This window comes from Vespa velutina, chromosome 6, assembly GCF_912470025.1.
Source record: "Vespa velutina chromosome 6, iVesVel2.1, whole genome shotgun sequence".
Taxonomy (NCBI): domain Eukaryota; kingdom Metazoa; phylum Arthropoda; class Insecta; order Hymenoptera; family Vespidae; genus Vespa; species Vespa velutina.
In genome coordinates this window covers 846190-1072500 of record NC_062193.1, presented here as the reverse complement: position 1 = coordinate 1072500, position 226311 = coordinate 846190, and the positions used below count along the sequence as shown (strand labels likewise).

At 31.6% G+C, this 226311-nt stretch overlaps 35 protein-coding genes, 1 long non-coding RNA gene and 1 other non-coding gene across 94 annotated transcripts in view; 12 read left to right on the top strand and 25 right to left on the bottom strand.

The window, feature by feature from the left end:
- LOC124950240 (innexin shaking-B) overlaps nt 1–4035 on the bottom strand; it is a 29165-nt gene extending 25130 nt beyond the window's left edge. Inside the window, exons 1-2 of the mRNA XM_047496691.1 lie at nt 3661–4035; nt 437–1705 (exon numbers count right to left, since the gene is read on the bottom strand). Of these exons, the coding sequence (XP_047352647.1) occupies nt 437–799 (363 nt within the window). The 5' untranslated portion in view covers nt 800–1705; nt 3661–4035. The remainder of the gene's footprint in view (nt 1–436; nt 1706–3660) is intronic.
- Nucleotides 4036–4186: 151 nt separating this feature from the next.
- On the bottom strand, nt 4187–11817 carry LOC124950239 (innexin shaking-B-like). Its single transcript, XM_047496690.1, has 4 exons — nt 10365–11817; nt 8903–9033; nt 8391–8622; nt 4187–7317 (listed from the first exon to the last, which is right to left on the bottom strand). The coding sequence occupies exons 1-4, from the start codon at nt 10401–10403 to the stop codon at nt 7309–7311; spliced, it is 411 nt and encodes a 136-aa protein (XP_047352646.1). The 5' UTR covers nt 10404–11817; the 3' UTR covers nt 4187–7308.
- A 148-nt stretch (nt 11818–11965) lies between these two features.
- LOC124950229 (innexin inx1) lies at nt 11966–20544 on the bottom strand. Of its 2 annotated transcripts, XR_007101291.1 has the most exons (5): nt 19306–20066; nt 14641–14748; nt 14127–14282; nt 12962–13878; nt 11966–12164 (listed from the first exon to the last, which is right to left on the bottom strand). XR_007101291.1 is itself a non-coding variant. In XM_047496678.1 (4 exons), exons 1-4 carry the CDS (start codon nt 19555–19557, stop codon nt 13300–13302), a joined length of 1095 nt encoding a protein of 364 aa, XP_047352634.1. In that variant the 5' UTR covers nt 19558–20544; the 3' UTR covers nt 12827–13299. The 2 variants fall into 2 exon arrangements, 1 of the variants encoding a protein (XP_047352634.1); XM_047496678.1 differs by lacking the exon at nt 11966–12164 and having other exon boundaries at nt 12827–13878; nt 19306–20544.
- Nucleotides 19274–31315, top strand: LOC124950241. Of its 2 annotated transcripts, none has more exons than XR_007101298.1 (3): nt 19274–21370; nt 23589–23821; nt 23962–31315. It is a non-coding gene; the product is annotated as an uncharacterized LOC124950241 (long non-coding RNA). The 2 variants fall into 2 exon arrangements; XR_007101299.1 differs by lacking the exon at nt 19274–21370 and adding an exon at nt 22888–23080.
- On the bottom strand, nt 28460–32289 carry LOC124950228 (innexin inx7-like). Its single transcript, XM_047496677.1, has 7 exons — nt 31794–32289; nt 31381–31471; nt 31188–31260; nt 30865–31042; nt 30150–30487; nt 29893–30083; nt 28460–29819 (listed from the first exon to the last, which is right to left on the bottom strand). The coding sequence occupies exons 1-7, from the start codon at nt 31882–31884 to the stop codon at nt 29534–29536; spliced, it is 1248 nt and encodes a 415-aa protein (XP_047352633.1). The 5' UTR covers nt 31885–32289; the 3' UTR covers nt 28460–29533.
- A 3745-nt stretch (nt 32290–36034) lies between these two features.
- On the bottom strand, nt 36035–42523 carry LOC124950230 (innexin inx2). The gene has a single exon (XM_047496679.1). The coding sequence runs from the start codon at nt 41739–41741 to the stop codon at nt 40665–40667; it is 1077 nt and encodes a 358-aa protein (XP_047352635.1). The 5' UTR covers nt 41742–42523; the 3' UTR covers nt 36035–40664.
- A 1670-nt stretch (nt 42524–44193) lies between these two features.
- Trnar-acg lies at nt 44194–44266 on the top strand. Its single transcript has one exon. It is a non-coding gene; the product is annotated as a tRNA-Arg (tRNA).
- A 1739-nt stretch (nt 44267–46005) lies between these two features.
- LOC124950234 (kynurenine formamidase) lies at nt 46006–49102 on the top strand. 2 transcript variants are annotated; one of them, XM_047496684.1, is made up of 8 exons: nt 46006–46133; nt 46923–46984; nt 47131–47218; nt 47290–47391; nt 47462–47596; nt 47771–47849; nt 47961–48152; nt 48221–49102. In XM_047496684.1, the coding sequence occupies exons 2-8, from the start codon at nt 46976–46978 to the stop codon at nt 48594–48596; spliced, it is 981 nt and encodes a 326-aa protein (XP_047352640.1). In that variant the 5' UTR covers nt 46006–46133; nt 46923–46975; the 3' UTR covers nt 48597–49102. The 2 variants fall into 2 exon arrangements, with proteins under 2 accessions (XP_047352640.1, XP_047352641.1); XM_047496685.1 differs by lacking the exon at nt 46006–46133 and having other exon boundaries at nt 46795–46984; nt 48221–48356; nt 48462–49102.
- Nucleotides 46995–52216, bottom strand: LOC124950222 (protein PFC0760c-like). The gene is made up of 4 exons (XM_047496661.1): nt 51835–52216; nt 50447–51614; nt 49562–50197; nt 46995–49461 (listed from the first exon to the last, which is right to left on the bottom strand). The coding sequence occupies exons 1-4, from the start codon at nt 51880–51882 to the stop codon at nt 48869–48871; spliced, it is 2445 nt and encodes an 814-aa protein (XP_047352617.1). The 5' UTR covers nt 51883–52216; the 3' UTR covers nt 46995–48868.
- A 1395-nt stretch (nt 52217–53611) lies between these two features.
- LOC124950237 (40S ribosomal protein S23) lies at nt 53612–54710 on the bottom strand. The gene is made up of 3 exons (XM_047496689.1): nt 54576–54710; nt 54040–54199; nt 53612–53962 (listed from the first exon to the last, which is right to left on the bottom strand). The coding sequence occupies exons 1-3, from the start codon at nt 54577–54579 to the stop codon at nt 53695–53697; spliced, it is 432 nt and encodes a 143-aa protein (XP_047352645.1). The 5' UTR covers nt 54580–54710; the 3' UTR covers nt 53612–53694.
- A 656-nt stretch (nt 54711–55366) lies between these two features.
- Nucleotides 55367–57335, top strand: LOC124950235. 2 transcript variants are annotated; one of them, XM_047496687.1, is made up of 6 exons: nt 55367–55735; nt 55836–55894; nt 56045–56098; nt 56171–56323; nt 56395–56583; nt 56651–57335. In XM_047496687.1, exons 1-6 carry the CDS (start codon nt 55525–55527, stop codon nt 56783–56785), a joined length of 801 nt encoding a protein of 266 aa, XP_047352643.1. In that variant the 5' UTR covers nt 55367–55524; the 3' UTR covers nt 56786–57335. The 2 variants fall into 2 exon arrangements, with proteins under 2 accessions (XP_047352643.1, XP_047352642.1); XM_047496686.1 differs by having other exon boundaries at nt 55973–56098; nt 56651–57332.
- On the bottom strand, nt 56971–57984 carry LOC124950236 (40S ribosomal protein S23). The gene is made up of 3 exons (XM_047496688.1): nt 57896–57984; nt 57399–57558; nt 56971–57321 (listed from the first exon to the last, which is right to left on the bottom strand). The coding sequence occupies exons 1-3, from the start codon at nt 57897–57899 to the stop codon at nt 57054–57056; spliced, it is 432 nt and encodes a 143-aa protein (XP_047352644.1). The 5' UTR covers nt 57900–57984; the 3' UTR covers nt 56971–57053.
- Nucleotides 57985–58825: 841 nt separating this feature from the next.
- On the bottom strand, nt 58826–68086 carry LOC124950219 (mediator of RNA polymerase II transcription subunit 12). 2 transcript variants are annotated; one of them, XM_047496658.1, is made up of 12 exons: nt 67028–68086; nt 66197–66924; nt 65327–66107; nt 64898–65223; nt 64294–64825; nt 63607–64200; nt 61767–63478; nt 61254–61679; nt 60710–61181; nt 60375–60637; nt 59967–60128; nt 58826–59843 (listed from the first exon to the last, which is right to left on the bottom strand). In XM_047496658.1, the coding sequence occupies exons 1-12, from the start codon at nt 67569–67571 to the stop codon at nt 59625–59627; spliced, it is 6759 nt and encodes a 2252-aa protein (XP_047352614.1). In that variant the 5' UTR covers nt 67572–68086; the 3' UTR covers nt 58826–59624. The 2 variants fall into 2 exon arrangements, with proteins under 2 accessions (XP_047352614.1, XP_047352615.1); XM_047496659.1 differs by having other exon boundaries at nt 64898–65154.
- A 139-nt stretch (nt 68087–68225) lies between these two features.
- LOC124950232 (presenilins-associated rhomboid-like protein, mitochondrial) lies at nt 68226–85284 on the top strand. 7 transcript variants are annotated; one of them, XR_007101296.1, is made up of 12 exons: nt 68228–68441; nt 68525–68708; nt 68792–68893; nt 69020–69185; nt 69272–69492; nt 69563–69664; nt 69759–69856; nt 69957–70070; nt 70797–74050; nt 74647–74821; nt 74933–74996; nt 78898–85284. XR_007101296.1 is itself a non-coding variant. In XM_047496680.1 (8 exons), exons 1-8 carry the CDS (start codon nt 68395–68397, stop codon nt 70051–70053), a joined length of 1017 nt encoding a protein of 338 aa, XP_047352636.1. In that variant the 5' UTR covers nt 68229–68394; the 3' UTR covers nt 70054–74429. The 7 variants fall into 7 exon arrangements, 1 of the variants encoding a protein (XP_047352636.1); XR_007101293.1 differs by having other exon boundaries at nt 68229–68441; nt 69957–74050; nt 78898–79049; nt 79176–85284; XR_007101292.1 differs by having other exon boundaries at nt 68229–68441; nt 69957–74050.
- Nucleotides 70177–73706, bottom strand: LOC124950233 (S-formylglutathione hydrolase). Of its 2 annotated transcripts, XM_047496683.1 has the most exons (7): nt 73292–73706; nt 71928–72567; nt 71643–71845; nt 71441–71532; nt 70987–71364; nt 70694–70919; nt 70177–70614 (listed from the first exon to the last, which is right to left on the bottom strand). In XM_047496683.1, the coding sequence occupies exons 4-7, from the start codon at nt 71509–71511 to the stop codon at nt 70432–70434; spliced, it is 858 nt and encodes a 285-aa protein (XP_047352639.1). In that variant the 5' UTR covers nt 71512–71532; nt 71643–71845; nt 71928–72567; nt 73292–73706; the 3' UTR covers nt 70177–70431. The 2 variants fall into 2 exon arrangements, with proteins under 2 accessions (XP_047352639.1, XP_047352638.1); XM_047496682.1 differs by lacking the exon at nt 71643–71845 and having other exon boundaries at nt 73292–73705.
- Nucleotides 75311–78775, bottom strand: LOC124950221 (nucleolar protein 14 homolog). The gene is made up of 5 exons (XM_047496660.1): nt 76817–78775; nt 76610–76739; nt 76367–76531; nt 75763–76271; nt 75311–75647 (listed from the first exon to the last, which is right to left on the bottom strand). The coding sequence occupies exons 1-5, from the start codon at nt 78565–78567 to the stop codon at nt 75404–75406; spliced, it is 2799 nt and encodes a 932-aa protein (XP_047352616.1). The 5' UTR covers nt 78568–78775; the 3' UTR covers nt 75311–75403.
- LOC124949794 (piggyBac transposable element-derived protein 4-like) lies at nt 79421–80450 on the top strand. Its single transcript, XM_047495494.1, has 2 exons — nt 79421–79794; nt 79862–80450. The coding sequence occupies exons 1-2, from the start codon at nt 79421–79423 to the stop codon at nt 80448–80450; spliced, it is 963 nt and encodes a 320-aa protein (XP_047351450.1).
- LOC124949792 (histone-lysine N-methyltransferase SETMAR-like) lies at nt 82788–83830 on the bottom strand. Its single transcript, XM_047495491.1, has 2 exons — nt 83792–83830; nt 82788–83396 (listed from the first exon to the last, which is right to left on the bottom strand). Exons 1-2 carry the CDS (start codon nt 83828–83830, stop codon nt 82788–82790), a joined length of 648 nt encoding a protein of 215 aa, XP_047351447.1.
- LOC124950227 (sterol O-acyltransferase 1) lies at nt 85126–90124 on the bottom strand. 3 transcript variants are annotated; one of them, XM_047496674.1, is made up of 9 exons: nt 89664–90124; nt 89289–89356; nt 89024–89157; nt 87538–87711; nt 87257–87405; nt 87026–87165; nt 86626–86789; nt 86288–86561; nt 85126–86196 (listed from the first exon to the last, which is right to left on the bottom strand). In XM_047496674.1, exons 1-9 carry the CDS (start codon nt 89695–89697, stop codon nt 85771–85773), a joined length of 1563 nt encoding a protein of 520 aa, XP_047352630.1. In that variant the 5' UTR covers nt 89698–90124; the 3' UTR covers nt 85126–85770. The 3 variants fall into 3 exon arrangements, with proteins under 3 accessions (XP_047352630.1, XP_047352632.1, XP_047352631.1); XM_047496676.1 differs by lacking the exon at nt 87538–87711; XM_047496675.1 differs by lacking the exon at nt 89289–89356.
- Nucleotides 90125–90268: 144 nt separating this feature from the next.
- Nucleotides 90269–91278, bottom strand: LOC124949791 (histone H3.3-like). The gene is made up of 4 exons (XM_047495490.1): nt 91253–91278; nt 90833–90887; nt 90591–90745; nt 90269–90483 (listed from the first exon to the last, which is right to left on the bottom strand). Exons 1-4 carry the CDS (start codon nt 91276–91278, stop codon nt 90312–90314), a joined length of 408 nt encoding a protein of 135 aa, XP_047351446.1. The 3' UTR covers nt 90269–90311.
- A 504-nt stretch (nt 91279–91782) lies between these two features.
- LOC124950223 (SWI/SNF-related matrix-associated actin-dependent regulator of chromatin subfamily A-like protein 1) lies at nt 91783–95145 on the bottom strand. 2 transcript variants are annotated; one of them, XM_047496663.1, is made up of 11 exons: nt 94537–95143; nt 94329–94444; nt 94156–94265; nt 93900–94034; nt 93643–93820; nt 93396–93559; nt 93156–93320; nt 92901–93062; nt 92702–92809; nt 92455–92629; nt 91783–92348 (listed from the first exon to the last, which is right to left on the bottom strand). In XM_047496663.1, exons 1-11 carry the CDS (start codon nt 94949–94951, stop codon nt 91941–91943), a joined length of 2136 nt encoding a protein of 711 aa, XP_047352619.1. In that variant the 5' UTR covers nt 94952–95143; the 3' UTR covers nt 91783–91940. The 2 variants fall into 2 exon arrangements, with proteins under 2 accessions (XP_047352619.1, XP_047352620.1); XM_047496664.1 differs by having other exon boundaries at nt 92175–92332; nt 94537–95145.
- Nucleotides 95146–95308: 163 nt separating this feature from the next.
- On the top strand, nt 95309–98645 carry LOC124950225 (acetylcholine receptor subunit beta-like 2). 3 transcript variants are annotated; one of them, XM_047496672.1, is made up of 12 exons: nt 95309–95606; nt 95745–95902; nt 96010–96054; nt 96139–96248; nt 96415–96595; nt 96716–96872; nt 97076–97113; nt 97196–97371; nt 97439–97591; nt 97690–97799; nt 97901–98013; nt 98101–98645. In XM_047496672.1, the coding sequence occupies exons 1-12, from the start codon at nt 95558–95560 to the stop codon at nt 98308–98310; spliced, it is 1500 nt and encodes a 499-aa protein (XP_047352628.1). In that variant the 5' UTR covers nt 95309–95557; the 3' UTR covers nt 98311–98645. The 3 variants fall into 3 exon arrangements, with proteins under 3 accessions (XP_047352628.1, XP_047352629.1, XP_047352627.1); XM_047496673.1 differs by having other exon boundaries at nt 95310–95552; nt 96986–97113; XM_047496671.1 differs by having other exon boundaries at nt 95310–95606; nt 96986–97113.
- Nucleotides 98646–98933: 288 nt separating this feature from the next.
- Nucleotides 98934–103419, bottom strand: LOC124950224 (E3 SUMO-protein ligase PIAS1). 6 transcript variants are annotated; one of them, XM_047496666.1, is made up of 10 exons: nt 103253–103419; nt 102657–102923; nt 101609–101775; nt 101101–101199; nt 100878–101022; nt 100525–100803; nt 100325–100426; nt 99886–100126; nt 99382–99798; nt 98934–99306 (listed from the first exon to the last, which is right to left on the bottom strand). In XM_047496666.1, exons 2-10 carry the CDS (start codon nt 102777–102779, stop codon nt 99092–99094), a joined length of 1788 nt encoding a protein of 595 aa, XP_047352622.1. In that variant the 5' UTR covers nt 102780–102923; nt 103253–103419; the 3' UTR covers nt 98934–99091. The 6 variants fall into 6 exon arrangements, with proteins under 6 accessions (XP_047352622.1, XP_047352621.1, XP_047352623.1 ...); XM_047496665.1 differs by having other exon boundaries at nt 100519–100803; nt 103253–103418; XM_047496667.1 differs by having other exon boundaries at nt 100519–100803; nt 102657–102749; nt 103253–103418.
- A 762-nt stretch (nt 103420–104181) lies between these two features.
- Nucleotides 104182–110554, bottom strand: LOC124949840 (kelch-like protein diablo). Of its 2 annotated transcripts, XM_047495572.1 has the most exons (7): nt 110282–110554; nt 109922–110031; nt 109343–109723; nt 108941–109256; nt 108124–108821; nt 107603–107945; nt 104182–107500 (listed from the first exon to the last, which is right to left on the bottom strand). In XM_047495572.1, exons 3-7 carry the CDS (start codon nt 109657–109659, stop codon nt 107309–107311), a joined length of 1866 nt encoding a protein of 621 aa, XP_047351528.1. In that variant the 5' UTR covers nt 109660–109723; nt 109922–110031; nt 110282–110554; the 3' UTR covers nt 104182–107308. The 2 variants fall into 2 exon arrangements, with proteins under 2 accessions (XP_047351528.1, XP_047351527.1); XM_047495571.1 differs by lacking the exon at nt 109922–110031.
- A 237-nt stretch (nt 110555–110791) lies between these two features.
- Nucleotides 110792–113058, top strand: LOC124950052. Of its 4 annotated transcripts, none has more exons than XM_047496188.1 (5): nt 110792–110989; nt 111383–111573; nt 111636–111845; nt 111930–112424; nt 112538–113058. In XM_047496188.1, the coding sequence occupies exons 1-5, from the start codon at nt 110864–110866 to the stop codon at nt 112641–112643; spliced, it is 1128 nt and encodes a 375-aa protein (XP_047352144.1). In that variant the 5' UTR covers nt 110792–110863; the 3' UTR covers nt 112644–113058. The 4 variants fall into 4 exon arrangements, with proteins under 4 accessions (XP_047352144.1, XP_047352145.1, XP_047352147.1 ...); XM_047496189.1 differs by having other exon boundaries at nt 110800–110989; nt 111678–111845; XM_047496191.1 differs by having other exon boundaries at nt 110846–111005; nt 111410–111573.
- Nucleotides 112655–114734, bottom strand: LOC124950051. Its single transcript, XM_047496187.1, has 4 exons — nt 114239–114734; nt 113853–114026; nt 113022–113741; nt 112655–112940 (listed from the first exon to the last, which is right to left on the bottom strand). The coding sequence occupies exons 1-4, from the start codon at nt 114425–114427 to the stop codon at nt 112743–112745; spliced, it is 1281 nt and encodes a 426-aa protein (XP_047352143.1). The 5' UTR covers nt 114428–114734; the 3' UTR covers nt 112655–112742.
- Nucleotides 114735–114883: 149 nt separating this feature from the next.
- On the bottom strand, nt 114884–142656 carry LOC124950049. 12 transcript variants are annotated; one of them, XM_047496171.1, is made up of 13 exons: nt 142114–142234; nt 141010–141090; nt 139927–140550; nt 138867–139028; nt 138273–138777; nt 135055–137874; nt 131144–131723; nt 127517–127760; nt 127163–127383; nt 126814–127078; nt 124957–125283; nt 119582–119839; nt 114884–118350 (listed from the first exon to the last, which is right to left on the bottom strand). In XM_047496171.1, exons 3-13 carry the CDS (start codon nt 140141–140143, stop codon nt 117146–117148), a joined length of 6804 nt encoding a protein of 2267 aa, XP_047352127.1. In that variant the 5' UTR covers nt 140144–140550; nt 141010–141090; nt 142114–142234; the 3' UTR covers nt 114884–117145. The 12 variants fall into 12 exon arrangements, with proteins under 12 accessions (XP_047352127.1, XP_047352125.1, XP_047352124.1 ...); XM_047496169.1 differs by lacking the exons at nt 141010–141090; nt 142114–142234 and adding an exon at nt 142504–142656; XM_047496168.1 differs by lacking the exons at nt 141010–141090; nt 142114–142234 and adding an exon at nt 142259–142645.
- LOC124950055 (ankyrin repeat domain-containing protein 29) lies at nt 138155–146949 on the top strand. 4 transcript variants are annotated; one of them, XM_047496201.1, is made up of 10 exons: nt 138155–138732; nt 138921–139062; nt 143671–143825; nt 143946–144056; nt 144131–144229; nt 144325–144423; nt 144485–144583; nt 144663–144860; nt 144949–145044; nt 145510–146949. In XM_047496201.1, exons 3-10 carry the CDS (start codon nt 143814–143816, stop codon nt 145705–145707), a joined length of 912 nt encoding a protein of 303 aa, XP_047352157.1. In that variant the 5' UTR covers nt 138155–138732; nt 138921–139062; nt 143671–143813; the 3' UTR covers nt 145708–146949. The 4 variants fall into 4 exon arrangements, with proteins under 4 accessions (XP_047352157.1, XP_047352156.1, XP_047352159.1 ...); XM_047496200.1 differs by lacking the exons at nt 138155–138732; nt 138921–139062 and adding an exon at nt 141898–142053; XM_047496203.1 differs by lacking the exons at nt 138155–138732; nt 138921–139062 and adding an exon at nt 142094–142115.
- A 551-nt stretch (nt 146950–147500) lies between these two features.
- On the bottom strand, nt 147501–152951 carry LOC124950050 (condensin-2 complex subunit D3-like). Of its 5 annotated transcripts, XM_047496185.1 has the most exons (4): nt 152848–152887; nt 149090–152612; nt 148836–149006; nt 147501–148721 (listed from the first exon to the last, which is right to left on the bottom strand). In XM_047496185.1, the coding sequence occupies exons 1-4, from the start codon at nt 152870–152872 to the stop codon at nt 148544–148546; spliced, it is 3897 nt and encodes a 1298-aa protein (XP_047352141.1). In that variant the 5' UTR covers nt 152873–152887; the 3' UTR covers nt 147501–148543. The 5 variants fall into 5 exon arrangements, with proteins under 5 accessions (XP_047352141.1, XP_047352140.1, XP_047352139.1 ...); XM_047496184.1 differs by having other exon boundaries at nt 147501–149006; nt 149090–152748; nt 152848–152951; XM_047496183.1 differs by having other exon boundaries at nt 147501–149006; nt 152695–152911.
- Nucleotides 147525–154628, top strand: LOC124950054 (syntaxin-1A-like). 4 transcript variants are annotated; one of them, XM_047496198.1, is made up of 9 exons: nt 147535–147832; nt 148075–148170; nt 148242–148335; nt 148396–148470; nt 153270–153467; nt 153543–153613; nt 153754–153891; nt 154001–154111; nt 154183–154628. In XM_047496198.1, the coding sequence occupies exons 1-9, from the start codon at nt 147800–147802 to the stop codon at nt 154255–154257; spliced, it is 891 nt and encodes a 296-aa protein (XP_047352154.1). In that variant the 5' UTR covers nt 147535–147799; the 3' UTR covers nt 154258–154628. The 4 variants fall into 4 exon arrangements, with proteins under 4 accessions (XP_047352151.1, XP_047352152.1, XP_047352153.1 ...); XM_047496196.1 differs by having other exon boundaries at nt 147529–147832; nt 153270–153613; XM_047496197.1 differs by having other exon boundaries at nt 147531–147832; nt 154001–154628.
- On the bottom strand, nt 153230–155881 carry LOC124950053 (lymphokine-activated killer T-cell-originated protein kinase). Of its 2 annotated transcripts, none has more exons than XM_047496193.1 (5): nt 155655–155881; nt 155362–155598; nt 154988–155281; nt 154639–154863; nt 153230–154561 (listed from the first exon to the last, which is right to left on the bottom strand). In XM_047496193.1, exons 1-5 carry the CDS (start codon nt 155770–155772, stop codon nt 154407–154409), a joined length of 1029 nt encoding a protein of 342 aa, XP_047352149.1. In that variant the 5' UTR covers nt 155773–155881; the 3' UTR covers nt 153230–154406. The 2 variants fall into 2 exon arrangements, with proteins under 2 accessions (XP_047352149.1, XP_047352150.1); XM_047496194.1 differs by having other exon boundaries at nt 153230–154528.
- Nucleotides 155882–156234: 353 nt separating this feature from the next.
- LOC124949612 (cytochrome b5-like) lies at nt 156235–158096 on the top strand. Of its 3 annotated transcripts, none has more exons than XM_047494959.1 (5): nt 156235–156507; nt 156725–156853; nt 156964–157037; nt 157243–157279; nt 157422–158096. In XM_047494959.1, exons 1-5 carry the CDS (start codon nt 156370–156372, stop codon nt 157587–157589), a joined length of 546 nt encoding a protein of 181 aa, XP_047350915.1. In that variant the 5' UTR covers nt 156235–156369; the 3' UTR covers nt 157590–158096. The 3 variants fall into 3 exon arrangements, with proteins under 3 accessions (XP_047350915.1, XP_047350917.1, XP_047350918.1); XM_047494961.1 differs by having other exon boundaries at nt 157387–158096; XM_047494962.1 differs by lacking the exon at nt 157243–157279 and having other exon boundaries at nt 156240–156507.
- Nucleotides 158097–158763: 667 nt separating this feature from the next.
- Nucleotides 158764–167108, top strand: LOC124949610 (b(0,+)-type amino acid transporter 1-like). 3 transcript variants are annotated; one of them, XM_047494955.1, is made up of 5 exons: nt 158764–159595; nt 164667–165796; nt 165882–166095; nt 166177–166482; nt 166623–167108. In XM_047494955.1, the coding sequence occupies exons 1-5, from the start codon at nt 159571–159573 to the stop codon at nt 166685–166687; spliced, it is 1740 nt and encodes a 579-aa protein (XP_047350911.1). In that variant the 5' UTR covers nt 158764–159570; the 3' UTR covers nt 166688–167108. The 3 variants fall into 3 exon arrangements, with proteins under 3 accessions (XP_047350911.1, XP_047350910.1, XP_047350909.1); XM_047494954.1 differs by lacking the exon at nt 158764–159595 and adding an exon at nt 162339–162488; XM_047494953.1 differs by lacking the exon at nt 158764–159595 and adding an exon at nt 163559–163873.
- On the bottom strand, nt 166846–167817 carry LOC124949613 (uncharacterized protein C1orf131). 2 transcript variants are annotated; one of them, XM_047494964.1, is made up of 2 exons: nt 167628–167817; nt 166846–167533 (listed from the first exon to the last, which is right to left on the bottom strand). In XM_047494964.1, exon 2 carries the CDS (start codon nt 167520–167522, stop codon nt 166989–166991), a length of 534 nt encoding a protein of 177 aa, XP_047350920.1. In that variant the 5' UTR covers nt 167523–167533; nt 167628–167817; the 3' UTR covers nt 166846–166988. The 2 variants fall into 2 exon arrangements, with proteins under 2 accessions (XP_047350920.1, XP_047350919.1); XM_047494963.1 differs by having other exon boundaries at nt 166846–167537; nt 167628–167816.
- Nucleotides 167818–168057: 240 nt separating this feature from the next.
- On the bottom strand, nt 168058–172117 carry LOC124949609 (WD repeat-containing protein 3). Of its 3 annotated transcripts, none has more exons than XM_047494951.1 (14): nt 171718–172117; nt 171500–171666; nt 171215–171412; nt 170958–171119; nt 170663–170871; nt 170452–170587; nt 170162–170352; nt 169873–170068; nt 169566–169793; nt 169226–169495; nt 168886–169128; nt 168638–168804; nt 168344–168566; nt 168058–168270 (listed from the first exon to the last, which is right to left on the bottom strand). In XM_047494951.1, the coding sequence occupies exons 1-14, from the start codon at nt 171890–171892 to the stop codon at nt 168106–168108; spliced, it is 2730 nt and encodes a 909-aa protein (XP_047350907.1). In that variant the 5' UTR covers nt 171893–172117; the 3' UTR covers nt 168058–168105. The 3 variants fall into 3 exon arrangements, with proteins under 3 accessions (XP_047350907.1, XP_047350905.1, XP_047350908.1); XM_047494952.1 differs by having other exon boundaries at nt 168059–168270; nt 171743–171884; XM_047494949.1 differs by having other exon boundaries at nt 171500–172116.
- Nucleotides 172118–172639: 522 nt separating this feature from the next.
- LOC124949611 (trichohyalin-like) lies at nt 172640–175646 on the bottom strand. Of its 3 annotated transcripts, none has more exons than XM_047494956.1 (3): nt 175504–175646; nt 175067–175309; nt 172640–174759 (listed from the first exon to the last, which is right to left on the bottom strand). In XM_047494956.1, the coding sequence occupies exon 3, from the start codon at nt 174754–174756 to the stop codon at nt 173263–173265; it is 1494 nt and encodes a 497-aa protein (XP_047350912.1). In that variant the 5' UTR covers nt 174757–174759; nt 175067–175309; nt 175504–175646; the 3' UTR covers nt 172640–173262. The 3 variants fall into 3 exon arrangements, with proteins under 3 accessions (XP_047350912.1, XP_047350914.1, XP_047350913.1); XM_047494958.1 differs by having other exon boundaries at nt 172640–173074; nt 173516–174759; nt 175067–175644; XM_047494957.1 differs by lacking the exon at nt 175067–175309.
- Nucleotides 175647–211588: 35942 nt separating this feature from the next.
- Nucleotides 211589–212710, bottom strand: LOC124949754. The gene has a single exon (XM_047495411.1). It carries the CDS (start codon nt 212612–212614, stop codon nt 211589–211591), a length of 1026 nt encoding a protein of 341 aa, XP_047351367.1. The 5' UTR covers nt 212615–212710.
- Between the last annotated feature and the right edge of the window lie 13601 nt (nt 212711–226311).

The window sequence follows — 226311 nt, the reverse complement described above, 5'->3', positions numbered from 1 at the left end:
GTAGCAAAGACACGAGGTTAAATTAGAAAGCGTATCGATCGTTTAACGAGAAGAAGAGGGCTAACGTGTTGTACTACGTCGTTAACCCTCTGTCGTCGTATAACAGTTCGTAAAAAAAAAAAAAAAAAAAAAGAAAGAGAGAGAGAGAAAGAAAAAAAAAGAAAACAGAAAAACGATATTAACGTGCACGAGAAATGAGAGAGGAAGAAAAAAAGGAAAAAAAAAAAAAAAAAAAAAAAAAGAGGAAGAAGAATGTCGCAAGAGAAGAAGACAATATCTTAAACTGTTCATTGAGAATGTCTAAACAATTTTGAAAAAAAAAAATAAAAAGAGAAAAGAAAAAGAAAAAAATTGGCTCTTAGATATTACAGGACGATCATTATTTTTCTTCCTCGTTTTACTTCTCGTAAACTCCGTGACTCGTAAAGTGATTTACCTGAAGGAACAGCATGAAGCAGACCCACTGATAATACCTGTACTCCTTCCTCTCAGATTCCGGATATAATTTTGAATTATCGACACCTGGAAAAGGTACTTCCGAGCCTTCTCTTTTCCTGTACGCTGCAGTGATCGTGTAAGTACTGTGTATCCAACAATAAGTATTCAACACATCCTCTGGTAAGTCTTTACTGTGTATACAATCGATTGGATTGCCAACGTATTGCCTCGTTGTGACTATCAAGCTAAACGATATCAGTATTATCACTGTTAAGCTATAATGTAGGCGAAATACGGCTGTATCAATGTGTATATGTGAGATCTTGATTAGGCTCTTTAAACCACGAAATATGTCCAGCATCTTGAACTTTTGAATTTCGTCGTCGACGATTCGGTAAAGTTCGATTAAGAACTAATCCGAGATTCGTCGACCTTGACAATCGTTTCACACTACATTTTTAGAATACTAATCGTTTGGAGTATCTTTGTTTTTTTTTTTGTTTTCTATCACGAATTTATCTTCACTGTCTTTTATCGGTCTTCAAGCTAAGTTATTATCGATTAGACGAATCGATTAGATTTGTTTAAATAATTATATAAACACTTAATTATTATGTTACATTTATACGATTACACGAAAATTTCTTTGATCATCAGCATAGGATCCTTTTTTGTATTTCGCGGGATCCTTAGCCGGTACCAACACCTGTCCAATCATTCTCCTTACTATCTCTACCAGCACTGTTTTCTAATCCAAATCCGGAGAATCCTTTCACGTCAGTTTAAGTATCCAAACATAACATTTTGCGTCCGATCTTTCCCTGCCAACGCACAGTTCCGTTCGCATCGTTCATCCTCGAGAGATCAATGTACTCACTATTATCACGGAGTGAAAGAGATAGAAGAAAAAAAAAAAATAAAAGAAAAAAAAAAAAGAAAAAAAGAAAAGAAAACAAAAAAGAAAAAGAAAAAGAAAAAGAAACAAAACACGAAACGAGACGTGACTCTTGGTTAAAAACAAACCAACCGTAAACGTTCGATCAACAGACGGAAATATATATTCAATTTCTTGCACCCTTTGAGAAATTTTCCCTTTCGATTTAATCAACGATATTCTTCTTCTTCTTTTTTATCTTTCTTTGCTTCTTCTTCTTCTTCTTCTTCTTCTTCTTCTTCTTCTTCTTCTCCTTCTTCTTTTTTCTTTTTCTTCGACACTAAGTTCCGTTGGGAAATCGAAAAAGAACGGTTTCTAAGTTGCTTGAAAAATCTAATCGACAGACAAATAGAAAAATATATAACATATAATCGATTCGTTGAGAATCAAAACGTTTGGAGTCTCTCTTTCTCCTTCTCCTCCTCCACTTCCACCACCTCTTCCACCTCTTTCTCTTCCTCTTTCTCCTCCTCCTTCACAAAACGATCAAATTCTCTTGTTAGGTTTCAACAGAGCGCAAGTAAAAGCTTTTTGAAGGTTCACCGAATTGCGAATCAATCTATGATTACTTCGAAAGAGACCAATTAACAACGAATCGAGTGGACATCAAAGAGTCGGCCTCTCGATTTTCAAGATAGTTCACCGGAATGACGATCGACTGGCAATAATAAAAGGATGACGGAGAAGAAGAAAGATAGTATGAGAGAGAAAAAGAAAGAGAAAATGAGAGAGAGAGGGAGAGATAGAGAAAGAGAGAGAGAGAGAGAGAGAGAGAGAACATGCGAATAGTAGTAGGAGTCTCGTAATATCGTTCGACGAGCGTTTTCCATTCTATTTTAGCGTTTACGCGCTGCGTAAGACTGCACTTTGCTAACGGAGCCGGAGGTTAGTGTAGAACCGCCGACAAATGCTTTGAAAATGCCTGAGGACAAAATACAGAAATAGAGTGAGAACTCTATTCTCCATTCTCTCCCTCTCCCTCTCCCTCTCTCTCTCTCTCTCTCTCTCTCTCTCTCTCTTTCTCTCTCACTCTATTTCTTACCGTTTGATCAATTTTTTTCCTAAGAAAAGAAAAATGCAACGAATATTCTACTTTCTACTTTGAATATTAATTGTCCTTTCATCTCATTCTCTCTCTCTCTCTCATACTCTTCCTCGTTTCTCACGATTATCCCCATAAATTCTCGTGAATAATCGAGAGTAACGTATTCTCTACGTGTGTACGACGAATTAAGTACGATGAGTATCTTATTATATCTGTGAGAGTTATCTTATTATACATACAACGTTGTATTGATGGACACGAAGCTGTCATTAATGGTAAGAAATTAAAAAAAAAAAAAAAAGAAAAAAAAATATCAAAAACAAAATAAAGAGGAAAAGAAAGAGAGAGGGAGAGAAAGAGAGAGAGAGAGAGAGAGAGAGAGAGAGAGAGAGAGAGAGAGAGAATGATAAACGTCGTTCTATTGCGTCGACAAGAACGACAAAGACGGAAGAGACAGACCGTAATGTTGGTTTATCGTTCCTGTCCCTCGGTTTGCTTTCACGATGAAAGAAGATACGCGGAAAGGGAAGAGCCTCTAGAGTATCAATAAGCATTGCTCGAATCCCAGCTTCCGTTCTGGACCGTATAGAAAAATTCTCTCTCTCTCTCTCTCTCTCTCTCTCTCTCTTTCTCTCTTTCTCTCTCTCTTCTTCTCTCTCTTTTTATCTTTCATTCGTATTTCTCCGTCGATTGACTGAACGATCGTCTTCGATCTCAGTGATCCCTCTGAACGGAATCAGTGACTCGTGTAGGATTCTTTCGAAGTAACTTAAAGCCAGACCAAAGATACATGGATTTGATTCTGTATTTATTGGAACTCGATGATATTCCACTGGAATGTGAAATAAAAAGATAAAATAAGAAAGAAATTAAATTCGCCAGTTTTCAACGTAAGAAAAATCTATCGACTCGAAAATTTCATTCCGATCTATATCAATCAAGGTCGAAGAAGAAATAGAAGGAGAAGAAGGAGAAAGAGAAAAAGAGAAAAATAGGAGGAGAAAGAGGAGGAGGAGAAGGAGAAGGGGAAGGAGGAGAAGTAAGAGAAGGAGGAGGAGAACGATTATGATAATGATTATTACGAAAACGATCCTAACAAATCGATCCTAACAAATGATTGGCTCTCGCCTGGCACGAGGTAAAAGAGTAAGATAGAAAGAGGTTAGAGTAGTTTAATTGAATCGATTCGTCAGGGAGGTAGAGGAGAGAATAAAAGAAACAAAATAAAGAAACAAGTGACTACCATGAGAGAGAGAGAGAGAGAGATCTCATTGGAGAACGCGAAAGCCACGGAGCACGTGCGTCTCCTCCGTCACACACATTCATTCCGACGATTCTCTCAAAGTCGAATCGAACAGCTGATGATATTGATCGCTGATCTCTATGTGTCTCGTGAAAATTTATATCGATCCAAGAGATAACTTTTTCTTTTTCTCTTTCCTTTTCTTATTTCTTTTTTCTTTTTTTTCCCCCTCTAATCCGCTTGCTTCGCGCCCTTCCACGAACAAAGTATTGATAACAACGACAACAACAACAACAATAATAATAATAATAATAATAATAATGATAATAATAATGATAATAATAATGATAATAATAATAATAATGATGATATTAATATTACTATTAATATTAATAAAAATAAAGAGAGATATCTCGAGCACGGACACGAAATGGCGAGAATGAACGAAATTCTTTTATCGCGCACAAGATTAATACTTTTCGAACTTTCGAGGATTAAAAGTCTATCGTATTTTAATCGTATCGTATTGTATCGTATCGTAAATAAAAAAATGTTAGCGGAAACGTTCAGCAAACGGCTGCTTCCACACGCCACGCTCGTCTACGTTAGACTCGAGAAAACGGCCAGGGCACGGCACGGTACCTCCCGTAGGAGCCGAACGAGGAGTCAGCGCGCTCCAGGAATAGAAACACCCGAACCCGAACCGTCCTCTCGCGGTGTGTAAGCGTGTAAGCGCAACGTCCAAACGCACGCTTGCTTGCTTGCTTACTTGCTCGCTCGCTCGCTCGTTTGCGAACAACCGTCCTCGAGACTTTGGCTAAATTCTCTTTCTCTCTCTCTCTCTCTCTCTCTTTTTGAATCTTTCTAAATTTCACGATTCTCGATCGTCCTCACTCGTCTCGTCATCTTTTTCTTTCTCCTCTTTCTCCAAGAGAAGAAAATTTCTGGATAAAAATCCATCCGAGATGTCCAACTGGTTATCCGCCATTTTTTTTTTTTTTTTTTTTTAACGATAACTTAACTAATATTATACTTACAAATTAATACAAATGTATAACTTTTAACAATGAAATATCTCTACATTCGTATCGACATAATAATGGTCAATTTTAAATTCTTATAATGTATTATTATAACGATGAGATGTACGATGAAATATCAAACGTTTATCTAGTATCGTTTCCTTGTTTATTCCTCTTTTTCTTTTTTTCTTCTTCCTCTTCCTCTTCTTCTTCTTCTTCTTCTTCTACTACTACTACTACTTCTTTTTCTTCTACTTCTTCTTCCTCTACTACTATTACTACTACTTCTTATGCTTCCCACGAAGAAATAGATCGTGATGACTGCGTATTTATGTGTAATATCACACTCTCCGGGCTAATTCATTTGGAAAAAAAAAGAAAAAGAAAAAGAAAAAGAAAATACGACAGAGTTTGATCCTGAAAGTATCTTCGTGAATAGTAAAGATCATTATGGATCGTCTTTCGTTCTTTTCTTTTTTCTTCCTTTTTTTTTTCTTTTTTTTTTTTTTCTTTTTTTTTCTCCATGTAACAGACAGTAAATCAGTTATATCAAGCAGCTGATCGAAGAGAAGAGATACTTTTTAAACGTAACTGGATACTGTCTTCTCTCTACGAATACACCGATTCGCGGGAACCTCGCGATCTCGATGATATAAATCTCGTCTACCTTCGACGAAGCTACCATTGGTTATATTATAGCAATAAAAAAGGGAAAAATATTGTAAAGATGTAACGTTACGACGCTCTCATTTCCGTCGCTCATATCTTATAAAACTTACTCGATTTCCTGTGAAACGGAACCTCACAATTTGTCTTCTCTCTCTCTCTCTTTCTCTCTCTCTCTCTCTCTCTCTCTCTCTCTCTCTCTCTCTCTCTCTCTCTCACTCTCTTTTACTCTGTTTCTTTTCTTTTTCCGTTGATTAAATCAAGAGATACGAAGGTCGACGAAAAAAAAAAAAAAAAAAGAAAAAAAGGAGCTCGCTCGAAATATCCAAAGAACATAAGAGAATTTGCTTTTTCTATGTTGTTACATTTTACCAACGAAATTCTTAATGCAAAAAAAAAAACCCCAGAGAGACAGAGACGCGAAAGAGAGAGAGAGAGAGAGAGAGAGAGAGAGAGAAGCAAAAAGCGGATGCATGCACTTGGATGCTTCGACGAATCAACGCGTAAGACACGTTATAACTCCTCGGAGATAAGTGCTTTCTCGTTCGGTGCCGGCGATATGTAAATAAATATTTTGCTTTTATTCGCGTACTTACTAATTTCATACGAAATAGACGGACTTAAATAGAATCGTGCAGGAGTTACGTGTCGTCCAAAAAGGAACGTTTCGTATTTTACGATTCGATTTCATTCGAATACGATCATTTTATCGTCACCATTTAGATTCGTTACTTATCAAAGTATAATTTCAATATTGTTCAATGTTATATAATTTTTTTATCGTGACGAAATTATCCTTCGGCTATATTTTTTCTACTAATGATTGATATATATATATATATATTAATCAAATATCTAGAATTTCATATGGTAAAGTCGTGATTCCATCGGTGAATAGTTCTGATTTAGTTAAAAGAGCTTCTTCAAGTACCCTCGTCGCGTCTATCGAATCACATAGATAAATCACATGGCGAGGCTTATGCTGCTTAAGAAGAGTCTGGTCCGACTCAAAAATCTGGTCTTCCCTCTTTCGTGCTTATAGACGAGAGAGAGAGAGAGAGAGAGAGAGAGAGAGAGAGAGAGGGAGGGAGGGAGGGAGGGGGTGGAAACGTCGCTGTAACTTAGAACCATTGCATAATCGTTCTCTAACCATCTGCCGATCACTTTTGAACAGCTTTAATGGCTTCGGATTATTGACATACGCGTACGTGAGCCTCACGCGACTCCGTTTCTAATAAATTACAGGCCGATATTATGACACGATTATGACGATATCCATCTTCTCGTTGAATCCAATAAATCTGCTATCTCTCTGGCAATACGCAAATACAAGATGAGATATTCTGAAATTGACTGCAACCGAATTATAAATGGTCGAGCGTTTAAGCCACGTTGATTCTCCGAAATGCTTTTAATACGCTTCGTCGTTACATTCGAGTTCGCGATGTCTTTTATACGCACGTACGTGGCCTTTATTAAAGGAAAAGAAAAATGAAAAAAAAAAAAGAAATAAATAAATAAATAAATAAAAAAAAAAATAAAAAATAATATATGTGAAAAAAAAGAAACACACACACAACAGACAGAGTCTTCGACAAACGAGTCTTCTGGTACGTTAAACTTATGTTCGTGAGTATAACACGAAGAAATGAGATATGTTTTTCTAAGCACATCCTATATATCCGCTTTTCCCTTGTTGAATATACAACACAGAAACGGTTCGCTTATAGAAAAAGGTAAATAATCAATTTTTTTCCCCCACTGGTTGAATGTCGACGACGTTACACCTACGCGTCAATCGTTTCTCACAAGATGTTATGTCGTCGTTTCTCTCTTTTTTTTTTCTCTCTCTTTTTTTTCCCCTTTCTTTTTTAAACACAAGTCAATCAGATAGATCCATATCAGTTCGTTTACGCCGAAACGATGATCATTTGTATATCGTGTTTGAAAACTATCCTTTTTACTTTTTCTGCAAAGTTAGAATATAAATGGATCCATTAATAGAATACATCAATATTCACAATTACATCGTGATATATGTTTATTATACTTTAACAATATATATATATATATATATATATTTGTTGTTAAAAGTTGTTATAGAGTTGATTGTATATTTTTATTTAGTTGATAATCATTTGTATGCGCACCCTTATGACGAAAGAATTAAAGTTTTCTTTACCGACGCAGCTTGTTACTTTGCCGACATTGCTTTCGTATCAAAAATTACCGCTAGAGTGCATCACCTACACGCTGTTACAACGCGAAAAGTTATAACGAATTTTATTTATATTTTTTTTTTTGTAAATTAAAAAAAATTGTATGTTTAAAAGTTTATAATGTCTCAGGTAGGCTCGGATTGTTATTAAATAAAAAGAAAAAAAAAGAAAAAAAACGGAGGTTATCCCGTACATTGAATAGAAATCATTATGGCGGAATTTTTGATTTAATAAATCAACGCTATTATTCCTGATGTATAAATCGATATCTTTTGAATAACATTATTATACAAATAAATCTTACAAACTTCGTAGTTGTTTAATAATAGTTATTTCTCGGTACGATTTGCTAAGTATTTTGTAAACGAATAATATCTTAAACGTAAACTCAACGATAGATTTTTTATACAATAACAATGGACAAAAATCAATATACATATTTATCCATATAAGTATAATTATAATTATTCAGAAAACTTATAAAAATTTCCAATGATTCTAATAAATTTCATTGTTATAGCGTCACGTCGAATAATCGAAAATTTTGATTTTCGTTTATTTTCAAGCAACGCGAGGTACGATCGAAACGACATCTGTTTTATATTTTGATACTAACGCATATATACGCGGGTAATTTTGTTTTAGATAATAAGAGAAAAAAAAAAAAAAAGATTAACTTTTTCTTAGATTTAATCTATTATTATAATTTTCTCATTTAATAATTGATCTTTGACAAATGATAAATAATACGTGATATAAAATGAATATATAAATAAACACAAATATGTATAAATATGTATAAATATGTAGAAAAATAAATTACCTGAAAGATAAGCACGAAGGCAACCCACTGATAATACTTGACTCTTTTTGTTTGATCGTTGACATGACGATGATCCTCCTCGTCCTGATAACGTCTTTGTAAAATGCCGAAAGACGAGGCAACACCAGGATACGCAACGTTTGCCCCTGCGACACCAAGCATAGCACCACCGCTCACGATATACGTACTGTGTATCCAACAGTACGCATTGAAGGCCTCTACAGGAATGTCTCTGTTCGGATAAGATTAAACAAATGGGAAGACAGAAAGAAAAATTGTATGAATGAACGAACGTATGAACGAACACAACGTTCAAGGTGATACAAAACAACAATGCAAAACATTCCACGATATATACGAACTAATGAGAATAAAAAGTGTAAAATTCAATGTATCATTGTATTTTAAATAAGAGTATTGATCGTTAAAATTTCTCATCGCACATATGTTTGGCCTCGTTAATACGTCATCGTTACGGACAATTAATTTAAAATATCTTTTCATAATATTACCTCGTATGTACGCACTCTATTGGATTTCCCACAGTTTGCTTGCTGCTAATAATTACGGAAAATAGCAGCATCAAGATCGTTGTTAGCGCATGTAGTCTAAAGACGAGGCCATCGCTTCTTATTCTGGACACCTGCGGAATCACGACACAAGCGTATTGACCACGTGTTCTTGGAGCGAGAAACGCTTCTGCTTATGCAATTAATTCAACCATACGATTTCACATACACACACACACACACACACATACACGCAGCAGCAGACATACATATACACACATGCTCTCGCATGCACACACACACATACACTTACATCTATACCTTGGTGCACTTTTATCTTATTTCTTGATATACACACTGACGCACAGCACTTGTTCAAAGCTAATTCTGGCTTAGCACGCTGCTTTGAACGATCTCGCAAGTAGAGACATGCTTTACAAGTTTGTAAACCTTGCGAAGGTATAGGAATGAGGAATATCAAAGTAAATCGCTTACTTTAAGCTTGAAACTTCACGAGCTCGCATGTTCGTCCTATTGCGATATTAAATCTCGATCTTTAAACTCGCAATATTTCATCAATATTATCGTAGAAAGAGACATGACCGACAAATATTTTTCATAGTTGTTTATAAATAATCACTTGTCGTTTCGTTGCGTGTTATCTTACGACGCTCGTTTACATACACATTAACGTGTTTTATATTAGGTTTAAAATTTGATTAAGAGCGATAACGCTTACCTTACACGCTAAATCAATGTTGACACATTTTGAGTTAGTAGAGATTAGAATTGGTATAAACCGTCGTCCCGTATAATTCTCAAGTATAATAATTTCGTGATATTATGTATTTTAAAAATCGTTGAATTTATTGTACTACTTGAAATTGTTTGACTTCATTATGACAATTTCATAAAGTTGTTATATTTTCTAAGGAAAACAAAAGCAAACGGAATTAATAAGTTAACTCGTTCATCAACATTCCATCGATTAAATATAACGAGCATTAATTTTCACAGATCTCAAGCATTAATTTTTTTCAGATTAGAATCTATATAAATCATCGTCCCTTATAATTCTCAAGTATAATAATTTCGTGATAATATGTATTTTAAAAATCGTTGAATCTTTTGTACTACTTGGAATTGTTTGACTTCATTATGACAATTTCATAAAAATGTTATATTTTCTAACGAAAGCAAAATCAAATGGAATTAATAAGTTAACTTGTTCATCAACATTCCATCGATTAAATATAACACAAGCATTAATTTTCACGAAAGATTATAGCAGTGCTTTAAAATTATTAGCAAGGTCTGAATTAGCGATTAGGCTCGGATTAATACATTTATAATTTATTGCCCGGATCGTTCCAATTCAGACTTTTTTATATTGATGCTTTGGGAATTATTACGAGGAACACAATAACGTAACGAAAACGCATCTCGTCCTATTTTTGGCACTTACGCGTAAAAGATAGTACAATTCTGTAACAGTGTCTATCATTCTCACTTTTCTCTTTTATTGTACGTACGTACGTACACATGCACGCACACTATTCGAAAAAGCCGATTTCTTGAAAAAATTGTTCAATAATCACGTTCGATTTTTAATCTCTAGAATCCTCCGATTTCGCCAATGATAAAGAACACTCTGCCCTTTTCCAACGATCATCATTGACGACGTCCAAATCATTAATCGTTAAATAAAGCTCGCGTTTCATTTCCACGGTCATTCACCCCGTACTATTAATCGAAAACTAAACGGCCGAGAAGAAACTTTATGACCCGTCCGAAAAGATCAAAGGATACTAATTTACAAAGAAATTGAGTTAGTAGATCCGTCGGAGAGGTGGGATGGTGGGGTTTCGGGGTCGGGATTGTAATAGTGATCGGATTAGACTCACGCAACAAACTTCAACGAACGCTGATATAAGAAAGAAGATCTAAACTATTAATCGATGATTTTACCGATTGGTATGAGGATTCAATAATGATCTCGTATAATTCAATCTCTGCAAGTAGATACACATTTTGACGTTTCCCGTTGTACAATAAAACGAACACAAATAGCGCGACAAAGACGTCATACGAAAACGGGTTGCGTTTGAGATGATGATGATGATGATGATGATGATGATTACGGAAACGTCCTAAAGAAAATCGATTATAGATTTCCGGCAGATGTGATAGACAACTACCGTTTCTTCATCGAGCATAGAAATTTTGTTTTATGAACGAAACGCAGTTAAATTATACAATGACGACGACGACGACGACGACAATAACGTTTGGCAGTTAAGCGGCAGAACAGTGCGCGTCTCATCCGATGAGCGAACGAAACTTACTGACTAATCCTAACCGTGCGCGGATTTCCAACCAAACGAACGTGGGTCCCGCCGAGTTCGATGCCAAAACACAAATTCGTGGACTAGTCGTCCCTCTTTATGCCATGACGTCCTCTTTCTCTCTGATAGCTATCCTCTTCTCTATCTCTCTCTCTCTCTCTCTCTTTCTCTTTCTCTCTCTCTCTCTCTCTCTCTCTTTCTCTCTCTCTTCACTCTGTCATCTCATTTTTATTTTTCTATTTTTTTACACACTTGTTTATGTCTCTTCTCTCTTTCTCTCTATATCTATCTATCTATCTATCTATCTATCTATCTATCTGACGACACAAAACCATCGAAGAAACAGTAACTTTTAAATCGCCCACGCTGAACTATAACGAAATATCGTCCCACTCGAGCTTTTCAACGAACGCTGGACGTTTTCCAGTCACAAAAAGATAAACGCGTTCCGTCTGCCGCCGACAATGTTGAGATACGCTTTGCCTCTTCAATTTTACACATCAAAATGACTCTTCCTCTTTCGCCCTTTTTTCTTTTTTTTTTTTTTTTTTTTTTTTTTTTTCTTATTTCCTCGTTGATGGATACCATTCGTCTATCACACGGAGAAAAAAGATGTGAAAAATTGAAAACAAGATTTATCTATCCTGTTTTTCTTTATCTTTTTTTTTCTTTTTTTTTTCTTTTTTTAATTTTAGTAGATGATTAAAATGAAGACTTTAAAATCATTTCAAAAGTAATCTTTATACAATCGTATACGTGGATACAAATAAATTGCTTATCCGAATATCTGTCTTACGTACTATAAAGCTGCTGGAAGATCCACAATAGTGAATTAGAAAAGTCTTTTGTAATAACGATTAGTTATTGTGTTATTGTTTTTGTTGTTGTTGTTGTTGTTGTTGTTGTTCTTGTTGTTAATTCTGGAACACAAGTGGGCAAAGTATTTTATAGAAATGTGTCGTTCTAAAATATTACTTACATTTCATCAAATTAAATACAATAGAACTATAATTTCAACTTATTTCAATAATTTTCTATGTAGAAAGAAAGAACATCTAATGAAAGTTTCTAATCTATATCACCTCTTTTTTGTTCATGAATTAATCCTTATAAATCATAAATACCATTTGATGGTAAATGATTCAATGATATAAAATATTTATAAGAACGAGTAAGATAATCATCGTTCGAAATTATCTAATACATGGAAAGAATAATCGCAAATTGTTTTATAAAACTAATATGAGTTCACGGTCATGTGTATATCCAACACACTCGAGTGAACTTTTATATTATCAAAAGATCATAGATATTAATTATGTCATTAATTAATTAATTAATTAATTAATTAATTATAAACATACTATGCTTTAAAGAAATGCAATAGAAACGCACGAATGATCTTCGAGCAACGATAAGGAACGTTTGCGAAGTACAAAATTGATCTGTCGATCGAGGAATCAATATAAGACAAAAATCGATTCAGATCATGGCGCGCATGTATATATATATATATATATATATATATATATATATATATATATATATATATAAGAAAAAAAAAAATAAAGAGATGTTTATATGATTTCATATACTAAATATAATATTATTCTTATAATTCTTTTGATAATCTCTTATACGTTTTTACGCAAATGCAATATAATCAATTATCTAAACCATACGTACGAAGTAATGTTTTACTTAAAAACTATCTTACGATTGATGACGTCACTGATATACCAAAATTATTATCAAAAATGGCAATATATCCCTCATGTTGTTTATAAACTATCTTACGACGACTACATCGCCGACATTGTAAAATTATTATCAAAAATTATGTAAACGTTTAACTTTTTTTTTTGTCTTTTTTTGTTTTTTTTTTTGTTTTTTTTTTTTCTTTTTTTTCTTTTTTTTTTTTTTTTTTTTAACGAGTATTCTCTCGTATAATAAAGAAACATGTCAACACGAGTCACATTAGACTCTAGTCAGTCCCTTGTTAATATTTAAACTGCAAAATATAATTAGATATAATTTTACAATTGCTAAATAAATTTAAGCATTGATCGGTTGAGAAATATGGGAGCTCATTTTTTTCGTAAGTTCTTCTAAAAAGTCTTTATAAAGTATACCGTCCATATTCCACGAAAGAATATAAAGTATCCACCAATCACCAAGATCTACTTTTCTACTAATACTTTGACACGTTTCAATTGATATTCCAGGCGATGCGATATGCAACAATCTTGGTCTTACGGCCGGTGCAAATATTATAGCAGCTCTGTAAGCGACCAAACCGATCAAAAATATGGAGAGAATGATATACCAGAACCAAATGAAGATATAAGTCTTTTCGTTGACTATATTTAGCGGTAAAACGCATAATGAATCGTGCTTCTGTATCGTACCGGAAGCACCGTATTTGTGAAATATGCATTTTGTAACACGAGGGAATACGTAAACCATAGGATCAAAGCGATTCTCTTGCGGTGTATTCGATATGTGTAATACACGAAGGCCATAATTAAGAAATTCTCCATCGAAGAAACGATTCATCAGGTACAGTTGTCCAATAATATTGACCAGGCACAAGAGCTCGCAAGCGAAGTAGTGATACACGTACTTTTGATGCCTCTGAAAGAACAAATAATCGCTGAGTTAACTCGAATTGAACTCAATGAGACCAAATTGAATCTAACGGGAGCGTCTCTGCATATGTACATCTCCCCTTTCTTTTATTTTTCTCTAATTATTCATATACAAAATAAATTCTTGTATTTTACATTCCATAAACCATCACATATGAAATACGCTTCAGTGTATTTTAATATATATATTTTTATATTTATTTATTTATTTATTAATTTATTTATTATTCTTACCGTTAAATGGGACATAATATATTCCATCAACTTTGATTTTTTCTTCTTGATGATATCTTGCTTATCAATGCCACAATTCATTCCCATGATCAATGTATTCATCAATCCACCTTCCCACATGTTCCAGAGCCATTGAGGTGTATAGCATAAAATTGCCTAAGTGACAAAAAAAAAAAAAAAAAAAAAGTAAATAAATAAACAAACAAATAAATAAAGAAACAATTAAAAAAGATAAACAAATAAATATATTATACTCGGAAGAAAAGAAAATGATATAATATAACATAATTTATAAATTAAGTCGCACAGGTTGCAACTTGATGTACCATCATAAACAGATGTCAATAAAATCTATAATAAGAAATTACAAGAAAGGATATATAAACCATGATAAAAAGGACGTACTGTAAGATGATAGAATCAGATCGGATGCACAAATTGTAAGTCTATATATTCTTTATCGCGACCTACCGTATGTCGCACGTGTAGAATTCAATGATAAAGAAGTTAATACCTGGAAGAAGAGTACGAAGCAAACCCACTGGTAGTAAGTATAGTATTTCCTTGCATTGACGTCTCCTAAATCGTTTGCTACCCCTGGATGTGCCACCTCAGTGCCCATCTATGAACATATGATACTTTGATAATAGGATGACAATGAAATCATATATCTGCATATCAACGATGAATTTAATATACATTACTAAACATGCGCTTTCTCTCTCTCTCTCTCTCTCTCTCTCTCTCTCTTTCTCTCTCTCTCTTTCTCTCTCTTTCTCTGCTGCTTACATCACTTCGTATGTCTGAGTATAGCCCTAGGCGAGCTATTTATGACAATGTACATACACACACACACACACAGGACGTGCGCGCGTAAATAGGTACTTACGTACTCATAGATACATAAATACATACATAAATACAATGATACATACACGTTGTACATACATTTGTATATCATAGAATGACATACATAGGATGGTACACATAGATATACAGATAGATACATACACAGGATAAATATATATAGATACATATATATATGTATATATACATACAAATATACACACATACACACACCAAAGAAACAATGGGTAAACTATTGCTCTACTCTCTTTCTCTCTTTATCTCTTAAAATTTTTTGATTTCAAATCAAACCCCATTTCTCTCGATAAATCAACGTTTTATAGCACAGCTATAAAATAGGATACTCTTATTACGAAATAAAATAAAACGAAGTGGATATCTAAATCACATCCTTTGTGAAGATTATTACTGTAATAAATTCAAACAATCGATTTTGAAATCGTTTCAATACTGTCTTTATTAAACGTCTATTTTCTCCAATCAATTATGATAATGATATTATGCTGTTCAGTTTCATGATAACTCGAATGGTATTGTATAATCTAAAAAAAATTTGTCACAATACAGGATGATCCAAAAGACATACAAATCATATAATAAATTATTTTTTTAAATAAGCCAATAATTATATAAGAAAGAAATTGATTACATTTATATTTCTGACCTACAATAGATACTGGAAATGTCCTCCATTAATGTTTATGAAAGCTTTAATACGTTTCACAACTCTCGCTGCAATCTTCCATAGAGTCATTGCATTTACGTTGACGATATTTATCTCTCTAGATCTTCTTCCACGTCTAGTACGTACATTGAGTGTGCATGTGTTGCTTTCATAGAACATTTTCTTTTAAAAGTGATCCTCAAAGAAAAAGTCTAAAGAATGATCTATGTGATTTAGACGATCACAATACATGAGAAATTATGCGATTTCCAAAAAAAAAAAAAAAAAAAAAAGAAACTCTTACAACATAAATATCTTGAAATTTGTTATGTCGTGCGTGCGGTGTGTATGTGTGTGTGTGTGTGTGTGTGTGATATTCTAATGCTTCTATTCATCGATTTCTAATAACGATATGAACTGATTAATTAGGATTACGTGACTTCTGAATAATCCTTCATAATAAAGATAAATATAAATTAAATTTAATAATAAATATATATAAATAAAAAAAAAGAAAATTAATTAAATTTAGATAGAGTAATAATAACAATCGATATAAATAAATCGATGAAAATTTATTAATATGAAAATATAACGGGTATGTCTATTTATTAATCTTTGAATGGATAGTACACTAACGACTATGAAATTGACCGGAAAGGAATAAATGGACCTTAATATTCATTTCATATGTGAGTGTTATACTTGTATATAAAGGAACAGGGATCTAACTGTCAAAGATACAACACTGTTGGAGGTCCCTTTGTTTTATACGCTCGAACATGAGAGCAACCACCATAAGTGTCATGAGAGCTCGCCGTTACACTCTGAATGACAAACGAAGATGTTGAGTAAGATTCAATGTTCCAAGAAGATCTCATATTATTATTACTTAGCTACTTCGAAAGGAAAAATATAAAGAAAAAAAAAAAAAAAAAAAAAAAAAAAAAAAAAAAAAACTGTATTCTCTTCACTCAGAACACTTTCTTTTACTTTCGTCGAAATTATAATAACTTGCTAAAGATTAAATTATAACAAACGAAACTATATTCTATTCGCATAAATTTTATATTTTAAACGTTCACGGTGTATTAAATTTAGAAAAAAAAAAAAAGAAAAAAGAAAAAAAGAAAATGAAAATAATAGATCCGATAGATAGATTGATACCGATAGAAAGTTTTCTACGTCTATAAGAGATATATATAGGGTGTTGAAAAAAAAAAGCCATTCAATATTTATACAATGCATAGAATTACTATCAAGTAAAAAGTCCTAATAAATGTAGATCGAAGGATCAATCATTTCTAAAATATAAATATTTTTGTACGTTAGTATCATGATTGATCTATTAATTTTTATCATAACGTGCAATATTATCTTTAGTATTTATAAATCGCCTTTCGAATATTCTCAATCAATTTTCAAAATTAAAACATCGGCTAATTGATCAATTGTCATCAACATGAACGTTCTTATATGGAAAAGTTTTCTCAATTCAAAAGTTCCCTCCCTCTTCATACGCTCCGTTTCTAAAAATCTTCTTTCTAACGTCTTCGCGAATCAAACTGATTTCGATTCAAAGATGAATTTGAGAACTCTTTGGATTTCTTTTTATCGGGAATATTTAAAAAAAAAAAAAAAAAAAATTCTTCGCCGATATATAAACTTCGAAGAATTACGAAACCTTACTTGCCAATCCTTGTGAAATTATCCAACAAAGATGTGGAATTTTCGAAAGGATTCCGTGACTCTGTGAGAAAAAGATACTACTAAGTGTGTATAAAAATGATGAAAGGAGAGAATAATATAGAAACATATCTTCTGTAAATAGAAACAATTGGTAAGTTAATCAGAAATAATTGATCTTTTTACCTATGCATACTAAAGATTTTTTTTTTTTTTCCATTTAGTACAGTTGTGTTCTATGCATTGTACTAAAATATTAAATGTTTTTCTTTTTTCGTTTTGTACACCGTGTATACGTTTAATCGATCGATCGACTTGCGAAAGTCCAATGTAAGAGCAAAATCATTGGACCACGAATAATCTATACGTAATATAAATGACGCAATTCTTTCCAAAAAAGTACAACGGAGTTTTTTTCTTTCTTTTTTTTTTTCTTTTTTTTTTCGATGTTTTCACTCGTCGAAACGATTTAAAAAAGCCGCGCTTTTATACAGACTACGAAAAGAAAAACAAAAGAACGACGAGGGAATCAAAAGACGATCGCACGTGTTAAATAAGATAACCTTATTTTTTCTTTCTCCCTTTCCTGTAAACAATTTCCTGTTCTTCATTAACCTAAATCGTAATTATACGAAGATATACGGTTATCCGTATGTAAGCGATAAGACTGGCGGCGATATAATTAAGTGATCTAATAAGACATATCATTATTATGAAATACATTTAATGTACGTATACATCGAAATGATTTAAAGTGAAATTATATACGCAATAGCACGTCATCATTTATGATGATGGTACTACATACGTATGTACAGGTTAAATGATTGACAAGAAAGTTAAAAGGGAAGAAAAAAAAAAGGATAAATCTTTATTCTTTTCTTTTTTTTTTTTTTCCGAGACAACTTCCTCCATCTTTTGTAAAAGAAGAAAAATATATATGTACGAATTAACATAACAAATATCCACATAAATATCTTCGCAATATCGCAAATATCTCCTTTTTTGTTATGCAATGTTCTAAAAATACTTTTGAAGGAATAAACACGATAGAAATACACGATACGATTGAAAAACCTTCCGATTTTGCATTGATTTCAGATATCTGTAAACGATATATATCCTATAACGACCCTTAAAAAAAAAAAAAAAAAGAAAAAAAAAAGAAAAAAGAACGAAAGAAAGAAAAAAAAAGGAAGAAAGAAAAAAAAAGAAAAAGAAAAGAAAAGAAGGAAAAATCTCGATGTATCCAATGATCTCGCGGTTGTTGATACTCGCCATGCATACACGTATACGTAATTATATCCTAAAAGTAGTTGAATTCGATCCGTGGTCATACATTTTTAATAGATACACTCTCTCGTTGACCAATATGTCGCGAGTTGATCTGATTCGATCGTTATAGAATAATTAATGTAAAAAAAAAAAAAAAAGAAAAAAAAAATTTCAACGATTAATCAAAATGACAAATTGTTACTTTCGAAAATGAAATCGAACGTGAACAGGAGGGAGAACATTTTTTTTATACTAATTATTCGTATACCAAATTAAACATAAAACAATCGATAAATAATTTCTAACGGCATTGCTTATTGAAATAAATCTCAATTCAAACGTGACCACCCGCCATTACCTTTGTTGAATAGATACATTCTATTAAGTTATTTAGTAATGGTTATAAGCATATTGACACATATGAATGCTCTCTTCCAGAGATTGATTATGAAAAGAAAATTTAACCTAAATAACATTTATCACGAGTAAAAAAGAACGTAGGGTATCGTAAATGGAGGAGAGAGGGAGGGAGGAAGGGATGTAGGGAGGGGAGGTGGTGGGGGAAAGAAAAGAAAATTGCGGGACGTTCAAAAAAAAAAAAAAAAAAAAAAAGAAAAAAAAAGATAGAAAGAGAAAAGAATGCGATATTAAAATAAAAGGGTGAATTGCAAAGAAGCGTAAACCCACCTGTCGACTGAAAGCGTCTGGCATCGTGAACGTTGAGGTTATCCAACAGTAGGTGTTGATGACATGTTGTGGCAGGCCATGACCGACGATACATGAGATTGGATTTCCAACGAACTGATTCGCGGTGATTATTATTGAGCAAGTTAGAAGCACCACCGAAGTAAAGTTATTATGTATGCGAAAGAGCAAAGATACGGTGGAGACTTCTTGCCATTTGAGATAATAGGCTAGACCACCCAAAAGCCTAAACATGATCGTTCTTCTTCTTTAATCACTTTTGATCGAAATTTTCTTCCTCTCTCTTTCTCTCTCTCCCTCCCTCTCTCTCTCACTCTCTCTGTCTGTTTGTCTGTCTCTCTCCCTCTATCGAAAGGATTCTAACACATATATAAAATAATGACAATACCCTCCCTTGTAACAAACCGTTTAACAAAATCGTTCGAAAACTTGGAAATCAATCCCCCTTTTGCCACTGTGTCTGTCTAGTTCTTTCTTCTCGGAAAGCGAACAACAAACGACGATCCTTTTTCCCTCTTCTTTTCTCTCTTCCTCCCCCTCCCTTTTACCATTCGTTGCCCTTCACCACGCTCGAGCGCGTCGTCCTCTTCTTCTTCTTCTTCTTCTTCTTCTTCTTCTTCTCTCTTTCTCTATTTCTTCTCGCTCGACAAGGAGACAAGACCTCGGTCACGAATGACGTCTATGACGGAGACAACGACGAAGAGAAGACGATGATGAAACGATAGAGGTCAGCGAACGTAAAGCTAAGCAAAAGAAGAGAGAGAAAAAGAGAGAGAGAGAGAGAGAGACAGAGAGAGAAAGAGAGAGAAAAAGAGATATAAAGCCTAAGCTACTAGCAACCACCACTCGTGAACGCACAACCGACCGCGTCGTCACGAATCGGGACTCGTTTGCCCGTACCGATGCATTTTTCGAACACGTGCTGCCCTGTGTACGGCGCGAGCCGGATAAAACCGAGTTTAACCGAGAATGTCCGAATCAAAGTTTCTGGCGCGCGAACGACAGACTGTATTCTCTCTCTCTCTCTCTCTCTCTCTCTTTTTTTTTCGCTTCTCTCTCTTTTCTTCTGACTAATGCGACGAACGTGCAACACATTCGAACCTTTCTCTTTCTATTTTTCTCTCCCTTATTTTAAAAAAACGTAAACTCTACGAACGTTATTTTTTCAATTTTATTATTATTATTTTTGTTCTATTTTTGTCTTTTTTTTTTTTTTTTTAAATTTACCATCAACCAAGTTTTTCTTCGTCTCTCTATCCTCGAAAAATCTTTTATAATAAATCGTATAATATATATTTATATATCGGTTATTTATATATCGTTTGAGTCGTTTAAAAAGTATAGAAGTAATACGAAGTTGTGTAACTACCGATTCGTTACCTATCCTTTACTGCTCCTCCCTCTCGTCGTATTTATCCCTCTTTTCCTCCCTTTCTACGTCCAGACTATCCCCCTCTTCTTTCTCTCTCTCTCTCTCTCTCTCTCTCTCTTTCTCCTTCTCCATAGGTTTACCCTCACGCTCTTTCCTTCTCTATATCCCCCATTCTCCTTTCTCTTTCTCTCTCTCTCTCTCTCTCTCTCTCTCTCTCTTTTTCTTTCACTCGCCGCGATCGCGCCGTGAATCGAGTTTTATTCCTTTGAAAGCCGCCGCCGCCGACAAGATATGTAACATAAACGTAAAGAAATCGTCCTGGTTCTCTTCTGTTAAAAGTTTCTTTTTTTTTAATTCTTATTTTCTTTTTCTTTCGTAAATACGTGTCCGTAAATACGCACGTAGTTTAACGCGCGTACCAGTACTCTCGAACGGCGACTGGCGAGGAACACACTGCGATCGTTTGTTGTTTCTCGTCGTAACGGGGGGAGGGGAGAAAATCGGTAGCGCAAGAGGGGCTCGACTGCGGATGCCGGGGGCTCGTCGTACTTTTACAGGAGAGGGAACACGTCCAAGAGAGAAAAAGAGAGGGGAAGGGCACGAAACGAAGAGGGGGACCAGATGTGATCTCTCCCACCTCGTCTACATATTTTTTAACTACATACAATACGCTACGTATGTCTACTGTCTCTTTTCCTTTCTTTTCTCTCTCTCTCTCTCTCTCTCTCTCTCTCTCTCTGTCTCTTTTGTTACCAATACATTACACACGAAACGAAATGTGTGCGCTAACATGCTTTGTTATTACCGTTAGATTCGACTTTTTTCTTCGTTCCACGCATCGGTCGTCCATCGATACACACATAAGGGCTTTTCTCCTCGTATTCTATGTAGGCAAAGGAAAGTAGGAGTCATGGTGATATCGAGAAAAATCGACGATCTTTATGTTTAATTCGTTAATTTTAACGATTATTATCTCTTCTCGGATCGATTAAAAAATTAATACGAAACGTCGTCTCATATATCTATACGATAGATGATGATCTATCCGATTAAATCGATTGTATCGATTGATATATCTTTTTATTCTTCATCATGATACATAGATACTTGATTGGTCACTTCCAGAACTGATCACTCAACGAACCAATCCTTTACTTCAATTTTAAATTTACAATTTTCCAACGGTTAAAAGCTTTCCTAGTGTTTATATATTTATCCTATCAATTTGAATAATAAATATAATTATTAGAAATAAGAAAATTATATAATATTATTTCAATATTCCAATATTTATTTTAAATAAATTAATAGAAGAAAAAAAAAAAAAGAAAAACAAAGAAAAATTATGCAGAAAATAATATTAAGATTTGTCCATGAAGCGAATCTATCTTAGGAGATGAAGTTGGTGCTGCCAGCTATCGAAGGTATATAACATTAAAATGTATATGAAAAAGTAACCTTTATAATCCTTTTTTTTTTTTTTTTTTAAGATTATAAATTATAACAATTTTCGATTGGATTTATAGTAGATACAAAACCATTAAGATCATTGGTTATGTTCTTAAGAACCTTTAAAATATTTCGCTCGAATAAATGAAATTGTTATGGAGGAAAAAAATATAGAAAGTTAGTCTGGCAACTGTACCCATATGTAAAAATATATGAAACACGTGTTACTGTCGTGCGCTCGCACGTGTATGTGTATGTGTACATGTATGTGTGTATGATGGTGTTGTGTATATTTATATCGACGATAAAAAAACGTTGACTTTTTCTGTCTCTTAATTTTAAAGGCAACGATTATATTGGTATGTTTAAAATTTGTTTATGCGAATATATCTATAATCATAAACGAATCGATAAAAATTCAGTGAAATTTGTTCTTCTTTACGAAATAATAATAAATCATTCTAATTACTTAATAACGTTTATCTTCGATAAATAATACTATCCAAGGCTTTTGTAATTGTCTTCGTAGAAAGTATTAAATTTTAATACTTTAAAGATCTCACGTAGATCTAACGATAAGTAATCACCTTGTTCAAAGGTCCTTCGAAGAAAAACTTTTCAAAAGTTCCATTTGAAATGTCCTAAATTCCTTGTCTCACTCTCTCTCACTCTCTCTCTCTCTCTCTCTCTCTCTCTCTCTCTCTCTCTCTTTCTTTTTTTCTCGACCTTTGTCTTTTTCTCTTTGGTCTCCTTGAATTCACGTCCAGTAACGACGAATACTGGCTCTGTGGTTTTGCTTTCTCCTGTTCCATAAGTCTCTTTATTTTTCTTTTTCTTTTTAACATACCATATATTATCTACCGATCATCGGAGTACTACAAAACAACGATGACTAACATTGCCTACAGAAGAGGATAGGCATTCATAAATCCATAAGTATGCACATACTTGTGTACATACGAGCTTTAAGTCATCATAAATTTTAATTCTTGCTAATCACACTTGAATCATGAATTTAAATCCATCTAAACTGAATGAAATCACAGAAGAATAAAAATTCCGTTAACCCACATCATCCTTCCGTTCTCGTTGAGTTTCATGGGAATAATACGTCATCCCTTTTTGTTTATATTATTTTATTTTTATTTACGATCATATAGTTATTCATAAATAAAATTTTTAATCGATTATGTAATTAAATGGATCATCATAAAGTTCGAAAAAAAAAAAAAAATTATCCAAGGAATAATTTAATCTTAAGTTTATAATATAATATTTTAGGTTATGTATTTTATATATGGAATTATATTTTTCATTTATATATGGAGAATGGACGTTTAAACCTTTTTTTTTTTTTAGAATTCAACAAATATCTGCAATAATATCGAATGCATTTTTATTGATATTTTTAATTTTAATGATGATGAAATGTTTCTTTCAACAGGCAAACGCAAGGCGAGTTCCTGCCTACCTACGTGGCTGCATATGCTAATGTTCCCGCGTCCTCTTCACCGTACCAGAAGCAGTTCACGGACCAGATGTGCAGCATGATGCAACAGTTGTAACTTCTGCTTCAGAAAAGCAACGCGATATTGTATGCTTTTCGTCGACCGTCTATGTATCTCGACGATTACGATATCTGTCTTCCTCTACTCTGCAAGGACAATTTCAAATATGGTAAGAAACGTAGTGTCGTTTAACTTTAGTCGACGATGTTTGAATAAAATCTTAGTAGATAATGTATATAATTATTAACGAATAAATAAGAAATATTTCTCATCGATAATATTAGATACTGAAGTAATTTTGGTTTTCAGGATTTGCTTAGTAAAAATGTAATTTAAAGGGGGAGAAAAAAAAAAAAAAGGAAGAAAAGAAAAGAAAAACCAACATAAAATATTTATAAACTTTAAAAATCAAAAGGATCTTTCGTAATGAAACAGTTTACATTATGGTTTTGCGATAGACGATCTATCGTTGTACGCTTTTCGATCTTTCTATTTTATAAAGTGACGGCACCGTCATCGTAACTTCGATGCTGTCTACATACATAATTGCAAAAAAACAAGCTTACGAAGTAACGCGATCTATAACGTATGTAAGAATATATCTTAATTAAGAAAGTATAATTCTATTAAAAGATACATATATTAATCATATATACGATTTTCAAAGATTCAAAAATCATTAGATACATAGTAAAATAGAATTATTTTAAAAACGATAATTATTTTTAAACTATGCTATCTCTTTTCGTTCATGATGAACAGTAAAATACATATGCACCTCTAAAGTAACCCTGTCATTTGATACTCTATGCGAATCTATATCCTCGGTATCTATTTATAAACGCACTAAAGAACGATATATCAAAGTCGATGGACGAACCACAGCTCAACAACGTCCTACGCTCCCCTACTGTGAAAACTGCTCACACTAGCTCTCTCACTCTCTCACTCTCTCACTCTCTCACTCTCTCTCTCTCTCTCTTTCTCTCTCTCTCTCTCTTTCTATATATCTCTATCTCTATCTCTATCTCTCGTTTGTTCGCTCGCTTGCTCGTGTGTTTCTATATTCTACGTCCTTAGACACAATTATCTTAATTAGAGTCCGTCTATGGCCAATGACAATGAGCCGGTTGTGACGTACCGATTCTACCGAAAAATTGCTCTTTCCTCAAATGTATTACATATGTCCATAGATTTTTGTCTATCTAGATGAGTTTTGAAATTTATTACATAGTCCTTTCAACGTAAGGGACATTGATCATTTCATCACCTACGAGTGTTAATTATTATCGTGCATTAAAAAAAGCGACGGTAAAACTATTGACATGGATAATTTTCAACTGTTATTATTCTCAGAATTTATGTGGTAATCATTAACTATGATTCTCGTGAAAGCGTTGATTGATTTCTAACATGATATCACTTCGTTGCTCGTTCTCTTTATGAGTGTGTTTCTCATTGATTACCTACGTGTTTAGAGATCACTCGAAGGAAGCATTACAATGATGAGTTTTCATTGTAAGTATGTACTATAAGAGTCACATGTAATAATAACATCCTGTTGTCAACATAATTTTTTTTTTCTATCATGTATAAATATTACTATAAATATCAAAAAGACGTAAATAAATGAAATCGAAAGTTATCTAAAATTTTACAAGCTATGTAAGTTGTATATTATAAATCATCACTCGAATCATGATCATAAGATGTTCCATAGCGTTGGAGAACACGCGTGCGCACTGATCTTTGGAATGTACTTGTTAGACCCGGTCAAACCGGTTCGTTGGACGTTACACGTTGAGAACCTCTGCGGGTCAATCGTGTCAATTGTGACGAATGTATGTCGAGTCTGCGGATGGTTCTTCTCTTTGGATGCTTTAGAAATAATCTACGATCACATATTCAATAATATATCATATATTTATATATATATATGTGTGTGTGTGTGTGTGTGTGTGTGTGTGTGTGTGTGTGTATAAATAATGCATATTTTTTAATTAACAAATTATAATTTACTTGACTCGACCTTGAGAATATTGCATTAAGTAACAAAATATAATCGCAAAGGAGACTCATTACATAGACGACTTCCTATAAGATTTGCATAATGTTTATAGATTTATGGAAATCGTATGTGTATATGTATATGTATAATACATGTGATAATGAAGTGACGTTACTGTCCGAATGAATCGCTGACGGAGATACACTCAAAGAAGAGCAATACATTTGGCGTCCTACTTACAACATGAAATAATTAACGTAGTAGTAAAGTTTACGAGACATGCCTAAACAACTTCTATCCCTCATTGTCAATATGTCAACAGAAAATAGAAATCGTTGATGAATTAATGATTTATAGCTCGTAAAAATATGAACATTGAACATTGAACAAAAAAAGTTAAAATCACAAAGTATATAAGTATAAAAGTTTAGTAGTAAAAAAAAAAGCGAATTTTGTTTCGAGTTGATCGACTCCATTGGTTTAACGTTCCTCTCTTGTACAAGTGGAATCTCGCGAAAGCGTATAGTATAGTTTCGAAGATAAATTTTCAAACCGGTTTCACTCTATAAGCACGGGCCAAACTCGTTGAAGAAGAAGGAATTTGAAATCATGCGACAAACACATAGTAGGAAATACAGTATATAAACATCTATATAAATATATGAATATATATGTATGTGTATTTGAAGATCAAACGATCCTTCTTCTCTTACTTTTTTTTTTCTTTTTTTCTTTTTTTTTTCTACCATGATCATTCTCGATCATCGACGAACGAAGCCATTTTTTTATTCGCAGAAGAACCACAAGATACACATCCTGATGTCTCGCTCAGATATATCCTACCAATCGATGTTCACTAAGTCTCCTCACGAACTTTATTCACGGACAAGTGACATTAGAATCTATATATATATATATATACACCTTCAATATTTCATCAAGAAATAGCTATTATTTTGAGACTTTCTATTCTTAAAAGCATTCGAAAGAATAATTCATCAAGGAGACATTGTTCTTTTCGTAATATCAAAAACTCCTTTAAAAACATCCAGACGAGCAATTTCTGTTGTTTCGAATAGGGCGCTACGTATGAACATTGGTATGCACAGTGAGTACATATACGAGCTGTTAGAATCACAAAGGAAGCTGGATTGGAACAAAGAAAGAAAGGAGAACCGATCAGAGACAGAAGGATCGTTCAGAAAGCCATCTTACACGAGCTTGGACAAATCAAGAATAATAAGTTTACAAGTTCGTCGACTTATCTTTTGTTGAACACGAATGTTTTTTCTTTTTCTTTTTTTTTTCTTTTTCTTTTCTTTTCTTCAATTTTTTTCTTCTTTTTTCATGCAAATTACTTCGAAGGAATTCCAATGGAATTTTAGAAGAACGCATTCGATTTGGAAAGAAAAAAAATGAGAGAGAGAGAGAGAGAGAGAAAGAGGAGAGAGGGTAAGAGAGATACGATTTTCGAAAGTTAGTCTGATGAGAGCTGAGAGCAATGTCAACCGCCCACGCAGAAAAGACTAAGGGCTCTAAAGGAGGAGACTAACTCAAACGAGAAAGCATCCAGCTGCTCTCCAGACTTCTCTAGCATCTCTACGAGAGTTCTGCTTTTATAGCCTCAACTAAAGCCGGTCTTTGTTCGAGGGACCACCGAGATACGGCCCACGCGGGCCTTTCATATGAATAATACCTGAACTCGTGAGACCCAACCATGCCGAGTCAAGGGGCTGAGTTACAGTTATATATGTGTCCTATGTACATATATATATATATATTTAAGTATATAACGCAACCCAGAGACTCGTAGACTCTTGGAAATATTCTCTCGATAATATTGAAATTTTTCCCCTACAATTCCAATTTACTCTCTCGATAAATCACAATTTTAATTAAGTGTTCGTTCCTACCGATACTTCATTCGTTATCAAGGATAATTAATCGTTGTTGATTCGTCGATAGATTTATCGTAGCTTTCTATATGAACGCTGTCAATCAGAGGAACTTTATCCTTTCTTTTATTCGTGACTAATAACGCTAAAATTGAAATTGATTTCCAAGTGAAATTCCATACTTTCTACGTATAGATTAGATATAATTAGCTTTACTGACCCTTAGATATCTCTTATTACGTGACTGGAAAAGGATTTCATTCTTTTTAGATCTTCGAAGAATGATTCCACTGTCTGATTCACAGTTTCTTTTCTGAATGCATACGCAGATACATACACAGGCACGTACGCGCATATAAATTTTTTGTAACGTTTATTTTCAAGCGTAATTTAATTATTGCTAATTAAAAATTATTCTCATTTATTTCGAAAATATTTATTCAGGATTTATCGTAATTAATCGTATTTTAATTTATCGTAGTATTAGAACGTACATAAGTGACGCATTTAACGTCAGTCAATTACTTTCGAATTTATAGGTCACCATGTATAATGTCTATATCAACGATCTTAACGATTTAACGATCTTAACTATAGAGAGACTCGCTTAAGGAGTCAACGCAACGTATACTTACCTGCTACGCATATGCGTACGTTCTTGTATTTTAAATGTCGTCAAGTTAACGCACGTACAAAAAGAATGTCTTTGACTGTGTAAGAGCATTGACACGCAAATAGCGATTTAAGCTTTCTTCTTGACACTGTCACGCGATACAACGTTTTAATCTGGCCACGTTCGTGAACATGGAAAACAAACTTACGTGTTTCGAGTAATAGTTTGAAATGGAACGAATAGTTAAAAAAAAAAGAAAAAAGGTTCTCAAATTACTTTACAAACATCAACTGATATTATATATTTGTATATTTTTTTTTTCTTTTCTTTATACATAACACTGCAATATCTTCGCTGAGATCGTTTTAGAAGGTATCAGAGAGAACAAAAAATAGATTATAAAAATAAAAAAAATACTTCGTCGTAAGATACGCCTAAGAAGATTTTAACGAAGTAAGACCGTATGAATGGGGGCTTAAGGCAGCTGGAAGAAGATTGGAGATCATGATCGAGTCACAACAAATAAGCTCGTTAATCTAGTCTTCCCTCGTGAAATAAACTGAGCAAGGAGAGGATTTTTTTTTTTCATTTAGCGATATGGACTCGTTGAAAGTCTAATTTTAAGGACAACTCTGCTAATCATCGAAGCGAACGTTCTTTTTCGTTTGTTTTTTTATTTCTTTTTTCTTTTTTCTTTTTTCTTTTCTTTTTTCTTTTTTTATTTCGCGAGCTAGCTACGAAGAAAAGATTAAAAGAAGGCAGCTCAAAGCCGACTGGTTCTCATAAAAATCGGTCCATCGTTTCTTTCGTTGGTACGTAAGTACAATGGAAGTGATAAATAGAAAAGGGCTCATTTCGAGAGTCGAAAGAGGGAACTCGAAGGACCATAGATGGCTGTTAGAAAAGGGTTCGGCTCTTTTGTTTTCTTCCCATTCGATTCGCATTCTTAAGTTCCGTTTTTCGCTGCGTCAACCCCTCTCAACAGGCAAGCCATTGTGTTAAGAACACCACTTTCAGAACTGGCACTAAATGAACACGTTTCTTCGTAACATGCACATCCCGTTTAATATCTTTCCCATGTTTTTCTTTTTTTTTCTTCTTCTTTCTTTCATTTTTTATTTATCCCACAGAAAAAAAAAACGAATGCGTACGTGCAATACTTGAACAAAATTATTCTACGTCGTCGAGAAAAATTTTCCCTTTTATATAATATTTTCACTAAAAATATTTGGTCTCTTCGCGATATATCATTCGTTATAACAATATATATGTATGGCACTTTCGAAATTAAAAATATATAGTCTTATCACTTGGCACATCCCAGCGATAATTAAATCATTTACATACTTCGATTCGATCGAATAATTATGAAGAAGTCTCAATATCCAAAGTCTTCGATTTTTCCTGCAATGGATATTCTTCGACGTCTAAGTAAGTCGTCTTATAGTATTGTCCTTGATTTATGTTCTCGAGATCCTGAGCTAATCTTTCTAAGAGATCTTTGAACACATAATTGTCTAAATTTTTGGCGATATAATACAAAAAAAGCCAATCGCCAAAATGATATTCCCGAGTAACTCTAACTACATTCCAAGGATTATATTTTCCAGGACAGGCCATAGAGAAAAGAATTTTGTTAAACGCCTCACTTCTAAAGAAATAAAATATAATTGAAGATCGTAAAAAATTATTTTTATAAAAAAAATTAAAAAATAATTACCAACCTAGCATGTAATACCATCGTTATCAATCTCCAAATAAGCCCAAGCAAAGTGATGAAGGATAGAATAATGAACCAGTACCACAGGAATGTATAGATCTTCTCATTAATGATATTCAATGCCATCACGCAAAGAGCATCGTGAGTTTGTATCGTACCCGAAGAACCATATTTATGGAATGTACACTTTGTTACCTATGAATCATTAAAACACGTAGAAAATATCTAAATGAAAAAAGATAAAGAAAGTATGATTCATACCTTGGGAAAGACAATATCGAGTGGCTCCATTCTTCCACTGTAGCTTTTGTCTCCAATAATTTTACCAAGATTCATAAAGGCTCCACCAAGGAACCAATTGGTCAAATAAATTTGCGTTACAACATTAATGAAATTTAATATCTCACAAAAAGTGAGATAATAAGACCAAGTTCGATTGATGTAAATACGTTCGATAAATGCCTTTCGAATTTTTTGTATCTTTTGATCAACATCATCTTTCGATGGCACTTGGTATTTATCGTTGACCTTCATTGCCGTTTCATGCAAACCCAAGCAAGCCACATGTAAACCCGAGACTAAATTCTTCAAACGACCACCTAAACACACACACACACACATCTTCAATATATTACTAAGGATATAGATATCTTGACAATTCTGTTTAAGTCTTTAAATTTCAACGCTTCTGTTAATTCAGAGAAATCGAGCGAGGTAACAATCGTCAAACTGATAGTATTATTCATCTTCAAATCATTTTTTAAAGAAATATTGTAAACTATGATTATAAATGATATCAGCTGAATAATTGTCATGAAATCTTTCACATTTTCATAAATTTCATATAATCGCAGTAGTTTTTTTTATACAATCGAATTACATTATTAAGCGTTAATCTATTACCAATATAATGTTCTTGTATCGTAATAAAATATATTTTATATCAAATTCATACAAGACGATATTAATAACTTACCTTCTGTCTTTCGCCATATGTAATGTGGTAGATAAAAGAGAAGAGCTTGGAAAAATAAAACAAAAGGTACCCATTGATAATACGCATGATGAACAGTCTCATCATTTTTCCCAATTGGTCCAACTCCAGGATGCGGAATTTCTCCTTCATTCACGTACGATGCATTCATATGCTTCACCTACGAGTAAATTCGTTGCATCGATAAGGAACGTACGTAATTGCTCGTGTAACAGATTACAAGACTTTCGTTTTCACGGGACGCTCGGATATGAAAGGAATCGTCATTCCACGCATAACTAAATATAAACGTTCTTAAGACTTACCACGGTGAAAGTCGACGTAAAGAAGCAATAGGTTTCTATAACATGCGGATTTATCGATGAATCGGCTATGCATCTGTTTCAAAAAAAAAAAAAAAAAAAAAAAAAAAAATTTACACATGTGTTCAATGCATTTTCTATTCTATATATTTATAAATATTTAAAAGATAGACGATTTTTATTCACAAAATTATACCTTATGTGTTCGCCGATATATTGTCTCGCAGACACCAAAAGACTACCGACGAGCAACGCCAAAAATGTGACCCTGTAGTGTAATCTGAAAACTGAAAAAAAAAAAAAAAAAGAAAAGAAAAAATTATTTTCTCTTTTCAAAAATAAATTTTTGCTTATTTTTTTTATCTTTTATTTCATATATATATATATATATATATATATATATATATGTATATATATATATATGAAAGATATATATAAATACGATCGAATACACAAATAATACACAAGCACATGTGACATATATCGATAAAGATGACCTCGTGATCTATGACACTTTTAGTTTATCAACTAATAGGACTAACAGATTTATAAGCCGTTATATACGATAAACACGAATTCTTCAAGAACGCAGACATTAAGAGCATTTACCGATATTATCAATAGCTGCTGAATCTTCGGCTACTTTAAGTTTTACGTGATCCTTTAGGACAGAAAACGTTGACAGAAACGTTGCCGCCATTGCTAGAATGCAACGAGAATGCAGCAAGAAGATTTAACGCAATTTACTGTCGTGTCTCTCCACGAGAATATGATTATTAAGCGATCTTGTTTTTCTTCTTCCTTCTATTCTCCTTTCTTCTTTTTTTTTCTTCTTCTTCTTCTCCTTCCTCTCCTCCTTCTCCTCCTCCTCTTCTTCCTCCTCCTCCTTCTTCTTCTTCTTCTTCTTCTTATAATTCTTCTTCTTCTCCTTTTCCTTCTTCGTTGCTCTGATAGTAAAGTCGTGCGACGGAAAGAATGTTTAACATTCGTAAACGCGTAAAGACGTTGCCATAAGAAACAGAACTTATGTTTCTTCTCTCTTGGTAATATCAACGAAGTTAAGGTGATCGAGCTCTTTGACCAACATTGAATCTCATGAACGACGTTATCACCAGCACGACGATTGCGCAGCAGCCTTCTCAAGTGTCTAATATGTAAGTCAAAAAATGTGGCTATCTTTCGAAGAGTGAGGTAACGTTATTGTGTGATGGTGTGTATAAGCAGAGATAAGAAAGATAAAGCCTTTAGTAGTATAGATACAATACGAAAAATACAATAGAAAGGGAGAGAAAGAGAGAGATAAAATACGTAAGCACAATGGCTTACGATAGTTACATTGTCGTTGAATCTTTTAACAGAGCTTTATGTCTTCTTTGTCATTGTCAACGTATGTTTAGTATCAGTAATGTCTACACATCTACATATTTATATATATATATATATATATATATATATATATATCGTTACGTTTATATGCTAAGTTACGTATACACACATCGTAAAATATCTTTAACGTATTCAAAAATTTTATTTAATTAAATTTATTCTTTGAAATTATCTTTCATTGAAATATTCTTGGATTTTCTTCGACATCTAATACGTTCGATTAATCAATGTAAGCGGAAAAATATTTGATCATGATTTCTCGTTATCTTGATTAAGATGGCTTATCGTACATTTTTTGTTCTTCTCTAATCTATAACACCGATTTCTGTTTCATTCGACGGTAATCAGTTATCGTTTATAATCTCCACGATGGGCGTAAAAGCAAAGATTTCTGGGTCAAATTGTTCACTGTATTGGCTAGCACACGTAACTATACATGTTATAAGCTGTATTATGCCGGTAGTAAAGATTACGAAATGTAATTTATACCAAGGTTTAACTTATACTGCTTTTTCTACGATGTCACTAGGATGATAATAATTACTTGACTTAATCTAATAATAAAAGTAATGTAAACAAATATTTCTATAGGTTTTTTTCGTCGGACAATTATTTTGATATAGAATATAATATTTCCTTGAGTATTTTTTTACCATTCGATATTATCTCGTCATGAAACTTTTACATTTTTATGATTTAATAACACGCGATGAGTTTCAAACTGGAAAACAAATAGAGATAAGATGTCGTTCCTATTAATACTTTTATTCTATTACCGTGTTCTATGATTGTCCGAAATGATGATACCATCCAAAGAACGAAAAAAACTCGAGTAATTTCGAAATCATATCGATAAAATACCAAGGTATTTTGTTATCGATCAGGGGAAACATAATTCTCCGAAATAAAGTTACGTGTTAATTAACAGGTACTTGTTCCTAACCTGAAAGATACTATTTGGAATATGAAAATTTATGATAAATGATGCAAATCGAATCTCGAATTTTATATAATTGATATCGATAAATATGAAATCTTAATCGGAATATAACGAACGTTTTCCCCGTCCCCTCCCTTTGTTTTGTTTGAATGTATGCCTAGTAGTATAATAGACAGGTAAATAATCGTAAATATACGACTATGAGAAATTTCGTTAGAGGAATCGAAAAGAAGAAGAAGAAGAAGAAGAAGAGGAGGAGGCTGAGTTGGTAAGAGAGTCCTGTAAAGCAGAGAAGAAGCAGAGAGAAACGAAGAAGGCCATGAAGCGCGTGCAGCTACGAAGGTGGAGGGACTTTGACCGGCCGTTGCCCTCGTGCCAGGCCAGGCCGAGCCAACAGAACGAACGAGTATTCCAAAGAAGATCCTGTCCTCTCCCTTCTTCGTTCCTTTACGTGCACGCCGAGCTTTGTCGTCGTCTTCTTCGTTGTCGTCGTCATCTTCGATACCTACTCGGTACCTATGCTCGTTTGCTCTCACAATCTCTTTCTTCTTTCTCTCTTTCACATTTACGAATCTTCGTCTGCCGTCCGTATGTACATATATACATGCATACATAGACACACACACACACGCACAGAGATTACATTTATACATACACTCATGTAGCACGTATGAACAAAGCTGGACTCGGTGAAAGGTAGAAAACGTTAACTCGTTAAGCTCATATTTTACCGTGTTTTTAGTCGAAACGTGATCAAATAAAATCTCCCTTTCGGTCTAACAACTTGTCTCTTAATTTTTTTTTTTTTTTCTTTGACAAATAATAAGGATATTTTTATCACAAAAAAAAAAGAAAAAAGAAAACAAAAAAGAAAGCAAAATAAAAAGAAAGCGTATTCTTTATAAGCACATCCGTTTTCTAGAATATTTCCCTAGGGCAAAGATATACTCAAAGAAGAGGAAGTTTTAAATACCGGTAGCACGGGTTCCATATCTAGTTAAAGAATAGAAAAAGACGTCCAATCAAGTTTCTTCGAAGTAACATCGGCAACCTCGACCCTGTCGTCTCGGTCTTCGTGATCAGAATATAATTATCTTTGGATCACTAGATTCTCTACATCCCACTCACATTTCAAGATCGTAAAAGTAGAAGCTTTGCGTGAAGTTAGAAAAATAAGGATTACGTTAATGTTGATCGTGTATCGTTATACGATACCGTTCATCATACGGTAATCGTTAACCTAATCGGACTACGACCTCGGTCCGATTTCTCAGTTATGACTATAATTCTTTAACATCCGTCGTAGAAACATAGATATAGATCTCACTTAACGTTTTACCGCGTGTAATCGCGTTTAAACCGTAGAAAGTAGAAATGACAGTAGACAAATAATAATAATAATAATAATAATAATAATAATAAAGATTTGTAACAGAACGTAACGTCGTTAAATTCATAATACGATCAGAGTTAACATCGGAGTAATAGACATTAATTTTACTATAGCGGCAATACAATAATTTTCCTCTTAGCAGCAGCACCCTAATCCGTCCATGTTACGGGGGGGAACCTGAAATTGTTCGACCCTCAAATATTGCCTGGACATGAGTGAGAGTAAGAGAGATAAAGAGAAGGGGGAAGAGAATCGCAGTTTTGCTCCTGATCGTTAATCGCAAACCGGAGCACACGCACGTATAAATGTTCCCCCATGTTGCACATGCACCTACGTGATCGACGCCGATCCACGTAATGAATCTCAACAATGTGTAGGTAGGAATCGTGCAGGGTCATTCGTTTATATACTCTTTAGAATTCAGCCAAAGGTCGTTCCTGCGTTTAAACCTCTCTCTCTTTCTCTCTCTCTCTCTCTCTCTCTCTTTCTCTCCCTCTGTTTAACCGGAGATCGATAATACATCGAGATAAACGCGACGTCGTCCAACATTCCCTCGTCCTTTTATTCTTTTTTCTCTCTTTCCTTTACCACCGTTCGACCTTTTTAAGCAACGAACTCGTATAACCAGTCTCTCGACTCCGAACATTTTATCGTGGTATACGTATATATAAACGGCGAAGCGTTATTTCGAAAATTATTTCGATGAAAATTCGTCGGGAGTACGGTCGTGAAAAATTGAAATAAATTGCGTGATTATATCTTGCTAATAAAAAGTGAGAGATTAAGAATATAGATAAAATCAAATTAATTTGTACTTACTTCGAACAAATTTTGTTACGGGACACACAGATACTACAATTTTGATAAATCATGTCCATTCATTGACATATTTACTTAATATATCATCAACCTAAAAAAATATGATGAAATAACGAATTTTGAGAATTAAGGGCATTGTTATTATCGAACATTTTTTAAAAAGAAAGAGAATTAAAATAATACAGAAAACGTCTTTAACGTCGAATTGTACGACGACACGTGAAATGTTAATTGTTTTTTTTTTTCTCCTCTTAATCAGCACATTGCGCACTCGCTATATGTATAATACGATATTCTCGAAACGTACACAAATTCAACAAAGATTCAGGCTATTTTATTTCGCTGATATTTATTTCTTTAATTTTACAAAGAACATTCGTATTAAAGTCTACAACATAAACTTGGGCATATTGAACGATGGAAATTATTGTTTTCGCGGACTACCACCGGTCGTTCTTGGAGCTGCCACGAAGAAAAAAAAAATATATATATATATATATGTATGTAAGAAAAAGTGCGATTTTTCTCTACAAAATCGGTACAACGAGTCCCCGAAATCGTAGGATCGTTAAAAGAAAGGAAGAGAAATATAGGGAAAAGGACAAAAAAAAAAAAAGAAAAGAAATAAAATAAAAGAGAAAAAAGGACACGGATCCTTTCTTCGATTACTTACACGTCTAAATACAAATTCTCTATTATCGCAGAAATTACAATCTCTCTCTCTCTCTCTCTCTCTCTCTCTCTCTCTGTCTCACTTTTTTCTTGCGGTTCTTTTTCTTCTAACGTCACTTATTTACTACAATGTATGTACCTATTACCACAATCATTATATTTCGTCAAATGTTACGTCGACGAACGGGAACAGAACAAAAGATGCAAAAAAGGGAAAGACCGATGACTATGATGACGATAATGATGATGATAATGACGATGACGATGACGATAACGAGATGACGTTGATGACAATGATAATTATATGACGGTGATATGTTTATGTTGATAAAAGATGAGCGATGTTCCTTTTCAATGATCTTCATTGTCGTTTATCGATGTCCTCTAAAGCAAAATTGTCACCTATTTATCTAATAGAAAAAACAAAAATTCATATGCTTATATGTGTATATATATATATATTTATATCTCGTCTTTTATCGTTTCTAAACAAGTGGCACGAGCAAAGGCACGAATACATGCGAACGATTATCGTATTGCCTTCCTCCTTTCTATACACGGAGCTCCAACAGTTGTGAACAATGACGAAGATTATGGTTGGCAATTTTGCATTTCTTTTTTGTTTTTCCTTTTCTTTCTTTACCCGGTACAATATATATGCACATATATATATATATATATATATATATATATATTCGTGTGTGTATATATTTTTTATCGCTCTTTCCAACTTACGTATCTCTCTTTTTCTTGCTAACGCAAATAAATGATAATAAAAAAAGAATGCGTATACACGTTGGCACTTTACGAAGAACGAACGTGTCATAAATGTCGTAAGCACAACTCGAAGGAGAAAGAATAAATGGCTTGCTTGGTCTCTCTTAAGGGTTTTTACTTTTCGTATTATTACTATTATTACTAGTATTACTACTACTATTACTACTATTATTATTATTTATTTTTTTTTTATTATCATCATTATCTTCATTATTATTACTATCATTATTATTGTTATTATTATTATTATTATTATTATTATTATTATTATTATTATTATTATTATTGATTATCAACAGTAATTATGCAAAAATATCGCGCCGGATATTTTTGAAAAATATCTGCGCCGACATATGCTTTTTAGGACTTCGTAGCTCGATGTATATGATCTAAAAAAAAAAAAGGGGGGAGAAAAAAAGGAAAAAGAAAAAAAAAAAGAAAAAAAGAAAAAGAAAAATAAGAAAAAGAAACAAAACAAGGCATACGAAAAACATGAAAATCATTATTATGGAGTGTTTTCGATTAGTTTCTCGACAGTCTTAGGAGGCGCATTGATTAGAAGCGCAAAATTGACAATAGGTCTTTTTTTTTTTTTTTTATATCTCGCAGTATCTAAATTCTTTTATCATTCTATCAATTCGTAGTCTTTGCCGTAAAAACGAGCGATGCTCGTTCAAGAATGTTCTGAAAGGATCATAAACGCGTGGGTTCAAGGGTTACCAGGTCCAGTCCTTGAAAATTGATAGAAAGAACCTATCGCATCTTCCTTCCTCGTATTCTAATATATTTTATCGAATATGTCAAATAATCTTCATAACGTATTCCAATATACATCATCACAAGTCATATATAGTATGTATATTATTTATCAAACTTCACATTCTTCTTTAACTGTTAATCGATCATTCTATTTCCTCGGTCGATCATCGTTTACATTATTTGTCGTAAGATCTATAACAATATGGTTATCAAAAATATTCTATTTTGTTTTTCCAAAATATTACGCTCTTAACTTGGTCGAACTTGTATAATTAATTGCACAATATATATATATATATATATATATATATATATGTATATATATATATATGTATATATGTATGTATATATATATGTATGTATGCAACATGTTAATACGTTCTTAAAAATTAAACGCTTTTATTTGTTTATTTATTTATCCGGTAACCCCCTAAGCACGCCGGGACGGTAATTATTATGTCGTCGTATAGATAATACAAAAAAAAAAAAAAAAACATACAAGATACAAATAGGTGTATATGTGTTATACAAATATTCGACTGTCGTGTAAATACGCAATAGGCGTTCACCATATACATACGCAAATATATATATATATATATATTAGAAAAAGAAGAACGTTTCGTCTTATTTTGGCCCCTCGATTACACGTGTCAAAACCTTATGAACATTCGCTTTATGTTCATAAGATAATACGTACATACATATTATGTCTTTTTGTGCGTGGAATGCAATATTGCTTTTCAGCTAAGACGGATATAAAGTATATTAGATGTATAATCAGTATCATAGTATCTACATATTTTCTTGTTTTTTTTTTTTTGCTCTTTTTTCATTTCTCTCTTTCTTTCCTTCCTACACATCTTCATTTTTCTTTCTCTCACATACATACGCACGCACGCACACATACACACTCACACAAATGCTCTCTCTGCCTCTCTCTCTCTCTGTCTCACTATATATTCATATTTTTATATATATATATATATAATATATATTTATCTTTCCCGTATAGATAAAGGACGACCTACAATATACAATACAATATGATCCTATTGCTTACTATATATATATAAAAAAAAAAAAAAAAAAAATAATTGATAGGAAAAAAGAACAACGCTTTTCTGGAAGGACGGCGTGGTGGGGAAAAACAGAGGTCTCTGTAAAAGGAGCCCAAGAAGAAAATGACGTGTAACGCGAAAATGGAAAAGCTTCATCAAATAAGAATATATTAAATGATGAAGGATTTCATTATTTTCTTTTCTCTTACTTTTACCAAACGAATATCATCGAGAAACTTTATTTGTTTTCCTGAAACATAATATAAAGATTAATCTCGTATATATCCGTGCGATTAAAAAGTAAGAAAAATCAAAAAGAAACGAATGGAATGTTGAACGGCGACAATAACATCCACGACGTTATGAGAATGAAAGAAAAAAAAATCTTTTTCGCGTTTCCTTCTTTGAGTTGTCCCATCGGCAGTGCAAATATTTTAGTCCTAAAGTAGAAGCAGCAAACAATGAAGAAGAAAAAAGATAAGAAAGGAAAAAGGATCTTTAGAGATGGACACACAGGAAGGTTGGGATGGAACAACTTGACCATAGTAGTGTACCGACGGTTCGTGAAAAGATAAAGGAAAGGAAAATAAAAGAAGATAAAAAGGAAAGAAAAGCGGGGGAAGGGAAAAGAAGGAAAAAGAACAAACGCCGTCCCTCCATTTTATCACACGATCGGAGACCGGCGAAGGTCTACGAGTTCCAGAAATACTTAAAATATATATCTACGATGACGTATACGAAATCGTTTTTTCGATCGCTACTCGAGAGCCTTCACACTTTCTCCATAATGTATGCTATGGGGTTTTTTTTTTTTTTTTTTTTTATTTCGTTCGAAAGTTTACGAACCAAATGCAAAACAAGATTTTTTTTGTTTTTTCTATATATGCTTGGCGCAGTATGAAAGGCGAAAAGCGATCGAACTAACTAATCGCTGATCTAACGTACATTTTTCTTCTTTTTTTTTTTTTCCTTTCTTTTTTTTCTTTTTTTTAAAAATTCTATATCCATGAGTTGTTTCTCTTGTTCTTTTTTTCATCGCCTGAATCTACCTGTAGAATTTTATATAAGGCGATCGACGTGCAAAGGATAGATCAGATTGTCGAATGGCAATCGCAAGAGTCCGTTTCTCAAAGTAGAATAAGAATTATGATAGATCATAAATCAAACGGAAAAATAGAATAAGCGTGGAAAAAAAGAAAGAAAAGAAAGCAAGACTACAAAAATAATCAGCGCTATGCGTTTGATTAACAGTTCTTTTTTTTTTTTTATTTTTTTTATTTTTTTTTTTTTTTTTTTTAAAGCGCTATCGAGAAGCATGTGTCATTATATAGATATAGCTCAATCCTTCCGTGGAAAAAATTGTTCGAATAATCATCATGATTATTAAAGGAGAAAAAAAAAAAAAAAAAAAGAAAAAAGAAAAAAATCACGGGAGGATCGAGCAAGAAAAGGACTCTTGCGATTGGTGGGACTTCCATGAAAAGATTTCCCATGATACGTCTTCGACTTTCTTTCTCTCTCTCTTTTTCTTTCGTCAAAGATGAAAAACGACGATATTAATGGATATTTTCGTTGTTCTTGGGGGGGATCCCATTTTGCACCGTAAGATCGATTTTTACGACCTTGAGCAAAAAAATATAACCCCTATGATGATGTCCTACGACAAACTGGCTCTAAACAGACTCTTTACCCTGTAGCTTTAAGGCCAAGTCGGATACGAGCTGTTTGTAGATCAACGGATCGATGTTCTTACCAAGTTGATAAAGAACGAACCAATCGCCTATTTGACAATTTTGAGCGATCGTTTCGATGTCGTGCTTTTCTGATAGGCGAGAACGTGTGCGTAATAACATCAAACGTAGCCTTGGTCCTGCGACGACGGCAGCGCGATATGCCAAGCTAAGACCGCTTAAAATCGACAGGATAATGAACCAGAACCAGAGAAACACGTAGATTTTCTCATTGACGATGTTCAACGGTAGAACGCAGAGACCGTCGAACTTTTGTACGGTACCGGACGCACCATATTTGTGGAAGGTACATTTGGTGACCTTCGGGAAAACGCGGGACATAGGATCGTCCCGATCTTCAGGCTCTAATTCCGTGAATTTGACGACGTCCGCTCCATACGTCGAGAATTCTCCGTCCAGGAAAAAGTCCATGAAATATATCTGTCCGACTACGTTGATGAAGTTTAAAATTTCGCAGAAGAAAAATCGGAATGCATAGAAGTTTTGGGAATGCAAATTCAATGTAAAATAATCTACGAGTAATTTTCGTCTCTCGCATTTCGTTTCCTCGTTTGCAACTGGACAATTTAGATCGAGCATGAGCATTTTTATTCTGCCACCTTCCCAAGTTTTCCAAAGATAACGTGGCACGTAGAAGAGTATCGCTTGGAAGAAGAGGGTGAAACATACCCACTGATAATACTTGTGGTATTTAATATCGTCGACGCCTTCGACGTGACTTCGTACACCTGGTTGTACAACGTCCATACCAACGACGCCGCCACGGTTCGGGATCGTAAAGGTCGAATAGATCCAGCAATAAGTGTCCATCACGTGGGGCGGTATTTCATCGACGATGCAATCAATCGGATCGCCGATATATTGCCTTGAGGTTACAAGTAATGAGAAAGCGATTAGTACGATCACGGTTGCTTTATAGTGCAATCGAAAGACATTATTGTCGATGCACACACTGTCTAGCTTGAGTAGACCTTTCACCGAGCCAAAAACGTCGAACATGGCTGCTGTATTTTTTCTCGATCGTCGATATTTCTTAAATTTATTTTCCCTTCCTGTAGTTCTTCGTCGATCGTAGTTGATTAATTCGTTCCGGCACTCGTTTTCTCTTTCTTCTTATTAAAAACAACGATCACAATGATTTAAAGAATTTCGTTGAATAACGCGACGTGACGCCGCGGTGCCGATTAGTCGTTCGTCGTGTGTTTCCTTTCTCAACAGTCGCGTGATCTCGGTTTCTTTCTTTATTTTCTTTTGCGCGCGCTTTGTTTCTCTCTCTTTTTTTTTTTTCTTTTCTTTTTCCTTCCTTTCACGCTCCTTGTAGTTGAAAGCGGTGCAACGACCACCGTGTGTGCCTGTGCCGCGCGTTGGCTGCTCTTTTTTATAAGCGAAAACGTGAACGAGCACGTGCTTGATTATCGAAAGAAGCGCGCGTTCTGTACCTTCGAAAATTACTACACGCACGACTGTACGACAATGCTGTACTACGACCGTCCTCTAACACACCGAGCGTCACCGAGCAGCTATCTCGTAATGGCCGCGTTCAGAAACGCCGTACGACATGAGGACACACCGCGCGTTCTACCGGCGTTGCTCCCTTTTGCTTTTCTCTTTCTCCTTCCTGCGCGCCCTTTCTCTATTTCTCTCGCGCTCCTTCTCCTCTCTCTCTCCCTCTCTCCCTCTTACTTCTTCTACGGCTCGTCTGTTGGTCTTTCTTTCTCTTTCTCTTTCTCCCTCTCTCACGTTCGTTTACGCATACACTACGCTTTCCCTCCCTCTTCTACGCTAGGACCAACTCGTCGACTGCAGGCCGATGTCGGGAGCCGAGAACTGTTCGTTGCTTCTGCTTGTAAGGGGAGATTCCGTCCCCCCTCCCCCCCATCCCCCACTTTTATGACGCGACGATACCGTCTCCCCCCTACGGAACGCGTAACTACTACGAATGCCGTCCCACGATCTCCCTCTGTCTTTTTCCAATGCGCACGCGTACTTAACCAATTTCTCTCTATGTTCGTCTCTCTTTCTTACGTATTCTCACTATCTTTCTCTTTTTCTTTACTCTTATTTGGTCTCTCTCTTACCTATCTCTCTTCTTAGCCTTTTAACGCTCAAACCATGGGGGCACGCACTACGCGGAGTTCGGACAATTTCGGACAAAATCGAATGAGATCGTGACTCAGTTCTTCCCACCATTGCTACGTCGCGTTCCGAAGCATGCGCTGTAGTACGCGGCAACAGCGGCTGCAGTGGCGCTGTTACCATGGTAACCAACGGCCGAGCGCATGGCGGATATTTGCCGGGGATCGGAGAAAAGAGAAATCTATTTATCCAACAAAGTTACACGTTTTATTTGAAAGAGTATCAACTTACCAAATTATTATCGATCTTCAATCTGTCTGTTGATAACATTAAATAGAATCGTTAAGAAGTCTTGCCAAATATAATGAAAAAAATTATTTTAACAAAGCATAAACTATAATTTGATTTGTTTATTTTCCAACGACTAGTTCATTCATCGAACATTTAGTAGTTTTTGTAATACGTATGCGTATAAATAATTTAGATTTCATTCAAACGTCAGATAATCGATCAGACGTCAAGATAATCGAGAAAATCGTTTCGTACAATTTGTATGCCAACAAAGATGTTCCCGGAAATGAAATAACACACGGGAGTGGTATTTAATGTTTAGCTTGAGGTAAAATGTGAATAAATATATACTACGTGGGAGTGTCGATATTTCTCACGGTCTTTCGTTCCTTTCGATAAATCTCGTCCATTAGATATAGTACAAAGATTCTTTATAATTGTATACTTCATAATTACAATGGAGTTTCATATTATTAAACATTAATATTTATATAAGAAATCTTTCTATTTATCTAATTGACTGAGTTAACGCGACATTAAAAAAGTTACATTAACAATAAGATCAAAGTCTCGATTGAGTCTATTGTTAGAAACAAATGTAGCTGTTATCCGTTCTTGTGAAATTATTATAGCATATGATGTAATTAATACTTCGCGAATCGTCATGAGTACCGAGAATTTAAGAATAGAACTTCTTCACTGACAAGAGGATAGGATCGGATAACAAAAGATATAAGAGGCACGATGATGATTATGGTTGAATAACGTTTTACTCTTATTTTAAATTTAAAGTAATCGCTGAGAAATAGAGTTTTATATTATTTATTTTTAGATCGTTTTATTTGAATAATAAATAAAACTTAAAGAAATATTACTTTAGAGATTAAATAAAAACAATTTTTTTTTTTTAAAACAATTTGTTTCTAGTATTATCAACTTATGGTCTTATCATCGTGCTATCAGATAATTTAATTAAAGAAAAAAAAATTCTTCAGTATACACATAATAATAAAAATAAAAAATATTTCTTACGAACGATTATTTGATGAATGAAAGATACATTAGACAATGAAAGTCCAAGGTCGGTCCTGTGGCGCAACGGATAACGCGTCTGACTACGGATCAGAAGATTCCAGGTTCGAATCCTGGCAGGATCGGTGGTCTTTTTTTTTTTTTTTTTTTTTTTTTATTAATATGTTGTAATAATTTTTTAAACAATATTATTTATATCTATAAATATAAATTTGTATTTACGTGAATTTTATTTTTGTAAATCTTTATAAGTTTATATTTGTAAGTTCACTTTTACTTTCGTTATTTCTATTAACATGTATATAAATTATATGACATTGTCTAAAATTGAAATATAACACGATAACCATAGAAACTTTTTTTATATTTTAAATAAAAAACATCATATAAGAACGCGAAAAGAAACTAATCGGAATCAATTCAACGGTCCAACTAACATAAGAAGCGGAAACGCACATTGGTTTAATCAGTAGGTATGAATACTATCTTCCTGTCTATTGTATATTATGCTCGTTGTTCCATAGACTTAAAACAGTCGTCTAACTATCATAGGAAAATATATTTCTTATCGTAAATCATGAAAGACGAGGTCAATTTTGCATTCATATATTAGTTTTTGTTCGTGCCACGTGCGTGCCTAAGGCAGAACAATCTGAAAGAGAACCGCTGATGCCAGTCAGCGCTTACTCACGTTTCTCACGGTCGAAGCATTCGAAATACATACAAGCCTGCATACCTTTAAGCCCCGTGCTTTCTCGATCCTCGGATCCTTTCTACGTTAAAATGAATGAGATAGTCACGACTTTACTTTAATGTTGAACAAGAAAGCCTTTCGGGTCTTTCACAATGTTGCAAAAAGGGTATGCTACGCAGGTTAAGAAAAAAAAAAAAAAAATAAATAAAATCTGATTGGTGGGATTACTTTCACTGGCATCGTTAAAGCACCTATCGAACAACGATTATCTTTTGTTCCGAATAAGAAACGCGCGGTAGAATATAAAAGGATCTGCTTAACGTCATGGAAACTAATTGGAAGCAAGCGTAGTCGGATGGGTCAAATAAATTAACCCATTGCGGTTGCTTCTTTTAAATATAAAGAAGGGTTAGTTGTAAAACGCATGTAAAACGAGAAGGGCCATCAAGAAGAACGCCGAGGACGTTCACGAGGCGCACGGAATCCTTCTCTCATTACTTTTCTCTCACAAAATCCACCGAATTTCAAAATTCATCTGCAGTTTCCTACTTCGACATACATAAACGCATATATATATATATATATATATATATATATATATATATCGGTGTTACGAAAAAAGACATGCAGCTGTTTATAGGTTAGAGATTATATTTTACAATGATACATATACAAGTCAATTTAAATCAAACGAAACATCAATTAACCGATTGCAACGAAATTTTTTACGATTATGTAATACAAGGTGATTAAAAAATTGTCATATAATTAAAAAAATGTAAGGTCGACGATCCGCCCTCGAGCCCCGTCCGTTATTATACATATTCGGACCCCGTATTCTCAGTATGACTTCTGGGAAGGCATTCCTTCGAATTGCCAAAGAATTTTTTAACAGGAGTGGTTTCTCTTACCTGCGGTCTGCGGACAGGTATCGACAAGGCACGATACTCGATACGTCAGGTACTTATACATATATATATATATATACACGTGTATATATATATTTATATTTTTATGTATAGGTACCGAGTACCTGCGACTCCTCGAAGTCAACGCTGAAAGGTCGGGGGAGGGAAAGAAAGAAAGAGAGGGAGAAAGGAGGGAAAGAGAGGGGCCGGTTTTTCTGGTTTTGGTGTGCCTCAACCTTGCAAGCTTTGCTTGCTCCTCTCGTGAGGTTTACGTACAGGAAGATGCCTGTGCGTTTTAAAGCGACGTCTTCGACCACTTATCGTTGCGAAAAAAATCTTACAGATGTAAATTGAATCGTTTCTCTATTTTCTTTTTTATTCGACAGATACGTAAGTTTATTTCTTTTTTTTTTTTGATCAATAAAAATTATATTAGATTTCAAGGGACTTCGCTTTTGCATGGCTCTGATCTTTCCAAAATTATATTCCTCATTCTTTTCTTTCGTAACTCAAAAATGATTTATCCGATATCCGGTTTAACGTTTAATCATAGGTATAAAATTTAATTTACCGTTATCTCTCTCTCTCTCTCTCTCTCGTGATAGACACGCAATTCACCTTCGACCTTGGTCTGTTAAACGAAAAGAATATCTTATTAACTTCTGATGATCTTTATTTTTGGCTTTCAAATAAGATACCAATAAATAACAATTTTTTTAATACAAACTTAATTATCCGATTATACTGTTATATTGTAGTAGATATACGTACATATATATATATATATATAAATTACTGTAGCATTGAAAATATTGATGTTCTCATTAAGATAAAAAGTTCCAAGTACGTTAATTATTTTTTATTTATTTATTTTTTCTTTTTTTTTTTTTTTTTAAGAACAAAATTCCAATTCTATCGACTTTAGTCGACTTACGTTAAGTTCTGCATTTATATGATACATCATATTTCTCCGCCGATAGTTTTTCTTCGTTAAGTATAAATCGTACAACTAACATAGAGTCGCCATCTATCAAAAGATATTAAACTTCCGGTTCTAACTATATATTTTTTTACAGTACAATTTTATTTATTCTGAATAACGTTATGTGTTTACACAACGTTATATAAAATGCAGTAAATTATTTTTAATTATCTCCTGATTATTATACATTTCCATAGTGGTCATTTCAAGCATATTCCATAGTAACGTCTTGATTACTGGACGAAGGAAAATGTCGACCGTAAGTAATGTCTTATACAATCAATAATTTATTTGAGTTTCAAAATACATCGTAGTTATTCGTTTCAAAATATTTAAATAATTCGTATAATTGGATTATATATTTTTTCAATACATTTTAACAAGGATTTGTTTATTTCACATTAGCAAGAAGTACTTTACTCACCAAGTGAATGGAGTAAAAGATTTAAACCGGAAGAATTAATATCACGATTTTTAATCTTTGCAGTGAACGGTATGACTATTGTTATATTTATGTTTTTAAATTTTAATTAGAAAACAAATCCTTTTTTTATTATATTACAGTAACGAAAAAAGCAAGAAACACTACAAAGTGTCTTTTAGACATCCCATATGGTCCAACAGAGCGTACGAAATATGATATTTATGGAACCGACTTACCCAATGGTACCAATGTAACTAAAAAAAAAATTATTTTATATAAAAATTTACTTGTATTTTTTTTTTAACTTTTTAGATGCACCAATATTTATATATATTCATGGTGGTTATTGGCAAGAATTAAGTAAAGATTTCGGAGGATTTTCAGTCCCAGTTCTTGTCGCCAATAAAATTAAAGTTGTATCGATCGGATATGATCTATGTCCTAATGGTAAAATCTATTCATAAATCTTTATTATTATTATTATATATAATAATAATATATAAAAATAATAATAATAATAATAATAATAATAATAATAATAATAATAATAATAATAATAATAATAATTTATATCATGTTTAATGAAAACAAGAACGCAAAATTAACTTGTTAATTTTTCAGTTAAATTACAGGATATAATTTCTCAAATAAAAATTGCAATTGAGACAATTTTAAGTTCTGCTGTAAATTCTGGATGTCGGTATGAATACTTATAACGCTAGAATACGTTAATTCTTATTACGAAAAGGTCATATATGAAGTTTATTTGAATTGATATCGCGTAATATTATTGAACATTAATATACTACAGATGCGTTTGGATATGCGGTCACAGTGCCGGTGCACATTTAGCAGCCGCATTTTTACACGATACAAAATGGATTGAATGTATGACGAAGCGAGGATATTTTCAATTGATAAAAGGTCTGTTGCTCGCTGGCGGAATTTATAATTTAGGACCTCTTACCAATACCTCGTATAATGAAGCTTTAAAACTTACGGAGTAAGTATCATATAATTTTTTCGTTTTTCATATTTCCCACGTTATATCTTTTAACGATTTTCTTTTAGAGATGATATTAAAGAATTAAGTTTTTCTACTCTCGATACTAAAGAATATAAACCTATCAAAAATTTAAAAGTAATCGTTACTGTAGGAGAGTGTGATTCTCCTGTATTTATTAACGAAACACGTGAATATGCTCAAGTAAGTCTTACAATACATAAAATTTATAAAATTCCTATATGTGAAATTATTAAGTTCAAAATAATATTCTTTTTTCTTTTTTTTTTTTTTTTCTCTTTCTTTCAGAAAATTATGTCTTTTGTGGATAACGTAGAGTATATTTTATTACGCGACAACATTGATCATTTTGATATCGTAGAAAATTTATTAGATACTGAATTTGTTTTAACACGATTAATATTGCAATATATGAATGTATAGAAACACGAATACTTAAAGTATATAATTAAAAACGAAGCATACATATATACTTTTACACAAGTTTTACGATCATTTATCAATTAAATGGTTTTAATTGTAATTAATTGTTTATGTATTATTCATTATTTGAATTCTTGATTTCTACATATAAATACAATTATTTTAATGTTTAAATATACATATAAAATACTTAACACCAAAGTGCTAAGTTTTTCTAAACTATAAATGTCATTATAGTGATCAAAGTATACATATTTTGGTTTTGTTCGCAGTCATTTTGGTTTATTTTTTGAACTTCCTATAATGGACATTCCTATCGAATTTGTTGTATGTACTTGTTCTGCTGGTACAAGAAGGTGCACGATAGTTTTATTTTGTTTTGTTCCGTTATTATTTCCATTATTATTTGTATTTTGTCGATTAGAAGAATGTGGTAAATGTATAATAGTATTAACGGAACTTACATCAACTACTTGTTTTACCACAGATAAAGATTTTATGTTTGATTTATTTGCAGTAATATTTCTTGGATTTACTTTTAAGTAATTATTTGTAATATTCTTAACATTGATAATACTTTTACTTGCCAAATTTGCAGGTATCACCAAAGCCTTGTATGTATTCTTTGAAGGAAGTATAGCTGTTTGAATTTTGAAATTAGGTACCTCTACTTTTGTTATAGCTACATCATTTGTGAGATCAATCACTTCTTTTGTTGCTCCATTTCCCGAATTTTGAAATTTTTGCTTGTTGTCTTCCCAAGTTGTAGGATGTTTTGCAAAGGAACGTACACGTAACAGAGGTTTACTACCTCCTGTTGCTTCATCGCAGTCATTGTCCACCAGCATAATTTCATCTGTTTTATCTAATTCAACATAAATACTTTAATAATTAGATAAATACAAATCTTTACATAGAATTATATTAATTCTTTTTAAATAATATATATAAATCTTTGATCTTACCTTTAGCATCATTGTTATTTAATGTGGATGATTGTTGAATAATTGATACTTCTGATTTTATTGCTGAACTTGATTCTTCATTCACCTTTTCAGAAAGTCCTACGTTTATATCATATCTTACTTCATTTATATTTTTTATTAAAACATCCTTATCTTTATCCTCACATGTACTTGTTAAATCATTTTTTGAATTAGTCTCATTTTCCAAGATATGTTTGTTTTTGTTTTTATTTTTTTCACTGCTATTAATACTAGCTTTATCTTCTTCACCTTCATCTTCATCTTCTACAATATCATTTTCATCTTCGTCATCTTCATCATCCTCCTCACTGTGCTCATCCTCATCTTTAGATTCTATATTGTTATCTTCATCATCATCATCATCATTTTCTGTATCTGCCTTATCTTCTAATAAGGAATTTTTCATTTCCTCTTGTTTTTTCACATAGTCTTGAAATACTTGAGATAATTTCTTTTCTCCGATCTCTCGATTTGTACGTAATTTTTGTGCAAGTTCATGATCTTTTAAGGCTGGATCTTCTTGTTTATTTTCCAAAGATAGAGAAAATGTATCCCAATAATCATTGCGCCTAGCACGTTGTAAGTGTTCTCCCAAATTAGTAAATGCCTTTTTAGCTATAACAGTTATTAGTTTATTATAAAATTATTCTTCATTACAGTTTTAAACCTTTCGCTACGGGTGATTAGAGTCGCTCGATATTAAAAAAATAAAAAAAAAAAAAAAAATGAAAAACTTTCTAAGGCATAAGAAGCAAATTTGAAATTTGAGATGTAAATTTTTTGCACGGAATCCCATTAAGCGATTGTGTTTTGATATGCAGTTCAACCATAACGAAAGAATTAAATTAGATGGAAAAAACTTACCGATCTGAGACTGTTTTTTTCTATCTAATCCTAAATTATTTTTTTCATTACAATCTGACACGCATTTCAAGATGTCCGTGTAATCTGGGAATATTAAATCATCTGTAAATCTGCCATTTCGTTTTAGTCTATTTCTTTTAGTGATCTTTGCATTTATAAAATTCGTAATTGCTTGATCCACAATAACAATTTGAGTTGGATTTAAATGCTTTGGTCTCAAGTATGGGCGACCTGCATCTGCATTATCACCTGTTATACGGCAATACTCATTGTACAATTTTACCATTCTTTCTTTATATTTTTCAAGCTTAATGTAATTACTGTTATCTTCATCAGAAAAATTTACTTCAGCCTCTTCCAATGTTTTTATTCTTCTCTCACATATATTCATTACTTTTACTATTTTCTTAAGTCTGTTTTCCATATGAACATCCATGGTATTATCTTCATAATCTTCTTCATTTATTTCCTCTGATTCCATATTATTAAAAATACCTGAAGATGAAGATGATTTGGAACATGATGATGTATCCTTATAAACATTACTTTTACTTGTTTCAATTTGAGCAGACATTTTTGAAGTTCCTTTAGCTCTAGATTTCATTTCAGTCTTGACATCCATAATATGATGATATATCATATTGTCAGAAGACAAAATAGCATTACGTTTTTTATTCAAAAAATTCTGAAAAGCTTCTGATTTTGCATACATAGGATTCATTAAATCATATCGTCTTTTAAGTTTATTAACAATAATCTCCATTGCGGGTTCTCGTTTTTTTTGTAAGCATAAACTGATAAACATAGGAAATACATCTTGTTCTGGAAGAGATATATTTTTCCTCTCCTTAATAATCAACTGTGGCTTAACAGTTACATTATTTACAGGTAAAGATGTATAGTTTTGTGATTTAATATCATTTTGTTTATAATTATCCTTTGTTAACAGACCATTTATTTCTTGGCTTAATTCTGTCTTAATTTTTTTATCTATACCATTATTCTTTATGTTCGAAATATCATCGACTTCTGATATTTTGCGTTTTTGCTTACCCATATCTTTTCTTTCATTATTATTCAATTTCTGTACTTGTTCTGTACTTGTATTTACAAAATTAATCTTATTAACTTTTTCATTGCACTGCAGAGATTTTGGTTTATCATCGGTCTGCAAAAATATATAAACAGATTTTAAAAGACATTAAAATATTTATAAATCATAGTGAATATATAGTTAAAATATGGCAAACTTAAAATTGTAACTATAAATAATATATATATTATAAATTCTGCAAGAAATATCTTATTAATTTATTAACTAAAATAACTGATATATTAAATATATATAAAAAAGAAAGGTTAAGAAATATTGTGCATAATTATTAAACCTTTTCATCATCGTCAGAAGAAATATAGATAATTTCACTTTTCTCCATAACTATAACCTCGATTTTGTCTTAAATCTTTCCGTTACCGAAATTAACGATAGATCAATCAAATAAATGAATGTTCATAGTTAACACATGAATTTAACCACATCGATGATACACTTTTTTTCAGTCAGCAGTAATATTAAACTTTTATTAAGATATAAATTTATTTTTTGTGAAATACTGCTTAATTACGATAGACTACATGTTATTGAAATCTCTGTCATCTAATAATGCTTTTCTTTTCATCCTTTCTTTAACTTCTTCAAATAATCAAATAAATTCAAAACAAAATGAAATGCATTCGTTAAACAGAATACAGTTATAATTTAAGAACGCGCAGCAGATAAGTACCCATTGTTACCACAATAATAAATAAATTCGAACTATAATGGAGAGAGAAAAGAGAGATAGAATGACATTTCTAGTATATTTAAAAGATAAAAATGAAGAGAACAATAAACATATTACACACAATACTCTTCAAAATATCTTCAAAACATATTTTATATCACTTAAAAGATTTATATTTAATTCTTTAGTAAGGTTATATTCGAAATTATTACGTTCGAAAAATATGGAAACAAACCTTTAAGTACCTTAAAGATCATTAAGAATTCTTAGACGCTCTTAACCAATCGTTGATAATTTTCCGTTAATAAAGATATATTATTGGTACTTTATAATTAATAAATAATAACTTATAAAATTAATAAATAATTAATGAATATGGATAATAGACGAATTTTATTAATTATAAATAATTCCTCTTTTGTTAATTATAATTATTTCCTTTAATTGTACATAAGAAGAACAACTTTCTACATTTTCTTTTTTTTTTAATTTATTAAAAATATTTATGTAGATTCAATTGATGTTTTCAATCGTTAATAATGGTCAATTGTAAATTTATTGAAAGTAATAAATAAATTAATAAAATAGTATAATTTATTTATAATATATAGTATTTATTTATATTCATTAGAAATCATATCTGATAAAGATTATTTGTCGTGCAAAGATACAAATAATTCAAACACATATCTCTATAAACTAAGTTATTCAAAAGCTGTAAAATATCTTAAAGAATTACAAAAATTAGATGTCTAATGAGTCATAACAAACATATCTGCAGATAGTGTATGTGTAAAGATATGTTTTCTTCGAATGACAATAAATGTAACTATATTAAGAATATGTAATGATACAGAAAAGTATCATTAATAATTGAGCAATAAAAGAATTTTATGTTATAAATGAAAAAATTTATAGATACCTATAATTTGACTTCTTTTTAGCTTATATTTGCGTATAAAAAATAAAAACAATTCAAATATCAAAAATATACAAAAATATACTGACTTTATGACTTGTAAACAGGTAATATTTTGCATTTAGATGTTTCTATTCTTTGTATATAAACTACAAAAATAATTGCTTTCATAGATGCTACACAAATGCGTTACAAAAAGTCAATTATGATAACAAATTGTTGAATTCACTTGTAAAGAATATTATGATATCCATAGATGAAACTAATGATACATTTTGATATTTGAATCTTATGCAATAATTTTTAATCCTTTGTATGACCATTGGGCATGAAATATCAATGTACTTACGATTCTTCTGCAAATGGTAAATCATAGCATGTAATGTTACTGTTTGTTTTTGTAAATTAATAAACACAAAAATGATAACGAATAAAATAAAGGTAATAGTAACAAAACAATTCTTTTATCTTTTAGACTTGTATAATTAAATTAATTCCATTTTATATTGTAAATTACAAATTTTTAAAAGTTTGTAACCAAGAATTTATGATCTGGGACGTTCCTTCTTTTCTTTGTAAAGAGCAAGTAGAGAAACATTTGCAACTTTTACTACTTTAAAACGAACACCAGGAATGTCACCAACAGCATGACCTTTACGTCCAAATCCAGCTACTAGAACTTCGTCATTTTCTTCAATGTTGTTTAGACAGCCGTCTCTAGGTACAAAAGCTGTGATCTTCTTACCATTTTTAATAAGCTGCACTCTTACGCACTTGCGAATAGCAGAGTTGGGTTGTTTGGCTTCGACTCCACTGTACAAATTACAGTAAGACATTTTTTATTTTTATTTATTACAAATCAATTATTACACTTTAGGAGAAATACTCACACTTTTTCCAAAACAATGCCTTTAGCATGTGAGGCACCTCCAAAGGGATTAGCCTTCCACCTTGTTCCTAAATGTGCTTTTTTGTAGTCTTTATCATTCCAACGTTGGTCTCTTCTATGAATTACGTGTTTACGAGCTGTACGAAGACCTCGAGGTTTACCTATAAGCACATGTTTGTAGGATTAGACATTTCATTTTTCTTTTTAGGATTCTTAATAGGATTAGGCATATCATTTTTCTTTTACAATTGCATTAGTTAAATATTATATTTAAAATTTTGACAAATTACGAGAAAATAATTTAATGACATTTATTAAAAAATCACTGAATTTTGTTTAATAAAATGAAACACGCGGTGTAATTTCGTTTGAGGTTATACACACTTTCATTTTATTAGATATATTTATGGTAAGCATATATAAAATTATATTATCATTGAAACATTGCAATTATTATTGAACGCTTTTCATTAAAATATGACAATTTAGAATGTATGACGTTTTAAAAAAACTATAAATTCAAGAACCAGAACATACCCATCTTGATATCTGCGTAATATATTCGAAAAAGATCTACGTTCAACTAAACGGAAGCTAGGGTTTTTGTCGTTTCGGTTCGTTAGAATATTACTAATTCGAATAATCCTAGGTAGGATATATGTTAATTTTTATAAGATGGCAACAAGAAACAATGTTTACTATAGGAAAATATAATTGCTAACTTTTTAGAAATTAATGTTAATTATGTTTATTTTATAATACAAGGCGTTGTTTAAAAAAATCAACAATTAACTGAAATCATAAGTTATAATACTCAATATAGTACATATTTTTTCATATTAAACATTAATTCAAAATGTTTTTATTTCTAGTTGTAAAATTAGAAGAAAATATTATTGTTATGATATATAATATTATTTCCATCAATAAAAATTTATATCACGCGATAAAGTATCAAATGTTTCGGTCTATCAGCGTTAAACCACACGGTTCGTATATATTGGAAAAAAAGAGATAATAACATTTCTAGTATAGAATAATATAAAAATAAATGAAATAATAAGTAAATTATATATAATATTCTTTAGAACATTACAAGATGTATTTTATATTAGCTAAAAAATTTAAATTCAATTCTTAGAAAAATCATTCTCAAAAGAATATGAGAAAGGAGATATGAGAAAAAGCTTGTAAATACCTTATAAATACCTGTCAACCAATCACCACTGACTTGTCCAATGAAAGACCAATAACCAAACGATCAAACGATTCGTCTATACATCGTTTGTTCTTTCGTAGTTATCGCGATCAAGTCTATAAGGGTAGATATATTTTTTTGAATTGAGTGGTTGTCAAAGAACCAACGACTGGTCGATAGTACGCAAGTGCTGTAAAACATCGTATTCAAACTTTAACGCATATTTATTTTCTTTTTCTTTCTTTTTTTTTTTTTTTTTTTTTTTTTTTGAATTTTAATTCACATTTCATGATGTCTACGATAGATACGATTATGTCAGACTTTTATAATGTTTTGTTTAAATTACGTTATCCTGAAATTACTAAAGCAGAACCAAACAATATAAGTTCTATTATATTTTCCGGTGATAATCGAATTCATTTATTGTCATGGTTACTTACGGAAAAAGTACCGAACATTGCGAATGATTTAGAAAAACTTGAAGGTTCTGCTTTACATGGTATATTATAGACTACACTTAAACGAAATAAACAAAAAACTTATGTAGCATATATACTAATTTGAAATGAAGAATGTTATAAATACTACTTTCCTTTCAGACAAACTTGCAATGTATTATTCTCAGCTTGGAATTTGTATTAACAAAGATATATTATTGGTATATTATAATTAATAAGTAATAAGTAAATATGGATAATAGGTGAATTCTATTAATTGTAAATATCTTCTTTTTTAGGGTAATTGTACATTAGAGGAACAACTTTCTACTCTAACTCTATTATTACAATTTGTTAAAAATGTTTATGCAGATTCAATTGATGTTCCAACCAATGAGGAAGAATCAATTGCAAATTTATTGAAAGTAAATTGACAAACTAGTATAAATTTACTACTTTTACAAGGTACATGTAATAAAGAATTGTTTCATATATAGATACATTTTACTGAAGATACAAATAATCCAAGTAATACATCTATAAAACAGAGTTATTCAGAAGCTGTAAAATATTTTGAAGATTTACAAAAATTAGATGATTCTAATGAGTCAAATAATATTTCTACAATAAAAAACTCATCTGTAGATAGTGTATGTATAAAGATTTATATCTTTTGAATGGCAATAGATGTAATTATATTAAAAGTATGTAATAATTGTAGGAAAACAATGTAGAACAAAATAATATTAAGCAACAAAAGAATTTTATTGTACAAATTGAAAAATTCATGGATACCTATAATATGATTTCTTCTTGGCCTGTATCGCATACAAGAAATGAAAATACTATAGAAAACAATATGGATTCAAATATCAAAAGTATACATTCTAACTTTATGATTTTTAAACAGGTAATATTTTGCATTTACATATTTTTATTCTTTATGTATAAACTATAAAAATAATTTTTTTTTATAGATGTTACATATGAAAGATGAAATATCCAAACTTAAGTTACCAAGTGCATCACAAAAAATCAATTATAATAGATCATTGAATTCACTTGTAGAGGACATTATGATCTCCACAGATGAAACTATTGATACATTATGATGTTTATATATAATGCGTTTATTGTTTACTCTTTGTATGCCCATCGGGACATGAACTATTAATTTATTTATGATTCGTCAACAAAGAGTAAATCATAGTATGTAATTTTATTGTTTACTTCCATATATTGAATAAATACAAAACTGATGATGAATAAAATAAAGGCAATGATAACAAAACAATTCTTTTATCTTTTAGACTTGTATAATTAAATTAATTCCATTTTATATTGTAAATTACAAATTTTTAAAAGTTTGTAACCAAGAATTTATGATCTGGGACGTTCCTTCTTTTCTTTGTAAAGAGCAAGTAGAGAAACATTTGCAACTTTTACTACTTTAAAACGAACACCAGGAATGTCACCAACAGCATGACCTTTACGTCCAAATCCAGCTACTAGAACTTCGTCATTTTCTTCAATGTTGTTCAGACAGCCGTCTCTAGGTACAAAAGCTGTGATCTTCTTGCCATTTTTAATAAGCTGCACTCTTACGCACTTGCGAATAGCAGAGTTGGGTTGTTTGGCTTCGACTCCACTGTACAAATTACAGTAAGACATTTTTTATTTTTATTTATTACAAATCAATTATTACACTTTAGGAGAAATACTCACACTTTTTCCAAAACAATGCCTTTAGCATGTGAGGCACCTCCAAAGGGATTAGCCTTCCACCTTGTTCCTAAATGTGCTTTTTTGTAGTCTTTATCATTCCAACGTTGGTCTCTTCTATGAATTACATGTTTACGAGCTGTACGAAGACCTCGAGGTTTACCTATAAGCACATATTTGTAGGATTAGACATCTCATTTTTCTTTTACAATTGCATTAGTTAAATATTATATTTAAAATTTCGACAAATTACGAGAAAATAATTTAATGACATTTATTAAAAAATCACTGATTTTTGTTTAATAAAATGAAACACGCGGTATAGTTTCGTTTGAGGTTATACACACTTTCATTTCATTAGATATATTTATTGTAAGCATACATAAAATTATATTATCATTGATACATTGCAATTATTATTGAACGATTTTCATTAAAATATGACAATTTAGAATATATGACGTTTTGAAAAACCTATAAAATCAAGAGCCAGAACATACCCATCTTGATACCTGCGCAATATGATCGAAAGAGAGCAATCGTTCAACTAAACGGAAGCTAGGGTTTTTGTCGTTTGGTTCGTTGGAATATTACAAATTCGGCCAATCATAAAGCTGGTTTATATGTTAATATATGTTATATGTTATAATAATATATATTAATTTTTGTAGTATGACGATTAATAAGAAATAATGTTTGCTGTAGGAATAATTTAATTGCTAATTTTTTAGAAATACATGTTTAATATTCTTATATGTAAGCTTTGTTACAAGTTAATAATTTTTTATTTTATGATACAAGGTGTTGTTTAAAAAAATTAACAATTAACTAAAATAATATGATATAATATTCAATATAGTACATATATTTTCATATTAAACATTAATTCAAAATGCTTTTATTTCTGGTTGTAAGAAGAAAATTTTATTCTTATGATAAGATGAATAAATTTTATCTTCTCTTTCCATTATTTTGTTTCATGAACTAGTTTTGTAACATTGATCATATTACATGAACGAACTGTATTCTACTTAATATACAAAATTATGAAGTACAATTTAATGAAGAAATTCATTTTTATCAAATATAAGATATTACAACCTTCATTTTCGTAATACGTAAATGAGTTTTGGCAATTTATAGAAAGACTCTAGAAATTTAAAAGTAAAATTGATATCGTATATACACGATTATGTTAACATTAACTTAAAAAAATAAACTGAGTTTAAAAAATGATGAAAATTTTAGATACATTCGTCTTACAATAGTTTATAAAAGTGCAAAGCTTATTTCCTTTGCATTCAGTTCAGAATTATTGTATTACTTCTTGATAAAGAAGTAGTTTGTTTTTTTGATAAGATTTTAACATTTTTAATCCATCGCTTATAATGCAAAACAGTATTCTTAAAAAATGTATACACATTATAAACTATGTTTCATCATTTATAAATACCCATATAATATTTCTTTTATGATCATCAAAATAAATTTATATTTATAAATTAATGGATTTAGATTGGTAATGATTTCTATAGTCTATTTTTATAGTCCTTAGGACATTGTGAAAATTAGAAGCGACCCCAGAAGGGATTTTTTGTATTGTTGCAATATAATGTCGCTCTATCTATATTGTTAAAAATAACATCAAGGATAAATGTATACATTCTAAAAATACGATATATACAATAAAAATTAGTAAGACTAGGTAAATTAAAGTGTAAGACAAACTTGTAGCACTACTTATAATAAAATAATAGTATAATAAATTGATCTACTTCATTATCAATAACGAAGATCTAAATTTCCGGAATTTATAATATTATGCATTTTCCTTAACCCTCTACATTAATCCAATTTGTCTTTTCGTCTAACAAAAAATTATGTAATTTGAAATCTATGATATAACTTATATTATTATAATTATACTATACTAAGTATAACTTTTACTTAGCAAGCAAAAGTTCACTTTCGAGATATTGTAATATACATATTTATGACAAAGAATAAAATAAAATTTTTAAACTGTAGATATATGAGTATATAACTTCAAAGTTACGCGACATTATAGAGGGTTAATGCTTAATATTCTGAACACATAGGTCGTTAACGTACATGTCTAAAAAATGAACAATAATTTTGTTTAAGTTATGAATATACGAGAGTAATAAATGAAGAGTGTATACATTTTGAAGGAACACTGCATCATATCGTACTATGTTATTCTTAGTTTTAATATCCTGGTGGTTGATGTTGATAGGGATGTTGTGGTGGTTGACTCAAGTGCCGCTGTAAATGTGTAACTAATTGTGGAGTTGGTTGTTGTCCACCAGCAGCACCTTGCTGTTGTTGTTGTTGTTGCTGTTGTGCTTGCTGTTGTTGCTGTGCCTGTTGTTGTTGTTGTTGCATAGCTAACATTTGTTGTCTCATACGTTGTTGATTTATCGCTTGCTATAAAACGAAAAAATATAAAAAAAAGTTTTCTTATTATAAAGTAAAAATAAATATAAGTATAAATAAATATTTATTACTTTAAAATGATATATATTAGCTTTAAATATGCGTATAATATACCTGTTGGAATTGTTGGTTTTGTTGTAAACTAACGTTTGTTGTGCCTACTCCAGTTACTCCCACAGCACCTGGTTTACCAGTTGCTTGTCTGTATGGTGGAGCAGGTTGGTTTTGAAGACCTCCACCCATTGGTCCCATAGCATTCATTGTAACATTTGGTGCCTATAAATGAAAATTAAATATAAGTAATCATTTAAATTTATATATTAGTGATTCTCTTTTAACTCTTTCATTACCAACGATGACTATAATTACCCATAATCGTATGCTCGATGTATTTCATTGGTAATTTTAGTCATCATAATTTTACATGGATTCGCAAGTTTGGTTATATTGGTTTAATATAACTTGAATGACGTTGTTATAGCGAAAGGTTAAATTAGCTTTAACAATATGTTTAATACTTACTTGCAAATAAGGTGGTCTTGTTGCAGCAGGTTGCATTCTTTGTTGTGGCATATACTCTGGACCTCTTTGAGGTCCCATCATTTGTTGTTGATTTGGGAACATCATATTTGGTTGTTGATTCATTATTCCTTGTTGCTGCTGTTGCTGTTGTAATAATTGTTGCTGTTGTTGTGTCTGTTGAGGTGTTTGTTGCTGTTGTTGCTGTTGTTGCTGTTGTGGTATCATTTGTTGTCCTCCATATCCTGCATAATTCTGATTCATTCCTGTAAATAATCACATATTAGAGACATTCTAAATTTTTGCATCAGATACTTTTTTAATCTATGATATTTCACCTTGTTGCATTCCAGCATACATTCCTTGCTGCTGCTGTTGTTGTTGCTGCTGTTGTGGTGCAAACATACTTTGTTGTGGATTGATACCTGGCGCACCGTGTTGTGCTCTTAATTGCTGTCTAATAAACTGTTGCCTTTGCATGCCTTGGAAAGCACTTGGACCAGCTACTGGTGCAGGATTAGGTTGTTGTTGAGTGCCCATAAATTGATTTGGTAATCGCAAACGTAACATATTAGTTAATGCTTGTTTGGACTGATTATTCATTCCGGGTCTTTCATAACGAGGTCCGCCAACTGGTGTTGGTGGTAACTGTTGTCCATATCCATATTGCTGTGCTGGTGTGTGATTTTGTTGATTTGCATACCATTGTTGTTGAGGTTGTGGAGGTTGCCCAGTGAACATTCCAGATTGCTGAGCAACAGCTGCTTGTTGATTGTTGAATGCCATTTGTTGCAGCTGAGATGGTGGTTGCTAGAAAATCATTTATTATGTAAATTTCAAAATCTAAATGCACAAAATAATTGTTATAATGACTGCACTAACTTGTATTTGTTGTGACACAGGAGCTGTAGGGGTTGCAGCTCCTTTATTCCTTCTATGACGTCTAGTTTTCATAGCTTTACCTTTTCCATTAGTAGCAGCATTGCCTACCCCACTACTACCAACACTGCCACCAACTCTACCTGGAGAGTCAATGCTCATGGGGGTATCAGCTTTGCCAGGTTCAGATTCCTTTTTGTCTGGTTCCAAATCTTCTGGTGGCAAAGGTGGTGGATCCAAATAATGGCTAGCTGGTCTAATCTGACTGTGTGTATGATACCTTAATAATTTATGAGCATTTTGATAAGTAAGTGGTTTACGTTCCAATCTAACTGCTCTGAACCAAGCCCAAGATAGAGGTGCTGGATTTTTATGGCCTTCTAATAATTCCCATGCAGAAACTCTTTGTGAATCGCATACTTGTAAGCCCTACTCATATATATTTATCATTAAGATAGACAATTCTCAAAATGAATCAGATATTTGTCATATTTTATATAAATGAAATCAGCTTACCTGTTTTTTGTCAATGCTATCAAAACCAGCAATTTTATTTCCTTTAGTATCTGTTAAACAACCAACTGGTTCACAAGTAATAACTTCCATCGTTAATTTTGGCAGCGGTAATAATTGCCTAACATATCGAATACTTGGAGAATTTCTATCACCAAGTTCTTTTTTCAACTTTTTCATTAAATTTTGATAATGCTTTTTATTTTCATCCTTTTCAGACTGTGAGTCTGAGACTAAAGTGGAATGTATCAATGTTGCTAACATATCTATAACAGTGGTAAATAGTTCTGAGTTATTGTTTAGATCAATTACTCCATAACTGACTAATTGAACGAGTAAAATAGCCCAATCAGTTGTAGCAGTTGTATTTCGTTGTATTGTATCGAAAACACCACCAACTAAGCTAAATCTTAATTGAAGAGCATCTTGTAAAACTTCTCTTGCTTTGGGATCTTCAGAGCCTATATTTTTCTCTTCTTTGCTGGTATTAAGAAATTGCGATAATTGTGAATGTAATGATGTTAATAAACCTTCTCTTTGATCGTCTTGTCCTTTCAGGCACGTTAATACCAATGATAAGAATGGCTGATGATTAAAAAGTGAAGGTGATTTGGATCTACCTCGTTCACGGCCAGCTGTTTTTGACCAATTACCAGATTCTAACACTTGACCTGCAACTTTAAGAACTCTCCCTTGTACAGCACTTGGTAGTTTAGAAACAAGAGGAGCCACTAACCATATAGAACCTGATCTTCTATCAGATTTGCTTGATAAGGTATTTAATTGAAATACATCTATAGCAGCTTTAGCAACAGTATCCAACCATTGAGAAAGATCGACAGAGCCAGGTGGGAATTGTTTATACATTAATTGTAGATCAAGCCAGGACATCCTAAGACTCCATTGCTCCAAATTTTCCAGGATATTAGTAATATGCGTTTTTTGATCAATAAAAGCTTCAGTTGGTGTCTCAGGATAGCAGATCATATGTAATAATCTTTGTGCCTGACGTGGTGTCAACATATTATCTAATAGCATATCAGGATGACAAAGTTCTTCAGGATTTTGTAAACACCTTTCCAAAACCCATTCTTGACTACAAATTTGACGTAAAACATGCTGAGCAAAGTCCGAAAGACCTTTTACATTTTCTGATGTCATACCGGCACTACTACTAGAGGAAGACATTGCAAGATCAAGCCCAAGATCATCACCACCTCCTAAAATATCGCTAGTTCCTAAAATGTGGCTAATTGATAATTCTCCAGGGCCACTGCTACTAACACCAATACCAACACCAACACTACCAGGTCCACCACCTTTACTTGAATGAGTCATAGATACATCTGGTTTTTTAGGTGGCTGTTTTCCAGCAGTTGCATCAGCTACTACAAGGATAGCTTTCAGTACCGCTAATACAGGACCCACTCTAATATTATTGTGTGCTGCAGCTAAAAGATGTCTATCGCAACTTAATTTTATGCTGTAGCCTCGTGAATTTCCATTTGGTAAAGGATGAGGACTTGTCCCAACAGAATACAAGGCTGGTTGAGGACATTCAACTGTTTTAAAAAGTCGCAATAATAAGTGACATGTTAAACGAGCTCCTGCTTCAGCTTCCATATCAGCATCTCCACGGCCTTCGTTGCAAGCTTTAACTAATGATGGCAGTGCTATATGTACAACGAAGTCTTCCAATGAGAAGCAATGTCGAGCTATAAAAATAAGAAAATAAATTAATAAAAAATTTTTGAAATATTTAATATATTTATATAAATTATATTTAATTCAGTATATTGTAAAGAATTATATATCTGATTAATTTATTATTTTGTAAACTTACCAATTAAAATTGATGTAAATACAGCAAGAGAGTTGTGTATGCTTAAGTCTTGCACATCAACTTGGTTCAATACGTCAATGTAAAATGCAGAACTATTAGAGGAACAACAAAGTGCCATAAGGACTCCCAGCCATTCTGCATTTAATGCATTACAGCAAGCTGTTAACTCAGCACAAGTTATGGCAATATCATTTAATTTATCATTATCAGTCTCACTACAAACTGCAACTATAGCATTGCATACAAAGCTGTAACGATTTGCTGGTGTTTCATTTAATTGCCTGGCCCATTGTGGTTCTATTTTTCCACCTCGTCTAGGACTAGTAAAAACATCTACCATAAATTGTGAATTATATACATGACTTGAGGGTGTCGGCTGCAATGCACTGTAAAGAGCAGTACGAATTTTTGGGTATGCATTACTAAATGCTTCTACACCATGTGGTTTACTTTTCAACAGTGAACATGTGGAATACAAATCATAAAGATGAGCCAACACACAACGTTCTGCTGAGCTGCAATCACTTGGATTTGCAACATGTTTTACAACTTTGCATAGTAAATCAAATACAACTGTTGTTTGTTCTGGGGATACTAAAAAAAAAAAAAAAAAAAAATTAAATATTAGACAACATTATTAATATTATCTATATAAGTATTATTTAATACAAAGATTATGTTTCTTACATAACAAGCAGCAATGATATCTTCTTAATACTCCTACAACATACAAACTTAAACTTGTAGTGTAACTTCTGACAAGTTGACTATTTCTTGCTGTAAATTGGGCTTCAACTTCTGGCAATTCTTTCAGTATTTGAATGCAGACATCTATCAGGCCATAAATATTCAAAGCCAATTCCATTAAATCAAATAGAAAGGCTACATGCTCTTGTACTGGTAAGTAAGATGATCCAGCCAATGCAAATGTATTAAGCATTTCAATAACTTGTGTTGCACATTGCCACGTTACCACATGTTGATCAAAATAACTTAAGTTTTGGAATTTCATTGTTATAGCTTCGAAGTTAAATTCACTGCGCGAATGCTTTTTCACTTTTCCACCTTCGGCAACATCAATGCTAAATTTTTTACCGAATAATTTGCATACTTCTTTTGTCATTTTTTTAACAACATGTCTAGCTTCATCTCGAACACGACCTACTCCATATAGCAATACATGTCGTTGATTGCAATCATGCTGACTACATGTCTCATCCTAGAAAATGTGTCTGTCTTATATAAAGTTTTCTACATTAATAAAGCAATGTTTTGAATATTAATTAATCACCTGTGGTAAAGGAAAATGTGTTGTATATAGTAAATGACGACTGTGACTTGATTGAATTTTTGAATCAATATCATCATGACCTGTATGTCCAGCCAAAGCATCTTCTTTCGGACTGTCTGGTGCATCCATACTATTTTGTTGGTCTTCCTTAATATGTTGCAATAGCTTGTCTAAGTCATCATCTATTTTACTATCATCATAATCCATAGCTCTACCATGATCTGGTACATCCAATTTAGTTGGTTTTAAATCTATTCCTGGGAAGAGACTATCCTCATCAATTGGTTCTCTATTACTAGGTGTTCCAGGCTTACTTGCTGCTGGGCCTGAACGAAATATTTCGCTTAACAACTTATGCAATATTTATCCTTTGTACTAATATAGAAAACAACGCGAAAAAACATTAGTAAAAGTTATTAATGTATATACCTTGTATAAGATCTCCTCTTGAAATCAATGTACACATATAGGCATCATGAGAAAAAACATCATGTCTTATTAGTTCTGAGAATAAATGAACTAAATTTGTAAATTGTGTCTTTGATTGTGATGTTGTATTATCTAAAACAGGAGCATCTGTATCCAAAAATTTCATTAACAGTGGTTGAAAAATTGGAAGTACAGGTGGATTTCCATTACTCCAAACACTGTCTTTGTCATCATTGTCATTTGTTTCTCCAGTGGCTTCACTTTGTCTTTTTTCTAGCAATTTGGCAACAGCCATTGCTCTATGTTCTCCCCATCTTTCTGCACTTACTGCCCATTCACAAAGAATTTCAACTACAGCAGAATCCTGTTGTGGATTATATTCTGTTTTTGTATCACGTTCATTATTATTATCTTTTGGAGGAGGAGCAAAAATTTTTGCATACAATGTATCTAATGAATTAGTTGAATCCATTCGATCGAAACTATGTCTATCTAGAGCATCTAATGCTGCCAATACTTTAGTAGTTGTCATTCCTGCACTACTTTGCTGCCATTTATCACATGACCAACGTCCCTCTGCAGCTTGTGATCGAGCTTTTATATTTTCTTGAGCAATCTTTAATTGTTTCATTGTGGGATTAGTAGCACTTGCAGGTGGAGTTGGTAAAGCAGCAGGGGGACATGGCAAATAATCTAATGGAGAACCATTTAAGACAGTTGGAGCTTTCCCTTCTCCAACACTATTCCATACTAATGCAGTAGGACATTCCAATGTGATAACCTAAGAGAATAATATAATATTTATTTAGATAATAAAATATATATCTATTATAAACAATATCCCTAATGTAAGTGAAATATTTATCTTGCCTGTATGATTGTAGATAAGCTATATAATACATCTCTATGATGTGGACAAGTTAAATATTCATTAAAAGCTGCAGTTAATGGATTTGGAGGACCTTGATTTGTAACAGCAGCATCTTTTGTATTATTAACTTCAGTTTTAACAATAGATGGACTTTGTGGATTGCTATTCACCTCTACATTATTACACATATATGCTAATTTCCGACAACATAAATATGCTAAACGCCTAGCTAATAATTCAGACTGTATAAATTCTTCTAGATATTGTAAAGCTAGTGGCAATAGAAGTTTTAAGATACCATCCTCTGATGGAGATGATCTAATTTTATCTAATAATTCTAATATCCATTGGAGTAATTCTTGCCTGTCCAACAAACCCTCTTCAAACATATACTTAGCTAATTGAATACAATATTGCCACTGTTTCATTGCCAATTTATGTTCATCATTCATAACTGCTGCAGTTGTTGATTGAACATTTGAATTTGGTGTAGCTGGTTGAGTATTTATAGATCCATTAGTACTACTACTTGTATTATTGTTAACAGTATTATTGTTATTTCCATTTGCACTTGGTGTAGTATTACCATTACATGAATTATTTGTATTCGTACTACTATTATTAGCATTACTATTTGTGGTATTAGTTGATTGAGTACCCATGTGATAATACTCTTGCAATTTTGATAGTTGATCTTTTAAAAATTTTATCAAGGTTCCTGTCCATTCTAAAAGAAACCAAAAAACAATACAGTAAAAAAGAATTTGGTTTGTTTAATTTTAATTGTTTTGGAATATATAATCAATTGTTCCTAATCATCATATTCTTACCTGTAGTAGGATCAGGTAGTTGTCTTTTTTTTATCTTAGCTTCTGAAACTGCAACAGTATATGCTGAGCTTAATTTGATAAACCATGCAGCTCTTAACATAGGTACTTGATATTCACACAACATCATAAATATTTCTTCTTTTTTATTAAAATTGGGGGCTTTTTTTGCAAGGGTTACTAATGGTTTACAGCCTGATAAGTCTTTGAACCATGCCTCAATGCCATTTTTTGTTCTAGCAGTTACAGGCCAAAAATTATCTTTAGGATTAATCTGTTGTCTCTTTCTTCCAGTATCAGGCATAGTTGCTAGTTCTTCTTTTTTAGCAAGTATAGCATTGAAGTATGCTCCTACTTTGGCAGCAGTAACATTACAATGTCTTGCAGTGCCAAATTCATCAGATAACTGTGGCATTGTTGCAAATCCATGTTTGACGTTTATAGAGGTAAGCTCATCCTCTTTTTGTTTAGGTTCTTGAGGATAAACATCAGGTGGTCCCAATCTGGGCTTCTTCAGTGGGCGTTTCTCATACAATATTCCCATCATGGTACAAGATAATTATCAAATTATATGGTTGATCATCAACATCGCCAATAGAAAAAATCAAGAAAATGTATTAAAAGCTTTACGTTTATTTGTGCGATTGCACAAGGTCTATAAACTTCCTTTCTATTATCATATTTACAATTATACAATGCTACACTAAAATACTAACAAACACGATCGCGCGAAAAAAAACCGTACGATCGGTCACCGCAAGGATAATAATATGGGATTTAATAAATATTTACACATAATTGATACCGTAACGTTTAGATAGTAAGAAGTCACAACCTTACGTCAAAATTGTAACGATATAGAACGCCATTGCATGATATGTATGCAGGGTTTTTGCCAACGTCACGGTAAGCTAAAAAAGTATCAGACAAGTCAAAAAGAGATTTCGGCCGCTTTCGATGATTCTTTTTAAACTAAACAACACCGAAACATTCTGTTTACGATGTTAAGCGACACGAAAGCATATTCCGGGAAAGGCTTGCAAAATCGTCTGCTAAAATTCATATGCCATAGAAAACAATCCATATAGACGAACATGTTTGTCCAAAAATCATTTCGGATTATTTATAAAATTCAGAAATAAGAGTTTTTATTGGTCGAAGAACGCGCCGAATAAGATATCATATTTTGCATACAAGGTGTATGTCTATGTTTTAATGTTCAGTTATATATTCTAAACAACACGAGATTAGTTTTCTTCTGTTCAAAATCTTTTTGTATAAATTGCCCTTGTATTTTATCATTATATTTCTTCATGGAATTATAATATAAAAGATAATTCGTCGTAACGGCATGCTAAATCTTTTAAAGCATGGCGATCAGAACATTTATGCGCTTGGGTAATACCACGAGCAGATGGTACAATTTTTTATTTTCATTTCTTTTTTAGGTTATCTATTGTATTTTGTAATATTGTTAAATAACTTTTTAATTTATTATAGTGTTTTGATGTTACCATCTTATACAGTTAAATTACATATACCAAATACTTACAAAAATGTAAGATGTTTTAGACGATTAAAGAATTCTTTTGAACGACCTGAAAGTCCTTTTACGAGACTTAATACTGAAAATAGACCTGTTCAATTTTCCAAGTTGTTAAAACCATTTGTTTTTACTATTACGGTATGCACAATAGTGATTGTTTTCGTAAAATAACCAAATGTATAATCATTATTCTTTATAGTACATTATATTCTGTTTATTAGTTTACAGGTGCTACAATAGTTACAACAGCAATTTGGGAATATGAAAGTATTAGAAAGCAAACATATAAAATAATTAATCATTTTAGACAATTTTACAGTGTTGTATGTATTTCTTACTTAAAATTTTAATCATAATTATTATTATTATTATTATTATTATTATTATTATTATTATTATTATTATTATTATTATTATTATTGTTTACATTAATATAAAAATATATCTAGAAAACAGGATGGCGGAAGGATATGGAAACATGGTGGAGAAATTTAACAGATGGACAAAGAATGTTCGCGCCTATATGTTTTTTAAATGTTCTTGTATTTCTTGCATGGAGAATACCCGCATTGCATAGCACAATGCTAAAATATTTTTGTGCCAATCCTGCTTCTAGTGAGTAATTAAGTAAGGTATATATTCTTTTTTAATTGTTTTGTATAAATCAGTTAAATATAATTCATTATTTTTTTTTATTCAAGGTGCATCATGTTGGTCCATGATATTATCAATATTTTCACATTATTCTTTATTACATTTAGCTGCAAACATGTATGTATTGCATAGTTTTAGTACAGGAATTGTAGCATCTTTAGGCAAAGAACAATTTTTGGCACTTTATTTAAGCAGTGGTGTCATTTCTAGTTTTGCTAGTCATTTCTATAAAGTTGTATTTGGTTTACCTGGTCTATCTGTAGGAGCTGTGAGTAATATGTATTTTTGATAAATGAATATTACGAGTAATATTTTAAAATTAATTTCATTTATATTAGTCAGGTGCAATCATGGGTGTTCTTGGATTTGTCTGTACAGAGTATCCAGATACTCGTTTAGCTATACTTTTTCTTCCTATGTTCACATTTACTGCGAGTATGGTAAATTAACATTCATTGTATTTATAACATATATTTCTTGCAAAATATTGTCTTTATTTTTTTATTTATATTTTATAGATTTTCTTGATTTTAGGCAATTAAAGTAACAATGACTCTAGACTTTACAGGCTGCGTATTAGGATGGAAATATTTTGATCATGCTGCACATTTAGGTGGTGCATTGTTCGGAATGCAAGTGTTATTTTGTTTAATATTCATATACATTATGTGTTCGACAAAAATGTTCAATAATTATTTCATTTAAAATTTCTTATTTCTTTCTATTGTGTAGATTTTGGCAAGCTTGGGGCAATGCCAATATTTGGCGAAAACGGGAGCCAGTATTAATGTTTTGGCATGAATTACGAAATCCACGTAAATCACAATGAATTTCGACTTTTATAAGGTGACGCTTTTGTTATCAAACAAAAAACGTAAGATATTAGATTCAAATCAGATTATAAATTTGATATACTTCAGAAGGTACGGTCATGAAAAAAAAAATTACAGAATGTTAACACGTTTAATATATTTTTATTGTTAACAATTTTTATGTATATTATAAGAAAACTATAAAGAAATGGAGAGAAAAAGGCAAAGAATAATGAGTATAATTTATCTGTAACTTTGTTCAATTTGAAAAAAGTCATACATTGATTCTTTTGCAGTTTACTTTATTTTAGTATACTAATTTTTAATTTTACTATACTAATTTAAAAGAAATATTTATTAGTAAAAATTGATATAAATTTTGATAAAAAATATCTTTAATTCTTTAAGTACTTCATATGATGTTTAATATGATCTTCGATAAATGTAGCTATAAAATAATAACTATGATCATAACCTTCTTGAAATCTTAAAACCAAAGGTAATCCAGCATCTTTTGCAGCATTCAATAAATTTTCAGGCAACAATTGACCCTGTTTTAAGAAATTATCTTCTTTCCCCTAAAATTAATATATTTTTAATATTTGTTTTGCTTATTTTTGTGCAACATTAAATTTTTTATATTTGATTTAGTTAAACCTGATCTATTAAAATATCCAAAGGAGGACCATTGTATTTTTTAGCTAATTCTGTAGCATCCCAGTCATTCCATGAGACATTGTCTTCTGTTTCTCCAAAATAGTTAGAGAATGCTTTTTTACCCCACGGACACTGAATTGGATTGCTGATAGGAGAAAAGGCAGAAACCGATTTGTACATACCTGGATTTTTAAGTGCACAGATCAGTGCTCCATGACCTCCCATACTATAAAAATGATTAATGTTATTAACAATATGTAGAAATAGCAATAATTTTTATGTTTATGTCATACCTGTGACCCATTATAGACTGTTTATCAGAAAGTATCGGAAATTTTTCATTAATCAGTGATGATAATTCTTTAGTAATGTAACTGTACATTTTATAATTCTTCTTCCATGGTTCTTTTGTTGCATCCACATAAAATCCTGCTCCAATTCCTAAGTCCCAACTGTCAGAATCATCAGGAATATTTAATCCACGAGGACTAGTATCAGGTACTACTAAAGCAACACCACATTCTGAAGCATATTTTTGAGCACCACCTTTTTGTATAAAATTTGCCTCTGTGCATGTCAGCCCTGATAGAAAATAAATAACTGGGACTGAAACTTCTTCCGCTTGTGGTGGAAGGAAGATACCAAAGTTCATTTTACAGTCGAGAACGGAGCTACAAAATATTAACAAAATATTATTTTCAGATCCATTGTCACATAACCTTACATTTTTATCTTAATTTATAATACCTCTCATGCGAATAAACTTTTTGCCATCCTCCAAATACTTTATTATTAGATACTTCTGTGAGTTCCGTCATTGATGAAGATTGTTGCACTGTCTAAAAGATAATAATTCAGTTCAATCGTTAAAAAAAATTCTTTGGAAATAATTACAATACGCAATTGTGTACAAAGGTTAAATAAGAATGTAATCAATTTCTAAACTCGCCTTATTTCTTTATTCTCGATTCCTCACGACTTTCTGATCGAAGACGTCGCGAAAATTTATTAGCAACTTTCGACATACACTATAATTGTAAAGTGTATTGTACACCAATGGAGAAAATATTATTCAAAAAATGTTCAATACTGATAATGCGCTATTCTATTAATTTCAAAGCAGAACGTTCGCATTCTACGTTATCGCACATTCTATTGCAAAAAGAGAAAAAAAGAATCGTATGGTTTATTTGAAATATAAGAACATTCCGTTTACGTACATTTCTATACTTACCTCCATGACTGCTGTACACTGCATTTGTTTTTTCCTTTGCTTCCAAAAATTTCTTAAATTTGCTCCAGTTCTTTTTTTTTTATATTTACAAAGCTGCCCTTTTGCTGACGGCATTTTTTTTTCTTCTTCACTTTAATCACTTTTTATATTGCATATTTACAAAAAACATCTCGACGCTATTCATACGATGTCTATTCGACGAATGAACATTTTTAAAATAACCAATCGTTTCGCAATCATTTGTTTTATATTTTTCTCAGGCGTTTTTTAAGACTGTTCATCATTCCTGGTTTTATAATAGTTTACGTCAACAATGAGAACAGACTTAATTCTTGACCAATTATGATAAAAAACAAGTTTATTTTTTTTTTTTTTTTAAGAAGTTTTAATCTAGGACCCCGCTTTTTCGAATTTTTGAAAAAGCTTTAAAAAAAAAAAATGGCATTTCTTCGAGAATATATTATGCATAAAAATACAACTTTTTCAAAAATTCGAAAAATCAGTGTCTTAGATTAAACCTTTATCTTTAAAATAATGTTTTGTTTATCAAAATTGGTCCAAAATTATGCCTGGACTTGCTGTTTTCGTTATTTTTCGTGTAGAAAAATTTTGTAGTAACAATAGTAACGCCCTTTGAAATCTACGGGAAAAAAGAAGAAATTCATACCTCTACTACAGATTTTCACATTACGAAATATTGAAAATACATCATTGAATGATACTGCTGATGCTGATTATGCTGATTTTCTGAGCTATTTCAAATGCAAAAAAAAATGCTTTTTAAGATGCTCATAAGAAACTAGAGAAAGATGATAAACAGCCTTAAGAAATGCAAATTTAACGATGACTCTACTTGTATATTATTATTCTTTTAAAATCAAATCAAATTGAACAACGTTCAGTGCATTTTGAAAGAAAGCAAGAAAAATCGATAGTATACAATAAAATCTATTTAATAGAAAAAAAATTTTAAAGAAAAAAAAAAAAAAGAACCGTACCGCATTTCATCTCATTGAAAGGTTTTATGTTCTTCCGTAAAAAAAAAAAAAGAAAAAAAAAAAAAAACCCAGTATATTTTTAACGTAATTGAATTTAAATCAATAATTATCTCGAGATCTATTTATTATACATATTTCATTATCTTTTTCTTTACCGGTCTATATAATGAATATTCCTGTATTTTTCTAAATATTAATTTTCAAATATCCGTATATTTATATATTACGTAACTTGACATTAAATTATTTCTATTGAAAATGAAAAATTCTTAATCATTAATTGTTTCCTTTAAATGTTGTCAAAATAAAGGATACGGTATATGCCGTATAAAATTTAAATTATAAATTAAAGAGTATTTATTTTACCTTCATGTACACCTTTGATCAGTTCCAATTCCAGTGTTCCCCATAATTGTCATCTTTTATTTATTTCATGATTGATCTCAAATGTTCCTTTAAAGTGTTTTTAGGATTCAACAAAGAAAGAGAAAAACACATCATGGAAATCAATACTCTAATGATAGACCGATAGAACGAATTAAACTTTAACGATCCTTTTGCACGAGACGATCGATCGCACCGATCGATTGGTGCAATTTGTTGTAAAAACTCGTTAACGACATGGAATTGGCTACTTCGTTTTTTTTTTTTCCATACGAGACAAATGAAGTTAACGAAGTGATTCAACTTTGACAGTTACTCACTATACAAGTTGTTTTCTCAAGACCGTAGTTGCATATACTAAAGATGCGGCATTATTTTCAATCACGCCATTCATACTAAGCGACTGATCGACGCATTAACTTTCTGTTTCTCAATCTTGGTTCAAAACAATACGCAGAAAGAGAGGGGAAAAAAAAAGAAAGCGACAATACCTCTTCATTCTTCGGCGCCATTATGACGAATAAAAAAACAAAAACAAATAATAAAAAAAATTACGCTGTCAATGAGATTAGTTGCTATTTCGATTCCACAGATCGATGACTGACAAATTACAACGATTCGACCGTTTCTTGTGAAAAGGTCCTAAATGTTCCAATGACAGCGACTAACATATAAAGCGCGAATAATTGAGTGCTATTTTTTCATGGCGCGATACAACAAAGGTCCGACGAAAATGAAAAGGTAATAGAAAATTTATGACATCGTTTAAGATAATCACAAAGATGATGAGATAAGATTTACAGTAATGTGACAAATGGAGATTATTTCTTCTATTGTATTTGTTATATGTTGTAATCATGATTTTATATAGACACATATATGTATATGTATATAGGATATGAGTTTGTTTGTGAAAGGCAAGAGGTATGAAAAAGACAAACCTTTGAAAGAATAAATATCGCTATGAGTTTAATTGTAAGACAATGGGGTCTGCTTCAGGGAATTGCAGAAATCCTTAGATTTTCTTTTTTTTCTTTTTTTTTTTTTTTTTTATAAAAATTTAAAAAGGAAAACGAGTCATCCAGATTATAGTTGTTTACAATCACATCTTCGTTATACCTAAAAACATAACTTCTTTCATAAATATCATCTTGGGAGTTCGATTGAGATAATTATAAATTTCTATATATATATATATATATATATATAGAAAATAATAAACATTATGTTATTCTGAATGATAATTATCATTGATGAATAATAAATAATGATATAAATGTCTAATTAAATTTATTCATTATATAAACAATTGTTTAAAAATTTTTATTCCATCAAAGTAACTTGATGAATAAAAATTTAGACGCAACATGCATCATTTTCTCGATACGGAATAGTGTAATACAAGTATACTTAAATACATAAAATCTGTACGGTATACTCAAGGATTTACACCATAAATTCTTCTGATTGTAATTTACGTCTGATTTTGGTGACGAAAGACTCATTCGAAAGGTAAACATTTTTTATATGAAATTATTGTAACAGATTTTTGAAAAGATATTATTTTCTTTGCAAAAATTATATCTAAAAAATAAATAATCTTTAAGAATAATTTTCACGCAGGTAAAAGCTTATTTTGAAAATCGTGGCAGATTTTAAATATAAAAACGTGCAATTATATGGATGCGTAAGTATAAAAAAATAAGTGTACGTTTAATAATATCTTCATATGTATTATAAAATAAATAATTGTAAAAAAATATAGGAAATTAGATATAAAAATTATGTTATTACAGATGAACGTAATACATTTAAGAAAAAAAAAGAAAAAAAAATTAAGAAATATTGTTTTCATATAATTATTGAATAATTGTTTCTTGTAATAGTTTCTAACCTATTATGTATTTTTTTTAAAAGTTATTTTTAATTATTTTATTTTTGTACAATTATGTGCTTTCTAAGTCTTTTAAAATATCTTAAATTATATAATAAGTCAGTATATAAATAACAGCAAAAGTATATTTAATATACAAAATATATTTACATAATGAGAAACATATGTATATCCATAATTCTTTATATAATTTTCTAAATCTATTTCTTTTTTAACTTTTTTAGTTCATTTTGTTGTTTCGCTGCATCACCAAATATTTCTTTCACTTTACGTTTGCGTTCTGTATCACTCTTAATTTGTTGTTTAATTTGTAATTTGGATAAGAATGCTCTATCCTTTCTTATTTCACGAATAGCGCCCTTCATTTCTTTTTTATATTTATGAAGTAATTTTTCTCTTTCTGCTTTTTCTTTAGACATAGGCTTATGCTTTTTGCCATCATATCTATAAATAATATAAAAATATAAACAATACACGCAATATATATAATATTTATAATATCAAAATGCAATTCTTATTTATTTACTTAGAAAGTAAATAGAAAAAATAGAACACGTACACTCTTTCAATATGAGGCTCATATTGCCTTAATGGTTTTGGTCTTTTCTTTTCACGAATAATATATTCAAGCTTTTTATTTTTTAAGTCGATTAATTCTCCATTTAAGTGTTTTATATGCTCCTTTAAAGTTGAAGGATATCCATTGCATGGGTTTTCTTTTAATAACTTTATAATTGGTTCGAATATAGAATATGCAGATTCTAATTCTTGAAGATGATTTTTGAATTCATTAATTAAATTTATTGCAGTAAATAAAACTCTTATTCTATAATCATTGTCTATATCTTCATTTACTAAATCATATGCTTTCATAATTACTGTATTTAAATTCATTTCTAAATCTGTTTTTTCCTGATCAATTATTAATAAATTACTTGATTCACCAATACTTTTAAAAGGAGGAATCACCTTAATTCCTTTGATCAAAAGTTTTGGCGTAGCCATGTATATTATTCCACGTAGAAAATTGATCGCAGATGGAGCAAATCGTTTACTTAATACTGTATACTAAAAAAATTAATTTTTGGTTACAGTAATAATATAAAACATATATATATATATGTAGTTATATAAAATGTATAAATATAATTATTATTACATACCTCTAACATAAGGGTACATATAAAGAGACCTTTTGATATATCTCTTCTGTTTTTAATACGACATGTTAGTAATATTTGTGACATAAATATAAGGCAAGGAGTAACAATTACATGTCTAAAGTCAGATGTTGGGAATAATAGTGATACCAATTTAAAAATAATAAGCTGAAAAAAACATAATTTAAAATAATTATTTTAAATTATAAAATAATATTTCCATTATTTAATATTCTGAAAACATACTGTATCTATGTTGGGATATTGTTTCCTATTCTTTTCAAATTCTTCATGTTTTTCTTTTATTATTTCAACTATACAATTCTTAGTATTTTCTGGATTTATATGTGCAAGATCATATAGATAAGGACATAACCTAAAATATATAATATAATAAAAATTTAATTAATTTTCTTAATAGAATACAATATTTACTATATATATATATTTTACCTATCAAAAACTTGAAAAAAGTTAACAATGTTTTCTACATCATCGTTTTCTATATTATTATTAAGAATATATTTCATTAGAAATATAAATAATTTGGATAATTTTTCTTTGTTTTGTTTATCCAGAGTCCAATGATTGCATTTTATTATGCGATCTACAATAACTGATTGATAATCGGGATTTTGATTTTGTAATAATTTTTGTAATTCCTCAAAACTTTCTGGTATTTTATAAGTATAAGGTAATTCTTTTCTAGCTTTTTCCATGCTTTCTTTCCTTTTTAAAAGATCATTTCTAATTTCTTGTTTTCTATCTATACTGACAATTTTGTCAATAACTGCTTCATTATCTGCTTTTATTATTGACTTCAACTTATCATTTTTGATATTAATTGATTTTTCAGTATATATATTATTTCCAAATCTAATACTTTTTTTGTCAGATATCTCCTCATCTTCGCTAGAGGAGTCAGATTGTTTTAAATCTGATAAGTCATCTTCTGAGGAGCTTTCATCTTCTACATTATTAGAATCTGACTGGACATCCGAATTTTCACACAAATCTGTTTCATATTCTTCTTTACTTTCTTCATGTTCATCATTTATTAATTTTGATTCTTGATTAATTTTATTTGTCTTATCAATTTTATCATTTACAAGAGATTTCTTCATTCTTTCTACTCGAATTTCTGTTTGATTTACATTTTCATTAAATTTAGAATCATTACTATTGCTAGTATCGTTTGAGCTTTGACTAATATCATCATTAAATATATCATTGTCATTACTTACTCCATCATTTTGAATTTCATCAGATATTTTCTCTACAAAAAATCCATCGTCAAGATCATCAGCTGATTTATGTTTTAGTTCTGCATTTGAATCTGATATAAATCCTTTCATTCTTGCTAAACGATCAGCTTCAAGTGCTTCTAATTTTTCCTTCTCTTCTTTAATAATTTCTTCCTCAGATTTTAATCTGTCAGTAGGATTGCCTCTTGCTTCAAATTTTAATTCACGTACAGCCATATCATAATCATCAACTTTTATTTTATCAACAGGATCTTGATTTGATATTTTACTTGCTGATACTATAGGAAGAAGATCTTTCCATTCAGTATCTAGTTTTTCTGTTAAATCTACGGTTTCCTCACGTATCTTTTGCTTCTCAGCTTTTCGTTTTTTGGATTCAGCAATAAGTTCAGCAATCAGGTCTTTTCTAGATATAGTTGAGTCTGATTTTGATAGAATGCCGCCTCCAAAATGTGATTCAACAAATTTTTTATTCAGTTTTCCATCTCTATTTTCATCATCACTAAATTCATCATCACTTTTTGGATCATCAAATTTTTCTATTTCTTCAAGAGTTTGGCCTCTATGCGTCAGCACTTCTTCGTCATTCAAACTAAAAATGTTTTTCTTTTTATGAGCTTTTATACGTTCTGCTGTAAATCTTGCCATAGCTTTTTCTTCTGGTGTCATACGAAAATTTTTTTCACCTATGCGTTTATCTAAAAACACATTGTCTTTATTTTTTAATTTATACTCTTGAAACAGAGTACCCTTGCGTTTACTAATAGCTTTAGCACGTGATATACCAGGCAAACCTCTGTCTGCTTTATTCCTTCGTCCTAAAACATTTTGTTTGTCTTTATTTATATGTATTTCGAAGGGATTTAAATTTTTCTTTTTTTGTTGGTTATGTTGTAATTGCGCTTTTTCAGACATGTTCATCTTCTTTGCTTTCACCATTTTAGATATTTATAGTTTTCAGACGAAATGAGAAGCACAAAGACGTCAAAATAAATATAATATTTTACATATATAAATTCTTTACATTAATTCAAATAAACAAAGTCTTAATAACCTATGTTAAGATAATCGTTTAACAATAATCCACGTGTTTTTATTTCTATCTGCCCGGTCTGTTATTGCTGCATAGTTACCACATATGTTATCAAGTATTGACCAATCAGAGCACTGCACTGAACAGCCAATTATATTTCAGTATATTTTTAGTACTAATGAATTTTATGATTAAGAAAGCGCGCGAATCTTATCATATCGCTAATCCTGCTTCAGATTTTTCTACATTAACTTTTTGCACTCGAGAGGTGATTCTCACTCATCACATGATTTAATGCCGCAACTCGAGTGGTGACTCTCGCTCACTACTTTGTTTGGTGCGGAAATTCGATGCGCGGGGAGAACTGTTTATGTTTTCTTTTTTTCAAGTGAGTTCCTAAATTCTTCCTGTATAATGTTACGAAGGTAACATAATTTCCCTTCCCAATGGAAGTAATGTTTTCTTATCTGAAATAAGTGCGCAATCTTGAACCGGACTCTATTTTCGGTCTTAGTTCGAACTTGAACATCAGGATTATAAAAATTGCGAAAGGATTATAAAAATTGAAGTTTCTGATGCCCATAAGCATGGAACTTAGTAATGAAATAAGTTCAAGTGAAGATGAATTTGATGTAACGTTGCTTAACGAGGAAATTACATCTATACATAGAGAGCTTGACGATAAAGACAACAAGAGCAGTGATGATGATAGTAATGAAGTAAGTGGTGTAAGAAGATGAAAGATCAGAATAATAGACAATGAATAATAGACATGAAAACGACAGCGATAGTGATACTGCAGAAGACCTACAATCGGACAGTTCTGAATGGATTAGTTGTACAGAATCCAAAGAAATACCCTTGAGAATACCGTTCATAGCCGGCGATACTCCTGCAGAACCGCACATACTCCTAGACAAGAAAGAACCGTTGTATTTTTTCAAACTGTTTTTTACTAATGAACTCGTGAATGAAATAGTTACTGAAACAAATAACTACGCTAGAAAAAAGTTAGAGAATAAGACGCCATCACAGTATTCAATATGGCGAGCTTGGCACAGTGTGACTATCGAAGAAATGTGGGCATTTATTGGAGTCATAATAAATATGGGGATAATGCCGTTGGCGAATTTGTAAGAATATTGGTCACGGAATGATATAAGTTATATTCCTTTTTATTCAAACAAATTTACCAGACAGATTCAATCAGATTTTTTGGATGCTTCATCTAAAAACAATCCCAACACGAGATACTGGTCCAAGAATACGTTTAGAGCTAATAAGCTGCTTTCTTGAATACATAAATTCTAAAGTTTTAGAGTATTTTACACCGGAAAAAGAAATTTGTGTGGATGAGTCAATTATCAAATTCAAAGGTCGGATTTCCTTTATCACTTACAATCCGAAAAAACCAACCAAATGGTGTGTTAGAGTTTACACAATGACAGACTCAAATACTGGGTATATCTGTGGTATTTTTTCTTATTATGGAAGTTTTACAACGGAGAAATTGATAAAGCCTGACCTTCCAATATCAGCAAGAATACTGCTGCACCTTTGTACGATGCTGCTGAAGAAAATACCTGGTACTCAAGGACACCATATGTTCACCGATCGGTATTACACCAGCTTTATCTTGGCTGAAGAATTATTCAAATTGAAGTGTCATCTGACAAGAACAATCTTAACGAATAGGAAGAATTTGCCAAATCAAATAAAAAAAAACAACATTCCGCAAGAAATTGACAGTAGCATACCGCAAAAGAAATACTTTAGTTTTAGCATTTAGAAGAATAAGAAGGTTGTCACATGTTTGACCAATGGGAATAATGCAGAAATGAGTACTGTAAAAAGGATTTTATGAGATTGTATTGAAATTACCGTCAAAAAGTCTAATGTTGTAATAAATTATATAAAACATATGGGCGGTGTCGATCAATATGCCTCAACATACTGTTTCTTAAGAAAATCCTTGAAATCGTGGCGTAAACTATTTTTTTGGGGTCTGGAAATTTGTGCAATTAATTCATATATTCTTTATAAAATCACTGAAGAGCAGAGAAGACAACGGCCGCTTAAACACTTGCGGTATGTGAAAACCTTAGTTCAACAATTAACTGGAGATTTTCACCAAACACGTGATCGAGCTTCAACTTCAACCTTCAATTCCGAAAAGATCCGCCTGAATGGAAAGTTGCATAACATTCTAACAGGAGTTAGGAAGGATTGTAAAGTCTGCTCTCAAAGAAATAAACTCGGTAAAAGACATCAAATTATTGTGATACTTGTGTTGAAAAGCCGGGCATCCATCTCAGCAATTGTTATATGAAATATCATACAAAACAAAATTACAAAAACTAAAGTTTTAGAAATTATCTTCGTAAAGGTCTAAAGATACATAAAATGTTAAAATATAAAAGTTTTATAGGATAATTTGTGTGTGTAATTATTTTAAGTTAGAGGTAAAAAATTCACCAAAAGTGCTACAAAACATCTCGAGTTGCTGATTCTTCCGCGCGAAAATGGCCCCGACTGCAAAGGGTTAATATCAAAAAACTCTATACTACCACGGTTTACTATAGTCGCTCGTCACGAAATCTTTCTTGCTTGGTAGCGTCGATCAAAGTCAAACAGTGAATTATCAAAATTTTTGTAGAAATATTAGGTTGGAAACTATGAAACGGGCGTTTTTTGTTTAGTCTGTGTTCAGCTGCGACTGAGAGAGATATATTGTAACGTACGCTCGATATTTTAATTTATGAAGTTTAAAGGTATTCTTCTTACTCATGTTGTAAAATTTTTTCGTGTTTGTATCCCATTTTTATTTTATTTTTATCCTAAACCAGATGGAAACAAAACGCTATTTACATCTACTCTTCTTGTACGAGTTTAAATTAAATCATACCGCAGCTCAAGCTTCAAAAAATATTAATCAGGCATTTGGAGATGGATCCACCAATGAAAAAAATGCTCGATATTGGTTCCAAAAATTTCGTTCTGGCAATTTGAGTATCGTCAATGAGCCTCGAGGAAGACCACCGGCCCATATTGATAACGAGGAATTAAGGACGACTATGGAATCCGATCCACAAACAACTAGTCGAACACTAGGAACTAGTCATACAGCTGTGTTAAAACATTTGCGTGCAATAAAGTCAAAAAATTGGACTCATATGTGCCGCACGAATTGACACAACTGCAGATGATCGACCGCAAAAGCAAGTGCGCATCTTTGTTGCTTCGCAATACACGATTGCCATTTTTACACCAAATCATCACTTGTGATGAAAAGTGGATTTTGTATGATAATCGAAAACGATCAAGCCAATGGGTAGATAAGAATATATCCCCGGGACACACCCCGAAACCGAAATTTCATAAAAAAAAAAATTATGGTCACCATATGGTGGAATGCCCAAGGAGTGATCCATTATTCCTTTCTACAGACGAAACTATAACAGCGATGTCTTATTGTCATGAAATTGATGTCATGCATGAGAAAATTATGGAAAAACAACCAGCATTGCTCAATCGGCACGGCGCAATATTACTGCATGATAACGCACGACCACATAAAGCTTCAATTACTGTTGACAAATTAACTTCTCTACAATATGAAATTTTACCATATCCTCCATATTCACCCGATATTTCACCGACTGATTTATTATTACCTTTTTCGTTGGTGCGAATGAAATGTCGGATTCTTAAGTGAATATATAAAACTGCATATCTTTTTCCAAAAGTTGTTTATTTAATCAAAATATGCTCCATTTACTTCAATATACTTTTCCCAACGAGATTTTAATGCATAGATGCTTGTCTTGAAGAAATTCTGATCTTTAGAATCAATGAACTCTGACATGACATTTTTCAGACTGTCTTCATTTTCGTACTATTTAGCCCGTAAAAACAGTTCTAAATGTTTAAATAAATGAAAGTCGGTTGGCGAAAGATCCGGTGAATAGGGTAGGTGCTACAAAATTTTATATTTTAATTCATTTAATTTCGCAATTGTTTTGTACGATATATGCGGCCGAACGTTGTCGTGGAGAAGTATTGGGACATGCCGATTAACAAGTGATGGGCTTCTAATTTTCAATTTTTCATGCATTTCTTCAATGTACTAGCAATACTTTTCGGCTGTAATTGTCATTCCAGTTCGAAGGAATGAGTAATGTATTACTCCAGTTACATTCCAGCAAACTGTGATTAAAATTTTCCGTGGATGAAGTGATGACCGTGGAGTATGAGCACAAGCCTCATCCCTATCAAGCCACCGAGCACACCTTTTCCTATTGTCGTAAAGAACCCATTTTTCATCACAAGTAATGATCCGATCGAAAAATGGATCTCGATTAAATCGGGTTAGCAATGATGAACATACGTTCAAGCGATCCAGCTTATTAAGCTCGGTTAGTTTGTGCGGTATCCACTTATCCATTTTTTTCACCTTGCCAATTTCAGAAAGATGTCGCAATATTGTTGTACGGTCAACTTCCATTCTGGCAGCAAGTTCCTTTGAAGAAACAGTTGGATTCGTTTCCACCAATGCTTTCAGAGCATCATTTTTCACAGACGTTTCGGGTCTTCCACGCGGTTCATTTTGCAGGGAAAAATCACCAGACCGGAATTTTTCAAACCAACGCTGCACTTTTTGATCGTTCACAGTATTCTCTCCAAATGCCTGGTTTATATTGCGTGCAGCTTTTGCAGCATTATTACCAAGTTTATACTCATAAGAAAATTACACGAATATCGGTTGAATTCATATCTGTGCAAAATTCAAAGCAAATAACAAAAGGGAACACTTTTGAGAAAATCTTCTTTGCTAAAATGTGACTCTGACAATGGACAGTACGACTATAAACCAGGTTATATCAAAAACAAAAGCATAACAAAATACGACACATGAACGCCCATCGATAAATATATCTAATATAAATGATATATGAATAAAAGTACAAAACGTTTTTTTTTTTTCATCCTCTATTGTTTCTCTTTATCTTACTATCTTATGATCATTATACATTTGTTTTCACAATGTTTTTTAACCGTTTGCGTACCAGAGGGTTTTGACAAAACATGATCGAAAAACACCAAGGAGCGCGATAGCGCTCTTTCAATTACGTTTCGAAAAAAGCCGAAAAGCGTGATAGCGCTTGTCATGTTCAATGCGATAAACAACAGGGCCGCCCTTTTCGTGTTTATTTCTTTTATACCAAATTCAGTTATGAATGAAAAAATATATATGTATAATATATATATTAGGTTGAAAACTATGAAACGGGCTTTAAATGAAAATAAAAAAACGAAAAGCATAATTTTTCACATTATTTATTATATTCAATTGAAATAATTTCCATTCTTCATCTACGACTTTTTGCCAACGATTGGGCAAATCACATATGCCTTTTTGAATAAAATCTTTATTTTTAGAGTTAATAAATAATTCAAAGTCTTTTATAATATCATTTTGATTATTGTATTTTTTTTCTCTTAAAAATAATTCATAATTATTATAGTAGAGATCACAGCGAAATTCACATCAGCCATCAGTGGAGGAAATAAATATAAGAGATTGAATAATAACATCTTACTAAATTATCTAATAAGAAAAAAAGAGTAAATTAATTAAAAGTAAAGTAAATAAAAAGAAATTATCGGGAATCATTTTAGCCTGGAACCTACATTTCCTAAATTACGAATATAGATGCTTACCAATATACAATACACATTGCTTATAGAATCTCTATCTTTTTATTCTATGAAATGTAAAAGAAACTACAAATTTGTTCAAAATTTTACAATATTTTAGAAACTCAAATCCCTTGACATAAACGATTGGACACGTATTTCTTTATTTTTGCCATAGAATTATTTGGCCAAAACTCATTAAAATGATCGAGTGAGGAGTTTCTGTAGCTTTTTCGGGTGAGCATCGTGAAAACCATTTCTTTGCGTTTGAAAATGTTTAGAAAATCTAAGCATCAGTTATTTACGTACACAACTAAGCAGGCAATCGCTACTTCATGGATATACATTATTCAAGCATATGAAAATTAGTAGTGGGTGTACGAGCTTCATCTCTTTTGCCGAACATTTCGATATAATACTAAACTTTTTTTTCGCGAAAAATGTTGAAAACAACATTAACGCCATTAAGGAGAACAGAAGTAATTCTCTATCAATTTTAATGAACAAAGTCTCATTTTAAAGACGAAGATTTAATTTACGGCACTGTTCCGGCGGAATTTTGAAAAAATCGTGATAATTTTTTTCAAAGAAAATAAAGCGAGAAGTATCATTCCGGGACGAGAGATAACGTATGCATTTGCATGTGTGTGCATATGTGCATGTGTTTTGATTGAATATTACGACAAGGAAAAAGAGGCATTGAGATTTACTATATTATTTATTAATATCTCTAGAAAATAGAATATGAAACATTAATAACAGATAGATGATAATGATAACAACAGAATAATTTATTTATGAGTCCATTAGGAATTGTTTACATCATATATTTACCGAATAGATTATATTAAAATAAAATGTCGAGTGAATATATAATATATTTGTGAATGTCAACATTGTAAATAAACATATGAAAGATGATAGTATTTTTTTCCATATTTCTTTCAATATATTTAATAAATTGTAAACTGATTTACGACATGAAAAAAGATATATAATATTATGATTAGCGATCAGTCAATAAAATATTTATTTATGATTTTATGAACATTTTGTTGTGGGGTGTACTAAAAAAATTTACAGGGGACTAGAATTTAGATAGAAGAATTAAAAAATAAATATTTAAAATTTTATATTTAAAATAGAAACCTGCTATTTCTGTTACCGAAAAAAAAAAAGAACAAAATCATTCGTTTCTCACAAGTTTGTTTCTTTCATTGGAGAATAATTATAAAATCTGAATAAAGTTTTTTCAAAATTGCGGCAATATATACGATGGTTCAAATGCAAATAAAAACAAAAAAGTGAATGTTTTCACAAAATACATGTATGTTTTAACGAATATATTACAAGAGACAGTGCATTCAAAAAGTGATTCTTTTAATATTACTAATGTATATCTTATTTAATGTTCATTGGGATATAGGGTTACAATACCAAATTCTCGGTAAAATGAAATTCAAGAATTTATCAGGATACTCAACACAATTTTGTCTTCCAAAGAATTCCATAGCATACATACTGCACATTACACCGTTACCTAAAATAAGGGTAAACCATAGAAATATATTGCCAGCTTTTCTTGTGATAAAAGTCAACGGGCAGCCTATGAAACCAAACAAAAGTATCATTCCGGGACAAAAAAATTGGAAAGCAAAACACATTATATATTCATGAACGAATGCGGATATGCAAAATACGGAGCAAGTTGCGATAAACCTATTTTGGTTCGTTAAGATCTCAACCACATCTTTGTATACGTAGGCGTAAAGCCAATCGTGCACGACGACGTTCCATGTTCTGTAGTAAACGCTATAAGATGATGAATTCCACCAGTCCTGAAAATGAAATACATAAAAATTCTATGATAATGATTAAAATTATGAATTAGTCTTATTAAAAAAAAATGCAGTTCATTTTGTTTTTTACCTTGTAAAACAATCGATCGGCAAAACGCAATACTTCAGCGCAAGCGTTTAACCAAGCGTGTAAAAGACAATAAAATCCACAAAGGAAGAAAAGAATTCCAGGCATGGACGTGTTGATTATATTGAGAAACAATTGTTCCCTTCTTATAGGTTTAACTCCATGTTTTCCATATATCGGATAAAAGAAGCGTTTACATATGAAAGCCATGTAAAATATTATCAACAAAACTTCTACATAATGCCAGAGAACAAACTTCCATCGAATACTTTTTGTCCTAGAAAAATTTACAAATGTAATTGAACATTACACATGATGCTCGGAGTCATCTATAAATTTACCTAGGATAATTATCTCTATAGATTAACGTTGGAGCGAAGAAGAAATATAGATACTTCGAAAAATCTGGCATTACTGGCTTTTCCATTTCCGCGTGTATTTTGTATTTAAGAAATTTTGGTGCCGTACTCCTTATGAAAGCGTAACATTTCATTAACATACGAACCTATTTAAAGTTGCAAATAAAATTAATTTTTAGAATTACATTTTAAATCGAAACGTTTTAAATCCGTATATTTAAATCATTCGGTCGTATATCACTCTTTAAAATTATGCTTTGTACGAGACATTGATGTATATATTCAGCTTAAATAAGTTTATATATAAGTGATTATTATATTTATGAAGGTGTTTAGTAGCAGAACGTTCATATATAGATACTTATATATGAAATTAATTTACCTGTTCTGTAAGAATTACAGTGCTAGAAGCTACTGGTAGTCCCTCATCTACTATTGCTTTAGCTGGAAGAACGATGAAAATGAGCAAATATAATACAAGCCCCGCTATCCATCCATAGTCCCATACTTTTAAAGCAGTTGCTACGTTAAATAATATCATAAATTATAAGTATAATTTTTAAGAAATGTTTAGCGATATTTTTTTAATAACAAAAACCAATTTTATTGTTACATAATGGTAAAAAATGAAGACGTTTGTGTGCCCAAATATAGAACGGAATGTAAATTCCAAGTGTCGTTAATGTCATTAAAGACCAAATATAAAGGACTCTTGAAAATTTTCCGAAACTCCATATTATAATATTCATTCCGACATTTATTCTGAAAATAAAATAAAAAAATGTATATATCTACCGACAAATTTATTATGTTGATTATATTTTATTGATATAAATTTGTACTACAGTTTTTATCAAAATTCAATGAAATTAAGGTATAAATGATCATGCTTACGATCCACCATCCATAATATCGTATGTAATAGTATTCATAAAAAGTAATATTAGTATCGTTGTAAATATATTATATACCGTCCGCACATGTTTGTTGGTGTTAAAAAGATCAGTTAATAATGAATTTCTTTCAGAAAATTGTTTTTCCGGTAAGATACTTTCCTTTGATAATTTTCTGTAAGCAATATAAAGAAAGAATAATATTTCATATTAAGTATTTTTCCGTTATATGAAAAAATGATGAAATATGGAGGAACTTCATAGATAAATAAACTTGACAATTTATAATATATTACATTACGTATGATATACAATGGACTCATTATTTCAAAGAGATCGAATATAAATATATTGGTTGAACTTATTTCAATGACTAGACTTCAATAAATTCCGATAAGAAATATTTCTTGTCGAAATGATTTGAATTATCTTTATGCGATATTATCGTATTTGTTTAAATAGTGATATAAAATGTAAAAGGAGAATAAACATTTCGTATTTAAATCTGAACGTCAACGGTCATGTGTTATCATTATCAATTTCGTGCTGATTGGAAGACTCGTAATCTCAGCAATAGCTCTATTTCTTTAATAAGGAATAAGACAATAATAGTGACAATATGGTAGATCCTCCTTGATGAAACAATTGTAGGAATGTACATGGACATTTATTAACTCTGATATCAAAGATTTTTTTTTTTTTTACTTTCATTTAAAGATTTCGTAAATAAAAACTGATATTAATGAATTTTCCATATTTTCGAATAATAAAAAATTTATTTTTCGTATTCATATTTATAAATATTAAATATAAATAAATAATTTAATTTATAAACTTATTATTTATAAAACGGATATGTAAGATCGAACAATTGAAATTTAATAAAATGAATGATAAATGATTATGTATTGAAAGGATCATTAATAATTATATAAACTTAATTTTAGATTAGCATCTAAATAATACCATCATGTTGATAGTATACAGGTAAGCAAATTTCATATGACGTAGTAGTACGCATGATCGAATGTATGAATGGTACATATATAAGGCACAAATCAGATCAGTGGACACGTATAATGCCTTTATGATATACAACGAGAGAGAAGGGTCTCCTTCAATCATGTTATTAGATTTGTTGGTTTTATTATGCTGTGTCTGAACTCATACGTATATTATTCTTGATTATAGAATTTTTAATACTCATATAAAAAACATAAATCGGTATCTTATATATTTTTTTTTACGATTTATCAAATATAAGAATCAGTAGTTTAAACTCGACTGTAAACATTTTATTTAAGTGCAAGCGTACTCGGGTTTATTTGATACTATTATATATGATATTTTTAATCAGTTACATTTTTCGATACGTTTCTAGATAAAACTAAAATTGGAATTTTAATGAATTTGATAATATGACAAATATTTTTTATATACAAAAGACGAAAATATAATACACCTTATAATTTTCGAACTATACGAACCTTTTATCACAGTATTTATCACTCAAATTATCTGACATTTGTAATGATCTTTCACGATTAGTTTTGTTTAATACTTCTGATATCATATCGTTAATACGATCATTGACTTGTTCAATAATGCTTTCCGAAATTTCCTATAAGAAAAATGACAATGTAAACAACTTTAATAAATATCTAATATATTATGCTAAATGAATTATTTTATTTCAGAATTTACAAATAGTAAAATTATTAAAAAAACTTATAAAGACCAATAACTACGTACTTGCATTCGTATTCGTATTTCAGCAACAGTTTCTTCATCTATCGCTCTTTTTTTTTCACTTTTCTTAACTATAAAACACCGCATTTAAAAATGAAATAATTATTCAATTCTTCGTATAAAATATTATATTTCTTAATTATTTAATATTTAAGTCTAAAAAATTTATGTCAAAAATCATATCGATCACTCTACAAGTGTTTCAAAATGATCAATTGTAAAAGAATTATCGTGATATACTTATATGATAGTATAACATTGTAAATACAGCTATAATTATCATTTTATTTCTATATGTATAGAAAAAAGCTTATCTTCTTATAGATTTTCATCATATTTATATATATATATATATATATATTCATAATATAAACTTACGTCGTAAATTTGAAATTTCCAAATGACCGTTCATCCTTGTGTTCGTTCGGTGCTTCAACTTTGTGATCTTCTCATCCAATATGATTTCACCCTCGCAAGTAAAATCGATGATCTCTAAACAATTGAGTGAAAAACTTGTCGGGCATAAAAGAAACTTTCCTTTAGTGACACAGCACACGCGACGATAAGCGAATGAACGAACGTAATTCTTGTACGTTATAAAAGTGTCTGGTTGGAACTATTCTCTGGCGAATAGTAGAACTAAAATCGTGCGCGTATTTCAATTATTTCTTTAGTATTTTTGTTGACATCCAACATAGATCCTTCCTGAAGATTTACAATTAGATTACTTGGATTAGATTTTTACGTTGTTAATCCAAGATAATAATAATTTTCTTATAAGTATAATTTTTTGGCGACTATGAAATATTATACGATTCTACTAAATAACTGCGCCTTTCTATAATTATATATATATATATATATATATGTATATATAATATTAGATAAGAAAAAGAAAGAATATTTTCTTTTACGGAATTTATAACGCAACTAAACGATATTTTGTCGCATATAACTGTAAGTAAAAAAAAAAAAATGTGAAGAAGAAGACATAAATTTATAGGCGATAACGAGTTGTACTTTATTTCATTTGTTGATAATGTCGGATCGACCTCTTAATCGTCGGTTCAATAACATGTCATCCTTTTGAAGTGTTACACGTTTCGCATGACTAGTTAATAACAACGAATCTTCAAAAAATTGTATCATATACATTTCTAATGCTTCTTGTAATGCTTCTAATGCGATCAATTGTATTCTATTAAAATATGATAAGAAAACATATATGATAAGTAATATTTTCTTCATAATATTAATCAATTTTGTAGATTTGAAAATATTTTAAGTATGAATAAATATGGATACCTGTAAATTGTGGAATATAATTCTATAAAAATTTGTCTAACTAAACGAATGAACGGTGCTCTTGGTATAAGAAGATGCGTTGTGTTTTGAAGATATATAATATTCCTTAATGCGGGTCTCCTGCGTCGTAGTATATTTCGACGTATTTTCGGTTGCTATTAAAATAATTTCAATTTGAAATTCTTTATTCATGGATAATTTAAATATAATCATAGTAAAGAAGATGCATGTGATCTTATTACTGCAGACTCTTCACTGGTCGTAGAAGAATCGACTCGCAAACGCGTAATGTTTGATCTAAATTAATAAAATGAATTACTTCAATATTATATGCAATGTTAATTAAATAGATATAGTTGCATCTTCTTATCTGTTCTTTTTCTTTTATTACTGCTTTTGTAAACATGCGAGAAAAGAGCAGATTAAGATTATAAAGTGACATTCGACGTAATAACAATAATACGAAAAAAGAGAAAAAAAGAGAAAAAAAAGAGAAAAAAAAAGAATGAAAAAGAGCAAAATAAGCTCCCATTTCATTAGAAAAATATAGAAATTAATATCTTTACTCTGTTTATATATATTTCTATTCTAATATATATATATAATATATCTAATATTTGTTAAAGTGTTATTGCTTATGTTGGCTAGAAAAATGTACTAACCTCGGCCTATCTTTTCGACGTACCATAATTACAAGTTTTTATGATGTAATATTTTTAAACGCGTGTTTTAAAATATTTTATTGTGCCTGCCACTTTCGTGGATATAAAAGTCTTTTTAATATATTATTATTATATTAAATACAAATATATTCTTTTTTTTTTATGCTATTTGGCGCAGTTAAAAAATATTATACCGATAATATCAGCCAAAAATATAATCTTCTCATTCTGGTAAACATCTCATAAATAAAATTCGATGCAATTAAATTTGATCCAATAAACGCATCGTTGCCATTAGAAACTTAAAAAATATGCTGAATAGATATTGTTTCTTTATTTCGTTATAATATATATATATATATATATAGATATCTATATCTATATCTATATATATATATATATATATATATATATAGATATATATATCTATATGGATGTGTATGCGTGCGCACACACAAACACACATTTTTTTTATATATATCTTATATATAATTCTTTAGAATAAATTAAGATTGAATTATCATTTGCATTACATTTTATTAAATTTAGATATAATACTGTATTATTATTAAAAAAATATAGTTACTAATATAAATCTATTATAAATGCAAAATTGGTTTTATCCATTATAATTTTTTTGTTTTATTCAAATAACTATCTTAATCAGTGTAATCTTATATTCTATTTATTAGAAATTCCAATCACAATTTTGTAGATCTTCTTCACCTAAATTTAGTAATTCTTTAATATCTTTAATAGAAATTTCTTCTTTTTCTTCATTATTTTCTAATGATGTATCATTATTTATTTCGTCACTTATATCCATCTTATCATCTGATTTCAAGCTTTTTTTTGGAGTTTTTTCCATGAAGAAATCTATTTTTAACTGGTCATTTTGTTTTAATACTTGATTTGTTACTTCCGCTTCGTCCATGAGAATATTTTGATTGAGACCAACTTTGCATAAAATATTTATCTTTCTTTGTATTAATGACCATAAATGATCATCAGCTGTTTGTTTTGCCACTAAATATTGGATAACAACATTACTATCTTGTCCTATTCGGTGTACTCTATCTTCTGCTTGACATAAAATCTATGTTTAAAAAATCATTTATTAAGAAATAATAAATTATTAACATTAAAAATGATTCTAAATAGAACTTTATATATATAATTAAAAATAATAAATAATGGCATACTCCAGGGTTCCAAAATAATTCTGCAAAAACTACTAGTTGTGCAGCTGTTAGTGTAATGCCAGCATTTGCAGCAGTTATAGATAAGATAGCTGCCAAACAATTTGTATTATCTTGAAAATTATTGATCAAATCTTTTCTTCTATTTGAACTTGTCCTTCCATCGATCCTTATATATCTATAAAATTATTCCTCCTTTATGAATAGAAGTAAAGAAACATAATTATAATTTAAAAGTACTAATAATTACTCTATTTCCATAGATTCTGCAATATCACATATTGCATCTAAAACATGTTGATGATGAGCATAAACAAGACACTTCTGTTTAGTTTCGAACAGTTGAGTAACATGTTTACTGAAACATTATAATAATAACAATATTAAAAAATAAAATATTACACATGCAGTACATCAAACGTTATATAAGAAATAAATAATGTCTTTACCATACAGCTTTTAACCTTACAAAACTTGATGTATTATAATACTGAAGAAGTGCATTATGATGTTCTAAACCAGTTGAAACTTTTTGCTCTAACTCTTTGGACATATCTTCCATTTCTTTCGTACCTACTTTTATAAGATCTGGATTCAATATAATGACCTGCCTAAAAATCACTGATGTTTGAATTTTTCCACAAATATAAATAGATAAATATACCTTATATATTTATATATACACATAAACATACACACATTACCTTATTTTTGATGGTAATTGATTTAACACATCAGCTTTTAATCGTCTAATCATACAAGTTGATTTTAGTAATAATTGTAATTCCTGCATATTTGATGATCCAGTAAAATCCCAGCCAAAAAGTTTTTTTTCTCCTGCACAATATCGAATTCCATATTCTTGAAATCTAAGTGAAGCATTGTGTTAAAACTGTATATAAATTATATTTCATTATTATGTTACATTTAAGTTTAATATTTACCCCATAAAATTGGGAAGCACAAGATTAACCTGAGTATATAATTCTATAGGACGAGACAAGGCTGGTGTTCCACTAAGTAAAATTATATGTCGTGCATTAGAAACAGTGCTTTGTACTGCATTAAATCTAGCAGTTTTATTGTTTTTCAAAATGTGAGATTCATCCTACAGAAACATTTTTGTATTGTAATTAATATATCATAATAGAATTTTTAACATGCACTGAATGTATTTAATCTAGTACATACCAAAATGACAAATCCAAAAATACGCCTTCTAAATATTTCTACTGCTCTTACCAATATATCATAAGATACTATAACAATTTTTACATCATTAACAAAGTCTTTAGCATTGGTAAATTGATGAACATAATGTGCAGGTATAGATGGTAAAAAATTATAAATAGCTTCGGACCATTGATACCTATAAAAATAATATAAATATATACAAGTAATATTTATTTAATAAAATTTATTTAAATTAATATTTTTTAATTTTTTACCTAACAGAGGATGGTGCTACAATTAACAAAGGCCAACTATCTTTAAAGTAATATGCTATTCCCAATGCTTGCAATGTTTTTCCCAATCCCATGTCATCAGCAATTATACAACAACCATTTTTTGAAATACCATAACTAAGAAAAATAAGAAATGTTTGAAATACCATAATAAAAAACATAAATTTAAATCTACTAAAATTTTGTAATATAAATATATCATAAATTTCAATTACAAAAAATATTGTACAATATTTACCAGATGCCTTCTTGTTGAAAAGGCATTAACATATCTCTCAATGTTGCATCTATTGATGACAGATCAATAGAAGATATTTCATTGGGTGAATTTAAGTTTTTCTGGAAAATCTAAAAATATAAAAATATTAATCTGATTTTTTATAAATAATCTATTTATAATAAAATTAATACCTGAAGAACAGATTTTGGTATTTGTATTATAGAAAGATTAGATTTTAATTCCAATAGCTTCTTTATTAAATTATCATAATCTTTCAGATGAAAATTCCATATCTTCGTCTTTATATCTAAAATATAACTTCTTTTTATTATTCATAATTGTTAATTGATATAAATATCATGTAATACATTACATATTCAAATATTTTATACAATTTACCATATATTCTACTGTTCACCGTTTTAAATATTTCAATTACAGATGGTAAATAAGATGATATTTCTATTGCAAATCTTTCGTTAGTAATCATATAGCATTTTCCTGTTATAACAGAATTAATACCAAAAAATTTTTGTGGTGTCATAGGTGTATATCTATTATTTGTTTTGTATTTTCGCATAGGCCCAATCTGAGAACTGTTTGGTTCAGATTTGAGTATAGGATCAGTAATAGGCCGTCGAAAATTACTTGCATTTTGTGAAGAACTTTTTATAGGTAACTTTATATTTTGATTTTGTTGTATTTTTCCTGGATCAAATGGTGCTGTTACTTTTGATTGAATTTGTCGTTTTCTTTGTAATGCTTCCAAGCGTTTCTTTTCTATTTCTTTCTGTGTATATTGTACAGTTGCCATTTATATAAATGAAATTATCAATAATATAATTCTTTATTTATTTAAATATTAAATAAAAGGTCAATGTTAAAATATCCTTTAATGTGTGTACTTTAAACAATTGTGTAAGTTCATCGCCCAAAGATACATAACCACGTTCTTACGTCTATTTAAATTTCTTTATCTCGTATTTTTTTGAAATATCAAAAAGATTGTATAGAAGTTTATAGAGGCGACATTTCAACATACTATGCACGATAGTATGTTGAATACACTTAGTAATTTTCACTCTCAATTTGCCTACTATAAAGAAGTATATCGTTCATGGTCGCGCCATAATTTGAATTTGTTTATCCAATCGCTGACTTCTCTTTGCGCGTAGCGGTAATGGCGCTAACTTCGGATATCGATCTAAAGGCACTTGACTGCATTTGCAGTAGTTTACGGGATATCCGTGTTCTGCTTATCACATTTACTTTTTTTCAATATTGCACGTTTTATAATTAGCTTTATTTTATATAAATCAAGTTTAATTCTAAAACTGCCGTGTTAATTATAAGTTTTATATTCTGTGTTCACAAGTACCCCACCCATTTACACTACCCGTACGTGCCAAAAGCCTGTAAGATGCAAATACTTGCATTTATCGTGTTTAATATTTTCAGCATTGCGAATGGTCAGTTTCTAAGTTTATTAAATTCAAAAAAGGAATCTTATCGCAAACGGAATTTATTATATTCTTATTGATAATGTAATTTATTATATATGCAATTGTAAGAACAGAAGAATATTAAGAAATTAATTTTTTTACCAGGTGCAGTAGGTTTGAAAACATTTGAAGCAAATCCAGATACAAAACGACTTTATGATGATTTATTATCAAATTATAATAGACTCATTCGACCAGTCATTAATAACACAGAAACTTTGACAGTATGGCTGGGATTAAAACTATCACAACTAATCGAGATGGTATAACATCAAACTTAATGTTCAAGTTATACAAGACAACAAGAAAATGATGCATTTGAAGATAAATAAATATATTGATATTTTCTATTTATTTCAACATTTTACAGAACCTGAAAAATCAAGTGATGACAACTAATGTCTGGGTAGAACAGGTAAAGTATACTCCTTGAAATAATAGTTCAGTTATAATTTATTATTTATTTACGTTCCACAATTAATTATTATTTTTTCAATAGAAATGGTTTGACTACAAATTACAGTGGGATCCAGAAGAATATGGTGGCGTTGAAATGTTATATGTGCCTTCTGAAAATATATGGCTTCCAGACATTGTGCTATATAATAAGTAAATAATATGCAAAATACAATCCTTTATTTAATTAATCCAGAATTTTAAGCTATGTTGTAATTTTTATAGTTATATTTGTTCAAACACCATATTTATTTTTTATAATAGAGGACAAAATATGGAACACAAGAAAATGATTTTATAAACTGTTATTATTTGACAGTGCTGATGGAAATTATGAAGTAACACTTATGACAAAAGCTACACTAAAATATACAGGTGAAGTGTCTTGGAAACCACCAGCCATTTACAAGTCATCCTGCGAAATTAACGTAGAATATTTCCCCTTCGATGAACAATCCTGTATTATGAAATTTGGTTCATGGACTTATAATGGAGCTCAGGTTATAAAGTTTAATAAATGTTAAATTTATCTTGTTAACACATTAATATTTTAATTAATTTTGAATTAAATGTTTCATTAAATGTTGTATTCCTTTTTTAAAAGTGATTCTTACAAACAGGTTGATCTGAAGCATATGTTACAAGAATCTGGTAGCAATTTGGTAAAAATTGGTATAGATCTGACTGATTTTTATTTATCAGTTGAATGGGATATTCTTGAAGTTCCTGCAGCTCGTAATGAAGAATATTATCCTTGTTGTGAAGAACCATATTCTGGTAAAAAATTCGTTTTATTATTTAATCTATTTTATTGACAAAGCGCAATTAATATTAAGTAAGGTAATTAAATTGAAAGTCATATTACTTTAATTTTCTATTTAATAATCCAGATATTACCTTCAATATTACAATGCGAAGGAAAACTTTGTTTTATACTGTTAATCTTATAATTCCATGCGTGGGCATTACTTTTCTTACAGTATTGGTTTTCTATCTTCCAAGTGATTCTGGTGAAAAAGTAAGTTTAAAAAATATTTATGTAAGTTTATATCTCTAAATGTTACTTATAAACTATAATTCTCATATTTACTTTTCTCTAGGTCTCATTATGTTCTTCCATTCTTCTGTCTTTGACCGTTTTCTTTTTACTATTAGCTGAAATAATTCCACCAACATCATTGGCTATACCTCTTCTTGGAAAATATTTATTATTTACGATGATATTAGTAACTTTATCTATTTGGATCACTGTGTGTGTTCTAAATGTTCATTTCAGGTAACAAAAATAAATTAAAATAAAATAAATGCAATCATTTCGTATATAAATTAATAAATTATTTTAGATCTCCCTCAACACACAATATGTCACCGTGGGTAAGACAAGTGTTTTTAAATTGGATGCCAAGAATTTTAATGATGCGTAGAACTCCATATTCTACGCCTGAATATGATGATACATATATGGATAGTGGATATACTAATGAAATTGATTCTAGGTATGTTTATGTCAATAAATTGTATTATTTTTATATAAATAATGTATTTAATATTTTATAATTGTAAAATACAAATGATTGATTTAACTTTGCAACAGTGTAAGTGATTATCCTTTAGAATTGAAAGGCACAGATGGATTTGAAAATGTCACATCCACGTACAAAAATATAAGAGAGGATGATGCTCGACATATACCTCATGCATCTGGTATGTTTTAGATAGAAAAATTTTATAACAGAGTAAATCTTCAGTTAAATCTTACATTATTGAGTTACTTAATACTAATTAATATTGTGATATTGTTACAGTTACTGACAGTGAAAATACAATGCCCAGACATTTGTCTCCAGATGTAATATCAGCGCTTAAAGGAGTCCGTTTTATAGCACAACATATAAAAGATGCAGATAAAGACAATGAAGTACAGTTACTGTGCTATATAATTATATAATTTTTTTTTTTTTTTTAATAGGTAATATAAGTAATTTAAATGAATATGTATTTATAGGTAATAGAAGACTGGAAATTTGTTGCTATGGTTTTAGATAGATTCTTTCTATGGGTATTTACATTAGCATGTATTGGAGGTACACTTGGTATTATATTTCAAGCTCCTAGCTTATATGATACAAGAGAACCTGTGGACCAACGACTTTCTGCAATATCATTACGTAATTATATGTTTCCGCCCAAAGAGGATCCTTTACCTGAAGAGTAAATTCTGAGACATAATCTGACTATTAACATAAGAATCAATACAAAGATGTATTAAACATATTATTACTCTTTATTCTAAAAATGAACATTAATTTATAAATATTTTTAATTAAATAATTTAATTACCTATGATAAAACCATATATTTATTAGAGAAAGGTTTACAATATTAAAATATATAATTGTAAATCTTTATTAGTAATTAATAGTTGAAAAAGAGATACAAATACGGATTTGCATATATACGACAATATACGTAAATAATGAAGAAATAAAATTGCGTATATGTATTATATACACTGCTTGCTTTTGATGAAAATAAATAGTTTACATGTTACGCATTATTTTAATAGAATTTTATATCCCATTAAAGAAAATCTTTACTTATCGAAAGATAACTTTATTTTTCATACAATATACAACTTTTTTCATTATTTATAGTGAAAAATTATGTTTTTTACTTTTAAGTTTTGAAATATGAAAATGATAATAAAGTTATCTGGCAATGAGTTTCTATAGTGAAATAAATTGTACCTATAGAATAAAGTAAAGGAATGCTTAAATAAGTAATAATTTCAGTAATATATGTATCTGATTAATGAATATTTTTATATTTAAAATTATACTAAAAACAATGTTCTGAATTTTTTTTTTTTTTTTTTTTTTTTTTTTTTTTTTTTTTTTTCTTTTTTTCTTCCATATTATATGTGAAGTTAATAATGATCACATCACAGATCAAAGAAATTCCTCATTGAATTTCTATTGTTTTTCCTGTAAAGACAATCATTCTAGATCGATTATCATTAAATCTGGTGATTCACTTGTACTGCTTATAGAACTAGTTTGAGATTTTTTTGGAGGAGTAGAACTTCTAGTTTTTTTTTTTGTACTTTGACTCGGTATGGAATCTTCATCATCTTCATCACTGTCTGATATCAAATCAATGACAACAGTACGTTTCTTTTCCTTTAACACTGGTATAGTAGGACTGCTTTCATCTAAATAAATATATAAAAATAATATATGAAATAAGATGTATTATGCCTTTCATGTAATTTATCATCATATTTTACCAAGTTCTACTGTGTCCACATCTATCTTACGATCTTGTAAGTTAGTCGCCACTTTTGTTTCGGTTTTATCTCTGTCTTTCTCTTTTCTTAGCACTAAATTTTCCCAAGAACCATCTTGAAGCAATTGTATTTCATTAACATCTGGTAATAATTTTTTAGAGTTTAAAACTTCTTGAAAATATCCATCAATAACGAGATTGTCATGTAGAGCAGGTTTATCGCACACTGGGCAATTCCACGTTGGTTTTCGTTCATTCATTTGTAAAAATAAAGAAGCATCGAAACATTGCAAATGTGAGCATGTTGATGCACGACATGGTGTATTCATTCTCATTTTTCCTAAAGGACAAGCTAAAGATACTCTGAGTGATGTAGTAGCTATTTCACTATCTGCATCTTCATTTAGTTTTTCTTTTACTAAAGATTATAAAAAATATAAAAGTTAAAATATACAATAAAGAAAAAATATTAGTATAAAAATACGTTCATAATATATTTACTTACTTAAACCTCTGGTGTAATCAGAATGTCTAACACCTCTATTTTTTAGCCTTGTTAATAATTCTGCACTCGAAAGTTTTCTTACAAGATATACAGCAATTGCATATCGTCTACCATAATCAGATGACCAAGAAACATGAATTTGATTTCCTACAGTAGGTGACAATTTAACTAAAGGACTAATATTTACTGGTCTTGGGGGTCTTTTTGGTTCTACACCAGGTTTATTTGTAGGTATAGGATTCTAAATAGATAAAATTAACTATTAGATCTATTAGTTATTATATATTTTAATAATATTATAGTTTATTAATAAATACTAATTATTAGTTATATATATATATATATATATATATATATATATACATCAATTAAATAGTTGTTATTTTGATAAATTATATTGTTTTAATAATAAAAAATATCGTATTTGGGTTTTACTTACAGGTAACTGACAAAGTTTTCCATTAACTTTTACAACAATATTTGGTGGAAAGTAATCCTCTTGTTCGCATGATGTTTCTTGTAAACAAAACCTCATCTGTACCTGTATATTATATCCCAAAATAAAATAAAGAAAATATGACGTTAATATGACGTTAATAATTTATATAGGATGTCTGAAATAAAGTAATTTACCTGTACCATGTAATCCATTTTGCTTCCTGCACGACAATCTCGAGAACTAGCTATGTCAGTTGACTGTTGTGGTGTTAAATGAAACATAAATGTATTTTCTTGTACTCTTACTGATCCTTGTGGCATTAAACTAGATGGCTTCAATAATTCTGCTAATAAATCAAAAAAAGGTAATTTTTTCAATTTGACATCTGGATGAACAGGATATTGTCCTGATGGTATCTGTAATGGTACTGGTAGCACTTTAGGTGCATATGGATATGGATTGTATGTTGCATTTGTTCTCTAAAATATTAAACTCAAATGAGTTAATATAAATTATTATAAAACAATATATACTATATACAATAGTATTTTACTTGTGGTGCTACGCTTGTGTAACCTGGAGACTGATATACAGGAGTAGTCCTAGGATTTTTAGGTAAAGATGCTTGATGTGCGGGTGGAAGTTCTTTTTCAGAAGAAACTGAACTTTGTGTTTGCTGCTGTTGTCCGATAGTTTGTCTATAAGCATTTTTTATAAGTACATTACATTAATAACATTTAAAATATTTTACCTAGGAAAACAATTAACGCATTTACCTTGTATAATAACTTCTAGAATGCATACTTTGATCAATTTGAGTATCTCCAGTTCCATCAGTTTGAACATACATTTGATGTGCTGCTAATTGATCAGCTCTGTATAAATTAATAGAATTGTATATTTTCTAGTATATATACAATTATAGTATATAATAATCATAAATTAATTTATATTAAATATATATGAACGCATGTACACTATTTGTTATACTGAAATAATTAATTAAAAAAAAATTATTATTAATTTGATGTCAATAAATTCCTCTCTCATATTATGAAAGAATAAATCACTAAATTATATAAAACTCAAACACACCATACAATGTAAGATTTGGGTTATTTGCTAGTAGTACTTTTAATTTTTACTCTAACAAAGTTTGCTTTTATATTTTAATAATATGAAAAATATATAGCAAATTAAAAAATTATTAATAATAATAATTATATCATTAAAACAATATAAAATCAAGTTTAATATTGAGATATATTATTTATGTTTACTTACTGTATTGTCTTGTATAATTCTCGTATTTTAAGCTGGACTGGATGTGATCTGAGACGTAATAATTCTAATGCTCTTGCTTGTAATTCGTTTTTTCTGCCGGATTTATTTCTACCAGCAAAACCCAAAAGCATCTGAAGCTCAGATACTCGGAAACTTAATACCATATTCTGTAATAAAAATCAAATCATGTACATGCGTTTACATCTCAAAATTTTCAAGTTAAGTAGAAGACAACATACTTGACATTGTATAATTTAATAATATAATTCCAACTAAGTTTTAAATAAATTATAAGATCACATTTATTGGAAAAAAGTAAATACTGAAAAAAAATTAATTATTTATATTATTATACAACTTTACAGTATTGAAAATTAAAAGCAACAAATATGTATAAGAAAAGATTATTATTTAAAATATTATATCATAGTTTTACAATAGTATATTAATTTTTACAATACCAAATATATTTGAGGGGTTATGAGTTCTTATTCCTATCACATATGTACATATATATATATATGTATATTACATTATATTATATATATATATACACACAACACGCGCACACACAAATATATGTATATACATATGTATATATATATATATACACACACAATTGAATTTTAATAAACAAATATTATTAGAATAAAGTATTATAAAACAGTGAACATATGATCATTAAGGTCTATGATAAATCTATATATAGATTGTAATGAAACGACATTCTGGAAAGTGGAAATTTTGGGTTAGCTGTCAGTAATGAACAAAAATATATTCAATATTTAACTTCCATTACTTACAATTACTTTCCGTCAATAATGATTGATTCTACCATATTTGTACAATAATTACAATATTACGAATATAGCGCTCAACTAAAAACTAATTTTTTTATTCTACAATACTTCGTATGAGTATACAAAATATGCAATCAAAGTAATAATTGAAACTACAAGAGGGCAACATGAGTGGCCCAGCGTTGCAGATCATTGACTCGTATTCCAATGTGTTGGAACAACTTTTCACTGTTTAATACTTTACTTACCTCTAACTCTTCTGTTTCCGCCATCTTCTCCTTATTGGCCTTATCTTCCAAAGGATACAACAACCCAGCGTTTGCTACCGCTATGGTTGAAAGCTTCAAAAAAATTGATAAAATAAACGGCATTTGAAACAAATGTTAGTTCAAAAATGATTAAGATTTCCTGTAATGGCTGCGCACACTTCATTTATCCAACTTGAATTCATATAATAAAATAACCTTCTTCAAATGGCGTAACTCTGCCATCTATATTCATTACACCAGTAGAAACTGGTAGAAATTAAATGATATATTTCTTATAGTAATTTATAATATTCACAAACAAGTTCAATTTGAAATTATAAGATCTTTGTATGAAAAATTTATGGAACATAAATGAATATATTAAATAAATATGAATTATTTGTATATTGTATTTTTCAATTAATAAATGTTTTTAAAAACGATATTCAGTCGAGATGTATAGGTATGATCAATGAACATTTGGAGAAAATGTTATATCAGTCTTTAAATAAATTAAGTAATCAGTGTATACTTTTATTGTTCAAGTTATTATATTCATAATAAGACTTATAAAAATAAGGAATAATTAATATTACCAGCTAAATATTTCACAATTTCAATAATTAATTGAAATCTAATTAATTATAAATTTTACTCGTTACTTAAACAAAAATTCCACTTTCATGAGCATCTAACATAAATATTATTACTCTCTTATGATCAATACTATCACAACTTCATAATAGAAACGTTATGTCCAAAATTGCTTAAGGCATAAACTATTAAAAATGTTCTCACCTTCTAAGATTCGTTTAGGAAAAAAGATACACTAAAATAAACTGAAAATACTAAGAATAGCCAACAAATAAAACAAATATTTTGAAAGACAGCCTGTATATAGATAGCGTTGCTTATACTGTACACTCATTTTATTCTGCAGTTGTCTATCTATGTTTCTTTTATATTCCTAAGAAATGCGTTCTGTCACATTTTTTCTCTTCTTTTTTTCTCTTTTTTTTTTTTTTTTTTTTTTTTTTTTGATAGCATTCCTCGCATTCTCATTGGAATAATTTATATTTCTACGTTATTTTGTCATTAGAATTTTCATATTTATTATAATTCTTTAATATCATTGATTGTAATAGTTATACATATATATAATTTTATTATATAATGTATACAACTATGTTGTGCAAATAAAAATTATTAAAATTTTTTTTCTTCGTATATGAAATGTAAGATAGATATATTTAAAACAATTAATAGAGACAAATTTAAAAACAATGTAATAATAATAATGTATATATATAATTTTATATATATATATTAAATATTAAGAATGTTAATATTATGTACATAAAAAACAGTGCCTTAGTAATAACAATTTTTTAATTGCATTATTTATATTCATGAAATATTATTTTAATTATAAAATAAAATAAACAATTTTATTTTTATAATTTTATATAATAATAGGAGAGGATAGGATATTAACGATTTAAATGATCATAATAAAAAATTGATATTTTCGTAACATTCTCACATTCTCTTATTTATTCATGAAACCATCTTTCAGTAAATGTAAACTCTATATTTTTCTATAAACAAATTGATGCATGTAATTATTGATAAATGTTCTAATGGAAATATGTGTGTGTTTTATGTATGTTGATATTTTTTAAATCTTAAACCTAGGCCAGTCTTGCTTAGTGAACATTATTTTGCAAATTGTATGTAAGATATAACTTTCAATATATATTTCTGACATGATTGAAGAAATAAATGCTTGTAATAAAATTATTTTACAAAAATTATAAGAATTAATGAATGGGTATAAGTTAACATGAAACATTATATTGATTTATAATTATATTCATCTCTCCTTCAAATAAAATTATACTATACTAGATATATCTTTGCAGATTATCATACAATATATCTATTTATCAATTTATAATTTGGAGAAACACAGCATTTTGTGGTATATATAGCTATAATTTTATTATTTTATAGTAATTTGTACCATTTGAAATATATAAATCTGTTAACAGAATTGGTGTGTTCTCGATCAGGCACGATAGCAAACAATGCACGTGCGAATACAACTTACATTCTATATAATGAATTCTTTTGATTTACAAACTAATTAAAAAATATGCTATGACTGGCAGTTTTTCACGTGTTCATAGAGAATGTTATATAAAAAAAAAAATTAATGGAGAATAATATAATAATATATATATCAATAGGTTTATCAGAAATGCTACATTATATTATTTCAATATTTTTATATTAGACATGCATCCTGCTTTCCACAACAATCTCATATATGTAACAGAACCAGAGAAAATTTTGATATCTTTATATGATTATTTATTTAATTATTTATTTATATAATAGTCGAATTCTTTTTATAAATTTTTTACTCAAATAAATAAAGTAACAATTAACGTTTGTCATGATTAGTAAAATATTGCTTATATTCAGCCAAATTTGCTGTTTCTTATTAGATTATTATCACATAAGTTACAATATGAAATTGTTTCTTAATGATCCCTATCACCATTTTGTACATTAATAGTACTTTTATATGCATTTAGAATAAAAGAATTTATTATAGTGCCTTTTCTGTATTTTCTGAATGTTATGAAAATTGATAAAAGAATTCCATCAATACAGCTATGTAAATATTCACTTTTGAAAACTGTGTTGCTCTATGAGCATATATTTTGGTGTCTTTGTTATTATATACATTTGAAATTCATACAACGATCTTACGAAGTGTTGTGTGATACATTATCTATCTAAAATAAAACAAGAATGTTTTTTAAAGAAAATGTACTGTCTGATAATATTCATCTAATAAAATTCATGGCTTGATGATTGATCCATTTGCATTTTGTAACCTTACAAACATAAAAGGTGTTAAGCACACTCTAAATGTGCATTGATTATTACAAAATGTATTGTTTTAATTCCTTTGCACATGTATCTATATATACAAAAAAAAAAAAATCATTAATAAATAAATTTACTATAACAGAAATCTAATCCATCTAAAGAAAGATAAATGATTAATTTTCTTATCTATAATTAAATGGAAGCTTTCTATAATTCAATTAAATAGTGCATGTTTTTAGCATTACTCAGATATAACCTTTTTTATCCATAATAAAAACTTGAGTATTTTTTGTAGAACAAATTAAATGCACCTCAGTAATTTAATACTTATCTCTAAGACTGGAATCTGTATGTTTTATTACATATTCAAATACAAATAAATTTTATATGAAAACTTATAAAGTAATATTGTATTCAATCAACTAAGAAAAAGGCAGTAACTGATTGTAAATAATATAAAACTTAATATTTAAATTAAAAATGTTTTTTTTTTTTTTTTACTTGATAGCTTTGATTTGTTAAATTGAAGAATCTATATTACAAATTGTGTTTAAAACTGATAGCATAAATTTAACATAAAAATAAAAAATAGTAAATCTATACAACAGTATGTATGATTGGATATTATACAAAAAATAAAAATAATAAAATATAAAGATAGTTACATATTTAGAATGATAGTTGCATGTTACGAATAAATTTCAAGTAAACATCCAATGTTTAAACATTTTTATCAAATTGTGATGAATGATATAACTATGACAAAAAATCAATTTAACAACTTGACAATTACATAAATTGATCAGTCAGTCTCATAAATAAAAAAAAAAAAAAGAAAAAGAAATATACATTTACTTTGGTAGTTTCTTAAAATAATTACTAAAAAGCAAAAAATCTATTAAATATCACTTCAAATAATCAAATTTGTTATAGTATGCACAGATTATTGGCATTAACAAATTTATCCAATATATATATATACAGTTATTGCTATTATAAAGGACTGACAATTGGTATGACAGCAACACTGAAGAAAGTCAAATACAAGAAGCAATACTGGATTATATTGCAGAGGTAAGAATCAAATATAAGTCTTCATATAAGAAATACATTGATACCAATTGATCAGAAATACAACATAATATTTCAATGTTTTTGAGAACATTTTGTTTCAAAATAGATCCGTTTTAAATTTTAGAAATGTTTTCCTAAAAAATTCCGATAATCTCTGCAGAGTAAGTCCATATAATGATGTTGTATATATTGGTAATTAAATTAGAATAAGTAATAAAATAATTTTCTCTATCAGGAACCGATTTTCAATGAATCTATTACATAATTAAAAATCTTGTTATATCATATGTTAATGTATTATTTGAGGCATCTTTGATTTCTATAAGTTAACTCATTATTGTAACAATTTAATACAATCCAGTATTATAGAATGTGATTTTTTGATACTAACATTTATGATATCAGTTTCGGTCCCTGATATAAATTATGATTTAAAATATTTATATAAAATATTTCATTAAGAAATAGACTTCATCAGCAGAAAGGCAAAATTTGTTTGTAAAATGCAAATTCTTTTTTTATATAATGCTCATTGAACGACGGTATCGTTTTCTAGAATTAGTTATAACAATAGGAACCGATATTGGAGCAGGGGGAGTTACAGGTGTAACAGGAGTTACCGGCGTAAGAGGAGTCATTGGCGTTTCAGCCATTTGGGCTGAAGAGGGTAGCCTGAGCTACCAAATATAGTTTTCAGTTTGTGGAGCTCGCATAACTCCCACACCTCCACCAAGTCGTCTATAATTCATACAACCACATAGTTTCCACTGATTTTGTTCTGGATCGTATACTTCAATTGTTTTTAGATATGCTGTACCATCGAATCCACCTACTGCATACAATTGACCATTCACTACTGCTAAACCAACCTGTTTAAAATGTGGGTCAATAAAATAAATTGAAACAATAAAAGGTGTGACTTTGATTCATTAAAATGAAATGCATTTAAATTAATGTACAAATAGACTTACTCCACTTCTTCTTGAAGTCATGGCTACTATAGGGCTCCATGAATTTGTGTGAGGATTATATCTTTCTGCACTGGATAGTTCCATGCAATCATCGCGTCCTCCCACAGCATAAATTAAATTATTAAATACTGCACAGCCTAAATGTTTACGTCTAGTAGACATTGGGGATACTTGAGACCATTTATTGTGTCTAGGATCATATCTTTCTACAGTATTCAAAGGCGATTGTCCATCGGACCCGCCGATAGCATATAAATAACCACCAAGCACGGCAACAGCTACTCCTAATCTTCTTGTAGTCATTGGTGATACTTTTGACCATTTGTTTTCTTTAGGATCATACCTGAAATATATATAATATACATATATTATATAAATATATAATGTTTTTTGTATATTTCAAATAATAATCTTTTGCTCATTTCTCAATTTAAATAAATGATTTAATGAATTATAAATAATAAATGATAGCAGTATATTTTCATTGTATAATATTGTAAATAAAATAAAAAGTTATCTACCTTTCTACATGATTAAGACATTGTACTCCATCTTGGCCACCTACTGCATAAAGATAGCCGTCTAAAACAGCAACACCTACACTTGTTCTACAAGATGTTGTAGGTGCAACATCACACGACCATTGATTTGTTTGGGGATCATACCTCTCTATACTATTTAAATAACTTTGTCCATCATGTCCACCAACAGCATATAATAATTCATTTAAAACTGCTACTCCTACACCACATCTTCGTTTACTCATTGGTGCAACCATTTTCCAATCTCCAGTATTAGGATCAAATCTTTCGACACTTGCAATAGCATCACCAGAGCACCAACCACCAACAGCAAATAATACTTCTCCTCTTCTTGTAGGCTTTCTAGGACGTGTTCTGGGTCCTTGCATCAATGGTCTTTCTTGTGGCAATAATAAGTAATTTTTTGCTTCATCAACTAAATCTCTACATGCATCATCTGAACGAACTAATAAATCTGATCCTACAGTGCCTACTAAAAATTTTGGACTGAGAAGTGGCAGCCGCACATGCTGTAAAACTTGTGCTAAATGCTGCCTTCTTTCTGTTACATTATATTTAACCCAATTCATTACAGCACTGAAAACTTGTTCTTCTGTTCGTACATTTAATTCATCCGATGATATAATATCAACTAATTGGCCAACAGGTAATAACAAAAATTCTTCGCTTTCCATTACCTAAATAAAAACAGAAAAAATATTATACTGTTGAAATATTTAAACAATTTGCGAAGAATTTGAAATATTTAATAAATTATCAAATATTTACCATTTTACTGAAATTCGTTAAAAATTACCTCTTGGAAATTATGTTGAGTAAATTTATCAGCAATACGTAAAAGTTCTCGACACGAATGAGTATCTGCAAAAGCTCTTATACCCAAACAATTTGATGGATCCAATTGTCGTTTTAAAAATTCACAGCATATATCTTGAATTTCTGCTAGCTGAAGAAGGCACGCTGCTGGAAGGAGAGTTTGGACATTTGCTTCTTCGACAATGATGTGCGAAGTATAGCAAAATTCAATGAGTAATTCCATTGCCAATTCATCTATGTCACGTATTGTAACTTCAGTCTGACGAGATTCTGCTAATTCTCCAGTAAACATAGCTCTGTAATAATAATCAAACAATTGTAACATATGTTCTATATTTTTTATTATTTATTATTAATAATTTGAAATAAATAACACAATTACCTGAAATATGGACTGCATGCAGAAAGAATGACTCTATGTGCAAATATCTTCCTAGAACCAATGTTAAGAACAACGTCACATAATTCTCTATGACGACGAAGAACATTTAGTTCAGTAAGCATAGCACGTGGATGTTTTTCTGATGTATGACTTAAACGTGCTGGAGAGGTAGCACGTTCTACAACCATGTCACCCATCCTTTGTGAGGATGGGACACTTGCCCCTGTTCTCCCTGAGGCACCCCTGGTCCCTCCAGCTAGCTGGAGGCGCAGTGGGGGTGACGCCCAGCCCCACACCGAGTCTATCTGCAACACCATTCACCGACCACCACAAGTATCGAAAGTACCTGCAGCAGCTCTGCTTCTACAGTACTACCTTTTCCTAAAAATAAAAATTAATATTAGAAAAGTAAAACTATTAAATGATCATATTTTATCACATTTTATTCATTTGATATTCAGTAACTATTTTTTGTACAAAACATATTATAATTAAGAAATAAATAATAATAAACATGTTCTAGTTTTGATATTAATCAAGTAAAATAAGAAATACTTGAAAAATATATTATACACTTACTGAATACATTTATGATTATCAGGTAAATACAATTTTCTACAAAAAAAAAAAATAGTTGCCAGTATCACAGCTATAACTTAAATGGTTGGAAGTCATGCAGTTGTATAGATCTGTGAAATTTGTTAGGTATACAAAACACTTTTATAAATAGAAAGGAGCAATAGGTTTATTGTTAATTGTCAATTTTAGTTATCTATATCAATTTAAAATCAATTTAATACATCATCTCTTTAAGTCTGACTTTATTGTTTTTATGTAAAATGATTGGCAAAACTTAACAGAATAACAAACAAACAAATGTGTTTCACAAAATTAAAATTCGCAACATAAAAGTGACTGGTCAAGAGAATGTGTATTTACTTTCAGTTCGTTCTCAAGCCCACTGACATTAAAGAATTCTTCAGTTAGTCTTCGCTTATACTACTTCAGAAAAAAATTCGTCATGTAACGATTTGTTTTTTAATGAAACGTTAAGATAATGTCATAAAGAAAACGTTAAAAATTATTCTACTGCGCGTACCGCGGTATTCGACGCGGGTAAACTTTCATTTTAACAAATATCTGACGATTCGTGGATACCATTCGTATACACCATAATCGTCATGGACTGTGGATATATACATTCAATCCCATCCAGCTGTATAGATCATTGTATACACGAAAAAATTATTCCTAGATTATAATCACTGTATGGAATCTAGGGAATTTTTTTATGTATCTAATGAAGTACATTACAATTTTATTATTTTGTCTTATTAATTTTAATATTTCACTAACAATAATTAATAAACATGGATTTTTTTAATAAAATATATATATATACATAAATAGTTATAATATATATCATAGCATAAATAATATTTGAACCATTTAAATTGTTTGACTATTATATACATGTATGAACGAAGCATAATATTTATTCTATAAGAGTTGGCTGATAATATGGCTGACAATAACAAAACTATGTCTAACGAACCTGCTATAACACAACTTTCTCATCATTTACAACAGAAATTATGTCAAACACGACCACCTTATCGACAAGGGAAAAAATTGACTGCAGTTAAGGTAGCTTCGTAAACATGTATCCTTTTACTATATTATATAAACATTTTCGCTATTTAGGTTATATTAACTTTATATATTTTTTGTTACATATATATTTTTGAAAATCCTACAGCAAATGTATTAAGAAAAGTATTTCGTCAATTACTTTAGTTAATATGCAGTTTTTTTTTTATATGATCTTCCATATATGTATATATATTCAAGATCATTTATATTATAAATAAAGTAATATACGTATATATATACACATATGTATACATGCATACATACCTACATACATACATACATACATACATACATACATATATATATATGTGTGTGAGTGTATATATATTGTAATAATTTTTTTCATTTTGCATATATTTTCTGTAATGCATCACCTCCACTTAACAGATATATACAATTAATGATGAATCACAGCATTTGATGATTTGTGATGTACCACAATTGCAATTAAGACAAGAAATAAAAAAACTTGTCTTTCCTTATGGAGCTGTAAAAAAAGTTCATGTAGTTTCTAATTATCCTTCAGAAGAATTTACAGAAGCATACCATATACATTATGAAGATATACGAAGTGCAAGGTTTATATTTAGAAAATATAATTATGTTTAATTTCAACTAATTAATTAATATTTATGTATAGCATTAACAGAACTTTCAACGTCATTTACAATATATTGTGCAGAATAGCAAAGCATTTCCTTGATGGCAAGAATTTTTATGGTGGTATTCTACATGTTTTTTATGCTCCTGAATTGGAATCTATATCAGAAACAAGAGCAAAACTTATGCAACGTTGTAAAGATGTATCTGTACGATTAAGACGTAATAAACAAGATTTTGCATATAATAGGTATGTATAAAAGAATAATCAAGGTCAACTTATTTATTATGCATTAATGTTTCATAAAAATATTTTTATCTATAATAATATTAGGAAATTATCTCAAGGAGAACAAACAATAACTTCACAATCCTTGTCTGCAAACCAACTTAATCAAACTAATTATCAAGCTACTTACAATGAACCTTTTTTTAATAATGATCAACAATTAAATTATGAATCTAGTATAGCGATAGAAAAGAGAAACATTCAAAATACTAAAACTTCAATTGCAACAACTGTAGTACCAATTCAGTCTAAAATAATAAATACTGGAAACATAAGTGATACAGAGCATTTATTACCAGAAATAAAAAATTATGATAAATGTAAAAAAAGAAAAAATTATAAAGGACAGTCTATTAGAGATAATATTAAGGTTAAAGTCATTAGACCATCAATCATAGATACTAGTAATATTCTAAAATGCGACATTAAAGATAAAAACGTATCTAATAACGCAAATAAGGAAGAAACAAATACAATTGTTGTTAAAAAAATAACCAATAATGATGCTATTAAAAAACGAATTATTTTAAAAAACTCAAGGTATTGTATTTGTTAAACATAATTTATTTTTACACGTTGACAAAGGAAAAATTTATTTACAAGTTTATATTGGTTAAAATATTAGTAATATTAAATAAATATTAACTTTTCAGTATTAAACAATTAGTGAAACCAAGTCAAGATCTTCAAAGTTCTATACAAATGGTTAAATTTCAAATACGATCGGCTTTACGAAAGTGTGAGAATTACTTGTCTTAATCAAAAAAAAATTATGATACATAAATATATTAACTGCAAATAGTACAAAAGGTTTTCATTTATAAAATTAAAACTTATTTTATATTTACATATAATTATTTAAATAATAACTGTAGAATTCACATCCCACTGAATTCCTTTAAATTTTGATTTAGCATAAGATTTCTTATGAGGTGATGTATTTTCATGTTGTATTATATTACTGAAATTTTTATTCTGTAACATATGTTGAGGGGATTTAGTCAATATTGTATCTAATTGTGCATTATTACACCTATTTCTGAGAGGTGTTCGTTTCTAAAGAAAAAAAAAAATTAAATTAATATTATTACCATAAGGAATATTATTTATATTTGTATATAACATATAATTTAATACCTTCTCATTTATATTTGAATTATATGGTATGAAAGTTTTTCCATTTGTTTTCTTTCTGTTCTCCAATGTATCTTGTACATTTTTATTTTCAACTTCAATTTTAAGTTGTTCAGATATTGGTGTACTTTCTTTCATTACATCATCACCAAATATAGCTTCAATTTCTTCTTTAGATGGGCATGAAAATTTTTCTTCATCATTTTTTTGATCATTAATTTCATTAATGTCAGACTGCTCTAAACTTTCTGATAACATTGAATCTCTCCATATTTTAATAGTATTTATTCTTGTGTCATTTTCATTTTGCGAGCTTTTCTTACTACAAGTATTATCATTATTATCATCTCCATTACTAATATGATTAGTATTTTCACTTACATGCAATTCTTCTTTATCTGTACTTTTAGAAATATTTTGCAAAGATTTTATTGCTTCACATGTTTCATCTACCAAAGCTAGTATTTCAGGTGTATTAGATGATGTTGTTTCACAATATAAAAATTTTTGATGATTATCTGTTTCACTATATAGTTCTAAATTTTCTTTGGATTCTATTTTTGAATATTTAGTTGTTTTTTGGATAAGAATTGGAGTTCTATCAAAATCTGTAGATGGGGATCTCGGATCAAACCCTAAACTTGCATAATTCATTGATGGTAATACTTTTGCATTATTTTTCAATTTAATAGTTGGTGTTTTGCAAGATGTAAAATTTTCAACCTATGTAATAACAAATTTAATATATCTTAATATATATGTTTATGAGATATTTGTAAAGATGGAAAATATTAAGAATTTATTGTAATAGTGATTAGAATTTAAATAACTTACCAAAATTGGTGTTCTGGGCTGATCTATATTTGGTGATCTTGGATCCAGATATTTGTTTAATGTCAAAGGTGATATTGTTGTATCAAAATTGGTTTCTAAATATGGTTTTCTTTGCATATGTTTTGGTATTACATCAACTCCCATTCTTGTATTCTTAGATGGTGTACAATGTATCTATTAATTTTTGTTTCATTATTTTTCTTATCTGTCTATTCTTATTAATATTTATTATAAAATAAATGAAGAACATTTAAAATACAATATAATCAATTACTGACAGAAAGTATAAAATAAGTTTACATCATATTTTAAAATAAATTGAATTATACAAACTATATAAAGTTATAAAAGCATATTAAAAACATATAAATTTTATAAAATCTTACCTTTATTGGTGTTCGACATATCTCGGCAGTAATTGATCTAGGATCTATCATCAATTTTTTTTGCGTAGTTGATGGAGTAATCGTATTACATTCTTTTACAAGATTTGATTGTTCTACAGTTTCAGTCACATTTGTATTATTTTCTTCCATACTATCATGAGAAAGAAACTTACTCGTATAATTACCCATCACAGAATTATCTTCGTATTCTTCAATTAAAGTATATTCAGACAATTATAAAAATTCGAGCTTTAACGGTTTCTGTTGCTTTCCAATACCAACAGTTAATTTGCCCGGGGTTTCTTCTCTACACATAGAATGATAATGCGACAGTATAAGAGAAAAAAAAGAATGACGGTTGTGTTCTAATCTGTCATTGGTCAGACACGAAATAAGAATTCAAAATTGATTGGTTAAGATTCAAATGGAATACCAATACACAAAACTAAAAATTATATTAAAAAATACATGTATTTGAAAGAGAGAGTTTTTATGCACTAGAATTTTTATTTAGTAAAAAATAAAATTTTTTAACGCTTAATTTTATGTTTTTATTATTTATGTATCTGTACTAATGCATATAATGTATTACACATAATTAGATTTAGTAAAAGAGTGGTTATCAGAGAAAATAATATTTCATGCTTCAATTCTTTATGAACATTCTGTGTATTCTTATATTGAATCTACAAAAAATCTTCTATGAGTAAATTTTGTACAGAGAAACAATTATTTTTTAATATTTTTAACATTATTGGATGTAGGCTTCTCGAGTATATCGATCGATCTAATATCTATCGGAGGAAATATCTAAGTAATTATTAGGGAGCCAAGGGGCACTATGTTGGTTTTAATTTAAGAATAGTTTTGAATTAATTATAAATAATGAATAAATCTGAATTTTCATTTTTTTAAATTTACTTATATTTCTCATTAAATCTTCTCGATTATTTTGGAATAATTGTCCGAATATACTTATTACAAAATTCTAAAACTTTAACAAATCATCTTACATAACTTGTATTTTATTTTTTGATTTTCTTACAATATTTTTTTAAATATAAGTAGTTTGATTACTGTAAACAAATATGGATAGCTAGTTCCCATGTTACAATATTTATTCGTTTTTATTCTTAGCTTTGGGAAAAGTATGGTACCCTTTTGGGTCCCTAATGTTACGATCCTGACTACTTAACGCACTCAATTTTAATAAAACAAATAGAATATTACTGCATACTTTGTCGTAAATAAATGAAAAAAATTTCAATCAGGGAAAACAAAAGTTCATAAATTTATGATTGGTCATTTATTAGTCATTTATAATTTGGCCATATGTCGACATTATTTTACTAACCTCATCATACTATCCATCCATTTTTTATTTCCATCACATTTTATGCGATTACACGTTACTATGCTCCTAAATATTTATACGTGTAGTCGCAATATATAAGTCGACGAATTAGTAGCTATTATAATATGTATTATTACAAGTCGATTTAAAATTTGAGGTTAGAATAAAAATTTATATTCTTACTACTATTATTAGCAGTTTTAATATTTGGCTGATTATGAGTTCGAAGTGTGACCTGATAAATTTTATATTAAACGTGCATGATTTAATGCAATATACGGATCAAATTATTTTTTCAATAAAAGAAAGCGACTTTGCTACTTTAGATAGATGAGTTTGCACAAAAAGTATAAGATGACAATTTATCTTTGTACCATGAGATTGTATCATGGAACAAATACGAGTAGCAATGTTTAGAATACTGGTACCTTTGTACTGTATTTAATGCTATATCAAATCTTTTAGTAAATTAATATTGAAATAAGAGATTAATATAATCTCAAATTAAATTTATTATTATTTAATATTTATGTTCATTTTTATATTAAAAAGAAATACTTAATATTTTGTGATAAAGGTTGCAGTTCTTAAGAATATATAAGTTAATAATACAGGATCTAATTTAATTATAATTTAAACTTAATATATATCTTTGGTTTTCTACATATTATGTGAAAAACATCTGTAGTAATCTTAAAGCATTTTTAATTTTCCATTAATATTATTAATTAAAATTGTCATCAATTTGTTGGCCAATCAGAGCGCATGTCGTCAGTAAATATGTTGAATTGTTGTCAGTATGATAATACAACAGATATAATTTATTAAGAATAGAGATTCAGATATTAACATACACAATAATGTAAATGACATTTAGATGAAAAGAACATTTCTTTGTACAAACTAACCATAGTAGCATTTTAACAGTAAAATTTATATATCATATTTCTTGTAATTAATACATTCATTGCTATACTACTGTATTAGGAAATATAAAATTTGTGGAAGACTTGTTCAATAATAATAATATGCATAAATAAAGAAATGAATCAAGAAGTGATCAGTCAGCTATCACAGATAATTGTTTTTAAAGAATTGTATTCCCTATTATGTATATTATTTATTGAATCAAAACATTTTTAATAACTATTAATTTTATTTGTATATTTTATTTAATTGTATGTTTAATTACTTTCTCATATCTACTTTCATGAAACTATCCTTTAATGCTTAATATTCCTGACGACATGCATTTAATGCGATTGGCAAAATGGTAAGAACTTTAGAACATGTAAAATCACAGTTTCTATGTACTGCGTACTTGTAATATGAAAATTTGCAATCTAGTAAAAACCAGCAGTTATTGAATAACATTCGATTAGCTATATACTGATAGCCAATATATCCTTTGTCTTTGACAAAATGTACCATTCATTCTGCAAGATCGCTCATCATAATGGATATAGAGCATTATCCTATCCCATGGACAATGAATTTTGAAAAATTAAAGAAATTTGGAAGGTAGCAATCTAATCTATTTCATGTCTTGGACTTTATTCTTGTTCTACGCTAATGTCAACGGTTTTGACTCTGGAAGAGTCAGTTGGAAGTAGACGAAGTCGTTCTGGTTCTGCATCAAGCATAATAATACACATAAAGCTTTTACCAGAAGTTTGATCTCTTGGATAAATTGTTACAGGTGCGAACTTATCAACAGAACCATCGACATATGAGCAAAGTTTCCTGTATACTTGAGGAAAGTGCCTTTTGAGGGAAACGCCACGAAGCCTTAATTGTCTTTGAATATTCGTAAAACCAATTTCTCTTGCTCTTCTAGATGCAGTTTGACCAATATTGGTGCTAGTGGGCAATGACGTAAGAACGAGCGTTTCCGGCGAGTCCATTTCCCTAGTGATGTTACATGGTGACGTTGTCTTACCTTGCGGGGACGTTGAGAAATTGGGTTGTCTAAAAGCTGAATCTAAACGAAGTTTGGCGCACCGTGATACTAATTGCCTTTCCCATTTAACAGCACCACTTGTTGGTACTTCGCTAACAACGCAAATGGCAACATAGAGAACCAATCTGGTGTCCGGATTGTAGGATTTACAAAGCCTCATTACTTCAGCATAGAGCTCTGCACCCATTTCACCAGGCAAGAGATCTGACCATCTAATGTAAGTAGGCTCACCAAGCTCCGGAAAACCATTTCCAACAAATCTTTCTGCTGCTTCTGGACTCGAAAAGAAACATTTTACTGCGCCACGTCCATGGGAAGCGTAACCGCGTTTAGCCAAGGCGGAGATGTGCCTTAAAGTCCTTGGATCCTCTTTCGCAGATGATAATACTTCTTTGCAGAGACTACCAGCGCGAGAATGTAAACAGATTCTTCGATGTCGTTGCCAATGAGCTCTTCTACACTCTCTCGAGCAGTACAAGCAAGTGCAATTATGGCAGCTCTTGTAGGATCTTCTTGCTTCGAGTAAAGTCGCAGAATTAGTGCATTTATTATTTCGACAGTGCACTATCTTGTCCGTGGCGTTCGTTGTCAGACCATTTCTCTCTTGTTGAGCGTTATCGAAGGAGACCCGTCGTCGACGTTGCTGACCGGCCGATTTCGATTGCAAGGAAACCGATGCAGTTTTCGAAGATATCAGGTCGCTCCCATCGCTCTTTCGTCTTGTCAGCTTTACGATGTCACATGAGCCACGTTGATCCTCGTACGATCCCTGTAGCTCGAGCGTGCTTCTAACGGACTCTGCGACATTTCATTAATTTTCGACATCGTCAGAGTAAGATATAATTTCGAATTTAAATGATAAAAAATAAGACGGGATAATAATAAGCTGCGGAGAAGGAAGGACACCTTATTTGTTTGTTTTCTAATATAATTCTATTGTATTTACCTAAGGATATTATCTATTCTCATCTATTTTTAGGATACGATAGGTAATAGGAACAATTAATACTAGGAAGGAATGGCATTGTTGGTGTCCTTGTGACTCCAGCAGACTTTATTTCTACCAGGAACTGCATACCGTTGCAAACATATTTCTTTCTAACAGGTCATGGTGTAATAATTCAAATCAAAATGTTGGTCTTTACCATGCATAATAAATATTTACCGTTAATAGCTATCTCAATGTAATTCGTGCATTCATAGATATTTATTCATTCTATCAATTGAATTAACTACATTAATTGTTATGTTCATTAGATCAATCGACGTTATCAAATTAACGATATTTCTTACGTTATCAGTGAATCAAGCTTATAATTGTACAATTATACATATACAGGTGTTTTAACGTTCAATATTTCTATACCATTTTGCTTTCCGCTCGATCGAAACACACACACACACATCTCTCATTTAAAAATACAATTTTAATCCATTTAATAAAATAATCTTTTACAGATAGAGGATACTTCGGTCCGTCGTAACTTGATGATAAACGTTTGTCCCGTTGATACTCGATTCCAGAAATCTTTTTCCATTCGATATTCATTGAAGACTTATACATTGGTTTTTATTTCGAACTTTGTAGTGATTGCCACTGCGCACTTGATATCATTAATGAGATATTTATAATTTTATTTTATTTTATTTTATTTATTTTTTTTTTTAATTTTTTAAGGATCTCTTCTCTTTCTATTTTATCTTCGGAAGTTTAAAGTGCCCGTTTCGATCGTTCGTGCTGACTCTCTCTTAAGTTCGCTTTCATGTCAATTGCGTTGGCTCCGTCTTGCACCGTATTAAAGCGTTAAGCATTACTTCAGTTTGCATTATAAAGATTAATCATTCGCCGTGGAATAATCGTTTTATCATGTGTCTTTTTGTTAAAGGATTTCTAAATATATTTTGATGATTATGTCAAGTGATACAACCTGCGTATGTACAGATATACATACACGGTATTAGGCTTCGATAGAAATTTTGTTGAGAAATTTGTTGTGCGTCAAAACGTAAACTTACATAGTCCTCCTACCTTGGAGGTCTTGACGTAGATCGCTGCAGCTTTTCCCGGCTTTAGCATTAGTCTGACCAATGTTTGATCGATGACGCATGGACGACGAAGTCGTAGAGCTAACTACAGGACCTGGTCCAGGACTAGGTGTACGCGACGCAGGTGGCAGACCCAGAAGGGAATCAAGGACATCCTCTAGAGTCGTCGACCCGGGGCTTGGTTTGTTTCGCGGTACAGCCGATGTCATCGTCATCTCGATCATGTCACCCTGTCCCGAATCTAATCGATTTTATTGAAAGAAAAGAAAAAAAAAATAGAAATAGGCACAAGATCACTCTCTTAGAAGAAGTGAATATTTTTACTTATGGTATCTCATTTCGTATTCCCATAATGTTATTGAACTCGTTATTTAATCATCGTATATCATGAATAATATGCGAGAACATTATTGTGGGATTACCGCGTTTATCAGTTCAAGCGAGCTGTATAATGAACACCGAGTATTATTATAAATTAGAAATAGAAGAACAAGAAGAAGAACACGATCAAAAGCGGCATGCGCGCGAATTCGGATTTAGAGAAAACTTTCTTTATTATATATTATACTTAAGAAAACGACAAAGTTTTCGTCACGATTTGTCCGTACGAATGAAATTTTTATATGAGATCGATTTGCACGAGCTTTATATGTAGTAAAAATAGGAATTTACATAGGGAAGTGCGCCAGTTGTGTGGCATGCTACGTATATAGATCGTTTTATGAAAAATCACAAGAAAGACAAACGGTAAAAAAACAATTACAGATATCTGTGACTAGCTGTAGCTGCCAAGTTTCTTTTCTTTTCTTTTTTTTTTTTTTTTTTTTTTTTTTTTTTTTTTTTTTTTTCCTTTTATATAAAAACTGCAATGGCTGGTAAAGTCACGATAGGAAACTATTGAAGTTTTCAACGTATCGAAAATAAGGGTTACTGTGTGAACGTTATAAAAAAAAAAAAATTATCTCGTCTTACGGTTAATGAATATAGGACATCCAACCTTCTTCGTGTCATTGCGCATTTCACGGCTTGGCTATTATAATGTCGTTGAAGTATTTTATCGTAGATCGCGAGCTAAAGCCACCGATAGAATTATGCACATATATCATCTGACCGTGATTCCGTTTGGGAGCCACGCTGTCGTCTACTAGCCTTGACCTAGAGCTAGACCGAAGTATGATCGAATTGTAGAGAATTGTCGGACTACGATAGCTTGTCAAAAGTGGAGAGCTCGTAAAACTTTGCTTTACGTAAGCAATTTCATTCCTTAGTTTTCTTGTTGTTTTTCTCTTTCTTTTTCTTCTTACACACTTAACGTCTTTTGTATAGAACCAATGTGCTATTATATTCTACTTTATGTGAGAATAAGAAAAAACTAAAAAAAGAAAAAAAGAGAGAGAAAGAGAGTAATAAAAAGAAAGAAAAAAAAAAAAAACAAACAAAAAAAAATATAACAAACACGATCTCTGAATACCTAAAACAAAAAGCATATAGCGAAAAATGATAACAAGCCAATTATAATAACACAAAATTTGTCACTTACCGTGGCACGAATAATAATAAAACATGGACGAATAATAATAAAAATAAATGAGTGAATAAATAATTTTATGGACAAATTAAAAAATTAGGAAGGCCACGGATAAAAGACTATAATAACATGAAAGGATGCTGGGAGAACGAACGGATTAAAGTCGAATGAGAAAAAGGAAACAAGGGGCCTAACGCAAAGGATGAAAAGAATAATTTATTGTTAAAAAGGATAAATATACTCTCTACAGATAAATAAGAACAAAAAATATAAGTACAAGAATTATCTTTAAGAGTGACTGAAGCACCCATATACGAGAACGACTTTTTTTTTTTTATATGTATTAACGAACACAAAGAGAGTAGAGTATGATATTTATAGAGCAAAATTAATACGGCCCACGAAGTGCTTTGAACACGATATATGTACGAGTATGTACATACATTCTACGGCGAGCGATCATGGTACTGCGATCATTACTCTTTAATAAGAAGTTATACATCTTTCCGATCCTTGGGCGAGTCGTTGCCCGAGAGAGCTGATTCTGTATCGCGAATGTGCTTTTGCAAGAGCAATGATGGTAATAGCAATCCTGCTAATAGTAGTATTACTTTTTAACTACAACTGACGGTAGTTGTAGTAATAATAATAATAATAATAATAATAATAATAATAATAATAATAATAATAATAATAATAATAATAATAATAATAATAATAATAATAATAATAATGATAATAATAATAATAATAATAGCGATAATAAACAATAATACAATAAACAGTAATATTAATAATTAAGAATAAGAAGAAAGATAACAACACAACAACAATATAACAATAACGCCGCTGCGGCTGTAGCGTACAAATAATGAGTAATACATGTGATATATGTACACATATTTTCTTCAATTATGTGTACATTCACGCATATATTACATGTATACATACTATGGATGTATATATATACACATATATATATATATATATATATATATATATATATATATATATATATAAAATATATGCATATGCATGCATTAGATATATCAAGTATGCATACACAAAATTTAGTTATAGTATGTATATATGTAATACTGATGCAGCGATACTTATACAGCATAAAAATATAACCAACTTTACAGTGGATGTACGTAATGCACATAAGAAGCAGTTAACTACAAATACTAAATAAGGATCTTTAATGGAATTTTTTTTTTTCTTTTTTTTTATACGTTCGTAATACTATAGTTATAAAAGAGAACAAAATGGTAATTAATAAAGAAAAACTGGACCTTTCGTATAGCTTTATATTAATATGTTATAAAATTGATGCGACAAAGGAAGGAGACTTTTCTCCAACAAATATTGTATTACTTTGAATGAACACATGAAATCTAATTTATCAGATAAAACGGTTTTGTATCATATAAAAGAAGATTATTCGCTAAGATAGTTTGTAATATTACAAAAAAAAAAAAAAAAAAAAAAAAAAAAAAAAAGAAAAAAAAAGGTGTGAAATAATAAAAAATCCTTTTTTTACCGGGTAAATAAATTGAGAAGCTAATTTTAATTAGAATATTTTTGCATTAGTATCCTTTAATCGCACAATTTTCGCGATCGCTCGAACGTAAATTGGAAGATTTCGTTCGTCTGAAGAGAGAACATATTGTCATGGCTTTTTAAAAGATCTTTCTTTTACGATGACTGAGCAATAAATGATTATACATAGAAATGAAGAATAATAATTATTTAATTATATCCCTTTCGCGACATTATTTTAAAGATATGTATATATTTTACAAAGGGACGTAAAGGGATCGTTAAGCACCCGTCGTTTATAGCGTTAATAAAAAGTAAGAATGAATGGTGGAAGGATGATATATAAACTGAGTGTACTAGATGATCTCATAATGTAAAAGATCTCGTCGATCTATTTCACGAAATTTATCTTAGACCGTAAATGAAAGCACTGCGTGAATGCACCATCAATAGTCTGTCTATAGTAATTGTACTAATCAGATATACACACGCATATATAATATATAATATATATTATATATATATATATATAATATATATATACATATTATTACTATAAACTCTTCTAAAGCAAAATACTAATATTATTAATAGAAATAGTTTGTTGTTCGTTTCAGTTTGTGAAAAAATGTCGTAAGTTGGCGATATGTCATGGATCGTTCCATAATTAATATATACGGTAATACTATGTCTAATATAACGAAAATAGCATATATAGATGTAATAAAGTTAATCTAATTTAATGAAAAACTATTTATGTACATACTCGGAAAAGCATTGATGCTTTCGCACACATTTGTAGGCATGCACATTACTTTCAACGCTTATGACAATGATAATAATAATAATAATAATAATAATAATAATAATAATAATAATAATAATAATAATGATGATGATGATGATGATGATGATGATGATGATGATGATGATGATGATAATAATAATAATAATAATAATAATAATAATAATAATAATAATAGTAGTAGTAATAAGAAGAATAACAATAATACTAAGAATAATAACTAGATAAAAAATTATTCTTCGCGCACTATAGTATATATGTATATTGATTTTTTTCATAGGCACGTATGATAATATTTTGTATATACGTTTAAACAGAAAAATAGAATTACTTTTATTCTTTTAATAGCCTTTTATCTTCCAAATGATATTAATTATTTCTAACAACTATTCTTCTAATAACTATACGACGATTCTAATGTCTTTTCGAACAGAATCGCCGAAGAAATAAATGATCAATGTTGCTAAAGCAAAAACAATTATAATCGCTATACAAAGAGTTTGGTGTTTATATATAAATGAAAGCAAAAGAGGCACATCCAGGTACGTAGTTCACACGCAAAACGTGTGCATGATCGCGCGTTTACTGGACATAGGATATACCGGGACTTAATTTAGCGATTTACATCGAATGTAAACTTATGAGTGATATCACCGAAAATAAATTTGCAACTCGATTCCGATCATAGAGTTCAAATAGAAAAAAAAAAAAAATAAAAAAAAAAAAAGAGTTTAATTTATCGTTAAAGCGTCTAAAAAATTGCGCTATGTTTGAGACATTTTTATTATCAATCCCTATTATCGGACGACGATACTAAATAAGAGCAAAAAAAAAAAATTAATAATAAAATAAATAAATAATAAAAAAGAAAAAAAAATAGCTAACTCCATTGTACATAAAACAAAAAAAAAAAAAAAAAAAGAATATCTACACTCGATGTCCGCGGTTTCTCCGATGTCGAAATCATCGTCAAGTCACTAATATTGGCAGCCTTATTATGTTGTAGGCATTTTTAAAAATGTACGAAATGCGAAGATCGAACGATTTCTTGATGTATAGGCGCGTATGTTATATGTGTACGTGTACGTGTGTATATATTATACATACAGGAATTGTCGCGTTCAAAATTAGAAAATATTTTAAGGCTCTACGAATGAGAGAGAAAGAGAGAAAAAGAAAGAAAGAAAGAAAGAGAGAGAGAGAGAGAGAGAGAGAGAGAGAAAGAGAGAGAGAGAGAGAGAGCGAGAGAGAGAGAGAGAGAGAGAAACGGAAGTCGATTGCCTAAAAAATAAATTCGATACGAACGAAGAGAGAAGAGCTACGAAGTTGGCATTTCTAAATTCTGGAGTCCAGATATATCGCGATTAATAATAATCCAAGATGCTTTAATCTTTCCATTTTGCTTTTTTTGCGGCTTTGGCGATATTTTTTCTGTTCTTTTTTGTTTTGTTTTTTGTTTTCCGCTAGGCGAGCAACAACTCACCACGGTGATGGCGTTGCTGTTGCTGCTGATGTTGCCGTTGCTGATATATCTGAGGATGATTATAATTGGCGGAGGACGACGATGGCGACAGGCAAAGACTGCCGCGGACACTTCCGTGCATTTGTGGTTGTGCATCATCGAGTGGCGGCGTCACGTCTAGATAAAGACCGGAAGTCGCGGAGTCCATGCAACTGCACGATTCTGTACCGGTAGCGTTGCACCCGACGCAACACTCGGTATCTGTAGCCAGGCTCATCGGAGTTTCCGGCGAATCCACGGGTCTCGTACCAACGAACGAGCTTTCCATCCAGCAGAGCCTCGCGCTTCCTTCGATGAAATAGATCACGCTCTTTTAGGAACATCGTACACACAATTTTGCAACTTTTAATCGCGACTTTTTTTTCTCGGTCGCTATATTTTCTCCCCATTCACAACGGGGTTCTCACGTGTACTCATTTCAATCGGTGAAAGAACTCACGTGACCTTTGACATGTGTTAATTAGGTGAATATCGGCGCACGTTAGTAGTACACGTTTGGAGAAATAAAGAAAGAAAGGAGAGAATGTAATAAAAGATCGATGAAGGACCGTCCTTTATCGCATTTCACAAATATAATCCTCGATATTGATTTCTTAATCTTAACGTTAGTAGAGGACAAAATCGTGATAGAGTAACGAACGAACGAATAGGAAAAATAAACGTAAGTTAAAATCATTTTGCGGAGTACGAGTGAAATTAATCATTAGAATCCGATCGATGTTTCCTTTGAAGAAATATTAGTACTTGGAAAATCTAATACAGTAAGAAAGTATTCCTCAACTCTTCGTCGTTTTTGCCATGAATTTTTAAACTTTGTTCGTCTATGAATTTATCACTTTTTATTATTCAACATTTATCAAAGTTCATTTCACTGCGAACGTAATCCTTCCGCCGGGGAATTATATAATATGTACACAGGCATCATTCTATTTTAATTATATGAAGAAGCAGCATTTCTTCGCGGTTGTATCGATGTATAATAGTGCTTTTAAAACACTGACCCATATTGTTTTCTCTTCAATAAAAAATCAAGGTGACAAAAATCCGCGCAGCTCTGTTCCGTTTTTGAAGTGGCGTCTTCGCACAGAACGTATATTTAAGGAGGTTTAGGGTCATTTAAATTTGCTCACCTATTTTGAATTTTGCATAAATGTTCTTGTCGTCGTCGCAAAAAAAGCGATGCCCGACAGACGTTAAATACGTCGAGCGAGGTGATAATAGATTGGTTTCTTTCTGTTTTTTCTTTTCTTTTTTTCCTTTGCGAATAAAAATCTAAAGAAACTATAGTATCGCTGGAAAATAATTTTTACCGACAAATGACAAAAATAAAGAGCGATAAGTGGCTTATACGCATTCTACAAAATGTATTGTTATGAAATAGCTATACGGAGAGACAAAGTAAAATGATCTTCGTTAAACGATAAACCGAACGACAATAGACAAAAAGCTTCCGTTTACTAAACAAATAAAAACAAGTGATCAGAATAGAAAAAACGAAGACGACAAAGTGTGTGCAAATGTAAAGATGCATGGACGTGTGAGAGAAAAAAGATAAAGGACGACAGTGATAAGATAAAGAAAAAACTTAGAGACGACGTACTCCTCAGAAAAAAAGAGAGAAGGAGAGAGAGAGAGAGAGAGAGAGAGAGAGAGAGAGAGAGAGAGGCGGGAGAGAGAAAAATAGAATAAAAAATATGTATATGTAATATTCAATGCAAAAAAGACGGAAGAATAAAGATTTACCTGTGTTTTGCAGAACAAAAATGGTGATAGTGCGTTCGTGGTAACGAGGTGTTTTTGGCGGGGTTTAGTGCTCACCTCTGGGACTGGCGGACCTTACTTCACCCCTATCTTCCCAGTCTTCTGGTCGAGGCAAGGGAGAGAGTCTTTCGTTTCCGTCGACCTCTTGGCCGCTTTGTACATAATGTACAATGGCTGAAGTCACCTCCTTTATAGAATTTCTCACTTCCAGTTGTTGATTCGTCGTCTGTTGTTGATGTTGCGGTTGTTGCGACTGCTGCTGTTGCTGCTGATGCTGATGTTGTTGATTTTGATGCTGCTGCTGCTGCTGTTGTTGTTGCTGCTGTAAGGTGAATGGAAATACTTCATTCACGGACAAATTGTTGCTCATTCGCTCGTTAACCTTACGAATGAATTATAGACTAACCTTATTTGGTGATTGGAGCTGAGAAAGTATACCCTGAGCGAGACGTTCCGCTGGTGTACGTGGGTTGCTTAGTCGTTCCTGCGACCGCCAACCCAAATAAGGTTGCCGATGATAGAACGATAATTTTGCTGAACTCGCCGGTGAACTTCCAGCACTGTTTAACAAACTGGTACTCCATCTTGAGAATACAGGAGGCGTAGGACTAGGACTTAATAGAGCGCCTAAAAATAAGAATAAAATACTTTAATTAATCTCTTTTACTCTTGTAACCTTTACTCTCGAAACTTACGTACACATATCATATATGCAAAATATATAAAAAAAAATATATATATATATATATTGTAATTTTACCTGTGGTTGGTTGCCTATTCGAGGAGGATGAAAGAGATGACAGCGAGGTAGTTTTCGAGCCGAGCGCACGCCAACCTCCATGCTGAGATGCATCGGAGTGTCTCTTTAATCGGAAACCATCGCGAGCTGTGGGAGAATTTTTGTACCAGTCCGGAACGTTTAGTCGTTGTAGAGACCTTTGTACCCTTAATTCGTGCTCACTTGGCACACGTTCACCGACCTTTTGCAGTTCGTTTTCTGGCGGCTGCAGTAATACACATACACGTATAAACATATGTAAATATAAAAAAAAAAAAGAAGAAAAAATAACCATTCAGAATCGTTAACAGTGTCGTTTCTATTTATCATCCTCTATCTTAAATTTGTATTAACTTTAAGAGTTCTCTTTATAAAGAATTTAAAATATCGATATTAATTCTTCTTACCATATTCATAAAATATTTTTCGAATCTTATTATCATTATATATATATTATAACCATTTTTTTTTTTTAACTTTGCGATTTTAACTCTACAGTAATTTAGATGACACTTCCTTCGGCCGTGATCGTTCAAATGTTCAAAACAATCGAAGATACATGCCTGAAGTCTTTCGAGTGAATCTTGAAAAAGCTAACGGTCGATGTTTGTAATTATTATCTGAAAAGCTTATACGTGTGTGTGTGTGTGTGTGTAGGTAACTGATAAAATGTAACAATAGATCTCGATACATTCACAATAGCGTTTCTTAAGGAGAGATGGAATTGAGTAGCACTGAAAGTCTCTCTCTATGTATGTGTGTGTGGTGTCTATATATATCTATTCACATTTAGCGTCCACACATACACACACACACACACACATGTCTATACGTATATATATTAAAATACCGTGACATGAATTCCTATACGAATGAAGCCTAACGTCATTGTACGGACAGGAAGAACGTTACGCAATGAGGTCCCTTCAAACGCAATGTGTGTATGATCGTAAGCATGGCACGCGATTAAGTATTTCACGTGTGAGCAGTCAATAAGCTAGCTCTCTTTCTCCGCCTCTTCATATACCATTTGCATAGATGCGTGGTATGTTAGTACTTAGATGCAGGTGTGGGTCTTCGAATCGATTTGCCAGAGATACGAAGAATCTACACGCGACACAATTTCGTTGGTAAGAGGGAGAAGACAAACGGGCGCTGGCGCAGATCGTCGTCGTCGTCGTCATCGTTGCTTTCAAATATAAACCGGAAGTCCTCCGCGTTTTTTTTTTTTTATTGCGATAAAAACATTTGTTTAGAGTGATCGTAAATAAATATTCGTTTATAAATGGATTATTACGAGAGTAAAGTAAATTTCCACTTAGATATATGCTCGTATTTTAGAATGTTAATAAATTCGATAGTACTCGTTTAATTTTCACGACGCAAACCGCATTTAATTCAATTAAAATCTACATGTACAGGCTAATATATTTAAATGAAATAATATTTAACGAAGGTTAAGAACAATTTTATACGTTTATTTTAACAGACGTATTTATATTAAGAAGTTAAGAAAAGTAAATATATATGTATTTTAATAAAAATTCAATAAAGTGTAAAATGAAGTAATATGTTCTAATGTTATAATTGGGAGGGTTAAATAAAGAAATATAAAAATAAAATAAAAAAAAAAAAAAAAAAAAAAAAAAAGAATAAAAATAAAAAAAGAAGGGAAAAAAAGGAACATCAGCGATAGAAATAATTCTTTTTCAAATCGTAACGCAATTGATCAATTCCGAGAGTAAATGTTACGTTGTGCTGTTCTAAAAGGACAATCTAAAACAGTCTCGTTGAAAAAAAAAAAAAAAAAAAAAAAAAAAAAAAAAAAAAAAAAAAAAGAAAAAAAGGTAAAAATCGAAGCGACGAGTGGAAACTTTTCAAAGCGGAAGGCAGATTCTGCTTTGGAAGGTGTTATGCGCACTTCGTAAAAGAACGCTATTGATCTCATCATGATATCCGATGACGGTACTGTAGACGAGCCACCGCATACTTTAGAATCTATGGATATCGAGTTCTATAATTTTATTCTACGTTTAGTTCGGGTTCTTAGTAGCAAGACAACGACGATATCGGTAATCGGTAACTTCGAACGATTTTCTAGGTGTTCTAGATTTTCCAGATAGTTGCAGATAAGATTTCTAAATATATCTACACAATGATGGAACCTATTTTTGTCAAAGGCGACAAGCATTGTCTGACCGGTCGATTTGGAACAATTGCTTTTCATACGGAGAAATCTATGAAACATTTAGAGTATCACGTAACAATGGCGTTAAAGAAGGACTTGTTGATCATGATGTGCTTGATTCCTTTATGGGGGGAGGAGAGGGGACGGGGGAGGAGGGGGAGGGGAGGATGAGCATATCAAAGTAATTAAGAGGGTATGAGGAGGATTTTTCATCACGCCAGACGTCGACCATTATCATGCTAATGGAAAGTAGGACGAGAATAGTTTCTATAAAGTATAAAGGTACGTCATCTTAGGCGCAAAGAGGATCCATAGTAAGGCTGAAATGCGTAAGGAGAACAGGTAAACGGAGATTTCGATGAGAAACCAAATATTTGGACGATATTGTACGAGGCCATCTCTTATCCTTGATTAACCTAATTTAATATACCACGATGATCGATCAAGATTCAATATTACTATGGAATTCTTTGAAACTGAATGAATTTCATCGGAGAATAAATAGAGAACTTATTGGATATGCTACATAAGTGATAGATACGTCGAGATAAAGATAAATGGAGATTCAAATGTGACCTTGAAAATTCATTAATACGTTAAGAGAGACGTATCGTGAATATAAACTGTATCGAGATATATCATAGTGTTAACGATCGATGAAATGGTGTTAATTGAAGGAATGCTAATTTACCATTTGGTGTTGGGTAATGGTGAGCACACAAAGTCGTGTAAAATACTGCATTGAGAATGAAATAGCACCCTCATGTATATGATATATACACCACGGAGATCTTTATGCGACTTCCACTTTTACCGTACTTATCACAAAGAGTACGTTATAAAGGGAGCACCGAGTAACGCGAGGATGCTCACGATAAAAAGGGATGAGAAAAAAAATGATCTCAAAATATTTAATATAATAAGCGTTCGCGAACGAAGACGGATCGAAACGTCGTAAAGGCGATAAAATAAGTAACTTAACGTTATTACTTATAACATTACTATATCTCGAGATAAAGAATCGTAAAACAATTCGTAACAAGTGCTTGAGATTAAAGTCGAAAATGATAATAAGTTACTTTCTAATCGTCATCGATATATTTATCTCTTTTACATCTCAAAGCAAACATCTGTTTAGACTTAAAGAGCGAAACGTTAATCGTTAGAAGCTGAGAATTAACGATGTAAAATTAGAAAGGAAGAAAGAGAAGAAAAGAAAAGAAGAGGAAAAAAACAAGGAGAACGATCGTGGGAAAAGAAAGATTTCAAATAGATAAAGATTATTTGGAGATGACATAAAAGTAGAAGTTTAGAAGCCTCTCCCTTTTTTCTTTAATTAAGAAAGAACAATGTATATAAGTTGGCAGATATAGTAAAGGAGAGAAAGATAGATAGATAGGTAGAAAACAAAATTATCTCACCTTAACAAAGTGAAGGTTCTCCTTGTCAAGGAGAAACTCCATGGATTTGTGCGGGCGTTGATCGATGCTAGACGCGGTTCCGTCGTTTCGCTGGTTTCTGTGGCAAGAGCCAACGGGCAACTGAGGTACACGTAGGGCGTTCTCTAGGCTCGTACCTTGGGGTACGACGCTTGAGGTGTGGTTCAGGTCTAACAGACTTCTAGTCTTTTTGTTGGTGTTACCGGCGTTGTTACAGCCTGAAGAGTCAACGACGTTCGTCGTTAGAACGACCTCGTCATCGAGGTCGGTCTCGAGAAGCCCGACCGGACGCTGCTCTTGCTGAGCGGCCTGCATCGCGCGGGCCTTCGCCATTTCGATGGCAGCCGGATTTCCAAGGTCCGTCACGGCGCGTCGGCGCGACACCGCTGACGATGATAACGACGACGACGACGACGACGACGGTGCCGACGTCGTCGACGACGATGATGCCGCCGCACCCGAGATTCTACAGCCCGATGATACTAGACGGGGTGGTTGTGGCGGTAGGGGTGGCTTGCTGCTGCATACTGGCGCCCTCCTGCCGGAACTGAAACAACCCTCTCTGACTCTTACATCATACATTCCCAAAAAAGCATCCACTATTACTAAGAAAGTCAACTTAACTTCCTCCTTTCTTTCTTTTCGACTACGTACTATAAGATGTATTAGTGATCAAGATTTAGATATAACCCTAAGCAGGATAAGAGTATTGTTATAATTACTCTTCCTGATTTAGCAATGCTAAATAATGTTTTTAATCATTTTCATTATTTTACAAACTTTCTATGTATACGTGAGGTGTCTCGTGTTAATAAATTCATACAAAAGTCGTCGATATTATTAATAATATCAAAGAATAATATATATTAATATATCAATAAGAGAAAGCATATTTATTGATTAAATTAAAGTAAAAGAAATTCTATCGATATTTAATGAATTAATGATCGACATTTATAGATCAAGATTTACAATAATTTAGTTTTACAAGAAAACTTTTCGTACTCAGTATAAAAATTTCGTTTAACAAATTCATAAATTATAATTCTTTTTAGTTCACGGCCATTAAACTTTTCTTTCCTTAATTTTTCCGTCTTTTTCAGAGACACCGTATGCATGACAACGGAGTATCGGGAGAACATCTGAGATTGGTCAACACAGTTCTGATTCTTTTAGGGATGTATTTGCGAGCTTTTCCGACTTGCAACGTCACGAGGATTTTTTTTTGGTCAAGTTCTGATAATCATCGCTTTTCCGTCGTATAAGATTCTAATTTATTATTGAGACGAAAGAAGAAAAAGAAAATCTTATCCCGTAAGAATATTATTATATACTACTACTACTTATCATTAGAATCCGATTCATGAGAACGCGTATCGCTCACAATAGTCCCATTCACACGAAATTTCTTCTTAGCTGCCAAATAAGAATAAAATAGTAGCTATTTAGGGTTCGTACTCCGCGAAGAGCTCGGAACAGTGCATATGTCTGTCCTCAATGTTAAAGCATATGGTAATTCACTGTTCAAAAGCTTAGTTATATCTAACGATAGAGTGTCTTGTATGTATCGAAGGAAGTTTCGTTATCTTCTTACCGTTTGAAAGATGATTTGTTAGAAAAGAAAAAAAAAAAAAATTTCAAAAAATACAGATAACGATTCTGATATATAGCAAATCATAAATTTTCATTTATCTCTTTCTGCAAATGGTAATATTTTAAAATGTCGGCTTAAATCTCAACGATATATTCATGCAACTTTATAAGGAAATTAAACTATTCAAAGAAAGAACGTCGAGGCATTACACTATACCAGGACGATAATCTTTGACTTTCGAAAAGAAAGCATTCATCGTACGTTATATCTTTCTATTACGTTCTATCGCGTAAATATTGATATTGATAAAAGGTTATCTACATTTCCGAAGGAATTCGAAAGAACAAATATATTGCAAAAGAAAAATTTACCTTGTTACATTACATCCGAGTGTCATTGGATTTGTAATGACTTCGAACTTCGATTAAAAAATTATAATTCACATGTAATTGTTATTCATCATGACAATTAATCATTCCAATCGATTTTATAAATAAAATAATTTTACTAATAAGTTACTACGATTACAAATAATTTCTCATCGTTTATAAACCTAGAATATAATGATATGAGTCAGGAACTTGATAATCATGTACTATATGATATAAAGAATGGCACCTACGCGACGTCGCGTGTCAATGACACAAAATAGCGTATGCCTAAACGTGAAAGTGGTACGTGTACGTTCTAACTAACGGATGTAATCGAGGAAATCGTGAATTAAGTATGTATGATGAGTATCTCAACCCTTCGTTGGCAAGCTTCGTAACGGAACACCAATTCTATCGTCGAGAACGACATAACTGTTCCTTTTTAGTAAGCAAAGTTCAATTAGAAACACAGGATCAATATAACGTATTATAATCAATAAAAAAAAAAAAAAAAAAAAGAGAACTAAATATAAAATAAACAAAAAAAAAAAAAAATGATCTTTTATTTGCTCGATAAAATTACAAACTGAAGTATTACTCCTTCTTATTAGTTTACTTCGTAATTCACTAAAACCAGTAAGAATTATTCTGGCAATAACCACTTCTCTCATGTCTCATCATATACGCGAATGTATAATGCGTTACGTAATCGTTATTTCTGATGCTTACTAGAACATGGAATTTAAACATGGTCGGACTTCGTAAGTACAATGCGCCGTGCATCGTATCTAAACGTTATAACTGCGTTTACTTATCACGTTTCAAAAGAGAAAAAGAGAAAGAAATAAAGACAGAGACAGAGACAGAGACAGAGAGAGAGAGAGAGAGAGAGAGAGAGAGAGAGAGAGAGAGAAAACAATCGGACGAAGCTTACACGATCTCACGAAGAAGAGTAACACTTAAAAACAAGGCGTCATTAAAGCTCAAAAGGAGAGAATTGTTTGTTGAACGGAGATACGAAACGTGGGAATGTTCTGTGTTATACTTTAAACTCGGTTCACTTTCCGGAATGCGGAAATAAATGAGAAATTATAAAAAGTTTCGTTTGTACTGATCTTTATCGAAAGAATCAAGGTTTATTCACTGCAAACTCATGTCACGAATTCTTCTTCGGAGCTAGCCAAACAGTAACTATTCATTCTAAGAATTTTTTCCTCGAACACAAGCTAAAGAAAAAGGTAGTACGTGATATATTCCAAGTTAAAATCCAATAAAGTAAAATAGAATTATCCAGGATAGGTTGGTGTATACTCGTTACGTTGTCTGTTAACTGTCCAACGTTCGTCTGGAGAGCTATTACATATCAAAAACTGTCGAGATAGCAGTATTTTTTGCATAACACTAAGTCAGCCTACCAAGAAGAAACGATTATTCATAAAGTTTTATCAAATATTTGAAAATAATTCAAATTTGAGATTGATGCATATCCTAACGATAAGAAAGAATTTGGCAAAAATCCAAAAGAAAAATATATGTCAAACAAGAGATCATCGGTAAAAGCGTCAGCGTAACTTCGATAGAATCTAATGTAAACAAACACGCGTTAAAGCCGCGTACAAGTCAGACCGAGAGTATAAGATACGCCTTGTGTTTCGTAATGATGGAAACGAAAGGGCGTTCTTGCGAAACGTATTATTTATACATATATCTATGTAATTAAATCTCTCGCAGTATAGACGGTATCTATATAAAACTAGTTTGCCCTACTTAAATGAAAATGATAAGAAAACGACGATTTATAATATTCGGGTCATTCGTAACTCGATCCTCTCTTCCATTGCGACGCAAAAATACGTCCGATACAAAAATAGCACAGTTATCCGCGCGTTCGACTCCAATAGGAGCCGATGGAAAACAACGTGACTCACCTAACACTGGAGGCACTCCTTTGAAGATCAACGTTGTTTCTCCCGGTATCGTCAGATCTACTTTCGAGTGCAACGACCTCGTCCTTCGATCTCTCTTCGTCCGGCGGATGCAAGGGTATAATGATATAATCCGGTTCCTTCTTCGTTCTTTCCTGATAAAACTCATTGCGATTTGAGTGTTGTCCGATACGGGAATCGCATTTGTTTTGTATCTCCGAACGAGGTACCTTCGATCTACCACTGAACCTCAACTTGGAAAATCTCTGTAAGAAACAACCGATACCACCCTTCTTTCTTTCTTCATTTTTCAATACCGTCGGTTGTTTCGCATTGATGGTCGCTGATCTTTCAACCGCGGTATTTTTCCAAAACTTAGAATCATTCTTTGAGATCGATTCCATGGTCTTGCTAGTTGATGTAAGATCGTCAACTTTCGCCGGTAAAGTCATACTTTCCGTTGTCTTCGTTATCGCCGCTGTTGTAATTTTCGACTTCGTCGTTTCCTCCGGTTGTCCGTCACGATCACCGCGATGATTCGTATCAACTGGCAAAGCTACAGCCATCGTCGACTGACTCCCACTACCTTGACTAACTTTCAGACTGTCGGTTTTATTGCCGTTTGGTGGGGAAGTACGATCACCATGAAGAGTTTGTCCCCACGCCTGCTCTACCACCACTTCCGACTCCTTTTTCTTATTATGCCCCTCCATCGTCGCATCTACCTTCTCCGCAATGTCTACCATCTTCTTAGTGTTCCTACCGGAAACCTCGCTTTCAACTTGCTTCTCTTTCTTGCTGTCTTCTTCGTCTACTCCGCTATCCGATAAGTTCTCGTCTTTTTTCTCTCTCTCCTCCGACAATAAATCCTTTTTCTCTTTCGAACGTGCAGATAAATTGTTCTTTTCTGGATAAAATTCGCCTATGAATGATCTCTTTTTTTGTAATTTCACTTCCCCCGGGATTTCTCGCGAATCATCGTCGCACAAGGAAGCAATGCTTTGGAGTAACATCGTTTCCTCTAATAAATCACGAAAGGTCCTATCTTTATTTATTTGTTCACTATTAAATTCTTCTTCTTCTAATGTGGTGTCCATTAGGTTAAGCTTTCCTATAGGTTTGCTCTCCAGGCAAGGATAATCTACCTCATCGTCTACGAAAACACGTTTATTAACATTTTTTCCATGCACTGAAAAAAAAGCCGAGTTTTTTTTTATCTGACCAAAAAGTGATTCCTCGGTATGCTTCGAAACGTTCTCTGTGGATTTTGAATAGGAGCCGAGCGAGGGTGCGAAATCGGCACGAGAATCACCGCTCAGATTTAATGCGGAGCTACTGCCAGTACGAATCGATCTTGAGTCAGATACTTTGAGACGCGAGGATCGTCCTGAATTGGATTCCTCCAATTCATCACAGGCATCCATTCGTTGAAAAGCCCCTCTGTTAGCTTGAAAAGACTTAATGTAATCGTATTGCTGTGCCAATTCGTAACTAGCATTATTGATGACTCGTTTCTTCCTGCTAGCATTCCTAGGTGATCTCGTATTTTCATCATTGGATGGTATCGCACGTCTTCGAAAATTTCTCTCATCAACTTCAAATTGTTGCGCCAATTCGTAACTAGCATTTTTCTTTACCTTTTGCGACATTTGTTTATTGGAATATTGTCTACGAATGGCATCTACAATGTCATTGCCACCAACACCTTCCTCGACTTCTCGTTTAAGTCGTTTCACGGCCTCATCAACGACCGCATCTATATCGTTCTCCATAGCCATCGCTATATCCAATACATTGCTACGATCTTGAGTCTTCACGGTTGATGCGATCTGTTCTTGGTCCTCGTATTCATCGCTGTCAGCATCAATGTTCTCATCCTCGCCGTTTTGTAGATCCGTCGTTGATAGATCATTGTGCATCGCTCCAACGTCGATTCTTGCATTTTGAGCTGGCTGAGTCCTTACCGAACATGACCGCCGTTTCGTCGTCTCAATGTCGTTCTCTTTTTCATTAGATCCAAGTAGTTCGCCATCTTCGTGATTCAGCATATCCTCCAGACCACGTACGCTTTTGACTTCCGCCATTTTGTGATCTTTCATACTCATATCGTTGCACGATCGTTCATCCTCTTCCCTCGTAGATACGCCGCAAAGATCTAGATCGATGGGTACGCTGGTAACTTTAGTATAATTCTCGAATAAATTTGATGTAGATACAAACGACTTTGATCTCGAAGAAACTAGTTCCGCCAATATTTCTGGATCGTGAGCGTATTCGTTGACGATCGAAGGCAAACTGGGTGCGCTCTGAGATTTCTCCGTAAATCTAAAATTAAAACACTCCTCTTCGGTCCACCGTTGACGTTGATATTGCTGGTGCTGCCGCTGCTCGTGAAGATGCTCGTGACCGAAACGTTGCTGTTGCTGTTGCTGACGATGATGATGACGAGAATGACGAGCATCATGTTCGCTGTTCACCTTACTATGACCATGAGCCGTGCTACCGGTTATATTTAAACTTGTCTGCAACAGACGCGTGGAAGACGACGCTACTTTTTGGCCAGACTTCAGATCTAAGAACATATCCCTTCTTGACTCAACACCGATCTTTCGCAAATCTATAGTGTTTTTATAATCCAATGACGTCGCATAATTGCAACTCGAATCACCGAAAACATGCAATTGATCCTCGAAGTATCCACATCCACGACGACTCGGATTTAATAACCGATCGTCTTCCTCGAATTCTTCATCGTCACCATCGTCCTCGTATTCTTCTTCTTCTTCTTCCTCCTCTTCTTCTTCTTCTTCGTACCAAAAGTTTCTGTTTCATGCGAAATGGAAATCTTATAGAGAGATTTCAGAAAATATAATATAAATAGAAAGATAAAAGCGACATGTTACTTTAAACAATTTTGTTAAATATGAAATATAGCTTGTATAATATTTTACTTCCGAACTTGATAATAATAGGTGTAAAGTCAAGGATGTTTCTTCATGGCCAGGATCGCATTTATCTCGGCCAACAAACATTTGTTATACCTAAAGCAATGTCTCGCGATTTAGATTGTTCTTGCCAAGAGAATGTATGTATATTCTATTTCGCACGAAGCATGATGTTTCATCCAATTCACGTAATTTTATATACAATAGTATCTTTATTTTTATCTTAAAACTATAACGTTATATATTCATCTCTGAAAAAAAGGAGCAAAATCTCACCTTGATCGTAATTCGTTTCTTTCGGACCTCGCGAAGTTTAACTTTCTCTTCGGATACGATGATACACGTTCATTGAATGATGTCACTTCTTCGAAATCCGTAACCTTTTGACAGATATTTAAACTATCGAAGCTACGGTAGGGCCTGATTCGTGGAAAGTGATCGACAGAATTGGAAAATCCATTTTGTACTACTGCATCATTATCTTGCTCGAGACTATCCGGCGACGTGTTCCCCAAATGAGACACATTCGAGTGATAAGAATACTCGAGAGAATCAAAACTATAACTGGACGGTGATAAGGTAGCACAAGTTCTTTCCAGAGACTCGAACTGTAACAATGAACTGGATCTAGACGATCCAGAGGACCTTGAAGATCTTGGAGACGTTGGAAAATCATCAAAAGTCACATAAGGATCGCACTCGTCTGTGTTATTATTTCTTCGACATCTCTTCTTAGGTATTATGGAATTGAATTCGGCATCGTTATCGTTTATTCTTTCACCTAGAAAATAATGTTGAGTTATTATTATTATTATTATTATTATATAAATGGATGAGAAATGTTACCACAAAAGATTCATTTAAACATACCTGTAAGATTTTCTTTTCTCTCGATGTGAATAACACTTTCCGTTTCTGAATCAGAGCCCAACCAATAAGTCGTACCACTGTGATCAGAATCACTCTGCAAATCATCAGAGGTTTCTTCGAAAATGGTCTCTAAAAAATCGACCTGTTGCACTGGCACAGCATCTGCAATTACAAATGAATCCTTTATGTAGAACACGTAAGTATGTCGAATTTTTTACATAGTGTTAAATAAATGGAATAGAACTAAATCTATTGTAAATTTATGAGGTGTATAATGAAACAAACATTTATGATTCTTATCAAATTTAAACTTTTTCCTTTATCACTCAAATAGAAATTTATGAAAGTTTTCGTAATAAAAAAAAAAAAAAAAAAAAAAAAAAAAAAAAAAAAACAGATCCGAACGATAATGACTTTTTGTATTAATCCTCGATCGATCATTAAATACCAGTTATTTGTACGATAAACTATCAATAGTTTTTACTCGCAGATCAATTCAATATCTAAAGACTATATCAGAAACAGAGTTTCAGGAGGTGCTTATCGATCGATCGATCGATCGAAATAAACTCGTACACCGAACGTCGAAGTAATTAATTTCAATGTTTTTACGTTAATCGCGATAATGACATGATATTTTGCTCTCGAAAAAAAAAAAGAAAAAAAATAGAACCTAATCTATCGATCGATTGGAATATTCTTAGAAAATAAAGATCTTTCTACGAGCGATATAGTCGAAGTGATCAAAAGAAGCATTATAGATAGGTGAAGGATATAGATAGATGAAACGAAGAAAGAAGGGAAAGCGGTCTTGATCATGAAAGCAAGAAGGTTGTTCCGTGTTAAGTACTGAATAAAATGATATATGAGTATGAGAGAGATGGAAATAAAGAGCGAGAAAGAGAGAGGGGGAGGGAGGGAGGGAGGGAGGGAGAGAGAGAAAGAAGGGAGAAAATAGAAGTAAGTGGTATGAGAATGGATAAAAGAGGAAGTGTGAAAGAGAGATAGAACCAGATGTGTATATATGTGTGTGTGTATGTGTTTGTGTGTGTAAGCAAACCTTTAACACGTAGATCCTCATGTGTAGATTGAAAACGGGAATGATGTTGTAGCTGGAAACCATAGGCCGGAAGCCATGGATTCGGTCCGTTTACCAGATTCATGTCGATGGATCCATCGAGGGAGGACTTTTCCTGCTCGTCCTCCATTGTCTCCGTGCATGTTGCCAGCACAGACGCCGCAGGCGACGTTACCATTCCCAAATCGCTATCGCTCATCTCCTCTCTCTCTCTCCTTCTCTCAGGAGAGAGGTCAAAAAGAGGGACCAATATATTCGACCCTCCCTCCCTCCCCCTCCCCCGCCCCTTAAGCGCAGCCAATCATTAATCGCCTCGCTGAATCGTCTTTTGTTTTATACTCGTTTGAATATCATTCATATTCTACTATCTCTTTCTATCTCGTCTCTTCCACCCTTCAGAAAGCCTTCAGGCTCGTGGTACCGATGATTTGGCGCCATTTCTTTTTTGTTCCTTTGGTTTTTTTCTTTTCCTTTTTTCTTTCTTTCTTTCTTTCTTTTTTTTTTTTTTTTTTTTTTTTTTTTAAGGATCTACGCTTAACCAAAACTTCGATCTCTTAGAAAAGCTCGTAGATTCGATGATCGAACATGACGTCCATATTGGTGACGCTAAATCAATGAAAAACAAAAGAGTCTAGATTAGAAGACGTGTACGAGATTGATCTTTCGTTTTTGGATCGTTGAACCGGACGAAATCAGACGACGCGCCGAGAAACTCTCCTTAACTCGCTAAAGTACCGACGACTAATTCGATAAGAATCCATGTCTACGCCCCCAACATTAGGATGAATTAAAGAAAGTGGGTACTTCGTGTAATACATAATTACATGTACGATCATCCGAGAACAACAGATCTCTCTCGAGTATCTTTCTTTTACCGCTCGCTCTAGTTTCTATTGAACTATTTCTTTCAGAAAAAAAAAAAAAAAAAAAAAAAGAAGAAAGAAAAAACACGCAAACTCTAAGCTTTTCAAAATTGAAGAATTGCCCTAGGAATCGTGCGCACGTTCGCACATGTGTACGTTAAGACGTATGAATATATTATGCAAAAATAAGTAGTTTTCTTACATTTTGTGAGGTGAAAGTGTCGGTGCAAATATCTTCGACGGTGTTATGCAATTTTTTTTTTTTTGAATACAGGTATGTAATCTTTGATTTAATTGGAAAATAAAAAATTAAATTAAATTTTGATCTAATTATAATAAATAATTTCAAGTTTTAAAACAGTATATATATATATATATATATATATATATATATATATATATACAAAAGAATAAAGTTCGATGTAAATGTTTATCTAATGGGAGTTATTTTTTTTTTTACACATTGTACTGCGAACATACGAAAGGAAATGAAAGGATTGGATTAAAGAGAAAGATCGTTGGGAAAGGCATACGGTAATATATCCCCTCTGAGGAAGTTCACCCGTTAGCAGCTGTCAAAGGACATCGCAGCATCAACGATGCGTCAGACAGAAGAATGTTGGACGGAGATCGAGATGTAAGGAAAAAAAGCGAGAGAAAGAGAAAGAGACAGAGAAAGAGACAGAGACAGAGAGAGAGAGACAGAGAGAGAGACAGAGAGAGAGAGAGAGAGAGGGAGAAAGAGAGAGAGGTGAACGATCGTGTTGTAACGTACGCATGTAACTACAGACAAAAAAATACATGTACGCACGCATATACAAAGAAACACGTGATGCATATATATACACATACCAGGTGTTACATCTTAATCGATCTATAGGAATACCATTGAGATTATTAATGACAAGCAATATAAAACAGTTAGACGATTTGATATTTCTAAGTAATCTTTAATATCTAGATTGATTTTCTTTATTAATCGTTATATAAATATTTTCTATATCTTTTAACGAAATGAATAATAATATCAATGGTATTTAAAATGAATCGATTGAAATGAGACACCCTGTATATACGTACGACATAACGTTCCTCCGATTAGAGGAGGATGAGAGGAGAAAGAAAAGAGAAGAGAAGAAAAGAAAGGAGAAAGGAGAGGGCAGAGCGCAATCATCAGAGTAGGAGCAGGAGATGGCGGAGAAAAGAGCGAGAAAAGGTGTATAGAGAAGAAAAAGGATATAAGGAGGTTAGAAACGCATGGAGAATTCCGAAGCGCGACGGTAATGCGCGGCAGAGTGTCGGATACCTGTAAGTAAGCGCGCACATTCCACAATCCCACGGTGTGCGCTCACTGTCTCCCTCTCGTCCTTTTTACCTTTACCCTTTTATTAGCAGTCTGTTTTTCTAAATCACCTTTAATTTCTTACTTGTTAACTTATACGAAAACGTACCGTAACGTGACGAGGGAACAAGGAACGTGGACATTGCGCTTCAATGCATTCGAGTTTTTCGTTTGTAAAAAGAGGAGGAGCCGAAGAAAAGACCTCTCCTCGTCTATAATCGACCGATCACTCGCGCGATTTTGTGAAGATGGCGAACGCTCGTGTTACGGTTCGCCACTTTGTCACCGGACGCACATTGATATAATTGTTTACCGATACTCTCGATACGTCGTTGGAATTTGATTACTAATTACCTGTCGCACGGTAAACCGATTAGCTTCAAGAATCCGATCGTATAACCGAGAGAAAAGTATCTTCGCACTGCGAGGTAAATACTAGAACGAAACTCGCCGCTTTCGCCCGCGGTGCCGCGTCTCCGGCCCCCACCCACGCGAACTACCGCCACGTGACACGTTCGGGCCAGCCAATCGCACGAGCCCGGATCAGGCCCCTCTTGAAAGCCATCGTAAGATCATCTTCGTGTCGATTCGATGCTCCGATTTTCTTCGTTTCTCTTTCGTTTTCTTGTCACGTAAATCTTATTTTATAAAAAGATTGATCTTAACTTACGTTAAACGATTGCAATTTTGATAAATTTAAAAATCTAAGCTTATTTATATTTATTCTTTTATAAAGAATACGTAGAAGGAATGTGTATACGTGTTTGAAATTATTTACTAAGACAGTTTATGTTTTACTTAAAGTAATAAATTAATTAAAAGAAATGTGATAAAGAAAAGTGATTAAAGTGTTAATGGATAATGTAATATTGTTATTCATCTGTAATTTCATGAACTCGTATGAATAACTGAAGTTTCGTTTTACGCGCGCTTTATGCGAACTGGTACATACATACAGAATAAATACGTATGTCATGTATATGCAACGCACGTATATAAAAACGAAGAGTTGCATACACTGTTACACGAATTATTATTCCAAATGGACAATCGAAGAAACGTTCTCTACAAGAATAAACAAAGAACATATTAATCGATACGAAGTTTGCTTACTTTTTATTTTTTTTAGTTGATTTTTATTAATTATTAAAAGTGTCACTACTGTTCTTGTATTAATTCGAATATATTTATTTCTTAACACGTGTTTTCACATTGTAAAATTAGGATTGTAACGTACGATAATTTGCATAATTAATCAATTTTATAATTTTAATTATTGTTTCAAAGTTACATGATTGATTTTAAATAAAGCGCCATTTTGAAAATGATTATATCAACCTGACAACACTGTATAAGTACAATCTACTTAGCTACTATGTCATTGCGACTAAATGGAGGTTTTGATTGTTGTATTGTAGTACTTTAAAAGTTAGTACAATTAATGATCGACGAATTAATAAATTTTTACGTAATAAAAAGTCACCGAAGGGATGCATAATACATCATATGTTACTTACAAAGATGATATGGGCGAAGTTGACACGTGGACACAGACGAAAGTATACTTGCTGCAGTACAATACAATTGTAACGAAGTAATTCAAGGATTTGACATATCACCGTTTGAAAATGTCATGTGAACGTGCAATAAATGCGTGACTCAACATGTCCATGAAAGTAAGTTTCTTATTCTATAAGATAAAAAAAATAATAATTCCAATTTGGTAAATATAATAATGTATATATTAAGATTCTATGAAAGCTGTGTAATATAAATATGTTATTTTTCTTTTCTAGAAAGAATCACCTTGGGATGTAGAATTGCATCTTGCAGCTGCACATGGAGATGCAAAACGTCTGCATATTTTATTAGATTCTGGTAGAGTTCATGTTGATTGTAAAGACAAGGTTTGCATAATGTTCATTCATTTATAAAATTTTGATTAATATAATAAAATAATAACAAACTTTAAACTTAAAAGGATGGAACGACTCCTTTGATACTTGCTGCTGCTGGAGGACATTTAGAAGCTGTCATCGAATTATTACAGCAAGGAGCAGATCCTAATGCTAAAAGACTGGTATTACATAATATATAAATTTATATGATTTTATAATTAAATTAAATTAATTTAATTTAATTTAATTTAATTGTAGAATTACTTTCTCTTTTTAGACAGGGACCACAGCTCTCTTCTTTGCTGCCCAAGGTGGTTTTATGGATATTGCTAATTTGCTTTTAGAACATGAAGCACTTGTTGATTCTTGCAGTATGGTTAGTAAATGGCAAAAGTTGAAAATATCAATGATGTTTATTATGTTTCTATAAATTGTAGGACGGAGGTACACCATTATTTGTTGCTTGCCAATATGGTCATTTAGATGTTGTCGAAGGTCTTCTTGATAAAGGTGCCAATCCAAATGCACATATGAAAGTAAGAATATTTATTAGTATGTAAAAATTATCTTATATTTTTTAATCAAATTTAAACAAATTTAAACTATTAATAAAAGGATGGAGCTAGTGCATTATTCATTGCTGCACAAAATGGTCATGTACGTATTTTGGAAGTTCTTTTGGAGCATAATACAAGAATAGATACTATAAGAACAGATGGCGCTACACCTTTGTGGATCGCAGCACAGATGGGTCATGATCACATCGTCCGACAACTTTTGAAAGCTGGAGCAAATGTTGATGCTACTAGACATGTAAATATTATAAATAACATAATAGAAACATTACTTGTTTTTATAAATGTAATATAAATTCCTTAATAAATTATTATACTTTATATAGGATGGCGCAACGCCTCTATTTAAAGCGGCACATAAAGGTCATACTGCTGTTATTGGAGAATTACTTAAATACCGTCCATCACTTGGTATTCTTCCAGTAAGTTAAATAATTTTATATAATAAAATATTATATCAATGGATACATTAGATATAAATATAAAATATGAAAGCTATAAATTTGCTTATCTTATTTTGGTTGGAATGTATAAAAGTCATTGCTTTTGGATGTGGTATTAAATCAAACTTAATAGTCAAAAATACAATCAATGCTTTGCATTTACCTACTAAATCTTTTTCCTCTTCAGTTCCCCTCTATCATTAATATTAGACTCAAATCCTTCCAAGCAGTTATTATTTTATCAAATAACTAAGATTAAGTAGAATAATATATCTTTATCCTTGCAGATAAAGGCTTATACATTTTTATATTTTCAATTTTTATAATTTCAATATAGAAAGATTTATGATTATATAATAAAACTATGAATCCAAGCACAAAGATTAACAACTTATAATATACACCATAGAACTTGAGAAAATAAGTATCTATGCATTATTCTAGAATGGTGAAAGTGCACTGCATGCTGCAGCTTTAGCAGGACACATGACAGTTGTAAGACAACTAGTGGGAGCAGGAGCCGATCCTTTACTTGTAAATCAAGAAGGTGTGACACCACTTCAATTAGCTGTTAGACACTCACAAACTCAAGTTGCCAATTATCTTAAAGATAAAATAAGGACACGAACTGCAGCATGTTAGATTCCTGTTATTTTTACTTTTAAAAAAGTATCATAATTTTTAAAGATAATTTTACAGTCTTTAAAGATACTATACAAACAAACATATGTGCATGTGTGCACATTAACATAAGGTAAAATATTCCTTATGTATTTTAACATTGATCAAGTGCAATTTTAATATCATATAAAAACGTAAATTTGCGTGATACTAACAAGATATTCAGTATATATAGTAAACATTCAGTGATTGTTCAGAAATTCCATTTTTATTCCTGTTAATGTCAGTAGCATAATATAATATAGCATAGTAATATAATTTGATGTTATTGTTAACGATTAATAAGTTACGACAAATTACTGCATATGCAGAAGATATATTTGATTTTCAAGAGCTGATATACATTTATTGTTGAAAGTTACATATTTATTTTTTATGTATACACTTTGTTATTTATATACAGTAATTGTTAAAGTAACTAAATTTATAAAGTTTCAGTGCTTATTAGCAGTCTGAGAAATGTAAGACTCCGATAGTATGTATACGCGTGGTAATGATTCTCGTGAGATTTAAGATCGTTAAGACTGACTGATTTGCCTTGAAACATATCACGTAAGGATGAAATCTATAAATTGATGAAATATATGGCTTTCCACCGGCGGGAAAGTAAATACTATCGTATCGTAATAATACTTACATAAAAATGTATTTATATTACAATGTCAATGAAAAGACAAAACCAAGCATAAATATCATAATGCCTTTCTAATATTCTTTTTAAACGTCATTTCATGATCATGTATATAACATAGATCATAGTATATAAATTCAAAATAAAGCAAATGTATTTATATATATATTTTTTTTTTAAATAACATACTCAAAAGTTCAGTTAGTTTGAAACATCTGAATTATAATAAAAATAATTAATACGTTTGCATTAATATTTAACAGTAGTGCTTGATAAAGTTCTGAATTATCATATCATGTTACCTGCACCACCTTGACTGTCTTCCCATTTCTTGAGATAGTTTAAAGATTATACACACATTGTTATTGTTAAATTATATATAATAAAATGCAATGAACGTCTCTATAACAGCACAGTATTTTTTTACTATCATGTATTAATATGTATTAACTGATTCTATTTTTAAATGTAAAAAGAGCTTCTTGTTTTATAATGTAGAAATCTCATAATAATAATATATTTATTGTAACTCTTCTATAAAGAATATATACAATTATAAAATAAATATACGATCTTCGTGAATTTTGTTTTTACTTACAAATATATATTAAGTATATTAAATATTAATATATTTATTATTATACAATAATCTGTTATATATTGTATATTTGAATTATTATTTAATCATTTTCTCTTCTTTTTCAATATCACAGCATTACTTAAATTAGATATATATATATATATATATATATATATATATATATATATATATATATATTTAAAATAAACATTATTAGTTGTACTCTCTTTTCGAATATACTTATATATTATATATAACTAAACTTACTTACAATTCTCTTTTTCTCTATTTTATACATTTTAGATGTCTATATTAATATACTTACTTTGCATATTTATTCTATGTCATATGTATCTGTATTTATTTTCAAAATAAATTATATAATATCATTTTAAATAAAAATCAAAATCTTTTTCCAAATAAGAAAAAGTATTATTACATAGATTATGTATGTAATACACATCCAGATATTAAATGGAATTACAATGCTTTTCACTTAAGATGAAGACGAACACGTGTTCGCAATTGATTTAAATTTTGGCCTTGTAGCTCAGCTGCTAAGTGGCTGTTTCCTATTACATTCCAGATGCAAAGTATCTTCATTTACACAGACGATCTGTTTTAGATTGAAACTATGCCAAGGATGTTCATCATATAAAAAATTATTCATAAACTTAAATTTATCCATTTAAATTACACACGCGATTTCACGATATAAATGGAACGTTGACTTTTATCTATTACCTGCAACGCCCTGATAAGATGGATAATGAGATATATATCATGTGTATTCAGTTCACCGGTATCGTCAGTTACACGTTGATCTTGAAACAATACTCATCATGGTTCGCGATCGTTTACCGGATTTATGTGCCGTTAGTACATATTCCTTTTTAAAAATCATATAATTATATCACGACATAATTTAAGAATTATATATTAGTAAGGCTTATATGATATTCTTGTATCTTATACAAATAGATAGTTTATTTTAAGCTTATCAGCAAATATTTCCTTTATTCTTGTGCTACTTAAACATTTAATCACATCAATCAAACTAATATCTTTTGTTCAATTTATAAGGACACTATATAAATACATTTATTTTGATTTCAAGTGCCGTAATAGCAGTACTACGTTCGGCAGAGGATTTTTGCAAGATGTTCACATTCAAATAGCACAAAATAAAAAATTAAAAGAAGTGTTAATGGAAGTATGTATAATGAATTGACGTATAATCATGTGATATTTGAATGATAAAAGTATAAGATAATGTTAATGTAGGTTGAAGAAGTACGTGGTTTTATACAACTGCTTGTGGAAAATATATCAGTTGTTAAGGATTTGCATAATAATGTTTTATCACATACAAGCAAAGGTATGTTTAAATTTCAAAATATTAATATCAGTTAAAGACCTATTCATATTTAATTTCTAGATATGCAAAGAGAACTTGAAATTCGTACTCAAACTATCTCACAAACAGCTTTACACATTCAACAAAAATTACGAGGTAGGTATAATCTTTGTAGATTATTATTCGTAATTGCCACATCTCTTATTATATATAAAATTGATTATTTTGGCTATTCAGAATCACTTTCAATTTGCACTGTACTACTTTTTATGACTTTATGATTCAATGTCATCTCCTGAGAATGAGAGGATCTTTTATTACATTTAATTGGTAATATATAATCACGTTTATAACCATAACTTCTGTCAGATAATTTTGGTGTACTAGTACTTGGATTAGATTCTTGTCTAAAAATACATGAATTACTTAACTTTGTAGATATTAAATTAGGCCGATTATCTGAAGAACTTATCTCAGATTGTAAATTATTTATTAAATTTGAAGATAATATTTTTGAATACCTTTTTTTAAAGGACGTTGGTGAAATACGATGTAAAATAACTTTAGGTATACGAGTACAGATAGAAAGTTGTACATTTGTTTTAAGATTCTCTGTGCCATTCTTAAGTGATGCCAAATTATCTTGTATTTCAACATCATCAGTCTCTGTGTTTGCATCTTTATCAACATTTCTGAAATGTAATGTCATGTTTGTAATCAGTAAATTCTTTTCATAGAATATTTGAATATATTAAAGAAATAATCAAGAACGTACCTTTTGTATTGATCAATTTCTTTCTCCAATTGTGGATATTCATTTAACAAATTTGCAAGATGTTCTTTGCTGTAAATTGTATACATTCTAAAAACAAATCTCATTACATCATGTTTTAAAGGTGATTTTAAAATTTCCAATTTCTCTTTTACTTTTAGTAATGTTGGCAATAATATCTCTAAACCATGCCTTTTCATTCCTTCTATAATTACAGTTATTGCATTAGTAGTTGATACATCTGATGGATTCATAAAATCTTCTTGATCTTGAGTATTTATAGGATGTTTATTAGAGGATAGAAATGGTTGTAAACGTTCATTATTAAGTATATATAATGTATCTTTTAGAACACATGCACCTTTTTGACTTGTAACATTAATTGTACCATTAGAAACTCTACCAAGTACTTGCGTAGTTAATTTTACAAGTAATTTTATTTTTTCAGGAGGATCTAAATGTTCTATCATAAAATTATAAATAATTGCTCTATTATCATGATTCTTATTTCCTGGAAATGTTAAGATTTCTTTTTCTTCCTTTCGCATTTTACGATCACATAATTTGTGCTTGAATTGATAATCATTATAATGATATATGCTTTCCAAAAACTTTTGTGATATCAGTACTTTATTTTTTTTTAAAAGTCTTTCTTCGATTAAAAAAATAGTTAACTCCCGTATCATTTTATCTGGGTCAAATAACATTGTTAATATATGGAAAAAGAATGGTCCTTTTACTTTTATAAAATCTTCTAACAATAACTGTATAAATATTACAACAACAGCTTCTCTTACTATAGAACTACGATCTTTCATACAAATACACATGTCTGATAAATAAGGTTCAACTAATGTAGTGAACCTAATACAGAGATCTGCTAAAGCTTTAGCAGCATTCACCTTAATAGCTATCTCTGTGCTTGAATTGTGATTTATATCCATACGCAAGAGTCTACCTAAAATTGGTATTACCTCTTGTGCTATCTCATGATCTCTTATTGCATGTTGTCCAAGCACAACCACAGCAAAAGCTTGTAATTCTTTTACTTCCTTTATTGAATCTGGTAATAATTCCGATTCAAGTAATAAGCCTTCCAAAATACGTAAAGTAGATGATGAAAGCTTATTAGTACATGAAAATGCAACATGTCCTAACGTAGACATAGCTTTTATATAATTTGACGTATCTATCATCGTTTTATTGTTAGTTTTAAGCATTTTTTGTATTTTTACTTCTGATATTTCCATTAATTTCATCGTGTTAGATTGCACTAAACGATTATTATCAATAGGATATAATTGTTTTATTATACCACCAATGATATCAAGACAAATACTAATTAAACCAAAATGAATTTTGAAATCACAAAGGCATTGATAAAGATATTCATACAAATCCTTCATGTCATTTTTATTTAAAGACGACCAAGAATTTCTCAATATTTGTAAAATTAAATTTGAATGATAGTTATTTTTTTGTATAAGATCTTTATAATCGCCAATATGTTTATCCAAATTTGGTAATTTCATGCTTTCAGATATTGCCGTTAAAAGAACCCATGCAGATGTATCATTTTCTGATCCAATATGTGATTGTATATCTGTGATTAAAGAGTTGTTTATGAGATTATTTTTAGTCCATATTTTACAAGCTCTTGATAAATGTTTCATCATTTTCATGTCAGTTAATTTACCCACAATTCTCCATGGTAAACTGTTTTTTGCATTATCAGTATAATTGGAATGATTTGTTATCTTACTTATTAGTAAGTCTTGGAAGGATTCTAGTGCTTTTTCTTGTACTTTAATTTCAGTATCAAATATTTGTGGTAATACTGTTTCTACCCATTCATTAAGGATTTGTGAATCACTAGGAAAATGTTCTAAAATAACAGATAATACATGTATTGCAAAACGACGTACTGTCATTACAGGGTCTCTGCAACGACGACCAACTATAGGAGCAACTTGACATGTCAGTATGGGAAATTTAATAGTCAAATTTTTTAAAATCTGTAATGCACTTCGTCTTACTAATGCTCTTTCATCTTCTACTCGGTCTATTAACATAACGAGTACTGTATTTAATCTTGGCATCAGATTAACATCTCTTATTAATATTGTTCTTAATTCATCGAATAAAGGAAGTGTCTCATTAGAGCACGATACTTCAGATGTATCTTCTACGAGCATTTCAATGATATTATTTTGTGTATCTGTAAATTCTGCAATTGTTGCCATAGCTCTACCTCTTACCATATTAGAAGAATCCAGACATCTACTCAATGTTGTAGCAATTAATGCTTTTTTTATCTTCTTCCACTGAGAAGATTCTATTAAACCGTGATTATTTAAATTAGATTCCATTAAAAGTTTTCCAATCATCTCTTGAGCAAATAGCCTACAGGATACTTTTGTATTATGCGAAAGGGATATTATATCATTAATAATATGTATAATGATATCTTCTTTGCATATTGTAATTAGTTTTAATAATACTGTAGCTTGCTTCTGACGAGCCTCTTGCCGTTCTGGACATTTAATCATAATATATTGAATTAATGTCATTATAGCAATCTTTGCTTCTTTTTCATAAGAATCTAATAATTTTCTTAAAAAATCTATTGTTAATTCATGCATATTTGCCATAAATTTTATTTGATGATCATTATGATTAAAAAGAAAACGAGGATGTATGTATTTTGCTATCATCATAATAGTTGCTTTGATAGGTCCGTGTTTATTATCACATAATTTAAATAGAGCTGTATAAGCATTACAAAATAATTTAGTTCTTGTTCTTTGATATTCAAACTGATTGACATCAGTAACTTCAAGTAATACAGAGATAGTAATATCTAATGAATGTGAATAAGTTCTAAAAGAAAATAACTTTATCATTGTGATGAAATTACACAAAATACTTTTAAGACCTTCAATCAATAAAACCTTTTCTGAAAGTGAAGTAACATGATCGCTCGATTGATCTTCATTAATATCCATATATTCTAAATTTACAGTTTTATTTCCCTTTGTAATTATTGGAATTAAGAGTTTGCATAATTTCAAAGATTCAATTGCTTTTTTATATAAGTTTGGATGAAATATATTAAAAGCATGACTTCCAGGTATAGCCAATAACATAAAATATAAACTTGTTGCGCTTAAACAAGTTTGCTTACTTGTTTTGTTAGCTTCATCACGTTGACCAGATTTTATTATATAGTACAAAACCGATAACAAAGCATGCACATTTATATTCAAACTTACTAATACATCCCAAGAAACATTTGCTTCTTTATTATTGCATTCTTCTGAAGTTTGAATTTCAGCAAGCCAATCTTTGACGACTTCACAAGTGTCTTGTAATAATAAGTCCATATCCTCGCTTTCAATGAAAAGAAAATAATCATCTTGAGGTGGTTCCTCGTAGGTTAGAAATTGTGAATCCCACACAGTATTTACCCACTTATCGTTCAGATCGTCCAATTTAAAATTGTCAAAAATTTGTAGAAACTCCATCACTAAAGTCCAATAAACTAAAATCGTTTATGTGACTATTTTATCATTTATAAGTGAAGTTAAATATGTAAAGATAACCTTAACCTATCATTTTCTGATAAAGTAAATTTGATCTTCAGGTTATCATTCTTTGAACACCTATGGATAATGAATATATGATTTTGTCCCAATTAATATCACAAAAACTGATATTTATTAAATACATGTGATATAACATTTCGTCTAAAATGTAGTTACCGCTGGAATAAACGATAACGTTCATCCAAAGGAGGGAAATCCAACGAACCAATCATAATCATGATATATACATATATAGATTAATATATTCATATGTACTTTTTATAAATTCTCAATTTTTAAATTTCTTGGTTTTTTTTTTCTTTTAATATTTCAGTGAATAAAGATTATAATTAATTAAAATTTATTGCGCTTATTTTGTATATTTTTTATAAAAATAAATTTCTTGTTATACGTTGACCTACCATTTTGTTTTATTATGCGCGGGATATGTGTTTAAACGGAATAAACTTTTTTAGAGTGATAATAAAAAAGATTTAATATTTTACTTCATCAATCGAACGCATAAACATTTTGTTGTATAAAAAAAAAAATATATATATATCAGGAAATGTACATTTATTTATTTAGCATTTTTTCAGGTATGAAGGAAAATATAGCTGCTACAGATTCTTTTAATACAGATAATACAAAGGAAACTCCTGCTCATATACGAATCAGACGTTTACAATATGCAACTATGCTAAAGATGTTTTCAGATATTATGGAGGATTACAATGCATCATTATTAAGATATCATGATAAATGTTTACAACTTTTACAGCAACAGAGAATGTTAAGTGAGTTATATATAATACATATATATTTTCATTTTAAGAATAAAATATACTTAATTAATTATATTTCTATTCTAGTAAAGAAACATACAACATATGAGATAGATGAAACAGATAATATACAAGGAAACAGCATATTTGTGGATAATGTAAGTATTCATAATGTTATTTTACAAAGTATCTTCATATGTTGTTGTACAAGATATTTTAAATCTTATAAATCTATTGAATAATATAATCTCTGGAAATTCTTTTTTTCATAAATTTGTTATAACATATTTATAAGTAGATCCTAGAAGATAGCAAAATCACCAAAGAGCAATTGTCTGCTATAGAAGTACGACATAATGAAGTTTTGAAATTGGAAAAATCTATTCATGAAATAAAAGATATGTTTACTGAAACAGCTTTTCTTATCGAAAAACAAGTAAGTAATAAGTAATAAATAATATTAAATACATGTAAATGTTATATTGGATATCTTTATATATATATATCTCCTTTTTTCTTTTTTCTTTTTTTTTTTTTTTTTTTAGGGAGAGCAAATAAATAGTGTAGAATACTTTGCAAAAAATACTACAGATGATGTTGAGAGTGGTAAAAAATGCCTTAATAAAGCAGAAGAAAGGAGTCATAGATACAAAAAAGTATACATAATAAACTTATTTTTTAATACATTAATAAAAGAATTCATTACTAAAATTTGTCACTTTTTCAGAGAAAAATAAAGATTGGCATTATCATTGGGATAATAATATTTGTTATTATATTAATTCTAGTATTTCTCAATTAATTTTTTTTTATATTAACTTGCATTTTATCACATACGTAAACCAAATATTCGTCAAATATTCTTATATATAAAGTTATATTCTATAAAGTTATATTCTATGAAGTTATATTCTATATAAAAAATTATATTCTAAACATAAAGACATAAATTTATACATTAGAAGGCATAATTTTTGAAAAGTACATCACTAAGCCTTTTGAACTTGGCCTTAACTTATGATCTACAATGGTGCACGTATAAAATATATCTAATACTTCTGTATATTCTGGACCTATATCAATTGCAGGTAAAGGTGGCCGAACGCCTAACAATATTTGGAAAAATATTTTTTATTGTAAATAATAATTAAAAATTTAATTAAAATATTAAAAAATTACTTACCATAGTTTCTTTTTGTTTCTTCCTCAAACATAATACTATCATCCATAGTAAGATCATTATCATCATTTGTTGTTGTTAAAGACATACATTTTTCTGATGTAGAAATATCCTCGATATCATCGCTAGAGTGATCAGAATTTACGAAAGGTGCAGATAAGGCTAACATTTCCCATATAACAAGACCATATGCCCATATATCACATTTGTTTGTTATAGGGCCTTCCTCTATATAAAAAAAATAAAAAGATAGAAATTTGTAAATATATTAATTCAATAAAATAATTACGAATATATTATATATAAAAAGAAATATATATATATATGGTTATAAATATAAAAATTAATATACCAAATAATACTTCTGGTGGATTCCAACATTCAGTTCCAACATACATAATATTTTCTTGTGATTTATCCATTTCTAAAGTCTTTGTAAGTGGTACAGAAACTCCAAAGTCACAAAGTTTTACTTTTTTCAAATCTTTTGAAACTAGAACATTATAACTTTTAATATCCCCATGCAAAATATATATAGTATGATGTAGATACTCTAAACCCTTTGCCATCTCATAACCAACATATAAAATATCTTTAGCTGCAAAAATATCATCTCCTCTGTCGACTCTATCTTCAATCAAGTCTCCTATAAAAAACAAAAAATTACAAAAAAAGTTAAAACTTTGATTTGACGAATATTTCATATCATCATAATAACATATATACCTAAAGAAATATCCAGTTGTTCCATGGCAAGGCATGGTTCACCTTTGGAAGATAACGTAAATGCTCTGAAACCCACGATGTTTGGGTGATTTAATTTTTTCAATAAATCGGCTTCAGACCATAAGCGCTTGTCATATTCTGAATTCTTTGCAAGTTTACTATTTCTTTTTTTTATTGCCCAAGGTGATCTTGCAAAACCAACTTTTGGAGATCTTTCCAAACTAAGAATATGTACACCTAACATAACAGATTTTAAAATCCTTATTTATGAATATTTATTTGAATGCACATACCAGTTCCGTGAGCTAATTGCTGTAAAAATGGAGAAGCTGGAATTTTAATCGGGGTTTGTAAATTGGAATCATCTGTAGGTCTACGGTTCCTTCTAACAGGTGTCTTGAATCCTTCCATCGTTAATAAGATATTCTATCTGTTGATAATGAATCTGTGAAGAATATAGAATAAGAAAACTCATATGACCGTTATTTGATTTTGAATTCATAGAGAATTGGCGTTGAACCATAACAGTATTACCAACATAAATATTCTATCATTTTATTCGTATAGAAATTGTAAAAATTAATTTTTAGATATATATTAACTAATCGATATCTTTATATCTTTTTAATGCCACTTTAAACTCTTTCTTTTTTTAATAATTCGAAGTATTATAAAATCATACTTCGTTTGTTTATTAACCAATAAGAATTATGATAAAAGTGATAAAGCATGTATTATATAATAGGATGATTCGTGAAAATCAGCCTTTAAAATAGAAATATACATAGAGATATTACATGAAAAGTATATAACTATACTATATTTAGTACAATATACAATAGTGATCTATTGGTAATAGAAATTCACTAAGGTTAAATTTTGTTTCTGAGTGAAGATCACTAGAAGGAAATCATTCTAACAGAACGGACTTCCAGTCATTGATTGTGGAACGACTTAACTTATTATTTTGATAGTGCCTAAAAATATAAAATATTAAATAATATTGAAATGGCGTCCGAAGATGCTACTGGTACTTCTACGATTAAATATTATACACGTGCCGAAGTTGCAAAATATAATACAGCTACAAATTCATGGATAATTATTCATGATAAAGTGTATGATGTGACAAAATTTTTAAAACAGGTATATTAATATAATAAAAATTTGTTAGAATATTTTTTTTAATGTTTTTTTATTTTTTTTTCCTTTTTTCTTAATCTCTTTTACAATTTCTATTAAATCCTTGCTGATGACATACATAAATTAAATGATTTAATTTCTTATATTATGTTTATTTATTTGTATATTACAAATGTAAAATTGTAATGTAAATTATATATAATCTTCTTCTTTATTGAAGCATCCTGGTGGTGAAGAAGTTATTTTGGAACATGCTGGACGAGATGGAACAGAACCCTTTGAAGATATTGGTCATTCTAGTGATGCAAGAGAAATGATGGAACCATATAAAATAGGAGAATTAGTAGAAGTAAGTATAGTTTAATTAGAATTTAAATTAATATCTTTATTGTTGAAATATTTTATATAAAAATAATAAAATATCATTGTAATTATTGTAATTCTATAATTTTCATTTAGGAAGAAAGAACAAAAAGTGACGATAAGAAAGAACGGGACTGGGCAAATGGTGCTTCAAATGGAGATAGTTCTAGGTATGAATACAGAATGTATTATAAGTTCCTATATACATTTATGTTTTTATCATATCAGTTCAATTATTCTCTATTTGTTAAAGAAAAAAACATTTGTTTCATTTACGAATGGGTTGCTTTTTTTCATAATGCTTTATGCTATTGAAAATTTGTTATTATTCATACAATGTTTCTTGTTATTACTTATTTTTACTACATGCAAAAGTAATAGAGAAATGCAGTCTATTCCTGGCTTTAATCATGTAAGTGTTTGCGAGAAGCATGATTCCATTGATTATACCATTTGTGTTGTTCAAATAAATGAAATTAGGAAAATTTTTTTAAATATTACTATATATCTAAATAATAGTTGCTGCATGGTCATGTGATGATTGGCTATTGCAGTGGTTCTTGGAGATCCTGGCTGATTCCTGTTGTACTTGGGGTGCTAGCAACTCTTATCTACCGTTATTTCATCAGCGCACATTGAAACATTCCATAAGATTATTATCTTATTTTATAAACATATATATATATATATATACATATATATATATATACATAACGTGTTAAGAATTGATTGTTGTGTATAATTCGGCGTGAACAATCATTCTATGTTACACACTATTGTAATTATTTTTTATTGGAAGCTGTGAGAAGCTAAACAATCGGGTGGTCTAGCATTTATATCTAGAGAACATCAGACATAATATATCTGTATGTATATATGTGTATCAATTAGTACAGTATCTATGAAGCCAAAAATAAATTAATTTAATTTGCATGACTGTGGTCGGCTTCCTTAAAAAAATAAAACATTTCCTTAGATACAAAAAGAAATTGACAGATCATTTACGATTTACATTGATATATCAATAAAGTGATCTATTTTTTATCACTGTTTTTTAAATGTTTTATTATTATAAGTTTATAAATAATATGACATAAGAACTATGAAAGCTTAAATATTCTCGTCAAAAATAAATGTACAATACGTTACGATTAAGATAATTAAATTTCAAAAATACATAAATGTATATGAATTTTCTTAGAAATAAATAAATGTTGATATTTTTATTATATAAACGTTTTATAATGAAATAGTTATACGCGATAACCTTTACCATATTATGCTTATAAATGACTAAGTTTATGTAATTATCTACAGCGTAAAAAGCGTATGAAATATATGCGTATTAAAATTACTATTTAAAAGCATCGTAAATTTTATTATAATGCCTTTTCTTTCTTCGCGTTTACTAATTTGTAAGTCGAATTTAAATAATTAAGAATTTAATTCTATTATACATCAAAGTGTCGATATAATATTACAAATTAATCAAAATTAATTCAGATTATTATATTCTTAACGTTGTACGTCATAATATCGATATGCTTTGTATACGTAAAATTTGGAATTATCTAAATCGATCAAACGCGTTAGAAGTCACGTAAACCAATAAATTTTTATCACGTTTAATTAAATCGCCAATATAATTATAATCATTTTTACGGGTGGACTTAAATAACTTATCGCTAATGATAACAAAACAAATATTTATCGCTGTTATCTCGATGATTCAAAAAAAACGTTCATATCTACGATCGTTGGAATTTCCTCGAAATTACTTCGGTCGAAGGAAATAAAATAAAATAAAATAAAATAAAAATAAAAAAAAAAAAAAAAAAGAAAAAAAGAACGAGGGATTAAACAGAATGATGCAAACAAAATGTATGTAGTTCGTAGTTTCATGGCTACCCGTTAGAAAGAGTCCAATGACAGTGGATGGATATCGAGCGACTCGAAGCGCCGACGCCGGTTATTCGGTCTCTCTTGTCGTACGAATACTACTTTCCTCTCTGTCCTATTCGTGCACCGATCGCCCTTCATCGTTCCACCACATTGTTCTCATCCTCCTTCGTATTGCGAACGCCCAGTTGAGCGCGAAAGCTCGCTAGACGCGGATCGTATGTAATACAACGACGCAACGAAAATTAAATATTATTATCCTTAAACTAGAGGTTGAACTTCGACGAAGGTAGAAAGTTTGAAAGAAAGAGAAGTATAAAAAGAAAGAATTTATTTTCAAGATTATCAGAAGAGCTCGATTTTCAAAGGGTAAAAGGGCTAGAGTTGAAAGAGATAGAGATAGAAAGAGAGAGCGAGCGAGCGAGAGAGAGAGAGAGAGAGAGAGAGAGAGAAAGAGAGAGCATAAGGCTTGTCAAGAAAAGATAGAAAGAGAGAGAGAGAGAGAGAGCATAAGTTTTGTCAAGAAGAGAGAAAGAGAGAGAAGGAGAGAGAGAGAGAGAGAGAGAGACAGAGAAAAAGAGGGAGAAAGAGAGAGAGAGAGATAGAGAGAAAATCGTGCTTCGCACAAATAGCAAGGGCCGCGCATTACTCGGAAGGGGCAACACAGTGTGAGATTTTAGAAGGCATTGACATCGGTAGCAAAGCGGGGGAGGCAAAAGACCAACTGGTTGCACCGAAAAGTCGGCGTAGTGTCATGAGAGGCGGTCTCACGGTCCGCCCTTTTAATCGGTCCCTCCTGAAGTCATGCATGTCGCGCCCTTCAAACGAGGTAAGAATAGACCCTTATGCCCGCCCACTTCTTTCGAGCTAACAGCTCTTACTTATAAAATTGTCTTACCACCCTCTTTGGTCCTTCGCGACGGTCAATGAGACATAAATTGATCCAGAAAAGATTCGCGCGCTTTTCTTCTTTTTAAATTGTATCAGATCATTCATCGAGCAATTAATTAATTAATCAATTAATTAAATTCTAAACTGAGATATTTCAAACTTTGAAAGGAAATTGAAATATCTTTCCCCGCGATTATTGCGATACTTATTCCCTCTTCATTCCCCACTCTCCCTTTCCCCCTCCCTCGCTCTTTATTTTTATCCCTCTTAAATATCTAAGAATATTTATCCGATGGATTTTTAATATTTACTTGTATCGTTTAAAGAATATCTATGATGTAATGTTCTAATGATGTAATCTTATTAGTTTTTATTCTAAGAAAGAAATTTATTAGCCGTTACGGAGAAATGATTTGGTTTGGTCATCGGGACATTTAAAACCACGTGTATGCCAAGATATACGTCGTAGTCTTTTCCTATTGGTTTGCCTTGGCGGGCTAATTATAATTGTCATAGGTAACATGCCGGGGAGCTATTGTTATTCCCTATGTAACGAGTATTTGAAAACAGGTTTAGAGGTTACGATTTCTCTATTACGAAAGTATTATTTCCCGTACTTATTATATTTTATGAAAACGTAAAACTCATCCAGAAGATCCTTTCCTAAGATTTGAATTTATAGAATGGACGTTTCATTTAATGGCGCGAAATTCAAATGTAATGGAGGAAAAAAAATTTAATAAAGATTACGTCACACGATGATAAACGGACGCATATGATGCATAAGTTTATCTTTTGAGTATTGATCGATAATCGATCGGTGGGGTTAGCCCACTTATTCAATTCGATAAGACTGAAGCGTAAAAAAAAAAAAAAAAAAAGAAAAAAGTATAAAGTCTGAATCATGTGATAATGAGTCCGATAAAACTGTCGGTTCGATTCAATTAATGTTTTCAGAGAGAGAGAGAGAGAGAGAGAGAGAGAGAGAGAGAGAGAGAGAGAGAGAGAGAGAGAGAGAGAGAGAGAGAGAGAGAGAGAGAGAGAGAGAGAGAGAGAGAGAGAGAGAGAGAGAGAGAGAGAGAGAGAGAGAGAGAGAGAGAGAGAGAGAGAGAGAGAGAGAGAGAGAGAGAAAAACAATTCTTTTTTTTTCTCCTTAAGTGCTGTACGAATATCCTCGTTAAATTTCTTTCATTTATTAGCCGAAGCTCAGTAGAGGTTATGTAATGTGTGTAAGCACCATTCGCAAAAGCTTACGATGATTGCGTCATAGCGTGAAACCAGAAACTCCTCGTACTTCTGGAACATGAGCATAGCAGTGGCACGTTTCGAAAATATCCTCATCGTTCTTTCTCTCTATCTTCTTCTCTTATTTATCTTTTTGCATATCTCGGAATAGAGTAGGAGGTTCTCGGGTGACACTATGAGAGAGAAAAAGAGAGATATTTAACACCGACGTTCCGCCAATCAGAAATAGCGATAAAGAAATAATCGATAAACGACGATTAGATATCGTTTTTCACGAAGGAACGTCAACGAGTCCTTAAAAGCTTCTTCCGACGATAGATAGCACGTGAATTGTCTACAAATAGATCGGAGAAATCTTTGATGCATGTATATAAACTGATCGAAAAGGCTTCGACCTATCGTTTAAGCTGATTATTCTTTAGACGCGAATCTATACTGGTCATTCTCATCACAACCACATTCCGGCCTGTTTAAATGTTTCAACGAAGACTAACTTCACGTCTTACGTATTTATATTGCTTACGGTTTTAAGTGAGTCGCTTTTTATGTCACAATAATTATCGTGTGAATCTTTTCATTTCTTTCAATTATTGACAATCCTGTCTCAATGTCATTAGATGAAAGATTATGTAAACTTAGGGGGGGGGGGAGGCAAATTGATGCAAAATCGTATCCATTTTTCATGTATATACAAGTGGATATCATTTTTTTCCTATTTCTTCTTCTTCTTCTTCTTCTTTTTTTTTTCCTTCTGCGAAGCAGTTTTAAATATGCAAAGACAGTTCGCATTTTATTTCATTTCATAATTATGTGCGAAGAAGGAAACATTTCGAAGAATTCTAAAGAATAGATTATCACGTTATTATTATTATTATTATTATTATCATCTTTTGTTTTCTTTTTTCCTTTGTTTTTGTTTCTTTTCATTTTTCTTCTACGTCTCATTTTAACCTTGCTCTACAAAGTACATTTTCTTTATGTCTACGCGACATTAGGTAGACCCTCACGAGCACTGAGAATTAACTGCAATTGATTCATTGATATGCTTTTGCGGCAATGAGTTTTAATGGGATTTAGAGATGCCTGTACGTCTTTTCATGCTCATATATTCGTTTCTTCTCTCCTGTTATAGCGATTATCATCATTTAACTCGTTGACGCTTCGTATTCGTATTAAGTTTTATCATTCAATTATCTGTTTTTATCATGTGACCGATCACGTTACTATGTATAGCACTTTTTTCTTTTTTTTTTTTTTTTTTTGAAAACGTTTACTTTCTTTTATTTATTTATTTTTATTTATTTATTTATTTATTTTTTTAATAAAAATTAAATGTAAATGCTGAATTGTCCAATTATATCCTTGTGTTAAAGTGACTGTTTTGTTTTGTATTTTCTTTTTTTTTTATTATTATTAAAATAAGTTTTCCATAACAAAAACTCATGATAATATTATTAGAAGTTAGGATTATCTTTAATGCTCTAAAGAATGCAGAGAAGTATAGTTCTGGATTCTATTCCTAGTCTATTTCTTGTTTAAACTTAAATATAGAAGAATGTATATTTTCCCCTACGTTCGTTCATCAGGTAAGTTATTGAACAGAATGATGCGCTGAACGTTGTATAGTAAGTGCTTGTAGAATAAGTTTTTTTTATTCCGAGGATACGAAAAGCACGTAACCGATCATCATCTTTCTTTGTCAGTTTGTTTTGAATATACTAGATATATATATATATATATATGCGTGGTATTTTTTATTTTTCTCTGTACAATCGAATGAGCTATGAGAATTTTTATCGATTTTTAGAGCCTCCTATGTAATCTAGGATATCGCATTTTTTTTTGCTCGGAGAATAATGAGATTGGTTAAACGATAAAAAATATCTATCATTATTAATAATTAATTCGGATGAAATTTAATCGACGTTACTACCTTTATACATATTTTGAAAAGATTTATATCGAGAGAGAAAAAAAGAAAAAAAAACATATTTAAAATTTTTCCATACGTCCACTTCAACGATAATGAAATCCTGACAAATATTGTGAACACATCGAAATATTTACCATGTTAGCAAATTCTTAAATATTGACTCCGTATTACTTGAAAGAGATGGTTTAAAGGTGATCGCTTACGTCATCACTCTCTTAAAAGCAACAGAAATGTATTTCGTTTGAAATGTGTCGGTGATAACATAACGCATATGTTCTGCGAATCACGACACGACGTGCTATTTTTAAATTTTTATGCTTGGTATCTTTGGAGATTTGAATCGATGACAATAATAAAAATTTGAATTAGTGATTTATAATTTCATATGGAAATTTCATAAATAAAAAGAGAGAGAGAGAGAGAGAGAGAGAGAGAGAGAGAGAAATTTGAAAAAGAATGTCGAGTATCGTCGATTTCACTTCAACCAGGTGTCCTAATTGTGCTGTCAATTATATTTCTTAATATTGTGTCTTTGCTTTGAGCAAGACGACCTTTAAATGTGATCTCCGATAAAGAACTTACTTCGATAAATGATAGATCAATAAATCAATATCGTTAAACTTAGTTTGTTCACATTGAAAACATTTTTTTTTATATTAACATACATAATAGAAATTATATGGATAAAAATTATATGGGATCAAATATTTAAATTTATTTAAGATATAAATCTATATATTGAATATAAGAGTATCTCGTGATCATTGGTCGAAAAAGAAATCGAGATAGTCTTGCAAGCAAGGAATTTTGGCTGTCGGCCATATAAACTATAATGGTTACGACGTATATTCTATAACAATAAATATAATAACATATACCTTGTCACGTGCTGCACAAACGCAAATATACGCACCATTTCATTTAATGACGCGATTCCCTCGCTCCTTCACGGCTTTGAAGAAACGCTACCTCAGCCAGTCGGCAAAGGGATGCGACACAAAACGGCCACGTTCCTTGACGAGCATCTCCGAGTTTTGAGTAATTCATTATAAAAGCATAAATAATAATTATTCTTTTAATTTGACTATAATTATTGGATTAAATTTAATTAGAGATTCTAAATAGATCTTTTATGAGCTTATTTTATACAATAGTGTATCAATATCATTCGTGACACCTGTTAAAAAAGTTGTATTGTATTTGTCAATTGATATACTGGGAATCTTCTTAAAATAATATTTTGACAGGAAGAATTTATTCAATAAAGAATACATTGTCATTTGGTTCTCTTGATTTGATATACTATATAAAGAGTATAATCGTATTTCAAGACCAATGGTATAACGTCGTCGTAGAAATTATGCACGAAGTTTGATCACGTGGTTCATTCTCGGTGACTCTAAACTTAGGAAACGGTTTAGCTGGAATTCTCGTGTTTCGCTTAATACGTTATTTCCTGTAAAGAGGAATATCATCGGTAGAGTTTGCGATCTATAATATAATATTGTTATTTCCTATCGACTTTTGTTGTCGTTTATACAGAATGAATCGTGTAACTTGAATAATTGGTATTGATTGTATTACGATTTTAATTTTGGATAAAAAAAAATTTTTAAATGAATAAATAATATCATATTGTATTTATCATGTATATGAAAATACATGATAAATATGAAATGGTTTAGATAAATTTTAAATGGTTCAAAATAAAGAAAAAAAATTAAAAAAAAAAAAAAAAGTAATCGGTACTGATGAAAAATGAAAGAGAAAGTAGACGAGAAAGGGAAAGAAAAAAAAAAAAAAAACGAAAAAGAAAAATTGTGTATTCCAGCTACCGTTGGACATGACCCGCAGACGAACAACGGCAGTCAGGCACAGCAACAACAGCAACAACTTCAATGGTTGGGAAGCCCAGGTGAAACGACGCTCATATCACGGATTGCTCGGAGTAGCAACAGCAACGGTAGTGGCGGTAGTGGGTGGGAAGGGGTTAAATCATCGTCGTTACCGCAACATCAACAACAACAACAACAAAGGCGGAGGCGCCAAGAAGAGCAACAAGGCGAATCTGGAGGTGTGGGGGATGACGAAGACGGGGGTGGAGGGAGCGGAGGGGTGGAGGGGACGGACCCAGAGGCGAACCACGCTGTTCACCTCAAGAGACGGGTGGGACTCGTCAGTGGGGTGGCTTTAATCGTTGGCACCATGATCGGATCAGGGATATTCGTTTCGCCATCGGGCCTCCTAGTTCGAACCGGCAGCGTCGGAGTTAGCTTCTTCGTATGGACGGCCTGTGGGCTTTTGAGCTTGTGCGGTGCACTCGCTTATGCGGAGCTTGGCACGATGAACACCAGCAGCGGCGCAGAATACGCTTATTTCATGGACGCCTTTGGTGCACCACCGGCTTTCCTTTTCTCCTGGGTTTCTACCCTGGTATTGAAACCATCGCAAATGGCGATAATCTGTCTCTCCTTCGCCCAATACGTCGTTGAAGCTTTCGTAGCGGACTGCGATCCTCCCGACGAGGTGGTCAAGCTGGTCGCTCTCCTTGCGATCGTTCTTATACTTCTGGTGAATTGTTACAGCGTTAATCTGGCAACCGGAGTACAAAATGCTTTCACCGCAGCGAAACTCATTGCTATACTTGTAGTTATCGTCGGCGGTGCGTACAAGTTGATACAGGGAAACACGCAACACCTGAAAGGAGCCTTAGATACCATGGACGGTAGTAACGTTAACTTCGGTAGACTCGCTACCGCTTTTTATACGGGTCTATGGGCCTACGACGGCTGGAATAATTTGAATTACGTTACGGAGGAAATCAAGGATCCATCGAAGAATCTACCAAGGTCTATTATGATTGGGATACCTCTTGTTACGCTTTGTTACGCACTGATTAATATTTCTTATTTGGCGGTTATGTCGCCTTCGGAGATGATTGAAAGCGAGGCTGTTGCTGTGGTAAGATGAATGACCCATTCGTACCTCTTATTCTTTTTAATGGTTTTAATTAATTATTTGTCATTCGTCTTTTTTCCCTCTCCAGACATTTGGGAATCGGATACTCGGCGTAATGGCATGGCTTATGCCTTTATCGGTTGCTATTAGTACTTTTGGTTCCGCCAATGGAACTCTTTTTGCGGCAGGTAGACTTTGTTTTGCTGCATCCAGAGAGGGACACTTGCTCGATTGCTTAAGTTATGTACATGTACGCCGTTTTACGCCTGCGCCAGGCCTTATATTTCATTCTATCGTTGCAGGTATAACGATACATCATAAAAATTAGTATTAAAAATATCAAGAACCAAATACAATCGCATATGCTAATCCACTTTGTACAGGTGCAATGGTCGTTTCTGGAAATATAGATTCCTTAATTGATTTCTTTTCCTTTACCGCTTGGATTTTCTATGGTGGATCGATGTTAGCTTTGTTGGTGATGCGAAGAACAAGACCAAATCATCCAAGACCTTACAAATGTCCCTTGATCATACCCGCACTTGTACTTGTAATCTCTGCGTACCTGATAGTGGCACCCATCATCGACAAGCCTCAAATCGAGTACTTATATGCAACCGGATTTATTTTCGCAGGCATGTTTGTTTATCTACCTTTTGTGAAATATGGTTACGTGCCGAAATTTATGGGTAAGTGAATGATTTTCTAATATAATTATATTTTTGTTTCTATATCTATAAGGATAAAATATTTCTGCCTAAACATTTTGACAAATAAATTATATGATTCTAATTGATATTAAAATTTTTGTCGTTAATTGTTATTTCAGAAGGAGTAAATGCTTTTCTTCAAATGTTATTAGAGGTGGCGCCAACCGCAGCTGCTTTCGATTGATTCCAATATAAAACATCGAAAATGATTTTTTAAAGATTTTATCATTCCACTGTGGCATATTTAAAATGTACATGTGAGAATATATTTTTAATGTACGTACAGAAACAAAAATACCGTTTTATCGATGCTCGAAGTTTGCTTGGATTGATCCAAGAACATACATAAAAATATTATTTTATTACTCGTTATTCTTCTTACATAATATACAATATATAGAGGACGTTGTTAGACATAGATGATTGATGTTATAATGACAACGATGAGTTAACAAAAGATATTTTAAATGTTTATGGTTATAAATCTACTTCTTATTTTTAACAAGTGCATCTTTGTGTACTTTTCCATACATTCCTAAAATACCCGAATTTTTCTTTTGTTTTGTCCTACTTTTATGTTTCATTAAACTTTTACTAAGTCCTGATATCGGTTCTTTGTTTTTTGCTGCTTCAGCTTCTTTTTTCCTTTCATCTTTCAAAACTTTATAATTTAAACTTTTATTTTTTGGAGGTTTTGCACCTAATCTTATTGCTAGTTCTACTTTTGCTTCTTTGGCCTTAGAACTTTCGAAACCGGATATACCAAACTTGATAACATCGTATCTAGCCTTTTTCATTTCCAATTCTTGTTGCTTCCTTCGATCTAGCTGCGAATTACCTTTTGGATCAGAAAACTTGTCCCTATTATCAGTCTCTACGTCTACTTCATCTTTTTTATCGATATCATTCGACGATTTCGATGTTTTCTTTGGAGCTATGTAAGTAGCCGAAAAAAAATCTTTAACTGCATCTTTTTTTACTTTCGAAACTTTGGTTGGTATAAAATCTTCCATTACCATTTATTAACAAGCTTTCTTGAAACAATAAATATAAGTTAAAAGCGCATCGTCTTTATTAACAATATACTTAAATTTTAGGTTATATAAAAATAAACATGTACACACCTTTTAATGTAAAAGATAATTGATATTTTCTCTTAATTTCAGAAAAAAAAAAAAAAAACAAAAAATATATTCTATTTCAATTGTTATTAAAAAATATGCTTTATTACACAACGTACAAATCCCATATCAATATTATAAATACGATTGAAATAAACTGAAATAAATAAAGGTTATGTTGATTAATGACAAGTGGCCGAACTTTGTACTAAATATTTGAACATCAGTGCCACCTAGTATCAAAAATATAACTATTATGTTGGAAACTATGAAACGGGCGTTGAATGATAAAAAACTAAACAAAAAAGCCCGTTTCATAGTTTCCAACCTAATACTTATATACAAATATACTACATAATATATAACCTAATACTTATATACAAATATATTATCTCAGGGACATATTAATTTATATCTTTTCTTATTTAAAAATTTTATTATTTTAATGTATATACAAATAACATCATCATTTATAATTACATTATAAAGCCATAATGGCTCTTTTTAAAGCTTTTTGCTTATTTTTTCTAATTCTATTTCTTTGTCCTTTCTTTTGAGTAGCATCTTTAAATAGTTGCACACCTTCTTTTTGTTCTAGATTACGTTGTACGTACAACATACAGTGTAAATTATATCCAACGATATCCTGAAAAAAATATTATCTTTTTATTTGCCAATTTGTTTAAAATTTGAATAATTTTGAATGAATATATTATTACCCTTAATGTAGATATTTTATCGAAGATGAGTGGTTTTATAGTTTCTAATGTCAATAATAGATTTTGATTTGACATAATAGGTCCATGATGAGCTTGTATTAAACAAATTGTTAATCTAGTTAATAATTCTGTGTGAAAATTACTTTTCAATAATCTGGGAAGCATTTCTAAAATTTCACAAGCAGCAGAATATGGGAGCAATAATAAAGTTTCTTCTAAATCACTAAAAAAAGAAAATATCCGATTTAATTAGATCGCTATTAAAATTTTTAAATTTATTTATCGTAATATTACCTTGCTCTAACGCGTTTTATAGTTTCTAAGAAAAATTCTTCACTTGTTCTACTATTATAAGCTTGCATCAATAATGGCAATACCGGTAGAATGTTAGAATTTTTAACTTTAGATAATTCTTCATCATAAGCTTTTGATACTTCTAAACATTCGAGAATTAACTCTGCCTAAATAAAAAATAAATAGTTATAATATATAAACAATGAAAATGATACTACTATATTTTTAAGATATAATAAATTACTTACTCCTTTCTCACTGTTCACAGTTTTCCTTGAAGGTAATAATTGTTGCTTTTGTCCTTGTACAGCCGAAGTTTCTCCAGTAATCAATTCATTTTCTGCACGTTCTCTTTCTTCTTCTGCCTCATCTTCTAGTACCAAAGGTTCAGCAGTTTTTTCATACAATCTTACTACTTTATCTGATCCACAAGATACAACATAGACGCCATTTGGTGATATAGTACAATTCCAAGCTTCACCAGAGTGTCCCTAATTAATTATTTGTATAAATTTTTAATAATTTATATATATATATATTTATTTTCTAGTCTACATGTAAAACTTAATATAATTTATTATATATTACTTGTAAAGTCACAATTTTTTGATATGTATCAGCATCCCATTGTTTAACTTTACCATCTTTGCCACAAGTAAAAATGTAATGAGTGCCAGGAACAAATGAAAGTCCTGTCACGGAATCATCATGTGCAAATATTGATTTATGACAATCTCCAAAGTCCAAACCCCAAATTTTAATATTACGATCAGTAGAACCTGTTGCTATGAGAGTAGAATCACTAGATATATCCATACATAAAACTGGTAGCTTATGTCCATAAAGAGATACGAAAAACTGGAATCAATTATGTAAGTATATCATTTTAATTAATATTATTGTAATTAATATTTTTATTATTAATTACCTTGAACGTATCCAAAAAAAATATTTTCACAGTGGAATCCAATAAAGAAACTGCTACAAATCTATTATTCGGACTTATCCTAACGCACAATACACACTCCTCTAGTTTAAGAGTTCTTGTATGTAGTACTGATAAAACTTTTGCTTTTATTTTACTATCAGGATCATGAATAAGTTCAAAATTCCAAAACTTCACTGTTTGATCACCACCACCACTTGCAATTCCTTTCTATATATAAAATTAATATCTAATTAAGTTATTTTTACGAATAAAGGTAAATGAATTCTTTATTATTATTATCATTTACCAAATCAGGAAATAAAGTCACACTCCAAAGTTCTTTAGTATGAGCTGGTACTTCTTCTAAGATATCACCAGATGCAATGTCAATGATTAGCATTTTACCATCTTTTAATCCTACTATCAAATGTCGATCACCAGGTACAAAAGTGGCCGTTAAAGCATATCCACATTCTACAGTACGCAAACATGCCAAAGAAGGTCTAAAAAATGTACAATAAATAAATTTAAATTAAATTAAAATATGTATAAAATAGTATTATATATAAAAATAATGTATATGTAAAATATAGCACCTATTCCATAATTTAACAGAATCACCACTTGCTGTGGCAAATGCTAAATTATCAGAACTAAAGCAGACAACTCGAACATTGGTACGATGTCCATGAGCTGCTATAGAACGTAAACATTTTACTTCAGCATCTTTTTCTTCTATAAGTAAAGAATATAAATCAATAGAATTATTATCGATTCCAATACAAACCTATAACAAACATATATCATGATTAGTAATTTCTTAAAATACTGAAGAAGAGTAGAGAGATAAGTTAAATAATTATATAATATTAATTATAAAACTTACCCTAAGTTCACCACCTTTACCCATAATCATATCTAATCCTTTAGCTTTATTTGAAACTTTAATAGAAGGCAAACGTTTGATTTCATCCTTTAAAGTTGGCATATTAAGAGAATTAGTATTTACATCATTCTTATTCCTATAGAAAAAATATTTTTTGTTATTTTTAATTTAACACTTTAATATGATCATTTTTCAGTTTTTAAAAACAGACCTATTTGCTTTCTTCCTTTCTTTTTTCAGTCTTTTCGTTACTTTTTCTTTTACCTTACTGTCTTGTAAAAAATGAAATAATTCTATTGTATTGTCTACTCCATGACAACCAATTATTGTCTTTGATGGATCAACTTCAAGAGAGACAATTCTTCCTTTACTACTTCTTAAAATACTTCCAACTTTTCCACATCTCAATGGATATTTTTGCTACAAATTTGTATATTTAAATATTAAATTATATATTTATATACAGATTCATTTATTTTTTATAAAAGAAAATTGTATAAACATACCATATCTGTGGTTTCGTCCTCGTCAATATTCAAAGTACTTAAATTAATATCATATTCAGTATTTTGTGTATCAACAAAACAGATCTTCCATACATGTAATTCATTATCATTACATCCAGTAATTAGATATTGATCATTTTTTGCTAATGTAAGACTCCAGACCTTAATGTTGATAATAAAGGTAACATTTTTGTTTATTATATATTTATTACTGACATTTTAATTGATAATTTAATTAAAGTATAATCAATATATACCTCTGATCTATGACCTACGAGAGTTCTGAAATTATGTTCTGTATCTAAATCCCAAAATTTTACTAATGTATCTTTACTGGCACTGATAATTATATTATGTTCAGACATAAATACAATTTTAGTTATTACATCTTTGTGTCCTGCTAGCCGACATATCCCTGTTTCTGCTACTATGTCCCAAATTATTATATCTGTATCCTGAAAGAATAGAGAGTATCAATATTTATAAAAATGGGATGCATGATATATAAATATGAATATAATTTGTTGCTTCTATTGTATTACCTTAGATCCAGATGCTAATCTGTGGCCTAAATTATCATATGATAAGGATGTAACTTCAGAACGATGCCCAACAAATATACTAATATTTTCTCCAGATTTGAGATCAAATATTTTAACAGTACCATCCGCATAACCAACAGCAATGTGTTCTTTATTTGGTGAAGCAGCTAAACGTGTAACAATTATTTTTTCTCCAGTTAAAACTTGTACTTTCTCACCTAATCTCAGATCCCAAATAATTACATGTTCGCATGCTCCCACTGCTACGAATCTACCCTCTTGTCCTTGTAACGTTACAAAAATCACATTGCACCGGGGACTTACAATTATATTTACATTACCAGATGGAACGTATCTTAAATATTGTTTTGTTAAGCCCATTTTTTCATTCATTTTGTATTTTTATAATATCAATACTGATCGTATATCAATTTAAGGTTTATACATATAAGTCATATAATAAGTGTTATTTTATTTGAACGGATAATACATGCTTTACACTTTGAGGTTAGATGCACACGTGCTTCGAAACGAGACTATCTTAACAATGGTGGTTTCGTTTACGTCAAATATAAAATATATCGATTATAATAGATTATGAATTTTAAAATAAATATATAAATTAAAGGAACGATAATAATTAAATCATATATAATAAAAGTTATACAAATTAGTCCAACTATGAATATAATTTAAATAAAAATTGGGAAAAATTTTTAAACAGTAATAGCAATAAAATAAGTGTAGCTTTCTAAGATGGTGGATACAGGACTTCCGTTTTGTATGAATAAAGAATATATAGGATACACTCTTATTAAAAATAATTATTTTATTACACAAATCAACATATTAACGTATTCATTATTAAAGTATTATAATATTAAAAATAATATTACGTATAGTTAAATAATTTAGATCAAGGAAGAAAGAAAAGGGCAAAATGAATAACACATAGATCTCTAATCACAATTCTTTTTATTTATTATAAATGGATTGTAAAAAGTACATAATATCTGTATATATCCGTATACCATTTACGAAATTTTGCAGAATTATAGATTAATACTAACGCAGATATATGATAAAAAAGCATTCATAACAATCAAATGATTTGGATAAATAATAGTGAACAAAAGGCACTGGCAAGAATAATTTGTTTTTAATTATTTACAATATATATTTTAACAAACATTTATTACAAAGCGGTATCTAATTTATATTTTAATCAATATATTTTTGGATGCATGATATGTGTTGCTTAAGATTAAAAATTATATAATTTATTGTTCAAATTATTGATTGATAAATTAATAAACATTTTATGAAGGCCAATAGACAATAATAGTATTTGTTTCTTTTTATGTATTCATTTAAAATCCCTTGACATTCATAAATATTTAAATGTTAATTTAATTTGGAAGTTCAATATATTTACATAAATTAACAAAGCTTAAAAATTGGAAATCATAATTCATTCTAAATTATATAATATATTTACATTCTATAAAATATTATTACTAATAAGTCTTGTACAGTCATTTCTAGTTTGGTAGATCAGTGATAATACTGTTCCAACTGAAATGGATTAAAATACTCTTTAATGCAAACAAAACATGAGAAAACAGTCTGATTACTATCTTTTGAAATGGCATGAGAAGTATGGAAAAAGCACACTTATTCCAGTTATTATTATCTGTCTATCATTGTCTACAATAGTATCGAATTTATTTGGTCAGTAAAAAGTAATATAGAGAAAAATCTATCTATCCACTATTTTGTGGACGTGATTCAAATATTTGTTCTCCAATATGTACAGGTTGAGCTAGTGTATTTTGAAACCACATCATCCAGTTACTAAGATAATGACCTCCTATTTGATTATCTGGATTATTCTTTATCTGTGCATTGTTTAATTCTTCAAAATTACGAACGGTTTGAAGTTCTGTAAAACCGCTGTTTACCGAATGATTTCCATGCATTCTTACCTCTCTCTTTCTAAGAGCATCTTTTACTAACCTTCGTCTGCGTTCCTCTTCAGTTTCTACTGCAGATCTTGTGAATCTTATTTCTCTGGCTCTTAAAGCATCCTTCCGTAATCTTTCTTTCCTTTCTTCCTCCGTTTCCTTTGCATATTGATTTAATCTTGCCTCCCTCCTTTTAGCAGATTCTCTATTTAATCTTTCTCTACGTTGTTCCGGTGATTCACTGGCATATAAAGAAAGACGTTTGATTCTTCTTCTTTCTGCTTCACGATCTAATCGTTTTCTTCTATCATCTGGCGTTTCGTTATACAATCTATATTGTCTCTTTCTTGCTGCCTCGGCATCAAGCCGTTTTCTTCTTTGTTCTGGCGTTTCGTAATACATTCTCATTTCTCGTCTTTTGGCAGCTTCTCTTGCAAGTCTTTGTACTCTTTGCTCCTCACTTTCATTTTCATACAATTTTCTTCGTTTTTCTCTCATGCATTCAGCTTTTTTCCTCAATCTTTCCTCGTAATCATTCAACGTAGACGATTTTAATTTTGTTCTCTTTTTCGTTGTATTATATTTCTTTGTTTCTTCTTTCGTCAAATTACCACCGTGATCCAATGTTTGATCCTTACATATGGCTATGGGTGTTATTGTAGCTTCAATGTCAGTGGGAATTTGTACTTCTTGTTTATCATTCTTCAAAACCTTCAATCGTAAATTCGTATCACCATTTACATCGCACAACCATTCTGTCATATAGATTCCATCAGAATCAGGTTTATGACTTGATTGTTTATTTTCCTTTTTTATGTCAAGACTCAAACTGTCTAAAAATTGATTTGACGTAGCGACAGTTGATATATTATAATTTGTTTCTGTGTCCTCTGATTGCGATTCAAAAACTTCAGAAGACTGATTAATTTGTTTTTTGATCTGATCATTTGTAGTGTCTGAATCTAATGTATCCAGACAAATGGAGTCTGTTAAAATGCTACCAATATTACAAGCTTCGCTAGATTGCATAGCATCCGTATTAGAATTGGTTGATTCTATATTTTTTCTATTTTCCCAATTGTTATCATTATCAATATTAAACTCTCTCTGTTTATAATTTTTATCATAACCTTTGGTTTCTTTTATTTCGATAGAACAAAAATGCTGTGCTGCGGCAATAATTTCGACGTCATTAAATTCAGTTTCACATTCATCATTTTCTTCCTTGACATATACCGAAATAAAGTCAATAGGACGATTTGTTATCTGTACATCTGTTTCACTAATTTCCATATCCTAAATAAACAAGATATAATACACCTAATATTAAACAAACTCTCATTATATATATATATATATACATATATATATACACACACACACACACACACATATATATATATATATATAGCTATGTGTGAAATCTTACAATATTATACATCAATTATTATATTCTCATGAATATAATTGTGAATTATCCGTAATGGATAAAAAGAAAAATATTAATAACGATGAACTATTATAAAGCATAAACATTGAGAAATAATATTATTAATTGATACATATTTCATTTGATATATAAAAAAAAAAAATAATTCGTTACCTGCTTATCGTCTGCTTGTAACAGCTGATTTCAGGATAGTCTCGAGATTAGAATGAAAAATTTCATTTTTATAATTTATAACGCTACTTCTTACATTTATGCAATTTTCAATTTTACCACCTATATATGTTAATGCTAATCGCATTGTGTGAATGTGGTTCCTTATCGCATTAAACTTTAATCAATAAATATTAGTTCAAATTCGTTTGTATGCCGTACACACATTCAAGTCGTACTTCATTTCTGAAAATGGTAGGTGTACAACGTCACCTTGTGTATCATGTATTTCCATGCTTACACATGGCTATAGTAACGCGTATACTTGTAATGCTAGCATGATGTACTCGCAAGTAAAGTTAAATATCTATCACGTATGTGGTCTATCGTCTAACATATAATAATAATTTCAGAAGTCTAATTTATTATATATGTTTTACCAGAGAATCGTGAAGTTTTCAATACGTAGATCGTATTTATTCCTCCAACATATGACGTTATTAATGACGTAACGATAAACTCTCTTTTAGAAAGCACTTGTGAACAGTTTTTAGAAGTAGGGAGTATATATCAGATTTTTAATAAAACTTTTTTTATGTGTAGGTAATCCTTCTTGCAGGTATCTATTTATCGATTATTGGATATTCAGTGCCACCTAACGGAGAACCATACGAATTAATGTTAAAAAACAATAGTGACAATCGATAAATTGTATCACAGAATTTTTCCAATTAATTTCTTATCATTTATATACATATTTATATACGATCTATAAGTTAAATGGTTTTGATTTTTTTAAATTGCTCAATATTTATTACTCGAGAAAATATATGATCTAATTCTTATGTATTATATCATATATCGTGTGCATATATATATATATATATATATATGTCTTTTCTCAAGTACGCATAAGCGAGCGTTACTTATTGAGAATGCGCCACTAAAATTAGTTTAGGTATTTTCTCATCAGATGGCGAAAAATTCGATACTCGAAATATTACATCAAGTATTTCAAACTATGTATATCTAGGATTTGCACATATCGTATGTTTGAATTGATATTACCATATATAAAATTCATTTACATATAATCGAATTGCTAATTAATCGTAACACAAATTCTACATTAATAACTTTATTATCCTTATGTCCATGTATCTAATTTCTTATCTATTAATTTAAACCTTTTTTAAATTCATAACATAAAAAAATTATAATTAATCGGATGGAAGAAAATCAAATTCAAAATGGATTATACATATAATAAAAAGATTCGAGACAATTCGTAAAAGTTACTTATTAATTTGTTATTTAAAATCAATGTTTTTTTTCTATCTATCTTGTTTCTCCTTCTTCCTCTTTTAAAAATAAAAAAGAAAGAAAGAAAAAAAAAGGATATAATATAAAAAGAAAGATATAAAAAAAGAAAAAAAAAAAGAAAAAAAAAGAAAAAAAGAGAAAAAAACTCAAAGTGTTTCCGTAATATATCGTAAGATAAATATGATTATTGATATTAAAAGCGATCGAGTGTGAAGGATTTCACGAGTGGAAGTCCCACGAAAAGCACAACGAGAAAGAAAGAATCCGGATCGTCGCGGAGGCACAACTTGATGTATGATAGCTTCAGAAATGGCTGTCGGCGCGAGAGCACGTTCCGATAAATCTCCCGGTTTTTTTTCAATCTTGGACGGTCTTGTCGTTCGCGTATAAACGTATCGTTTTCATAAATATTTATAATGATAGGGGAAGGGACGAGGACCAATTGGAACCGAAGTTTTACTACTCGTAGTGTTAGTGTAGCGTAACGTTGTCGTTGTCGATCGGAATCGTCACCAGTCCATCCACCATCGATGAACTCGAACTCTCTCATGAACTAAAAGTCTTTCCTTCACGATAATAAAGATATCCATTATATATCCGGTCGTGAGTTTGCCGAAGCGAATGTTTTCTTATATATCGATCTTCGTGTTTTCGTTTCTTCCCTTCTTGTCCTTCGACGATCACTCTCCCTTTACAATCTAACGAATACGAAACGGATGATCTTTAGTCTTTGAAACTCGCGCCGTCACGATTGTTTTTTCCATTTTTTTTTTTGTTTTTTTTCCCCTTTTCTTTTCTTTTTTTCCTCGTATTTTTCTTTTTTCCCTTTCAATATCCTTCCTTTTCCAAGATCCATCGGTTTATTCTCTATGATTGACGCGATATCATCGTATACGTAATTCTTCTTCTTCTTCTTCTAAAAGTTTTTTCTACTTTCATATCCAGAGATCCAAGAATTCCATCTTGGAATTTTAATTCAATGTAAATAAATACGTAAATTCATACTAAACGCATAAACAATTTCGTGTAAGTTATTTAACGAATGAGGTGTAATAAATTGTTACGACTTGATACTGCAATAGGTTCTTTCTTTCTTTCTTTCTTTTTTCCTCCTCGCTTTCTTATTTCTTTTTCCTTTTCTTTTCTTTTTGTCTTTCAAACGTTATTTTCAGACTTTGGAATTCGAAACGTGCAATAATTATTCTACCGATGGCAGCCCGTTTACTCCTCAAAGGAATTTCGCTAATTTAATAGACAGAAGCAAGGAGAAAGACGTGTCATAAGAAGGATATATGTTATATACGGTAAGAGTTAACATGGAAACGACTGTCGGTATACAATCCGATTTGGTTCGCGGACTCACGACGAGCTATCATTGATGTCGATTACGATGCAGTCGATCGTCTCACCGAGAATGTTTTCTTATGCTGGGTGTCCCCGGACGACGAGGTCCATCCCCCTTTATTGGATTTAGTCTCTTAATGATTTTGTCAAGCCAGAGGTAGAAGAACCTGCCAACGTTCTGTCTTATAAGCCGTCTCTGCATTTGGATTTGGCGCTATGATCATGGCTCGCTTAGTTGGCGCGGGAATCCTCGTAAATTATAAACATCTGCGAGATGCAATGAATCACCGCCGATAAATTTTCATTTTCCGTATTCTCTGTTAACTTACAAGGAATCTTGAATGTAAACACGAGTAACGATTATCGAAACAAGATTTTATACATAGCTATATATATATATATGTATGTATGTATGTATGTATGTCTAAATGAATACGTGAAAATTTTCTCAACGTTATTACAAAGTCACTCATTAGATATTATTTAGATTTATTTAAATAATCTTTAAGATGTCCGTACTACGTTTATAATTTTTCTCTCTAGTTTTTACAATAGCTATAAATTCGTCTGTCTCGCAAAATACGAGTTTCACTCTTTTTTCGAATTCGAATGAAATTCTAATAGTTCCAAGAAGGACCGTCTTCGATCATACACCATTAATTATCAACACGATGCATAACGATTATCTTTTTCTTGATCCACGGACTGCCGAAAGCGTACGTTCGAGCCACGAGCGGTGGGATTCTGACCACTCTGACCGACGTCAACTCTAAATGGAAATGTCTTAATTATCAGAGCACGTAGTAACCGTGCGCGCGCGCGCGCGCGCGCGCCACGAGCAAAAACAAACCCCGTCGTTCGTCGTCCCGCTTCGCGATTATCGAACATCGACCGCAATGCGCCGTAAGATGAGAGAAACGAAGAAGGAGAACGGTAGAATGATCATCTCTGAATCGGACCTTGCATTCGCATTCTCTTACTCCGAATTTGGGTTCCTCGAAATGATGGTTAAGAGAGATTAAACCATTTGCAAATTTATCTTGTCCGAATGTATAAATGTTTAACAATATTTAGAAATTTATACAATATGATTCGTAATATGATTCATTATAGATTGATATTTAAATAATGAGATAATGAAAAATAACGACAACGAGATAATGGAATTTATAATGATAATTATAATGATTTGTAATGATTTATAATTTATAATGATAATGAGAGAAGAAAATGTTATTTAATGTTATTTATATGAAACTGAAATGATTTATTAATCGTTAAAAATTAATGAAAATATATCGTTACAATATATTATATTTTATTTTAGAAAATGATTAGGAAGACAAAATTTATATTTATATTTATACATTATTTATAGTAAATTAGGAAAATTATATGAAAATTAATTTTTGACAATGATTGAAAGTAACATTGCGATGGAAAAGGACAAAAAACTTTGACGTTTTATCCATTACGCTTTGTATTTCTCTCGTTTTTTTTTCTGAAGCTGAAATTTTACCGATGTTAACTATTAAAGCTATACTATCCCTTAATTACATTAAATCTTCTGCCTTAATAGTAGTAGTAGTAGTAAGCTTATATTTTCTTCAAACATTTATATTAAAAATATATCACTTATAGTAGTTTAAAAAAATTCTGTATCAACTGTTATGAATTATTATATACATAAATATGTATATCATTGCAATTAAATCAGAAAAGAGTATCTAAGTCGTAAGGATTTTAAGTTATTTTCGAAGACAAGAAAAAAATTTGAGTCTGATGCGTTGTCTCTGTCTTTATAATCGCGTGCATGTCGCGACATTGGCTCATCTGAATTTCTAACAACGCTAATCTCGGTAGTTGGTAACTCAGTGATTAGAGGAGGCACCTAGCGTGAGGCAAAAGTGAGATTGAATAGAACGCGGGACAGGGGAACACTGTCGTGCCGTTGAAAAGAATTTTAAGAAAAGAAGTGTCGGACCTGATCGTCGCACGTCCTCACTTTTTGTTTTCCGCTTAAATTATTTACTTCCTTTTTTTGAGAGAGCCCTCAGCACGTTTTCTTTTATACCGTTTGCACTTTCTCACTGGGGCACAATGCCCATGATATTAGAAGGTAATAACAGCGGGTTTCTCGTCTCGTCTCGTCTTCTCTTGAACCAACCCCCGTTCTTCGTCACGATGAAGCTCTCTCTCTCTCTCCTTCTCTATGTTTGGTACATCCTATTCTCGTTTCTTCGACTTTGATCGCACGTTGTTCTTCTTTCTCTCCCTCCCCCTCTTCCTCCTTCTCTTCTTAGGTGATTCCTTCTTTTTACCCCTTTTCGAGCGTCTGGACTGCGGTTTCAGTCTCTTCTTCTTCTTCTTCTGTTGCTTTCTAAAAAGCTCTACCATGGTTGTTCAACCGATAATTTTCAATACGCACGAGCGCCGAATTTATATAATTTACGGTCCTCCACATGTGTATACCTATATTCTATTTAATATAACGCCAGTGTTACATAAATCTTTATTATTATTATTATTATTCATTATGATTAGTGTATTGTCGTCATTGAATGAATTCATCATTGAATGAAATTATATGTTTAAATATAAAATTTCACGAAGATAAAAGTGTTTTAAGTTCTATTAAACATTGAAATAATTGATAACAATTTATTATACAGATTTTAAATAAATATTTATTTTCACATCGTCAAATTTTCCTGAAAAAATATTTAAAAGATGATCATCGATTTAGATATAATTTTCGATTACTAAATCTTAATATATTTGTCAAATCCAAATCTATCTTAATTCTATATAAATGAATTCGAAGTGTTTACAACGGGAAAGACGTGTTAGAGGTAGGATAATTATTTGTTTCGGGTGATCGTATAGCTCGAAATGCCTTCTCGAAGATTCCACGCGAACCTACAGTAGACATACATACATACCTACCGTTCTCCAAATTATGTGGCCAAGCTAACAATGCTACTTTGAAGCAGAATCGTGTCTTATTAGACTCTTTTTCATTGACTATACCGAGGGCACATCAATGATCCTCTTTCAACTTTGTTCTGTTTCCAGATTATAGTATATTGCGTATATGTGTGCGTGTGTGTGTATGTGTGTGTGTGTATATATATATACATATATATATGCATAATATATCTATATAATGTATAGACTTATGATATATATGTTATAAATATATATATGTATGTATGTATGTATGTATGTATGTAAATATAAGATACGATATTCGCATAAAAATCTTTTTATTATCTCACATGGTCTTTAACGAGAGACATTTTGTATCGTAGGGAAGATCAAATTGATAATTAGGCGAACGCATCGCTACATTTCAATTTCTCACCCTAACATCGATGACGATGCAAAAAGGCACGAGCCACGAGAGTCGATGTACGAGACACGAGAAGAAGATCCGGTTCGTGTATTGAGATAAAAAGAAAGGGAAATATAGACGAAGAAAGAAAATAAGAGAAACAGAAAGAGAGAGAGAGAGAGAGAGAGAGAGGGAGGGGGGTGGAGAGAAATTTTTCTACGAGAAGAGTTTTCAAGTTTATCGTCAATATTCCTTCGTTGTGTAACTTTTCCGAATGGTTTTGGAATTTTAATTGCTCGTTGAAAAGGATGACCTTCATTTTTCCATTTTTTTCTTTTTTCTTTTTGTTTTTTTTTACCATATTCTCATCGAAAGAGATTTTCCCGTCGAATAACGCCAAGGTTATTCCAATAGCGGAGCATACTTTCTCTCTCTCTCTCTCTCTCGTTCTTTCTAACATACATGACGTCTACACTTACACATATAAATACACATACGTAGAATGTATCCCTATCGTGGAATCCGCGAGTGGCGCTGACCGGCCTCCGCAAGAAAGATAATACGCCCTCCGAACATTTCAGATTCCAGCCGTACCGAAGAATAAGATTCCCTCTTCGCGGCTGCCTTTCCCTCTCTCTTTCTATTTCTTTCTCTCTCTCTCTCTCTCTCTCTCACTCACTTTCGTTCCCCTTTACTTTATCTCCTTTTCTCTTTTTCTTCCTCTTCTCGCAGCCCTTGGGTTCCTTTACTTGAGGGATAATTATGTTCGAGACCCTTATTCGATCCTCTCCGTAAACGTATCGAATTCTCCGTTTTATCTCCCCCCCTCACTATCTCCCCCTCCCCCAATCCCCTCCCACCCTCTTTTCCTGTCTCTCTCTCTCTCTCTCTCTCTCTCTCTCTCTCTCTCTCTTTCTACCTTATCTTTGTCTCTTTCTTGTTCTAATCACATACACGTTGACTTTGATTTTTTGCAAATTTTCTTTTGACATACGTCGGATTATTGTGAAAAGAAAATTCTGAAAAAAAATCTAATAGAGTGTCTCTTATTTTCTTTTCAAGTTCATTCGATTAATTTGTTTCGATGTCGTATAGATAATGAAAAACATGATTTTATTAATAATCTTTAGAAATAATATATATGAATTATCGTGCGCATTTATATTTAATTTCTTTTTGTCGTTGTCGTTGTTGTCGTTGTCCTTGTTGTTGTTGTCGTTGTTGTTATTGTTCTATCATTTAAACGAATTAATTTGAATTAATTTGATTAGAATTAATTTGAAATTATAATTAATTCAAATCAATTAAAATTTAAATTAATTTGATTATAATTAATTCGAATTAATTAAAATTTCAAATTAATTTGATTATAATTAATTCGAAATTATAATCAATTTAAATCACTTGAAATTTCAAATTAATTTGATTATAATTAATTTGAAATTATAATTAATTTAAATCAATTGAGATTTAAATTAATTTGATTATAATTAATTTGAATTAATTAATATTGAAATTAATTTGATTAGAATTAATTTGAAATTATAATTAATTTAAATCAATTAAAATTTCAAATTAATTTGATTATAATCAATTTGAAATAATTAATTTGAAATTGATATGAAATAATATAGAACTTTTCGTAATATCTATATTTGAAATAATATTTGTCTTTGTAATCGTTGATCTCTTTCCAATTTCTTTAAGAAGAGGTGATGGGAGGTCATTCGACAATTACATCGGAGAACAATTACAGGTTGGCACGTCCTCTACAGTGCCATCCTCGCTTTTTCTTGCACTGAGATTCCGAACGAACGAACGAACGAACGAACGTCCAGAAGAGCTCTTTTTGAGAACAGAACGATTCGAGTTTCACGTTCCAGTGAACGTTTATTGAAAATTAAAAGAAATTCATCTTGGTCGTTACGAATGAAAATTTGCTTGTTAAATCGTTACGATTATTCTTAGAAGAGTCATATATTTTATGAAAGAAAAGAAGAGAGAAAGAGAAAGAGTTCGGGAAACGCTTGTCCAGTGAATAGAGAAAATAAAGAAAGAAAAGGAAAGAAAGAAAGAAAGAAAGAAAGAAAGGAGAGGCAAAAAGGGATCAAAAGGATCTGGTAAATGCAATCTGCCACGAGATTACGCCGACGTAGTTATAATTCGATGCGACGCAGCAATAAAAGAGTATTACGGCGCCGTACTCGGCCGTAATTTCCGCGGAAAGATGGAATTCCAAGTGTGTGAACTCCTTCTTGAGATTTCTTCTTACGATTCGACACGATCAAACGAATAGATTCAGTTTGTTCTGTGCCATCGCGTTCCACTCTACATTCAGTAGAAATGAATTCTTTTTGATTTCTTTGATCTTTTTATTCGAATAAAACAAGGAACTCGATGGACTGAGAGTGCAATGAAACTTGACCCTTAATAGTGGAACCAGCGATTTGTTTACAAAGAAAAAAAGAGAAAAAAAACGGAGATCTCACCCTCAAAGAAACGAAAAAAAAAAAAAAAAAGAAGAAGAAGAAGAAAAAAGGGGGGGAAAAAAAAGCGTAAACAAACTGTACGCTATTTCGCAAACAACAAATCAAGTCGACACCTTACGGCGGCCCGGTAATCAGCTAATTCCCGATAACAACTTAATTCGGGCCTCCGTGGGCCCGATCAAACAAAGTATAACCACTTAATTCACCTAATAAGCGGTGTTGCAAGCGAGGGATACGGCAATCCACTATGGTGGTGCGAAACTCTTGACATGGCTTTACAAATATGTTGGCGTAGCTGTCTCGTTGTATATATATATTTATATATTTATATATATATATATATAGAGAGAGAGAGAGAGAGAGAGCTATATATACCTATATAAATATATCTGTATATATCGATCATACTCGATCGATTCCTCCGGTCATTAGAGGGTAATGATCATTACCGTGCACGGCATATGCGCCCTATCGAAACAACAAAATTCGTATTATTTTGCTTCTACATATGTCTTCTAAAGTTGTTTTGCAATCATTGTGTATTATCATTATTTTTCCTTGAAAGGACATAAAATATGTATGTATCATTGATCGATGCTACGATGCCATTTGTAATTTTCAATGATAATCATTGTATTAAAAATTCATTATTATAAGATCGAAAAAATTTGGATAGTCGTCTGTAAAAATTGAACGAAATTCATAAGAACTTATCTCGATTCTGTAGACTGCAGAAAGAGAAAGAAACAGTGAGTGAGTGAGTGAGTGAGTGAGAAAGAGAGAGAGAGAGAGAGAGAGAGAGTAGTAACGAGTCGAGATGGTTGTGCATCGCTCGCGGTGCCACTTCAAAGCGGGAATCCCGCGCAATCAGTCCCTCCTATCCTCTGCTACTTGCTTGAAAAACCGAGCGAGGTGCTGAGTCCTTCTCTCTCTCTCTCTCTCTTTCTTTTTCTCTCTTTCTCTCTCTCTCTCTCTCTCTCTTTCTCTTTCTCTCTCTTTGCTACCTTTCGCAGTCACCGTTGCGAACCTTCTCGCTTCGTCTTTTCCCTTTGAGATCAGCAAGTACTTTCACAACTCCTAACATCACTCTATCTCTCTCTCTCTCTCTCTCTCTCTCTCTCTCTCTCTCTCTCTTTCCCTCTCCCTCTTCCTCTCTTTCTCTCCCTTTTTTAAATTCATTGACCTTTGCCTCTTTACTTGTGGTTTTGTATAATCTATTTATCGATCGATTTTCTAATCAATTTAAATCTTTTTAAATCAAAATGTTAGAAATCGTTAATCTTTTTCTTCATCTTTCTCTCTCTTTCACTCTCTCACTCTCACTCTCTGTCTCTCTCTCTCTTTCTTTTTTTTTTTCTTCTCTGATTGATTTGTTTCTCATCTAGAACATTCATCTGCTTTTCATCGACTTATATTATCAAGTTGTTTCATTAAATTTTCCTCATTTGAATGTATCATAGACGACCTGTTTCATAAAATCCGTCCGACAGATCTATCGATCTCTTTGGATTTGCGAATGATTTATCATCTATCCTTATCCTCTCGTTGAATCGTTTCATGAGTCAAAATATGTTTCTTCTTTAACTAAAAGCTTGTCCCGAACGTTTTATCGAATGATCGTCATTGTATAAGAAAATATTTTCTTCATAGTGAGTGCTGATAATTACGATGAAACGTGACATTGCCGATGATGATGATGATGATGATGATGATGATGATGATGATAATGATGGTGATGGTGATGGTCACGTTAAACGAGCGTCGGTGAGCATTGCTTTACAATTAGTATGCATAAGGTTCCGTTTTATACTTCTCTTTCTTTCTATCATATATATCGTGAAGACACGTGGAGTAGTCATCTTCCACGATTCCATCTTTTTAGCTCGTTAGATCGCGAATAAATCGGTGAGGTCGACGTTGAGGTCGGGTTATATAGTCGGTGATAGGAGGTCAGCTAACGCTGATTCACTATTACCGAGGATATGGACGTCGCTTCTGGGTGGTAATTAGCTCCAATCCTGGTAACAACGTCGTATATCTCGTGGGAATTTTTACGCGGCTCAAACGGCTCGACGTGGCGGTCTCTCTGTTCATTATTTTTATGCTACTCTCTCTCTCTCTCTCTCCCCACTTTCTACTCTTCTCTACCTTCTTCCCTTCTCTTAACCGGTCTGGCACCCTCTCGCTTTCCACATAACTTCGCTTATGATTTAAAAGGGTGTTAAAATCTTCCTCCACGTGCAGTTTCTACTCCTTCGTCATTTTTGTGTATCCTAAGATGACGCAATACGAAATCATTTATATTACAAGACAGAGAGAGAGAGAGAGAGAGAGAGAGAGAGAGAGAGATGTTATCTTCCGTTGTTCAATATAAATCAGTTAATATTTCTAAATGATATAATTATTAGATTTATTGATTTTAATTTTGATTTAAAATTATTATAATTAAGAAATATTTAATCCACCGAATGTTCAATCGATTTTCCATAAAAAATCTATACATTCGTTAATACTTTGTTATAATTATTTTTGGTTTAGATAAAAGATCATAAAAGATACAGATCGTAATGCTTTTTACATCATACATATAAAATATACTCGTATGTTTTTAGTCTTTAATATGTTACAAAAGAAATTATACGATATAATAGTGAAAAAGAAAAAAAGAAAAATGAAATGCTTGTCATTTGACCTGTTAATATAAGAAACTACGTTATACGAATTATTTCCTACATTGTTTCTCTTTTGATCATAAATTATAAATAAATACGACGATTAATTTAGAAACTTAACATGTATATAAGATTAGTTACTTATACGCAAAAAAAGAAAAAGAAAAAAAAAAAAAAGAGAAGAAGAAAAGATTCAATTGTCTATCGTAGAATTAGGTCGAATCATTTTTTTTTTTTTTTTTTTTTTTTTATTTCTTTTCTTTTGTTCTTCTTTTTTATTTGTACAAAAAAGAGAAAAGCAGTTTCGTAAAAGGGTCGATCTCATCGGAAATCGCAAAATTAAAGTCCTCACGTATTTCGTGAAGAAAGAGAAGGAGTCCTGGGAACGGAAGGCGGGATGTACGCGTGGATCTCGCGTGAGATGGAAGGTCGAGAAGATGAAAGGAAGTCAGAAGGAAGGAAACGTGGGAGGATTTTGTCGTGAGGTGGGAGTAAAAAAAGAAAAAAGAAAAAAGAAAAAAGAAAATATGGGTATCGTCGTTGGGAAAAGGGACGTTGAAGAAAGAAAGAAAGAAAGAAAGAAAAAGAAATGAAAGGAAATAAAAAAAGAAAAGAGAAAGAAAGAGGAAGAAGAAGAAGAAGAAGAAGAAGAAGAAGAAGAAGAAGTGGAAAGAAAAGAGTTACGATGATGTTCCATATGTCCGGTGTTGATGGTGATAGTGAGAGAGACGTAACAGGTGCTTAATTATTAAGATGCCGATCATTGAATATTAAGCCTTTAAATGGGAGGGTGTTGTTCACATCATCATTATAGATTCTTCGAGAGGGAATGATCTCTCAATATAGTGAACTTCCTCAAGGTTACGCACACGCTTCATCTATTTTTTTCTCTTTATCCTTTCATCAGTTTTTTTTTTTTTCTTTTTCCTTTTCTTTCCAGCCATATTTTTATACCTGATCACAGCTACCGTCTAGTATATCTTAATAGCTTTGTTCTTTCTTTTTTTTTTTTTAAGAATTGAGGATGTATCAGGTAGAGCAGAGAAATTGACGATCTTATTGATTTTAATGTTAAAAAAAAAATATTTTCATATTCTCAAATTCCTATCTGTAGAATTTTTATGAATAAATTTTTATATCATATAGGTATATATATATATATACATGCGTGCGCGCGCGCCTGTGTGTATTTGTGTATTTGTGTTTGTGTAATTCGATAGATATTATTACGTGGAAAATTGGCACGATCTCGGACAAAATTAATAAAACTCCACTAACTCTCTTATCAATACATTGTCGCATTGGACTATGTCGATGAGATCGTTCGATTCGTTAATCGTTTGTATGCACGTCTTCGTCTTAGATTCGCGCATCGTCATGACGTACGATTGGCGGTTGGTGGTTCACGATCGTGTTTAGAATGACTCATTGGAAAGCTTTCACGATAGTTCTTCCCATTCTAGAGACTCAATTCTCATTTTTCTCTATTTCCGAAAAAGGGAGCTCTCCAAGAGAAAAGAGAGATACAGAGAGAGAGAGAGAGACAGAGAGAAAGATAGACAGAGAGAGAGAGAGAGAGAGAGAGAGAAAGAGACGAATACGTCTTTACCAGAGCTGTGTTAGATAAGCGTATCGACGCGAATGCATTCGACATAATGAACTTCCTACTTCTTCAAATGACAAAAGAGCAGAGACTTCAGGACGTTGAAATTGATGTGATTCTTCTTCTTCTTCTTCTTCTTCTTCATCTTTTTCTTCCTTTTCTTGACTGATTTCGACGATCGAGAATTATCGCTACCGTCTTATTCTAAGCCGTGAATATCTTTTTTTCTCTTCTGTGAAAATTGGTCTTGTAAAAGGACCACCTAGTCGTTGGGATGAAAATGGAAATGAATTTTTCTCTTTCTTTCTTTTTTTCGTTTTTGTTTCCTTCTTTTCTTCCCTCCACCAACCCCCACCCACAACCCCCCGGGATAAGAAATAAAGAATAGAAAATGTGTAATAAAAGATTGAATGAATACAATTTTCTATAGTTATTATAATTAATAATAGATAATTGCATTAATAAAAGTCTTAGTCTTTTTATATATTTATATGAATGTATATGTATATAAGATAACAGTAGAGACAATGATAACAGGTGTTATTGTTCGTTTTGCTCTCTCTCTCTCTCTTTCTTTCTCTAATCGATTGTGCTTAACGAAGCCATTCTTCGGTATCCATTATTTTGAATAAATTTCTTAAAAAAAAAAAAAAGAAAAAAAAAAAAAAAAAAAGAAAAAAGGAAAAAAAAGAAAGAAAAAAAGAAAAGAAAGAATCGAGTCGGATTGAAAATTCCATTCGGTTATTTGCAAAAGTACCGTTCACTAGGTTCATTGACAGATCATTGACTGAACGTACATCGTGTCGTTGTCAATGTATCTTCATCATAAATCATATTGCGGGGATCAAGGACGAGAGGATCTCTTACGAATGGACAGTTAGTCAAATCGTCAAAGAGACGCCGAAGGGAAAAATTTAATAAGTTGTAAATTAAAAGTTACCTTTTAACTGTCGTTACCTTATATGGAATCTTGCGTTTGCGTTACGATGTTTTAATTGTTTGCGACGCACGTACATTTCCCGTGTTCGAAGATCTATAGATCGTTTTCCAATCATGCGAGGAAAAGGTGTGAAATTGCATTGGGAAACGTTTCTTTCTTAGTTCTTAAACATTGCTGCCGTTTAATAATAAAATGAGATATATGATATGGGGCTGTTGAACTAACGACAAAAAAAAAAAAAAAAAGAGAAAAAAAAAGAAGGGGAAAAATATCAGAAAGACAAAGTACGTCTTGAGTTGTTAAACGAATAATAATAGTTAAGTGAAAAGATACAAAAAAAAAAAAAAAAAAAAAAAAGAAAAGAAAAAAAGAAGAAGAAGAAAACAAGAATCTTTCTAAAACGATATTCTCTAAGTCGTTCCAACTATACGAAAACAAGTTGGCAGCCGTGTTGAGGCGATTTGGCCAGCGGCAAGACGTAAAGTAAGAAGAAAAGAAAATCAGCTTGGCGATCCCGAAATCTTCACGGCCGTATTGTGACTTAATTCGTCTTCGCGGCACTTCCGCGATGGGTGGTCGTTCTCCCTCTCCCTCCCTCCCTCCCTCTCTCTCTCTCTCTCTCTCTCTCTCTTTTTCTCTTTCTTCCTCTTTCTTTCTCTGCATCTTCCATCTGAACGTACCCCGTTGAGAGAGATACATCTCGACTTACAAAGAAAAGTGGATCGTTCGTTCATAAATCACTCGACGTTAGATGTACTCGTTAAATTGGAATATCTCAATTTGGTGTAATATTACGTTAGGTCATTAAGGATCACTGATGCGATTAGACCAATAAAAATGATGGCGTTGATCGTGCTAGAATCTCTGTTTTCGAGCGAGACTACTCCGACATTTCTCGTGGCACCTACCACGCGAGCAATTTGTTTCTCGCACGTGCTCGTCGTAACCCCTTCTTCTTCTTCTTCTTCTTCTTCCTCTTCTTCTTCCTCCTCATCTTCCTTCTCCTTCTCCTCTAGTAGACCTTATCCCTATTCCAGTGGTTCTCAATCATCGAGTTTCATTCAACGTTTCTATTCATTTTTCATTAACATTATAAACGATTTGACCGCGTGAAAATAGCCAAACGTTTTTATACCCTATGTTCTCTACGATCGAAAATTTTTCTTACATTCGATCCTTACATGGACTTTGTATATCCACGTGGGCGGTAAAAGGTCGGCATAGGATTTCTTTTAGGACAATTTATACGGTTCCCATTACAAAGGTTCGATTAGACAATAACAAATCTCTTGGTAGAGTGAGAAATAATCTCTTCACGAACCCCGTTATTCACGAACACCTACCAGGATTTTATTAATGGCCGATCGATTCTTTTTTCAAAATTTCGCGTGAAATATCTTCCTCATTGATACCTCCTTCTTTTTCTTTTCTTTTCTTTTTTTCTTCTTCTTCTTCTTCTTTTTTTCTTTCCCCCATTTCCCCACCCCCTCTCCCTCTTTCGACGTCTTCCTTAATTTTCTATCGTAAGTTTCGTGATGACTCGCATCCCTTTAGATATCCCATATGCCCCTTTACTCTTACCGATCATCCTATTTCGAAAAGGATATATGCTTCAGGAAAGGATGTTCCAGGACACTTTTATATCTCACAATGAATACGAAGTTTGAACCAGATTTGATTTCATTAAAAACATTCGATCGAATTAACGGTATTGAAGGTAAATCATTTTGACGTTGTCTTGGAAAATCGATTTTTAGATATCATTTTGAAACTATCATATCGTGATCGATCACACGCAGTCACGAACAATAATACGAAAGATGTTCTCGATTCTATTACAATCCTCCAATATAATAAAACGATGTCGTATCCTTCTTAATCGTTTTCTCTTAGATTCAATCGAAATTTTGAACAGCTGTTTCGTTTCTCTTAACGTTAGATTACTTTCCAAGAAGAACATTGGAAAATTTGTAAATCTGTATCTTTAAATCAGTACGTGAGAGAATCTTTTGCCTCTTTCACGATACACTTCGTTCTTTCTTTTCTTTTCTTTTCTGACGAAAAGAAAAAAAGAAGAAAAAGGAAAAAAAAAAAAAAGAAAAAGAAATAAAAAGGATTCGCAAGAGAGCGAGGTCAGTATCGGAAACATCGACTGGTTCCTTGATTCGAAAAAGAGAGACCAGCAGGTAAATCGAGGATAAAGCTACACCTTCAGATTTATTTCTTTTTCTTTTTCTTTTTTTTTCCTTCGTTTCGGTATGAAAGCTCTAATTTTCTCGGAGCCGCGTCGTTTCTTCTTTTTCTTCTTTTTTTTTTTTTTTCTTTCTTTGTCTTCTTTCCTTTTCTTTCTTTGTTTCTCTTTCTTTTTTTTTTTTTTTTTTTTTTTTAAAATTTGTTACCGAAGCATCACTACCAACACCATTACCATCACCATCATCGTCGTTAACCCGCAGGGGGTATACAAGTTCGATATATGCGACCGTGACTTTTAAGATCGGCGTCGTCATGCATTGAGTTCGGTACTCTCGGTGTATAATCAGGACCTTTCTTTTCGCCCTGTGTACCCTGTACTTTAAATGCAGGTAACGCGTGCGCGCGCGCGTCGATGCGACATACGCGGGCCCAAGCATTGTAAAGAACGGACACATCGGAAGGGGAAAGGATCACGTGGATCGTCGGGATGTTTTTCATTTTTGCGGAAGTCCACGCTTTTGGAAGAAAAATGTACTCGTATATTTTTAGATTATGTGTGTGTGTGTGTGTGTGTGAGAGAGAGAGAGAGAGAGAGAGAGAGAGAGAGGGGTGGGGGATTATCGCATGCATACAAAGTGATTCAGAAAATTGAAATAACTTTATAATATCGCTTTATTAAATTAACTTTAAGAAATTTTCAAATTCTTCTTTTATATAATCCTTTTTACTTTTTTTTCTTTATTCTCTCTCTCTCTCTCTCTCTCTCTTTTTTCTTTCTTCTTTTTTTTTTCTTTTTTTTTTTTTCTTTTTACAATTCTCGTTAGAAATGTTTCATTCTTTCAGGATTTTGATTTTTAAATGATTATAATTCAATTATCGAAAATATAATTTAATGAAAACTTTTCCATAAATAATGTAAAAATTACGAAATGATAATTATATTAGATTTTTATTTATAAATCTATTTACCTTCCTCATAATCATCCTTTATAATTAATTATAATCCTATCGAATTACGTGAGGAAGATTTAAAGCAGTGATGGTCAACCTCAATGATTTTCATCAAGGGTACTCAACCTCAATGATTTTCATTCAGCTTTGATGCTGCGGGATCGATCGATTTCCGGGACAGCTCATAATTATTCGTATCCTTCCTCTGTTCATTCTACTTCTACGGATAACATTGTTGTATTCACTCATTCATCCCTGAATGAGGGAGGAGTTATGAAGAAACGAGGAAAACGCACGCATTTCCGTTTACGCAATATCCTTCCGGTAGCGGAAGTTTTACCGCTTTCATTATTATCTCTCTCTCTCTCTCTCTCTCTCTCTCTCTCTCTGTCTTTCTCTCTCTCTCTTTCTCTATGCCAGACTGGACCGCAGTGTTTCTTTGCGGTGTGACACGCACTGTCTGTATGGTACGATTGCGAAGAAACGTCCATCCTTTTCACTTTTTTTTCTTCTTTCTTTTTATTTTTTCAATAAGACATACTCTTTCTCTGTTTGCTTTTCATGTATTACGATGTTTTCAGACATACATATATATATATATATATATTTGACTAATAAGTAATGTTGGAAACAATACATATATTTTTTATTCAAAATTCCGAGACTATTCGGAATATTCTCAAGCAAAATATTATATCATATATATATTTATATATGTGTGTACAATGTAATATATTCTTTATTTAGATACAATAATATCAATAATTTCGTAATTCGGATTAAATCAGATACATTGTATTTTAATATATACGTAGATGTTATGGAACTATTTATAATATATGTATTTAAATAATTCGTTCCCTTTACTTCTTTGTTGGGATATCATTCTTACGTAACAATTTTGAAAACGGTGAAATAAATAACTAGCTAAGGAGTAAGAAGAATCTCGTTAACTGGTTCCTCGGCAAAAAGATTCTCGACAGTAAAATGTCCTTCAGAAAAGTCAAAATTACAATTACTCTCTCTCTCTCTCTCTCTCTCTCTCTCTCTCTCTCTCTCTCTCTCTCTCTCTCTCTCTCTCTTTCTATCTCTTGAGAGAGAAAGAGAGAGATAGAGAGAGTGAGAGAGAAAAATGACAAGCGTTCATTGTATCGAAGCGGGGACTGATAAATTAGCGTGTTTCGAATATATAGACGGGAGACAAGAGCGGATCACTCCATCTGTACGTGACACGTGATTGATCGTCATTATTTATGAAATGTGCCGCGACTGCCTGGAGTGTGAATATTAATAAGTTTTTGAAATTTCTGACTTCAACGGCGGTAAGTCGATTCGAGCGAGGGAAACGCATTATTTGTATAACGAGCCAATTAGAACAAGAGATATCCCGTTTGCTTGTTATTTCGTCTCTTTTTTTCACGAAGAAAAGTACGTGCACGAAGGTGTCGAGTGATATTCCAAGAAAATGTTCATACTTTATATATAAGATCCACAGATCTGAAACTTTACAATCTCATTTTGGGTATATCTATAATATAAATCGATTTATCGATCATGCGAAAAAATAACGGATACATTTCTCAATTGTCATTCGAATGAATAATTGAAAGATCGAACGAAAATATCGTAGCACGGTATTATTGATCTTATTATTAATAAAAGAAAAAAAAAAGTGTATATATATATATATATACGATTATATGAATAAATTCTTTAAATCATACATACTGTCAAAATATCCGAATATAATTATTAAAGATCCTTTTTCATAATATATGTACACGTTCGAAAATTAGAATTTTTTAATTAACACATCGAGAAACTTCCTCTATCAGTCACCTGTCTTAAAATAATCTTTTAAGATAAAGTACAATGACCCAATCGATTCCCAGAAAAATAATACGAGCAACAATCGCTAATTATATGCCTAATTATTATAGACACATAGAATAATCTTTCTCGTGGTGAAAAGGTAGAAAAAAAAAAAAAAGAAAAAAAGAAGAAGAAAAAGAAAATCCAAAAAAAAAATATCCGTAAGAAGTATCAAAAGAGAATTGTTCGTGAAAGAACAACCGGTCCTAAGTCCAGTGCCGTATGAAATGCGTCATTGGAAATCTGACGTTTACTAATCTCTATAGCTTACCCTGCGAAATCGCGATAAATCTCGCATTATCCAGTGCGTATCTATCGCTTGGCATGATATCCCGCTAGAGCGGCGGTTAACGTTCGAACGGGAAGAGAGGGAGATTCTCGAGCTAGATATATGCGGAAATGCTTGACTTATGAACTTTCTCTCTTTCTCTCTCTCCTTTCTCTTTCCTTTCTCTCTTTTTAGACTTTAGTCCGTTCTAGCTGCTCGCAGCTTGGTACATACGTTAGGAAACTACGAGCGATGGGAGTTAGTCGTACAGCCCTGAATGGAGAGAAAAAGACAGAGAGAGAGAGAGAGAGAGAGAGAGAGAGAGAGAGAGAGGGAGAGAAAAGAAACTTAGCTTAGGACCTGCTTGGTAAATTCACTGTGCACGAAGCTTTTCGTTTCCCGGATCATTGCCAAGGTGAAATCATTCCTTCTTCGTGCGTGACTATATCGTGACGAGAGCGAGATATGATTAATGATCGTTCGACGATAGTTGTTATGTGAATAGTTCGACAATAACTGAGAGAAAGATATGTACATATATATATATATATATATATATATATATATATGTATGTATGTATAAAGATATTTATATGTAAGTATATTTATTATTTGTGGGATCATCGCCACCGGTGATTTCAACGCCTGGCTACCGTCGATCGTACCTACCTACGAAATTTTTGATCTTTCCCTCTCTCTCTCTCTCTTTATTTTATTATTAGTAATAATAAACTACGGTAAAAATAAGATATCGATATATGTAGGATATATATATATATATATATATATGTATATGTATATGTATATGTATATATCTCTAGGAAGCGATTCGTAAGCAAATTAACTCGTAGCTAGAAGAGGGGCTCGCTTTCTTATGTGATCATACGTGACTGATTAGGTGACTCGACAATGTTTCCTTCTCAACGGACTTTTCTCGATGAACTCTTTCAGTTGGCCCACTGGACCGATCGAGTACTATTACGGATCTAGATCCTGTTAGAGTGATATAGAAGAAGAAGAAGGAGAAAGAAAGATAGAGAGTATTCGTAAGCAGTCTTTCGCTGTGGAGGTCAGTCGTTAACGCGTCACGAAAAGATGGACGAGCCACTGTCGGTGTCCGCGGTCGCACAATGCCATATTAATGGCACTCGGTAGCGGTGATAAATTCCTAGAGGTTGAACTCGCTCTCTTGCATATAAACATTTCCTCCTTTCTTTCTTTCTCTATCTTCCTCCCCTTTTTTTTCTGATTTTTTCCTCCCCCTCTCACAACCTTCCCCTTCCTCTCCGCTTCCTTTATCCACCGTTGCTCTTTAACCTCACACGGGGACAGAACGTCGGTACTATGACAATAAACAAATATATACTCAACTTGCCGTCTTTAGAATAAGACGAACTCTTTTTGACTTTATTTGTGTTTTCTTTCTGTCAGAAAGAGAGAGGGATGGAGAAAGAGAGAGAGAGAGAGAGAGAGAGAGAGAGAGAAATATAGACAGTTAATTGACTCTTCAAATTGTTCGAGCAAAGATCGACGATGATCTTCTCATCTCCTCTCTCCGATTCTATTTTTCTATCTTTGTCCTTTCCATCATTCCGCATCATACTCTTTCCAAGAAAGTAGGATAACGTTGTAGGCATTCTCGTCAGGCTGCCAGTGTAAGACAACTCTTCGTTCTAGACCTAGCCTTACAATGTACCTTTACGTACATACGTATGTCAGAATTACGTTATGCTTACGATACGATCGACGTTGATTTATGAGGAGCCGAGACTACTTGTTGTTGGCTTTAATTAAAGTAAATCTTAATATACGATAGAGACCTGTGATCTTCCTGGTACTTACGTCTGTCTTTTCTTCAAAGTTTCTCTATCTTTCTTTCTTTCTTTCTTTCTTTCTTTCTTTCTTTCTTTCTTTCTTTTTTATCTTCTTCTCTCCGAGAGTTTCGGCAACGTCCTAATATTCCAAATTGTTTAAACAGCATCCTCTTTCTCTTCTTAGGTGGATTTTTTTAAAGATACCGAATATGGTACGGGCCTTTCTTTTTCCATGGAAATCCCCTCGAGCGTGTAGACGATGAAACGTAGCGCCGAGTTCGAGAGAAGAAAAAGAGAAAGAGAGAAGAAGAAGAAGAAGAAGAAGAAGAAGAATAAGAAGAAGAAGAAGAAGAAGAGGAAGGAGAAGAAGAAGAAGGAGGAGGAGGAGGAGGAGGAGGAGGAGGAGGAGGAGAAGAAGGACCGATTGCAATTTCCAATGGCGGAGACGAGCGCGCGAGATCGAAGGTCCCCGGCCGTTCGGTGGACCCTTAGACATTTTACGTTTTCGTGATAGCTCACGGCCGTTTATTAGGAAAGAGGTTTACCAGGCCCGTTTCTCCGCGGGCTTTGAGAAGGACTTCGACCGATTTTCGGGTTCTTGACCGCTCTAGGAATTCGACCGGTCGCGAAAGGTCACCACCTTTCGATCCTAAAGTTCCAATCTTGCAAGAGAGACTTACACTTCTTGATGAGATTATACCAAAACGATATTATTCATTTTCATAACTTATCTAATCGAGTTTGATTTATAATACGTAGAAATTATTCTGATCGTTTTTATGAAAGCGCTTATCATTCTTTCTTTTTTCTTTTTCTCTCTCCCCTTTCTTTTTTCTTCTTTTGATATATAATTTTCATCTTAGATTATTTTTATTTCCGCGTTTTCATTGAAAAAGATCTTTCATATTTTTGATCGCATGTTAATATTATATCGACGAACAGTCGTCGTATATTAGATATCATTCCTATGATATTTATTATTTGAATAGAAAAGTGTAGTTCGAAGGACAGTCATCCTCCCTTCCTTTGCATGCATTCTTTCGGTTCTTATTTTATGGCGCTCCGTGCAATTTGCTGAAGGATTAGAAGCGCGAGCACGGTCTGCGTGCTGCGGAGCCCGGGGCGGTGAATTATTATTGTCTCGGTTGCTCACGCAGAGCCAGCCTCGTGTTGCGATCGTACAAGAGAGAAAGAGAGAAAGAAAGAGAAATATAAGCTCGGAGGGAAAAGGGGAGAGCGCGCCGGAGAAGGCCAAATAACGAAAAATAATATTTCTTGAGTGGCAGTAGAAAAAATAATAAGTTCGTCGCAGATCCGTATGGTATACTCATTTCATCTCTTTTCGTCTTATTTGGTCTATGTAAAAAAGAAAGAAACAGAAAAAGAGAAAGAGAAAGGAAAAGACAAATATATATATATATATATAAATAATTAATAATAAACACATATATAATTAATAATAAAAGGATAATATAATTAGTCAAATGAAACGTGAGATAAAGAAGAAGAAGAAGAAGAAGAAAAAAAAAAGGGAAGATTTTTAAAAGAAAATGAAATTAATCATTTTTTTTTATTTTTTATTATACATATTTTATATTATTATTCATTTTCATCCAAAATTCTCTATCGAACATATGTCACACGTTTTCCATTATAATCGTATATTTTCAGGACCTTTCTCTCGTATATCATTCGTCGTCTTTTCAATCTCATTTTATCTTTTCTTGGAAAGATTTTTTTTTTTCTTTGGTGGAGAAGAATCATTTGAAAGAGAGCGAGATAACGACAACAACAAAAAGAACAAAAGAAGGAATAAAAAGAAAAAAAAGAAAAGAAAGCAAGAAAGAAAGAAAGAAAAGTGCATCGAAATTTTTAAATGACTCAATGACTTCGTACAGAATTGTATCGGCGATTTTGATTTCATGAAGACGTATTCGTGCACCCTCGCCCACGTGCTTGCTCGAACTCGCCCCCGACAATACCTACGTTAAATCCCGCACGGATTCATTGTCCGCTGTGGTGATTTCTCATTGTAGGTGGAGGAGGAACGGCACGAGTTATTGACTCGTTTAATCCTGGGTTACGCCCCGACCTACCTTAACTTTGAGTTACTATCCCCGACACAGTGAAGCGAGAAAGAGAAAGAGAGAGAGAGAGAGGGGAAAGGGAAGGAGAGAGGGAGGGAAGGAGATAGAGAGAGAGAGTCTTCGACCCACGATGTCTATTCGCGAAATCGTGATACTAGCTAACCGGAAACGTAAAATCGAGCGACTCTAGTATCCGAGTTACGCCTTCTCGTTTTCCTTTTTTTGATCTATCATCCTTTTCTTTCTTTCTCCCTTTCTTTTTTCTTTTTTTTTTTTTTCCTTTACTTCTCGTACATTCATTAAATAATTAATTAATTCATTCATTCATTCATTCACTTATATTTATTTACTTAGTATATTATATTATTCACTTGTTATTTATTTATTTATTTATTTATTTTTGTAACGTTCGACCTCTGTTCGACCTTCTTAATTCTTTCTCGATTAACTTCCTCATCAAACGAATCGTACAAATAAATTAATTCGTTATTCCTTGTTCTTTTCTTTCTTCTTTTCCTCTTTTTTCTTTCTTTCTTCCTTTCTTTCTTTCATTTTTTTTCTTTTTTTTTTTTTTACATGTCTATTTCTTCTTTAACTTTCAGATATATCGATCGATCGATCGATCGTAACAATCGTTCGATATAAATTTTTCTTTACTTTCTCCCTTTTTTGTTTTCTTATTTTTTTTACATGTCTATTATTTCCCTCCCTCCTCCGCCCCACGTACATCTCTCTCTCTCTCTCAGGCATATCAATAGGATTAGGATCGATAGATCCTAACAAACGTTCGATAAAACTTACGTTTTTCTCCATTGATCCCGATATTGGTTTTCTTTTTTCGATATAAAAAATATCATTCGTATAGAACTTTTCTTTCTATTTCTTTTTGTCTTTATCATTGTGAAAAGATTTTTTTCTTCCATTTGTACGATCTTTTTTTTTTTTTTTTTTTTCCATTGTACGATATGACGTTTAACATATATAAACAACGTTTGAATATACGAATGTTATGTACAGGATTGCATAGCAGGTGCCGTTTAACGGCGTCCAACGTTTCGACCGTATTATAAATCGTTGTCTTCGTTAGTAAAATCAGCGCCGCGAGTCCACGCTTAAGTAAGCCGCTTCGTTGTAGAAGAAACGATGATGCTTAGTCGGGTTGCTTAACGAGAGACAGAACGGTATTGGCTGAGGGCGTCCCATGATACATATACAATCCGATATTTTCTCTCTCTTTCTCATCTCATTCACTTTGTTTATTCTTTTTTTTTTTTTCTTTTTTTTTTTTTCTTTTTATTTTTTTCCTCCCTCTTCTTCTTCTTTTCCTTTCTTTTCTTTTTCAATCGTTCAGAAGGAACAATTCTTAAAGGAGCCCCGTGCACTCTTTGTTCTCGTATTGAAAGTATCTCGATGTAAATACTATTCGTTGTAATTTTTCATTGATTTATGCATCCCAAACCATATCGCCATTGCTATGCAAAATCTTAATGAAACAATTATGGATCGTCGTCGTTCGGCTAATATACGGTACGTCGTGTTCTTGAAATATGTTTCGTGTACTTAACTCGCTCGACGAATTTGTAGAAAGCGAAAGAGTCTTTGTATGTGTATATATAGATATAGATATATATACATATATCTTTCTCCCTCTTTCTCTCTCTCTCTCTTTATTTTTTATTCTTTTTATTTCTTTTATTTTTTTTATTTTCTTTATTTTTTTTTTTTTTTTTTTTTTTTTAGATGCTTCGAAACAAAAGAACGTCTAAAGTTTCTACCGTTAATTGGCACTTCTTTCTTTCTCTCTTACTTTCTTTCTCCCGTTCGATTGTAAACCGGCAATAATTCAACGGTAGACCATGCAATTAAGCATGATAAGTCACGAGCGGTTACAATAGGTGAGAGGCGAGGGTCGACTGAGTCTCGCTAGGAAAGACGAATAATAATTTGCTTAGCCCGAGGATATCGGGATTGTAAAATCGTCCCTGAAAAAAAGACAATGACGGTCCTAGTTTAGAAAAAAAAAAAAAAAAAGAAAAAAAAAAAGAAAAAAGAAAAGACAGAGAGAGCGAGAGAGAGAAAGAGAGAGAGAGAGATAGAAAGAGAGAAAGGGTTGATATCGAGGTATGTTAGTCAATAAGAAATCGCTTTGAAGAATCTGCCACTGCTCTTGATCAACGTTTCGTGTAACTCTGCTCTGCATCTGCATCGATCGGCAGCCATTTTTGCGCATTCATCAGGCGGCTTAACTAGGCGTGTCCGTTTATGGCTTCAGGCTGTATTTGTAGGTTAAGATCTTCGATGAGTTTGGCGCCGTACTACTATTGAAGAACTATTCTCTGCTCTCTTTCTCTTTCTAACTTAACGTTAAGAATACGTCAAAGACGTTCGCGATAAGGCAGGTGTGCCTGCTGATGTTCGACTACCCTCGGGCCCTCTTTCTACCTCTTTCGATCGAGATCGGTACCCTTCGATTCGTCCTGCTTTCGCAGTTCCGCCCATATTTCGCTTCGCTACCTACCGTATTCCTTCAATTTCCTTCTTAGATAAGAATTATATTGTTGCTTATTCTTCCGGAAATGATTTTATTCCAAATGTTTTAGAATTCTAATCGCTAAAATTTTCTATATTTTCAAATTTATTAGATTCATAAGAATTCTTAATAAATCGTTAATAATTATTATTATATGATAATAATGAAATTATTAATGTAATTAGAAATATATACTAATACATATATTAATATAACGAGTATATATATATATATATATATATCATAGAAAATGTGATTATGATAGAAATAATATTACGATTTATAGTAATAGCATATGTTCTTTTGCCTAACATAATATTTTTCAACATGATCCTTTCGGAATAATATGATTTCACATTTATTTTAATCATCATGCACTATAAATACTTTCTTCGATCATTATATACGTATGTATATCAATTTTAGAAAGATTAAAAATATTATCGTCAAACATTTGAAATTATATACGTTTGGAAGATCATTTTGCGGAAGTATAGCGTCAACATATTTTTCTTTATTATTATTGATCCATCCTAAAATCGATATTCATGAGACACAAACTGATCTTATCTTTCGTAGTTTCGCTCACACGATCAAGAACCGATGTTTATGCGGAATCGCTTGTGATCTTACAAGCGATCGCCGTTTGACGACTTTATCCAGTTTTCTCGTAAACTCGCGAGGACGGTGCATTTGCTTGGTGAAGCAAAAGGATAGATATATCGGTAGATCGGCTATTTAATTATCGGCATGTGATCGAGACTCGCGAGAATCGCGATACGGATCGACGGTAAACCCCGACGTCGTCCAATCTGTTATTACGCTTCTAACGCTCTTTGACTATTTATAGGCTTGCCGATCGAGTCGATTCCGCGACGTGATAGGTGAAATCGTATTTCTTACCGAAGGACTTTATTTTTATTCATTCGACGACGACGTTTTGCTTATTTTATCGATCGGTTCGACATGATTTTCCTTTTGATGTTTTTAATTACATTAGCATTTATATATCGAAAGTTAAGTATAGATTCGATTAAATACGAATATCAATTTTAATCGTTTAAATTTCAATAAAATCAATCATTTCCTAAGATGTTAAAAAGAGAACACACGCACACAAAAATAGAAGAATGCGTTTATTCAGTTAATCATTATACGATCAAACAAAAAAAAAAAGAAAAAAAAAAAAAGAAGAAGAGAAAAGAAAAAATTGCACTTTTCAAATTCTTCATCTTTGGTTACAATATATCATCGCGTTATCGTCGAAGTAATTCGATCTATGCTTTTTTCTCCCTCCTCCCCCCGAACATTTCGTCGAGTCTTGTGGACACATCACGAGGTATTTGTATTTGCGCTTATCATCGCAAATAAAGAGATAAAATCGATGTATATACGCTTAAGAGTTACGTTCGAGGCGTGATTTCTCTAAGACACCGTGGCGGCCGTTTTGGTTTTGCTCGTTCGTTCGGACTAGTGTGGCGATTACGAACGAGCAAAAAGATCGTTCGTTCGTCCACGATCCATGAGGAAGAAGAAGAAAAAGAAGAAGAAGAAGAAGAAGAAGAAGAAGAAGTAGAAGAAGAAGAAGAAAAATAAGAAGAAAGAAACCGGAGCCATGCTGTTTCTCTAGCAATGTCTTCATCCTCGTTCCCTATCTTTATCTTTTTCCAAGTTTTTGGTAAAACTTTGAACATTGAACATCCTTTCGCAACAACGTTGTAATGGTTAATTAAGGTTAGAAGAAAGTTATCAACGAAATGAAATTAATAACATAAAAGTAAAGAGTTTCATTCTCTACTTATCACTAGGATCCTTCTTCTTCTTCTTCTTCTTCCACCCCTTTCTCCTTTTTATCTCTTCTCGATGGAAGAAACTTGAAGTAGGAGGGAGGCGAGGGGAGGGGGTGGGGTGGGGGGAGGAGGGACATCATGGCAACGGTTATGCAGTGACAGTGCGGAAATGTACGGTCAATGAATCGGAGGACGTGGATGACACACGAAGGAGAGAACGCAAGGCGTTCAACTCGTCAAATTATAGCAACCTTCTGTTAGAAAGAGAGGGAGAATGATTCTCAGAGTCCATCGAACCGTTAAATCGATCAATTCCACCTGGAATTTCGCTGACGAATTTCTCGACGAAATTCTTAGACTTCTTGGATCTTACTAAATGTATCAAGATGAAACGGAATCGGAGATATACCGTTTTGTTTGGTCCTTTTCAAATAGTCTCACTCAGAGCATTTATATACAGAGAAGGATGCCTCGCAAAGACCGAATTAAAAGGAGCAGTTTGAAGTTGGTCTTTATTAACCATTGCTTTCTATCCAGCTGTGCGAATACAGTCTTGGTAAATACATACATACATACATACGTATAGAGAAGATGGTCCATGGGTGATTATATGGGACGGTAATGAAGTTAATGCGTCTGTTGCTCGTACAATGGAGTAAAACGGCATTATCGCGATTACTACTATTACTGCAATTATGACGATTGCTCGTGGCATACGAAAGGTGTGAGAGAGAACGAGCTTACTAGAGTAGAGTGGAAATACCTCCGTATTCCACTTACTGAGATGACGTTTCTCAGAACATACGAGAGGTTATTTCGAGAACGATCGTATAGAGAAAGAGAGATAGATATAGTCGTCTTATCCTTCTAACGCTTAACTTTGCGTGTCCGGATGCGTGTAAACTCTTTGCGGGAGTAATGTGCCAGGTGGAGACTGCCAACGGATATAAGGAAGCAAAGATACAGGTGCGATCGTTCTGAATGGATCCCAAAACACATTGGCCAATAATAATTCGATTTGAGAATTGACCCTCGACGTTCCTGGATTTTTTCTCTTTTTTTTTTTTCTTTCTCAATACCGCTTTGATTTCGTCCTTCGCAATGACCTTGAACTTTGACCTAATTCTTATTTCAATCGGTATAGAAGATCGTACAATCTCGAAATCGATTTAACTCCACTTCGAGAATTTTTGTTTGTTTGTTTGTTTTTTTTTTTCTTTTTTCTTTTTTTTTTTTTTTTTTTTTTTTTTTTTAATTTAAGTATCAAAACACTTGATGAGATTCTCACTTTTTATATTGATAATAAATTTCCTTAATATCCATTATTTGATATCATTTAATGAGAAAAGTTTTTCTATCGTCGAATAAAAAATAATTCATTTGAAAAGCCAATCTTTGATTAATTATCGTACTCTAATATAAATCGTTGCAATATTGCGATTCAAAAATAGCAGCAAGGATCTTTTATACATTTTACAATGTTTATTTGAATTTATGTATTAAAGGGAATTATAAAAAGCAATTAATATTATTTCATCACATTTTTCAATTCTCTTGTTTCATGGAGTTAATCGATTTGGCAAGTGCGCGGCTCATATATTTATATATATATATATATATGTATATATGAATTGTATAGCTTTTTTTCTAATCAATATATTATATCGGTTATATACTATAAATAATATTTTATTAATAATATTTTATTATTTTATATATATATATATATATAAATGTGTATATATGAATCGTATAGCTTTTCGAATCAATATATTATATCAATTATATACTATTAATAATATAAATATTATTAGGTGGACCGGAAAGTAATGTCGTTTCTGCGCATGTCGATATTTGATTGTTAAAAATTGTTAAAAATTGTAAAAAATGTATTCGTTTGAATTTAATTTAAGAAAGTTACATTACTTTTCGGTCCCCCTAATATAATACTATATACTATTAATAATATTTAACTGTTTTGATCTGTCATAAGATTTATTTGAGAACAATCGACATTTCAATATGTTTATAAATGAAACAAGCTTCTGAACAAGAAGTTGACTTTGAAGAAGTTCAATTCATAATTCTATATTTGATTATGTGAATTGCCAAGGTCTCGGTTGAAGGTAAAGTTAACACAAGCTTTGTGAATCCATAGTCGAAAGGTTCGATAGGAAGATGTAGGCGCCGCGTGCTCGTCGACCCTGACCGTTCCCACTGGCGGCATATCGAGGTTTGTAAGTTATGCGCCCGTACCTACTCCAGGCACGTAAGGTAAGTCCCGAGTACAGGCGGAAAAGATAGGGAGAGTGAGTGCGTTGCCTGGTATCAATTTGTCTGCCTGGTAGCAGGTTCGGTCGAACAGACGAAGGTCGCTTTGTACGAGCCGCTATCCGCCGTTCTATCAAACCCCAACAACATCCGCCGCGATCGATTTATTCTCTCAACGGACCGCGTAAGATACCAATTACCTCTGGCACATAGACTTGAGCCAGCTCACGTGCGAGCCAATGGAAATCGAAAATTAAACGCTGCCCTTCTCTTCGTTGCCATCTTTGACTCTTTCTTCCTCTGTCTGTTCCTTTTTTTTTTTTTTTTCTTTTTCTATCTAATGTTGAATTAAACTTACTTCAGTTCAAGTTTTATCTAAAGAAACAACAACAACAACAACAACAACAACAACAACAAGAAAAAAGAAAAACAAGAAAGGAAGTAAGGATAAGTATGTTAGCTCAAAAGGATTTAACAAAGAGAATTAGATTTTCTTTAATGGATAATGAAATTGGGTTAGTGTCTATAGTATGAGTCACCGTATTTAACACGAGTTCTTTAATATTATATTAACTTGGATAATATGTAATGTAAGAAATTTTCATACATTTCATATCTAAATATATAATAATGATTTACAGATAATATAATACAATGATATGATGATATTGGATTGGCCAATAATCCATTTTGATAATTGTCAGTACAATATTTTAATATTTTATTTAGATATAAAATATTGAACATTGCGATATTATTCGCTGATCAACTTAATATCGTTCATTTAAAGAGAGAGAGAGAGAGAGAGAGAAAAGAAAGTCGAATCTATGCGACACAAATGTGACAAGTTTTAACGTAACCAGGTTATCTATAAATAATAAATTTATGTAACGATTGATCTCGTTCGATAATTCGTTACAATTGAAAATAATGAGTTTCATCTTTTTCTTTTTATTTTATTTTATTATTTTTTTTTTTTAAATTTTATTTCTTATTCCATGATCGTCCGTTATACGTATCCTTCTGCTCTCTCCGATTACTTTTCACGCGCGTTAACGGATTCACGTTATTATCGCGTCATAATCATGGACGCCGAGACAAGGATACTGGATGGTAGGATCATCGAAGACTCCGCTAGCCGCCATTGTTAACGCGTTAACCGGCTTATCGTCGAAACGCATGGTTAATAATACAGTATGTTCTTCGACTACAGCTTTCACGTTTCAATGCTTGCTCGTTTCTATGGTCCAACTGATCATATCTTCGACTTTAACTTTTATTACATACAATGTGTACGTGTATATACATATATATATATATATATATATACATGTATATATGCACATATATACATATGAACAAATGAATAATGTATTATTAATTTTAATTATTTGATATAATATTTTTAAGTCATTATATAGTATTCAAAAAGTACGAGATCAAACTTATATTACGTGTTACTGTGATCGAATAGACGATAAACATTCGTATTTATTTATATTTAAAAATGTTTTATTAAAAAGTTATATGCTTTTACTAAACTCTCTTTCTCTCTCTCTCTCTCTCTCTCTTTTTTTCTCTCCTTTCTTGATCTCTTATTTATGGGGTCACGTGAAAGATTCGGTCTTTTTTTTTTTTTTTTTTTTTTTAAATACGATAGAAACAGAAGATGAATTTTACGAATGTATTCAAAATTAGCACTAACTATTATTTTCAATATCGTTGGAATATTAGAAAGAGTTAGGCAATCGGTGATTCTACGAATGAAAGTCACCATTTTTTCAAAAGGGAAAGATTTTCAAACATTTCTTATAACAGTCACAATAAATCATAAATATCTTTCAAAGTATATATATCCTTTCGATAAATCATTTTCGGAATTAATTTTATATGAACTTCTTTTTTCTTCTTTTTATTTTTTTTCTTTTCATTTATTTGATCTTAGTAACACGTAAGATGAGTTTGATCGCTTTTGAATATTCTATATGCTCTTTTTTATTACCAAAAGAAATTTATTAAGTAGATAATTGCTAATCGTCCCCTTTGATTTTGTATTCTCCGACGGAAGATATGTATAGAAATAAAAAAAAAAAAAAAAAAAAAAGGAAAAAGAAAAGAAGAAAACAAAGGAAAAAAAAAAATATATATATATATATATAAGAAATAAAAATAAAAGGAAAGGAAGAGAAGAAAGAAAGAAAAAAATATTGCAAGAGATAAGAGAAAGAGAGATATCTACTTTTAGCCGTCCTAGAAAAGGTTAACCGATGCGCAATTTACGTGGTAGTTATATAGAAGAATTCGTAGAAGAAGACGATGGCCCGAAGGAATAGTTTAACTTCTCTCTCGCTCTCTGTCTGTCTCTCTCTTTCTCTCTCTTTCTCTCTGTCTGTTCGTAGCGAGGAGTCCAATTCGGTCCAGCACGAGATGCATCACTATGCATTCGTCCATAGAATGGGTTCCGTCGATCTCCTGATCGACGACGATCTATTTCGATCGAAAGTTTCGTAGATCGTCAACTATCGAATCAATGGATCGATTTCGTGATAGTTCCCTTACCTTCGAAAATATTATACATAACTATACTATATAATATATTTGATGTGTTTTATTTTTTTTTTCTTTCCTTCCTTTTTCTTTTTTATCTCTCTCTCTCTCTCTCTCTCTCTCTCTCTCTCTCTCTCTCTCTCTTTCTTTCTCCGTCGATGATCCACTTCGAACGCAACACGAAATCTGCATAATTCTCCTCCTTGCTGCACGCGATTCTACGAAAGGAAGAGGAAGGAGAAAAAAGTGGTAAGGGGGCGAGGTAGGGGGGGAGGAGTTAAGGGTGCACGCACAATCATCCTTGGTAATTCAGTATTTAGCTTTTTGTCCTTTTTCTTTCTCTCTCTCCCTCTCTATCACTCTCTCTCTCTCTCTCTCTCTCTATCACTCTTTCTTTCTCTCTCTCTCTCTTTCTCTCTCTCTCTCATTTATTCGCATTGCACTTCCTTAAATACATTTGGTCTTGATCGAGGAACATTTATTGGTGGGAATTTGTTTCATCGTTTTAATAATAATAACAATAATAATAATAATAATAATAATAATAATAATAATAATAATAATAATAATAATAATAATAATAATAATAACTATTATTATGGAGAAGAGAAAATGAAAAGAAGGCGGGATGGGGAGATCGATTAAATAAGAAAAAAATTTTCGTGTGGAGTACGATCGTAGAAAAGGTAGAAAAAAAAATAATAATAATGGTAATAATAATAATAATAATTATAATAATAATAATAATAATAATAATAATAATAATAATAATAATAATAATAACAGAGAAAATTATTTGCTATTCTTAAATTATCTTATACACCCTCATACAGGGTGAGTCACGTATGTCTCTTACGTTACATTAAATCCACATAGGGACATACACATATATGTATATATACATATATATATATATATATGTATATATTTATATGTATATATATATATATATACATTTTTAACATATTTTAGTGATATAAAATCAATTTTTGGTGGCATTTTGTCCTTTTTTTTTTCCTTCTTATTAATATTGAAATATCGAATATTAAAATATAGTAGTACGTAATTCACCCTACATATATATATATATATATATATATATATATTTCATATACATACATATATATATATACTATTTACAAATAGATTGAATCAAGTTGGCTAACGTCAGGTATCGAAAGAAGCGCTTTTGAATCGACTTTAGAAGCTTTCCCCCCCTAAGTACAAAGTATAGTCCTCGCCCGAAGGAAAAACGGTGCTATCGCTGATGTACTATACCGGAGTGATTCGTCGCGCGTATTACTCTCTGTCTTCCGTAATGGCGTGCGCGCGAGTCGAAGAAGAAGAGGCCGTTGCCTCTGTTTCGCGCGCGATTTCGTCGAGCCCCGTCGAAGAGAAATTGTGCGAATAGCCGGGATACGTGAGCGAAGAATATATATACGCCGTTGATGGCACGACGCGCCACAGTAAATGAAGACGTTCGCGTCGACCGATTAGCTGCGTTCGTGCTACGCATCCTGCGTTTTATTCCTTCGTTGTAAAAGAAAGCAAGAGAGAGAGAGAGAGAGAGAGAGAGAGAGAGAGAGAGAGAGAAAATGGGATGTTAGAATCGTATGCTCTGGACCACTATTAATGTAACGTTTATTTCTTTTCTCTTTCTATCTTTTCCGGTTTTCAGTCTATTTTGTTCTCTCTCTCTCTCTCTCTCTTTCTTTCTTTCTTTTTTGTTAATTTTATTATTACTCCATCATCCTTCTGTTGTTTTTTTCCTCCGTCTGTCTTTTTCTTTCTCTATCTGTTCATTTCTCTCTTTTTTCCCCTGTTCTATCTATCTATCTATCTATCTATCTATCTATCTATCTATCTATCTTTTATAACGTTGATACTTCTCAAATAAACTCATTGGATAATCAGCCGTTCTCCTTTTTCCGTTAACAGTTTTCTCCGAAGAAACGATCGACGATAATAGAAAAGACGACGTTAGAAACTCCTATCCTATCTCCCTTAATTGCGGAAGCCAGAAGGTGATGCGAAATAAATTTGCCTTTACGTAGCGGACAAAGACGTTGATACGAATTTTTCTCGCTTTTCTCGAGACGAAATTAATGAATGCCGTCATTGAGTTCGTAGATCGTCTCTCTCTCTCTTTCTCTCTCTCTTTATCCCTCTCATCTTTTGTCTCTCTGTCACCTTAGCTCGAAGATTTATTTAATCCTCACTCGTGTAGAATAGAATCGTCGAGTATAGCTCGTTTCGAGTGAAGAGTCGAGTCATCAGTCGAGAGCCTTAATTAAACCGTAATTAACAGGCCAAAGAAGTTATTTTTTTTGGAAAAAAGGATAAAAAGAAAGAAGCAGAAAGAAAGAAAGAAATAGAAAGAGAGAGAGAGAGAGAGAGAGAGAGAGAGAGAAAAAGCGAGATATTCGGACAGGAACTTTAGAGAGAAAGAGAGAAATAGAATTGTCGATAAAGTACTTGACGATTATCATCGTACAACCCTTCGCAGTTTCTTCTTATATTATATTTTCGCTCGACTTCGTGACTACGACTCGTCGTCGTTTGAACGAAGAGGAGCTTTCTCACAGCTCGCGAAGAAAAAGCTTGGAAGAAGGTCTTCTCTTTATCTCTCTCTTTCTTTCTATCTATCTCTCTCTTTCTCACTCATTCGTTCACTCTCTTTCTCTCGTCCAGCCACTACTACCATCTATCATTCTGTCAGCTAGGAGATTTCAATTTGCTCTCTTTTTGCACCATTACCGGGCCCCGGCGGCCCGCGCAAAATTGTATTTAATTGTGATTGACTGCTAAGTGGAGGTGGCCCGTCGCTGCCATTTGTCCCGCGATTTTTGCATATCCCTAATTGCAAGAGGGAGCCATACTCTTCTCGTTCTTAGAATCGCCTTGTGAATCGAGCTTTATTCACTCGTACGAGAAGAAATCACGACCTTGCTCCTGATGCTTATATCATCTCTTTGATAAAATTCGATGAACTTCCTTCGGAAATCTCGAGAGAATTCATTTCATGATTCGTATGATGATTTCGTTAGATCTCAGGGATGAAATTAATTTTGTTTCAATGAAAAAAAGAAAAAGAAAAAAAGAAACAAAAACAAATGATATCGTATTTTCAATATAATTTATAATAAGTATTACGAGATTGATTTCACGAGGAAAGAAAAGAAAAAAGAAAGAAGAAAAGAAATATAAATGAAAATAAAAAATAAAAAAAAAGAGAACTGCAGCCATACGCTTTAAGAATTTAGAAAGTAAACAATCTCTGACCAAAGCAAATTATAAAAAGGAATCGAACGATTCGCCAAGTCATTGATGACTTAGACGTTAAAAACCATGCGATATCACCTGGTTTCTTACTTATAAGAGCCAATTTCATTCTCTTTAATTACATTATTACTCGCGTTTCTATTTTTTCTTTTCCTTTTTCTTTTCCTGTTTTCGTTTTTCTTTCCCTTCTTTTCTTTTTTTTTTTTTATTTTTCTTTCCTTTTCTTTTTTTTTTTTTCTTTTTTTTGTTATTCCCCTTACAATATCCCACGAAGTTTCATTCGAATCGATGATATTCCGGTTTGCGAAATTTCCTCGTTAGAGAAAGTCGTCATCGTCTATATCGGCAAAGTTTCAGATTTAATAATTTAAAAAGTGATTCCAATCGGACATATTTATGTGCTTATATACCTACAGAGAGAGAGAGAGAGAGAGAGAGAGAGAGAGAGAGAGAGAGAGAGAGAAGGAGAGAGAGATAAACAAAAACTCGCTTACGCACGTGATATTTCGAGACGATCCACCAGCGAGATTTATTTTACAATTGAGAGTAACTCAAAATGATCCATCAAAAAAGATTCTATTATATCTCTCAAAAGGAAAATATCGAATTATCGAGGAATCACATTTTATACATTTTTCCTTATCTGTTAGCGAGTATTCGTACTCGACGTATGATACTTTCTGCATCTTTCTCTCTTATTCTCTTTGCTACCGATATTATCTACTAGAGAGAGAGAGAAAGAGAGAGAAAGAGAGAGAGAGAAAAGAAAGAAAGAGAGAGAGAGAGAGAGAGAGAGAGAGAAAAGAGATCGCGCAGGAAAAAGTCACGTGGAATCTCGTGGCAATGTGGCACGAGGGAGAAACATTAGCGATGAAATATCGCGCGGCACGAAACTGCTGTAATTATTGCTCTTGATTAAACTCACCGGCTGTACAAGGAATTCGAATCGATATTCCCTCTCTCTCTCTCTCTCTCTCTCTCTCTCTTGTTTATATATATATATTTATATATATATATATATCCGTTTACACATATACATATGTATATCTATTTATATACACAGGAATCGATTAGGCATATCGCGTTTACTTTATCGTTTATAAAATCGCGAAATGACAAATGTTAGAAGTCTGAACGAAAGAAACCAAAAAAAAACAAAAAAAAAAAAACAAAAGAAAACAGAACAAAAAGGAAGAAAGAAAGAAATATTCGAGTTCATTCTCTTTGCAAAAGTTCATAGAGCGCAGCTATGTAAGTCTGTGCCATTTGTAATGTTTCAAACTTGCTGAGTTTCCTATCGTTACCTAAACTAGGAACGACGTCACGTAACCTATCAAAGGCATCGTTTAAACTATTCATTCTCCTTCTCTCTCTGGCGTTAGCTGCCAATCTTCTTCTCCTAAGCACTTCGACACCCGGTGCAGTACCATTCTTCATCTTTTGCACGGATTCCTTGTCCTTATGTTCGGTATAATCCGTATTACGAAAAGATTCGTTCCTTTGATGATGATACCTAATCTGATCGTTTTCGATTGTTGTCTGATTGCTCGTAGCACAACCGTCCTTTCTCTGCATGGTACAGGTACTACCAAAGTAAAGGACCTCTGGCCTTTGACCGTAAGGACCAACGTCTGGTCCACTGTCGTTACTTCCGGAGTGAGTAAGACCGTTACTTTTTGCAATAGCATAGGCCTTTGCAACAAAAAAAGTATCCTGCTTTTGCGAGAACTCGCACCTGTCGTTCCCAAAGACAACGCTCGTGGGATGATGTTCCATTTTTGGCGCGTAACCGGATTCCTGTTTGCTCGGGAACGTTTCGTTGTTAAATGTCGTTGTACTGTTCAAAGGAGCCTGATAGATTTCTTCGAGACGTTGATGATGATCGTTCGTTCTGAATACGATCTTCGTACGTTCCTTTGGATTTCCTATCATAGTTTGCGTTTGATGATCGTTTCTATAACCTTCCTTGTAATAACCTTCATAAAATTCAGCGAAATTAAAGGTTGCCGTAGTGGTAACGTGAAAAGCACCATTCAAAGCACCGATCTCTTGATATTCCTGATGATTGTGACTGTCCAACGAGCTAACGCTACCACAACTACTGCCTCGTGATCTTGGTGGCTGAGGATAAACCTCTTGATGAGGCCAAGAGACTCGCGGATTCGATTCAGGACTACTCGCTGATCCATAACCCTCGGAGTCCATTAAATCGTATTGCTGAAAGTTCGCGTAGGCTGTCATCCTACCCCCACAGGATCCTATTTGTGTTATCTTTCTACGTGATACGAAGGAAAAATTGTATTTCACATTTGAATCATATCGTAAACGTAATGACGTCTGCCCTTTCAATCTCTGAATTGATTTGTTTTCTTTATTTTTCTTTACTTTTTTTTGATTTGCTTATCGGTCAATCGTATGTCATGTTATCCTTTTTAAACTTTAATACTTTTCGCGATCGATAAGATAAGTTTCACGATTTTCTCGTGTCCCGTATAGGATGCTTCACGTACGGAAGCGTTGCGTAAACTGGCTTTACCTGGCGATCTCGTGGCCTGGACCATGCCGGCTGCTTTTCTTGGGACTTAATGGAAGGGAGGGAGAGAGCGTGCTTCTGGGACCCACGTGGAAGGGGATCCCTGAGGAGTGGAAGGGATCCACGGGGAAGTGGGCATCTCTTTGTAGAAGCCGCAAGACCGGACACGCCTCTCTTCTCTTTCTTCTTCGTTCTTCTTCGCTGGGGGCTCTCTCGTGGAGTCAAATTCGATCGATGCAAGAAAAAAGGAAAGAAACAAGAAATGCGAGAATAAAGAAGCCGATCGCGTGGCACGTTTCTCTCTCTCTCTCTCTCTCTCTCTCTTTGGCTTCTTTTATTTTTTTCTTCTTTCTTTTTTTTCCCTATGGGAACTCATCCTTCTTTCGAAACGTTCGATAATCCTTTTTGTTTGAATCGAATTCTTATCTATATCAACTTTCCTTTCTTTTTTTCTTTTTTACCGATATCATTCTTATTTTTATATCTCGTCTTTTTCTTAAGATAATCGTGAATTATCTTTTACGTCTACCTATTTTGACAAATTTGTTAACTATTTGTTTTTCCTCCCACTCCCACGCTTTTGGTTTCGACGAATCCAATAACTTGTGACAAATTTTACGAGCTACCAGAATGGATTTAAAAGGAGCCCACAATCTCTTGTTCTTGTTAACAGATTTTAAACGCAACGAGGGTCGAAAAGCGTCGACATTTTGACTGGTTTACGAGCGTGAAGTGGCGCCTTACGAGTCTATCCGTTGGTATCGTCACTGTTGGAGATCGACGACAGGTCAATATCCAAAATATATTCAATTCTTTAAAAACAACTTTTACTACCTATTACCTTTTTTGAAATTTGACTGGTATGCACGACTTTAGAATACTTAGACGATTCCATATACTATTTCTCGTTTTTATAACTTCGTTTCGTATACACGTAGATGCATTTGCATCTTAGATACAGGAAAACTTAGATATAATGAGACATAACGAGGATTCGAATGACGTGATTGGTTCAAAAACGTTCGATAACATCAGATGTTTACGAAATTAGTGATTCCTATTTCAATATAGAATGAAAAATCTATTTTACTACGTAGATATATATAGCTAAGTTACTTACGTATCTTTGTCACCTATTACAATCTCCTATGGAAAAAATATCTTTGTTTACAAATCTCATTAAATGTTACTATTTTGGTACTCCATTTCAAACTTAACACTCTACGATATCTGTTTGTCTTATCACTTAGTGACCATTACTAACATTACTATAACGCAACGTTACATCTTCGTTTCTATCTGTAAAGACAATTTTCACGGTAGATGATATTGAATTACAGGATTTGTTTGAAATAAAGAAGGAAAAATTAAAGAAAAATTATTATCGATTTTCGCATTACAATTTGATACTTTTCATTTTAACACTCTACGATATCTGTTTGTCTTATCATTTAGTGACCATTACTAACATTACTATAACGCAACGTTACATCTTCGTTTCTATCTGTAAAGACAATTTTCACGGTAGATGATATTGAATTACAGGATTTGTTTGAAATAAAGAAGGAAAAATTAAAGAAAAATTATTATCGATTTTCGCATTACAATTTGATACTTTTCATTTTAACACTCTACGATATCTGTTTGTCTTATCATTTAGTGACCATTACTATAACATTACTATAACGCAACGTTACATCTTCGTTTCTATCTGTAAAGACAATTTTCACGGTAGATGATATTGAATTACAGGATTTGTTTGAAATAAAGAAGGAAAAATTAAAGAAAAATTATTATCGATTTTCGCATTACAATTTGATACTTTTCATTTTAACACTCTACGATATCTGTTTGTCTTATCATTTAGTGACCATTACTATAACATTACTATAACGCAACGTTACATCTTCGTTTCTATCTGTAAAAGCAATTTTCGCGGTAAATGATATCGAATTATAGGATTTGTTTGAAATAAAGAAGGAGAGAAATAATAAAAAAAAATATGATTAGCGATTTTCGCGTCGTTAAGCCGTCGTTAAACTATAGGAAAGCCTCTGTTCGTGTTCGTCGTTGTTAACCCGTCCGATCGTAAAAGAAGAAGGGATAAAAAAAAGTGAAAGAAAGAAAGAAAGAAAGAAAGAAAGAAAGAAAGAAAGAAAGAAAGGAAGAAAGAAAGAAAGCAAGATAGAAAGAGAGAAGAGATAAAGGAGAATGAACGTTGTCGGCATGAAATATCGTCCTTTTCCCTCGTTCATTTTCCATGAATTCGAATAGACGAAGGCTACCTCGGCGTTAAAGGCGGTAGACTTTAAAAGCTCGTTATCCTACGCTAATACGCAACAAATGAGCCGATCCTCTCTCGGCTGCTTTGACCGACCCCATGAGAGGAAAGAGGAGGTGCTAGAGTGAATGCGCACGCTCTCGTTTCCACAAACTTCGAATGTTTACGCCTACGGACGTCCTTTGATTTACGGTAAGACACGTTGTAGTTGTTGTTGGCAAAGGTTTACCTATTTCGACGTTAATATACGAGAAATGACGATGTGTTTTATCGTTTATTTTTGTTTTTTTTTTTTCTTCACTCTTCTTCTCTCTCTCTCTCTCTCTCTCTGTCTTTTTTTTTCTCTCTATCACTTTGTAAATTAACATTAAAAATCATGGATTTACGTTGACGATCTATTGATAGCTATTACGAGATAAATGCGTAAAGTCGTGGTTTCGTTTCGTGTCACGTAGATCGATCGATAATCGATTTTCTTGCTTTCGATGTAAAGCATAAATTGATTATTATACGAGTAGGCTACATCGGCAATGGCGATTCACGGCTCGGACAATCGCTAATGATTTACAAGATAATGACACGTTTGACTGATGCACACTGCTACTAGCGGCATCCACGACGTGGAAATATCCAACGACAGATGCGATGGTATCTGCCGTGTATTAGCAGCGTTGCAACGTCGATGAGAGAGAGTGAGAGAGAGAGAGAGAGAGAGAGAGAGAGAGAGAGAGAGAGAGAGAGAGAGAGAGAGAGATAAAATAAAGGATACCGGTACCTACTTCTTAAGAGTATTATTTTTCCTTTACGAATAATCGATACAATTTTTTCACGTAACTTTTCTTTTCATTCTTTTCTCTTTTTCTTTTTTTCTTTTTTCATTATTATTATTGTTTTTTTTTTTTTTTTTTTTTTTTTTTTTTTTTTTTTTTTTTTTTTTTTTTTTTTTTTTTTTGAACGACCAAGTCCTCTCAATCTATATTATATAGGTTTTTTCTTTTTCCCCTTAGATCGTTTTATTTTGTCTAAAAGACACCTCGGGCTTCGCAATACAATATAATTAATCGACACTTTTGATGGATTATCCTAGTCTGATTAGCTCCTGTTACAGTCCAAGCGAATGGGCCTCATTATTTTCTATCTAATCGATATCTACGTACGGAATTGGAAGATAATAGAGATGAATAATAATAATAGGAAGAAAATTATGGTGACGTAATTCACTGGAAGCATGCAAATTAGAAAATGATAAGCAATGATATAAAATGAAATGTGCCTGTAAGCTGTACTGTTCATGTATGTACTGGATTCGTTACGTCGCATATGCCGTACGATTTTTCTTTTTTTTTTTTTTTTCTCATTATTAAGATTCTTATAAATTATAAGACGTTTATTAAATTATTTTTATTCTTGTATCTTTTGATATCGCGCTAATGTAAAATGATTTTTAGTGAATACAAAAAGAGAAAAAAACAAAAAAAAAAAAAAAAACAAAACAAAAGAAAGAGAAACCAAGAAAGAACAGATTAATCTTTACCGATGTTTAAGGCCGAAGTTATGAAGAAAAAAATCTTCGATCCTATATCTCGAGCAACGGTTTGATTTGCTAAATGATCCAAAAGGCCGATTTTCTTTTTAGGGTTCATCCAAACATGACCCTCATAATGGTTGAAGATTTATGGCTAAGCGAGAGAGACCCCTAATTAGAATTACACTCGAGGTGTTCTAATTACAGGTTGGCTGTGGTATTCAAGGGCCTTCTCGGACCACTCGTCGAAAGCAGCTTTAGCGCAAAACGATCTCCTAGTCCTGCCAATTTCTCGGTCTCTTTCACCGTCGATCGTTCGGAAAACGTAATAACCGTGGGCGTCGATATCGTCGAAAGTTTCTCTTCACTTGTAAATTTTATCTCGAAATAGATAGGTGGGGAACTCGATGGAAGCTTTCTTCGGCCTCCTTATAACGATTCATGACGAGAATCAGTAAAGGATAATATTATTTTCTAATTAGAAATTTCGATTGAAATACTTATGTACTTTCGATATAGAACACGTAAGTATATAGGTATTAATATAACGTAATAAAAATATAAATACTAATTTTCAATCATTCACAACAAGATTTGTGAACATATATATATATATATTATTTAAAATCTAAAATTATATCTAAATATACTACACATTTCATATATATATATATATATAAAATTCTTACTTGTAAAATTTATTTTTGTATATATACATAAATATACACACACAATTGTATATATTTTGTAAAATTTATTCTTCTGCAATACACACAAATATAATGCAATGACGTAAGTCTGTATGCGTGTGTGTACAAGTATATATATACATAATATAAGACATAATTCATAAATAGATTAGAAAAATGCAAAAAAAAAAAAAAAAGAAAAGAATTAATACTTATTAAATTAATATTTTGAAAAGTATTTAACTGTAAGTTAGAGAGATTCGGTACTACTGTAAGATGGTGGGAATAGTTGTTGCTAATTTTTTTGTTTGTTTTTTTTTTTTTTTTCTTCATCTTTCTTTCTTTCAGCCTGAGCAATCAAGCCGGTCATTAAGGTACCACACGACGCCTTTATTCGATTCATCGTGTTGTAAAATACGACGCGTTCGCAGGACAGCAAATATACATACTATGCTATGCTCGGAAGAGAGACTAAGAGGTCCTCCTTCCAAGTAAAATAATAATGATTTATGCTCGCTTATCGACGCACCGACTTCCTGTCTACCGTCCTCGATAATATACGATCGATTAAATGAACGTAATTTCCTTTTTCGATCGTCGTCCTCGTTAAATTCCCTTCCGCAAAAGTTCGCGCTTCGTTATGACCACCATGATGCTTCTCTCTTCGTTCTTCTGACCCTGGATCAAACGAGCGTCTATTTCTGTTATATATATCCTACGATTTTATTGGCCTATTAACAGTTTGTCGTAGCCATTAGCCACGCTCTATGCTATCGAGAACGTATCGCAACGCACAAGTCTCTTCGTTTTATTAGAAATAATTGAAAATTAACAAAAAAGAAAAAAAGAAGAAGAAGGAAAAAAAAAAGAAAAAAGAAAAAAGAAAGAAAACAAAGACAAAAAAAGGGAAGGACAGTTGCTATAACATGGATATCATATATTTTCTAATAACAACAACTATGAAATTAATTTATTTTACATGATACTTTTTTCAAAATGTCCTTAATTTATTTCATATTTAAAATCATTTGACGTACACATTACGTACATTTTATTAACATTAATAAACGTGAAATTCTAATATAATTCTTTGAATTTATCTTAATTATTAATTAACGAAGGTAAGCTTTACTACATAATATAATCCATCCTGTTCGAAAGATTTGAAAGCAAGAGAAAATAAATTGATGCATTTAAAAGTAAAGTACTTAACTAAGTAAAAAAAAAAAAAAAATAAAAAAAAGAAGAAAAAAAAACAGACATTAATGGCAACACTCGAAATCGTTCTCTGGTTCGTTGTCCTTTTTCTTTTCACATTCTTCATCTTCTTCTTCTTCTACTTCTTTTTTTTTTTGGTCGAATATATCTCATTCATATGTATACGCATATATGCGTCTACTTACGTTTACATATACAAAATGAAAATGGCATGATCGTCGTTTCTATAGATTTAACATCTAATGCGCTTGTTTTCAATTTCCTCCTTCGCCGCCCCGCCCCCCCCCCACCGACCCATCCATTTTTCTCTCCCTTCCGATTCCCCCCTCTCTCTTTCTTTCTTTCTTTCTTTCTTTCTTTCTTCCTTTTGTTTATTTATAAATACCGTTGACTGGACATAACGCATTCAGGTAACGGTGCTAATTACTTATTTACTGTGATTCCGCGGCATTGGTCGGTGCTCAAGAGCGAGTTGAGAAGACGTTGAGAGTACTTTTAACGGCAAGCAAAACGGCGAGAGAACTCGCCGGCGCGTGACATTATCTCGTATCGTAAAATACTCGAGCCGATCCTGAGAACGACTTAATTGATACTAATGAAATTATCTGAAACGGCCTGTTTTGCACCCACTGATACTCTCGTATTTACCAAGGATCATTTATTTATTCAATAATAATTACAAATTATAATGAAAATGATTTATTGAATCCATCGAATGATATAATTGCAATGATGAAGAAGATGAAAAAAATTGAAATTCACGAATGATCTTAATATGTAATATTATTATATTATTAGAAATAAAATTGTTAGGATGAATTTTGATAAATAAAATACATTAAGATCAGAGATATATAATAAATAGAATTTAAAGTAACGAAATGATATATAAATAGCCGTCCAGGAAAAGGAATTCATTGACATTAAGATTCTATAACAGGTATAAAACGAATAACAGAAACGTTTGATACGTAGAATAGTTAATGACTGTGCAGTAAATGGTGGTGGGGGGGGGGGGGAGGAGGACGGGGGAAGGGGGGTACTTAATCCTTTACAATTCATACTATTTCCGGTGTCTCTTTTCCAAGTAATTAGCATTAATTTGTTATTAATTCTCAATCGATTATAATTCAATAATTCCATTTAATTAATTTCACTTGAAATTCACATACAATATAAAATATATATATATAGGGTGTCCAAAAAGTATGGGAAAAAACATATACTACGTATTACTGAGTTTTAAATAGATTAAAAAAGTTTATACATATTTATTGAATAGATATATGATTTATTTTTAAATTTATATTTATGATTTATTATGACAATCATAAGAAATGTTTCGAATATTTTTCCTTCCTGCAAGAATACAAGGACTTTCATTCGTCGAATTAGCGATTGCCAAACCCTTTCTAATATTCAAATTCCATTGGAAATAATCGTAAATGTATTTTTTGAATATATATATATATATATATATATATCGTATTTTTTATAAATCAACTCATTTTCTTGACCTCCATAAATAAAAGTTCAAAAGAAAAAAAAAAAAAATAAATAGAACGAATTAAAAAATAAATCAGAAATATTTTCAAAAGCATATATTCTTTTTAATAAAACATTTTGAACATAAGTTTACATGAACCTTTTTTTCATTTATTTGATCTCAGTAATACTTGATATAAATTTCGTCCCATAATTTTTGAACAATTAACAATATTAGGGGGACCGGAAAGTAATGTCGTTTCTGCGCATGTCAATATTTGATTGTGATTAAAAATAAAAACTCGTTAAAAATTTATACGTTTGAATTTAATTTAAGAAAGCGACATTAATTTCCGTTTTCCTTAATATATCCAATTGATATGTTTCATTAATTAATTAATAAATGATAATAAAATAAATGATATAAGAAATAACGATTGCATGAATAACGTGAATATGGTGAAATTCAAAACTACGAGTTAAACGTTGGATTTCGAGTATGAACTCAAGTACTAGACGGTTGAGTTTCATCATACCGGTAGTTCGTTGTATCTCCTTCGAGGCTCAAAGTTGTGACAGTCACTGTTCCACCGGGTGATATACCGAGAAAGCATATCCTTGAGGTCCTCGTGCTCGCGTCCACACAAACATTCGCTAACTCACAAATACAACAGCTAGAAGATGCATCCACACGTCGCCAAGTCCGTTCCCGTCTCTCCGTCCGGGATAGTTTGCAAGCATGACGAAGCTTCGCGGGAGTCGACGAATCGTTAGTCGAGTATTCTTAACTCTTCGTAAGAATCGCGAGTAGACCTTAGAGAACGCGAGAGATCATAGAACGCCTTGGGAAACTTTGTGGATCTTCCATGCGATCGTAATGTTAACAACGTCGAGATAAAGAATTTTGTTCAAATAAATACTATTTTTTCTTTTTTGTTTCTTCTTTTTTTCTTTTCTCTCTCTCTCTCTCTCTCTCTCTCTCTCTCTCTCTCTCTCTCTGTCTCTCCCACCTTTGCATTTAACTCTTCGTTTTGAGACAAATGATTTCAAAGAAATTAATAATAATCCCGAGTTGCGTGGAATTCTTCTTTTTCTTTTTTTCTTTTTGGTTTTTTTTTGTTTTGTTTCTTTTTATTTTTTTTTTTTTTTTTTTTTTTTTTTTTTTTTTTTTTTTTTTTTAATATAAAAAATGAAAAACGAAAAAAGATCAATTTCAATTATTATTTAACGTGAAATATTAATTACTATGAATAATTTCAACTTATCGATATCATGCGTGAAAATTTCAGCGAAAGGTGAAAACAGTTTTTAATTCATCTAACTCATACGTTCAACGACAAGAAACAATTTTATACAAATCAATTTAATTTTTGCATTCATCCAATATCTTTAATATAATATTTTCTCGATAAAAAAAAAATAGAAGAGAATACACGGTAATGGTCCTTTTTTTTTCTTTACTTTTTTTTTTTTTTTTTTTTTTTTTACATTAGACTTTACTCTTATTAAGAAATATATACTTTTAATATTTAAAAACTTCGACGGCATTTAACGCGTCGAATAATAAATGTGGCTTTAAATAAAAAAAAAAAAAAAAAAAAAAAAAAAAAAAAAAAAAAAAAAAAAAAGAAAAAGAAAAAGAAAAAGAATAAAAAAAATTTGGAAACTTTTCCATTACACAGATGAGCATTAAATTTTTTCTTCATTTCCCCATAATTTTCGATAATCGTCTCGAGTTTAATATCTCTTTAATGGGAAATAATGGCACATTATAAAATCTGTGCCATTATAGTTGTATATAGTTATATATTTGGTTAAATCGTAATGTAGGATATTTGTAATTGATCTAACACACTCATACGAGTCCATTTCTCCGTTCATTCAATAATTCTTTTATTATCAGATTCGTTGTGCTCGATCATGCACGTTTTCTCTTGTCAGGCTCTGTGGCTAAAAGTGGGACAAAAAATTTGTGTCTCTTTCTCCAAGGAACTACAGAAACGCTTGATCGTAGACAACGAAACTCAAGATTCTTCAATTTTCTCTCGAATCAATCTCTCCGCGTAATATCTGGGGTGGGGGTGGGTGGGGGGGCGAGGTCAGATTTAAGAAATCGCAAATTCGAGTCCTCCTCCTCCTCCTCCCTCTCCCCCTCCCTCATAATCAGCTCTGGGTGGTTGTCCATCTCATAAACGGCTCCCTTGCCTGCGGCTTTGAGACAAAGAGAGAGAGAGAGAGAGAGAGAGCAAAACAAAACATACACACAGAAAAAAAGAAAAGAAAAGAAAATGGTGGATGAAAAAGAAGAAGAGAAAAAAAAAGCAAACGGCGGGGGTCGAGGGGGGGGGGTTAGGGGGAAGTAGAGTGAGAAGGAGACGGAAGGAAAAAGTAAGGCCGCGCCGGTAGGCATACAAGAAACCCATGCAAATCGTTGACCGTTTTATTTATTTATTTACTTTTATTTTACTTACTTGCTCGTTTATTTATTTATTCATGCTCGTGCGAGCCTATGTAAATATATACGGCTCGTCTTTATGGGAAGCCGTGAACCCGCCGTTACCGACTTTACGTCCCGATGATCCGTTTCTAAGATGGCTACCATGAGTGGGAGAGAAAAAGAGAGAGAGAGAAAGGAAGAGAGAGAGAGAGAGAGAGATATGTTCCTCTCTTCGTTGATGATACGATCGAAAGGTCACGAGGATACGCATATATCATCGAACTTGACGTTGGATCGTCATTCGCGAAAACTATCGAAAGATATTTTTTTTTTAACTTTTTTTTTTAATTTTTTTATTTCCCTGACGTGTCGTCAAAAACTATCTATAATACATCATCGTTTACATGTCGATTACTAAGAAGTCGAGAATGATGTGTATTTACTGTTTGTACAGTAATGATACAAGATATTACCGTTTGGTACAAAACATATAAACACCGGTTGTTACGTCTCTAATCAATCTATATTTCATTTTTATATTTATACATTATTATTATTATTATTATTATTATTATTATTATTAATAATATATATCATACGTCATAATAATTGACGTAAGTTAAACGTGTGAATACACCGGTTAAGTCTCTAATCAATTTATATTTCATTTTTATATTTATACATTATTATTATTATCATCATTATTATTATTGTTAAATATATCGTACGTCATAAAAAGGGGTAAGCTAACATAATATTACAAGTATAATACAATTCATACGTACATACATATATTATATATATATATATATAGATACACAGATATAAAATCTACGTTATAGATTACTTCTTACATAGACGCATTAAATCATTCGTGACTTTTGATATATCATCGATTGATACCATTAACTACACTCACGCATACACACACACACACACACACACACATATATATATATATATATTTATATGTATAAACGAGTTCGCAGTAGCAAAGCTTAGTCATTTATCCGGCGCCGTCTTTAATTAACACGCTCGACAGTGCCGAGTGATCGTACCTAAGGAAACTTTCTACAGAAGCACCGAGTCGAGCTAGACTCGCTTCGACTGCAAGTCAGCGTCGATTAGGTGCATCGTTTTCCGTAAAGAAGCGCATGAAATCCTTCGCGCAGGTATCATTTCGTGCATTCGCGCACGAGCTACTATATGTGTGCCGTGCAAGAAAGAATGAAAGAGATAAAAAGAAAGAGAGAGAGAGAGAGAGAGAGAGAGAGAGAGAGAGAGAGAGAAAGAAAGACGTGGTGCACGGCGTTAATCGGAGAATTATAGGATCAACGACGTTACTCTGGCAACGGATAACGGCTGGCCAGATGTTGCCGACAATATCGCCACCTAGGAAGTACCTACGAGTTCTGACATCTGCCTCGTCATTCTTACTCTACGTCTGATTGTGAGTGAAAAGAAAGAAATATATATATATATATATATATATATATATATATATGTATTTCTATATATATTTATATTTATATATATATAGACGAACAGCAAAGATATAACATTAATTTATTCCTTTGTTATATCATTGAATCTTATACTACTTGAAAATGAATATAATTTTTAGATTTGATCGTAAAAAGGATGAAAGTATCGTTGTAATATGACAGATACGAACGTTTAAATGGAAAATTTAATTTATTCCTTTTCGTTATATTATTTGTATTTTATAACTTGAAAATGAATATATTCTTATGGTTTCTCATCGTTAAAAAGAAATGAAAACTATCGTATAATAGGGCAGATATGAACGTGTAAAAAAGGGTCGCAATGATCATTTCCAATTTGATCAGAGAACAGAATACTAGCAAGGTGGACTCAGCAATGTGTGAAGATATCCTGACGATTAATTATCCTAAATTAACTGGAATAAGAAGGGCACTGACAACTATCGGACCGTGAATATACATACATTTAGTTATACCATTGCGTTCATTATCGGACATAGAGATAATATCGTTTTTACGATTGGTCAAAAGGAGATTGTTAATTAAAAAGAGAGAGAGAGAGAGAGAGAGAGAGAGAGAGAGAGAGAGAGAGAGAAAGGACAGAAAGAAATAATAATAATGAGAGAAAGAAAAAAGAGCGAGAATGATTATTATTATTATCAATTATGTTTTCGTTAACCCTGCCGTTAACCACCGGACACAGGGATAATATCGTTTTTACATTGGTCAAAGGAGATAGTTAATTAAAAAAAGGGAAAGAAAAAAGAAGTAATAATAATAATAATAATAATAATAATAATAATAATAATGAGAGAAAGGAAAAATTGTGACGACGATTATTATTATTATCAATTTATAAATCATGCAAATACTTTTATGAAATCCTTTCCTCTCCTTGCATTATTTCTATCAACTAATCAAGATTTTCGGATCGATCGATCGATCGATCGATCGATCGATCGATCAATTTTATCCATCAAACTTTATTTCAATAATCGTCGAATAATAAGATGGGCCGTTCTCTATCGTTTCGAGCCCACCCCTAACGTGATCGTCAATAAACTATAGTGAGTAGTATTAGTAGTAGTAGTGGTAGTAGTATATAGTATATAGTATGTCTATAACCTGGGGTAGGGCTCAAGCCAATTTATGAATCATTAGACATAGTCGAGGTAACATATTGAAATCGATCCACCTTTTTTTGATTGTTTCTCGACACGCATCGTCGCGGCACCTACCCTCGTTTATTGTTATACACTTTTACGGAAATCGCTGCTTCCCTCTTGAAAAATATTTTATACAACTTAACGGAACACACACACACATATACACAGACACACAGAGATACACACACATGTATTCTCTTTCTCTTTATTGTCTATGAGAAAAATAAAATGAATTTTTGTCGAGACCAAGCACGCGCCAGCGGCAAACACAAACAGTAGTAAAATTCGTTCTGGTTAATTCGAAACGACCGCGCTCTAACTCCTCGCCAATGGTCGTACATTAAAGCGCGAAATTTAAATGAAAATTGACGCGTGTGTACTGTTTTCGCAATTCATGAACACGAGAACGTTTTCCTTCGTGACTGTTAACAACGTCATCGTTACGCCTCGGAGATCACGTGGCACCTTTTCGGCGGGAGATTTCAATGATATCTGATAAGTTCGCGGTCAACGGTCAAAATGCATGAGGTTCGTTAGAGAGAAACGATACGCTCGGTTACCCATTCTTTGCAAATGCGAAGTCTCCTTCGTTGTAGACGATATAAAAAAAAAAAAAAAAAAAAACAGAAAAAAGAAGGAAAAAAACAAATAATAAATATAAAAAAAAGAAAAAAAAAGAAAAAGGGGAAAAAAAAGGAAAGAAAGAAAAATGTCAAGTACGACGAAGGGATCGATCGTAAAATAAGTATGTCGTGTACGTCGTTTTATGGACAGCCATTTTTCTTCTTCTCTTCTTCTTCTTCTTCTTCTTCTTCTTTTTTTTTATTCCCCCGTATCCCTGCGACTGCTAAAAACTTCAATATTCATGTGGGAGTTGAGAATTTAAATTCCCGTGACTAAACATAGCGTTAGGAGGAACGATGAGAGATGTACGGTAAAGGATAAAAGACGATACTTAGGATAATCGTACGGTCATCATCTTCCCGTTAACCACAATAAATTCTAAACAACGGATACGTAATTCCGTCGAGTCACGCTCGTTTATGCGCGCCCGATCGACAACGTTCGAACCTCTTTCGAATCCAACAACGTCCTCGTC

What these genes read in the sequence shown, in the direction of transcription:
- LOC124950234 (XM_047496684.1), top strand. An exon ending in GCTGTAAATTCTGGATGTCG is followed by an intron (nt 47,850 to 47,960) that starts GTATGAATACTT and finishes AATATACTACAG; the next exon opens with ATGCGTTTGGATATGCGGTC. An exon ending in GAAGCTTTAAAACTTACGGA is followed by an intron (nt 48,153 to 48,220) that starts GTAAGTATCATA and finishes ATTTTCTTTTAG; the next exon opens with AGATGATATTAAAGAATTAA.
- LOC124949754 (XM_047495411.1), bottom strand. Translation starts at nt 212,614, where the DNA reads ATGACAGCCTACGCGAACTTTCAGCAATACGATTTAATGGACTCCGAG.
- LOC124949612 (XM_047494959.1), top strand. Translation starts at nt 156,370, where the DNA reads ATGGCGTCCGAAGATGCTACTGGTACTTCTACGATTAAATATTATACA. An exon ending in TGACAAAATTTTTAAAACAG is followed by an intron (nt 156,508 to 156,724) that starts GTATATTAATAT and finishes TCTTTATTGAAG; the next exon opens with CATCCTGGTGGTGAAGAAGT. An exon ending in TCAAATGGAGATAGTTCTAG is followed by an intron (nt 157,038 to 157,242) that starts GTATGAATACAG and finishes TACATGCAAAAG; the next exon opens with TAATAGAGAAATGCAGTCTA.
- LOC124950230 (XM_047496679.1), bottom strand. Translation starts at nt 41,741, where the DNA reads ATGTTCGACGTTTTTGGCTCGGTGAAAGGTCTACTCAAGCTAGACAGT.
- LOC124949791 (XM_047495490.1), bottom strand. Translation starts at nt 91,278, where the DNA reads ATGGTACGTCGAAAAGATAGGCCGAG. An exon ending in CGTCGAAAAGATAGGCCGAG is followed by an intron (nt 90,888 to 91,252) that starts GTTAGTACATTT and finishes TTATTAATTTAG; the next exon opens with ATCAAACATTACGCGTTTGC. An exon ending in TTATATTCCACAATTTACAG is followed by an intron (nt 90,484 to 90,590) that starts GTATCCATATTT and finishes ATATTTTAATAG; the next exon opens with AATACAATTGATCGCATTAG.
- LOC124950050 (XM_047496181.1), bottom strand. Translation starts at nt 152,872, where the DNA reads ATGAACGTTATCGTTTATTCCAGCG. An exon ending in CGTTATCGTTTATTCCAGCG is followed by an intron (nt 152,613 to 152,847) that starts GTAACTACATTT and finishes ATTGGACTTTAG; the next exon opens with TGATGGAGTTTCTACAAATT. An exon ending in GAAATTGATCAATACAAAAG is followed by an intron (nt 149,007 to 149,089) that starts GTACGTTCTTGA and finishes ATTACATTTCAG; the next exon opens with AAATGTTGATAAAGATGCAA.
- LOC124949794 (XM_047495494.1), top strand. Translation starts at nt 79,421, where the DNA reads ATGAATAATAGACATGAAAACGACAGCGATAGTGATACTGCAGAAGAC. An exon ending in ATAATGCCGTTGGCGAATTT is followed by an intron (nt 79,795 to 79,861) that starts GTAAGAATATTG and finishes TTTACCAGACAG; the next exon opens with ATTCAATCAGATTTTTTGGA.
- LOC124950055 (XM_047496201.1), top strand. An exon ending in ATCCAAATGCACATATGAAA is followed by an intron (nt 144,584 to 144,662) that starts GTAAGAATATTT and finishes TATTAATAAAAG; the next exon opens with GATGGAGCTAGTGCATTATT. An exon ending in CATCACTTGGTATTCTTCCA is followed by an intron (nt 145,045 to 145,509) that starts GTAAGTTAAATA and finishes GCATTATTCTAG; the next exon opens with AATGGTGAAAGTGCACTGCA.
- LOC124949610 (XM_047494953.1), top strand. Translation starts at nt 163,825, where the DNA reads ATGCGACACAAAACGGCCACGTTCCTTGACGAGCATCTCCGAGTTTTG. An exon ending in ATTTCATTCTATCGTTGCAG is followed by an intron (nt 166,096 to 166,176) that starts GTATAACGATAC and finishes CACTTTGTACAG; the next exon opens with GTGCAATGGTCGTTTCTGGA. An exon ending in TTACGTGCCGAAATTTATGG is followed by an intron (nt 166,483 to 166,622) that starts GTAAGTGAATGA and finishes TTGTTATTTCAG; the next exon opens with AAGGAGTAAATGCTTTTCTT.
- LOC124950051 (XM_047496187.1), bottom strand. Translation starts at nt 114,427, where the DNA reads ATGGGTAATTATACGAGTAAGTTTCTTTCTCATGATAGTATGGAAGAA. An exon ending in AGCCCAGAACACCAATTTTG is followed by an intron (nt 113,742 to 113,852) that starts GTAAGTTATTTA and finishes GTTATTACATAG; the next exon opens with GTTGAAAATTTTACATCTTG. An exon ending in ATTCAAATATAAATGAGAAG is followed by an intron (nt 112,941 to 113,021) that starts GTATTAAATTAT and finishes TTTTTTCTTTAG; the next exon opens with AAACGAACACCTCTCAGAAA.
- LOC124950229 (XM_047496678.1), bottom strand. Translation starts at nt 19,557, where the DNA reads ATGTTTAGGCTTTTGGGTGGTCTAGCCTATTATCTCAAATGGCAAGAA. An exon ending in CAGACGCTTTCAGTCGACAG is followed by an intron (nt 14,749 to 19,305) that starts GTGGGTTTACGC and finishes ATATGTTCATAG; the next exon opens with ATGGGCACTGAGGTGGCACA. An exon ending in GCTTCGTACTCTTCTTCCAG is followed by an intron (nt 14,283 to 14,640) that starts GTATTAACTTCT and finishes TTTGTCACTTAG; the next exon opens with GCAATTTTATGCTATACACC.
- LOC124949609 (XM_047494949.1), bottom strand. Translation starts at nt 171,892, where the DNA reads ATGAATGAAAAAATGGGCTTAACAAAACAATATTTAAGATACGTTCCA. An exon ending in GATTAGCATCTGGATCTAAG is followed by an intron (nt 171,413 to 171,499) that starts GTAATACAATAG and finishes CTATTCTTTCAG; the next exon opens with GATACAGATATAATAATTTG. An exon ending in GTAAAGGTGGTGAACTTAGG is followed by an intron (nt 170,353 to 170,451) that starts GTAAGTTTTATA and finishes TGTTTGTTATAG; the next exon opens with GTTTGTATTGGAATCGATAA.
- LOC124950054 (XM_047496195.1), top strand. Translation starts at nt 147,800, where the DNA reads ATGGTTCGCGATCGTTTACCGGATTTATGTGCC. An exon ending in GTTTACCGGATTTATGTGCC is followed by an intron (nt 147,833 to 148,074) that starts GTTAGTACATAT and finishes TTTGATTTCAAG; the next exon opens with TGCCGTAATAGCAGTACTAC. An exon ending in TAAAAGAAGTGTTAATGGAA is followed by an intron (nt 148,171 to 148,241) that starts GTATGTATAATG and finishes ATGTTAATGTAG; the next exon opens with GTTGAAGAAGTACGTGGTTT.
- LOC124949792 (XM_047495491.1), bottom strand. Translation starts at nt 83,830, where the DNA reads ATGACAAGCGCTATCACGCTTTTCGGCTTTTTTCGAAAC. An exon ending in TTTTCGGCTTTTTTCGAAAC is followed by an intron (nt 83,397 to 83,791) that starts GTAATTGAAAGA and finishes TTTTCTTATGAG; the next exon opens with TATAAACTTGGTAATAATGC.
- LOC124950233 (XM_047496682.1), bottom strand. Translation starts at nt 72,041, where the DNA reads ATGCCGTCAGCAAAAGGGCAGCTTTGTAAATATAAAAAAAAAAGAACT. An exon ending in AGTGTACAGCAGTCATGGAG is followed by an intron (nt 71,533 to 71,927) that starts GTAAGTATAGAA and finishes ATTATCTTTTAG; the next exon opens with ACAGTGCAACAATCTTCATC. An exon ending in AAAGTTTATTCGCATGAGAG is followed by an intron (nt 71,365 to 71,440) that starts GTATTATAAATT and finishes AATATTTTGTAG; the next exon opens with CTCCGTTCTCGACTGTAAAA.
- LOC124950237 (XM_047496689.1), bottom strand. An exon ending in GGCATTGTTTTGGAAAAAGT is followed by an intron (nt 53,963 to 54,039) that starts GTGAGTATTTCT and finishes TAATTTGTACAG; the next exon opens with TGGAGTCGAAGCCAAACAAC.
- LOC124950224 (XM_047496665.1), bottom strand. Translation starts at nt 102,779, where the DNA reads ATGCCGTTTATTTTATCAATTTTTTTGAAGCTTTCAACCATAGCGGTA. An exon ending in ACACAAGCGTAGCACCACAA is followed by an intron (nt 100,804 to 100,877) that starts GTAAAATACTAT and finishes TTAATATTTTAG; the next exon opens with AGAACAAATGCAACATACAA. An exon ending in GAAAACTTTGTCAGTTACCT is followed by an intron (nt 100,127 to 100,324) that starts GTAAGTAAAACC and finishes TTATCTATTTAG; the next exon opens with AATCCTATACCTACAAATAA.
- LOC124949613 (XM_047494964.1), bottom strand. Translation starts at nt 167,522, where the DNA reads ATGGTAATGGAAGATTTTATACCAACCAAAGTTTCGAAAGTAAAAAAA.
- LOC124950236 (XM_047496688.1), bottom strand. An exon ending in GGCATTGTTTTGGAAAAAGT is followed by an intron (nt 57,322 to 57,398) that starts GTGAGTATTTCT and finishes TAATTTGTACAG; the next exon opens with TGGAGTCGAAGCCAAACAAC.
- LOC124950052 (XM_047496188.1), top strand. Translation starts at nt 110,864, where the DNA reads ATGGCTGACAATAACAAAACTATGTCTAACGAACCTGCTATAACACAA. An exon ending in AAAAATTGACTGCAGTTAAG is followed by an intron (nt 110,990 to 111,382) that starts GTAGCTTCGTAA and finishes TCCACTTAACAG; the next exon opens with ATATATACAATTAATGATGA. An exon ending in GAAGATATACGAAGTGCAAG is followed by an intron (nt 111,574 to 111,635) that starts GTTTATATTTAG and finishes ATTTATGTATAG; the next exon opens with CATTAACAGAACTTTCAACG.
- LOC124950053 (XM_047496193.1), bottom strand. Translation starts at nt 155,772, where the DNA reads ATGGAAGGATTCAAGACACCTGTTAGAAGGAACCGTAGACCTACAGAT. An exon ending in GCAATTAGCTCACGGAACTG is followed by an intron (nt 155,599 to 155,654) that starts GTATGTGCATTC and finishes CTGTTATGTTAG; the next exon opens with GTGTACATATTCTTAGTTTG. An exon ending in AGAAACAAAAAGAAACTATG is followed by an intron (nt 154,562 to 154,638) that starts GTAAGTAATTTT and finishes AAATATTGTTAG; the next exon opens with GCGTTCGGCCACCTTTACCT.
- LOC124950221 (XM_047496660.1), bottom strand. Translation starts at nt 78,567, where the DNA reads ATGGTGAAAGCAAAGAAGATGAACATGTCTGAAAAAGCGCAATTACAA. An exon ending in AATATCCCAACATAGATACA is followed by an intron (nt 76,532 to 76,609) that starts GTATGTTTTCAG and finishes TGTTTTTTTCAG; the next exon opens with CTTATTATTTTTAAATTGGT. An exon ending in TATGTACCCTTATGTTAGAG is followed by an intron (nt 76,272 to 76,366) that starts GTATGTAATAAT and finishes TAATTTTTTTAG; the next exon opens with TATACAGTATTAAGTAAACG.
- LOC124950227 (XM_047496674.1), bottom strand. Translation starts at nt 89,697, where the DNA reads ATGAACGGTCATTTGGAAATTTCAAATTTACGAC. An exon ending in AAATACGAATACGAATGCAA is followed by an intron (nt 89,158 to 89,288) that starts GTACGTAGTTAT and finishes TTTTTCTTATAG; the next exon opens with GAAATTTCGGAAAGCATTAT. An exon ending in CCGATCGATTGTTTTACAAG is followed by an intron (nt 86,197 to 86,287) that starts GTAAAAAACAAA and finishes TTTCATTTTCAG; the next exon opens with GACTGGTGGAATTCATCATC.
- LOC124950223 (XM_047496663.1), bottom strand. Translation starts at nt 94,951, where the DNA reads ATGGCAACTGTACAATATACACAGAAAGAAATAGAAAAGAAACGCTTG. An exon ending in CAATTACCATCAAAAATAAG is followed by an intron (nt 93,063 to 93,155) that starts GTAATGTGTGTA and finishes AGTGATTTTTAG; the next exon opens with GCAGGTCATTATATTGAATC. An exon ending in GCAGAATCTATGGAAATAGA is followed by an intron (nt 92,630 to 92,701) that starts GTAATTATTAGT and finishes ATAATTTTATAG; the next exon opens with ATATATAAGGATCGATGGAA.
- LOC124949611 (XM_047494956.1), bottom strand. Translation starts at nt 174,756, where the DNA reads ATGGAAATTAGTGAAACAGATGTACAGATAACAAATCGTCCTATTGAC.
- LOC124950228 (XM_047496677.1), bottom strand. Translation starts at nt 31,884, where the DNA reads ATGGCGGCAACGTTTCTGTCAACGTTTTCTGTCCTAAAGGATCACGTA. An exon ending in AGCAGCTATTGATAATATCG is followed by an intron (nt 31,472 to 31,793) that starts GTAAATGCTCTT and finishes TTTTTTTTTCAG; the next exon opens with TTTTCAGATTACACTACAGG. An exon ending in ACGATGGTATTACATGCTAG is followed by an intron (nt 29,820 to 29,892) that starts GTTGGTAATTAT and finishes TTATTTCTTTAG; the next exon opens with AAGTGAGGCGTTTAACAAAA.
- LOC124950049 (XM_047496169.1), bottom strand. Translation starts at nt 140,143, where the DNA reads ATGAGCGATAGCGATTTGGGAATGGTAACGTCGCCTGCGGCGTCTGTG. An exon ending in AGAAACGAATTACGATCAAG is followed by an intron (nt 137,875 to 138,272) that starts GTGAGATTTTGC and finishes CGCATGAAACAG; the next exon opens with AAACTTTTGGTACGAAGAAG. An exon ending in AGCTCCAATCACCAAATAAG is followed by an intron (nt 127,079 to 127,162) that starts GTTAGTCTATAA and finishes TTCACCTTACAG; the next exon opens with CAGCAACAACAACAGCAGCA.
- LOC124950222 (XM_047496661.1), bottom strand. Translation starts at nt 51,882, where the DNA reads ATGGAGAAAAGTGAAATTATCTATATTTCTTCTGACGATGATGAAAAG. An exon ending in CTTCTGACGATGATGAAAAG is followed by an intron (nt 51,615 to 51,834) that starts GTTTAATAATTA and finishes ATATTTTTGCAG; the next exon opens with ACCGATGATAAACCAAAATC. An exon ending in AAAAAAACAGTCTCAGATCG is followed by an intron (nt 50,198 to 50,446) that starts GTAAGTTTTTTC and finishes TAACTGTTATAG; the next exon opens with CTAAAAAGGCATTTACTAAT.
- LOC124949840 (XM_047495572.1), bottom strand. Translation starts at nt 109,659, where the DNA reads ATGGTGTTGCAGATAGACTCGGTGTGGGGCTGGGCGTCACCCCCACTG. An exon ending in GCATGCAGTCCATATTTCAG is followed by an intron (nt 109,257 to 109,342) that starts GTAATTGTGTTA and finishes TTATTATTACAG; the next exon opens with AGCTATGTTTACTGGAGAAT. An exon ending in TGACTTCAAGAAGAAGTGGA is followed by an intron (nt 107,501 to 107,602) that starts GTAAGTCTATTT and finishes CATTTTAAACAG; the next exon opens with GTTGGTTTAGCAGTAGTGAA.
- LOC124950219 (XM_047496658.1), bottom strand. Translation starts at nt 67,571, where the DNA reads ATGATGGGAATATTGTATGAGAAACGCCCACTGAAGAAGCCCAGATTG. An exon ending in GCTTATCTACAATCATACAG is followed by an intron (nt 66,108 to 66,196) that starts GCAAGATAAATA and finishes TTATTCTCTTAG; the next exon opens with GTTATCACATTGGAATGTCC. An exon ending in AAGAGGAGATCTTATACAAG is followed by an intron (nt 65,224 to 65,326) that starts GTATATACATTA and finishes TATTTCGTTCAG; the next exon opens with GCCCAGCAGCAAGTAAGCCT.
- LOC124950225 (XM_047496671.1), top strand. Translation starts at nt 95,558, where the DNA reads ATGCAAATACTTGCATTTATCGTGTTTAATATTTTCAGCATTGCGAAT. An exon ending in TATTTTCAGCATTGCGAATG is followed by an intron (nt 95,607 to 95,744) that starts GTCAGTTTCTAA and finishes TTTTTTTACCAG; the next exon opens with GTGCAGTAGGTTTGAAAACA. An exon ending in ACTAATGAAATTGATTCTAG is followed by an intron (nt 97,592 to 97,689) that starts GTATGTTTATGT and finishes ACTTTGCAACAG; the next exon opens with TGTAAGTGATTATCCTTTAG.
- LOC124950235 (XM_047496686.1), top strand. Translation starts at nt 55,525, where the DNA reads ATGATGTCTACGATAGATACGATTATGTCAGACTTTTATAATGTTTTG. An exon ending in TGAAGGTTCTGCTTTACATG is followed by an intron (nt 55,736 to 55,835) that starts GTATATTATAGA and finishes CTTTCCTTTCAG; the next exon opens with ACAAACTTGCAATGTATTAT. An exon ending in TTAACAAAGATATATTATTG is followed by an intron (nt 55,895 to 55,972) that starts GTATATTATAAT and finishes CTTCTTTTTTAG; the next exon opens with GGTAATTGTACATTAGAGGA.
- LOC124950232 (XM_047496680.1), top strand. Translation starts at nt 68,395, where the DNA reads ATGGCGATCAGAACATTTATGCGCTTGGGTAATACCACGAGCAGATG. An exon ending in TTAGACAATTTTACAGTGTT is followed by an intron (nt 68,894 to 69,019) that starts GTATGTATTTCT and finishes AAATATATCTAG; the next exon opens with AAAACAGGATGGCGGAAGGA. An exon ending in GGTGGTGCATTGTTCGGAAT is followed by an intron (nt 69,857 to 69,956) that starts GCAAGTGTTATT and finishes TCTATTGTGTAG; the next exon opens with ATTTTGGCAAGCTTGGGGCA.
- LOC124950239 (XM_047496690.1), bottom strand. Translation starts at nt 10,403, where the DNA reads ATGATAGACACTGTTACAGAATTGTACTATCTTTTACGC. An exon ending in AATTGTACTATCTTTTACGC is followed by an intron (nt 9,034 to 10,364) that starts GTAAGTGCCAAA and finishes GTGATTCCGCAG; the next exon opens with GTGTCCAGAATAAGAAGCGA. An exon ending in ATAGAGTGCGTACATACGAG is followed by an intron (nt 8,623 to 8,902) that starts GTAATATTATGA and finishes TTATCCGAACAG; the next exon opens with AGACATTCCTGTAGAGGCCT.